This window comes from Lissotriton vulgaris, chromosome 3_1 (genome assembly GCF_964263255.1).
Source record: "Lissotriton vulgaris chromosome 3_1, aLisVul1.2, whole genome shotgun sequence".
Taxonomy (NCBI): Eukaryota; Metazoa; Chordata; class Amphibia; order Caudata; family Salamandridae; genus Lissotriton; species Lissotriton vulgaris.
Genome location: NC_141689.1, coordinates 181,651,786 through 181,940,143, shown reverse-complemented (window position 1 = coordinate 181,940,143; position 288,358 = coordinate 181,651,786). Strand labels below are relative to the sequence as shown.

The 288,358-nt window shown below is 45.9% G+C and overlaps 2 protein-coding genes across 2 annotated transcripts; both read right to left on the bottom strand.

The window, feature by feature from the left end:
• Positions 1-55,284: 55,284 nt before the first annotated feature.
• Positions 55,285-216,349, bottom strand: LOC147726177 (E3 ubiquitin-protein ligase TRIM39-like). The gene is made up of 6 exons (XM_086960277.1): positions 215,566-216,349; positions 175,632-175,727; positions 108,262-108,492; positions 100,227-100,249; positions 96,749-96,801; positions 55,285-56,224 (listed from the first exon to the last, which is right to left on the bottom strand). Exons 1-6 carry the CDS (start codon positions 215,977-215,979, stop codon positions 55,674-55,676), a joined length of 1,368 nt encoding a protein of 455 aa, XP_086816403.1. The 5' UTR covers positions 215,980-216,349; the 3' UTR covers positions 55,285-55,673.
• Positions 216,350-246,351: 30,002 nt separating this feature from the next.
• Positions 246,352-274,306, bottom strand: RPP25L (ribonuclease P/MRP subunit p25 like). Its single transcript, XM_086960276.1, has 2 exons — positions 274,168-274,306; positions 246,352-247,199 (listed from the first exon to the last, which is right to left on the bottom strand). Exon 2 carries the CDS (start codon positions 247,186-247,188, stop codon positions 246,625-246,627), a length of 564 nt encoding a protein of 187 aa, XP_086816402.1. The 5' UTR covers positions 247,189-247,199; positions 274,168-274,306; the 3' UTR covers positions 246,352-246,624.
• Between the last annotated feature and the right edge of the window lie 14,052 nt (positions 274,307-288,358).

Here is a 288,358-nt window from a genome sequence, read left to right as displayed (position 1 = left end):
GGACTCCCCCTAAGTTCAAGTAGGAGTCGTAAGCTTGTACTGGTTGTGCTTTAGAGCTTATTTAAGCTAGATAGACCAGCAAATTGTGTGTTTGATATGCAGCTTGTATGTCAGCACCATCCTGTGTGATGGGTGCTGTGTTCACAGCATGCCTCTGCTGTGTGGGACTGGTCCGGCTTGTGATCGCATGGGTTGGCGCCAGTTCTATAAGAACAATGCAAGTCACAAAGGGAGCACAGAATGCAAATATTTACTGCACAGTAAGCGGCACATACTCAAAAAAGGCAAAGGATTGTGCTGTTGGGCTGGTGACACATTTTAAAATGTTAAACACTTGCTGAATCTAACCAGAATCTAATAGGTATTTTTCTTTAACCCTCACTATCTCTTACAAATGGCCAGACAGGCTGTGCCGGCTAAAAAAAGAAAAATTTGTAAACAAACTAGCTATTGAAAAACTCTAGATAGTCTAGGACTGGCCAAAAATCATAACAAGGGGACACCTAAAAGGTGGATGCTCTGGGCCAGAGCCCACTTTGCAGATGCTTTAAAATGTCTCCGGCTCCACCTTTCCTCTCATATATTATATGTCTGCCTCGTTAATGATGAGGGATCTGGTAGTGAACCAGTATATCAAATCATATGGTGAGATGGATTACATCAGATTGAGTACATTGAGTTGCACAGTAGTACTGAATGTAAGTAGAAGTCCTCTCACATTGGTTTCACCTTTTAACATATGTGCTGGGGGGTCATTACAGGACCTGTACTCCAGATTAGGTGGCTGTGGACAACCAAGGTGGGCGCATGGAATGTGCTGGATGAAGGCTGGGCTGGGCGGTCATCTGCTAGAACGCCTACACTGGAAACGCAACCCTTTCAGAGATTCAATTGTCTGCCCGTTTACTCCACCTTTATAATATTTACCTTTTGGATATTGCTCTTTCTTCTGTCTCTTCTCAGCTTAATTCTGCTCAAAATGTACTTCTTTAGGGTCAACTTCAGGTCAATGCACCTTGAAACCCGGGTTTTAGGGAGCGACAGCAGTTTTTCAATCCTAGACTTGGAGGTCTGTATGGACAGCAGATCCCTCACATACTGACCCCTCACATACTGACCCCTCACACATTGATCCCTCACGCACTGATCCCTCACACATTGACCCCTCACACATTGGCCACTCACACATTGACCCCTCACACATTGGCCACTCACGCATTGATCTTCAGCCCGCTGAAGAGCCTCTACATATCTAGAGCCACTACATATCCATCCACAGTCTCATTACCACAAAGTACACAAAAACTTCTAATTTCCTAGAATAATATTTATTTTTAGCCAAACATACCCTCAACCCTATCCACACCAGTAGCTTCACCATCAGATTCCGGTTCAGCTAGATAACAGAACACCGCTGTACCCATATTATGCAAGATCATGTCCACCAGCCATGCAGTAGTGACATTACTAGATACATTTTCAAAAAGCTCATATTCAATTATTAGATCAGCTGACCAGTGGTGGGGCACACTTCAAGCAGGAGGATCACATATCAAGGAGGAACAAATTGGCAAATGGTGGCCTTAGGATCTCTCTTTTCTACATACCACAACAGTGTCCATTGACACATCTGAATGAGCCCTTTTGACCTATTCCATTTCTTAAATTGTGCTCAACGATCCCTGCATGTTATGTTCTGCTATGCTATGCTATATTATGTTATGTTGATTTGTATAGTGCACCAATCACCGGAGAGGGTACACAGGCACTTGCATGGCACATGGGGGCAAATTTTCAAAGAAGTCCGGGACCAGGTGTCAACTCCACGCTCCGGCGGTGCAGGTGATTTCCTGCTGCTTGATGGTTACATATGGGATACGCCATTCCTGGTGAACTGCTGGTAGGCGTCAACCTGGCAGCCACCTGGTCCAGGGAAGGCATGGCTTGGCAGTTCGGGCTGGACTGTTCCCATGAGGCACAGGGTCAAGGCTGATTTGCATATGGCCATGTCTGAACTGGGGTGGTGTGGAGTGCGAAAAAACGATGGATTTAGGCCCAGAACCCTGTACTGGGGTGAATGTATGACATTGTTCTGCATTCTGTCCATCAACTGTGGTTTTTTCGGTAGGCGTCAACCTGGCAGCCACCTGGTCTAGTATATTTGAGGTGGAGACATACCCCCGTGCCCTGATGAAATTAAAGCAATACTGTAAGGCAATTAAACATGTCGGCCATTCAACTTAAAATGGTCTAAACATGCTGTGGTTTTAATAGGGTGTGAACACCAGACAAAGATTAAATACAGATGATAGGTGCTCACAACCAATTTTAATGGGGAGTTCAAGTTCATAGGATTTCAAGGTTAGGTTGTTATTTTTCTCTATAAAAGCTCATAGATAGGTATTTTGTTGCATACAATATCACAGATTACCTTTGTGGTGTAAGAGTTTTGTGTTGGTATTTGCAGTGTAATGTTTCTTGCTAGAATGACTTCTTAGCTGCCTGCCAGGATCTTGTAAATAATACATACAATCAAATGCATGTACATATATAACCATATGGATACATGGAGGGACCTTGAGCCAGCTCTGTTCTGCCCTTGGTCTGTCTGGGTGTCATTTACACTCTGCTTTCATCCACAACAGCGAAGTGCATGGGGTAACAGCTGTTACACATTACGGGGGCGCAATGGTACTTAGCACCATTATATAGGCTTCACACTTTTCTCAATATTCACTTTTAGTCGAGTTAGGTCACTTATTCTTCTGGTCATGAAAGTGTCAATGATGATAAAGTGGGCACACTGGTGAGTACCTACCAGCAGCTCTATGGCGGTTGCTTGCATGAGGCACTTTCTGAGCCAACTCATATTTTTTCTACATTAACCTACCCTGTGCATGACTAATGTGCCAGTATTATCTGCAATGTCTTCAGGAATACTTTGGCATGTCTGTAGTTGAATGTTTTATATAATGTTGTAAATCATACACATACGGCGGGTACGACTGAAACAGTATAAGCGTATCCTTCCTAGGAGGTACAGTTGATACCCATGGATTTAAGAATTAAATAGATTTCTGTGCATGCATCAAAATCAGGCCTCTGTGTTGAATAACTTAGGCCAAGCCTGGTTTCTTCTCTGCACAGGAGGATGCATTTAAAGCCATATATGTTTCTGCATACTTTCTGATCCCTCCAGCCTTCCTTAATGTTTTGAATTATAAATAGGAACATCTGATTAAATAGCTAAAATAAATAATTTGCTATTGTCTTTTTTACCCATGCCCCCCAACAGCATCTAAACGACTATTGCTAAGCCTCACAAGTAAAAAAAAAATAAACATTATATTAAAGTGAATATGACTGCGCTCACAAGAAGTCAAGTCAAGTCAAGTCAGGAACTTATATAGCGCACTACATACCCAGAGGGTTTCAAGGCGCTTAGAAAGGGGTGGAGGGTTACTTGTCAAATATCCACGTTTTAAGTTGCTTTCTGAATGCTAGGTGGTTCTGGGTAAGGCGAAGGTAAGCGGGGAGTGAGTTCCATGTTTTAGCAGCCAGGTATGAGAAGGATCTGCCTCCCATGGTGGTCTTGTTGATGCGAGGTACAGTGGCGAGGGCTTGGCTGGAAGAACGTAGTTGGCGGGGGGGGTGTAGAAGGACAGTCGTGAGTTGAGGCATTCTGGTCCGATGTTGTAGAGTGATTTGTGTGCGTGGGTTAGCAGTCGGAAAGTGATCCTCTTATTGACGGGTAGCCAGTGGAGGTCTTTAAGGTGACCAGAGATGTGTTCGTGGCGTGGGATGTCTAATATGATCCTGGCTGAGGCGTTTTGGATTCGTTGGAGTTTCTTCTGGAGTTTAGCGGTAGTGCCTGCGTAGAGAGTGTTTCCGTAGTCCAGACGGCTCGTGACCAGAGCATGGGTGACTGTTTTCCTTGTTTCGGTGGGGATCCAGCGAAATGTTTTTCTGAGCATGCGAAGAATGTTGAAGCAGGAAGAGGATACGGCGCTGACTTGTCTGTTCATTGAGAGTGAAGAATCCAGGATGATGCCTAGGTTCCGTGCGTGGTCTGTCGGGATGGGAGCTTTTCCGAGGGCATCCGGCCACCAGGAGTCGTCCCATGCAGAGGGGGAAGTACCTAAGATGAGGACTTCTGTTTTGTCTGAGTTCAGTTTCAGACGGCTTTGTTTCATCCATTCGGCGACTTCTTTCATTCCTTCGTGTAGGTTAGTTTTGGCGGTGCTGGGGTCCTTGGTGAGAGAAAGGATCAGTTGAGTGTCATCCGCGTAGGAGATGATGTTGAGGTTGTGTTGGCGGGCGATGGCCGCGAGGGGGCTCATGTATACGTTGAAGAGGGTGGGGCTGAGTGAGGATCCTTGTGGCACGCCACAGATGACTTCAGTGGCCTCGGACTTGAATGGTGGGAGGCGGACTCTCTGGGTTCTTCCAGTGAGGAACGAGGTGATCCATTCAAGTGCTTTTCCTTGGATTCCGATGTTATTGAGGCGTTGTAGAAGGGTGCTGTGGCAGACTGTGTCGAAGGCAGCGGAGAGGTCGAGGAAATCTTACTTCCTACAACACGCATACATTTAAATATTCAGGAAATAGGATTCGTTCAATAAAAAACTATAGAGAAATGCCTCTGAAAGTGTTTAAAATGGTAATAAAATTCAGAAGAGGATATTGCAGTTTCCCCGGTGACAGTGGTGGCAGCTTTCATGTGCCTCCCTTGGAATTTGGATGTAAAGACCTTGGGCTCTGTATGCCCAGGGATGTATCTTGTTTTACAGCATTACCTGAGAAGTAAAATAAAAAACAGGACTGCTCTAATCTCTGACTTCAGAAGTAAATCTTTACTGGAGATTGTCAAAGCATAGAAAACGCAGTTTCTCCACTGGCAGGATCTGTTATCTGCTGATGTAAGCCACACTTGTCACAAATAATAATGCTTTGCATGTCGAATAAGGTTCAATTGTACCAAAACTAGGTCAGTTCAGTTCTGCAGTGTGCTGTAGCAGCCTATATTAATTTATTTAATTTGCAATCATGTAGCTTTAAAGCAAAGACTCACCGGAAATCCAACTCATTTTAGTGTTCAAATGAGACCCCAAGGGGGAACCATAGGTTATCACAGTTAATTTATAAGCTTATTTAGATCTGTTGTTGTTTCATAGATAGTGGTAATTTTACCACTGCACTCAGGCTATCCAACAAGCATTGGCAATGCTAATTGGTCTGGAATAGGAATGGAAGCGCCGTTTGTGCCATTGTTGGGTTTAGGCACTCACTGAGTCAACATACACACACTTTGCCAACTATCTATTCAGTCGTGCATTGATTCAGCCATCCACTGACTCATTCTTGTATCCAGCCTCTGACACAACTGAAATAAATCACACACTCACTCAACAATATATGTAAATCAAATTAAAAGAATGCAAGTGGAAACAAGAAAACATGCTGCCATCTAAACATAGTGGCCATATGCTCTCAATAACTAAACTAAACATGGAAGAAGGTATCCGTATAGCAGAGGTATTGTAAATAGTCTATCACTGTTTTAAAGTTCCAGCCTGGCCACAACGTTTAGACCCAAAGTATCTGCCATCTTGGAATAGTAAAATAATGATACTCTATGGACAAATGCATTCCATAATGGTCTCCTGATTTAGAGGAAGGGGGCACATGGGATGCGGTGCACTGCAGATGAAATGAGCGGCAAGCAAGTGATCTGTTAGCAATGTCTGAAAAACTGTAGCATCCTCTTATGAAAAACCTAAATAAAAAGAGAAGCTGAAGAAATAAAAGGAGAAATATAAAAAGAGAAAAGAAAAAACTAAGGGACTGGTCAACACATGTGACCAGAAAATGCCGGCATTCACAGTGCAAGAGAACTGTTACCCTTGTGCACTTCACTGTCAGCTAAGAATTCTTAACAAATTAACGAACCTGGATAGTGTCCGTCCCAGTGTGACTCCGACTCAGTCCCTCTGTGACTCACTTAACATCTATTTTAGTGAGAAAATTGTGGCCATTAAAGCCAGCATCCCACAGTCGGTGACTCTGACCACCTTTGGTATGTCAATTAACAATAGTTTTGGCATACCTAGCAGATTCCCACCTATCACTCAAGAACAATTTCAGGAACTGCCAGTAAGAGTCAAATCCGGCGCTCCATCAGACAGATGCCCCCCGTACATCCTAAAAGAGTGTTTCTCCGCCTTCCCGGTCCTTGCCCGTACTCTCCTGAATGACTCTTTGACCTCCGGCCTAGTCCCACTGGCCTTTAAGGAAGCGACGATCATACCGCTCCTAAAAAAACCTGGGGCAGATCCATCTTGCAAGGCAAACTACTGGGCCATCTCCTTACTCCCCTATTTGGCAAAGGTGTTGGAGGCCCACGTAGCTAAGTGCCTTTCTAACTTCCTAGAGGAATCCGGCTGCTTTGAACCCCATCAAGCCGGGTTCCGGCCTGCCCACTCTACAGAGGCTGTGGTAACCACAGTCCTGGATACTCTTCGGGACTGTGTAGATAGGCGTTCTCCCCAGGCACTGGTGCTCCTGGACCTGTCAGCCGCATTTGACACAGTTGATCACACCATCTTGATCGACCGTGTCAGACAGGCCGGCGTCCGGGGCATTGCAGCTCGCTGACTGACGTCCTTCTTGGAGAACCGCTCTCAGACAGTTCGGCTTGGAGAGCTAGCCGGTACCAAACAGTCCATTACATGCGGAGTTCCACAGGGTTCTTCCCTGTCACCTCACCTGTTCAATCTCTACATTCTTCCATTGATTCAGCCCCTTAGAGATGAGCAGGTGATGGTGTATAACTATGCAGACGACTTACAGCTGCTGTTCACGATTGATAATTCTGAAACTTCTATCTTGAATTTTCAATCGACCATGAGGAACATCAAAACCTGGATGGACCAAAACCATTTGAAATTAAACCCGGGTAAAACTGAGCTAGTTCTCACTGGAGACAGCATCAAACACTGGGGCCCCCACTATTGGCCGTCAGACTTGGGTCAATGCCTGACCCCTCACTATCGGCAAAGACACTTGGGGTCACTGTGGACTGCGACCTTTCGCTAAAAGCCCAATTGGGCCAGGTGGTCTCTAAGTGTTTTTTTCAATTAAGAAAAATCTGGAAGGTTCGGCGCCTTCTCACCTCGGAGGCAATCACCCAGGTGGTGATCGCTACCATATTGTCCCAACTGGACTATGCGAACTCCATTTACTTGGGCCTTCCCCTCCATTTGTCAAAATGCCTCCAGGTGGTGCAGAACTATGCCGCCAGATAGATTTTGAATCAACCCAGATGGCAACCAGCTACTACCCTACTTATAAAACTCCATTGGCTTCCGGTGACCCAGCTTTGCACCTTTAAAACAGAATGCATGATTTTCAAATCATTACACTGCAAAAGCCCCAAATTCATTGACCAACTTATCACAAAGTACGTACCATCTCGCAACCTCCGCTCATCCCATCTTGGTCTCCTTCAGATACCCTCTTTTAAATGCAAGCGATCTGGCGGCCGCAGGTTTGCCACACTGGCTCCTCGTCTGTGGAACACCTTCCCCTTAGAGATTCGGACCTGTCAGGACCTCTTCTCATTTTGGAAAGCCTTAAAGACCTGGCTATACAGGCAAGCATATCAATAAACCTCCACTCCATATCCCTGGTTATGTCACTGTCTATTTAAGCGCCAAGAAACCAATCGGTGATAGTGCGCTCAATACGTTTTTTTATTAACATAACATAACATAAGAAGTCATTCTAGCAAGAAATATTACACTGCAAATACCAGCACCAAACTTTTACACCACAAAGCTAGTCTGTGATATTTTGTGCAGCAAAATACCCATCTATAGGCTTTTATACAGAGAAATAACAATCTAACCTTAAAATCCTATGAATTTTAACATATGCTTTTCACTATAAATATTTCAGGCTCACTGTGTTCAGCATTGCCTTTCTTAATGAACAGATCAGACAAATGATGTCAGAAACATGTGTTCCTAGTTAAACAATCAGGACTTCAGCTGTTATCAGTAGCTTGTCACCAAAACCAACTGATGCATCACCATCAGACATACAGCCATAACATTACATAGTATACAAAATTAAAGTTGGCACAGTAAAATAGTTTCTCTTCTACAAGGACACAACAAGTATTCTGATAGTGTTGATCTCCTATCGCCATGATTTGTCAGAGAGGGTAACCAGCACCAAACCCCTTGACTACTGCGCTAATCTGCGCTATTCCACGAAACAAAATATAAATTTGTAGACTTTAATACAGAGTAATGTAAATCTATCCTTATAGGCCTATAGAAAAAAACATGCTTTTTCACAATATGTGAGGTTTTTATCGCAACTTTTCATTATAAATAATCAGCCTTGTAAACTTTATCATCGGCTTGCCACCATAGCCAACTCAGACCTACCGTGTTTGTCCTAAGCCTTTCACAAGGTGACCATCAGGTATAGCATAATAAAATAACAAATGTGTATAATATTCAATTGTCAAAACGATATAAACTCCTATTATTAGAGCCTCCTAATAAGGATTACCATAGTGCAAATTGTTTATGCCCAGGGTTTTCTCAGATGGGTCACCAACACCAAAAACCTTGGGCCTCATTTATGAAAAGTGACGCATCGCTGCGTGAAAACAGCGATGCGTCGCTTTTCACTGCGCACTCCTTGCGACACCAATGATGCGTCATATTTAATGTATGACGCATCATGTCGCAAGGACTTACAGATACGTCAGTATTTCTGACGCATCTGTAAGCGCAAAAGTGACGCATTGCTGGAGTGTGACACAAAAGTGACGCAACTCCAGCAATGCGTCCTTTCACATGGGGAAAGCCCCATGTGAAAGGGCTTGCGTCAGTCTTACGCCTGCTGTGAGGCAGGAGCAAGATTTTGACGCAACAGCATCCTAAAAGTGACGCAGTGAAATCTCATAGATTTCACTGCGTCACTATTACGAGGCTTTTTGCGGGGGAACGCCCCCTCTGCATACATTATACCTGACGCAGGGGTTTAAAAAGTGACGCATCTACCTAGATGCGTCACTTTTTAAATATGGCGCAACAAGGCGCATTTTGTACGCCACTGGTGCGTCACAAAAAGTGACGCACCGGCTGCGCAAAAGTGACGCAAGGCCTCATAAATAAGGGCCCTTGTTTATTATGGTAATGTGGGTGCATGCAGGCTTTAGCACAGTGCAATACCAATCTACCCTTAATGGCCTATTGCTTTTAGCACATGCTTTTCACAGTAAGTAAGGAAGACCTACTTGATTTGTCATAGCTTTTCATTATAAGCAGATCACACCTAAGGCATCAGACTTAACTTTTCCTAGTGAACCATTAAGGCCTCTGGATCTTACTAGTGGCTTCTGAAGTGCACATACACTGCAACCATAATGCATACATTTATAAAATGACAAATATGTACAAGCTTGCCGCTGCAAAACAATATACAGCCCCTCTCAATTGGCCCTACAAGAATCATCACAATGAAATTTTCTTTCCAGGGATTTTCAGAGTGACTAACACCAAATCCCTTGCCTACTGTGGTAAACGTTGATATTCCATATAACCAAATACAATTCTACTGTCTGTAATCTAATGTAATAACAATCCACTGTTAGAGGCCTATTGGCTTTACCATATGCTTTTCTCAATAAATACGCCAGGCCTACTACCTTTGAAAATAATCTTTCCCAATAAAAGGCTATATCAATGACATCTGGAATAATATGTCTCTGTCTGCACACCAATCAAGCCTATAGCTGTTGCAACTGTATGCAAAGTTATAGTTGGGTAAGCCAAATACTCTCTCTTCTAAAAGGGCTCAACAAGAATTTGCACAGTTGTCAGTGCTTTTTACTAATAAAAGGGGTGATAAAATCACAGCTTTTTGATACTAATCCATGTAAATGAAATAAGCAATTTTATAAAAAAAAAATGTTGTGCACTCACTGTGCAAATCTTCTATACCCATGGAACACCAGAGGTGGGTAGCCAGCAGCAAACCCCTGGCCTACTAAATTAATCAGCGATTTCATGTTAAAAAAAGAATATGTAGGCTTTAAAGCAGAGATTATTCCAATCCACTCTATTGACTTTAACATGCGCTTTTCACAATCAATATGGCTGGCCTATAGTCCTTATCATAACTTTTCACTTTAATTAATCAGGCATATAGCCTTTATCACTAGCTTTTTGTCATACCCAGACAAGCTTTCCCCAAGGCAATCGCGCAGCATACAGCCAGAAAAGTAAACATTTAGGCACAATTACAGTTGGCAAAGCAAAATACATATACACAAAAATAGCCTATGAGCACAGCCCGGTTTGATTGTTTATGTGAAGGAAAGGTCACCTTCCCATCACATAAACAACCAATGGCCTTTTTCTGTTTCTATGTGTGCTGCACAATGCAGCCCACATGGAAATAGCAAAAACAAGGAGAAATCAAGCATTTCCCCTTGTTTCGCCTGTTTAAGACCAGGTTTGCCCTGGTCTTAATTTTGGCGCTGCCTCCTATTTACACCACCCTTGTTAATAAGGGATAGCATTAAAATCAATCGGTGTTGGGGTGTTCTTGAAAATAAAGCTCTGTTGGGTGAGGGCGTCTCCCTTGCTTCACATATACATCAGGTGGTTCTTGAGAGGTATTGTCCCATGAGCTGCCTTAAGAGCACAGCCATAGTTTTGGTTAAACAAGCAAGGCGCACTGCATCAATATAGATTCACCGCACCAATATACATTCACCGCACCAATATAGATTATCTGCAGCAGACTGCATGCAGCACTTGACTCTTGGCTTGCAGCCTGAGTGCTGTGGCAAGAGCTGCCTGAGCAAGAGAAAATAGAGAGAAGAGGAGAACAACATGGAAGGAACACAAGGCATAGGCCCTACAGTTCACCATCACTAAGCATCAGACAGATGTTTCAGTGTAAAGTGGTCAGCCGAGCAGAGCTACCCCCAGCCATTACCAGACAGCAGAGGTTACTCCTTGTCTATTTCAAAGATTAACAGGACCCTATTTGGACCTTCTAAGGTTTTACTTAAGGGTGCAAGGCTTTTGTTTAATGGTATCTGGGCTCAGCTCTAAGAGTATGTTGATTTTTTTAGAGTCTGGCTTTTGAGACAGCCTTAGCTGTCTCATCAGGCTATAGTTTTTCACAAACAATTGTACATAATGGACATACATAGGTGGGCTTAAATACAGATTAGGGAAATTGGTCAGTCCACTTTACCCATTGGTTCTCTTCACTTTGAGTGACTGCACAAATAATGGCCACATTGTTCACACCAACCTAAAAGTAGCTCTTGTCTCTTCTATGACAAATCTGTGTGTTTTATTTAATTATTTTTGTGTTTACTTTAAGTGACAGCCATTCATTTTGTCCAGTCAATGTCCAGCTAGAAGGTGGTTAACTTTCCAAATTCTGTTTAAAGTTATAAAGTATTTATGTGACATTGTAACATTTGAACTGCACACGATTCAAGTCATTGGGTAGGTGGTGTTGTATTTGGCCATCTCTGCAGGGTCACCCTCATACTTTTTGCCTTTATCTCTCCTGTTTTTCTGAATTCGTTTTTTGGTGGCATAGGTATTCTTTACTGCTAACTAGTGCTAAAGCTCTTATGCTCTCTCCCTAAAACATGGTAAAATTGACCTAGACCGTATTGGCACATTTAATTTACTAAGTAATAAGTCCCTAGTAAATGGTACTATATGTACTCATGGCCTGTAGATGAAATGGTACTAGTGGGCCTGCAGCACTCATTGTGCCACCTATTAAAGTAGTACATAAAAATTGTCTCAGGCCTCCCACTGCAGCCTGCAGTGTAGTTTTAAACTGCCAATTCACTCTGTGTTACATTGATTTGTATAGTGCTCTAATCACCCATGAGGGTAGCCAGGTGCTTGGACAGGAGTGTAGGTTTGTGGTCCCCAAGGAGCTTATATGAAGAGTCAGGTCATCCTTTTATTGCAGAACTTAAGAAGTGACGAGGGGGGTCTGATGTGTTGAGGGAGGTTGTTAAATGTCTTTGGTGCGATGTAGGAGAATGAACAACCTCCAGTATTGAATTTGCGGATACAGGGAATGTGTAGGTGTCTTTTGGGTCGGTGAAAGGGTATGCAGCTGTTCATGTATTCCGGTCCTGTGTTGTGTAGTGCTTTGTATGTGTGTGTGAGAAGTTTTAATTGGTTGCACTTTTGAATGGGGAGCAAGTACAGCTTCCTCAGGTGCAGTGTGATGTGAGTGCAGCATCAGGGGTCAAGTATGAGTCTTACAGTTGTGTTCTGGGTGGTCTAGAGGCTGTGTAGGAGTTGTTTGGAGAATCTGGCATAGAGAGTATTGCTGTAGTCAAGTCTGCTGCTGATGCGTGCTTGCTTAATGGTCCATCTGGTGTTCTGAGGCAACCATTTAAAGATTTCTAGCAGAATGAGTAGGATCTGGAAGCAGGAGGTGCACATTGCATTGACTAGAGCGGCAATGTTGAGCTTTGTTGTGTAGGATGAACTCTAGATTTCTTGTATGGTCTGTTGCCACCAGGTGGAGTCCCTTGGGGAGATCTTTGTTGCCGAAGACCAGTACTTCTGTGTTGTCAGAGTTGAGCTGCAGGCAGTTGATTGACATCCAGTCTGCCACCATAGTAAAGCAGTTGGTGATGTTGATTCTGGCCATGGTTGTTTTGTCCGTCAGGGAGAGGATGAGTTTGTTGTCATCAGCATAGGAGATGACGGTGATGTCTTTTGATCGAATGATGTTGTCGAGCAGTGTTATGTATATGTTGAAAAGGATGGGGCTGAGGGACGATCCCTGTGAACGTTGCATATCAATTTCTGGGTCTCTAATGTGAAGGGTTGCAGCCTGACCCTTTGGGTTCTTCCTGTGAAGAAGGAACAGATCAATTTGAGACTGGATCTTTGCATGGCAGTCTCGTGGAATCTTCTGATGATGGTGTTATGGGAGACAGTGTCGAAAGCCATAGAGAGGACGAGCAAGATAAGGGCTGCTGTTTCTCCTTCGTCCAGGGTGAATCAAATGTCATCAGTGCTCTCGATGAATGCTGTTTTAGTGGTGTGATCCTTTCTGAATCCTGATTTGAGTGTTGACTAGAAGATGGTGATGTCTGGAGTGTTGTGAGTGGCTTGTTGATGGCCTTCTCAATCACTTTTGCTGGATAGGGAAGCAGGGAGATGGGTCAGACGGTGCTCAGTTGATTCAGGACGATTCACAACTTCTAAGTGCGCTGCACATAGCAGCACAGATAGCAGTTACAAAGCGTCAACATTGATTGTTTATGTGCAGGAAGGGACATCTTCTTGCACATAAACAATAATTGCCTCAATACAGGCACCCTTGCAGTATGTGCAAGGGTGCCTGCGTTGGCACTGAGCAGCTGAATTTAGTGCCAGTGCTAGGGAGAATGGTGGGGTGTGCCATATCATTGTAAATATGGCACAACTTGGCATTTACAGAATGGTGGAGTGCTGCGTTAGCAATTGTAGCTTCACACTAGGCTCCACCTTTCTATTGTAAATATGCCCCACAACCACTTAAATGCAGCGGCAATTCTCCAGCGGTGCAGCAGCAATTTCGCCACGGTGCAGCGGTTTAGCGGAGTGGGCGGGGCCGCGTCGGCCAACGGACGTGCGCAGCACTACGGAGGTAGAGCTCACGACGGCCATTGGCCGATGACTGCATGGAAGGGATTAAGGAAGTGGCTAACAGGAAACTTTCTCAGGCCTACAGACTTTGCACACTCCTTTAGCAAGACTTCGCGCACTCCTTTAGCAAGACTTCGCACTCTGCTACGTGTATGGAGGTGTGGAATGAAGTGGGAAGAACTAGTAGGATGCATAGCACCGACATGCCTGGCAGCTAGATCTGTACTACCAAGTAGTAACACAAACATACATGTACACGAAGTGTCGATCACTCTGGGCCTGCGTATGGAGGTTGTCTCCTTTTCCCACTGATCATTATAGATAAACACTAGTGCAGATGTCTACATCAACAATCTAGCCACAGAGCAAGAGAGCGCTGTACAGGGGAGAAGTTTATATGATTGTTGGAGAGGGGCCAGGCAGGCGCCTCAGGGGATGGTTTGTAAGGAGAGTTGAGGAGAGAGGCGGTAGAGTGCAGAGACGTGTGAAGGAGCAGGAAAGGAGGGTTATCTAGCAGGTTGGTCCTGCAGCGGAGTGGTTAAAGCGTGAGAAGGCGTTGTGATGAGACGTCAGATCTTTCCATGAGTGGAGAAGAGATAGAACCTGCAAGATCTCAATCTGAATGAAATGCCACTGTACTATGGCCTATTTCATGTCTGACATTGTGATGCTGCTGACCTGCAGCTAACAATCCTAAACATGTTTATTCTTTTATTTTTCCTGGGATTGTCCAGGAAGGCAGTTGATACTAAGCTGGCCAGTTGCGAAGTTGGTGGTCTGTATGCTGGAATGAAAAACCTAAGACTTACCTTCCTGGAGCTGCTTCTTCATTTATTATGAACTGAACATTCACCTGTTGCAGAGTGGTGGGAGAAGGACTGGTGTCTCTTGCATGTCCTGATTCTCACTGTGGTGATGTCACAGCTGCCACACACCCTTTCCTGGAAGTCCTGATCTAGGCCTACATGCATAATGGTGAATAGAGGTTCATCACCTTGTAGGCCACAAAGCAGGTTTTGAATGTGACATGGGTGAAGCAGAGGGATTCTCTGGATGTTGGTCTACTTTTGCAATACTTCTGAACCCTTTGATGAGTCTTCCCACTGCTTGTATGGATGCTGTGCAATGTGCACCTTGAAGCTGAGGTTATGGTCTGTGTGGAAGCCCATAGATCAGGCCCTTTCAGCAAGTCAGCTGAAGACATAACTTTCATGACCTCTGACAGGCTGGGGAAAATACCCATCAACCGCAGCTGGGCCTAGGGATGCTTAGAGGAATTGATTTGAGTGTTCCTTTTTTGGACTGATTCTATGGAAGCATCTAAAGTGAGTGTGAAATGTGTGTTCACTCAGCACCAAAAGGAGAAGTGCAGGAATGTCAGAGGGCTGTACCAGTCCACAGTTCTAGTTGTGCTGCTGCAGTATTGTGTCCTTCTCATATTGCATTTGGCATAGGCTTTTTCTTTCTGTCTGTGTCCTCGCACAGCTTCCTCTCCCTCAGGTACAAGTTTATCAAAAGTTTGCGTTGAGCTTGCAGCAATTTTGTGGGACACCACAACACAAAATCCAAGTTGGGATTTACAAAGCCACGCAAATCACGATTGTCATGGGATTTTATCCCAAAAGTTGCGCGGCCTTGAGTTACCTTGCATGGGGGAGGCATTACGTGTGTGGAGCATGGGCATTCCCGTGCATCCACCCATGTATTTTGATGCAAGCCCATATTTACTAAAGTCAGTAAACATGGGTGCATGCCAAAATGGTGCACCTACCCGAGGCTGTCAGAACGAGGAGAAGTATCACAGGCCCACATGCATCATTGTGACATTTTGCACTTCCTAATTTGCGAAAAATAAGGAATCGCAAATTAAAGAAGTGCAAAATGCTATGCATCAATATTTTCGGTATTCATTTGTGATTCGGTAAAAATCGCAATTTTTACCGAATCCCAAATGAATACCGAATTCTTAAGTTAATTTTCGCAATTCCCATTGATTCCTATGGGCCAAAAGGCCCATAGGAGTCAATGGGAATTGCGAGTGGCACTTAGAAAATTTCATGGGTGCAGGTGGGGGTCCAAAGGACCCCCCCATGCACCCCTGAAATGTATTTTTCGCATCATGTTTCACACACACATGTCCTAAGGACATGTGTGTGTGAAACATGAATGTTGAAAAAAAAACTTTTAAAGCATTTTAAACACTTTTTCCAAATTTACCGAGTGGTTCAACCACTCGGTAAATTTGGAACCCTAATTGCGAATTTCCACTTGTCAAAGTAATGATGCATTGCTTTTAAGAAGTCGCACATCTGCGACTTCTTAAAAGCACCCGCAATTTTAGAACTAAAATTGCTTCATGCATCCCAAAAAGCACTTTTGCATTCGCAAACGGACGATTTTAAGGAACCGCACCGTTTGCGAATGAAAAAGTGCTTGATGCATGTGGGCCTTAATTTCCACTGATCGTATGCTGCAATCTGCAGCACACAAATAGGAATAAACCTATAAGAATAGTTGTGTGGGAAGGGATATATTCCTGCACAACTATTCTGACCACAACGCAAGAACCCTTGCTGTGACAGCGTTGGAGGCCAGCAGCCAGAAGTGCATCAACGCTTTCAGAGAGCAGAACAGTGCCATATCTTGGTATATATAGTGCATTTCAGTTCTCTACCTCTGACGCAATTCAACGCAGCGCAGCAACTTCCCCTGCTATGTTGCTTTGAGTCAAGGTTTAGTAAATTCGCCTCTCAGTGTTCTTGAACCTGTGTCACCATTAGTCACTCTGCACAGATTTGCTAACATTTTGTGTCGTTGTTATACCACTTATTTGGATCAACCATAATGCAAAATGCTAGTCAAGGTTTACAAAGCTATGCAAGCGCCGACTTGCATTGCCTGCAGGACTTTGTAAAAAAAAAAAAGTAAATCAAAGCAGCGCCTTCACTACGTTGCATTACACTGCATTGAGCAGGCGTTGAATGGGTGGAATGTGGGTGTTCTCATACATCGACCTATGCATTTTGGCATAAAACTGAATTTATTAAAGGCAGTAACCCCTGGATTTGTGCCAAAATGGTATGCCTCCCCGAAAGAGGTGTACGAGGAGAAACATTTTAATTTCTCCTTGTTACCTACTCTTTCCATGTGTGTTGCATTCTGCACAACACAAGGAAAGAGGAATATAGGCCATATTATCAAGAAAGGGCGATACATTATCGCTGCTTTTATCGGCAGGAAACTGCTGGTAAAGCGGCGATAATGGGCTTGATAATATGCCCTTGTGAATTCCCATAGAAGTCCAGGTTCTGGTGTTAACCTGGGCTGCTATGGGATTTCACAAGGGCATATTATCAAGACCATTATCGCCGCTTTAGCTGCAGTTTCCTGCCAATAAAAGCAGCGATAATGTATCGCCCTTTCTTGATAATATGCCCTATGTCTCTACGCAGTTCTTCTGTCTCCCTTCCACGCAACACAGACAGCTGCCTTGGTGCGTTGCATTGTTAAAAGGGCTAGTAAATATCGGCCTCGGACCATGGTCTGTTGAGATCCAGCTGCAGGCTGCGTGAGCCACTGTATTTAGATATTAAATCATATTTCCCCCTACTCCTGGACCACTGCATCGGTTCTGGAAGGAACCATCAGTTACAGTATTTTGATGTTTCATGGAACTGACATTAAGTATTGACAATTGCAGTTTGTGGTTTTAAAAGGAGCTAAGTGTTTACTGCTTGTATACACTGATTTGTTAAATGTAATGGTAGAGGTCAGTGAGTAGCTAATTACTTCCACACTTAATTGCTGCTCCCTGCTGAGAAATGCTCTATTAACTTTATGTGAACTCTTCCGAGAAGTATTAGAAGTGACGTAGCAAAGACGCCTAATGCAAGCAAGAAAAGGTGGCCCTGTCTGGTTTGATAGTGAACAACATCCACTACAACTCACACGAAATAGGCCCTTCACACCCCTGGGCCTGGTTCCACTGCACCTGCTGCACTGTTAATAGCAGCGCCCTGAGAGCTATTTGTTAAAAGTTTAGGTGGCCTGATGAGAAGTCAAGTCAAGTCAAGTCAATAAATTTATATAGCGCGCTACATACCCAGTGGGTCTCAAGGCGCTTGAGGAAGGGTGGGGACTTACTTGTCAAATATCCATGTTTTAAGTTGCTTTCTGAATGCTAGGTGGTTCTGAGTAAGGCGAAGGTGAGTGGGAAGTGAGTTCCAGGTTTTAGCTGTCAGGTAGGAGAAGGATCTACCTCCCATGGTGGTTTTGTTGATGCGAGGTACAGTGGCAAGGGCCTGGTTGGAGGATCGTAGCTGGTGGGGGGGGGGGGTGTAGAAGGACAGTCGTGTGTTGAGGCATTCGGGTCCGATTTCGTAGAGTGCTTTGTGTGCGTGGGTTAGGAGCCGGAAAGTAATCCTCTTATTGACGGGGAGCCAGTGGAGGCTTTTCAGGTGACCAGAGATGTGTTCTTTACGCGGGAATTCTAATATGAGCCTAGCTGAAGCGTTCTGGATGCGTTGGAGTTTTTTCTGGAGTTTTGCGGTGGTACCGGTGTAAAGGGTGTTTCCGTAGTCCAGTCGGCTCGTGACCAGAGCGTGGGTGACTGTTTTTCTAGTTTCGGTGGGGATCCAGCGAAATGTTTTTTTGAGCATGCGAAGAATGTTGAAGCAAGATGAAGAAACGGCGTTGACTTGTCTGTTCATCGAAAGAGAGGAATCCAGGATGACGCCCAGGTTCCGTGCGTGGTCTGTCGGAATGGGTGCTTTTCCAAGGGCCTCTGGCCACCAAGAGTCATCCCAGGCGGAGGGGGAGGTGCCTAGGATGAGGACTTCTGTTTTGTCTGAGTTCAGTTTCAGACGGCTGTGTTTCATCCATTCGGCTACTTCTTTCATTCCTTCATGCAGGTTGGTTTTGGCGGTGTTAGGGTCTCTGGTGAGTGATAAGATCAGTTGAGTGTCGTCGGCGTAGGAGATGATGTTGAGGTTATGTTGGCGTGCGATGACCGCGAGGGGGCTCATGTATAAGTGGAAGAGGGTGGGGCTGAGTGAAGATCCTTGTGGTACGCCGCAGATGACTTCAGTGGCCTCTGACTTGAATGGTGGAAGGCGGACTCTCTGGGTTCTTTCCTTGGATTCCGACGTTTCTGAGGTGTTGTAAAAGGGTGCTATGGCAGACCGTGTCGAAGGCTGCGGAGAGGTCGAGGAGGATGAGGGCGACTGTGTCTCCATTGTCCAGTAGAGTTCGAATGTCGTCTGTTGCTGCGATAAGGGCGGTTTCAGTGCTGTGCTTGGCTCGGAAGCCGGATTGTGATGAGTCGAGGGATTTGTTGGTTTCGAGGAAGGCGGCGAGCTGGTTGTTGACCGCTTTCTCGATGACTTTGGCCGGGAATGGGAGGAGCGAGATGGGGCGGTAGTTTTTGAGTTCGGTGGGGTCAGCTGTGGGTTTTTTCAGAAGGGCGCTGAGTTCGGCATGTTTCCAGCTTTCCGGGAAGGTGCCGGATTTGAGGGAGCAGTTGATGACGTCTCGGAGGTGTGGTGCTATGACGGAGTCTGCTTTGTTGAAGATGTGGTGAGGGCATGGGTCTGTGGGGGATCCTGAGTGGATAGAGTTCATCAGACGGATGGTGTCCTCAGTGGAGATTGGTTTCCAGTCATTGAGGCTATTCGGGGGGGGTGGGGGTCCTGCGGGGGGTTGGGTGGGTTGGTCTCTGGGTCGGTTGTCGAAGCTGTTGTGGATGTCTGCAATTTTGTTGTGGAAGAATGAGGCTAGGGAGTCGCAGAGGGCTTGAGAGGGGGTGATGTCGTTGGAGTTGGCCGAGGGGTTGGTAAATTCCTTGACGATGTTGAATAATTCCTTGCTGTTGTGGGCGTTGTTATCTAGTCGGTCCTTGAAAGCGGCTTTCTTGGCATTCCGGATCAGTTGGTGGTGTATGCGGGTGGCGTTTTTGAAGGCGTCCTTGGTGCTGGTGGTTGGGTCTTTTTTCCAGGCCTTCTCAAGGGAGCGACAAAGTTTCTTGGATTTCTGAAGATCATCGTTGAACCAGGAGGCCTTCTTGCTGCCTAGTTTGATTTGTCGTTTTTTCAGTGGTGCTAGGATGTCGGCGCTGTTGGATAACCATTGGGTGAGGTTGGTGGCTGCTTGGTCTGGGTTTGAGGAGTGGGCTAGGGGGTTTTGCAGAAGCGATGAGGAGATCTGGTCGATGGTGATTTTGTTCCAGTTTCTTTGCAGAGTGGGTTGGGGGTGGATGTTGGATGTGGGCTTGTTGTAGGTAAAGTGAACGCAGCTGTGGTCAGTCCAAAGGAGAGATGTGGTGTGGCTGAAGGAGACATGTTTGCTGGAGGTGAAGATAGGGTCGAGTGTGTGACCTGCGATGTGGGTGGGGGTAGTGACAAGTTGTTTAAGTCCGAGGTTGGCGAGGTTGTCCAAAAGGGTGGTGGTGTTGCGGTCGTTGTTCTTTTCAAGGTGAAAGTTGAGGTCTCCCAAAAGGATGTACTCCTCGGAGGGGAGCGCGTGTGGAGTGATGAAGTCCGTGATGTCTTCACTAAATTGTGCGCGGGGTCCTGGTGGTCTGTAAAGGAGGGTGCCTCTGAGCGTGGTCTTGGGGTTGGTGTGGATCTGGAAGTGAAGGTGTTCAGAGTTGGTGAGATTGACGTCTGAGCTGGTTGAGATGCGGATGGATTTCTTATGGACGATAGCGATGCCTCCTCCTGTGTGGCCGGTACGGTCCTTGCGAATGATCTTATAGCCTTCCGGGATGGCAATGGTGATGTCTGGGGCTGAAGAGGCATTCATCCATGTTTCTGTTAGGAAGGCGACGTCCGGAGAGATGGTGTCGAGTAGATTCCAGAGGTCAATGGCGTGTCTGTGGACCGATCGGGTGTTGAGTAGGATGCATTTTAGATGGTTGGGGTCGGTTATCTGTTTTGTGTTCGTGGATGAGGAGTTGTTCTTGGTGCCGTCGAACTTGCAGGAGTTGCAGGAGAAGGGTCCATGGGTGTGTCCAGGGGCGGCTTGGACGCAGTTGGGGGAACGGCCGGGGTTGAGGGCTAGGAGGGTGGTGGCATCGTACGTAATGCGGGTGGGGTGGGCATTACGAGGACCAGGGGGTATGGCGCTGGGCGCGGTCCAGGCGCGGACGGGCGTAGACGGGCTTACCTTTGGCGCACCTTCGGCGCGGATTGGGCGCGATCGCTGCGCGTACACGCTGCGTGTACACGCTGCGCGTTGGGACAACTGTCATATAAGGATAGTGGAAGGGGGAGGGGCGAGGGAGGAGCTGCTGGGAGGCGGGTGCGTGGTGTAGGGGGCGGGCTCCGGCCACAACAACAACAACCCAGGTAATGGCGGCTCAAAGGCAATAGCCGACCGGGTTGGGGAGAAAAAGTTAAATAATTAATCAATCTGTGGTGAGTAGCGGGGCGCAGACAGTCAAGCAGCCAGACAAAGCGCTATCTCTAGGAGCAAGGCACTGTGAAAAATAGCAGGCTACAATCGATGTAGGCACTCTTACAGCGCTAGCGAGATACAGTAAATTCCAGCAAGCAGAGGCGCATTTAAATAATGCTTCAAACAAAGTAGGCACAGTAGCAGCGCTAACGATACCCAGCCAGCGTTAAGGGAAGAGCAGGGCAGGAGGGAGCGACCGTTTCCAACAGAGTCAGGAGTGCAAAGCAAGCCTTACGTGAAGTGCCTAACAGGCCTGATTAGATGTGCGTAGCGGGCCAGATGAGAAGTGCCTTCAAAGCATGATGATAGGTGCCAAGCAGGCCTATTAAGAAGTGCTAAGTATGCATGATGAGAAGTGCTTAGCAGGCCTGATGAGAAGAGCCTAAAAGGCCTGATGAGAAGTGCCTATCAGTTCTGATGAGAAGTGCCTGGCAGGCCAGATGAGATATGCCTAGCAGACCCGATGAGATGGGCCTAGCAGGCCAGATGAGAAGTGCCTAGCAGGCCCAATGAGAAGTGCTCGGCAGGCCAGATGAGTCGTGCCTAGCAGGCCCAATGAGAAGTGCTCGGCAGGCCAGATGAGATGTGCCTAGCAGGCCTGATGGAACATGCTTAGCGGCCTGATGAGACATGCGTAGCAGGCCTGGTGGGATGTGCCTAGCAGGCCTGATGAGAAATGCTTAGCAGGCTGATGAGATATGCCTGGCAGGCCTGATGAGAAGTGTTTAGCAGTCCTGAGGAAATCTACCTAGCAAACCTGGTGAGAAGTGCTTAGTGGGCCTAATGTGAAGTGCCTAGAAAGCCTGATCAGTAGTGCTTAGCAGGCATGATGATAAGTGCCTAGCGGGCCTGCTCAGATGTGCCTAGCAGCCCTGATAAGAAGTGCTTAGCAGGCCTGATGAGAAGTGCTTAGTATGCCTAATGAGAAGTGCCTAGAAGGCCTGATAAGAAGTACCTCAAAGGCATGATGAGAAGTGCTTAGCAGGCCTGATGAGAACTGGCAGGCTTGATGAGAAGGGCTTTGGAGGCCTGATGAGAAGTGGTTTGCAGGCCGAATGAGCAGTGCCTACCACACCCGATGAGAAGTGTCTACACGGGGTGTTATGAAGGGGTTAACAGACCTGATCAGAAATGCTTAGCAAGCCTAAAGAGAAGTGCTTAGCACACCTGATGAGAAGTGCCTACAACGCCTAATGAGAAGTGCCTAGCAGGCCTGATAAGAAGTGCCTATCATGCCTGATGAGAAGTGACAAGCAGGCATGATGAGAATTGCTTAGCAGGCTTGATAAGACGTTCTTAGTATTAGCTGGTTAGTATTAGCAGGCCTGATAAGAAGTGCTTAGCAGACCTGATGAGAAGTGCTTAGCAGACCTGATGAGAAGTGCTTAGCAGGCCTCATAAGAAGTGCCAAGGAGGCCTGATGAGAAGTGCTGATCCCGGTGCAGATATCCATAACGTTAATCCTGTAATTGTTTGTATGCCTTTATTCCTTCTTGCTGTCCAGATTACATATTCTTCCACTAATCACTGTATCCACTTGACAATGCCATTACTTTACACAGTTGTCAGCAATTGCCAACTAACCTCTTTCTGTTTCCTGCATTTGTATCTTCTTCAATTTTTTGGTAAAGCTCACTAATACCGTATGTTGCAAGAGCACTATATAAAACTGATAGGCAAAGAAATAGAACAATACCTGCCCTCTTCTACGTGCAGAAAAGTGCTAGCACTCTCTCATTAAATACAGATCGGTGTGCTGACAATCCCTGACTATGTGCCATCCTGTAAACCCTGCTGAGTAATGCTACTACTGGTAATTAATAATATAGCAGCTCTACTGGGGTGTGGTGCTACTGCCCATTAACGGTATAGCAGCTCTACTGGGGTGTGGTGCTACTGCCCATTAACGGTATAGCAGCTCTACTGGGGTGTGTGACACTGCCCATTAACGGTATAGCAGCTCTACTGAAGTGTGTGATACTGCCTTTTAATGGTATAGCAGCTCTACTGAAGTGTGTGATACTGCCTTTTAAATGTATAGCAGCTCTACTGGGGTGTTGTGATACTGCCTATTAACGGTATAGCAGCTCTACTGGGGTGTGGTGATTATGCCCATAAACGGTATAGCAGCTCTACTGGGGTGTGTGATACTGCCCATTAACGGTATAGCAGCTCTACTGAAGTGTGTGATACTGCCTTTTAAATGTATAGCAGCTCTACTGGGGTGTTGTGATACTGCCTATTAACGGTATAGCAGCTCTACTGGGGTGTGGTGATTATGCCCATTAACGGTATAGCAGCTCTACTGGGGTGTGTGATACTGCCTATTAACGGTATAGCAGCTCTACTGAAGTGTGTGATACTGCCTATTAACGGTATAGCAGCTCTACTGGGGTGTGGTGATACTGCCCATTAATGGTATAACAGCGCTACTGGGGTGTGTTGATACTGCCCATTAATGGTATAGCCGCTCTACTGGGGTGTGTGACACTGCCTATTAACGGTATAGCAGCTCTACTGAAGTGTGTGATACTGCCTTTTAACGGTATAGCAGCTCTACTGGGGTGTGTGATACTGCCTATTAACGGTATAGCAGCTCTACTGGGGTGTGTGATACTGCCTAATAACAGTATAGCAGCTCTACTGGGGTGTGGTGATACTGCCCATTAACGGTATAGAAACTCTACTGGGGTGTATGATACTGCCAATTAACGGTATAGCAGCTCTACTGGGGTGTGTGATACTGCCCATTAACGGTATAGCAGCTCTACTGGGGTGCGGTGATACTGCCCATTAGCGGTATAGCAGCTCTACTGAGGTGTGCTGCTCCTGCCCATTAATGGTATAGCAGCTCTCCTGGGATATGGTGATACTGCCCATTAGCGGTATAGCAGCTCTACTGGGGTGTGGTGATACTGCCCATTAACGGTATAGCAGCACTACTGGGGTGTGGTGATACTGCCCATTAATGGTATAGCAGCTCTACTGGGGAGTGTAATACTGCCTATTAACGGTATAGCAGCTCTACTGAAGGGTGTGATACTGCCTTTCAACGGTATAGAAGCTCTACTGGTGTGTGTGATACTGCCTATTAACGGTATAGCAGCTCTACTGAAGTGTGTGATACTGCCTTTTAACGGTATTGCAGCTCTACTGGGGTGTATGATACTGCCTATTAACGGTATAGCAGCTCTACTGGGGTGTGTGATCCTGCCTATTAACAGTATAGCAGCTCTACTGGGGTGTGGTGATACTGCCCATTAACGGTATAGCAGCTCTACTGAAGTGTGTGATACTGCCTTTTAACGGTATAGCAGTTCTACTGGGGTGTGCAATACTGCCTATTAACGGTATAGCGATTCAAAAAAGGGGGTGGTGATGAACAGAGTGTCTGAATTAAGCAGACCACTCTTACCCAGTCCAAAGATCAGGGCTTGATCCATCACCGTTTTTTAGCTCACTGCACCATCCCAGCTCAGAACCTGGCTACATGCAAATTAGTCAGGTTCTGAGCTGGGATGGTGCAGTGAGATAAATAACGGTGATGGATCAAACCCTGATCTTTGGACTGGGTAAGAGTGGTCTGCTTAATTCAGGCACTCTGTTCATCACCACCCCCTTTTCTGAATCGTTTTTGGCCACTATAGGTGTGGCAGGGTATACTCAGACATGAGTCCCTTTCTCACTGCACCATCAGGATTCAAGCAAGCCGGGCCGACGACGGCTGAAATGCCAGAAACCGGTCCCCGGTAGCTTGTCTCCTTTCTGGTGAAGAATTGGCTTGGTAGTTTAGTCTGCCCTGCTCCCATGATGCACTGGGCCAGGGACAGACTGATTTGCATATAGCCAGGTTCTGAGCTGGGATGGTGCAGTGAGATAAATAACGGTGATGGATCAAACCCTGATCTTTGGACTGGGTAAGAGTGGTCTGCTTAATTCAGACACTCTGTTCATCACCACCCCCTTTTCTGAATTATTAACGGTATAGCAGCTCTACTGGGGTGTGTCAAACTGACCATTAACGGTATAGCAGCTCTACTGGGGTGTGGTGATACTGCCCATTAACAGCATAGCAGCTTTACTGGGGTGTGGTGCTGCTGCCCATTAACGGTATAGCAGCTCTACTGGGGTGTGTGATACTGCCTATTAATGGTATAGCAGCTCTACTGGGGTGTGGTGCTACTGCCCATCGACGGTATAGCAGCTCTACTGGGGTGCGGTGATACTGCCCATTAGCGGTGCAGCAGCTCTACTGAGGTGTGCTGCTCCTGCCCATTAATGGTACAGCAGCTCTCCTGGAATATGGTGATACTGCCCATTAGCGGTATAGCAGCTCTACTGGGGTATGGTGATACTGCCCATTAACGGTATAGCAGCTCTACTGGAGTGTGGTGATACTGCCCATTATCGGTATAGCAGCTCTACTGGGTTGTGGTGATACTGCCCATTAACGGTATAGCAGCACTACTGGGGTGTGGTGATACTCCCCATTAATGGTATAGAAGCTCTACTGGGGTGTGTGATACTGCCTATTAACGGTATAGCAGCTCTACTGAAGTGTGTGATACTGTTTTTCAACGGTAGAGCAGCTCTACTGGGGCGTGTGATACTGCCTATTAGCGGTATAGCAGCACTACTGGGGTGTGGTGATACTGCCCATTAACGGTATAGCAGCTCTACTGGGGTGTGGTGATACTGCCCATTAACGGTATAGCAGCTCTACTGGGGTGTGGTGCTACTGCCCATTAACGGTACAGCAGCACTACTGGGGTGTGGTGATACTGCCCATTAACGGTATAGCAGCTCTACTGGGGTGTGGTGATACTGCCCATTAACGGTAGAGCAGCTCTCCTGGGATGTGGTGATACTGCCCATTAACGGTATAGCAGCTCTACTGGGGTGTGTTGATACTGCCCGTTAGTGGTATAGCAGCGCTACTGGGGTGTGGTGATACTGCCCATTAGCGGTATAGCAGCTCTACTGGGGTGTGATGATTATGCCCATTAACGGTATAGCAGCGCTACTGGGGTGTGGTGATACTGCCCATTAGCGGTATAGCAGCTCTACTAGGGTGTGGTGATTATGCCCATTAACGGTATAGCCTCTCTACTGGGGTGTGGTGATTATGCCCTTTAACGGTATAGCAGCTCTTCTGGGATGTGGTGATACTGCCCATTAACGGTATAGCAGCTCTACTGGGGTGTGGTGATACTGCCCATTAGTGGTATAGCAGCTCTACTGGGGTATGGTGCTACTGCCCATTAGCGGTATAGCATCTCTACTGGGGTGTGGTGATTATGCCCATTAACGGTATAGCAGCTCTACTGGGGTGTGGTGATACTGCCCATTAACAGCATAGCAGCTTTACTGGGGTGTGGTGCTACTGCCCATTAACGGTATAGCAGCTCTACTGGGGTGTGTGATACTGCCTATTAATGGTATAGCAGCTCTACTGGGGTGTGGTGCTACTGCCCATCGACGGTATAGCAGCTCTACTGGGGTGCGGTGATACTGCCCATTAGCGGTGCAGCAGCTCTACTGAGGTGTGCTGCTCCTGCCCATTAATGGTATAGCAGCTCTCCTGGAATATGGTGATACTGCCCATTAGCGGTATAGCAGCTCTACTGGGGTGTGGTGATACTGCCCATTAACGGTATAGCAGCTCTACTGGAGTGTGGTGATACTGCCCATTATCGGTATAGCAGCTCTACTGGGTTGTGGTGATACTGCCCATTAACGGTATAGCAGCACTACTGGGGTGTGGTGATACTGCCCATTAATGGTATAGAAGCTCTACTGGGGTGTGTGATACTGCCTATTAACGGTATAGCAGCTCTACTGAAGTGTGTGATACTGTTTTTCAATGGTAGAGCAGCTCTACTGGGGCGTGTGATACTGCCTATTAGCGGTATAGCAGCACTACTGGGGTGTGGTGATACTGCCCATTAACGGTATAGCAGCTCTACTGGGGTGTGGTGATACTGCCCATTAACGGTATAGCAGCTCTACTGGGGTGTGGTGCTACTGCCCATTAACGGTACAGCAGCACTACTGGGGTGTGGTGATACTGCCCATTAACGGTATAGCAGCTCTACTGGGGTGTGGTGATACTGCCCATTAACGGTAGAGCAGCTCTCCTGGGATGTGGTGATACTGCCCATTAACGGTATAGCAGCTCTACTGGGGTGTGTTGATACTGCCCGTTAGTGGTATAGCAGCGCTACTGGGGTGTGGTGATACTGCCCATTAGCGGTATAGCAGCTCTACTGGGGTGTGATGATTATGCCCATTAACGGTATAGCAGCGCTACTGGGGTGTGGTGATACTGCCCATTAGCGGTATAGCAGCTCTACTAGGGTGTGGTGATTATGCCCATTAACGGTATAGCCTCTCTACTGGGGTGTGGTGATTATGCCCTTTAACGGTATAGCAGCTCTTCTGGGATGTGGTGATACTGCCCATTAACGGTATAGCAGCTCTACTGGGGTGTGGTGATACTGCCCATTAGTGGTATAGCAGCTCTACTGGGGTATGGTGCTACTGCCCATTAGCGGTATAGCATCTCTACTGGGGTGTGGTGATTATGCCCATTAACGGTATAGCATCTCTACTGGGGTGTGGTGCTACTGCCCATTAACGGTATAGCAGCTCTACTGGGGTGTGGTGATTATGCCCATTAACGGTATAGCCTCTCTACTGGGGTGTGGTGATTATGCCCATTAACGGTATAGCAGCTCTCCTGGGATGTGGTGATACTGCCCATTAACGGTATAGCAGCTCTACTGGGGTGTGGTGATACTGCCCATTAGTGGTATAGCAGCTCTACTGGGGTGTGGTGATACTGCCCATTAGCGGTATAGCAGCTCTACTGGGGTGTGGTGATACTGCCCATTAGCGGTATAGCAGCTCTACTGGGGTGTGGTGATACTGCCCATTAACTGTATAGCAGCTCTGCTGAGGTGTGCTGCTGCTGCCCATTAATGGTATAGCAGCTCTACTGGGGTGTGGTGATACTGCCCATTAGTGGTATAGCAGCTCTACTGGGGTGTGGTGATACTGCCCATTAGCGGTATAACAGCTCTACTGGGGTGTGGTGTTACTGCCCATTAGCGGTATAGCAGCTCTACTGGGGTGTGGTGATACTGCCCATTAACGGTATAGCGGCTCTACTGGAGTGTGGTGATACTGCCCATTAACGGTATAGCAGCTTTACTGGGTTGTGGTGATACTGCCCATTACCGGTATAGCAGCTCTACCGGGGTGTGGTGATACTGCCCATTAACGGTATAGCGGCTCTACTGGAGTGTGGTGATACTGCCCATTACCGGTATAGCAGCTCTACTGGGGTGTGGTGAAACTGCCCATCAACGGTATAGCAGCTCTACTGGGGTGTGGTGATACTGCCCATTAACGGTATAGCAGCACTACTGGGGTGTGGTGATACTGCCCATTAACGGTATAGCAGCTCTACTGGAGTGTGGTGATACTGCCCATTAATGGTATAGCAGCTCTACTGGGGTGTGGTGATACTGCCCATTAATGGTATAGCAGCTCTACAGGGGTGTGGTGATTATGCCCATTAACGGTATAGCAGCTCTACTGGGGTGTGGTAATACTGCCCATTAATGGTATAGCAGCTCTACTGGAGTGAGGTGATACTGCCCATTAATGGTATAGCAGAACAACCCTAGTGAGAAGTGCAGTTACTGCCCATCACTTTCAAAGTATGCATCCTAAGAAAGGCTTTATTTCCTTTGTCTAAAGCATGGTTGGTAATGCTATGATTACGTATGGTAATCCCCATTACTCTTAGTCCTACTCGTCCTCGACCCAGTCATCACACATGAGGTATTCCACACGACAGGAAACAAAACAGGAAACGCTTTTAGACTCCACCCACACTCCTGTCAGGTGCTATAACACACCTCACCACCAGAAGCAAATCCTGATGTACCAAGCACCAAAGGCCTGGAAAGGGAGGGTGGGCGGGTTGTATGACTGGGTCGAGGACGAGTAGGACTAAGAGTAATGGGGATTACCATACGTAATCATAGCATTAACTTTACGTCCCTCGTCCTCGACCCAGTCATCACACATGAGGTATACCAAAGCAACGCCCAAACAAGCCTTTGGCAACAACAAAACACAGACCAGACACCAAGGAGTGCAGCAAGACAAAGTTGCAAGAAACTACAGAACCACAGCGGAGGGGAAAACCCCCCACAGCCAGCAACACCCCACGACCAAAACTGGTCCGGTCAGACAAGGCACGACCCCACCACCAGAGCCGCACGAACGCGGACCCGGAGGCCCGGGACCCAGCCCGACAAATCCACCCAGGGAAGCAGCCCAGGAGACAGACACCCCCCCAGCGGAACGCGCCAGGACACCCGCCAGACAGGGCAAACCCGCACCAAGACAGGCAAGAGCAAAGACCGCCAGAAACCAGCGACCGAAAGAGAGCCAGGAAGCAGCCGTAGCCCAGAAGAGAGAAACACCCCAGAACAGGCCACAGAAAACACAAGGCAAGTTCGAGGCCAAAAGAAAGAACAGAAAGCCACCAGGCACGACAGAATGGCAAGGGCCACAGACTCCAAAGGCACAAAAGGGGAAGACTGCAAAAAACCCCAACACCAAGGAGAGACCCCAAGGGGGCCGCGAACAGAGGGAGAAGGGAGAAACTCCACAAAAGGCGAGAAATCCAACAAGCCAACAGAAATGAAGAAAGGAATCCGGGACCCGGAAGGCACAGATAGCAGCCCAAAGGCACAGCAAGGAAACCAGAGGAGGAACACCACCTCGAAAGGAAGACCATCGCTCCAAACAGGAAGACATAGCAGACAACCAACAAGAAGTCCGCAGCACCAAAACAAGAGGCCGGGCAGACCACGGATCCTACGAGACACCCGTTCAACCCCCAAACCGCCAAGGAGAGGGGAACCAGAAAGAGATACAGAGAATACAGAGGAGAGGGACGACGGGGCAGAAACCAAGGAGGCCCCACCTCCAGGCCCAGCAGCAGAAGAAACCAGGACCTCCACGGCCAGAGAGGTAGCACAGCCACCACCTGAGCCCCCTTCCGTCGATCCAGCAGCAGAAACGCAGGAACCAAAGGAAATGGAGGAAAGGCATCGAGAAGCCAGGGAGGCCGAAGGAGATACATGGCATCCACCCCCCCTGCGTCCCCTTCGGAGACCAGGAGCAGAACAGGGGCACCAGGGCTTTGGACCCCGAGGCAAACAAGTCCAGAGTCGGAGATACCAAACTCAGGCAAAGCAACAAAAAGGACCTGGGAGCCATACACAGGGACAGAGACCCTGGCGAATCAGATACGCCACAGTCAACGTGAAGGCCGATCCCACCAGGACAAGGCAATACTCCAGGCGAAGGAAACAACGAAGCGTCCTCTCCACTGCAGACAACACTCCCCAGTTGGACGACCTGCGAGACTCCGACGGGAGCCAGAGCGCCAGCAGCACCCAACAGGCCAGAGTCACACCCCAGCCCGAGGCGATGGCATCCGAGGTCCCAACCAGATGAGGAGGCAGATGAATCAACATCTCCACGGAAAGGAGGGAGGGGTCAACCACCACTGGAAAGCAGACACCACATCCAGAGACACAGGAACAGGAACCGCAAAACCCAGGACAGAAATAGAGACCCACCGCTGCATAGGCCACAGCAGAGGCCGCAGACGCACCCTGGCCCAGGGCACAGTGAAACACAGAAGCAGCCATGCAGCCCTGAACCTCCAGCCACGGAAGGAAGGGAGCTGAGGCATGCGACAACAACCTCCTCAGCAACGACTGCAGGCGATGAATCCGGGCGTCCGTCAGGAACACCCACCCTGACACAGAACCGAACACGGCTCCGATGAAGGACCTCCGGGTCGCAGGCTCCAGGCGACACCAGGGGAAGGTGAACAAAACTCGTGGTCCCTGAGCGTAGACACGGGCAAGGGAAGGGGCCGAGACACGACCTCCAGGGACGGAGCCCGAACCATCCGGCCGTCCAAATACGGGCACATAGACACCCCCAGGAGATGCAGATGGGCCTCCAAGGGAGCCTCCCCTTGGCGAACACCCGGGGGGGGGGGGGCCGAAGATCCAAAAAAGGGGGAACGAAGAACCTCCAGAGCCGACCCTACTGGAGGGCCTCCATCCCGAACGGTATCCTCTGCACGAAGAAGAACAGGGTTCCGAAGGCAGAAGAACACTCGGAAACCCTCCGGGAATCATGGCACCACGAAGATGAAGGAGGTAAACGTCCAACCCCCGATCCGCCAGGGGAAACGGGACAACCGCCCGTCCGCTGACCAAAGAATGTCCAACAAGGTCAGATGGCGGGAAGCATCCCGAGGAGAAGGGGTCACCACCACCCCGGAGGGGGGGAGGATGTGGGAGGGGGGACAAGAATCCGATCCGGTAGCCCCATGACAAGACATCCAGCACCCATACGTCCGAGGTCGACAGGCGTCAAGCAGGAAGGAACCTGCGAAGTCTCCTACCAACCAGAGGAGGAACACCAGCGAAAACGACCCCAAGGGCGGCCCAGACAGGAACGCAGAGGACCAGACCCGGCAACCCTCCGGGACCACCACCCAAATGCCCGGAGGAAAAATGCCCAGAGCCATGATGAATCCGAAAGGAGGACTGTAGAAACCTGGAAGGCTGGAGGAAAGGCCAGGCACCCGCAGACATCCGTGCAACTACCCCAGCAAAACAGTAGAGGGTAGGAGAGGAAACGTAGCACAGCGCAATATACAACAAACAGAAGAAAGTGATGAACAACATCGCAGAGCACGTACCGTAAGCAGACTCCCACCAGATGCCACGCCTGGACTCCAAGATGTAAGCAGAAGGCAAGCGTCTTGTCCACAGCGCTCAGGCAACGTAGATTGCCGAGGAAGCGAAGCAAAGACCACTACAAAGGCGTATGAAAGGCAGGCAGCAGCTCCAGGGGAGGCTCAACTCCCATCCACGGCATGGCCCAGCGCAAGTACGCTTTTCCAAAGATTGCTGTGGTGAGTGCATCGTGTCACTGAGCTGCCAGATCCTGTGGCGTTCTGACTGAAGAAGCACCGCGCACCCACCGACTGAGCCACTGGAGAAATAGAACAGCAAGGGTCCATGCGGAAGCGGGACTCCACCTCCTCACCCCGGAAGAGCGAAGGAATCCCCCTGAAGAGTCCCCGGGCGCAATCCCCGGAAGCTCCAGGAGTCACTCGTCACAGGCTCAGGCATAGGCTCCCACAGAATGCCCACCAGCCGAGACACGCAACTGTGCAGAACCACGGAACAGGTACGACTCCGCTCCAAGAACCGGAGCGCCCGGAGTCCACCCGGGCGTCAGCCCACACCAGCACCCGGCACCGAACACGGCCGAAGGGGCACAGCGCATGCACGCAATCAGGAAATGCCGCCGAGACAGCCGGCCGTCCCTGCGCAGCAAGGATAGTCCAAACAGCCACGAACTCCCGAAGTCCAAAGAAGGGAGAATACACATCCTCGTGACACACGCCCCCATAGTCCGCACCTCGTCCCGGAGGCACACGCAGGAGCCGTCACCAGGGCCCCCACAGGCAAAGAGGCAATGGAGACAACGGGGAATCCAAAGGGGAGGAGCGCGCCCCAGAACAGCCCAGCGCTCACAGCCCCAAGCCCCAGCTACGTCCACGGTCGAGGAACCAGCAGGAAAGCAGCAAGCAGCAGGAGGAAGGTCCATCAGCGTGAACAGAGACCAGGGCAGGAACGAAACAGGAAGACCCACAAAGCCCGGCAGCATGGGACACCTGAGCCGTAGGAGGAGAAAGGGAAGCCCAGCAGCCCCACTCCAAGCAATCCCACGACGATCCATGGGAGCCCCCCAAAGCCCAGCAGTGGAGGATCCATAGGACAAACGAAGCAGGTAAGTGCCCGGCACTCACCCCAGCGTCTCCCATCAAGTAAACCACCGACAGGAAACAAAACAGGATTTGCTTCTGGTGGTGAGGTGTGTTATAGCACCTGACAGGAGGGGGGGTGGAGTCTAAAAGCGTTTCCTGTTTTGTTTCCTGTCATGTGGAATACCTCATGTGTGATGGCTGGGTCGAGGACGAGGGACGTAGAGGTAATGCTGTTGGTCGTTTCTCAAGGTACTACGCCCACATCGCCAGGGTATGTATGTAATATCTGAGTACGTCACACTTCAACAGCCTCAGGTGCCTGGAACTGAAACAGATGTGTCCAGGTGTATTCACTGGTATACTGTGGGGCACTAAATGCTGCACCAGTAAAAATGGTGCGTCACAGTAGTGAACAGCGGTGAACTTGTTTGCACGTCCCTGATGGTTAATGCTACATTCAGGGTAATACACGTGTTTATCAACAAACAATTGTAGCTGCCACAGGCCAAAGTGAATGGCGAAAGAGGCCTCTGCAATAGCGCCTCGTCAAAAAAGCCACGACTTTAAGGCTTAAATATGCACGGCCGCAGGTTTAGTGCGTTCGCAGTAGTTTCCATAAGTCATAGCTTCGCAACGTATCTGAGGGGTGTGCTTGAAAAAATACAATAGTCGGATATTTGTAGCAGTAAACTGGTTCGTAAGTTTATTCACGCAGAATAGCACAATTGTCGATGTATGGTTTTTTTAGTGTTGCACAGTTAACATTTGTGTTCCTGTGGATAAACACCCTCCCTCAAAGCACCATTAAATATCGGGGTGCTCCCTTGTTACACGCTGGGAGGGGGGTTGTGACTGTCCACATGTTGGAGGGTTGTATTGTGTCGGTAGTAAATTAGTAATTGACAAACACACCAGCTGCTAAACAAAGCTTTATTCTGCAACAAATCCTAACGGCCAAAAAATCATTTCTGTGGGGATCTGAGCACGGCTGACCTTCTGTGCACAACCGGAGGTTGTATAATAATCCCCACACTGTCCTTTTCACCACACCTGAACTGGAGCCCTACGCGTGGACAACGCTCGCTTCATGGCACTACATCCTTCCATCTTCGCCTACTCCTGAAGCGTGGCCCTCCCTTGAACCGCCCCGGCCCGTCCGAGCCATACATTTCATTATATTGGTGAAAAAATCCGGCATCATTTTCACTAACGTGCCTTTTACCGTTGTAAATCCCCAGAAATGCTGCTTCTGTAAATCAATGTGGGATGTTTACATTTTTGTGCAAGTAAGTACTTGCTAAGCAGACCCTACAGTTACCTGTGCATTGAAGCGCGATGACTCGTTGATATACTGGATGGTAAATGCTAACACAGCTAGACGATAAAAGGCAAGTGATCACAACGTGGAGATGTAGCACCCTCTAGTGGCCCAATGTGCAAAGTGACAATCAGGGCTCAGTAGGGAGCAAAGCCACATGAAATAAATACATCACACAGACCCATAAAAGTCCAACTTCAAGGAGAGAATTTACAAGATTAAATCCCATAATACTTGCCAGTGTTCTGGTTATGTAACCTAAAGTATGAACTATGACCGGAGACGAGGAAGAGCTCAAACCAGAAATAAACAAACATGGAGGCGTTCACATAACGGTGGCCTTCATCACGAGCCTATTTGACTGCATAAGTCTGGCTTACAAGTGCAAGGAGCTTTTTTTATTACTGAAAAATGACTTTTGTAATTGTCAGACGTCAGGTTCGAACTCGTAAAAAGGCTACTTACGCAGAACGTTCCATGTAAATAAATGTAGTCTTGGAATTTGAAGAGGGCGGCGATCAGAGAGGCCACCAGGGTCATTCACACACCTTTTGCTGACCCCGTCAGACTCTGAAAAGGGTTAATTTACTCTTTTAGGCTGGAGTAAATTCATATCTAAGGGTGGGATGGGACACAACACCCCCAAAACGTTCCTGGGTGTAGATGAAAAGGGTTTTCTATTAGGAAAACATTATTCTCGTTGGAGAAGAAAAAAAAAGTAACTATTGCTTTATTTTTTTACAGATGAAATTATACATCTCTATATATTCACAGATTAACAAATCACAAAACAATTTCAGGCCTACACCTGAAAGGATCAGCCGGGGCAGCTTTCCAGGAGTAATCCAAGACCTCTTTGCGAATTTCAAACAGTTGTAAGTCTGAACTCATGCCAGTTTTGGCAAACCCTGGATGCAGTTTTTGGCTGCACATCAATCAGCCAGGGGTTTTTGTGGCGAGCTTCTTGTCACCCATGACTATATCCAGGCTCTGGCAGGTCCCGTGGATTAGCCGAATAGCCATGTCTTCAGGAACTTTCGCAACTCTGAAAGAGATGGCGAGGTCCATACATAAAAGGGTAGCTCGTTGCAGGTCTATGCTGCTAGGTGGGGGAAGAAGCGACCTCCATATCTGCTACGTCAGATGTGAGGGGGGAGGGTTAGAGAAAGAGAGGTGGAGCCGAGGTGTCTTGTGGGTTGATGGAAGTCCAGGCAGGGGTTCAAGTAGGCGGGTCCGCAGTGGGAAGCTTGAACTGGCATCGCTTCTCTACAGGGGACTAAAGCACTTACCAAATTCAAAACATCTGATAGACAGAGCTTACTGCACAACAACCAACTACAAGAGAAGAAACAAACGATTCGCTTTACCACTGAAAATAATAGCGGTCAACAACATATTCGCAAGACCCTGCAAAAACACTGGCACCTGTTGAAAGATAACCCAACCCTGTCCGATACAATACAAGATAAACCCCAGATGGGTTTCTCGTGAAGCAGGAACTTAAGAGATATTCTCTGTCCATCCTTTCTAGATACCAAACCAAAACCAAGAGCATTTCCACCTCAGACCATTGGTTTTTACACTTGCATGAACTGTTCAATCTTCAAATTGGGCAAATCTAGAACTAAAGAAGTCCTAATCAATGGCAACAAATATAAGATCAAAGATCTCATCAACTGTGAAAGTACCTATGTTATTTATCTAATAACATGCCCTTGTGGACAACATTACATTGGTAGCTCTAAAAGACCCCTGAAAGTCCGAATACAGGAACACTATCGGAATATCCATGGAATAGACACTAGACAGTCCCTTGTAGATCACTTCCTACAACATCATAAGAACAACCTGAGCTTCAATTTTGTTGGCCTAAAAAGACTAAAAATCCCTAAACGAGGAGGAGATTTGGACCAAATGCTTCGCCGAGAAGAGAGCTCATTAATCATTGGAATGGAAACTGTAACAAAAGGACTTAACCAGGAATATGAGTGGCATCACTGGCTGTAACTGATCTCACGTTTCCTACTGTGAGATGATGCAATAACATCATGGACATAGACACAGGTCTATAACAGTTGAGTGATATCATAGACTATAACCCTTCTTACTCTCCCCACTGTGAAATATTGAAACAATGCTATGGACAAAGTTGTATGTTTTTTAACAGATGAGATGAACAACTAAATCAGGGCTTGCAAAAATGTATACTCTCTCTAGAAATAACCACTATGCTTGATCACTTTCCTGATAAAACCCATTTAGCTTTTTTGCGGAAATGCTGAGACCCAATGTACCGATACAAACTTATGAGAGACTAAGGATGCTAGAAAGCGGAAATGGTTTATATCACTCTTAAAAAATGAACAGTAGATGAGGACCCAGCCTGATGCAATCCTAGGTGCTCAAAAAAGAGTGTTAATATCCCTGCCTCTGCATGTCTTGAGACCTAGCCATAACTGCCATTTGACAGAGGATGCTATCCTAGGTGCTCAAAAAAGAGTGTTAATATCCCTGCCTCTGCATGTCTTGAGGCCACGCCATAACTGCCATTTGACAGATGTTGCCAATGTAATCCAAAACTAAAAATTCACATCTCCTATTCAGAACTAATTATCATTCATCATCTTTTTTTCTTAAACTGAGACAAGAGAACAAGATATACGGGTGAGCATACGATACTCGCCTACACTGCATAAGCTGTCAAAAATTGACATTCTGTTAAGTAGGTATCTACACCTCTTATAAATGGCGCCCGTTTTATCGAGCTGAATGGGATACCGTTTTGAAAAAAATCCCGTAGTTAACACTCCTTTTTTCTTGGACAAACTCAACTGCTGTTACACACTTAAAAATTAGCACAATGTCTTTTTTGCACGTCAATTTACTCCTTAACCACAACAATAAATAACAATCCTAAACGTAGAATAATCAAAGGTTAACCCGCTCTCGGGGTTACCACTTCCGGGTCGGTTCCTTCAATTACCGGGTTCCCGCGGCTGTAGCAGCGCTGGGATTCAACCCAAGAACCACCATGTCGGAATGATTTTAGGAGCAGGGGCATCAGCCTAAAAAGTAAGTTTCGTGTGCATGCCGTTCAAATTGTTTTTTGCTACTTTGGTAATTACGATGTATACAATCCCCCTTTTCTGGGACGGAAGCGCCCTAACTACCGTACACTTGAACAACACGCCGACACACTTGGCGTGTGAAACCTTTCTAATTAAAGCTACATGCCGTCCCGCTTTTCCGCGTATTGCCAGCCTATTTTAATTGCTCACGTTTCCTGCTTACTTTTCGTATACACTACGAGCTGCAGTGCTACCCACCAACTATAGACTATCTATATAAACAGACGCACTTATCTGGGTGACACTGCCTTTTAAAAGCAACCTAATGTCTGTACAGATATGTGGCGCAGCACCTACTTTAAGCCTTTGTGATTATGCCACAATAATAGCAGGCTAACGAACTCAGTAATTCCTGCACCGCCATGTAAATAATGCCCGTTTTTTGATAAATTAACAAACACAGGAATGATTTTCCTTTTTACAACAATGCTACAAAAATGTAATGAATATGTGTAGCTCGGCTACTATTTTTAATCATGTGTCTTTTGGAATATAGGAACTCAGCAAACTCCTTCTAATAGAGGCTACTCATGACTTTGCTACATGCACGTTACAACCTAATGTTGGTTACTAGGACCATCACTAGCTTGAACTATTTGCCAATATATGATCCTTTTGATAGCAGTCCTCGTGATGCAGGCACAATAGCCATGTTTAAACTTATTGAACAATAGGCACCACCCCTAATGGGTTAGATATACTTTGAGAAAATGATTTATAGTAACCAGTTTGTAAGATAGCGTGAACCCTGCTACTCTTTTTTGCATTTTTTGTAATGTAGATAGATGCTTCTATATATTGAAAGTTTGTTTGTATTTCTCACAATGTTTCACTTAACATACTATGCGAAAGACCAACTGTCATAACAATTGTACTCATGAATTTTTCTGTTTGAATTGACAGAAAATGTTTTACCTTTGAAGAATTATATTTTCGCATTTGGATACTGTAAATATATGGAAACCACAACCATTTATGTCAATAAGTCAAACTAGGTATTATGATTGTATTCCATTTACTACACTGTACCTTTCTCTAATCACTTATCATTTTCTGTTTTGGTACTTTGGGACTTTTTCTGGATTGAAAAATTGAATATCGTGACACCTTTCCCTACGCTTACTAGATCTTGCCGTCCTTCTAAAAACCCTAAAAAAACTCTAAAACATCACTAATATCGCTTCCTTCTGAATTCTCTCTTGTGCGTTTTTGGTACAACTTAAATCACTGCATTCGACTTTAGAATCACCACTTTCCTTTGAGCATATAGATAAGGCTTTTTTTCGCTATGACACCACAAAATCACCCTAACCACTTCCTCACACTAGGTGTTTTCTCTGTTCCTCTTGGGGTCAACTGCTCTCAAAACCACACAACTAAAATATTCTCTCTCATCCTCCTCAACAGCCTTGAGAAAGCCCCGGCGCAAATCGCCAAGAGGGGGCGAAACACATGTCGGCTGTCCTTGTTCTATGAATAAAAATAAAATAAAGAAACTTCACTGCAATTATAATGTCTCTGTCCTTCATACCACGATCTGGAAAGAATGGATATTAATCTTGAAAAACTGATGTGAATTTCTGTGGAGAACACACCACTTTTCAAAACTGTTTCTTTACTTGAAGCCCAAGAGGTCTAGAGCTTCGAGTGTGTCTCCACCCACCAATCAACACTACTTATTCAAGTGTTGTTCAAGCCTTGAAATCATTGGACCTTTGCTACCCCATTTACACGCTTCTCTACAGGGAGCCTGTGGAGTTCCCTGAGGTAGGTGGTGATGTGGGTTCATTAGGGAGATGCAGGACGAGTCTGGCTGCGGCGCTCTGTGTGGTTTGTAGTCGTCGGAAGAGGTGAGCTGCTGTCCCTGCCTAGTGAGCTGGAGCTGAGGGCTTGGGTGATGGTGCGTCTTGAACTTTGGGGTAGTCATTTGAATATCTTACAAAGCACGAGGAGGATGAAGAAGCAGGAGGAGAAGCTGGAATTGGCCTGAGTCATCATGGTTAGCCTGTTGTCTAAATTCATAGCTGGATTCCTGGCGTGGTCAGTGGGGGTAGCAGTTGGTCCGAGTTCTGAGGACCACCAGGATGTGTCCAGGGGGAGCTTTTGTTTCCAGAGATCAGTACCTCTCATGTCCGTGTTGAGCTTCAGTCAGTGGCCCTTAATCCAGTTGGCGATGTCTGTCATGCAGTTGTGGAAGTTGGTCTTGGTGTTGATGATGTCTTCCGAGAGGGAGAGAGACACCGAGGTCACATCTGAACAAGGCAACTGTCTCAGATCAGGAAAACAACACATGACATCGAGGCTTGAGGAGATAACATCTTCCATCTCCCTTTCCCCTCCTGCCGCAGGCCATTGAGGAGGGGTGCTGTCTCCATGCACATTCCAAAACTGCTAAGCAACACAGAAACTTAAAAGATACATTCTTATCTAACATGCATTTAATACCTTAAACATATTGCAAATAAATACATAAAACCATAGAATACAACAATAACCCCTGAGCTATTTCTCTGATTTCCCTCCACTTCAACAATCCTTGCTAAGTTCAACCGTCTGCCATGAATCATCAACCTGAAAGGAGAAAGAAATACCTTTTGTTGCAGTTGCCTGTGACCAGGCCAGAGCAACACCTGAACAGAAGCTTGACCCAAGCAGAGACTGCACACCTCTTCCTGTAGCAAAGTTGAACTGCCCTACAGCCTTAGTGGCTACAAACATATGGGGGGCGTGGGGATCTGACACTGATCCCCATATCAAACATACTCAAGCATTTTCAAGCACACTTTTAATATAGTCAGGGGATTAGGTGTCCCAGTATTTTCATTACAGAGTTACCCATCAGAGACTGTAGTCAGTCTACTCCATAGGTCCAAGTAAAAAGGCCTGGACCGGACCCACTGCTGTAATCCATTGTCCATAACCATGAGTAGTGTCCGCGGGTCATAGAGGCAGTAACACCCCCATGTCAAACCCAGGAACACTTTGGTTCAAGTGTTAGTGTAGAGACAGTGCCAGAAACATTAAATCTCACTTCAAGAAAAGGAAGGAAGTCAGAATGGACTGGAGCAGGTTGGCATGATACTCCTCTTTCACAAATCCCTTCCCACACACTGACTAAGCTGGTCACCTCCTGAGTAATGCCACGCAGAGGCCACCCGACCCCATGATTCAACCACCTGGAAAGGTATTTCTTCGAAGGCTCTTCCAGGACTGTACCTCCTCTGCCAGGTAATATGTAGAAGTGTGGTGTGGTATGGAGTTTCTGTGTCGGTGGCGCTAGAGAGCAGAGACAGAGACCAGCGAGAGCAGAGACCAGCGAGAGCGAGAGCAGCGTTCAGCGTGGTAGCGGTGGTAGCAATGTCCGCGGGAGAGACAAGGCAGCCTCGGGGAGCACCGCCGAGCCCGAGCTCGAACAAGGGGTTTGAAAAAAAAAATCAAAGCAAGCCGAGGCGAACCCCCCGCCGCAACTATACCGCCCATACCCGCTGCCCTCAGCCTGCCATCAGCCTGTGAGCCCGTTAGGCTCTCGAGTGACGGCCGGCTCCCGGAGAAAAGATACCTATCTGCCGGTAGCTGCAGCTTACGTGCGTTCTGCTGTGCTTTCGTGTGCAGCAGAGCTTTGGGGGCCGTGGTCCGGGTCTGCAGAGAAGACAAGCTGAGGAATCTGAGAAGCAGAGAAGCGGAGGAGGAGCTGAGGAACCTGAAACCAGAGAAAGGTTCTATGCACAAGTGACCGCGCCGAATGCAAATGTGAAGGTCAAACAAGGCTTCTTTAAAAAGAAATCAGCTAGACGCTACTGCCACAGCAATCTGCCACGAAGTTTGTCGCCCGCCAGAGTTGCAGTCGGAGACCCCTGACCCGATAGCCACGGTGGTTACCGGGAGATTACCGGGAGTGGGAGCGGCTACCAGGCTTCCAGGTGGGGGCCCACCCAGAAAGACGGAACGAAACGGCCCGAGAGAGGCGGGACACGTAGCAAGCTGTCCAGGGGGCCGTAAGACGCCGGCCCGAACGGCGGGAACGGCCTGAGTGAGGCGGGAGCGGCAGGAGCTATAGCAAGCCGTAGCAAGCTGTCCAGGGGGCCGCCCTGGGAACAATCTCGGCGGAACTGCGGGATAGCCCAAAGGAAGCAGGAGAGGGACTGCCCAAACCACCGGCAAATACCAGAAATACCTGAAATACCCGAACAGTTGCCCGCATAGCAGTAGAGGAGCCGCTAACTGCACCTGGGGACAAGAGAGCAGGTGCTAGCAAGGCCAGCAAGGTAAGAGGCGGCGGCCGGAGGGGCGAGACGAAAGCAAGCGCGGCAGCCGTTAGAGGCTGCCGCAAAGTAAGAGCCGGGGGCGGACACAGAGGCCGGTTGACTAGGTCCTTCCAGCTTGAGTGCCCCCCGTGTGCTCCGCTTGCTACCGCTTGCTACCCTGCGCGCCTCACTCGCAAACAGCTGCCTGCCTGCCACTTGCTGTCCACCACCACTCACTCCCTCCTATTACAGCTGGCAAAAATATAAACACTATAACTCTGAGGGTCTAGCCAGGCCCCCACTTTGTTCATAGGCCAAGCCTACAACACTGCCCTTCACATACTGGTGGTCACTGCTTGCCGGGAGGGAGGCACAACGCCACATAGCGTGTTTGGAGAGGGTAAACACCAATTACACAAAGAGCGCTGCACCACGTCGTGGAAAATTACCAAGCTCAGCCACAACAACCAAATTCCCACAAACCACTAACTAAAAGTCACTTATCCACGCATCCCAGTCTAAAGTCGAAGGACTTACGAGGAAAAACCTCGGCTAGGAACCAACACAGCTCTGTTCACACCCGACTCATTTACCCTGTCTCTTGAGAACAAACTCGGTTTACCTGACCAACTGGTAACATTAATTTGCCAAGAAGCTCGCCACAACCCAACACAACATTAATAATATAAGAGCCTGAGAAACGGAGTTCTCCAAAAAAGGGCGAAGACATCAGTTCAGGCTCTAGATCAAACCTTGGGTCGTCCAAATGAGATCGGGAACAGTTCGCCAAGCGGCAATAGGCAAAAAAACAAACAAAAAAACGAAATCAAAGAAATCTATTGAGGAAATTTCACACCTTAATAAAACAACAAAGGAAACAAGTCTAAGGGAGAGGCTGGTCTCAGTTCCAACCCCAACAACATTGACGCCAAGCCCGAAAAACAAAACAGGGATCCGCAAATTCTTTTTCTTAAAGGATCCAATGGCGGCAATATACGCTCCAACCGCTGAAATTGCTCAGCTACCAAGCCCAATTCTCCCTGGTAATCCAAGAGCTCCCCCCTTACAGTCACAAGTAAACCTGAACAATGCACCACAAGGGGATCACCTTCAGCAAAAAAACATGGCAAGTTTATACGCGGGAAAGCTTGTAACTACAGCAGCTCAGGTGCATCAGACAACGCCCATTACGCTCGCCCCAACACTTAAATACAAACTCGAAGTGACAGCCAAAATTTCCAACTGTCATACACCTGAGCAAGGCATCAACATCACACCAGAGCGGGGGCATGACACCCCCAAGGAGAAAATGGGAGAATGTAAAAAACACAACGACAGTATTGCAGATCTCAATGCAGCTTCGGATGGCCAGTTAATAGCCACGGGATCTAAGAAGGAAAAACCTTTAGCAGACCCAAATGAAGAAGGTCTCTCAAGCAAAAAAGGGGCAAAGGATGAAACATCACTTCCAATACCCCAGGCGGCGTTAACGAAAGAAGCTCCCGCCAAATCATTTTCTATGTTAAACGACTCCAACTTGATGGAAATCCTGGAAAAATTGGAATCCAATAGTCAGGAAAAAATACTCCCAGGAAAGGATCCACAACCAGATTCAAGTAAAAAAACGCCACAGAACAGATCCAAAATATCGGCATCCACCCCTCTAAGCTCATTATGCAAGTCATTCCTCCAGTATCCTACACTAGTTGAGGACGCGCATAGCTCAATAAGAGCCAAGCACCCAAATCTTTCACCACCAATAACCATCTCATCAGTCAGTAGGATAGACCTCGGGTCAGAGGTCTCGGCAAAGCCAAACGAAGACTATTCCCACACACAATGGACCCAAACTTTGATAACCACCTTGGAACAAGCAATAAGGGTTCTGAATTTCCAGTCAGACAAAATGGATGTCCAAATAGACCTTGTAAATCTTATTGCCAGCCATATATCTGGCATAAACAACAAAATGGACCTAATAACATCCCTACTAACACACAGGGGAGACATGGACCAGCGAACAGAATACAATAAACAATTTTCGAATTGCGGCTGCGGCCCAATTATAGAGAAATTGGTAACCCTCCCTGAAATCCTAAACGATATCCTGGGGGCAGTAAAACAATCCTGTAACAGCAAGCAACAAAAACAATCGCAAAAAACAGCTGATCCAGAGGAAAAAACAAATGTTACTAACCCAGTAACAGAGGAATCAAGCAACGTTAATAACCACACAAAGAAAGTGGACCCCCAAGTCCAACTGGAGATAACAGACCTCCAATCAGAAGCCTCGCAGCTCACACCGAAGCAAGAGGAGGTTGCAAAACCTACAAAACGGGAAAGAAAGCGTGCAAGGAAGGCCCGGCTAAAATACAACAAACAGCCAAGTCCAGCTCTGAAAAAAATATTCCCGCTCTTTACTACAAAACCATTGCAAGGGAAAAAGAATAACAACACCCCCCTTGACGCTGCACACTTGGAAACAGATTGCTCTAAAACCCCTCAGGCCTCAAACGAATCACAACAAAGTACAAAGCCCCCTCAGATACTTCAAAAGTCAGAAGAAATCGTCAACATAGACACAGGATCCTCCCTGGAGGGCAAAGCAGGCCAGAAAACTACTCAGGAAGCACTGCAACTAGAAAGCAACGAAGCAAGTGAAAAAGGAGAAGAGCGAGGGAAATCAATTCACTTGTCAGGCAAAGGAGAATCCAGGTGTAATAGAGACCCAAGCACAGATACAGAGGAGCTCCCTAAAGAGGAAAGGAAAAAAGGGCCAGATCCGGTAAATCGAAAAGCCTCCCCAGCTAAGAAGCTCCAGGCAATACCAACTTCTCAGGCTGAAATCCTCATCAACCCAATAGAGATCACAATAACCAGCACTACTCGTTATTGTAAACTCCAACATCAGGATTTAGAGCCGGAGCAATCAGGGAAGAAAGCAATCAAAAAATCAGGAACGAGGGAACGGAACTCGAGGGAATGGAATACGAGGGAGATATATGCCGCAGCCAAAGAGCACGAACCACGACCCGAAAAGGCCACCCCATCAACAACAACACCTGAAACCGGAAGTAAGGAATTTTTACCCCCCAGCCATAGTGACCATAACCAGTCTGAGGGATTTGAATTAAAACTGACATTCGTTCCTGAATATATGACCAAAGGAAAACAAGATATCCTAAATAGAGGGAATCTGTTGAGGCTATTTAAGGAAATCTCGGAACTTAAAGGAATCCGTTCTCAAGATCTAATAGCCGTTGAATTCAAACAATCCTCAAGGACGGCAATCGAAGAGACCCTGACAACCTGGCCCTCAAAGGATGTGGTGGACAAAATATACTCAAAGAGCGCCAGGTTTTTAGCCTGGGGAATAACGTTGAAGGTCCATGAGCGCCCCAGGTATCCGCACCCCATCCTTAAAAATCTAAAAGATATGGACTTACCAGGGAAAAATTATAACACATGCGTGCGCGGCGCACGCTCCAATTCGCCCCCCATCCCTTTCAATGAGAACAGGTTGAACAAAAAGGGAAGTCCTGGAAAAACAGAGGGACGTTCTCAGGAGAATATGGATTGGTCCTGGGTCTCAAAAACATTAAATAACAAGTATACCTAATGCAGAAGAGAAAAGTGCAGCGGGCAAATGGAGGCGGGCCCCCAAAACGGAAGAAGTGCGACCAGCTTACGTAACGTTCTGCTCATGGAACGTTCATGGGTTTAAAGACATGGGGCAGGACCACGAAACATCAGTGTTTCTTATTCATCACGATATAATCCTGCTCCAGGAAACGTGGAATCTGTCTCCAACCTCAATTCCTGGATTCATAGAATTCCACATTTTGGCAGAAAATTTTTCGAGCTTCGGGCACCCAAGAGGGGGCCTTTCAACCTATGTAAAACAAAATCTGGACTGGTCAACCGAGAAACTGGACACGGGGACTAATTGGGTCCAAGTGACCAAACTAAACGGCAAACATTCGTTTGATGAAAATAAGAGGCAACTATTAGTAATCAACGTTTATATCCATCCCGAAAGAAAAAAGCAGAATGAAAAATATGCAACTTTAACAAATTTAATAAAATCTTTGCAGAAAAGTCATCAACATTGCCAACTGGTTATTTCAGGTGACTTTAATTGCAACCTCATAGCGAATTCTCTGCACAAAAGCAAAAGGCAAGTTAATCTGGGAGCCAGAACCCTATTGGACGAATTAGAACCTCTCGGTCTGACAATCCTGAACGGGAAAATCTCGGGTGATATCCCAGCGGCTGCTAAATTTTTGAGCGGAAAAGTGTCTTCAACAATAGATTTTTTCATCATCAGCAACAATCTGCTTTCACAAATCGACACTTTTAAAATTACACCACGAGTCGAAAGTGATCATCTGCCGCTTACTGCAAGAATGGCCATCAAAGTAAAGCTTGCCCAAAAAATTAAGTCCATAGCACAGTACCCAGAAAAATTTAGCCTCCAAAAAATAAAATGGCAGGGAGCAGTGCCAGAAGCCATCCAGGAGACAGTCAGGGAATATTTGGGCAAACAGGGCCCACAAGCAGTAGCTGATCGCATCAAAGCGTGGGAACAGCTGGCCCAGCTATTAGTCCAAAGGTTCCCAGCCACATTAAGTCGGACTTCAAGGATGGCGACCAAAAGAGAGCCCTGGTTTAATAATGAGCTGCGTGATCAAAAAAGAGGGCTTGTAAGAGAGGTACGACAACAATCACGAGCGGAAAACAAAGGAAGTAAAATAAAAAATTGGAAGCTGTGCCAACTAAGGATCAATTATAGGAGGAACCTTAGCAGAGCAAAAATAGCGTACAAGGGGGCAATCTGGACACAATTACTGTCCGCAAGCAAAAAGCCCAATAGCAGCGACTTCTGGGGCATAATAAACAAACTGTCAACTGGCCCAACATTACAGCAAGAAGCGGGAATCGGTCAAGAAACGTGGATTTACCATGTGAAAACTCTGTACAGCAACATAGCATCAGGCCCGGCAGAACGGCCTGGAGGGCAGCATCCTGAGCAAGAGGAAATGCAATTAGTCCCCAATTCGCACCATCTGGGAGGTAGAGAAACAAGTCTGGAGGCAGCTAGTAAAGAGCCGATTAATTTGACCACCGCAAAGGAACTAAGAGGTCATATTTTAAAACTCAAGCCCAAGGGCGCGGCAGGCCCAAATGGCCTCCCCAATGCCATCTTCAAGAACGACCTGGATTTCTGGTCCTCCTACTTTACACCCATCTTCAATGAGATCTACACACAGTCCAAAGGCCCGGCTTCCTGGAAAGGGAATATTATCCACCCTATATATAAAAAGGGTGACCACCGTAAGCTGGGCAATTACAGACTGATCTCACTGATCGACGTGGAGGCCAAGCTGTACGCTTCTTGTCTGCTAGCCCAGCTCCAAGATTGGATGGAGGAGAAGAACATAATCCCCAAGTTCCAGACGGGCTTCAGGCAAGGGATGGGCACCTCAACCAATCTGGCCACCCTAGCACTCTTAACTGAAAAAGCGTCAAGAAAAAAATCCCGACTCTTTGCATGTTTTGTCGACATCAAAGCCGCATTCGACCGAGTAAGCAGGAGTCTTCTCTGGAACAAACTCAAGGGCTAGGGCTTGCCAGCAGAAATGCTTAACGCCATAACTGCCCTTTACACAGAAACCTGGGCTAGAGTAAAGCTGGGCGACGGGTGTAGCACAACCCCGAGCATTTTTACCCAGCGAGGATTGAAACAAGGATGCGTGCTAGCTCCCAGCCTCTTTAATTTGTTTCTTTCAGATATCGCACAGTACATTGAAAAAGCCGATTGTCACCCTCCAAACATGGCCAATGAGTCAGTCGCCATCCTACAATATGCAGACGACATTGTCTTGCTGAGCCAGACTCCCATTGGCTTACAGAGAGCAATAAATCATTTAGCATCCTACTTGGATCAGGTGCAACTGGAGCTAAACAAAGAAAAAACAAAAATTGTTCGCTTAGTGGATTCTAAAAAGACAAAGTTTAAATGGTCGGTAAAAGGGGCAACCGTGGAAGAGCAGCGTTCATATAAATATCTTGGCATAATAATTGAGCAGGGCATATCTCACAAGGAACAAAAATTGGCTTTAAAAGCTAAAGCCCAATCACTAATCTACGCTTACAGACTTCTACGTAAAAAACTAGACTGCCCGAACTTCACTCATCTGCTGAAAGTCATGGCCGCACAAATCCAGCCCAGCCTATCGTACGGCTTAGTCATCTGGTGTGGAAAAGAAGCAAATCTACTGAACGAGCTCCAGACCAGGATCTAGAAGGCCGTTTTTGAGCTGCCAAAATCTGCCTCTCCTTCTCAGGTTCGACTGGAATTCGGCTTACAGCACCAGAAATTCCGGGTAATGAGTAGCTTTGTCAAACTTTGTCATAAATTCCGCTGTTCTAACCCGGACACCCTGAACAAATTATGCTGGGATGAAATTAAGCACCAGATGAACTTAGAAATACCGAGCTCATGGGGAAGCTTTTTGAGAACAGCTTTGACCGAGCTGGAACTACAAACAGCGTGGGAAAACAGGGAAGACAGAGTAAGCTTCGGCAAAGTCGTAAACGCCGCAGCTAAAAAGAAATCCTTGCTGGCTGACAAAAAATCAATCTCTAAGCGCCGGCATGGGTGGACAGTCATCAACTCATACAGAACCCTAAAGCCCCAAAATTATCTATCCGCTCACTTCAGCTTGCAATTAAAAAAGAGCTTTACAAACTTCCGCATGGGCTTGCACGACTCAAAAGACTTGTATCCAACTTGGAAAAAGCCCTATCAATCCGCAAACTGTCGATTATGTGGTTTTAAATCAGGATCTGTAACTCACTTATTATGTGCTTGTCCAGCAGTCCTGGAACAGAGGAGACAGTATTTAAAATTAATTTTCAATGAGTTGAACATCCGTTCATGCAGACAAGCAGTGATAAGCTGGCTGGAAGGCACTTCCTTTATCTTGGTCTGCAGGGGCGTCAAATTCATGACAACGGTCAGAAACCTCCTACGGCAAGCAGACGAAGAGTAAACAAAATAAGCAGGATCAAAGTCCCCTTCAATAGCCGACCAATAACATTAATGAATGGACAGCATGCTTACTAGCGACTAGCTGCAGGTCGCAAATAGTGGTGTATGAACATTAAAATTTGGAACACTGGGGTATACACTATGCAATTATCTTTTCCAAAAGGTCCCCAAATTTTTAAAAAAGAAATATATTTCCTTTTATATAATTATGGAACCATGTCAAAATCAGGTGTATTTATAAATGTAATGAAATTTTTACTACGTTTTTATGGACATGGGGGGGTTTGTAATGATTTTAATTAATCAAACAATAAACTTAAACTTATACTTATGTAGAAGTGTAAGAGGGCGAGCACTCTTTATCCGGCCCCACAGGTTGACTGAATACAAGTAAGAGTTTCAAATTCTTATAAAAGTAACACTTAGAGGCTATAATAAAACTTTATTAAATTCACACGTGCCCCAGAAAATTGAAAAACATTCATATCACAGTGTATTTAATTGTTGCCACCAGGGAGTAAACCGGCATATTTTGATACATGTTTAATCTAATTTTCCCCGTATTTTAATCTAATGTTCCACAGGCCTCATTTATGAGGCTGTGCGTCACTTTTATGCTGCCGGTGCGTCACTTTTTGTGACACACCAGTGGCTTAAAAAATGCGCCTTGTTGCGCCATATTTACAAAGTGACGCATCTAGGTAGATGCGTCACTTTGTAAACCCCTGCACCACGCTATACCTGCGCCAGGTATAATGTATGCAAGGGGGGTGTATTGACGCAAGGAAGGGTCGTAGAAGTGACCATCTGCCTCTCAAGCCAAGGCCATTAACACCTGGCTGGCTGGAGGCTGCGACTCAGTGGCGCCCTTACGCCGCATTTCCATCCGCCGACCTAAGGACTCCAATAGATGGTTCAATGACCACCTAAAAGATCTTAAACTGAGCGCCCGACGGGCGGAGAGGCAATGGAGGAAAAATTACAGTCCCTTATCAAAAACCCACTTCTTATCAGCACTGGCTAAATACAAAACAGCAATCCTGGCTGCAAAAACCTCCTACTTTTCTTCAAAAATAACTTCTGCAGAAAACAAATCCAGGGAAATCTTCGGCATAGTGAATGACCTGGCATTCTCAGACCGAACCTCGCCCCAAATTCCTCCTTCCCAGCCTCTCTGCGACCAACTTAATACCTACTTTATAGAGAAAATTGCTACCATCAAGACCAACATCCCACCACCCTCGCCTGCCTTCGTCGATCCCTCCCCCCCTTCCGTTCTATGCCCTTTTACCTCCATTCCCCCCCTCACTCAGGACTCTTTCCTGGAGATTCTTCCCAAAGTGAAGTCGGGGTCTCCTGCGGACGTCTGCCCGGCACGAGTCCTGCAGCAAATTTACTCCAGCTGCCCTGACCCCCCCATCGCCTTCCTCAACAGCTCTCTGGCACAGGGCGTAGTGCCCTCTGTGCTAAAGGCAGCTACAATAGTGCCCATCTTGAAAAAACCTGGCGCGGACCCTTCCATCTCGGCCAACTACCGCCCCATCTCCCTGTTACCCTTTCTGGGCAAGGTGATGGAACGCCACGTCACCGCGGCACTCAGCGCCCATGTGGAGGCAAATGGAGGACTGGCATCCCGCCAAGCCAGGTTCCGTCCCAGGCACTCGACCAAATCAGTCGTGGTCGCAGTCTTAGACAAACTCAGAAGGGGCATGTATGAGAACAAACACCAGGCACTGGTCCTCCTTGATCTCTCCGCCGCCTTTGACACGGTGGACCATACCATCTTACTTACCCGTGTCAAGGCGGCCGGTATCGGGGGATCAGCTCTGGTCTGGCTCTCCTCCTTTCTGAGGGACCGTACTCAGGCGGTTCGGCTAGGCAACTTCACGGCCACCCCTCTCCCTGTCACTTGCGGTGTTCCCCAGGGTTCCTCTCTTTCCCCTTTGCTTTTCAATCTCTATATCTTTCCTCTCATTTTCGCACTCCAGCAGCTGGAGGTCACCGTCTATAATTACGCGGACGACCTCCAGCTCATCTTTGATCTGTCCCCTTCTTCTCTCTCTGTCTCTAACTTCCAGTCAACTATGACATTCATCAGGGACTGGATGAACCACAACCATCTTAAGCTGAACCCGGATAAAACCGAGCTGGTTCTCACTGGTGGTTCATCCAGCCCCTGGAACTCTCTCTTTTGGCCCCCCTCCCTCGGCCCCGCACCTACCCCTTCCACCACGGTCAAAACACTCGGTGTCAAAATAAACAACCAGCTCACTCTCCATTCACATATCAGTTCCGTGGTATCCTCTTGTTTCCTCACTCTCCGCACTATCCGCACTGTTTCCCGTTTCTTTTCCCCCCAGGCACTCAAGATCATCATGGCCGCACTAGTGATATCGCGACTGGACTACGCAAACGCTCTTTACCATGGTATCCCCGCGTACAGCTTGCGTAGACTACAGATTATCCAGAACCAGGCAGCCCGGCTGGTGTATGGCCTTCCTCGTCATCACCATTCCACCCCCCTTCTCAGGGAGCTTCACTGGCTCCCTGTAAAAGAACGCTCTCTTTTTAAGATCGGATGTATGGCCTTCCAAGCCCGCCAGGGCACTGCCCTGCTTTTATCTCTTTATTAATCAATCCATATGTACTTGCAAGAGAACTTCGGTCGTCTTCCAAGCCCCTTCTTCAGACCCCTCGCTTCACACGCAAAAAGTGGGGCGGGGCCAGCTTCTCCACCCTGGCTCCAACTTTCTGGAACTCACTCCCAGACCATCTCCGCTCTGCCACTCAGTACCTCCCCTTCCGTAGAGATCTGAAAACGTTCCTCTTCAGCCAGGCCTTTCCCTCTTAAACTCTCTTAATATCTCCTCTTATCCTTTCTTCTGGTTCCTCTCCCTCAGTTGCCAATCCCCCCAGCGCCAAGAAACCGCAAGGTGTACGCTGCGCTTTAGAAATATTTTAAATTAGAATTTTGAAATCTATGAGATTTCACTGCGTCACTTTTAGGACACCGTTGCGTCAAAATCTTGCGCCTGCCTCACAGCAGGCGTAGGACTGACGCAGGCCCTTTCACATGGGGCTTGCCCCATGTGAAAGGACGCATTGCTGGAGTTCCGTCACTTTTGTGACACACTCCAGCAATGCGTCACTTTTGCGCTTACAGATACGTCAGAAATACTGACGTATCTGTAAGTCCTTGCGACATGATGCGTCATACATTAAATATGACGCATCAGGAATGTCGCAAGGACTGCGCACTGAGAAGTGACGCATCGCTGCTGTCACGCAGCGATGCGTCATTTCTCATAAATGAGACCCCACATGTTTTAAGGCAGCACGAGGGTATTGAAAGAAACAAGAGGCATTACCAGGAAAGAAATAAAGAGTCCTAAAGAGGGCTGAAAGACCTACCGACAGGGATAGAAAACTAAAACAATATATAAATATTATTTGCTGGGCACTGCATACAGTTGAACGTCACAGCGAGGTCAGTTATAAAAGATCGGTTAGACCTTCAAAAAACCAACAACATAGAAGGCTGTAAATATTGATTATGTGATTACGAAATGAGTACTTTTTTCCTTCCTAAGTACCCGTAGCTCTTGCAAAAACTAAGAACCGCACAGGGATCGTGGAGTCCCACCCAACAAAAACGTGTTTAGTGTAACTTCACCTTGAAACAAAGCATTTGAGTCATGAATTCAGGACATCACTGCACTTGTAGTCGCAGGGGAGCGGGTTGTAGTTTCCTCAGGGGCAGGATAGGGTAAGAGAAGAGAAATGGTTAATCAATCAATCATTAGATTTGCAGAGTGCTACTTGTCACCCGTGAGGGCATCCCGTCGCTAAGACGCAGAGAACACACCAGTGGATTGCTTTGAGACCCTGCAGCACGGATATGGTTGATGTCGTTGACTTCTTGTTCACAACTTACCATCCAGATGGCACACTGATGGTGTCATGATGACACGCTGGTGATTCAGTCCACACGACTTTTCATTAAAAAAACAAAAATCCTTTCCGGCATGGTCTCAAAGTGGTTAGAGCATATTTTAGGGAATTGCCTTATTATCCTTCAAAGAGGAACCAGGAAACCTCCTGCTGAGTCATTGACAAAGCAATCTCCAGTGTCATCTTAAGGATTTTTGAGGAGTGGGAAAGACATATTTTGGGGCCCTGTTTGGAATAACTTTGTATTTAATTACCTATGTTATTCTCATTTAAGCCCACAGGATATTACAAATGTATTCATATTAGAATTAGCAGAAATAGTGCCCCAAAACAGCCCTAATATATCCTAAAGATAACATTGAGTAGAGAGAGATAGGGGTAGAGGTCGGGAGACAGAGGGGAAGAGGTTGAAATAGAGGTGATATATAGAGAAACGATAATGTTAGTTACCCAGTATACGCATGGACATCTCTATACTACACTTACTTAGTCCAGTCTCACCCTCTTGCGGGAAAACAATCTAACAAAGGAGCCAATGACCATGCATATAATCACTGAAATGAGGAGTCACCTTACCTCGTGACTGGAAAAAACTTCTTCGAAGGAAAATAACTTGCAAACATCAGGACCGAACACTAGATGGCAGGAGTATGCAAAGCATGTGTATCTACAGCACACATGCCTCAAACATGTATTTTCCCAGGGGGTGTAGTGTAGTTCCTATATCCCTGATAGGCTCTGTGCATTGTAATAATATACACTATAGTTTTGACATAGGACTGAGGTCAGTATGTATCTATTGAGTACATTAAACGTAATTACTTGAGTGTGCCAGCTAACTCAGAGGTTATTAGAAACTTCTCAGATAAACAAGACGGTATTAGTTTCTGACAACCGCATAAACATGACAACTTTGTTTCCCTTAGAATCAGAACAGTCTCATAATCATGGAAACAATAGATAACAGTTTTACTCAGTCAATCGTGCATGCTTAGTTTCTACAGAGTTTACACAGAAAAAGATAGACAGGCATTTCAATAAAAAGGGTTTATTGAACAATCTTATTTCTCGTGCAAGAAATATGAGCTGCTACAATCGTTAGACAGAATGTGAAGTATAATACGTACAGCGTTAGCTGCAAGATAAAATAATACTGCAATAGCATGGTTGGTAGCTATGACATATATTCATAAAAATACATACATGAATAACACAGGATAAAATTGAATACTCATCTGGTGCTTCTAAATAGTTCTATCCCCAGTATACCTAACCTAAGTGTAGTACGAGGTAAGAAGTAGGTGCTGTTTTCTAAAGTATAGCTCGCTATAGTTTAGTTTTGCCAAGAGTTGCCAAGAGTCCCTCTGGGTTCTAGTCTGCTCCATACCTTATAATGAGAGAGGTTGGAATCTCTTTCCGGGTCTCTATCTCTAACACCCCGCAAGGGGAGTCAGAAACACTGGAGCTGGATTCTCTGCGAGGAGGATGACAGTGTCTGGTCAGTGCGTCAGGCGGGGACTCAAATTCCTTCCGAACTTGCCGTGGCGAGCCGCGTAGCTGTGCCGTGCATGTATGCAGCCGAACCATACCGTGGTTTGCCATGGCAAGTGAAAGTATATTTATACCTTCAAGGGGTTTAGGAATGCCAGTATTGATGTTAAAGTCGGGCAGAGGAACGTCATACATGAACTCTTAAGGAATAGATGTTAAAGCATAATAAATGAGTTCTTGGAGAAATCAATAATCCAAGCAAGGGGAAGTCCCAAAGGCTTAAGAGTCTGGTTTTCCAAGAACTCGTGACGTGGATGGAAGGATGTAGGTGGCCATTCCTGTATTTGGTTAGCATGGATAATGCATAAATAAGGGTAGGATTTCTATGCCAAAATAAGGGTACTGTGAATTGTGCCTATGTAAGGGCATAAATCGGGAAACCTTTATACGGTATCTAAATCGACACAACATGGGACCAATAATAAATGGAGGTCCTGGGCAATTGCCCACTTTGCTCCAGTCCTAAAACACCTCTGGCCATTTTAACGATTACTGACACACTTCTGGTGACAAGCTCGCCATCTTTTGTGGCTCTCCTCTTCGCGCCCACCTTCATGACACCAGGAGGGTACGGACCCCCCCAAAAAAAAGGCAACTTGCCTTCTCCATTCATGCACCCAGGATCTGGAACAACATCCCTTTATCCATCATCACCACCCCAACCTTCTTCAATGTAGGACAAAGAGGAGTCACAGCTCTCTTAAGAACAGAATGTCAGAGTAAAGTAACTAAGAAACCTCATTTCTCAGCACCTCATCTTGGACTCCCTCTGTGATGTCCCTGCCTTTGACCTTTCTGCTAGGTGTGTGCTATTCAAATACCACATACACGTACACATCCCTGATTCTCACTCCTCAGTGTTTGTACTGAACTGCATGAGCACCACCCTGTTGTCTGTGACCCTTTCAGAGGAAAAAGGAAGAAGGTGCAGCATTGCTGGAAATGACCGGATGAGAAATGCACACACAAATGATTCTTTGGTCCAAAATGTAAAATGCATGTATTTATTTCTTAAAGAACAATGCTTGCATAAGTCATCAATACATGAGTGTTTAATTACTTATATCATAATCGCTGGTTTTGATAAAACAAAATGAAAGTTGATATCTCAGCAAATTACTTTCAATATAACAAATGTCCAAGGTGCTTAAGGATGTAAATAAAAGTAAGCCATCAATCCACGAAAATTGTTATGGTCCCACAAATAACCCTAGTGCTCCTTTGCCATGGTCACTACTTTATGTCTGTGGGATGGCTCTCACATTTGGGTTCGTCTGTGCTGAAACTCCTCACATTCGAATGGTCTATTAAGATTTCCAATAGATGGATTTCACCGTTCACCAACAGTGCAATGCATCGATCAAATGAATTCCTTCAAATTATATGAGTCTTAGCTCAGTTTTATTGCATACCCCAAAGTATGGGAGAAGCGCGCGTGTGAAGGAATCTCTAAAGGTGTATATGTGCTCGCTACTGTCGGCGTTATAGAAGGACAGTCGTCCCGCCTCATAGTCTAGGAACAGTCCAATTTTCTTGGGATTTGCTCTCAGTGTGAGAGTGGTCGCTGGTAAGGTGAGTGCCTGGTAGGTCCCCTGCTGTCTTCTCCTTTCCACAGCCCATACTCCAACCACAGGTGAGGGTGCAATAGCCGTATCCTTCGTTCTAGCGGTCTGTTTGGCAACCCCTACACGCCAGTTTCCTCCTACAGACCAGCCGTTGCCCCCGCTCACCTCTACCTCCCAATAAAGTCTTCTTGAGGTGAGTGCCTCACATCCCAACACACAAAGCGAAGCAGTATACGGAGAGGAAACCAACCGTGAGCGAGAACTTGGCGATGCCTTGCTCATCCCGCCCCCAAATCTAACACTTCTTCGATCTGCAGAGACACCAAGGCAAGGGTTGGCTGTGTTTGGATCCATGGTGGCATACACTAAAAAAGAAAAAAAAGTAAGCCATGAGGTTTTCTTGGGAGAGAATTTTTGAGAAATTAACACTGAGAAAGAAAGAACAAAATTAATTCAAAGATTTCACAATTAATTTCAAGAAGCCTATATACGCTGGTCTACTCCATGGTAGACCAGCGGTGGTGATCTGAGTGAGACGTCTTATGCAAAACAAATTGATATTGTTGCTTGATTAGCCAATCCGAAGCTTCTAAACTACCATGACTATTTGACTATTTACAGCTGATTTTAGTATGATGAATTCTGGTACCTGTGAGAAAGAAGCACCTGCAAAGCAAATTTTAGTAGAAAGCTAATGGCATTCTGGTTTACACCAGCTTTAAGTTATACAGAGTGGAGCTGCAAGAGGTTAGAAACAACATAAGGGCAAAATACGCACAAGACTATGATGCACTTAAAACTTAGTTAAAGAAATATAGAAAGCTATGTTTCATGGGAAATTTTCTACCTTAATTGTAAGGTAGAGGCTGCTGCAAATAAATAAAAAGAACGTACTTAGGGTTACCAATCTATGAATCCAAAATACTTCTTTTTGTGGCACAATACCACCTAGGAGCAATCTGAGGAATTTTGTTTTGGAAGACAATATAGTAAATGTAATATAAATTAATCATTAAAGTGAATAAAATGATAATTATGTGTAGATAACAGATAGTCAACATGATGTTTTGTCTATAAAAAGGGTAACAGATACCTCAACACTTACTAATTAGGTTGAAAGAAATTATATAACTGCAAACCCTTCAGAGGAAATTCTCCCTCCATAAATTTACGTCAAGGAAGTTGAAGAGACATCTGAATCATCTTAAGCCGACGTGTCACAAGTACAATATTCTGCCTGGAGCGGTGGCAATTCAGAGGGTGCTCTTTATCACCCCATGCGTTACAAAGTTTGTTAACTTCTCCTTAAAAGCAGGGTTACTTCTGCCAGTCTAATGGAATTAGTCTGGGTCAAGGACACATCTCCTGGTCCAGATAACTTGCAGCATGTCCACCCTGGCAGGTCAGATAACCCAACAGCAGGTTCACCCTGGCAGGTCAGATAACCCATCAGCAGGTCTATCCTGGCAGGTCAGAGAACCCATCAGCAGGTCTATCCTGGCAGGTCAGATAACCCATCAGCAGGTCTATCCTGGCAGGTCAGAGAACCCATCAGCAGGTCTATCCTGGCAGGTCAGATAACCCATCAGCAGGTCTATCCTAACAGGTCAGATAACCCATCAGCTGGTCTATCCTGGCAGGTCAGATAACCCATCAGCAGGTCTATCCTGGCAGGTCAGATAACCCATCAGCAGGTCTATCCTGGCAGGTCAGATAACCAATCAGCAGGTCTATCCTGGCAGGTCAGAGAACCCATCAGCAGGTCTGCCCTGGCAGGTCAGATAACCCATCAACAGGTCTACCCTGGCAGGTCAGATAACCCATCAGCAGGTCTACCCTGGCAGGTCAGATAACCCATCAGCAGGTCTATCCGGGCAGGTCAGATAACATAACAGCAGGTCTATCCTGGAAGGTCAGATAACACAACAGCAGGTCTACCCTGGCAGGTCAGATAACCCATCAGCAGGTCTATCCTGGAAGGTCAGATAACCCAACAGCAGGTCTAACCTGGAAGATCAGATAACCCAACCGCAGGTCTACCCTGGCAGGCCAAACACCTTGAAGAAAATGGATGCCTCTGAACTCCAGCGTCCACTGGATTCTCAACCAATACTACACTTGCCCCAGTCAGATGACGACTTCAGCCCTCACCATGGGACTTAGACTGTGCTCTTGGCCCTGATGAATTTGCTCTTTCACTCCTAATCCTTCTGGATTTGTTGGCTAGGTTCAACATGGTGGACTTTTAGCTACTGCTGTCAGTGCGTAGGCAATGTGGCGGGTGTGTCTGATGCTGCAGTAAGATGGTTTGAGTCTTTTTAGGCTGATCCTGCCCAAAGGGTGAAACTTGGCCCCTTTTGCAAGATGAAATAAAGGTGAAATGTGGAGTGGCTGTGAGCTCCTCACCAATTCCCCTTCTGTTTAACTTTTCTTTATCAGATCTGTATTTCCTATAATCAGGACCAGTGTCCTGCAGTTCCGTTGCTATAGTAATGAGACAGGAAACTTATCTGCACGTCAACGACCCAGATGATGATTTATCAATCCTACAGGAAGGGCTGGAAGTGGTTGCCCTTTGGATGAACTATCGTGAAGTTGAATGTAGCCAAAATGGGGGCATTGCTCATGAGCTCAGGTCGCAGACTCAGGGCCTTCTGCAATCTCACCCTTAAAGATCTTTGGTCTTCAAATCACATTTGCATAAACAGCAAGGAAATTAGTAGAGCTGTAGGACTCGTACCAGTTTCAAAGCTCATATAGGGACAGCGGTTCGTATAACATTACCGTATCTTGAAATGATACACCATAAAAATATCCATGCATCACTTATAAACTCCAAACTCGATTACTCAGAGGACGAACAGTAAGACCACATTTTATTCCAAAATATAGTAGCCAGATGTGACCAGAAACGGAAACACTGACATCAGGATGCTTTCAATGGGTCCCAGGGCCAAGCTGCAATGTATGAGTAAGCGAGGTGTTCAGTATTGGGCCTGCAGACCTGGTACTCCTACCTGAGTATACAAAACCCAGGCACACAATAACTAGAGCATAGAAAGGCTCAAAAGACATTTATTTTCATCCTTTGAGGTTTCCATCTAGAGAAGAGTTGCCTCTTCTCATAATTGGCGCTTTGTTCTGCATCGTTACCACCACAAACCTACCTGGGAAGTCAAGATGGCAGGGCAACACATCCATGTGCTTCCCTGGTTCTTTTACTGTCAATCAAAGCCAATCTGCCACTCCTTCTCCCCTCCCCCTTAAATCTCTGTGTCCCTGAACAGGAAACACTTTTCATTCTCAGAAAGATATTCCAAGGTCAAAATTAAATCCTGAATTTATTTATTTGCATTCGTGCACAAACTGTGAAACAAAAAGACAGGAAACATCTATTTTGCTGCTATAATCTAATTCAAAATTCCCATCACAATTCTCTTAATCAATATTACCAAGAAGTGGCAAGGCCAATAGATTTGAGGTTTATATGGCATTCAAATTGAGTATGTGCACACCTTACAAGCATCAAACCTATTTCTTTTGCCAATGCTTATTGGCCTTGCAGCACTAGGGAGCAAGTGTAGACAAAAGCATATGAAAAACATATGCTATTGACAAAGGTAGTGATTGTTGCATCTATGTTTCAGATGTGTTTTTCAGCGCTTACGCCCGACTGCTATCAGGCGGGTATTTTCCAACGTAAGATTGTCTGGCATCAGTGGGGAGCAAGTACACTCAAGAGAATCTGAACAAGCATTTGCAATGCAATGGGTCTCACATTCACGCAAGTTTGAGCTATTGGCATTGAAAATGACACTGCCTTTTATTTATGTTTTGGGGTTAAAACATAAATAAAAGCCATTGTCATTTACAATACTAATAGCTTAAACTCTCGCAAATGCGAGACCTATTACATTGGAATAAATGGCCTTCTCGACCGCTTGTTAGATTGTAAATATCAGAGGACGAGACCGGCCTGCAACGTCTTCAAAGTACTGATAAATAGTGCAGTGAAGAAGATGTGTAAGTGTTGTAAATTACACAGACACAAAGTGTGAAGTGAGGGTTACATATGATCCGAGCTATAAACACTAACAAAGAGCTCCAACACCTTTTGCTCTATGATTACACTCTTGCGTCTCAGGAGGAAGAGTGGAAGGGGGGCTATTTCCTACACTCTCTGCTGTGATTTGAGTGTACAGTGTGGCATTGCATAATGTCATTGCTGTCTTTGGCCTGATAAAAAACACTCCAGCTGTAGTAGGGCCTTGGCTTCACCTCCTGGTGCAGGGTGGGCTGTGCTTTTTGGTGGTGATGTTAGTGGTGGCATTGGTGGTGGTGGTATTGGTGGTGGTGGTGGTATTGGTAATATTGTGGGTGGTGGTGGTATTGGTTGTGGTAAATAAAATAACAATAAACCAGTGCCCAGCCAATGCTTCTTTCAAAAGATAAAGTACTGTAATAAACATACAATTAAATATTACGCAAAATAATTACAAGATCTCAAGAGGAATTGAAATTAACAGAATTTTCTCGCCAGGCCTTGCAGATTAAGGGTGCAAATTAAGAACTGCAAAGACATATGGGAAGGAGCAACTAATCTGGTACATTGTGTGCTACCAGGTGACTTTAAAATGAAGATATACATGGCCAGGCATGCAGTTGTCTGTTTCAGTGGAGGGATTGTCCTGTTAAGACACAATTTTACCCTAGGTTATCAAGTTGTCACCAGTACCACATCAGGGGAGAGTGATAATTATCTCTAAGAACAGGTTGAATGTGAGGCAATACAAAAAATAAAAGCTAATATAGCACAACCTCAACCAATATTCTTGGGTCCTACACAAAAAACAATATTAGCTACCAGGTTATATACAAGATCATAAAGAAACAATAAAACAGCACATAAAGTCTTGTATGGCAGTACAGTCTTCAATCAAAATTGATAAAGAGTCCACGAGGCTCTAGCAGAAAAATTTTCTTTTTAATTCACAGTTTTCAAATCAAAATCCCACTGTACAAGAACAGCCAACACGTGTTTCGTCTGTACTTGTTCGTACTCAGACTTTCTCAAGGCTATCAGTTGATTCTGTAAAGTACAGAATCACCTCAGAAGTGATGGAAGATGTATGGGCACTTAAAATGAGGCGATGACATAGATTTCAGTAAAGATGATCTCTTCTATGTTTATGACAGAGTGAAAATGTATACAAGCCAACATGTGTCCTCACAGAAATGAAGCGCCCAGCCAAAGCGTAGAAAAAATAGTGCCAATAAGACCCTCCTGGAACCAGGGTTGGTGAGTAATGATAGGTGAAAAAGTGTTGTCGGAATGGATCCTCCGACCCCAGTATGTTGGTTCCTCAGAAACGATCAATGTATCCACATTTCAAATTAAGTCTCAAAGTTCACGTGTGTGATAACGCTGAAATGCTCCGTTCCTAGGAACACTACTACCCCCTTTCTATATATTGAATGTGAGGCAATGTCATGCCTCATGTGTCCGATATCAAGATGAGCGGAGAAGCTAAACCCACACCATCCAACAACTGGATGTGGCTCCTGAAAAAAATCTGAGTTTCGACTTGTGCAGCACTTTAATGGATGTCAAGCCGTTATCATCCTAGATACATATGCCTGTGTACCGGACGTCAAACTGCTGGCCAACACACCTGAAGAATCAGTAATAATCAAAATATTGTTGATTTTGCAAACGAACAGAGTAAACAAAATAGCAAAAAAACAGGCAGAGGTTCTTTGTAGTAAAGGAAGATGCACAGTCCAACTGTGGAAGTAGATAATCGTTATTGTAGATTGTTTCTAGGATAGGTAGGTAGGAGAAGATAGGAAGTATAGATAAAACCCCACCAGGAGCAAGCTCAAAGCAGCTCAGCCTGAGCTGACCAACTGACACTGTGAGCACAGAGAGACACCCAGGCATTCCATGATGTCATGGTACATTCTATACAGTGGAGAACAGTAGAGAAGTAATTTACTACATTCTTCCATATCAATCACACACACTACAGCTGTAACTTGCATCTTTTGGCATTTAACATTGCCTTATCAACTTACATAGCAAGTCAGCAGCAAATTCAAGAGTTTCATGAGTACCGTAAAGAAGGCAATGGTTACTGCAAACAAACAAGAGATTCACCTACAAGGCACATGCTTTTCCACTTCATGAGGGAGTACTGATCCACTCTTCACCAATCGCCTTACGGTATCTCTGCGACAGTCATTATGATATGACTTGTGACTGGCACCATCCCTGTTGGCTCCAACCAGGCTGTCCTAGTTGGTGCTAAATTCAGACAGACAGAAGTCATACAGGCAGAAGGCAATCGGAAGAATGATGTCAGCAACAGGCATCGAAGGGTGTCAAGACAATGAGCCTTATAGAAAAGGACTCAGTGTTGGTCAAAGGCAGTCATCCAAGCAGGAAGTTTAGAATATATTTTGACCCTCAGTCTATGGCTATGATGACTGCAAAAAGACTATCCTTTATATACATGGTCCTGAAGAATCGCTGGTCAATAGACACACAGCGAGAAACATGTCGACCTTTTTATCTTTTCACTAGTCTAGACTCGCACCAGGGAACATTATTTCCCTTCGAGTTTATTCTACTTCTTTTTTAATTTGGAACAAGGGACCGCTAGAATAGACCTGATCCTGGTACCCTTTACCCCAATTTTAACCTTCACTAAATGTCTACACAATACTGGCCCCTCACCCGCACTTCACCCATACGGCAGTTGGAAAAAGATATCCGCCAAAGAGCCCCTCTTTGAGGTGTTGCCCGTTGGGTATTGCACCGCCGACCCAACGAGGAGCATTGCCGATGATGAAGCATGACACCTGCAAGGGTGTGTGAGGCCATTATATCCAACAAATTGGATACCCAAGCGTTCTATCACTACGCACGGGTGTCACCAACACCAAACGTCCACCTGGAATAGGAACAGCCGGGTACCTTTTGTATTTCATGCAAAAATGCACTGACAACTATCATAGGAGACTACATCATTCACCAGCCTTAACTGTAATGTGCCAGTCATCAAGAATTTCGAGACAAAGGCAAACACGCTTTAAGTCAACTCCATATGTGTTTGTTACCAATGCGAATGATCAAAGTGCCAGCATGGGAGTAATAGAAGACACGGAGAAAGCTCCTAATGTGGACATCATTCCCTGACCAAGGCAATGAGATGACCAGTGAAACAACTCGGAAAATGGTCAAACGAAACCTGCGAAAGGTGGTCCTAGGACCACTAAAGACCACCCTTTACTGCCTCACGCAGACTGTGTGCTATGACCTCTGGCACAAAGATGCCTATCTGGGACACTGTTGACTTGTTTATTTTGCTTTTGTTTGCCCGATTGGCAAGGGATGTAATAATTGTGGTGGCAGCGCTGTTTATTGTTCAAGAAGGGCTGTGGAGAACCTCTGTTTCGTTCAGCAAATGCCTGCAGCTCATAAGCCCAATAAAAGGAAACACTGAACTGGGGCGTGTGGTCCCGACCAAAAAAGACCGTATCGCTCCATTGCGCAACCCCTGCCAGTGTCAATATGTAAATGACCCTGCACAAAACAATAAAATGAGTCAGTCCGGGCTTTATTACCAATCATGCCTTCGTACAAGTGCTTTGTTGACGAAACCTCGATTGGGGCAATTTAGTGTTAGTGTTTAAAAAGTCACGACCGGTTTATTGAATGCAAGTAGTGCAAAGAATGTGCCATATTCCGACTATATTGATAACAATATGCAGAGTTTTGCTCTCTTCACATTTGTTGTCAGATTTCATGAGAGTTATTAGTGAGAAACGAAGCAAAAACCACAACAATTATTTACATCAACAGTGCACAAAGATAAGGGCGTTTCAACTGCACACAGCATACGGTTCTCTACTGCTCTCGTCTTAAACAAGCGCCTGCGCAGGAAGGAGGTCCCATTCAAAACTAGACGTGGAATGAAAAAATGGGGGTCTCTCAAATGGGCGTGGCCAATGCAATTAAGGGCGTGGCTTTAAAAAACAGAGCTAAAAATCTGTGCTTAGCATAGTGTGCCGCCCGACTTGTATTTGGCTGTTTCTGTCATTGCATCCAGATATATGATACAACAAGTAACATCATACCGATAACAAGTCAGGACTATTGGCTTTGTCAGTGGTTGTTAGCTGCATAATATAAATAAGCAGCAACTATGGCTTGTATATAATATTGAAAAGGCTTCTACTTAAAGACCTGGTGACACCACCACAATGTTGCTGCTCCTGAGTTCTCAAAAAGAGAAGGGAAATCCGGAGAGAAAATGACTCTCTTTGCGGGGTTTCCCTTCCCCCACAACGCGCACCTGGCATGACGTCATGCCGTAACTTCTCTACTATTGAAAAGTGAGCAATGTAAGCACGCGCACATCGATGTGCTGCTGTCACTGCAATCCGGAAAAAAAAAGGGACCGTCTGTGCCAGGGCACAAAACAGAGCCCGATAGAGACCCGTTTCGAGTCTCCCTTTAAAAAACTGCCGGTGCTCAGACCCGGCCCACTTAAAGTCCTGACTAGACTATAGGGGTAGATTATTAAAATGCAGTTTGGGAATACTGTTTTTTTTTAATAAGTGACCTGATGACCCTGAAAAAGTATAAACCATACAGAATAGACCGCGTATTTGGTAGGAAGGCCCCTTCACCCACCCTCTCCCCAGCTTTCTCTCCGGCCACTATTTTCCATGCGCCAGAGGTAAAATATTGAAAATCGGTCCCCCGGCAACCACATACCTTTTCTGAAGAGCTGTTAATTTGCATGGGACAAAAATATGTTTCTACTCTCTCTTTTTAACGTTTCAACACGTAGGGCTGGATTCTAGCACCGTAGTGAGAGAGCTCTCAGGGAGCTGCAGCCACCATGGCTCTCACGCAGGCCAAGATAGAGTCAGGGCGTTGCCATGGTACTGGTTGTCCAGCCTCCTTCAGCCACAGCAGGAAACGTCAGACCGTGTTAGGCTCAGGGACGTAGCTTCCACTGGTGCAGCAGGTGCAGTGGCACTGAGGCCTAGAGGCCTGAGGGGTCTCTCTGCTGTATTTTGTAGCTGAAACAGACGCAGGGGGGCCTATTCCTATCCTTGCACAGGGCCCCTGCAAGGAACCCGCAGTCAGGGCTGCTTTAGCAAACCACTGCAAATGAGAAGTCTGCACTGCAGCTGAGCAAACAGGGAAAGGGAAACAAACATGCGCATCAGTGAAACACAAGTTTATAAGAATGAAATGCGGCGTGCTAAACAAAATGAATGAAATACAAATTGCACAGCACAAAGCAATAATGTATTGTGATAGGAATAGAGTTGGGTGCTTCGAGTCCAGCGGTTTTCATCTCAAACTAGATTGTGATGACTTGCACTCGGGGGTGGCGCTTATAAAAGAGGGCTGGACTTTAACTGGAAGTCCCCATGCATACACAACACGCTGCACGGTTAGTACGTCTACTGCATTACATAATTCTTGGAACAAAATACGCTTTCTGTTTAATGGCACACCGTTGCTGCTCACACCCATTCTTTTCAAACGGGACCCAAGATGTACTAAGAAAGGGGAGAAAAGCAAACAAAAAGACGCACTCCAGGCCTTAAGTTTAAAACTGAGCGAGGCGCCGCTTCAAGAACACCACGCGTAGTTTTTATTTTTTATTTTACTTTAACACAGAGTGCAGTGCCCTTGCAGTGGGCGTGGTGCTCAGTGTTAAAGTTTAAAAAAATTAAGAAACCAAGCATGGTGTCCTTGAAGCGACACCGCGCTCTGTTTCAAAGTAAAAAAAAAACAAAAAAAGAGAGCACAATGTCCCTGAAGAGGGCCCCGTGCTCACTATGAAAGTTTAAAAAAAATTAAAAAATAAACAGAGCACGGTGTCCCAGAAGTGGACGCCGCGGTCTAATGGAAAGTTAAGAACAATAGTTACTTACCTGTAATCTGTGGTTCTCCAGTATTGGTGACTTTCATAGATTCAAATGCCTGAATCATTCCCCGTCGTCGGAGTGGGAGTCCCACGGAATATAAAAAAGCAATAATATGCCTGTAATAACCAAAAAACCTTGGTAATAACCAACCAGGAAGTAAAGTAGACTTAGCTTACAGGAGCAAAAGCTCCCACACTCATGACTATCCTAGTCATTATGTTAGACCAAACTGCAGCCAATCAGGCGACAGCACCCACCAGAATGTTCTCCCCAGAGGCTCAGGCTCTCAGATTTTCTCGCACAGGAGTGAAGCCAACACAATTGCCTGAGGGAGCCTCTGAGGGGAAGGTGGGCGGGTTGCATGTGAATCTATGAAAGACACCAATACTGGAGAACCACAGATTACAGGTAAGTAACTATTGTTCTTCTCCAGTATTAGGGGTGTCGTTCATAGATTCACATGCCTGAATCAGAATAGATAGCAGTACACATGAACCAATGCTCCTAGACGCTAACAGTACCACAGTATACATGCAATGATAAAATGCAAAGAACATGGAAAAGCGTCTAGAAAAGAGCATAGAGGAGGCGGGAGAACAGAGGCTCACCTTATTGGAAAAGATTGCGAAGAACTGCTCTTCCCACCGAAGCATCTGCATCACTCGCTGAGTCCAGACAGTAGTGCCTCGTAAAAGTGTGCCTGCTGGACCACGTTGCAGCTCTGCAGATTTGTTGAAGAGGCACACCAGCGAACAGAGCAGTGGAAGAGGAAACTGCCCTTGTAGAATGCGCTCTTGGTAAGGCCTGTAAAGGTCTTCCTGCTTGTTGATGACAGAGTCCAATTGTTGACGAGACCCATCTAGCAATAGTCTGGACACTGCACAGCCCTGGCGCAGTCTGCCATAGGCCACAAACCACTGATCTGTCTTGCGTAAAGTTGATGTCTTTGATAGATAAAATTTTAGGCACCTCTTAATGTCCAAAGAGTGCAATGCTCGCTCATCCGGTGTTTGTGGATTTGGAAAAAATGTCTTGAGAACTACCGGCTCATTTAAATGAAAGTCTGATGGGACCTTAGGCATGTACCTTGGATTGGTACGGAGTACCACCGAATCAGACGTAAATTGCAAAAAAGTCGCGATTTAGATGTGAAAGCCTGAATGTCACTGACCCTCCTGGCAGATGTTAAAGCCAATAACACGGAGACCTTCCAAGTGATAAACTTAAGGTCAACCTTATGTATCGGCTCAAAGGGGTGACGCATGAGTTGGGAGAGCACTACATTAAAATTCCAAACAGGAGGTGGCCGACGGATTGGAGGAAACATGTGAAACAAGCCCTTGAAAAATTGCTGGATTATACTTGATGAATACAAAGAGTTCGATCCGTCCTGACGGAATCGGGAAATGGCTGCCAGAAATACTTTCAGGGTAGAATGCGCCAAACCCGATCTAGCCAGATGTAGGAAGAAGGGTAATAATTGCTCTGGTGTAGCATGAAAGGGGTGCAGATCGACAGTCTGGCACCAGGCACAGAAACGTTTCCACTTGAGTTTATAAGTCTTGATGGTTGACGGTGCTCTGGCGTTAGCCAATACCTCTTGGCAATCGCGAGGAATGTCTAAGTGGGCGAACTCATTGTGCTGAGGAGCCAAGCTGACAATTTCAGCGAATCTGGGTCCGGATGGTACACCCTGCCCTGCTGAACTGTGAGCAGATTCGGTATTCGAGGCAGTTGTATTGGTTCGCACTCCGAGAGGAGGAGAAGCTCGGTGAACCAATATTGTCGGGGCCACCTTGGAGTAATCAGGATTAGACGACATGGTTGACTTCTCATCTTCCTGATGATCTTGGGAATTAGCGGAATTGGCGGAAAAGCGTAAGCAAATATTCGACACCAATTCATCGAAAGGGCATCTCCTCACGAGTCCTTGTGGGGAACCCAGCTTGCAAAGCGTTGGCATTTCCGGTTCAGGGCTGTCGCAAACAAATCCAGGTCGGGATGACCCCACTCTCGGAATATCTGATCCAGGGATGGTTGATGCAGTTCCCATTCGTGATTGCTTCCTGCGGTCCTGCTGAGTGAATCCGCTAGGACATTGGTAATCCCTGGGACATGGACCGCCGACAGATTGATGTTGTGATTCAGGGCCCAATTCCAGATCTCCTGCGCCTGATGGGACAACCGGGCCGATCTTGTGCCTCCCTGCTTGTTCAGGTAATGCATGCTGGTAGTGTTGTCCGTTCGTATCAACACTGTAGAGCTCTCCAAGGCCGCCTGAAAGGATTTCATGGCTAGAAAAATGGCTCTTAGTTCCAGCAGGTTTATGTGCCATTTTTTCTGGTGAATATCCCATTTGCCACTGACTGTCATCCCTTGGAGATGGGCACCCCAGCCCTCCAGAGAAGCATCGTGGTCACGATGAATCTGGGTCCTTCTGACAGGAAAACTCATCCCTCCTGCAGGTTCATCTCTTGCCCCCACCACTGGATGGAGTTTTTCATACGAGGAGTTATGTTGATGACGTCCTCGAACGAGCCTGTTACTTGCACCCACTGACGACTGAGTTCCTCTTGCAAAGGTCTCATTCGCAGGCGACAGTTGGGGGTGAGCGGAATACAGGATGAGATCATCCAGAGGAAAGACTTGAACTTGCGAACAGAAACGCACTTTCTTTCTAGCAGTGATGTGGACATCTTGCGAATCTTCACTTGTCTTTCTTTTGATATGAACACTTGGGCGAGTCTTGTGTCCAGTGTGGCTCCCAAGAACGACTTCCTCTGTGATGGAGTTAGGTGCGATTTTTTGAAATTTACTGAAAAACCCAGGCTCTGGAATAGTGATAGACATCTTTGAATATGGGTCCTTGCCAAGCCGATGGAACTGGCCTTGATAAGGCAGTCGTCCATATATGGATAAATTTGAACTCCCTCTAGTCTTAGGCGTGCGGCCACCGGGGCTAACATCTTTGTGAACACTCTGGGGGCCGAACGTAGTCCAAAGGGAAGCACTTTGAACTGGAAGGCTCTGCCAGCCACTCTGAACCGTAAGAACTTCCGGTGTCTTGGAAAAATGGGCACATGGAAGTATGCGTCCTGAAGGTCGAGTGTTGCCATGTGATCCCCTACTGAGAGAAACTGGAGGATTTCTTGAAGTGTTAACATTCGGAAAGATAAGTTCTTGAGGTACTTGTTGAGGGCACGCAGGTCGAGGATGGGGCGCCATTCCCCCGACTTCTTACGGATCAGGAACAATCTTGAATAAAATCCTGTTCCCCTTTGATGTTGAGGTACCCTTTCTATTGCTCCTTTCTGAATCATTGAGTGTATTTGGGAAAACAGCTCCTTGAGATGAGCTGGAGGTGGACCTTTTGGGGGACAATTTGGAGGGGCTTTGACGAATTCGAGAATGTGACCTCTGGAAACTACGTCCAGAACCCATCTGTCCGTGGTAATTTTGGACCAATTTGAGTAATATCGGGATATTCTTCCTCCAATTTGTTTCAGGCTGGGACAAAGTGGTGGCAGGATGTGTTTCTCACTTACTCTTGTTGTCTCTCCCTCGATAAGAGGTCTTTCCTCTTGGTTGAGAGTAATTATTTCTCCTTTGGCCATATGTTTGCTGACGGTATGGCTGGTACCTCTGATTCCCTTGGTTGTTACTGTAGGAGCGTTGCTGATTATAACCTCCTCTGTTCGAGTAGTTGCCTCTTCCTCTTGCGCCACGAAAGGAAGACTTTCGAAACTGGAGAGAGCCCAGCGACCGTGCCGTCTCTGTGTCTTTCTTTATTGATTGTAATGCCTCGTCCACATGTTGACCAAAGAGGAACTCTCCATCATAGGCCATGTCCACGATCTTTGTCTGGACTTCTAAACGAAATGACGTAGCCTTTAACCAGCCTTGCCTTCGGAGTACAGCTGCTCCTGCTAGCTGCCTAAAACCTGTTGCTGCCACGTCCACTGCAGCATCAATTATCTCAGAGGAGACGCTCTCTCCCTCTAGCAGGATCTTTTTTGCTTCAGTTCGATCCGGTTCTACAAGCTTGTTGATATAGTGTGATATGTCGGACCACATTTGCCTATCATACCTGCCAAGTATTGCCAGTGAATTTGCGGCTCGGACCGTGGTTGCCGCAATAGTAGACACCTTCTTCCCTATTGAGTCAAGACGTCTACCGTCTTTATCAGGGGGAGTAATGCTTCTTACCGGATTTCCCTTTTGCCACGAGGACTGCCAGAGACTTCTGCTGCAGCCTGTTTGCCTTCTTGCTCGCCCTCCACCTTTCGCGACACCCGCTTCGCGGGTGCCGCTCACTTGCTCCCTAAGGCCGTTCCTCGCTGGTGTGAGCGGCTCCGCAGTCGGCGGAGAGCACACGCGCTCCCAGCCGAGGACGGGCCAGGTGGGAGCCACAAAGTGCGAGTCAGCACGTGGAGCCTACCGGGGGACTGCGAGGACCAGCATCCTCAGCTCTACACAGCTGGTGCCTCTTCCCCCGGCGGCCACGCCCCCAGCCTCCAGCAAATATTAACGCGGACAACATCGGCTGAGTGGGTGCTTCTTACCGGATTTCCCTTTTGCCACGAGGACTGCCAGAGACTTCTGCTGCAGCCTGTTTGCCTTCTTGCTCGCCCTCCACCTTTCGCGACACCCGCTTCGCGGGTGCCGCTCACTTGCTCCCTAAGGCCGTTCCTCGCTGGTGTGAGCGGCTCCGCAGTCGGCGGAGAGCACACGCGCTCCCAGCCGAGGACGGGCCAGGTGGGAGCCACAAAGTGCGAGTCAGCGCGTGGAGCCTACCGGGGGACTGCGAGGACCAGCATCCTCAGCTCTACACAGCTGGTGCCTCTTGCCCCGGCGGCCACGCCCCCAGCCTCCAGCAAATATTAACGCGGACAACATCGGCTGAGTGGGTGCTTCTTACCGGATTTCCCTTTTGCCACGAGGACTGCCAGAGACTTCTGCTGCAGCCTGTTTGCCTTCTTGCTCGCCCTCCACCTTTCGCGACACCCGCTTCTCGGGTGCCGCTCACTTGCTCCCTAAGGCCGTTCCTCGCTGGTGTGAGCGGCTCCGCAGTCGGCGGAGAGCACACGCGCTCCCAGCCGAGGACGGGCCAGGTGGGAGCCACAAAGTGCGAGTCAGCGCGTGGAGCCTACCGGGGGACTGCGAGGACCAGCATCCTCAGCTCTACACAGCTGGTGCCTCTTCCCCCGGCGGCCACGCCCCCAGCCTCCAGCAAATATTAACGCGGACAACATCGGCTGAGTGGGTGCTTCTTACCGGATTTCCCTTTTGCCACGAGGACTGCCAGAGACTTCTGCTGTAGCCTGTTTGCCTTCTTGCTCGCCCTCCACCTTTCGCGACACCCGCTTCACGGGTGCCGCTCACTTGCTCCCTAAGGCCGTTCCTCGCTGGTGTGAGCGGCTCCGCAGTCGGCGGAGAGCACACGCGCTCCCAGCCGAGGACGGGCCAGGTGGGAGCCACAAAGTGCGAGTCAGCGCGTGGAGCCTACCTGGGGACTGCGAGGACCAGCATCCTCAGCTCTACACAGCTGGTGCCTCTTCCCCCGGCGGCCACGCCCCCAACCTCCTCGTATATTACAGGCTTGGTCATTACCGCGTTGCGGGACGCGCGCGGGGCGCAGCTCGGGGCGAAGACCGGGCAAAGAGCGGGCCGTTTGAGGCCGTTCGAGTACGTGAGAGTCCGGTCCGGGCCCCGTCTCTTTGTCTGCCACACCAAGGACTTCTAAACACCTGTGAAATGAGTACCAGGGAAACCAGAAGTAAAACATCCTCCCTAGCCGCGGCCGGAGCAGTCAAAGGCCCCATCGACACCTACTTTGCTAAAGCTGGTTCTCTCCTGATTGAGGTCCTGGAGCGAAGAATCTCCCAAGAAATAGACTGGGTAAGGAGATCTTCAATGGGCCCAATGGCCCAAGCTAGAACCCCAGAAGATAGATCTGGTTTACCAACTAGCGGTAGCACTGACAAGGCAACATGTCCATTTCCAGGCACTTCTACTACTAACCCAGAGTTCACCATCGAGGTCCCGAGTGACTTTGAGGATATGAGCCTCATGGCCTTACCCAATACCCAAATCCCCCAACCAACATCAACAGAGAATACTGAGGCAGCCAAAGTCATAGAACCTAACATAGATAGTAATAGGGGGGCTAGAGAAGGGGCTATACAAAAAAAGAAGCGGGGGCCCCAAAAATAAAGAAGATAATAGGATTAAATCTCCCAAACCCAAACAACCTAGAGGTAAAGGGGGGAAAGGAGCTACCTCTGCCACTACGCTAGAGAGGTCGGGAATGTCAACTCCCCCTAGAACTACTAACTTAACCTCACTACCACAGCCCACTAACACCGCGCCAGTAGATATCACCTCCGATGACATCACACTGGAGGACATAGGCACACTCCTTAGGTCCCTGTTGAGTCCCCTTGAGGCTAGATTGATTAAGATCGAAGCCAGATTAGTTATCATCGAAAAGGCAACTGTGCAACTTGCCGATTCAAGGAAACTCGACAATAGTGGATCAAAAATAGTAAAAGAGGGACTAGGACCAAAGCCCACTAAGGGCAATGGACCTCCTATAGCAACAAACAATAAGCTTCCACCCACAAACCCCAAACCTTTACAATCCATACCAAACAATACTCCGCAACCACCAAATGCCAATAAGGCCCCTATCCCAACACAGCAAACAGTAACTGCCACTCCTAAAATAATCCCCCCACCGAAAGACAATGCTCTGCCTTCGACTAATGCCAAGGTTGACCCACCATTAACTGGAGAGAAATCAAATACTAACCGCAGACATAAGCCTATAAATCTCCCCCCAGAAGCAGCACCTTACACCTTAGTTCTGGCGGGGGTCCCGGAATTAAAATCTCCTACATTTGAATCCACAACCTCACTTAGGAACAAAGTCATTAACTGGCTCTCTGTAAATAGACCACTCCCGAGAGGAACAACTAGTGATATCTCCATGGCTAGGAGGGCAACGTGGGTGGGTTACACTAGGAAATCCATCAGGGGAGACTGTATTCTGGTCACCTTCAGAGACCCGAATACAGCCTCATACATCTGCACCTGGGCTTACGATGAGGATTTTGGCAGTAATATTCAACCACTTCCTCTTTCATTTTTCTACCCCTCAAGCCTTTACAACTTAGAGGACCACAGATGGGGGCACCACCAAGAGCTGCTGGAGGGCTGGGAAAACTGCCCTAGGGAGAGAAATGTCCACCCACAACACAGGGAAAGACTAATAGAGCAGTTCCCTTTCTATGGGGATGAGGCTGGCTGGGAAACTGTTACAAGGAGGAGGGGGGGTGGTGGCTATAGGAGAGGAATCCCTGGGCCACACAGAACACATTACCCAGCCTATCTATCTACCCACAATAGATATAGTAGTCTAGAAACGGTAGACTGACAAGTGGCTGAAGAGGGGAGTGTTTCACAAGTATCTCCCACGATCGAGATCAATATACTCCCAGCCCCAGATACATATACTAAGGCACCCAATATAGTTGAACTTAGTCATGTCCCAAGCATGACGGACCCTATTTCATCCCCCGCTAATACGCCCTCGGGTACGAATTACTCCCCCACAAGCCAACTGGCGCCCATTGAGCTTATCCCCAACAACTCTGTTTTTATAGGCCCAGCCACTACCCAACTGTCACATATAACAGTGATCTCTTGGAACGTGGCAGGCCTAGCCAACAAAATAGATTGTACAGAGTGGGGTTCTTACATCAGCTCCAAAAATATACTCCTTTTCCAAGAGACTTGGGCACGTGAGGAAATATTATTTCCAGGTTTTGCCTCTTTTTCCAAAGCCGCTAAATGGGGGGGAAGGGGTAGGCCGTCAGGGGGACTCACAACCTGGGTAGCAACGGACCTAGGTTGTCAAGCTACCTGTCTAGAGACCGCCTCAGATGGCATATTGGCTGTTTTACTTGAGTGGCCAAACTCCACGAAGTTGTTAGTCATCAACATTTATTCAAGGCCGGTACCAATGCACAAAGAATCTGGCACCATAGATGAATTAGCTGGGCTCTTAGAAGGCATCCCATGTGAACTCGCCTGCCTGGTGGGAGGTGATTTTAATTCTCATTACGAACCACTGCCTGGACTACGCGATGGCCCTTCCTACGAGGAAGACTCATGCTGGTTCGTCCCTGAGACGGTGGCACCACCCCCAAGGGCCTGGACTCCTTTGGCCTTGCAGATAACTGTCCTCACTCTCAACCTAGGTCTAAGGGCGTGCAACGGCCGTTGCAAATCAGACATACCCAGTATCCATACCTATAACAAAACAGGTAGCGAATCTAGACTGGACTACATTATGGTTAAACTGTTCATGTGGCCAGCAATAGTCGATTTCAAAGTCACTGAAAGAACGGACAGTGACCATAATGCCTTGGAATTGACTTATTCCCTGCCTGGGGGTGAGGATACATCCCACGGAACGGACAAAGATAAGGCGGGCCTCCTACTTGAAAATAATTGGAGGAAAGTCAAGTGGGAGAAATTGGCCAATAGTCTAGATAGAATACCGCAGTTATATGAAAGGATCATCCCATTTCTGGAGAGCGCCTTCCAGTTAGGAAATGAGGTGCAAGATGATGCCAGCAGAGGAAAGCTTGCACAAATACACGCAGACATCATCAACACCTTAGAGCAGGATCTGTTCTCATCCCCAGGGAAAAGGAAAGGCCCCCCGCCCAAGACGTCTTGGTATAACGCCGCTTGCAGGGAAGCCAAGGCCCATTTGTTACTTGCTATAAAGGGACGTCTTAGCAAGGAAGAAATCCGTGCCAGGAGAAGATCGTACAAAAACCTCCTGGAGAATGCGCGGGCGGAATGGGACCATGATTACTGGGAAAATCTCGTTAGAGCACTAACAACCAGAGATTCCCGCAAATTCTGGCGCGTAGTCGCTAACGGCACGGAGGACCTATCCTCCGCAATAGAGCCTAACATAGCCCCTACGGTATGGCAGAGTCACTTCGAGGCGTTGTATGCGGAGGGAGGGGGGGATCAAAATAGGGCTGGTATCATAAAGACATCTAGTCCCACAGTGGTTCCTTTTACTGAAAAAGAGGTGAGGGAGGCCATTAAAGGCCTAGCTGCTGGAAAAGCCCCGGGGCTTGATGGGGTGCCCGGGGACTTGTTTAAGCAGGAACCAGGGATATGGGCACCTTATCTTACATTGATATTCAATGCCATTCTGGGGGGAATGGAGGTACCCGATACTTGGATGGGAGCAGAGGTGGTCCCAATTTATAAAAAGGGATCCTCTCTGCTTCCCGCCAACTATCGTCCCATCAGTCTTATCGACATATCCCAAAAACTCTTCGGTAGACTGATTCTGAATCGGCTTCAGGCCTTGATAGAAGAGATGGACATCCTGTCCCCCTATCAGGCAGGATTTAGGCAGGGTGTATCGACTATAGACCAAATTTTCAGGCTAAATCTCCTCTACTGGAGAACAGCTGTAATCGAGGGCGGCACTCTGTATACTATTTTTGTAGACTTACGTGCCGCCTTCGATTTAGTACCCAGAGCGAGGCTGTGGAGAGTTATGGAAGAGCTGAACGTCCCTGGTGATATCTTGGCAATCCTGATGAGACTACACTATAACAACTACGCCCGCGTAAGGTGTGGCAAAGGTGGCAAGTTAACCGAAAGGTTCCCCGTTCGCAGAGGGGTTAGACAGGGTTGTGTGCTTGCACCGACCCTGTTTTGCCTCTTTGTGAACGGTGTTGTTGCCCACCTAAACAGGATTGCCAACACTGATGCCCCAAAGTTGACAGGCAGCAGGGTGCCTGCAATTATGTTTGCAGATGACACCCTGCTGCTGTCTAAATCCCCTATGGGGATCCAACGCATCTTGGATGGTTTTCTAGAGTTCTGCTCTGAACGAGGTTTGGAAATCAACCCACAGAAAACTAAATTCATGATTTTGAATCCCAACCCCCATAATCGAGCCCCACCTAGGCTAGGCACAGTCCAACTAGAACGTGTGCACAATATTGAATACTTGGGGATTACTTTAAATGAACATCTAGACCAGACTAAAGTGACCATCGAACTGGCTCAGTTGGTGGGTGGCACTATGCGTCTGGCGAATAAATCCTCCTATCGCCCACTAACCCCAATCATTCATATCTACAAAACTCAAGCCCGTGCGGGTGTCACATATGGGGGTGAGCTGTGGGGACACTCTCAACTCCCTAAATTACAGTCAACTGAAAACAAATTTCTGAGACAGGTTGTTGCCCTCCCCCAGAGCACTCCACTACTTCCCCTCAGATTAGACTTGGGAATTCGACCAATAACGGAGGAGCTAGGACTTAAACCCCTAACATTTTGGAGGCGTTTGTGGTGTAGCCCAGATCTTATAAGCTATAGAGAGGAGCTACAGGAATTCCTGGAGCTACGGAATGCCAAGAGGATCCCGTGGATGATTTACGTCAAGGGAATGCTAGAGGAGATGGGCTACCCGGAACTATGGACGGATCCTTCAAACACCTGTCTAAAGACTCCAAAAAAGGTACTTGTGAGAGCATACCAAGAACTGATGCTCACAAAAGCTATTGACGCCACTCGAGAAGGATCCCTGACACATCTGTTCCTAAAAGCGAAAGACTCCTACTGTCTCGAAAGTACTCTAGACGCTATGTCTCCTGTATTAACGAGGAAATTATTTTTACAATGGAGATACGGAAGCCTCCCCCTAGCATCATTTACAGCGTCCTGGTCATCCCGCTCCACCATAGAAACTTGCCCAGTGTGTGCTCATCCGAAGGAGGATGATGTTCACGTTGTCTTCTTCTGCAAGGGCTATGAGAGGAGCAGGAAATACTGGTTAGTCCCGTTACTAAGGAACTTGGGTTTTAGACCTTTTCAACCTGCTTACAGAGTTTTAAAGACAGACCTCTCACCCACTGTAGTCTTTGCCCTCTCGAAATTTTTAACCTCTATGTGGTTCACCCGAAGCCGATTGGTCAAAAGACTTGTATAAAAGACTCCTCGAAAATTATATACTGTTTTCGCAGCACCCCTTGTTTTTAAAATGTTTTAAATCACTGGATCACATTGTGTTTAATTCGTTTTTAATTGTGTATAAATGCTATGCATCTTTTATGATCTGTGATCGAAATAAAGATTTTTTTAAATGAAATGATTTGTGTAGACGGATTCTTGGCTCTTCTTTGTGCTGCCTGGGTGACTACGGACTCCGTCTTAGCCTGACCAACCAGGCATGCCGGTGATGAACTGGGTGCTCTATATTTTTATCTACAGTAGGTAGCACTGTGGGTAAAGAATTTGGCGTCTTCATGATCTTCAAACCTTCTTTCCATATAAAATCAATTATTGGAATAGACCAAGATTGTTTTTGCGGCAAGTCCTTAAAATCATAAAGGAAGCATTGCTCCTGTTTAGCCTCCATGGATATGAGGAATCTCTTTGTGGCTCTATCCATAATCTTATGGAAGCTGGCAATGTCTACCGGAGGAGATTCCGCAGCAGGCTGGGCTGCTGGAGAAGGAGTTTGTGCCTGATAGTCATCCCACTCCGACGATACCGACTTGTCGTCTAATTCGCCGTCCTCTCGTTCGTCCTCAGACGAATTTTCACCCTCTGCCTGATGGGATTGTATTGGAGAAGAGGGTGGTGCAGAGCGTGCATCTTCCGCTGCCCCTTGAGAAACTGATTCTTGATGCCCTAAAGTTGTAGTAGATGCTCTTGGCCTCGGCGTAGATACATGAGAATCGCCCGATTCTGAAGGTGGAAACCTGCGATAATAATCGCTTAACATGTACTGGAGATTTTGGAACAAATCCACAGGCATTTGCATGCCAGGTATAGACCCAGTCTCTCGATGAGCGTGCTCCTGTGAAATATCTTCCTCCTCTTGATCTAGATCTTGAACTTTTATAAGCAAGTCCGAAGGGCTCCTGGCCGCCCGCAATGTCTCATCCTCGTATGATTCTTCCTCTTCAGAGTCCAACAACTAATCTGGCAGCTGTAAAGGAGACAAAGCTGTGGAGGATGACCCACGCTTCTGTAGGAGCGAAGCAGTGGTAGCTGGTGATGGCAACGGTATTGTGGATGCTCCTGCCGACCACACCTGCATTGCTGTACAGGTCGATAGTGGGGGTGTAGATGGAGCCACTGAAGTTGATGACAAGCCTGTTTCCTTCAGATCCGTTGTCGACGGCGCGCCCGTCGACAGTTGTGGCATCGTCGTCGATGAACTCGTCGACGATGATGTTTTTCTCTTTGTCGTCGACGTCGACGGTATTGCCAGTTTCGTCGACGAGGAGGTCGTTGACGGATTCATTTTCTTCGTCGACGAGGAGGTCGTCGACGATTCCAATCTCTTCGTCGACGAGGAGGTCGTCGACGTATCCGTCTTCTTCATCGACGGTAACTTCGTCGTCGAAGGCGTCGTCGACGGTAATTTCGTCGACGATGACGACGTCGACAGTAGCTTCCAGGTGAGACCCATCCCGTCGACGAAAATTGTCCTGTCGATCGTCGACGCTCCACCGTCGACGGGAATCCTGAAGGTACCGTCGACGACCTCTTCGACGTCGACTTAGGCGTCGACGGCTCTCTTACCGTCGATGATGAAGGCCTTTCCGTCGACGACATCCCCGTCGACGGAAAGGCCTTCATCATCGACGGTAAGAGAGCCGTCGACGCCTAAGTCGACGTCGAAGAGGTCGTCGACGGTACCTTCAGGATTCCCGTCGACGGTGGAGCGTCGACGATCGACAGGACAATTTTCGTCGACGGGATGGGTCTCACCTGGACGTACACCATCGTCGAAGGTGAGGAGGCTGAAGACATCACCATAGATGGTTTTGGTGAACAAAAAGTCACTGTTTAAGTGGAAGAAGTGACCACATGACGATAAAGCGACGATGAGGCTGCTCCTGAGTCTGCCAAGGCCTGAGGTGAAACCTTATGGGCAGGTGCTTTGGAAACTGCAGACTTTCCAGATTTTCCTGAGGGCGCAGATACCACAGGTGGAGACACCTTCTTGGATGTAGAAGGCAACCCAGAATCCTGAGAGGATTGGGCCTTTTTCACAGTTTTAGCCCTAGGAGAAGCCAATTCAACCTCAGATTTTCTCTTCTTAGAGGAGACAGGAGACCCTGAGGCAATGCTCCCTACCTCTGAAACAGGGTTATCCTTGTCCTTAATCCTCTGAAGCCACAGGAGCAGACGACCCGCTCTGTCCCTGAGGGTCTTTTGAGGGAAGGTTCTACAGATTTTACATTCCTTCGCCTCATGATCAGGATACAGACAGTAGATGCATTTTTTGTGAGGATCCTCATTGAACAGCTTCAGCTTTCCACAGGAATCACAAGCCCTAAAAAGGGATTTAGAAGTAGACAATCTTTGAAGGTTAACAAACCAACCAAAGTTAGAAGAAACTGAGCAGAGCTCAGGGAGACTCCCTTCACACGACGTGCGGTAGAAAATCTGAGAGCCTGAGCCTCTGGGGAGAACATTCTGGTGGGTGCTGTCGCCTGATTGGCTGCAGTTTGGTCTAACATAATGACTAGGATAGTCATGAGTGTGGGAGCTTTTGCTCCTGTAAGCTAAGTCTACTTTACTTCCTGGTTGGGTATTACCAAGGTTTTTTGGTTATTACAGGCATATTATTGCTTTTTTATATACCGTGGGACTCCCACTCCGACGACGCGGAATGATTCAGGCATGTGAATCTATGAAAGACACCCCTAATACTGGAGAATTATAAATAAATAAATGAACTGAGCCCGGTCTCCCTAAAGCGGGCGCCACTCTCAACATACAAATACAAAAAAATAACATCCGCCATTGTTCCCATAAGTGCCCATAAACAAAATAGTGCTGACCCCCTAGATAAAGCCGACTGTGTACGGAGCCAAGTAAAAGGTCCAGTCGTTATGGGTGGTAACAAATGGCGACAAGGCGGTAAAAAGGAGGGACTAACAAGCCTCATAGTGAATCGGAAGCCAGTATTTACCAAGCACAATGACACTAGCCAATGAAAAGTATGGGTGAGGCTTACTCAGCATACTCGACTACTGCATGCCTCGCAGAGCAAGTAAGGCATGCGCGCTGCAGTTTGGCTCGACCTAAAAATGGATGCTATAAAAAGATGGGTCGATTTACTGTCTGTAGCACCCAGTTTTAAGAAGTGTTTGTCAGCATCTGCTCCCTAGAGTCACCAGGCTGCTGGTCAGTTGATTCCAGATGTAAATCAAGACCCTCGTGTAATTCGATGGTGGCGAAAGCACACACTCAAACAGCCAATAGAAAAATGGGGAGACAAAAATACTCCAGCAGTTTGAGCCAAGAAGTGATATATACTCTACACAACAAAAGAAATGATTCACAGTGTCTCAAAACTATTGCTGAAGGTTCCAGAGCAAAAGAAGGTAATGATTGAAGGGGGCTGAAGGCCAGCTCCTTATCCAAAAGTATAGAATACAATATGCAGGAACCATGCACATAACCTAAAAAGCAGTTGTCCCTATACATTATCAATAGTAATCAATGGTGTTGGGTTTGCTGAATCAAGCACATAAGTCATGGAACTCTCAAAAAGTTGCATATTTTTCATATTTTATTTGTATACAATGCATCTCTATCTCAAGTGGAATTAGATATTTTTACAGGGATCACATTACACAGGATAAAAAGGCTGGGTCCTTACGACAGATAAGCAACGGAGAAAAGACCAGGAAACAAGTAAGCCCATGATGCCCATGCATGTTCTCTGTCCATCGGTCCTGGAAAACTAAGAAGAACCCAAGATGCACCATGACCCAGAGCATCAGTCGCTGATAAAAGCCTCTTGCATTCGTTCATCTCTATAACAACATGCCCATCTGCATCTTCCCAGAGTACAGAAACTTGAATTGCTACTAATTCCTATACGTTTTTTTTCCAGAGCTTCAATGCTCCCTACCTCATACAATTATCTTTAAATATATAGTCACATATACTCTGTGGAATCAGAGTCTTAAGGACATTAGAGCTGGTTGGTAGAGCAACATTTGCCAAAAAAATTGACACATTTCCTAGTCACTCACATCTAGCATCCCCAGCTCAGTTACAGGTCAAGGGGGGGTTCTTGATATGGATGCTGGAAAAATGCAGCCAGAGATGTTCTATTCAGGTGATCCTCTGACACCACGCCCGCTGGCTTGTTTTCCAGTTTAAATCCGCTGTGTAGACTTAGTGATCCCAGACAGGAAAAAACGCAAAAACATCACCAATGCAATAAAGTACACTCGCCGCAAAGAAGGGACATTTGTTTGCTTTTTAGCTTCCAAAGACAACCCTCGTTTAAAGGGGTCTGTTTTTGAAACACAAAAAAAAAATGCCAAATGGTCTGCAGTGCTGCCAAACCACAGCGGACAGGTCATCTCTCGTTATTCCACCAAAGCACTCTAAAAATAATACATCACATTAATAGTAATTTTTTTTTTTTCAAGGCTTTATTTCGATAAAAATTATCATAAAAGCTTTTAAAATACACAACTTCATATTTAAAATGGCAAGATAGTCAAAACACAAAAAATTTAATATACAGTTAATTTAAGAAATCTACGAAGTTCATTAGAAAAAAAGAGATATTTCATAAGATAATTTAAAAAACAGATTAAACAATTGATTTAAGCCTCTTAGATCTAATGGACCAAGCCCATGATAAAAAATTTGCAAGAATGCAGGCATATAAGGTACAACAGTCAGACCTGAGTATGCGTATTGCCTCCGCATGACGCCTAGTGCCTAGCTGGCGACATAGATGTTTGAGCCATTTCTTCCGTGGTAAGGTATACTCTCCGCATTCAAACAAGAAGTGCGCCACTGTCTCTGGTCTGCCTATACACATTGGGCAGTACTCTGTGGTTTGCACGGGTGGTTTCCACCGTGATGAAAAGGTGTACAGAGGAAGAGTACCTGCTCTAAATTTAAAATAGAGGGCCCTGTCAAAAGGTTTCTCGATTATGTCTAAATACTTTTCTCGCACTGGCAGGTCCTTAAAATTCAGGAAATCTTCAGTTAATCTGCCCAAGCAGTCATTAGTGTCCCTTTTTGACGCTATCCAATTCCAGTACAGAGTTTTTAACGTTTCTTTTGGTGGAGAGGATCTGTTTAGCCATGCTTCTTTTAGTCCCACAATGGATAACAAGATTTTCATATCTCTCAACCATTTGATTTTCTGCCATCCTGGGAGTGACATAATTTCTGAAAGGCCTTGTGCATACTTGCCAAGTTCCTGTACTCGCCACAGGCGGGCCCATAACAGCAATGGCCGAAGTTTTGCTTTGTCGTCAATTGGGCGACAACCTAAATCCAGCATTAGTGGGACCATAGGCGTACCTTGCAGGAGGGACATAATTGCTCTGCAAAATTTCCTCTCAGATCTTGGCAATTCGTTTGTGATAGATGAGCCCCATAACTCAGCCCCATAAAGAGCAGAGCTAACCCCTTTGGCCGTATAAATTTCAAGAACAGTAGATATAGGTCTAAAAACACAAGAGCGTTGTTCTTTCAGTAGGGCTCCTGTTATACGTTTGTGGGTTAGCAACATTTTGTCCAAATGAGGGGCCCATTGCATTTTGTGGGACAGCCGTATGCCTAGATAGTCAAAAACTTCTACTTTCCCCAAGGGTTCTCCATTCAGGGTAGGAGGGCAGATTGTTTTTTTTGAGGGGTTTAACACAAGGTACTTCGTCTTTTCGGTATTGATAATCAAACCCCGTTCAGAGCAAAAGGACTGAAAAATAGTAATATAATATTGCACACAGCAAGGGGCTTTGGTCAGTCTGCTACAACTATTGGTCTGTTGAAGTGCCATTAAAACCCCACACAAAAGCATCCATGCAGTGAGTGAATTGGTCAGCCCTCTTAAGCTATTGGATAGTTGGGCCCCACTCTTGTCTTGGTTCAGCCCATAGGAGAGGCATTTGTCAATTACACTGCCAATCATGTTGAATGATGGCATTTGGGCTGTGCACAGTAGTCTAGTATTTGACCAGACAGCAAGAGTGTGACAATGCATCAAAAGCACTGAACTTGTTCCTGATACTTTGCTGTGGCAAAGCTGGAAAGGAAATATTCTCTTAGCAGGAGGAAGTTATGTGTAATTATGTGTGGCATGCGTCGTCGCAACATGTGTAAGTAACAGTGTTGCACTGCCAAACTGTTTCATGTCTTAGTTTTCATTATTTCCTTTGACCAAGTTTGACCGATTAATTTTTGAATCAATATGCCTTTCATATAAACTTAACTTTTATCAGGCAAATATTATAAACAGCAGGGTAGCATGTTGTAAATAAAATTAATGGGCACACAGTGGCTTATTAATAATAGCTATTGTTTGTTAAACCACAACATACCATACTGTTGCTTCATCTAAGCACTTTAAATACATTTTGTTAAAGACTGACTTTTTTTAATTTTGGTCTCAAAATCTTCTAATTGTTTATGATGTGCTTATTAAAAAGCCCCATTTGGGAGTTTCTTGACGAGTGAATGACCTTGGGAATTATCAGTTAACCTCTGTGTTTAAAATGTTCTAGGCAAGACCAGACATATTGGCTTTGCCAATGATTGTTTTTGGAATACTCCTGAGCAGGGTCTATTTTGCACTTTTCCTTTGGGAGGCTAATTTGTGGTGCTCCTGTGAACAAGTGCTCCCTCCCTGCCCCTCTACCCTGACCTTCTGGTTGATGCTTCCTTTTTTGGTTCAGAGGAAGTGATGAAGGCCAACAATGGAGCAGGCTTGATAAGACGTATCCGACAATAGCCCCCAAGGTGTGCGGGGGTCGCGCTCCAGGAGTACTGTGCACAGGCGGCAGGCCCCTGGATTGAGAGCCCCAGACTGGGTCCAGAGCGTTGGGCCCCCTCCCATGTACTTTGCAGGGGGCCTCTCAAGTTTGGTTACGCCACTGTTTTCAGAAGTATGGGTCATGGGTGTGGCATAACAACAGCCCCCATGGAGCGGGGGTCTGAGCTCCAGGGTGCCCCGTCCAGCCCCGTGCAAGAGCCACAGACCGGCGGTCTGAGTCCTCCTGACTAGGTCCAGAGCATGGGGACCACCTCCAAGATCTTCGCAAGTGGCCCCCTTAAGTTTGGTTACGTCACTAGTTTCAGAAGTAGGCTTCATGGTGGGAAACAAAGTTTGCATTATTGTTCATGTCAGAACAGGCAGCCACAACAGATTCCTGGCAGTACAAATGCTGTGGGTATTCCTCACAAACGCTTTAGATGTCTGTTCCCACGTTGAGAGCACACAGAAGATATTCCTGCTTGAAGGTGGAGAAGGGAACACCCCATGTTAATGGGGTGGGGGAAAGGTTTCTCCACAGTTAAAATAAAGAAAAGTTACCTTTGTAAATGTACATTTCCACTGAGTCAGGTAGACTGTCTGCCTTGTGGGCAATCTGCATAGGTAACAATGGTGCATTAGGAATACTTTTGAAATGTGAGTCCCTAATAGATCAAAAGATTCTAATATGTTAATAAATTAAATACTTCACAGAATGTTGATGAGTCCGAGAAAAGTTAGAAACATCCTCCCAACAAAAGAGGAAACCCATGAGGAGTACATTTTCTACTTAAAAAAAATATTACTTGAAATCATTACGCTTCCTTTTTGCATTTGTTGTTTTATGTTTTAATTTGCTAAATTGCAGTTTTGATTTAGTATTTAATTTCAGTGGTCAATGATGCTTGCTGCTCATTAATATTTCATACATTTTATAGCTCAGTTTGTTCTAAATATGGCTTGTTATGTTCAGAGATAAACTGTTATTACACGTTTCAATTAAATGATCATCTGCTACTGTCATTTAATGAAGAAATGTTTCAAATATTTATACTGAAGAATTTCTCTACCCGATTTCTTTAATGTTCTTCAATATTATTCTGTGGCTAAATAAACTAGGCAGAAATGTTCTGCCCTCCTCAGACTTCCAAATTAAAGCGGTAAAGCGAAAAACATCTTCAGGGCATATGGTTTCTCTAAGCTGTACACATTTCTTAGAAGTCGTTAATTTTGTGATTTGTTATACTTCAACATATTACATGGTTTCTATTTTTAGAGAGTTTCAATCTTCTGGTTGAAATCCGGTTGCCCAGTTACAAATAGAAAATAGAAATACCAGGTAAAACCGACAGGCTCCAATAAAACGATCGCAATCAATCAATCAGTCAGGATTTGTAAAGCGCGGCAAATCACCCGTGAGGTTCTCAAGGCGCTGGAGTTGCTAGCTACTTTTGTGGTGATCTATTAATTCGTATATTTAACAAGATATAGAGAGCAAAGGGATTTTTATCCACTCAAGTGGACGGAAGGGTACTCCCAGTCCCCTGGTTTACTAGTTCTATAACAAATAGGAGGAGTACCACCAAAGATGAGGCTATACAGCCGGTATCGGTGGAATGAGACCGTGATTTGTAAGAAGAAGTCCTTCTTTGTTTCTTAAGGAACCCCTCACTCACCGACCTGGTCGGTGACATGCTTCATCATCGGGGCCACCTTGACAGCCGAGTGCCGTCAAGGTGTGCTGCGACACCTGAAAATACAGTGGAGCGGGTATGTGAGTGATGAATGTGAAAAAAAGGTCAGTGGGTTAAAAATTGTCCTGGTATGACTTAATATTATTTATTGTAAGGCTACTGGACAATGTTAAAAATAGTGTGTGTAGATACAGTAAAGGCGTTAATAGGACCTAGTGTATCTGAATTTATGTGATAGGTCTACATGTTTCAAACCATAGGTGGGAGTTACCGGTTTTTCTTCAGGACCATGAAAATGAAAGGAGTTGGGTGGTCAGGGTACACTAACGCCCTGCCATACCTGCAACCCTCTCAGCAACCTATTTAGCAATTAGCTAAATGGGTAAACAAACTTGCAACCAAGTATGGTTACTGAAAATGGCAAAAACTTCTCAGTGGAGAAATGCTTGCTGCACGGGAATTGAGGGGAGGCAGCAAAGCTCAAAAGAACGTATTAGTTTTCTGGCTTAACGAGTGACTTCTCACCTAGTCCGCCCCTCCGTGTACCCGTCATTTAGCTAATTGCTAAATAGGTTGCTGAGAGGGTTGCAGGTATGGCAGGGCGTTAGTGTACTCTGACCACCCAACTCCTTTCATTTTCATGGTCCTGAAGAAAAACCGGTAACTCCCACCTATGGTTTGAAACATGTAGACCTATCACATAAATTCAGATACACTAGGTCCTATTAACGCCTTTACTGTATCTACACACACTATTTTTAACATTGTCCAGTAGCCTTACAATAAATAATATTAAGTCATACCAGGACAATTTTTAACCCACTGACCTTTTTTTCACATTCATCACTCACATACCAGCTCCACTGTATTTTCAGGTGTCGCAGCACACCTTGACGGCACTCGGCTGTCAAGGTGGCCCCGATGATGAAGCATGTCACCGACCAGGTCGGTGAGTGAGGGGTTCCTTAAGAAACAAAGAAGGACTTCTTCTTACAAATCACGGTCTCATTCCACCGATACCGGCTGTATAGCCTCATCTTTGGTGGTACTCCTCCTATTTGTTATAGATCTATTAATTCGACCAGCCAGGTCTTGAGTGTTTTCCTGAATAGCTGGAGCAATGAGGCGGTCCCGAGGTGCAGGGGAAGGTTGTTCCAGGCTTTGGCCGCTAAGTGTGAGAAGGAGCTGTTGACTCAGCAGATCTGGGGGGTGGCTGCAAGGAAGAGGCTGGCGGCTTGTAGGTGCCTGGTCGGTTTGTGGAAGGCCATGCATTTGTTGATGAATGCTGGTCCTTCATAATGTAGTGCTTTGTTTGCATGGGTCAGCATCTTGAACTGGCATCTCTTCTGGATTGGGAGCCAGTGTAGCTTCTTGAGGTGGGGTGTAGGTGGGTGGGTGCATCTGGGTAAGTCGAGGATGAGTCTGACCGCAGAGTTCTGTATTGTCTGTAATCACTTCCGAAGGGGTACGTGATTACAGTGTGATCCAAGACAGAACTGGATGCAGTTGGATTATTTTCCAGAGCAGTTCAGATGCTGTTATGGAACCCATCTTCTAGATGCAGGATCCAATGGAATCCTTTCACTACTAGCAGGGCCGGACTGGGAACCAAAACCGGCCCTGGCAAAGTGCTCGGCTGTGGAAATTAATGTATTAATAATTATGTATTGATTGGTTGTTTATTATTATTATTTAATTGGTAATTATGTTAATTGTGTCACTTTTTTAGGAGCGGGTTGTGGGTTAATAGGGGAATAAATTTAAATATAATGAATTAATTATTTTTTATTAATTAATATTTATGTATTTATTATTTTATATTGTTAATTGTGGGAATTAATGTATTATTAAATATTTATTAACTGGTTGCTAATTATTATTTATTGAGTAGGGTGGGAAGTAATTTAGTTATAATTAATTAATTGATATTTTGTATTAATTAATATGTATGCATTTAATATTTTATATTGTTGATTGTGGTGATTAATTTATTATTCTTTATTTATTAGTTGGTTGTTAACTATTATTAATTAATTGGTAATTATGTTAATTGTGTCTTTTTTTAGGATGTGTTGTGGGTTGATAGGGGAGTAGGGTGGAACTTAATTAAATTGTTATAAATGTTTTTAATATTTAGAATATAATATTAATTTAATTTAATTTTATAGTGTTAATTGTGTGAATTAATTTATTATTAATTGTTTTTATTTTGCTTGTTAATTATTGATTAAATAATTGTTAATTAATTATGTTAATTGTGTCATGTTTTATGAAATTGGTGGTGTCATTTATAGGGTAATATGGTGGTAGGTAATTAACTATTCATTCATTAATATTAAGTTGGAAATGTTAGGAAGAAAAACTATTAAAAATAATGATTTATTGTTAGTTGTTATTAATTTATTAATGTAAAATTAGGTATGGAAATTGTGTAAATATCTTTAGGTGTGTGTTTTGGTGTTTATTTGGGTAAAGGGTTAAAGTAATTTAGTTTAAAAAAATTAATCATTAGTTGGTCATTAATATTCCTTTATTAATTGATAAATATTTTTAGTAGTTTTATTTTTATTTTGTTTGGGGATTTTGCATTCAATAGCTGTAATGTTTAGTTTTATTCCCTCCGCTGTCCAACATTTTCCCTACTGTTGCACTTATTGGAGTGGGAATAGTAATTTATTCCCCTCCGTTATCCAACACTTTCCCTATTGCTAGCCAACACTTTCCCTACTGTGGTACTCGGTGGATTGCGAATAGTAATTTTTACCCTTCGCTATTCCAACACTTTCCCTACTGGTGCACTCCCTGGAGTGGGAGTAGTAATTTTATCCCCTACGATATCCAACACTTTCTCTACTGTTGCACATTGTAGTGGGAATAGTAAACTATTCCCCGCCACTATCCAACACTTTCACTACTGTTGCTCTTGCTGGAGTGGGAATAGTCATTTTTATCTCTACGCTATCCAACATTTTATCGACTGTTGCACTTGCTGGAGTGGGAAAAGTAAATTATTCCCCTTCGCTACCCAACACTTTCCCTACTGTTACACTCCCTGGAGTGGGAATAGTAAATTTTACGCCTACGCTATCTAATACTTTCCCTCTTGTCTCGAGTGGGAATAGTCATTTTTTCCCTTTCGCTATCCAACACTTTCCCTACTGTTGCACTCATTGGAGTGGGAATAGTAAATTATTCCCCTCCGCTATCCAACACATTCCCTACTGTTGCACTCGCTGGAGTGGTAATAGTAAATTATTCCCCTCCGATATCCAACACTTTCCCGACTGTTGCACTTGCTGGAGTGGGAATAGTAATTTATTCACCTCTGATATCCAACACTTTCCCTACTGTTGTACTCAATATAGTGTCAAATGTAGTTTAAAAAATAATAAATATTTTAATTTATAATATATATATATATATATATATATATATATATATATATATATATATATATATCTATGTAGCAATCCCCGCTACCTCTCGCCCGGAGCCCAGTCCTGGATACCGCAGCGCAGGAAGAAGAGAGGAGACCTCAGGTGCAGGTGAGCAGTGCATTTCTATTTTCTCGAGGAGACGGCACACCTCAGCATGACGTTTCGGCCTTCACAGAGGCCTTGATCACAATATCAATATATAAATATATTTTAAATGTTATGTTACAGGTGCATGTATATATGTATTTACAATTTGTAATATATTTCTAACATTTTATAAATAATTTAAATAATTATTCTTTAATTATTTTTAAGTATATATATAAATAAGAGCTGCAGCCTCCCAGAGCTCCGTTTCACACAACCATGGAAAACCACACGAATCCATCGTAATTGAAGGCACAAAGGTTTATTTAAAAGCTGAGTCTAACAAATTCTGACGCGTTTCGGGCATCCGCCCTTGCTCACAGATATATATATATATATATATATATATATATATATATATATATATATATATATATATATATATATATATATATATATGTATATATTATATTTAAAAAATGTATGTTTCATTTATTTTTACATTACATTTATTACTTATAATTAACATTTTTTAATAATTCAAAATATGTTTTTACGTTATATTTATTATATAATTTATTTTACATTATTTTTTGTACATTTAAAAAAAAACAATATTTTGTACCTCAATATTTTTAACAACAGTATTTCTTTTACATAGTTTAGTACTTACCATTATTATTATGAAGATAAGATGTCGATATTTTGGGGACACAATATTTTGTCACTCGATGTTTTGTCAGTGATCCGTTCTGGAGTTCCTAACTAGTTGATTGTCCACAGGCATGGTCAATTTCAACAGCATTCATTTACCACTGACCTCATTCTTAGGGACTCGTAACGGTGGCGGGTGGACTTGGTCCGCCAGCCACCTTAACGGTGATTGAGTCCGATCCGCCATGTTTGCAGCGGACCCGCATATACAATTATGATGGAACCACCCCCGCTGCGGCCGGATTCCGCACTTTTAACATTGCGGCGGTGGCTGCTGACAGCAGCACCGCTTCAATGTTAAAAAGAGCATGTTGAGCATTTCACTGCACTACATGGCAGGCACTACACTGTGCCTGCCACTTGGTGCAGTGAAATGTAGGGGGGTAACCCGGGTACCCCCTCAGTGCACCCATACCTCCCCCCAACACTAGGAGGGCCTGCAATGGGGCCCCTGAAGACATTCTCCGCCAGCCTTTCAGTGGTGGTTCAACCGCCACGGAACGGCGGGCTTCCGCCAGTATCATAATTGTTAATTGTGCCGGCGGAGCATGCTAGACTGCTCCGCCATTGTGAGCATGCTGACCGTGACGATTGCTACCAGCTGAAAAGCGGCTATTGGACTTTCCATCCGCCACGATACCCACCGCCATCATAATGTGGCGGGGGTAAATCCCATAAACAGAACAGTGGTCCCTAGACAAGGTAATGATGTCAAGTCAATATAGGCTAAATAGACACTATATTCTTAGTCCAGCCGGACAGATTTATTTTGTAATAGACAAATTTTAGAAACCTTTATAAAAAGTGTTAACAGCGGGACACCAGCCGATGTCAGCTGACACACTAACAAAGAAAAAACAGACAAGGCAACTTGACAGTCTGTGTAGTAAATTCACAGTCAGACAATATTATAAACACACTATTGCTGGAATCAATATACACATTTCAACTGCATATAGTGTGGTTTAGTCGACGACGTTTCGAACCTATGATTGATAAAGGTTCATCTTCAGGACATTAATTATATGCCTTTTCACTTTACAAGAATTGTAACAAAGTATGAATTAACATTGCACAACTCCTGTGGGGATGGCGCCAAAAGGTCGCTGTCCTGGGGGTGTGGGGGCTACCAGATACGGCAAAAGTAATGGCTCCGTGATAAGGAATGTACTGTTAAATGCAGTCAGGGGCCGATAATACGGTCCACATCGGAGGATAGATTCACCCTCAATCCCATGACGATGGCAAAAGGATCACCACCGCCAGCCCGGCAGTGACTATTTTTCCGCAATCGTAATGAGCTCCTTAGACAAGCACAAAAAAATTGTTTATGACTTATCTTCTTAAGCACCAAGAATTTCCACCAAAGTCCCTAACAGTTTTGAAGTAGGTCTTCTTTTTATTGTGACTGGGGGAATAGCAGTGATACACTTGAAGACGGGACTGCAATCTGTCAGGTTCATCCCTTTGAATATGTTGTCTACATTCACCTGTCACTTGGTCTCTGCCGGTATAAACAACAGTGCCTGTGGTTTCCAAGATTGGGTGGAGCATTCTGAAAAGAGCTGCCTGTAGATAGGGCACTTAAAGTGTCTCAGCAGCATCTGCCATCAACAGACGGTCATAATTCATGGGGAGGGGGCCCTGACTGAATTTTACCAACTCTGATATCTTAATTTACATACAAACTCAAGTGATAATCTGTTCCTTAGATAGAGACGGGGGAGTCAAGATTTTGGGATACAATTAGTTTTAATCTTCGAATGATGAGTCCACTCAGATGGCTTGGGGTGGGAGGTAATGGAGATCTGGTCTTCCCTTTCAAAGATCAGGGCCAAGTCAAGGGGCCTTAGATGTGCGGTGTCAGAGTACCTTGAATGTATGGGCATTTAATTGAAGAAAGTATATCTTTGGAGCAAGCGTATCAGGGAAATCGGTTAAAAAATTAATTTATTATTCATTATTTATTAGTTGGTTGTTAACTATTATTAATTAATTGGTAATTATGTTAATTGTGTCTTTTTTTAGGATGGTGTTGTGGGTTGATAGGGGAGTAGGGTTGAACGTAATTAAATTGTAATAAATGTTTTTAATATTTAGAATATAATAATAATTTAATGTTCTTTTATAGTGTTAATTGTGTGAATTAATGTATTATTAATTGTTTTTATTTTGCTTGTTAATTATTATTGATTTAATAATTGTTAATTATGTTAATTGTGCCATGTTTTATGAAATTGGTGGTGTCATTTATAGGGTAATATGGTGGTAGGTAATTAACTATTCATTAATTAATATTAAGTTGGAAATGTTAGGAAGAAAAACTATTAAAAATAATGATTTCTTGTTAGTTGTTATTAATTTATTAATGTAAAATTAGTTATGGAAATTGTGTAAATATCCTTAGGTGTGTGTTTTGGTGTTTATTGGGGTAAAGGGTGAAAGTAATTTAGTTTAAAAAACTGAATCATTAGTTGGTCATTAATATTCCTTTATTAATTGATAAATATTTTTAGTAGTTTTGTTTTTATTTTGTTTGGGGATTTTGGATTCAATAGCTGTAATGTTTGTTTTTATCCCCTCCGCTGTCAAACACTTTCCCTACTGTTGCACTTATTGGAGTGGGAATAGTAATTTATTCCCCTCTGTTATCCAACACTTTCCCTATTGCTAGCCAACAGTTTCCATACTGTTGCACTCGGTGGAGTGCGAATAGTAATTTTTACCCTTCGCTATTCCAACACTTTCCCTACTGGTGCACTCCCTGGAGTGGGAATAGTAATTTTATCCCCTACGATATCCAACACTTTCTCTACTGTTGCACTCATTGTAGTGGGAATAGTAAATTATTCCCCGCCGCCATCAAACACTTTCACTACTGTTGCTTTTGCTGGAGTGGGAATAGTCATTTTTATCCCTACGCTATCCAACATTTTATCGACTGTTGCACTTGCTGGAGTGGGAATAGTAAATTATTCCCCTTCGCTACCCAACACTTTCCCTACTGTTGCACTCCCTGGAGTGGGAATAGTAAATGTTACGCCTACGCTATCTAATACTTTCCATCTTGTCTCGAGTGGGAATAGTCATTTTTTCCCCTTCGCTATCCAACACTTTCCCTACTGTTGTACTCATTGGAGTGGGAATAGTAAATTATTCCCCTCCGCTATCAAACACTTTCCCTACTGTTGCACTCGCTGGAGTGGTAATAGTAAATTATTCCTCTCCGATATCCAACACTTTCCCGACTGTTGCACTTGCTGGAGTGGGAATAGTAATTTATTCCCCTCTGATATCCAACACTTTCCCTACTGTTGTACTCAATGTAGTGTCAAATGTAGTTTAAAAAATAATAAATATTTTAATTTATAATATATACATATATATATATATAAATATATTTTAAATTTTATGTTACAGGTGTATGTATATATGTATTTACAATTTGTAATATATTTCTAACAGTTTATAAATAATTTAAATAATTATTTCTTAATTATTTTTAGGTATGTATATATATATATTATATTTTTTAAATGTATGTTTAATTTATCTTTACATTACATTTATTACTCATAATTAACATTTTTTAATAATTCAAAATATGTTTTTAAGTTATATTTATTATTTAATTTATTTTACATTATTTTTTGTACATTTAAAAAAAATCTATATTTTGTACCTCAATATTTTTAACAACAGTATTTTCTTTAGATAGTTTAGTACTTACCATTATGAAGATAAGATGTCGATATTTTGGGATTACGATATTTTGTCACTCGATGTTTTGTCAATGATCCGTTCTGGAGTTCCTAACTAGTTGATTGTCCACAGGCATGGTCAATTTCAACAGCATTCATTTACCACTGACTTCATTCTTAGGGACTTGTAATGATGGCGGGCAGACTTGGTCCGCCAGCCACCTTAACGGTGATTGAGTCCGTTCTGCCATGTTTGCAGCGGACCCGCATATACAATTATGATGGAACCACCACCGCTGCGGCCGGATTCCGCACTTTTAACATTGTGGCGGTGGCTGCTGACAGCAGCACCGCTTCAATGTTAAAAAGAGCATGTTGAGCATTTCACTGCACTACACTGTGCCTGCCACTTGGTGCAGTGAAATGTAGGGGGGTAACCTGGGTACCCCCTCAGTGCACCCATACCTCCCCCCAACATTAGGAGGGCCTGCAATGGGGCCCCTGAAAACATTCTCCGCCAGCCTTTCAGTGGTGGTTCAACCGCCACGGAACGGCGGGCTTCCGCCAGTATCATAATTGTTAATTGTGCCGGCGGAGCATGCTAGGCTGCACCGCCATTGTGAGCATGCTGACCGTGACGATTGCTACCAGCTGAAAAGCGGCGAATGGACTTTCCGTCCGCCGTGATACCCATCCCCATCATAATGTGGCGGGGGTAAATCCCATGACGATGGCAGAAGGATCGCCACCGCCAGCCCGGCAGTGACTAATTTTCCGCAATCGTAATGAGCCCCTTAGACAAGCCCAAAAAAGTTGTTTATGACTTATCTTCTTAAGCACCAAGAATTTCCACCAAAGTCCCTAACAGTTTTGAAGTAGGTCTTTTTATTGTGACTAGGGGAATAGCAGTGATACACTTGAAGACGATACTGCAATCTGTCAGGTTCATCCCTTTGAATATGTTGTCTACATTCACCTGTCACTAGGTCTCTGCCGGTATAAACAACATTGCCTATGGTTTCCAACATTGCGTGGAGCATTCTGCAATAGCTGCCTGTAGACAGGGCACTGAAAGTGTCTCAGCAGCGTCTGCCATCAACAGACGGTCAGAATTCATGGGGAGGGGGCCCTGACTGAATTTTACCAACTCTGATATCTTAATTTACATACAAACTCAGGTGATAATCTGTTCCTTAGATAGAGACGGGGGAGTTCAAGATTTCGGGATACAATTGGTTTCAATCTTCAAATTATGAGTCCACCGAGATGGCTTGGGGTGGGAGGTGATGGAGATCTGGTCTTCCCTATCAAAGATCAGGGCCAAGTCAAGGGTCCTTAGATGTGCGGTGTCAGAGTACCTTGAATGTATGGGCATTTAATTGAAGAAAGCATATCTTTGGAGCAAGCATATCAGGGAAATCGGTAAAAAAATTAGAGTAACCAATTACAATCAAGTAATTCACCGATGCTATTAGTAATACTATTTGCTCTGCAACAGAATCATTAAAGGTGCTTGAGGATATAGTAGCGAAAAAGGGGAAACTCTGATAGCACTGAACAGTGGCAAGAATTTGCTGGGCAAAATGTGCTGAATAACCTTCCCTTAGAATATGTCTATTTAAGCTAGTAACAGACCAGTAGTGTGATTGTTCAGTAATGCTTTGTACTCATTAAAGATGGAGGAGTCACATGTGGGCCATGCGGGCGGTGGCGATCCGCCCAACATCCTAATGGACCCCCAAGTGTCAGCTCCTTAGTAGCAGAACTATTCAGAAATAATCCTTTTGCAGATTATAACTGTTGGACCTGGCCCTCTCTGCAGAGTCACCCCAACTTTTTTGCATTCACTCCCTTCATTTTTTGCGGGAGGGACCTGTTTCGGTTTGCAATAAGACTTTGTGCACTTTACCACTGCTAACCAGTGCTAAAGTGCTTGTGCTCTCTCCTTTAAATATAGTAAAATTGGACTACACCTACTTGGCAGATTTAATTTACTTGTAAGTCCATAGGAGATGGCAGTACAAGTACACAGAGCCTATTGACTGCATGCACAGTGGTTCTGCAGCATTCATCACCATCATCATCTCAATTTTGGTTCTAAGAACCACAAAAGCAAATAAGAACAAACAAAATAATTACAGAAACACACAATCAATTACAAAACTCTGTTTGTTGTGATGCAGTTGAGTGGACTGGAGTAAATTCGAATTCAGATTACACCCTTTAGCACAAATAATGGATTGATCCACTAGAGTTTCCACAATAAAATATCTACATACCTAAAGAAGTTGTCAGAAAAGCAAAAACCTCAAAAAAGCCCTAAGGTAGCACCAAATGGGTCCGTTATGCTGTCCGGCAAACTGAGATACAACCCGGAGGAGGAAACTCTAATTTTTTGGTGATAACCAGCATATTGAAGTTCATAGTGCAGATTATGAAGCAACACAGTGGATAAATAAGATTAACAATTCATAAAAGATTTTAGAATAAAAGCTGTGTTTAAAACACATAAGAACAATATATATGAGAAAATACCTATAGCACAATTAATAAATAAATAGCATGATGAATTAAGTTTTAAAAAGATAACATTCTACTGTGTGTGAAATTCCTTCAGGAAAGTATTGTGTTGTTAATTTCCCTACACCTGCCAACTGTAGTCAATCCCCTGGGTTAAGACAAGTCTGGCCTTGCACATTAAAAGACCTCCAAGCCTCACTTAGTGCTTCACAAGGGGTGTTCTAACATCAATAGCACGGATGCGTTTTGAACCGTTATATCCAGGCTGCCTGGAGGTATCTTGCAACGGCAAATAACACCAGCCTAGAAGTGTCCGATCTTAGTAGCCTGGTGGCAACCAATAGCTCCTAGCACCCAGAGATATCCACAAGAGTAGTAGCCATTTTCTCCTATGGACATTGTACGCTGGACAGGAGAACAAAAAGTGGATATATCTTCTCTAGCCCCTTGCACGCTGAACATCCTGTGCTCTTATGATTAGCATTTGGCCATTTAGAACAGAAGGTCATAATGGGTAGGGATTAGTATCTAAATTGTAAGAACAATTTCCCGGCCAAAGCGGGAGTGAGCTTGTCAATCGTATCCTCATAGCTGGGGGACAACTCAAACTCCAGAAAATCCAGGACCAGTGTACCTCTACTGCTTCCTATGACTTCTTGATGTAGCATCTGCCTACAGACCGATTTAATTGACATTTTGGAACCAGGAGTGGGGGTCTCTAGTGCCGCCCAAAAACTACCCGGACCCAGCTTCCTAAGCAAGGACCTGATATGCAAGAGCCAAGGTATCCTCTGGATGCCGGGAAGGGCTACTATGTCTTTAAGGGAGTCTCTATAAGCATCCAGAGCAGTTGACATGAAGTTTACTTGAAAAAGAGCAAAAATAGAACAAATGTTGAACAAAGATGTAGAAGAAACACTATTACCTTTGTAATATTTCCTCTTCTCTTCGGGTTTGCGAAAGTTTACATTCTCACATCTAGAGAAACACATATAAGATTTGTTAACATACAGATAACTACTAATACTAAATATTAACATGGGACTGTTCACCTAGGGGAACGGAGTCCTCAAACACAGTAATTTGTCATATGTAAACAATGGTAACAATTTTGTTTCTATATTGAATAAATGCATATCATTGATGAGAACGTGAGATTGGTGGTGGATTGAACTGAACACTGAATGATTACTTCGGCTGATGGTTAAAGTATGGCTCTCGTCACCATGCGTTTTCCTGTGTGTATTATTTCCTTTTTGGTTTAATTTGAACCAATATATGGAACAAATGTTTTGGATAAGCAAGACCATTCCTTAAATAAACTTTGACAAACCCAGTTTATAGACTGAAATGCTTAGGTGAGATGAGTATCAAAAGTGTTTGTGTAAACTTTTGCAAAGTTCTGTGTCTGAAGTTTTGGTTGACTTAACAGTGATGTCATGGGATTGCACGCCAGGGTCTTCAGTCCGCTTCACCCCCATGAGCAGCTATCCTTCACATTGGTAGGAATGCATGGGGAAGGTTCTCAGAGGAGGGCTGCTGACCATCAAACTGTGCTACTTTGAATGGTACAGAACAGTGACTTCTCCAGGGGCGGCTCTTCTATTTGAGCAAAGGAGTGTCACACCACAAGCCCCAGAGCTGAAAAATAAAATGATAATAAAGTTTAATTATTACCATTTTATTTTTTCAGCAACCCGTCCCGAAGTGAGTGTCAGGACGGGACGGGGCCAGTGCTGCTGACTGGCAGCAGCAGGGATCTGTGCGCTTAAAAATGTGCATGTCTGTTTGGCTGGCCATCTTGGGACGGCCAGCCAGACATGAGCATTTTAAAGTTCTCTAACACTGCAGTCTTAGACAGCTGAGTTGGAGAAATCGCAGGCCTCCAGTGCTCTTAAGAGCACTGGGGGCGGACACTCTATCCAATCCTGGCACTGCTTTTATGCTGGGAAAGCAGCGCCAGGATTGGGCAGTGTAGTTTCCTGCATCAGGAGTTTCCTGAAAGACACCTGAGGGAGGCTGTTCTTGGATATTCAAGTGGCTTTATTACATCTGTTGATCAATTTATTTTCCTTTCTTTTATACCACTGACAACTTGTCTGCCTCCTCTTATTCAGAATAGAATCTTCTCCTCACTGACTACATCTATTAGAGGTCACGATCTAAAGCCCATGGGATTCGTTTTGAAAGCCAAACTGTTGCCAACTCTTGCATACGGAAAGGAGATTATGTTGGGCGGTGATGGTCATTTGTCAGAAAAACTGATGATAAGAGCCTATAAAGAAATCTTTAGGATCCCCAAGTCGGCTTCTCTGGTGCAAATCCGACTAGGATTTTGTTACAACTTGCGAGCAGCAGCAGAAAACACTCTGGCAAATCTTGTCTAGATCGACATTAACTTGAAAAGGGGTAACTGTGCTAGCAAGACATTCTTAGAAAACAGTATTACGATGCTTGATCTGGGTGACCTTTGGAATTCTAACATCTCTGGGCAATTATTTAAGAAGCTTGTAAATAAATCTACAAAATTGCAAAGTTGGATGGCAGACAAAGACACTCTGTCAAAACGTTGCCACGGGTGGCTGGCATTGATATCGTATTTCACTCCAAGAGAATCAGCCCTGCTAGCTGCCCTCTACTACCAGACGATCAAACAGTTGTTTTTAGCCCTAAGATTTGGAAAAATACCCACGCTAGACCTTATGCCAAAATAGAGGATGTTCGGCCAAAGTGAAGACCAGTCCTGCCATCTATGCCACTAGGGGCCTGAATCTCTGCTTCACATTGTCTGTGTTTGTCCAGCTTTGATGGTTCAACGAAGATTTCTATTATGGTGGGAGAACCTTGAAAACGGGAATAAGGTCCGGCAGGCATGCACTGGTGGAGTCCATGGACCCAAACAACACCATGCTGAACATTAGACTAACTCTGTTATTGATCTGTTTTAAGAAAATGATTAGCTAATAGGATATGTGATGTGTAATCTGGAGGGGGTCCCTGAATGTAATTCTAAATTGTAATAATTCAGAAACCTCTAATGTTAACCTAGCACACACAGAAACTATGAAGGACGGGCTGCTAGGGACTGAAACTAGTAGTTTCCTATCCCGTTAGACTCAGATAACTACTTTATTTATTTCTGTATTTTTAATGAAGTAAATTCTAGCATAATTGCTTTTAATAGTGGGTCTCACAGTCCTTTTGGCACGGTATTCATACTTCCCTTAGTCCCGCTTATAGGCATTTTAAATACATATATTAATTTACGTAAGGGATATTTTAGTTATCTGTGTGGAAAGCTTGCTTTTTTATACATCAGGTTAACGATCTATTCCTGTTTAGTCAATTTTTATCTAACATAGATTAGTGTTTGGTATCCCAACTAAAATCTCTGGGAAGGAAAGTTAAAGAAAGCAAAGGGTATGTAGCGTGAAGAGTCGATGTTGTACTAGGTGTATGACATACCCACTTTTTATCTATTTTACTTTTTATTGGTTATGTATTTTTTAACTGTGTGATTCTGTTTATGGTTTTAATTAACTAATAAACTAATATTAAACTAAAAATAACTAACCTGCACTGCTTGCCTTAGAATAACATTTGTAACAGTAGAGTTTACTAAATATCAATGCAAAAGACCACAAGCACTGCCCCACCCTCTATGTCAGGCCGTCCTAAATCAATCTCCTGTTTTTTTCATTACTTACTTCAGTAATGAATTCTCTATGCATTAGGGACATACACTTACTAATGTTGCCACCCCGACCTCCATTCCTCGGCCTTGAAAATTGGTCCCTTCTCTGACCACGCACTTCTTTCTTCTCGCCACTCTTTCCCTGTAGGAATTTTACTCTCATAATATATATCCGTTAGACTTAGATCTCCTTTCTTTTGTTCTATATGTTTAGATTATTACATTTCTTCTCTGAGAATGTAAGGCTTAATTTAAGCACCATCCAGGTAACTTGTCAAACCCAACAAGGATGCACAACAAATACTGTCTCTTCCTCCAAATCCTGTGCTTTCTTGGGGGGAAAAGATAATATTCATGATAATTAAGCTACAATTTGGATTGTTTGGGTGTGGGGATATATTTCAGGAGGCAGCAGTTCAATACTCTCTCCTCTTTTTGTCAACTGGATAGTCAATACGGCTTCTAAGCTCCTTTAGCCCGTCCATTGGTACAACCAGGTATTTATATATTTCTTGAAATAAAAATCATGCTTTAAGATATTCAGGTTGTGGATCATTTAGTCTTTTTTTGTCAAATGACCAGGTACTCTTTGAGGCAGTGTAATGTTATGCAGGACTTTGCTATCTACAGCGCCCTCTTCAACACTGGAGATTGCTGAAAAGGATGGATGCAATATACATATAGAAAGAAAGGTTAAAAAAAACTGTACCTTTTCAGGGCATCTTTCACATCCTGCAAAGTAAAAAAGAAATAGTAAGATTTCGTCCACTCATGGATAGCTTTGTTGAAAGAGTTCATAAACTTTGTGCTTCAGCATCTTCCTTTTTTTATATACTGGAGATAAACCAAAAAAATAAGAAAAAGGTTTGGCACTTGCGAAAACAACTGAAAAATATAATTTCTTGCTCCCCAGGTCTCTTGATTACAGTACTCAGGCAAAAGCCTTTGTTCCTCTTCAGGAAAACCCTTGGCACCTGCCAGTGTCTTCACTCACGTAAAACATGGATTTGAATGACTTTTGGTCATAGTGGCTGTAGGCACTCCTTCAAGATGATATATATTTTTTACAGTATTATTAGCTTAATATTCTGCAGTTTCATAAAGTATAAACAGTTCTGTCACTATAATGACACTTTCTTTATTCAAGAACCATAAAATAAAATCAGTTTTCGCGACATCTGATGTTTCTTTCAACCTGCCTAGTACAGAGACCGGAGTCTGGAGTGGTTTTAGCAAAGTTTAAATATTCCCCCTAACAAATTCGAATGAGTGTGGCATCTGCTACCAAAATTGCAATCTATGAATGAGCCTGTTCAATAGCAGAACAGTAAAACTCCCGTCTGAAGACCTCATTTAAATAGTTTTTAGACCTTGTGGATGGGCCAAGTGTTCAGTGGTTGGACACCAGGTATAACTCTTTTTCCATTCACATACAAAGTAATATTTAGGGGCCGATTACAATCTCGTCCAGAAAGAATTTCTACCGAATTGATTTTTGGATGACTCAGATGGGTGAGTCCGACCGAGCGATTTGGATGTATACGGAAGCGGTCGGACTCACATTGACTTCAATGGGAGCCCGTGTTCTGAACAAGAACACAGGCTCCCATTGAAGAAAGGGGTGGGTGGGGAAAACTTTGCACCCTGTGAACGGCACCCCAAGGTGCCTGCCACTCTGTGCATGGTTAGAAAGGGGGTCCCTTGGGTACCCCCACGGACCCAATTCAGAGGGCCACAAGTAAAGGGTGGCCTACTACGGGCCTCCAAAGACAGGCAGCCAATTAGTTCCAGAGAAACCGAATCTGAACGGCTGTCCGAATTGGTCATCATAAACGCTCGCTCAGAAACCATAGAGCTGTACAATTTGGCTCCGAAAGACGCAACCTGTCCAAATGCCTTTCAGAACCAATTTGGACAGCCCTACCAGTTTAAATGCATCGTTATCAGTCGTTGGGCACTGTGTACGATTCAGTCAGGAACAAGGGTTCCGAATAAGATTCAGCAAACCCGAATCCGATTCGGAGCCCTTCAAAACGGCATCGTAATCGACCCCTTTATATATCCATCAGTGCCTCCTCCAAGCTGAAATATGTCATGAATTTAATTAATTTGTTTGACCAAATTTGAAAAACGTTGGTGTTCTAGTATATCTAGTGCCAAGCCTGGTCAGACAACGTTAGCATAACCAGGGCTATACCTATACCCTCTAATGCCACTAGTCCTAGAAAAAGTCTCAAATAAAACCTTTTCTAAGGTCATCTATTAAAATTTAACTACAGAAAAGTTGACTGAAACAGTCTGTTGAAAAATGAGTGCCATTAGTTTTGTAAGATGTGACCCTCATCTCTTTCAATTAAACTGAAGGCCAAATTTCTCAACAGTGTCTTTCTTTAAAAAGCGAAGGCCCATGCTCTCTAAACCTAAACAGGTTTGCAAGAAAAAGAGGCCTCAATAATTATAATTTACTAACTACTCAATCAATCAATGAGCTGGGAGGGGGGATGGGGTAGGGAGGGGTTCAGCTCTGGGTCAGCCGAACAGCCAGGTCTTGAGGCCCTTCTTGAAGGTGTGCAGGGTGGGAGAGCGTCAGATGTTGACCTGGAGCTCGTTCCAGGCCTTTGCCATGACGTAGGAGAAGGCTCTTCCACCCGCTCTGGATCTGTGGATGTGTGCAGTTTCTGCTAGGGCGAGGTCGGTGAAGCCGAGGTTTCTTTTGGGTACGTGGACGGAGACTCTTTTGTTGAGGTATTTGGGTCCGGTGTTGTGGAGGGATTTGTAGGTGTGGGTGAATAGCTTGAAAGTTACTCTCTTCTTGACGAGGAGCCAGTGGATGCCTCGTAGGTGTTGGGTGATGGGATCATGTCGTAGTATGCCAAGGACGAGTCTGGCTGAGGTGTTCTGGATAGTCTGGAGTTTGCATACCAGGAATTTGTTGATTCGAGCGTGAAGGGCGTTTCCGTAGTCCAGTCTGCTAGTAATGAGTGTGTGGGTGACATTTTTTCTGGATTCAGGGGGAATCCATTTGAAGATCTTGCAAAGGATGCAGAGGGTGATGAAACAGGTGGAGGCGACGGCGCTGATCTGGCGGGTCATGGTGAAGGAGGAGTCGAGTATGATGCTGAGATTCCGGCCGTGGTCTGTGGGGGTGGGGGTGGGAGGGCCAAGGGCGGTAGGCCACCAGGTGTTATCCCAGGCTGAGGGGATGGGTCAGAAGACGAAAACATCTGTCTTCTCTGAGTTGATCTTTAAACAGCTGCTGCTCATCCAGGATGCACCATCTTTTATTCCTTCCTGGAAGTCGAGTCTGGTGGCGTCGGGTTCCTTTGTGAGGGAGAGGATGATCTGGGTGTCATCGGCGTAGGATACTTTACTGATTCCATGCTGTCTAACGATGCCGGCGATGGGGCCATGTACATGTTGAAGAGCCTGGGGCTGAGTGATGATCCTTGGGGTACTTTTCAGATGATCTCTGTGGGTTTGGGGAGGAAGGGCGGGAGTCTGATCCTTTGGGTTCTGCCCGCGAGGAAAGAGTGGAGCCAGTCAAGGGCGGTCCCCTGTATGCCGGCGTCATGAAGTTTGGCTGCGAGAGTGCGGTGGGAGACATTATCGAAGGCTGCAGAGAGGTCTAGTAGGATGACGGCCACAGTGTGGCCTTGGTTGAGGAGTGTGTGGATGTCATCTGTGGCAGTGAGGAGGGCGGTCTTGGTGCTGTGGAATCCAGATTGGGAAAAGTCGAGGATGGCGTTCTCTACGATGAATTTAGTCATCTGGGCGTTGACAATCTTCTTTGTGACATTGGCCACAAAGGGAAGGAGAGAGATGGGTCAGTAGTTTTTGAGGTCCGTCGGGTCTGCAGAGGGTTTTTTGAGGAGGGGATAAACTTATGCTCTTTTTGATAAATTGTTTCTGGCAAGCAAACCCCTGGTCTACCAAATGGTATTTGCCTTCTCAAGCTTATCATTAAAAATAAAGATACCAAATCCCCTCAACTTTAACAACTTATTACCAGCTATTTCAAGGCAGGAAGAATGCCGGCAACCATGAAGCAACTACCATTATATGTGCGTGCTGAATATACCCTCCTTGAAATCTGCCGAACCATCTATTTTCTGACCAAGATCTCTTCTTCTTCTATCTTGTAGAAAAAGAGGCAATGGGGCTGATATGAAAGTTGGTAGAACTGAATGGGATTCTGTAAATGTAAATGTATTTGAGCTTATATAGCGCACAGCTACCCACAGTGGGTTTCCCGGCACTTGCTTAGGGAACCCGTCCTGGTATTCCCCTGTGAGATATCCCGGCAGGGTATCCACAAGGTGAAAGCCAGGCATCCCGCCGCGAGGGCCCGTTGTGGAGATTAAGCAAGCTATTGCCCAGAGTCGCAGAGTGTGAACCCGTGAGTCGAGAAGGCACCGGAGCGAGAATTATCGAGTCCGTGGAATTTTTAGCCCAAGACCCGCCGAGGCGGGGAATTGAACCCTGATCCAGGGCCGATCTCAGCTTCCGGGTTTGCCGCCTCTAACCCCTGAGCCACACTTCTCCACGCCGGATTCTACATGCCGGATTTGTCAGGGTTGATCTCAGTGAAGGCAGTGAAGGAGAACTTCTTGGTTAGGGTTTGCTCTTTCATTGTAGTGGTGGTAGGGGACAGAGGGACAATGGGGTTGAACAGAGCAAAAGTAGGCCTAATATTTACAACAATTGCACTAGAAAAAGAGAATCAGTCCTTTATTTGAACTATGGCTTCCATGCTCCATTGAGGGTTAATCAACTGTTGTTGTGTTGCATTGGGGTAAAGTAACTTTGAACAACCCTGAAGAGTGTGCATGGGATGCTGATGGTCTCAGGACTGCATCCTTCCATCACCATGAGCATCCTCAAAACTAACATCCTCATAACAAAAAGGAGCAATCTCTTCAAAGGAAAAAACATGATGTATAAATCTAAAGTTACCTACTCACCTACGGGCATGGGCAGGGTATTGCTTTTGGATTTTGAAGCACTTGCGAGTAGAATTATTAAGCAGTGATCATAACTTCTTACCTCAAAATACTCTTCGGTGGCACCCTCACACTTCACCCCTAGCCTTGGCTACTAGTTACTACCTGCTGAGGAGCATCTAACAGCCAATGGGTGGTATCACGTCATCTCACACCTTCATAGGCCTATCCAAACAAAGTGTAACTCGCTGTCCTCTTCTGCACGCGATGGGTGCTCCGATTGGCTACAGTGTCTCACACTAGTAAAGGGACATTAAGACTAGGCCACTGGATTTAATTACGTACTCCTACCCGTGCATGCCCCGTATCTCTGGACAGGAGGGAGGTAATCCAATGACTTGTTGCCCTCTTCTACAGGTGCCTGCTCGGTCCGCCTCGGCTAGTAAAAATCTAACTCTTAAGGCGGGTTTGATCAACTGTCGCTCACTGGTTAAACACTCCTTAGATATAGCCCAGACCCTGACGGACAATAAGTGGGATCTTCTCTTCCTGACGGGAACTTGGCTTGGGGATGAATCTACCCCAGCCTTGTGCCTGGCCATTCCCCCTGACTATAACATCTTATGTGCCAATAGACAGAGCCACAACCAGGGTGGAGGCGTCGCTATCATCGATAGGGCACAATGGACCATCTCTTCTTTCCCCTATGCCCAAATTGAATCCATAGAAGCATTACCATTTTGTATCAAATTGGGCCCCAATATTACATGTTCAGGTCTATTGGTATATCGTCCTCCCAAGTCCAGGGTATCTTTTCTCCCGGTTCTCTTGGACTTTGTGCTTCAGGCTAGATCCCGCTATGCGAATTTCACCCTGCGTGGTGATTTTAATATCCATGCGGAGGACGTTCTTGATCCAACTAGCCTCAATTTCCTTTCCACCTTAACCGATGGCAGATTAAAAAAACTGGTCTCCCGCCCTACTCATAAAGCTGGACACACACTTGACCTTATATGTTCCAATCTGACGGACATTTCTATTAGCAAACCTTATCCAGTGATCTGGTCTGACCATCTCTTTATTCCCTTTTCCATTCTTCTACGTCATCAAGACAGACCTAGGTTACCAGCCAAGACGGTTGGCCGAAACTAGAGCAAGATCACTCCAGAAAGTATAGTCGCACACCTTCTTTGTACTACCCCTATGGATGGCCCTGATTTGGACACCAGGCTGACTAACTTCAACAGCTGGATCTCCTCCGCCATTGATTCCCTCTCTCCTATAAGGCCCATTAAAACCTTTCGAGCTGCTCCTACCTCTCCTTGGTACTCAGACGAACTCCGCAAGTGTAAATCCGCCTGCAAACATTTGGAGCGACGATAGAGATATTCTTACTCCCTAGACAGTAAACTTAAATATAAAACAGCTCTTAAAGATTACTGGAAGAGGATAATCGACCATAAAAGAATCTATCTGGAGGAGAAAATAAACAGAGCACAAGGCTCAACCAGGGAAATCTTTAACACAGTAAGAACATTTACTGATCCCATGGCCCTCAAACGCCAATCCCCGGTGTCACAATCCCTCTGTACTCGCCTCTCTGATTATTTTGAGGAAAAAATCGCTTCAATCTATGATTCCTTCCCTTGTGACAGCAGCCCAGGCACTGTTGAAAAATCTGTAGACCATTCAGAATCCGCTCCTGTTTTTTCAGACTTTGAGGAGATCACTCTAGATCGTGGAGAAGTGTGGCTCAATGGTTAGAGCGGCAGACCCTGATACAGAGGTCTAGCCTGGGACCAGGGTTCAATTCCCTGCCTCGGCGGGTCTTGGGCTCAAAAATTCCACGGACCTGATAATTCTCGCCTCGGTGCCTATTCCAATCATGGAGTCCCACTCTGCTACTCTGGGCAATAGCTTGCTTAATCTCCACAACGGCCCCCACAACGCTAAGGATGCCTGGCCTCCACCTTCGGGGTGCCCAGGAGTGGATACCTCACAGGGAAAGCCAGGATGGGTTCCACAGCGGTATTCTTACAAGCGCCTTGAGACCCTTGCGGGTGAGTAGTGCGCTATACAAGTATCAATTTACATTTACATTCTTAGGCAGAACTATCAAAATGTAGATCTGGCTCGCCAACTGACCCTTGGCCGGCCAAACAATATAAAGCTTTGGCCCAGCTCCTTAATCCTATACTAAACGGCATATGGAATGACTCCCTCAGGACAGGCACATTCCCGGATTCTTGGAAACATGCCAAACTGGTCCCCATTCTTAAAAAAATCAATGCAGACCCAGATGAACCAGCAAATTACAGGCCCATTTCCTTATTGCCCGCCCCAGCCAAGGTCCTCGAAAAGCTGGTACATCAGCAACTAGCAGGTTTCTTTGAAACCCACGGCTTATTCCATGACTCCAAACATTGATTTAGACCAAGCTACAGCACCGAGTCAGCCTTGATAGAGATGGCTGATTCTGTGCGATGGAAGCTGGATGGGGGTTTAAGAGCGGTGTTGGTGCTGCTCGATCTGTCGGCAGCATTCGACACCGTCTCTCACCCCGTCCTGCTTGACCGCCTCAGGTCTAAGGTTATTCAAGGCAAGGCCTTGGACTGGCTGTCCTCTTTTTTATCTAATCGGACACAGGCAGTATTTACTCCTCCCTACACCTCTGACAGTCGCCCGCTAAAGTGGGGAGTCCCTCAGGACTCCTCACTGAGCCCCCTTTTATTTAATGTTTATTTTTCCCCCCGGCTGAGCTCATTGCTCAGTCAGGAATTAAGGCAACCTCGTATGCTGATGATATTCATCTTTTATTCTCTTATGACACTCCCACTCATACCACGTTCGACCCACTAAAACATTGCCTCCGTAAAATCGCCCGCTGGATGGACAATAATTTTCTGCGCTTGAATGCTGGAAAAACCGAGGTTCTCTTTTTCCACCAATCCTCTCCGTTGGACTCGAACCTTTGGTGGCCTCTTGACCTGAGCATGCACCCCTCCCCCAAGGATTCAGTAAAAAACTTGGGGGTCAGATGGGATTCTAACCTTTCTTTTCATAATCAAGTTCAGATGGTGTCTGTTGCCTGCTTTTCAAAAATTCGGATGGTTAAAAAGTTTATCAACTTCCTTCCTAGCAACACCAGGAAAACCGTCGTACAGGCATTAATACCATCCCATCTTGATTATGCCAATGGCCTGTATCTCGGGCTCGCTACTGGCCTTTGCCATCGATTACAGACAGTCCAGAATGCTGCAGTCCGGCTGGTCTGTGGCATCTCACTACGAGAGCACATCTCCCCACATCGACGCAAGCTACACTGGTTACCAATTCAAAAAAGGGCGGAATTCAAAGCCCTTACCCTGGCTCATCGTGCGATCAAGGGAAAGGGCTCCGCATATCTCTCTTCCTGTCTCCGCCCTTATAGCAATGCCAGACCCCTTCGATCCAGTTCAAAAGCTTTGCTGTCTACCCCCAGATTTTAAAAAGTACTTTCTGGGGGAAAAACCTTCCAGGTCTCTGCCTCCTCCCAATGGAATAAACTCCCCATTTCCATCCGGATGAATCAGGAGGAGCTGACTTTTCGTAAAGCGTTGAAAACTTTTCTCTTCTGTTAAAATCACTGGTGTAAGATTCAGCAAACCTGCCAAAGCGCCGGGACACCCCGTTGGGGTAGCTGTGTGCTATACAAAACACACTAAATAAAAAATAGGCCACAGGCCACTGCTTCTATGTTAACATTAGACTCTGTAAAATATCTGCTCATAGTTCTGATAGATGTACCATGCTCCAACAACTCACCTTTAGGAACTCTTCTGCAGGCCATGTCATCTTCTCTTGCATCTCCACTATCAATTCATTGAGATGTGAAATCTCATCTGAAAGTTTGGTCATGTTTGCATCTCTTGCCACCGTGATCTTCTTGTCCATCTCTTCAAGGTGACTGAGAAACATCTGTTCCTTATTTCTCAGGACCTGGTACAGCCGATCAAACTCCGCCAGGGTTCTCTTCTTCTCTTTCGCTATCTGAGTCTTTGATATACAAATAAAGAGGAGCATTAGTGTTTGCTTCTACACTTGATTGCAGAAGATGAAAGCTATAATCCCCCACATTAACTAAAAAACTACAAATTGTGAGGTATAAAATTTAAATCCCATTTCCCCTGTGTGTGTGCCACAAAGCATTCAAGTTGCAGGCATTCTGTGCCATCTAAACATATATCAGCAGGAAAAACGAAAAATACAGTCATAAGTATTCTGAAGAACCACTGACTTGCCTTGGTAACTACAGGGAAAAAGCATCCATCCTAAACATACATAAATGCCACTGTCCCTAGGAAAGCAATTTAATACAAACCTAAGGGCCTGCTTATGATCATGGCAGTTAGGGTTACTCTGTCACAAGCGTCACATCCACCCAATCACAGTTACATGATATCGTAAGGAACTTATCACGAGTATCCCATCCGCCAAGATCATAATCAGGCCCTAAGTCTGTTCTCACTTAAACTATTTAAAATCTCTGCTGGCAGACTTACCTAAAGAGAAAACTTGTCTCCAATCAGCCTAAAATGCAGCAGTTCCAGGGGCCACCATTTTCAAGAAATGAGAGCCCATTTCCATAAATCTGCCTACGCCAACTGCAGACAGCCGATACTGTCGCAGGTATAAGCGCACGCTGGGCACACAAGATAATGTTTAGCCAATTACTCATATGCCTGGACAACAAGATTTGGGTTTGTGTCAAAGACAGACACATACAATTAGAAGGGGCAATGCTTACTACAACCAGTGAACGCTCCTCCATTATGGCGGAGGGCCGTTGCACCACTGACAAATAAAATGCTAATAAAACCATTTTATTATCATTTTATTTTTCTTACTGTCAGCTGAGGTTAAGGTGGGCCATCCTGACGAGCATCACGTCACAGTAGGGAGGAGTGCTGGGCACTTGCAAGTGCGCATGTCAGTTTGGCTGGCCGTCTTAAATGTGCTTGTCTGTTTGGCTGGCCTAAGACGGCAAGCCAAACAGACATGCACTCTTATGTTTCTCCAACCCAGCTGTGTTTAAAAAACAAAAAAAAATGTTTTTTATAGCGAGAACTAGACCCGAAGGTATTAGAGCGCTTTACATAAGCATCAGTTGCGTTATAGACTAACACATTCATTTTTGTTAGGCACAGAGACATTAGGTGATTTGCCCAGAATCACAGGATGTTGAGTGTCCCTGCCGAAACTGGAACCCGGTTCCCAAGCTTCGAGTCACCCACCCTACCCGTTAGGCCACATCCTCAGCCAGGTTTGAGAAAAGCCACGTGCTTCCTGTGCCTGAGTGAGCGTCAAGTCAGCCCACTCAGGCAAATCACGGCGCTGCCCTCATGCTGGTAAATAGAATCAACAGCATGGGAGCAGTGCCATGATTGCCCCCGGGAGCCTGTGCAACATGACCAGCATCAGGAGAAGAGTACCGTGGCGGCAGCCACAGGGGCAGGTATGTGTTTTTATTTATTATTTTCCCCTCATCCCCCCTGCATTCGTGTTACCTCACCACCCCAAAATTAGAGCAGCCGCCACTGATTACAACCCCTAAATACAGGCTACACTTTTTGAGACCAAGCAACTTGAACCTAGAAGCTACAAGTAGTGCTTGGACTTCTTACTCATTGTCTGACATTTCTCGAAAAGTTGGAGTCCTCTCTGTTTTTTCTTAGTTTGGTGTAAGGAGAAGCCAGCACCTCGAGTCTTTCTTAGTCTATAAGGGCAACCCTTTAAAACTGGACTTTAAGGGCATGGCCAAGATGGCGGGGTGAACAGACGCCCTAACCCTGTTGCCCCTCTACAGAGGCACCCGAGGTATCCCCGAGCTGTGGGGCGCGGGTAGCATGTGAAGTTGATTCACGTCCAGGCCCGATACCTTCTCCTGACCGAGGAGTTCGGAGCCCAGGCCTCCCGCGAGCGTCCATCTTGGGCAGTCGCAAATAAAGGAAACATCCGGCTGGGCAAGCGGAGAGATCCCAGTGGCTTCTAAGGTTGATATCGGTGCCCTGGAGTGGAGGTCGGGCCTGTTTTTGTTTGCATTGCCCTGAGGACACAGCGGTGCCAGCACTCAGCTGCCTTGGAGGCGACGGAGTGCGATGCAAATTGGAGCCTGCCGGACGTGATTTGAGTGATGTCATTGCTGGAGGACTGAGGCACGGTATTGTAGCAGTGACCATTGCGCAGCCCATAGAAGTGAAAGGTTGACATGGGCGAGCTGCGAGCTCTCCTGAATCAGACGCTGCATTGAGATGCCTGCAGCGTGGACCAGAGCATCGGCTTGAGAAGTAAACCCGCTCTCCCCCCTTGGACAGCTAGCGGCCGCCCACCTGGCGGGGAACTGCTGCTTGGGGTGAGGTGGCAGTGGCTCATTGCCTGGTGTCAGAGAAGAGGGGGTCGAGACACCACTGGTGCTATACCCCAGAATTTACATGTCACCGGGCAGACAGCCCTGAGGTGCTTTGTCTTGGGCCTCTGATTGAGCAGCGTCAGAGGACTCGCCTCGGTGCATCGCTTCACATACCCATGCTCTTCTTCTGGCCAAGGTCCTGGTTCCTTGGTGTCGACTCCTGAGGATATTGGCTCTTAGTACCCCTTGTTATTTGCTTCTTGCAATCAAAGACTCGGTGGGAGTGAGCAGATGGACCTGACATACCTGGCCCAGGGCTACCTCTGAGACGGCACGACATTTGGATCATTGGGTCAAAGGGGAGCTGTGAACTTCGCCGGGGAAAGCGGCCCTTCAGAGAGCTGACCCTGTAGCACAGTGACTGGGGAGTTTGGGCCTGTATCATGAACAGGGGTCTATACACTGGCACCTCCAGTCATTTATTTGAAGTACGAGAGCCCAAAGTTATTGGCTTCTTGGAGTGCACGTCTGTAGGGCTATAGTTGGGGCTGCTTTCCTTGGCCTGGATCGTAACCCGGCTTGCAGGAGTCGCCTGAGTCAAGACCAAGGCGAAGAAGGAGCGGTCTGAAGAATACTGGGGGCCCACAAGGCCCGGGGACGGCCACAGGAGGAGAAAGTGCCGACGTTGCAGTGAATCGTGAATATTTTTAATCTTTGCTTGCTTCTCTCTGTGAGGATATCCTGACGGTGAAGACCGAGACCGACCTGCAGGTGCAGACTTAAGAGAGGTGAGACAGAATGTAGATGCATTTGGAGAGAGGGTGGCTTTCCTGGACGAATGCTCGGTGTCCAAGGAGGAGGAATTTTAAGCGGTTCAACAGGAAGTGATCCGTTCACAAGACCAACAACTCAATCTCCAATCACATGCAGAGGATCTGGAGAATAGATCAAGGCGGAATAATATACGCATCTGGGCAGTTCCTACTGGTGCAGAAGAAGCAGACCTGGAGGGGTATGTGCAGGCCTTATTTAATGCTGTTATGGGCTCCACTGAAGAGAATGTGATTAAAGTGGACCGATGCAACCAGGTGGGCCCTCCTCGTCAGCCCAACTGCCTTCCTGAAGACATTTTAGTCTGCGTACAGGACTATGAAGTAAAAGAAGTCATTCTAAAAGTGGCCCGATCTGTCGATCACTACAATTTAGAGATCACTCTCCGCAACTATTCCAGGACCTTGCGGCAAACACTTTACAGAAAAGGAGAGACTTCCGGGGTATGACTTACAATCTGTGATCCTCTAGCATAGCATATTCTTGGGACCACCCCTTTCACCTCATCTTTCGCTATAAGGGTAAATTTCACCAACTTCGCTCCCTGAAAAAGACCTGCAAGCTTCTTAACCTGGATTTCGACGAGCAGGTACTGCAGAGCACTTCTACCGGGAGGGGTTTCCACTTGGTCATCGACATGGGTCCAGAGCCAGACTAAGACTGGACCGACTTCGCCCTGATTTAGCTACCATCGTCAAAGAAAGGTCTGCGGTGATAAGTTCACTCTCCGGCGCTGAGGGAGATGTTACTGATCCTCCAAGATGAGGCTTCTCCAGGTAATGGGAGAATCTGCAGCATTGGGCTTGGTGGAGACGAGATCGGCCGACTGCGATCTTGGTGAGTGTCTCCTGCCCTCTTGGCTCCCCCCCTGTTAATCGGACTTCCTGTCATTGATGGACTTTGCACAATTTTTGTTAATTCATGTATATTTTTTATTTTTTATGTTGGTGTTGTTAATATGTTGTTCGGCGGTCCCCCTCCAGCGAACCAGTTCCTTTGCACCTTTTACCCTCGCCTATCATTAGCAGACCATTCCATAGATAACGCTGCCTCATTACCTCATTTGGGACTAGCAAAGCACAAACTTGGCTTTTTAAGATTTGTCTTGATTCTTATACCTGGCAAGACTAAGTTAGTTAGCCTCAATGTGCGAGGCCTTAATTTTCCCTGTTAGAGCCCTCCCTGGGGAGATATGTCTGCTTCAGGGGACACATTTATTACCTAAAAATACACAAAGAATGCATGATAGAGGGTTTCCACAGCAAATTTGGGCCTCCGGGAAGGGCAAGAAAGGGGGTGTGGCTTTTTTGTTTCCTAAGCTTTTTGCTGGTACTGTCCTAGGGCCAGTGGCCAAAATTAAAGGTCGATTACTGGCCCTCCAGGTCCAGATTGATACATTTCAGTTTACAGTGGCCTCGATTTACTCCCCCAATAAACATCAAGATGCCCTTTTATTGGATGCCCTAGCTAAGGTACTTCTCTCCCCAGATGCGGCTGTGGTGGTGGGCAGAGATCTGAATATAGTAATGGATGGAGATTTAGACCGATCCGGCTAGGGGGTTGGTGGTGCAGGCGCCCTGTCCGTAGGCAGCCGGGAATGGTTGGAAGAATGTGGACTGCGGGATGTGTGGCACGCCCAACACCCTGGGGAATGGGATTATACCTTTTACTCCGCGGCTCACAAGACTTACACCCAGTTGGACCATTTCCTAGTCTCCCCCTCTGCCTGGGATCGGGTTCGTTCCTCTACTATTGAGGCCCGCTCACTTTCAGATCATGCACACATAACACTGTTGATATATATCTCTCCTGCCTGTGGCAGGGCTCCCTCGTGGCGCCTCCGAGAAACCATGTTGTCGTCCCCAGCGACTACGGCTGCACTTAGGACCACTATACCGGAGTATCTATTGCTAAATGACGATGGCAACACTGCTCTGTCTTTGGTGTGGGAGGCCCTGAAGCTGGTAGCCCCGGGCGCTCTTATAGCTAGGGCGGCACATGACAATAAATTGAGGAAGGCCAAGAGAGAGGAGCTTGAGTTCAAGGTGTGGGAACTGGAGGCTATCCATAAGCGTTCACATGTTCTGCGGATTTGGAGACAACATGAAAAAGAGCGGCTTCACCTTAAAACCCTGGATTTAGATAGGGCTGAGCATGCGATAGTAAGTCTGAACCATAACTATTACGTAGGAACTAGTAGAGACCGCATGTTAGCCCACTGTCTCCGTAGTAAACAACATGCGTAAGCGGTTAAAACGGTCAGTTCTAATGTGGGGGTGGATGTCACCAACATCACTAGAATTGCAGATGCTTTTTGAGCTTACTACTCGGAACAGTATACAAGCTTCAATCACGTTGGATCCACAGGCCTACTTAGATGCAGCTGCAATTACCCCTCTTCCTATTGGAGATGCTGCTGCTCTTGAGGAGCCTATCCGCACTGAGGACGTTTTTTCCCGCAATCGTGCGCCTGAAATCCAGGAAAGCGCCTGGACCGGATGGGTTCAGCCCAGCTTTTTATAAGACTTTCTGTGCGGAGCAAGCCTCCATTCTCACCCACCTATTCAACTCCTTTACTGAGACGGGCTCACTTACCGAAACGATGCTCCAAGCCTCTATTACAGTCATACCAAAGCCAGGGAAGCACCCAAAACTCTGCAGCTCATATTGCCCGATTTCTCTATTGAATATAGATGCAAAGTTGTTTGCTAGCATTTTAGCTCATTGCCTCAATTCCCAAATGCGAGGCCTCGTAGACCCAGATCAAGCAGGATTTATTCCAGGCCGTCAGTGTGGCGACAACACCAAACGCTTCTGCCACTTAATTGACAAAGTTCAGCGTTCCCGTGAAGAGGCTTTGCTCTTTGCTGTAGATATGGTGAAGATTTTGACAGGGTGCACTGGCCATATTTGTTCGCAACTCTTAAACATTTTGACATGGGCACACGCTTTCGAAGCTGGATCGCGAGCATCTACAGCTCGCCTTGCACTTCGGTTAGAGTAAATGGGGTCAGATCCACCGACTTCCACATTGGACGGGGCACAAGACAAGGGTGTCCTCTCTCACCCCTCTTGTTCGACCTCTACATAGAGCCCTTTGCTCCACGGCTCCCTGATAACCCCAGGGCTAAGGGCATTACTTTTGGAGCCGAACAGCATTTGATTAGTCTTTATGCTGATGATGTCACCTTCTCCATTACTCACTCAGTAACCTCACTCCCGGCTATCGTGGCGGACCTTCAAACATTTGGACAGATCTTGGGTTTACGGGCTAATTTGCAGAAATCTCAAATCTTGAATCTGACTTCCATTATACACATGTAAGGTGCTTTGCGCTCCCCGTTTGATTTCGAATGGCTTACAGAAGATTTACCTTATATAGGCTTGGCGCTGAGTCTAATTATGCCAAGCTGCTTGGCCTTATTCGCAAGGATTTGCTCCAATGGCAGCGACTCCTGTTGTCGTGGTTTGGCATGCTTGCTGCGGTAAAGATGAACATCCTTCCTAGATCTCTATACATTTTTCAGAACTTGTCTTGCTTCACATGCTCCAAAGGCATATCGATCGCTTTATCTGGGGGACTGTAAAGCCTAGGTTGCAGAAACAACTTCTGCAATGTTCAAAGCAGGACGGAGGTCTTGTTACACCCAATGTACCTCGCTACTACCAAGATGCTCTAGTGCGCTACTTTGTGGAGTGGAATCAACCACTCACGGAGAAGCATTGGGTTGTTATGGATCAGACAGTCGCGGGACGATATATCTGGAGAGAGACATGGCTACCTAGATCTTTTAGAGCATGTGGGTTGTATTGTTCCCCTGTAATGCACCCGACATTCCAGGTATGGGATAAGCTAGCAATCTCTGTGGGACTCAGCATGTTCCCCTCTCCTCTGGCCCCCTTATTCTTGAACCCGGACATTCCTCCTAGCATGGCAAAAAGTGCTGTTAGGCGTTGAGCGAAAGAAGAGTGCAAACGGATTGGATGTCTCTTTGATCACACCGGCCCTATCCCATTTTCCCAACTTAAGGAAGATTAAGGTTTGACAGATCAGGATCAATTTCTCCACTCGCAAATGTTGCACTGATTGCTTTGCGCGACAACCAGGCCTCATGCAAGCAGACCTATGTTCCCCTTTGAAAAATGGTTGTTCCTCAAGAAAGATGATAAAAAAAACATTTCAGAGATTAATTCTCATTTGTCGTTGAAGATGCACAAAGGTAGATCCTCTGGCCAGATACGATGGGAGGAGGAATTGGGACTAACATTGACAGATAAGGAATGGAAAGACATGTTTATAGAACACAGTACATACCATGGGGCATATAGAGACTTCTTACAAAATAATTTCCTATTTTTACTACACTCCCTCCCGGATGCAGAAGTGGAATCTTCAGTGTGATGGCCTGTGTTGGCGGGGGGGGTGTTTGTCCTGGCACATTAATCCATCTCCTCTGGCACTGCCTGAAGCTATCTAGATACTGGGAGCGGTTTCTAGATGAGGGTGATTCCCCACTAATACACTCCTAGGTCTGCCTAACGCTTTAACATTCCCGCTCCGCTCTATAAAAGGTAGACAGATGGCCCTAGCACTTAATGCTGCCCACCGAGTGCTGCTGTCCGACTGGAATTCTGATAAAATCTCGTATCACCAGCAGTGGCTTCAGCAGCTGTGGGTCTTATTGGGCATGGAGCGTCTGTCAATGGCAACCCTAGGAAATAAATCAGATTACACTAGCATTTGGGCTCCTTTTGTTTCCATCCGCTCCTGGGAGTTCCGGGAACTGACTTGCCCGAAATACCTGCACATATTGCGGCTGATCCCGATGGGCCTGGATGAGAAGGAGGCTACAAGTGTCACCTGCTGACCACTAGGCTTCGGTTTTTCTCCTTGAGTAAGATACACCTGAGGTACTTGGCTCGCTGGGACCAGGTTGGGGTTTTTGCATTCCTCATTTTTGGGTCTTTCTTTGTTGTTTTCAGTTTGGGAAAGACAATCTAAAACAGGTCCATCAGACATCTTTGTATGAGATTGAGTACTTTGTGTTGCTCTGCAAAGACTTTTGCTTTGACCGTTATGGTGAAATCTTGACAATTAACCCACTTCCTCTATTCTCCGAAAGACGCGGTCGGCCCTGGGTGGGTTGTAGGCAGCTTGCTGTGTAACCTTTATTCACTCTTAGAACGTTAATGACTTGCTGATTGCATTTATCTTGTTGGTGCCTCCATTGCGGCCGGCCCAAAAGGGTTGTAGACAGCTTGCTGTGTATGGCTTCTACCATGCATATTTTCAATAAAAAATGACTTTATTCTAGAACTGGACTTTAGAAATATATAAAGAGCTTCATTGTCTGATGACCGTACTGTTATCCTCGCCCTGGCTTGAGCAGCTAGTGCTGCCTCCACTGTGGACACAGGATTTCTCTATCAACAGGCAAGGTAGTACTAAGAGGGGATCAGGAGTCTACCCACTATTCTCTACAAGAATCGATGCTCTCTAGCACTACAGAAAAGTTATTTGAAATGGTTGTAACTCTTTGTTAGACCCAGTGGTTTCGGGCTGGCTCAGACGCATCGAGGCCAGTCAGAACCCACCGTTCCAAATAGAATGAGTACGATACACTTGTCCGATAACCTAAGCTTATCCTCTGGTAGCTTGGCACCAAGCAGTCAGGTTTATCCTCGGGGCTCGAGTGTAGAGCATTGGCACAACATCTCCTCGCAACACACTGCGTTCACCATGAAAAGAGTCCATACCATATGTATAAAAACACTTGTCTTTGTATTACACACCCCCACTGAAATCAAAACAAAACACACATTGTATATACACTTTACAGTTACATGCAACTGTCTGACTTTCCGATTGCAGGTCAGACAGTCACTGATCTCTAGCTACACCTTATGACCGAGCCCCTCAGTTTTTCAACTCCACCTGTCGATGACACATGTTGCCCCTGCTGGCGCCCTGTTGACTAGGCAGTCTGTACCACCGAACACAGAAAGAAAGTTACTTCGTTTCGTCTAGCCGGATTAGGACTCCAGATGCCTGACGGCACCTGCACAAGGGCGGGATCACTAACACCCCGTAGGCGAAAGGTTGTGACCCAGCAAGCGGGCACGCTCTCCATCTGGAGAAATATTTTCCCCTTAAGCGAAGGTGTGACCTGCCGTACACCCTAAGCAGTCAGCTGCAGGTGTCCACACAGCACACGAAACAAACAAATCACCTGTGGCATGGGTCCAGGGAAAGGGGGCCACAACCTCAGACACAGGCAGCTATTTCAGGCTCTGTCGTCCTCCCAATATGGAGGCCGAAGACAGTTTCAGCTCCCGGCTCAGGTTCCCCCAACACCCCTCGGACACCACACGCTCTGGAGCACAAAAAGCAAAGGTCGCCTTGGTTGCAAGCATAAGTTCCTCGGCACTCCCATGTACTCCTCAAACTCCTCAGGTCCCTGCACCTCAGATGGCTGCTGCTCTTTGTGCACACACTCCTCTTGCACAGCAAGATGATGGTGCCTGTCAGGACGGTCCTTGTGTCAACCACGATCACTTCCACCTGTCTCTGCCACACCCAGTGCAGTCCTTATGATCTCGTGGATACAGTGAGCTCCTTCGTATCCATGTGATCTCGTGGACTGGAGGCCAGCTCACCGGCCCTCAGAGAGTACTTGAAGACCCAGTCCATCACAGTTGCCACTAGCTGCAGGCCAGCAACATCCAGGTCAAATCTACCAAGTGATACTCCCCTTCTTGGAGCACGACAAGCTCCAAGCCACCACAAGTCTGTGGATAGTCCATTTGCAGTCCCTCCTGCCCTAATGATTCCTCATGTCAATGTCTTAATGTCGAACCAGCATAGTATGGTTCCAAAACCCAAAAGTGTCTCTACCTTCGGAGGTCGAAGCCCCAGTAGTTATACCCACTTTGTCCTCGAAAGATAAGATCAGTTCAAAAGGCCACATTTGAAATACACAAGCCCTCTCTAAATGTTGTTCTTTCTGCCATCCTACCCCGGGAGGTTTAAAGGGGCCAAGACCCTGCCCCTTGGAATGCTGGTGTCAATTCCACCTCCATGTAACCATTCCAGAAAGGACCTTTAGCGTGCAAGTAGTTGGCCTCTCTATCAGATGTCTTCTGATTCTTTTGACAACAGCCAGTCCATGTGTGTGTGGGAAAATAACTCTTGGTAATGAGGCAATCTCTCCCCAAATATCCAAAACCACTATATGTAACTAAATAAAAACTCCACTAAAGGCTGGGCTCAAGCTCTCCATAATGATCTGTAATTCATCATGCAGCGATCAGCAGGCACGCAAGCATCACACTCCAAACCAGCTCACGCTGAGCTCATTCAAGCAAAAGAAAGGATGTAGGTGGTCCCAAAGAATTTGCATCTCTAGAAAACGGACTATACATTAGCGTCCAAGCACCAATTATATTTATCAGGGTTCCATTGAAGTTGTTTGCATATGGAGGGGCCATTTTGAAAAAATCTGAGTGTACATTTCCTCGTGCTTTAATTTGTCCCCTAGAAAAGGGTCGCAGCACATGACACAATGCAAAAGAGCAGTTTTCAGATATCCATGCATTTGTCCTTAAAGATATGTTTCCTTTAAATGTTTCCTTTAAATTTCGATTTATTTCTATTTCCTCTTTCCTTTAAATTGGTTTCCTATGATTTTGTTTCCTCCAATATGGTTTCTGAGTTTTCATTTTTCTATTAATTCACATACAACACAGAAGCATACATCACTCCTGTTGGATCCAGACTACAAGGATAGTGCTTCCTGATATCTTCTCAAAGAGGATGGAATGTTGGAGACTTCAATTTATAAATGGGCACCCATAAACCTGCAAAGCCCCACTAATGTCCCATTATCTATACCCTATTCTGGCGGCGGTGTAGGAAAGAGGCGAACAGAGGAAAAATATTTTCACAATAGAGAGAACAATTGTATTTTAAAAATGTGACATTTCCCTTTGTGCAATTCTACACTCCATACGATTGCTCATGCGGAACCGCCTCTGCATAGTCACAATTGCACAAAAAATGTTCAGGATTTCGCCTGGAAATCTGCCAACATCATAGGTTTCCATGCATAACTTGGGAACTGGTTGAGAATTCTAAATAGGAATAAAAATACACAGGGCACAAATCCTAAAAAAAAGAAGTGGAGGGACTAACCAGGTTAGGAAGTATGCAAGTGAAATCATGACGCTGCCATCACAGCGCATGATGTCACGACGCGTGACATTGCACGTGACATCACAGGAAGTGACCTCACTGGAAGTGACAACACAATAAGAGACATCAGATATTAAGACCACACATATATGTTTATCAGGTATATCAGGAGTACAATTAAGCGCATTATGAGACTTAACAAATGAGATTAGGTATTGGGGTTTTGACAAAAAAGTGGCGCAATCCCAACACAAACACTGGGCCTCAACTAATGCATTTATGTTTTTTAAACCCTGCCACAAAGGAATTGACAACAAGGAGACACATGGTAGTAGATCTGTAATGCTTCATTGGTTGCAAAGTCTACATTTTAAAATATGTGATTGGGTTAAGGCAGAAGGTGCCCAGTAAACCTCAGTGAATAGTAATAATGGTGAGATAACTCTGGTGGTTAATGCAGTTGCTGGAGCGATCTGTATTGTGTAAAGTCCCAGATTTGAATCAAAGTAATACAAGGTTAATGTGTCTCCTGCAAAGCACACCACGTACCATGCAGATGACAGGTTTTTATTTTATGAAGATAGTAAAGTGGGTTACTGCTTTTAACACAAAGATCATTTTGTTACCTGCAGTTTATAAATTGTAATCCTTTTAAAAGACCACAGTGAGGTATGAAGGACATGTGACTCCTACACCTTGTAACCCTCAATGTCTCATGTAACTCATCTTGTACATTGATATAGACATGGATTTATTGTCAATATATAATGTGTATGTTACGTAAAGAACTAGGACACCCTGCATTGGGTTGCATACCACTATAAAAGAAATAAAATAGTGCTATTGAAATGTTATCTGTGTAAGTACTGAGAAAGACCAACACGCCTGACATTCTTACAGTGCATGCATGCACTTACATACAAGGGATGAACAAAGTCAAAAGCAGGCCTCTCTTAAGTACCTGTGAAAAGAAACAAGCTGTGTGCCTTTGTTTCCCCTTGTAGGACACTGACTCTGTATATACTATACCAAAGTGAGCTTCAGTGTGCGCAGAGCCGAGTGGAATCCCAAAGGTAGGCAGAGGTAAAAGTAGATAGCACCTTACTCTCTATTTGTGGTAGTGTGGTCTAGCAGTAAAGCTGAGTCGATGGACAGTGTTAAGCATTTGTTGTACACACTCAAACCACAAATGATATCACACACTCAAAGACTGACTTTCAGACCAATTGGATTTGTATAAAAATATTCTTTTAGTTATTTTATTTTCTAGAACCAAGCAAGCCTGGCACAGGTAAGCAATAAGTACTTTACAGTAGTAATGCAGTTTGTAAACAGTTTGACTTGCAATTGTATATGCACTTTGATTTGATTACAGTAGAGCTACTTGTAATGCAATGCTTTTGAAAGACTGTACATACACTTTGGTATTGGCTTTTTAGTAGAATGTCAAGTAGATTACCGATTTCATTTCCTATAAAGAGCTATGTAAAAGTTTTTTTGTTGTTTAGTTACTGTTTTGAAGGGTTTCTAAGATTTTCCAACTCCACACTTAGAAACTTTTCACAGAAAAAACAGTCAATGTTATCTTATGAAGGAAAATAGGGTATTGGTTCAAAGGAAATTATTCGGTTGTGGGAGTTGGTATTCTGGGGGTAGACTCAGGGGTCCCCTAGGGTCAAGGATGCACTGTTACACCCTCAGCGGCACTAGGGCGGCAGGGTGTAAAGTGCTGAGGCCCAATGTTATCCAATGGGAGATGGGAGGCCTCCGGTTGGTGGCTTCTGACTTGGAGGCCACTAGGTTTTGGGAGCAAAGCTCCTGTTCTTAAGCTCAGGGCAAATGGGGGTTCCAGCCAGCACAAAAGGTGCACACTCAGCGGCACTGGGGCGGCCGGGGGCAGAGTGCTGTTTTGGCATCGGGTGCCTTGTAGCTTTCAATGGGAAACTCCGGTTTGCAAACACACTGCAGGCTCGAGGACAAAAGTCTTCTGGGTGCGACCACCACTTGGAGAAGTAAGTTGGGTTACTGGGGGTTGGTTTGGCACCATCGGTTGGGCCCCCCAAGGCCATGGGGCATCGGGTGCAAGGGTGCCTTATAGGAACGGATCTCCTCACCAGCTCCTGGTCACGGTTGGGGACTTTCTGGTTTGAGGCTGCAGGCATCAGCTGGAGGCTTGAGGCAGGTCAGGTGCCACCGGATCTCGGGTCAGGATAACCGGGGAGACATCCTCTTGGTGTTGGGCCACTCGGGCTGTGGGAGTCAGGTGCAGACTCGCGGTCTTTGCCGGACCTGGAGTCTGTTGGTGAACAAACCCTGTGTTCACAGGAGACAGAGTCTTTTCCTTTGAAGGCAGGGCAGGTACCCCGGGTTCTTGAGGCTGCTAGCTGCAGGACACACCGAAGTTTCACTACTGCAGGTTTGAGGTGGGGACAGGCCGGTAGAGCGTCCTCCTCTTCTTAGCTTCGGCACGGCTGTTCGGTCCTTCTTCTTCTTTTCTTCTTTTAGTTTCTTGTCTGAGGAAGCATGGGTCAAGGGTGCCCATAAATGCTAGATTTAGGAGGTGTTACAGGAAGGAAGAAGGTTGGGACCAATGGGTCCCTCCTCTGGGGTGGGTGCACCCTCTATTTTGCCACCCTCCAGTGGGAGGTTGGCATAAACCTCACTCAGGTTGGCTGGGTCCCCCCATCTGCAAGATGGCAGGGACTAAGAGTTGTGCTTCACCTCGCCTCCCCCACCTGAGGGGTGGAGTTGGCAGAGGTGGTCACACCTCCCTTCCTCACTTGGTTTTCCCACTAGTTCTCCTGCCCAAAGTGGGGGTCAGAACCAGTGGGGACTAATTGCTGAAAGCAGCAAGTGGCCTGGGGAAACTCACAAAGGCGGAAAGCCTTTGAAGCTTCTCCTTCGTGGATCCTGCCCATCCTGGGGGAGGAGGCATGGCACCTAGTCCAAGGATGTGCATTGTTTCAGGCCCCTGAGAGCAGCAGGCTCTCGACCCAGGGGTCCAGAAACATGTCTGGTGGTGGCAGCTGAAAGCAGCCACTCAGCCTGGACACTAGTGGTAGGTCATTTTTCAGGGGGCATCTCTAAGATGCCCTCTGTGTGTATTTTTCATTAAATCCCGCACTGGCATCAGTGTGGGTTTAATGTGCTGAGAAGTTTGATATCAAACTTCTCAGTGCAGCCATTATGGTATTGTGGAGTTCGTAATGACAAACTCCCAGCACCATATACTCTTAATAGCAGCACTGCACTTATAATGCCTAAGAATTGACTTAGACACTGTAGGGGTTCAAGCACCTGTACCCTCACCACTGGAGTGCACCCCAGGTAGAGGGGTGATGGATCTATGCAAGGGCAGTGGGGTGTAGGCATGGCACACCGGGATGTGTGCCATGACGACTCTTCACTTTGTTCTGCACCAAAACAGGGAGCTAGCAAAGGCAGTGTGTTTGTGTAAAGGTTCAGGGCCTCTAAGGGTGGCACAATAAGTGCTGCAGCCCTTAGAGGCCTGCCCTGGCTACATGTGGTACCATTTACCAGGGACTGACCTGTGGCCAGAGTGCCAATTGGGTTTGGTTTTCAGTGCAGATTTAGGGAAAGAACATAGGTCTTTGGTACCTGATTGGCAGGAGGCTAGGGCACACTCAGTCAAAGTAGATCAGCAGTTTATCAAAATGTGGGGGCAACCATGCAGAAAGAGGGCACTTTCTCACACCCCTTCGTTGCATTTACGTTTAAGCGTGAGGTTCCAGGCCGCCTCATGTCAGGATATTTAAACAAAAAGGAGGCCTGATGGCCCCTTAACTTTGGCCCAGCAGGAGGTGAAAAAAAGTTCCCTCGCTGCCTGCACGTTACTGCTGGGAATCGAAAGCAGACATCGTACAGGTGCTGCTGAACGTGTCCCGGTGTCAGAAAATAACACCAGGACAAGTTCAGCATATTTCTGTGGGGCCCAAGTACTTGGCAGGGTGGACGGCCTCCACCCCGTGAAAAGAGTGGGTGAACGCCGTGTACCTGTGTGTACTCCCGATTGGTGCCCAGAATATAAATCTGTGGAAGATTATAAACCCCGGGGGAAGGCTTGTTCTTTTTTTGGAACTATGGGCTGCTGTGGGTAGTTCAAAACCCTTTTGTGACCCCCCTTCCCAATCTGGAAATTGTGATGATTTACTTAGGTGGGATGAAACAAGCTCTTTGAAGGAAAGGAATGGAACTCCCACCATTTTACTAAGGGTATAGGGGAGGCGGTTTTATCAATCGGTTAACGAAAAAAAGAAACAAGGGTTAACCAAGAAATAAGGAAGCGGACAGATGAGGGGAGGCAAGTGGGCGCTAGGGGAATAAAATTAGAAAAAAGTGAGAAAGAGCTAAAATGTTTATTGTGCACTGCAATGGAAGGCCCTGACATGAGCAGTGGGACATGCAACTCATCCAATCGAAATACTGATGCCGAAATGTTCCTTGGGCTGGACAAACACAAGTAAAGGAGAAGTAAAGACACTTAAGCTGGAGCAGGGAACTGAGACAGCCAAAAGAGCCATAAAAACATAACCAAAGGGCGGACACAAATTCCTCTGGGTGTGTAGACCGGAAGACCTAACTGATGTTCAAGCTTTGACACAACATTACTTTAACTCTATTTCCTCGATTTTAGAGACAACCACTCCTCTACAACTGAAGAGGATCTCCACAAAAGACTCTAAACCTTGGTATGACGGCAGACTCAACGAGGACAGATGAGCCCTTACATTAGCTGAAAGGCGTTGGAGGTCATCGCCTTCCATGGTTCATCTCAAACTGCTCTGATTCACCAGACACTCATACTATAGAAAGATCAGACACTCAAAAGCAAACTTTTTCAAAAATCAGCTAGACCAAGCCAAGAACCGACCCAAAAAACTATTTGAACTAGTCAAAACTCAATCTAATGGCTTAGCTTACCCTCCCCAAGCTGGACAAGGTACGCCACCCAGTTGCGAAGAATTTTCCTCCTTCACGAAAAAAATGGAACTCCTGAAAATGGACCTACTTAAGGCCTCATTAGCTCAATCTAACACTCAGAAGGACTCGTCATCTCACATTCTAGCAACCCCAATCACTGGCTCATCTAAGCTCGCCCTAAAAAATAACGCCTCCTGGGCCACCTTCACAACCTAGAGTGAAGAAGCAATTCTAAAAGCACTCATGTCCTTGAACTCCTCCAACCACTTCTCAGACCCCCTTCCTGCAAACTACCTCAAAGAACTCATACCGGCACTACTGCCACTTTGGACAAAGATTATCAATGCCTCTTTAGTCCAACGAATTATTCCTGAAATTCTCAAATCAGGACAAGTTTCCCCCATCCTAAAAAAACGACAGCTGACCCCACGGACCTAAATAATTACCAACCAATTTCCAACAACCCAACTCTGGCTAAATTCCTAGAAAAATGTGTTCTCAGCCAGTTAGACAACCACATCACCAATTTCCACTTGCCTAAATAAATTCTAATCTGGCTTCCAGGCAGGACATAGTACTGAATCGGCTATGTGCCACATAGTAGATGACGCACTAAGACTCCTAGACCAGAACAAAATCTGCCTACTTATCCTGTTCGACTTATCTTCATGATAATCTTCTAGATCTCTTGCAAAACAGAATGGGCTTATCAGGGTCAGTACTAAATTGGTTTACCATTTTCCTCCTGAATAGATCCCAAAGGTTCAAGGTCAACCAATCTCTGTCCATGACCGTCCCAGTCACATTAGGAGTCCCCCAGGGCTCCTCCCTCTCACCTACACTGTTCAATCTATTCATGGAGCCGCTCAGTGAGATTCTCGACTCATCAAATATCCACTTTCACATGTACGCAGACGACACGCAACTATACTTAAAGATAAATTCTCAGGATGACATCAAATCTTCTCATTCTAACTTTAGAAAAGACTCAGTCATGGTTGACTGAAAATCACCTCAAACTAAACACCCTCAAAACTGAATTCTTACTTATCATCCCACAAAACCAACCAGCCACCATACACGAATGGCTTAAACAACGTACAGCGTTCAACTACCAACCTCTTATAATTGATTCAGCAAAATCACTGGGAGTAACTCTGGACAGTAACCGTAACATGCAAAAACACATCAGTGCCGCTGCAAACAGAGCAAACTTTCAGATGAGCACTCTGAGGAAACAATTAAAACCCTTCCTCCCAGTAAATGACTTCAAGCTGACAGTCCAAGCACTAGCAATTCCCAGATTAGAATATGGTAGTGCAACTCTCTGTAGACTCCATAAATATACAACTGCACCCCTAAGAGCATCACTTAACTCTGCGACCAGGTTCATCACAGGTTCCAAAACAATTAGCCACATCTCCCCTGACTTCAAAGCTCTCAATTGGCTACCCTTCGAAGCAAGAATTCAATAAAAAATCGCCTTCATGACGCATAACGCCATACAACACCCCGAAATATCTGGCTCAGAAACTGGAGCTTTCGTGTGGAAACAGATCATCCAGGAGCACCAGCAACCTTCTTATAAAGCCTCAAAGATTTGCCAAGAAGAAAACATATACCCGCCAGCAGCGGTGCGTCCATTGGGGCGTAGGGGCGTAGCCCCACAAGCCCATGGACGATGCTGCTCGGCTGCTGCAAGAACACACACTGACTGATGAAATATTAGTGAAAGTCGTGCGTGCGCCGCTGGGAATCCGGGAAGTACCCGAGTAATCTGGGAGACAGGGAGAGCGCTGCTGGCAGGGGGGCTGGTCTGGACTGCTGCGCAGCTTGAGTGACAGTCCACTTGACGCAATCACTCAGCTGCAGCAGCAGACAGCCAGGCCAGCCAAGGTATCTAGTGCGCAAGTGATGCTTGGGGCAGAAACTAGCCCGAGCATGCGCATGAAAGGTCCCCCATAGAGAGTGACCAGGGGGGGTGCTCGTTTAACCTGGCCGCAGCCCCCGGATTTACAGAGGCGACACAGGGCGAGCAGTCAGTAAGCCCCCCTAGCCAATCCTGGCGCTGCTTGCAGCGCCAGGATTGGCCGGTCACCGCGCAGCAGGGCAGGGCAATCCATTATTGGATGCCGTGCGTGGGTGGTGACACACACACTGCATAATGGCCAATCACTGTGTGTGACTTCATGTAGTCATACAGTGATTGGCCATTTTGCGGCACTGCAGAGCTTACGTCAGATCATCTACTCGCCACCATTCTCGCCACGTGTGGACCGTGTGCATGAAGGACTCCTTCCCTGTGAACGGTGAGTGGTTTGACTGTGTCACGGTGCACAATTTTAGGCGAAGTTGTGTTTTAGCGACCGGTATTTCAAACATTGTGAAAATGAATGTGTCCCTGTGTAAGGTAACTGGTGCTCAAAAGCGCTCCAATACCTTCGGGTCGAGTTCGCGCTATATAAATCTACGAGAGAGAAAAACAAAAAACCCTGAGGGTAAAGCATGATGTAGCTCTGCGCTTTCTGCTTGCTAGAGACTTGGGCCCCTTCCGTGTGACAGAGCACTGTTGTGTCCGGTGGCCGATGCATCCATGCAGTCCTTTATTTAACACGTACGGGAGTAATTTCAGCCAAGGTATTGTGTGACTGTGACGCATTCGTGTTCGTGGTGTAATAAAGGTGTAGTTGGCCCTGAAAGAAGCAATTACATTTCATAGAAAGTACCAGGGATTGTAGGAAGTCAGTGATCATAGTAAGTGCCTTCGGTCATATTGGAAGTGCCAGTGATCCGATGATCATAGGAAGTGACGATAATTATAGGAAACCGCTAATCATAGGAAGCGCTGATGATCATTGTAGGAAGTGCCAGTGATCCGTTCATAGGAAGTGCTGATGATCATAAAAAGGCAGTAGTAATTGGAAGTGCCAATCGTCATAGAAGATGCTGGTGATCCGATGATCATAGGAAGTGCGGATAATTATAGGAGAGCAGTAATCATTGAAAGCTCCAGTGATCATATAACGTGCCTTAGATTTGATGATCCTAAAAAGGCTGTGATCACTGGAACTGCTGATCGTCATAGGAGGTGGCGGTGATTCGATGATCATAGGAAGTGCTGATGATTATAGGAAGGCGGTGATCATAGGAAGAGCCGATCATATTAGGATGTGCCCGTGAGTTAATGATCATAGGAAGTGCTGATGATCATGGGAAGTGCTGATGATTATAGGAAAGCAGTGAACTTAGGAAACGCAAGTGGTCATAGGTTGTGCCGGTGATTCAATGTTCGTAAGACGTGCTGATGATCATAGAAAGTGCCGATGATCAATTGCCAGTGTCTTAGACAGTGCTGGTGTTGTGTGAGAGCGAGAGATAGGTAAAGAGGAAGGCTAAAAAGAGAAGGATTGAGGACAGTGGCAGTGAGGTATAGAATGAGAGAAAGTTAGTGTTCAGTATCATGAGGAAGAAGAAAGACAGAAGCTGGAAAGAAAGAGGGGCAGGAAGAGAAACCTAGAGAGGGAGCTTAGAGGATAGAGTGTTGGGTGAATAAGGAGAGCACTGGAGAACGAGAGCTTGTACGAGAGGGTAGGTGGAGAAAGGGGAGTTCGAAACTAACTGGATTTATGTGTTTGAGAGGTGTGTCCAGATATAAAGGGAGCTTCCCCTGGTCCCTGGTTGTGCAGTGTAATTTTATCTCACTGCTTTAAGTCCACCGCTTCTGCTCGGGCTTTTCTCTTAAATACATATGTGCATTCTGTGACAGCAAAGTTATCGATTAGAGAAAATAAAAGAATGAGGTATGCGTAGGCAACACTAGCCCAGCCTTGAGCCTCTAAAGCGGTTGATAAGTTATGCATTATTGTACTCTCAGGTTCTAACTGCAGGGAACACCCTTTGTTCATGAAATTAACTCAGATTAATTTTCCGCCCCACAATGATGGTTTGGAGCGAAAGTTAACAACTGTTTGTGGCTGACTGCACGTGGACAATATGGCTACCAGCAGGTGCCTACCCACTCCCAATCTTACCTATCACAAGCAGGCCCATGGGCCCACTGTCCCAGTGAGCGTCATGCCACTGCCTCACACGCTCACTGAACATATAATGCGCTCGGTCATTGGTAGTCTATGCCAGCGTTCTAAGCATTCCGATTGGTTGAACCAGTTGCGCATTCCTCGTATTGTGCTAAAAGATATTAGATGTATCCAACCATGTGGAATTATTCAAGCTTTGATGGTAAAAGGCAGAGCCCAGCCTCCATGTTTAAAACCTCAGGCTGCCCACATTGCTGCTGCAGGCTCTTAATCTCTGAACTCTCCTGCCCACATATGTGACCTCTCCAGACAGCAAGAGTTCAAACCACACGCCACAGGCGCTCCACGTGCTCTGCTGCTTTCAGTCGGAGCTATCCCCGCTGCAGAGCACGAGTTCACCAACCAATGTTGCCTTTGTAGCATTTTGTCTGCAAACACGTCTGTAATGTCTAGGAAACATAGTTTAAAACAATTTGCAAACTTGTAAGAAGGAACACTTTTAAAAATAACTCTTTAATGAGTCATGTCTGTGTGTGTACACCTGTGTGTGTGCTTGTGTCTGAGTGAGGTGTGTCAGCGTGTGTGCCTGTATGTGTGCTTAAGGTGTGTCTGCGTGTGCGTGCCTTTGTGTGTGCCTGGGCATATCTCTGTGTATACGCCTGTGTGTGTGTCTCTGTGTGGATGCCTGTGTGTGTGTGTGTGTGTGTGTGTGCTTGTGTCTGAGTGAGGTGTGTCAGCATGTGTGCCTGTGTGTGTGCTTGTGTCTCTGTATGAGTCCAATCACCATGACAGTTCCTTTATTCCATCAAAGAAGACAACCAATGAGACAGACATTCCGAAGGGAAGAAAGGTAAAAACACTGAAAATGTCAAATTTGAATTTCTGTTCTTACTTTACTTTTTGCTGGATGATTGTACACTGTCCTGCGCATTTCTTTTGTATTGACTATGCATCCCCGACTAGTTCAGAAATAAAACTTCCACCAAGTAACAGCACAGATGTTTTTTTACGTAGGAACGCTTTGCAGTGATGGGGTACATTTATAAAATGCTTCACTGCGAACGGATATATTTGCACCACTTTCGTGCATTGTAAATTACTTTAGCAATAAAACACTGCACATATTTTCTTTTCAGTGTAAATGCTAAATATCTGCTTAAAACCATATGCATTAATCATTATAATTGATTAAAGGTTAATTCCACTCATTTTGCCAAGGCATTCTGGAGAATATGCTGTAGCATTCCCTGAAGCTTCAGACAATAACTAGCATCCCTTATGCATCAGTCGTCTTATTTACATTTAGGGTCCTGCTGTGGTTAGTAAAATTGCTGTTAGGTGCTGCCTGATTTTTGTTTGTAATGTGTGTTCTCCTAAGCGGTATACTAACAGCTAGAGTTAACTTTTCATTGATATACACAACAACACTTTGCTATTTTAAATTCACATCTTCAATTCTTAGGTCTCGCGTACAAACAGCTTTAGCTGTGTGTTGTCAATGATCCATTGTCTCCAATACAAAATACATAGAGTAAGCCAGAACCTAGTGTATGATTGAATGGCTTTCTTCAATGGCTCAGTTCCCTGCTCCTTCTTAATTGCTTTCTTCCATGTTCTTGATGCTGTCCCCCCACTGCAGCATAGCTTCTATAATAATTTTTAGGTTGATTTGTATCCTTTCACTGCTCTGAGGGGACTATTTTTTCACTCCCTTTCAGCACTCCATGGGAGCACATGATTTCCTTGCTGACTTCCCTTTCCCTGACTTAATTACTATTATTATTCTTTTTTTGCGAGGACCCAGCAGAACACTGCTACTGGGCCACTCACTAAGGAGACCCCAATTGGAAAACCAAAGAACCAAGGCATTCATCAAACATATTATGCACCTTTTTGATGATGTTTTTAAATGCTTTTATGTGGCTGGTGTTACCCTTTCGCAATACATCAGTCTGTATGCATGTTGGTAAAGAGGATATGTTTGTATTTTCTCCTGTCTCAAAAATGAACTGAGCTGGCCTGATTGATTTGTGTTTTTCTGGGCTTCCCTGCATTTCTTCTGTTGTGGACCCGAGTCCACAGAAGGTGCGGCACATTGTATTAATGTCTGTATTCTGTGTTTGTGCTTACTTTTTATGGTCCCGGTGATGACTATTTGCGTGCACAGTAATGTCTAAAAAACAAACTGTAGTTCGGACCGAATCTGTCCCCAGTTTCTGAGAGGGCCGTTACGGGGTGTGACCTGCCTGAGTGAGGCCCCGATTACCGTCGTGTTTTCAGCCTGAATGGAACTGGAGGAGAGCCCGCTGCCTACACATGGCCTGCCAGGGAGGTGCCTAATGGGCTACAGGGCTGATGTGATCCCTCAAAGACAGATACTCTGCAGATACAGTTAGTAGTGGGCTGCTATTGCTGGTTACTCCCCGTCATAGGTTCATGAGCCTCTTGGAGCTGACAGTGACTCATTGTTTATCACAAGGTCAAGGGGACTGAGCACGATATCTGCATGAGGCCACATGTGGCTGGACTGGAATCAGGCAGTTCTGTGTGTCTGTGTGTGTATGCTAGATCCTTTATTTGCCTTTTCGAAAGAATAGGCATGTGTGGTAGCGAGCTGGCACCTCATGTAGTGACTGTGGAGAGTGGAATCTATCTAGATATGTGTGTGTGAGCGTGTGTGTGTGTGTGGGGGGTGTCTGTGTGAGTGTGTGTGTGGATTGATGTGTGGGTGTGTGTGTGAGTCTGTATGTGAAAGTGTGTCTCTGTGTGTGGGCGTGTGTTTGTAATGTAATAACTGCACTTTCACAATTGCTTTATTAACCTTCCTACTTTCTCAAATTTGCTTGAAAATGCACGATTTTTCTTCTTTTTTTTCAAAATTTTCCGAATCCCCCTTATGGGCAGAAAGGCACAAAAAACGAGTGGGACAGAGGGCAGAAAGGCACAAAAACGAGTGGGACAGAGGGCAGAAGGGCATAAAAATGAGTGGAACGGGGGGCAGAAAGGTACAAAAAACGAGTGGGACGGAGGGCTTTGTAAAGGCTGTCTCCCAACTGCTGTGCAACTTCTTCTACTCTTAGAGCTGAGATTTTTCTTCTTTTTTTTCAAAATTTTCTTGGGGGGGGGAGGGTTATCCCCCAATCCCCCCTTAAGGGGTTCGGGCTCGCTCGCTGCGCTCGCTCGCTACGGTACTGAATGCAAATCACTTTGCGTCCCACCACTTTCAAATGTCACCCACCGCCCCTGATACCCGCGCCTTCTCTGGCATTGCTCCAAGGATTTAGAATGCACTACCGCCAGAAGCCAGACTTAAAGCCTCAACTGCATACTTCAAAAAAGAAGTGAAATCTCTTCTCATGTCGAAATTCACTAGAACATTGAATCAGACTCAATTTCAATTCAATTATAGATCTTTATTCGGCACTTAAAAAGACACCATAAAAGCACATACACAATATACACACAATTAAATACAAGTTAAAAAAATTATGAGTTAAAAAGTTAGCTAAAAACGCATTTCATAAAGATAGGGGGAAAGAGGAATTTACTTTACGTGATTAGATAGCATTAGAGTCACTTATTTCTCTGGTGTTCGTAGCCGCAATGCAACCCGGATAAAACTTACAGTACAAAACAACGTGTGGGCATCTGCGGCTTCCTGAAGAAACCTCAAGGCCATTTTTGCTTGTCTAAGTTTCGTTTCTTTCAGGATCCCTACTAAAAACGTACGTCTTGGGGCGGAATAAAAGGGGCATAACAAAACAAAGTGAAGGGTATCCTGCGGAGACCTAGCGTCGCAGCCGCAGGTACCCTTCGCCTCCACTGTAAGAGTGAACCCAGAGGGGACCGCAAGTAAATGATGGAGCATATTTAGTCTAAATTGGGTCATATGATATCGGTCCTGAGCATTATACATGACCCTCAGATATGGTTCCATTTCTTGCTTCACTGTTAGTTGACAATAAAGTGGGCTTACATCTTTCCATCTCAGCCCTAGTCGTGAGTGACCAATCTGAAAAAAGTTTTTTAACCATTGTTTTGTTCTGGCCAGTTAAGGATTCTGGGTCTGTGAAATTTTTTTTACAGCCAATTGCCTCCATAGAGTCCTTTATATACTTTAGCCAGGGTATGTGACCCCCTTAGTCACGTTTCAGACAGTCTTTTATAATTTGTCTTGTAAGGACCGCTTCTCGGTTGATCCAGATTTTAACCCAAGCAAGGAGAGGTTTAATTTTAATCCGGTCTTCAATATAAGGCTCTCCAACTTCCTCATGAATAATGAAGGCCGGGGTGCTCTGCGGTAATTTCAAGATTCTTCTAAGGAATTTGTTTTCTTCCACCTGAATCTGTTGCAGTTTTTTGTCTATAAAACCCCATACTTCTGCTCCGTAAGTAACCTTAGCACAGCATATCGATCTATACAAATTTAATATTTGCTCTGGGGACCATCTACCCAGTCTTCTCCCGTACCCCATAATGGCCCCTGATGACGCCGCAAGCTTCGTTGCATGTTTCTCCACCAGGGGGTTGAAGTTCAATTGATCGTCAAACAGTACACCAAGATATGAGAAGATCTTAACCTGGCCAATCTTGTGTGACCCAATTTTATAAATAAATTTCCCTTTTTCTTTTGCTCCTGTTGACATAATGTAAGATTTTTCCAAATTTGTCGATAAATCAAGTTTGGCCATAAAATCGACAAAACCGTCAATCAACTTCTGTAACCCCAATGGAATTCTGGCTAACAATACCGCGTCATCGGCATAAAGTAATACCGGCACCGCTCGATGGCCAATTTGGGGTGAATCCACGTGTAATTTGAGTAGTTCTTCGTCCAGGAGATTAATATATATAGAAAACAGGAAGGGCGCTAAGATGCAGCCCTGCCTCACTCCACTGGTGCATGTTGAATCGGACTCTTAGAACAACCAGCTGGAACATAAGACTTTGGGCCATATGTATCAAACTCCGATTTTGCGATTTTCAAATTGTGATTTTTTGCGAATTGCTATTTGAGAATCGCAAAACGCTATGTATGTAGGATTTGCAAATAATTTTGCGAATCCTACATATTCCTTAATTGCGAATTGCAAATTGCGATTCGCAATTAAAGAATACCTCCATATTCATTCCTATGGGCCTAGAGGCCCATAGGAATGAATGGGAAGACATTCTCAATTTACGATTCTCAATTAGAGAATCGCAAATTGAGAATGCAATTTCAAGGGTACCAGGGTGTCAAAAGGACGCCCTGTTGCACCCCTGAAATGTGCATGTGTGCCCATGTGGCACACATACATGCCCTAAGGGCATTTATGTGCACCACATGGCACTTTGAAAAATGCAAAAAAGTGCATTTTTCAGAGAAATCGCAAATTACCACCAACTTGAAGTTGGTGGTAATTTGCGATTCCTTAAGGCCAAAATGCACTTTTTCTGTGCTTCTTACATTGCATTTAAGGAATAGCAATTTGCGATTCCTTAAATGCAATCGCAAAATAGGGAATCGCAAATTTTGCAATTCCTTATTTTGCGAGGCATTTTTCTTTCATACATACCACTGAGCCCAATTGCAATTGCAAAAGCCGACATTGTTTGCGATAGCAATTTGGAATGATACATATGGCCCTTTATTTCGAAATACTATGTTTATTTTGTATATTGTCTCTTTTGTTTAATTACCTCACTTATAAAGCGCTCTGATAACCGCAAGGGTCATGTTCGCGCTATATAAAACCTTCAAAATAAATAAATAATAAATAAAAAATAGGTCTGGGGCCAACAAAATGGCAATTGCGTACCAAAGCATTTGCCATGCACAGTTGTCAATTATGAATGTGAAAATGCCTCGCTAGTCATAATAAAGAATTTTCAAACGTTTTCCCCGAGTCTCCGAGAAACCTGTGAGTCTCACAAGTTTTTAGCCACTCTCTAGGAAGCCTCTGTGAAATCCCGACATTCGTAAATCTGACCCTGCGCGGTATAAACTTTGCATAAACTAAGAAGCCATAAGCGTACAAAGATGAGACAATGCTGCCACCTGCTGGCCATCTCACTGTGTGCGAGGAAACAAAAAGCCAAATGTATTCAAGGATTCTCAAAGAAAAATATTTTTACTCTTGAATGTATTGTGAGGTTTTAGAGCAGGTCAAGAGCATTACAAAGCTTATAGAGTGTCACTGAATTGAATAGAATTAGTGCCCAATAAGATACTTAGAGCCCGATGTAGGTAAAATCCATTTACCGATTTTAAAATACTGATTTATACCGAATCGGTATTTTGAAATCGGAAAATGAAATGTAGATAAAAAAAATCGGTAAAATACCGAATCGGTAGCAATCGGTATCGTGTTTCGATACTTACCGAATCTGCAAGTACCGAATCGGTATTTACCGAATCGGCGTAAACCGAATCGGCAAATACCGAATCGGTAACAGCAATACACCCCCATGGGCCAAAAGGCCCATAGGAATGCATTGTAAATACCGATTCGGTATTTACCGATTCGGTATTAGCCGAATCGGTAAATACCGAATCGGTAAATACCGAATCGGTAACTACGGAATCGGCAAGCAAGTAAAAGTGAAACTAATGACAACAGCCAATGAGGTGGAACCACCCTCCCCCACCCTAGCAGGGAGTGGCTACCCAGGCAGGTGCAACTCATTAGCACTTTCTGGAGAGGCAGCCTGAGCTGAACATTCTGAGTGAGCAGCAGTGGTAGCACTATCCAGATCTGTGTGAAAATGGCAAGCAGCTCTGAGAGCCAGAAGGCTGAGCGCAAGCGGAAGGCCAAGTTCAGCAGCATGGAGCTGCAAGTTTTGGTGGAGGAGGTGGTGAGGGTACACAGGCAGCTGTTTGGGAGGCTGTCCCTCACTGTCCCAGAGAGCACCAAGAGGAAGCTGTGGAGTGCAATCGGGGAGAGAGTGAACGCAGTTGGTGTCACCCCCAGGAGCCTGGACGACCTCAAGAAGAGGTTTTACGACATTCGCAGCCTCACCAAGAGGAAACTGGCCGAGCTGCACAAGCAGGCAGGACTAACAGGTGGAGGCAGGAACCCGGCGCCACCCCTCACTGACCTTGAGGAACTTGTGTCCACGACCATTGAGAGCGAGAATGTGGTGGGAGTTGGGGACCTGGACAGCTCATCCAGAGCTACAGCTAAAGGTAAGAAGCATGCGCATCTTGACACACCCTACCAGACACCTCCCCTTTAGCCCCAATGCACAGCCAAACCCCAGCCCAGTACTGCTAGCAACAGACATGAGCAATGCATCATGGAGTCAGCAAAAGTAGTTAAAAATGCCAGTGCACAAGCATAATAAAATGAACTGTAAAACTGAATCAAAGTATTGAAAATGAGATGTGCAATGCTTTTATTGTAGTGACTGTAAGACATTAGCACTCAGTTCACAAATGCTTCTTTATACCTAGGGGCACCATCAGGCGGGGGAGCAACAGCTACACAAGCTCCAGCTCCAGCACCATCAGCCAGTGCGGTGGCAGGGCCAAGCAGCAGTGTACCATCACAGGAGGAGGAGGAGGAGGAGGAGGAGAACAGCAGTGCCGTGGGCAATGAGGAAGACACTGGACATACCCTCACATTTCCCCACTCCCCCCTACTGTCTCTAACGCCCCCATTGCAGTTCTCCCCGGAGAACTCACCCCCACAGACCCACCCAGCACCTGCCACATCTCCTGCCAGGAGGATCATTGTTGCTCCATTAAACATCATGGAGGGAGCAGCGGGTCAGGCTCCAGCAACCAACCCTGCAACACCTGTGGCACACCAGCCCACACAGCAGGGCAGCAGCAATCCGCGCAGGCCACGCACATCCAGCAGTGCTCTTCCAGCACGGGAGGGCAGCGTATTCCAAGGGCTGGAGGGGAGTATGGTCAGGATCCAAAGGATGCAGGCAAAATCAATCCTGGCTTGCCAGCGCCAATTGCGGGTGCACAACCTGCAGATGGGGGAGATGACACAGGGATTCAAGAGTTTTGTTGATAGCAACAAGGACATAGCAACTGGTCCGGGGCGAATGACTACTGCTATCACCCAGCTGTGCAGTAAAATGGAGGAGCACGAGCACTGTAGGCGCAGGGATGCCCGCGTGCAGAACCGGGCTATCAACCGCCTTGCTGCAGCAACCGCCCAGCTATGCCGCCGTGGGGCTAACATGGAGGACTGCCTCACCCAGAACACGTCAGAGGTGACTAGGGGCATGGCCCGCATCACCACTGCCATGGAGGCACTGATAATATCTAACACGGTGGTGAATCCTGCCCTGGACGTGGGCGAGGCTGGGGACAGCAGCAGCCGCAGCAGCCCGGCCAGCGCTGTATCTGAGCCGCGCCGGAGCACCAGGCGCTCCGCTGAGGCAGCCGGACACACAGAAGGGGGTGAGCCACATCCTACTGGGTCAGCTAAGCGCAGCAAGAAGTAAGACTGCCAGGGCGGGTGAGGCAACCCGGACAATTTACATTTCCCACATATTGTTTACCTATTTAATTTGTTGCACACCAGTGCAGTAACGTTGTTGCAACATTATTAAATCATTTTTTTTCAAACATCCATTGACCTGTCTGTGCATCTGTACTCACTCAGAAATAGTTTTCTGTTATCTCCTCACGTCTGTATCTGCCATCACTTGGCGTAGACACCCCAGCAGGTTGTGTTTGTGGCACAGCAACGTCGTCGTCATGGTCCTCGTAGTCTGACAACTCCACCTCAGAGCCCTTCTTCACCGCAAGGTTGTGCAACATTGCACAGACAGCTATGATCTTGCAGCAGGTGATAGGGGTATACTGCCTTGCACCTCCACTCTTGTGCAAGCATCTGAATCTGCTTTTCCAGATGCCAAAGATCCGTTCTACTACATTCCTTGTGCTTTTGTGGGCCCGGTTATACCTCCTTTGGCTGGGTGTAGAGGGGTTGAGGTAGGGGGTGAGTATGAATGAGCGGAGGGCATATGCACTGTCGCCTAGAAGGAAAAGGGGTAACATTACTCACATGCATACATGTATTTTACATTGCTACTTTGTGTTATGGGGGTCTGATGATGTGTCTCACCTAGGAGGTATCCTTCACCAAATTCCCCAGCCGTCAGCCGTGCATAGATGCCGCTGTTTTGAAAAATGTAGGAGTCGTGGGTACTCCCAGGGAATTTTGCTACTAGGTCTGTGATGGTGCACTTAGCATTGCAGATCACCTGCACATTGATGGTGTGCGTAGACTTCCGATTGCGGTATATGTATTCTGTGTCAGCAGGGGGGCAAATCGGAATGTGCGTGCCATCTATGCAGCCGATGAATTGGGGGAATTGTGCCATCTGGTAAAAGTCTGCTTTTGTTTGGACCAGTTCCGCATGGGTTGCAGGGAAAAGATATGTATTGGTCCATCCTCTGTATCATGGCGTCAAGGAATTTGTGGAAAAACCTTGACAGGCTGCTCTGGGTCACCCCTCCTACCTCAGCGACTCCACTTTGATAGCTGCCAGACGCAAGCAGGTGTAGGCTGCATAGCACCTGCACGTGCATTGGGATGGCGTGTGCCCTTGGGGTGGGGTGGTCCAACAGTGGTTTGAGGTCCCTGATGAGCTCCAGAATGGTGTCTGAGTCCAGCCTGTACCTCTGTAGGATCTCTGCCTCTGTGAGCATGAACAGGGTGATCCTCTGTCTGTAGACCTGTTCCTCTCTTTGCCATTCCCTCTCTCCTTCCTGCTGTAGCCGTAGCCGCCTTGCAATGACATAAAATGCCGCCATCCTGCAAGTTGCATTGCATTTTGGGTCTATTTTTATAGGTTGCAGTTGGTTACCACCTGATTGGAATCCATGGTAAATACCGAATTTGAAATACCGATTTTGAGGCAAAATCGGTATTTCTGTGCTTCCCTACATCTCAATCAGTGTTTTGTCCGATTCGGTAATTTACCGATTCGGTGTCTCTACCGAATCGGTAGATAGTCCGATTCGGAATATTTACCGAATCGGTAGATAGTCCGATTCGGAATATTTACCGATTCGGTGTCTCTACCGAATCGGTAGATAGTCCGATTCGGAATATTTACCGATTCGGTGTCTCTACCGATTCGGTACATGGTCCGATTCGGTATTTTTACTGATTCGGTATGTTACCGATTCGTTCTTTTAACGAATCGGTGTATTTCCGATTCGGATTATTTCCGATTCGGTAACTATACCGATTCGGTATCAATACCGATTCGGATGATTTTCTGCGCCCTACATCTCGATGGCTGGATACCGATCGGTAAGGGCCGAAAATCGGTATTTTCGGCCGTTACCGATCGGTATTGGGCCACCTACATCGGGCCCTTGGAGTCCTAGTTACAAGCCCCTTGCGCAGTCGCATGCCACTTTTTCCCCATATTTAAAGTTACGAATCAGCGGCTCAAGGGGCTTGTAATAAGCCCCCTAATATTTTGCGCTGGGCCACGGGATGAACGCAGCGTAATGTGACATGAACCACTGTTAACTTAGGGGGTCAATCAACTTTCTTACGCACAAGTTTTGCATCAAAAGTTTGCTACACTGCAAAACGGCTCTGCAGCGTGTCACGCCAACATCTTGGTAATGTATGGAAAGAGGGTGCAGTGGGGCAGGAACAGAACTGACACCCCTAGGATTCAGCGTAAAACCAGATCTGATGTAGCACGAGCTGGCTCTGTGTGAAACCCTAATACCACCAAAAGACAGGAGGGGCACACAAAGGAAAGAAAGGAAGATCACCTAATAAATGTAATTTCCACAATATTATACCTATTACATGATATACCCAGATGCCGTGGTCAGCAGATAGAAATTTGTACTGGAGGGAGTACATGTAGTAGAAATCTCAAACTGAACACAGCAAGGCCACCCTCATCAGCACACAAGACCCTTTGGGGTATATTTAATAACATGTCTGGCAACGCATCACATCGGCCAGAGTTGCTGCTCTACAGACATATGGCACTGTCCTGCTCTCCCCCTAGTGCAGGCGCACACAGGCAGCCAGCGTCACGCGCACACCTTTGCACCACAGTGCAGAACTGTCTGCTTCAAGTCTAGCACAGGTTTTGCACTGGAAGGCTGCCCTTCCAGTATTCTTTGTGCAATGTTGCACTGTAGATTTTCACACATCACTGAGCTGCGTAACTTTGAGTAAATATGGACCTGGTAATTTTGAAATGGTGAATAAACGAAGGAAAAAGAATTCAACAACCATTCTAATTATGGTATATAAGGAGCATTATGCACAGGGCACAAGTCCTAAAAAAGAAGTGGGGGGACTGACCTAGTTTGGCAGTTTGCAAGTGACATTACGGTGCACAACATCACGGTGCACGACATCACGGTGCACGACATCACACATGGCATCACAGGAATTGACATCACAGAAAGTGGCATCACAAGCCACGACTTTACAGGAAGTGGCATCACAAGAAGTGACATCTGATCTAAAGCCCTCACATATATATTTAGCAGGTCTATCATGTGTACGTTTGAGCGCATTGCGAGGATAATAACACAGATTATATGTGACTTCTGTACATTCATTTACAACCTTGTATAATTTATTGTACATGCACGTATTGATGTAAAGCGCTCTGATACCATGCATTGAAATGAGCAGGGCTATACAATAAAAAATAGTGGTACTTAAATTATTTCTACGCCTCCTCAGGGGAAGTAAGCTCTATATAAATGACAATTGCTTTGTGTAAATACTGAGAAAGACCAACACATCTGATATTCTTACAGTGCATGCATATCTCCTAAACAGGGACTGACCAAAGTGAAAAGCTGCCTTTTAAGTATGTATAAAAAGTGCTAAAAAGTTGTGAGCCTTTGTTTCCCCTCCGCTTCATTTGCATCAGGTGTGAGGCTCCTGAGTGCTCCCAGCCATAGAGACTTGAACAAAAGGAGGCCTGATGACTCCTCAAATTCAGCCTTTGTTATGTGCCCAGCAGGAGTCTGAAACAAGAAAAAAGCCCTGTCCCCGACTGCACGTTGTTGCTTGCTGCAGATGGAAAGCAGACAACGTGCAGGCGCTGCTGAAAGTGTCTTGGTGTTTGGAAATTACACCGGGACGAGTTCAACACATTAGTCAGTGGGACCCAAATTCTTGGCAGGGTGGACGGCGTTCACCCTGTGAAAAAAAGTGGGTGGACACCGTCCACCCATGTGTACCCCGGACTCATGCCCTGATTATGCATGGTCTCTTAATATGCTATACAAAAAGCCCTGCATGTGATGAAACAGTGGACATTTTGGCAGCATACCTTTTTCTCTAAGAAGCATTGAACTTAATGCATGGAAAGCTCAGTAGAAGAGTAGTTGTCACTGAACACCAGTACACTAGTCGCACATGGGTCAAGCGTGTAAAAAATGGAGTGGAGCTACTCTGGCATACTCTCTGGTGCATGTGCACAGCTCTGAGAGCTACTGTGCCTTACAATCTGAGGTAGCTGCACTAGTCTGAGAGCTACTGTGCCTTACAATGTGTGGTAGTTGCACTGCTCTGAGAGCTACAGTGCCTTACAATGTGTGGTAGTTGCACTGCTCTGAGAGCTACAGTGCCTTACAATCTGTGGCAGTTGAACTGCTCTGAGAGCTACAATACTTTACAATCTGTGGTAGTTGCACCGCTCTGAGAGCTACTGTGCCTTACAATCTGTGGTAGCTGCACTGCTCTGAGAGCTACTGTGCTTTACAATCTGTGGCAGTTGCACCGTTCTCAGAGCTACTGTGCATTACAATCTGTGGTAGTTGCAATGCTCTGAGAGCTACTGTGCTTTACAAACTGTGGTAGTTGCACCGTTCTCAGAGCTACTGTGCCTTACAATCTGTGGCAGTTGCACTGCTCTGAGAGCTACAGTGCCTTACAATCTGTGATCGCTGCACTGCTCTGAGAGCTACTGTGCTTTACATTCTGTGGCAGTTGCACCGCTCTTAGAGCTACTGTGCCTTACAATCTATGGCAGTTGCACTGCTCTGAGAGCTACTGTGCCTTACAATCTGTGGCGGTTGCACTGCTCTGAGAGCTACTGTGACTTACAAATTGTAGTAGTTGCACTGTTCTGAGAGCTACTGTGCCTTATAATCTGTGGTGGTTGCACTGCTCTGAAAGCTACTGTGCTTTACAATCTGTGGCAGTTTCACTGCTCTGAAAGCTATAGTGCCTTACAATCTGTGGTAGTTTCACTGCTATGCGAGCTACTGTGCTTTACAATCTGTGGCAGTTGCACCGCTCTGAGAGCTACTGTGCCTTACAATCTGTGGTATTAAAGGGACAAGGGAACCCACTCGGTAAGCAAGGACCAAGGGTATTAGTATTAGTAAGCAACAATGGTCCTCACAAAAGGGAGGTACAATGTTCAATGATTATAGGCCACAATCTGCACTATAATAGAAAAGAAGTTCAGCCGAACCTCAAATTTAATCGATAAGGTAATGGAAATTATATCAAACACACATATATACAGTGGGACACAGTCCTGTATCCGACAAGGCTAGACAAACAATATACAATGTACAAGGGAGTTTCTTAGGCAATTTTCAAATTGTGAGCAGCTAGAAATTGGATGGAATCAGTTTAGCTTAACTCATGTAGAAAAAACACAATTATGGCACATAATAGTGAACTAATGTTTAGACTACATTTACTGTCAACGGCGTTTCAAACCTGTCTAAATCAAGGATCATCATCAGGACAACCAATGCATTGCCTGGGTAAAAGGCCTAGGCTGGCGAACAGAGGAACAATTGTACCTTAACCTCTGAAGGCTGCAGAAGTGTCAATGGATGACCGTGGGTATTACGGGCTCCGGCACCACAATGACGCGGAAGGAATCTGCAACGGAGCCACCGCGGTGAATTTGGAAGGTCCGGATCGGGAACACCAAAATAAGGGGATTTCCAATTGAGGTTAGATAAGGGAATGAAGGATGATGTACCGCGAGCGGTGTATGCCTAAATTTAGGCACCTGGGAGTTCCAAATGGAACTGCTACAGCCGTCTGGAGCGCCGAATCGCACCGAGAACTACTGTGCCTTACAATGTGTGGTAGTTGCACTGCTCTGAGAGCTACGGTGCCTTACAATCTGTGGCAGTTGAACTGCCCTGAGAGCTACTGTGCTTTACAATCTGTGGCAGTTTCACTGCTCTGAGAGCTACAGTGCCTTACAATCTGTGGTAGTTTCACTGCTCTGAGAGCTACTGTGCTTTACAATCAGTGGCAGTTGCACTGCTCTGAGAGCTACTGTACCTTACAATCTGGGGTAGCTACATTGCTCTGAGAGCTACTGTGCCTTACAATCTGTGGCAGTTGCACTGGTCTGAGAGCTACTGTGCTTTACAATCGGTGGTAGTTGCACCGCTCTGAGAGCTACTGTGCTTTACAATCTGTGGCAGTTGCAATGCTCTGAGAGCTACTGTGCCTTACAATCTGTGGTAGCTGCACTGCTCTGAGAGCTACTGTGCCTTACAATCTGTGGCAGTTGCACTGCTCTGAGAGCTACCGTACTTTACAATCTGTGGTAGTTGCACCGCTCTGAGAGCTACTGTGCCTTACAATCTGTGGTAGCTGCACTGCTCTGAGAGCTACTGTGCTTTACAATCTGTGGCAGTTGCACCGTTCTCAAAGCTACTGTCCATTACAATCTGTGGTAGTTGCACTGCTCTGACACCTACTGTGCCTTACAATCTGTGGTGGTTGCACTATTCTGAGAGCTACTGTGCCTTACAATCTGTGGCAGTTGCACTGTTCTGAGAGCTACTGTGCCTTACAATCTGTGGTAGCGGCAGTGCTCTGAGAACTACTGTGCCTTACAATCTGTGGTTGTTGCACTGTTCTGAGAGCTACTGTGCTTTACAATCTATGTTAGCTGCACTGCTCTGAGAGCTACTGTGCCTTACAATCTGTGGTAGCTGCACTGGTCTGAGAGCTACTGTGCTTTACAATCTGTGGCAGTTGCACCATTCGCAGAGCTACTGTGCATTACAATCTGTGGTAGTTGCACTGCTCTGAGAGCTACTGTGCTTTACAACCTGTTGCAGTTGCACCGTTCTCAGAGCTACTGTGCCTTACAATCTGTGGTAGTTGCACTGCTTTGAGAGCTACTGTGCTTTACAATCTGTGGCAGTTGCACTGCTCTGAGAGCTACTGTGCTTTACAATCTGTGGCAGTTGCACTGCTCTGAGAGCTACTGTACCTTACAATCTGTGGTAGTTGCACTGTTCTGAGAGCTACAGTGCCTTACAATCTGTGGTTGTTGCACTGTTCTGAGAGCTACTGTGCTTTACAATCTATGTTAGCGGCACTGCTCTGAGAGCTACTGTGCCTTACAATCTGTGGTAGCTGCACCACTCTGAGAGCTACTGTGTATTATAATCTGTGGTAGCTGCACCGCTCTGAGAGCTACAGTGCCTTACAATCTGTGATAGCTGCAACGCTCTGAGAGCTACTGTGCCTTACAATTTGTGGTAGCTGCACTGCTCTGATAGCTACTGTGCCTTACAATCTGTGGTAGTTGCACCGGTATGAGAGCTACAGTGCCTTACAATCTGTGGTAGCGGCACTTGTGGAAAATTAATACGGTTTGGTGAACATTATCTGCGCCATCTTCCCTTTTGCCCCGATGCCACACTCTTTGTCGCACACACCCACCACTTTAGCTGCCCTGATCAGAACCACCCTCTTCACACCCCTGACCCCCAGCATGGCTCTTCACCCTCACGCACACCCCCACGCACTGATCACTCCCGCTCTCACATGCTCACATGCCGTGCGCGTAAGCGGCAGCCATTTTAAGCACCATGGCCTCCCTGCCCTCGCTGATAGCCAGCGCGTCTCTCTCTCTCTCTCTCTCCTAACCTCGCAGGCATCCCTCGCACGCTGACAACCCCCTCCTGCGCTCATATGCCTCGGGTCATAAACCCCTCTTCAGCGCAGCTCTGCTTCGGAATCCCATCCTGTTCCCAGCGCGACACCTCCCTTCACCCCTTTCATGGTCCCAATTCCTTTGATACAAACCCCCTTTTCCTGTGCGCCCGTTTGTCTCCCTTGTTCCCGGGCCGCCACCTGGCCCTGCGGATACTGTTTATCACACCCCCGTACAATAGGAAGCTTCCCCCTATCAAAGGACCCTCGAGTCGATCGAACACCCTTCACCCCATGAGATCCGATCAACTCCACACATTCCGTGAATCGGCGGAATGTCCAGCTGCGCGATAATCATCACCTGTTGTGACCGGGGTGGGGATTTCAACTGTAAACGTGTGGGAACGAGCTTGAAGCGGGGATTCCTAGGATGCTTTTCCGTACATCAAAGTATTGACAAATATGTGTTTCATGTAATAAAGCAATAAACCTGTGTATAAGAGGCCAGGCCTCAGAGATGCGGTGAGAGCACCTCGTGACGATACTTGCTGTCTGAATTGATGTGTTCTCCTCCGGAGAGAATAAACCCTCGTTTCCTGCCTTTCAGTTTCCAGCGCCTGCCTCTTCATTGATTAATATTCTGTGGGTAATAGAGGCGACACCGCCGGGCAACACAAAAGGGTCTTTGGTCACTGGTTGTCTAGTCACCCTTTTACAATTGGCGCCCAACGTAGGGCCCATCAGCGACTCGTGGATCCAGTGGGAGAGGTCCTGACGACAGAGTGAACGACTGCAACGATCGGGAGGTACCCTGTCCGATAGACCCTCGTCTGACAGCCGATCATCCGAACTTCACTGGTTCCGAACAGACCTCTCTCGAGTGATCTACGGTCCTGACTGGGAACCATCAGGAGTGCCGCGAGGATTACGAAGAAAAGAGGACGATCGGGCGCTGGATTCGGAAGACAAGAAACTGTCCATGCGGTCCGGGTAAGGTCGTGTAGACACGACGAATTAAGAAATTGTTTGATTGATTGTAAAAAAATACTAGTATTACTCTTTGTTAATTTATTTGGAGTTTCGCTGTCGGCAAACGGAGAAACAACCGGCTCTCCCTTTGCAAACAGTGAAGGATAGGTAACGCACCCGTCGTGCCTATCTTTCTCCCCCACTGATCAATTGCCCCTCCCCATTGATTAACTGTTACAGATTGTTTTCTGGAGATTCTCTGTCTGCAAACAGGAAAGAATAGGTTCCCTCTTTGCAGATAGTGAAAGGGTGGGTAACGCAGACCTTTGCGGGCCTACTTATTCTCCCCATTGACCATTTTATTGACCAAAACATTGACTGCCCGATATTGGTTCTTGAGGTATTCACTGCCTGCAAACAACGTAGAATAGAAATATTCTGTCTAGTCTTTGCACACAGTGATAAGATAGGTAGTGCTGACTATTGTCCCCATTGTGACCCGTCATGCCTGTCTTCTCCCCACTGATTGATAGCTGGCTCAGCCCGGACCGTTTATTAGAGGTGGACCATCTAGCTCCGCTGGAAGGCACCCCTAATAAAGAAATGTTCACGAAGTATGGATTAATTACCATAGCCTATAGTAAGCTATGGCACAAGTATACCAAAGCAAATCAAGAGAAACAGTGGCCACTGGTAGGATCCTTCGATTTTGACAAAATAGAAACGTTAGAAATAGCCCTTCGTAGTAGCAAGACAACGCCTATTATGCTCGACAGTCTCGGCATGTGGCGCAAAGAAGCAATGCAACGAAAGGAAAGAGACAAAGTCAGAGTAGGTAAAGAAACGCGACAGACAACCTTCCAAGCGTCTGATAGGAAAAAGGAAGGGGCAGCGACGACACAGTTCCAAAGATTAGACACAAAAAGGGAACAGTGTAAAGGGACGTACCGACAGGACAAACCCGAGACACAACGACCCGAAAGTAACCCCCCGACACTACGCGCAGGGCGAACAGACTTAAGGCAAAACCAATGTGCTTTTTGTAAAAGACTCGGGCACTGGAAAGCCCAATGCCCGACTCTACGGAACATAGGTAAGAGCGGAGGGCCGACAGAAATAACAAGCCGGCAGAAAGGGAAAAGGCGCGAGACAAAAACGAATCAGACTAACACGGACAAGACAGATAGGACTACAACGTTTGAGTATGCCCGATGGCACAGATTTCGTCAGACCAATTTCAACTACATGTTGGAGTTCTGGGACTGATTACCCCCCCCCCCCACTCTGAAAAACAAAAGGCAATTACAGGCCTGCGTAGACAACGCCCCGTTAGTAAAAAGATTCAAGGAAGCCAAGTCTCTGTTATATAATTTAAGATTTAATTACAATAAAGATAACACACGACCAACGATAAATAGAAAAACTAAGTAAAACTGTACTAATAGGAGCAATACAAAACATATTACGCTCACTCCGGAAGTTCCCAAAATGCAACAGGTCAGCGGTCCCGCCCATCCGGAAAGTGAAACACACAGCACTTGTGGGGCGGGGCCTGCCGACAGCCATAGACCAAAGAGGTCGCCGGCGAAAATGTACAGGAGGCTCCACGGGCCCGGCACGTCCCATCCTCTTCTCCCATATGGTCTAGCGGTTGAGATTCCTGGTTTTCTCCGCCGCGGCCCGGGCCACGAGTAGGGAGGGGACGGAGGCAGATGACCCCCTCCCTCGTATCTCCTGGTCCGGCCATCGCAAATTCCTCCGCTGAACTGGTGCAGGGTGGGCTGGGAGGAAGAGGCGACGCGGACGAGCCTCTTCCACCTCCACAGGTAGGAGGTTTCCCAGCCCCGGCCCGGCGCCGAAGTCCTCCAGCCGGGCAAAAGGATATACCTGCGCAGCACAGAACATACAATGTCCGACGGACCTATTTCCGCAGCACAGAACATGCAATGTCCGACGGGCATACTTGCGCAGTACCGGACATGCAATGGTCCTCCAGAGTACTCGCCGAGTCAGGGGTGTAGGGTGGTCATCATGTGCGCCCCTGATTCGAAGGAACAGCGTGGAATGCACTGGGAGAGGGAGGCGGCGCGAACGAGCCTCCCTCACCTCCCCAGGTAGAGGCGCCACAGCTGCATCCTAGTGCCCCGAGCCAATGTCCTGCTCCAACGACACGGTGTTCCATTTTTTCTCGCCCCAGAGAAGTCTCTTCCACTCTTGAAGACGCGACGAAGGGCGGCTGCTGCAGGGTCTCAAAATGGCGTCTGGGCCCCCTGGAAGTCGGGTCTAGGCCGCTGGAGTAACTTTGTCCGGTATTGCAACTCGGGCGCTTGCCTGCCTGGGCACGAGCCCCCACCTCCGACAACATCCCCACGGCTTTGAAGATTCTACCAGAGTCCCAGAAGCCCTCGGCATCCACAGGCTTCCGGTGGGGAACAACTGCCTTGATACCACGACATAGCCACAAGATGGTGGTGCTCTCGTGTCAGTACCAACTTCGGTCTGAATCATCCAAAAATATTGTGGGCTAACGGATTCGAGTAAGTTCCGGCTGAACCTCAACGTGACCCGGTAAGGAAGATTCTACCTCCCTCTCCTTTTGATTGACGGCCCACATTACCAGCCCCTCTGTTAGCACAGTTTTTTGAACTGCCGAAAGGGATTCTGGTGCAACCAACCCGACATCGCCCAAAATGGCGCCGGTATCAATAGGAACTTACGAACACCTCGTGGTGTTCTTTGACTAACAAGACTTGATGTTCTGAGATATGTATGTGAACCTTTGTACACTTGACGAAAAAGGGAGGAGGGTTCACTTGGCGAACATTTGAAAGGATCCCGTTAAAATGTCAATTTCAATGTACGATTTATTATGATATTTATTGTAGCCGATACATAATGTAGCTTATGACGCACGCCCACGGTATACATCTAGGAAATGTGATTACAATTAGTCTGACTGTGTTTCAAATTATGAAATAAATACCCTCTGATCCCTCAATTATTAATGGACGTTTTTAGTTTCTTGCAAATAACTAAGTAGACGTTTTTTAATGTTTTTTTAAATGCCGCAAAATAGCCCCCTGCTGTATGTGCTTCAGCCATCGCCGTTTCCGGCCAAATACGATTGCACTCACATATTTACTTACTGAACGATTATGCAAATAAAGGTTTTCCAAGCTATGAACAGGTATCGCATACTTTTGTAAATGTGGGAATTGGCGGGAGGACTATTTTGTGCGCAACCATTTTGCTCTCTTTTTAAGGTTATTAGAAAATGGCTGTTCGGCCCCGGATTGATGATCGAATCTAAGGTATGATACGCTGCCTCCAAATATGCGACTAAGCTCAGGAACTAACGCATGAAGAAGGACCTCGACTTCTGAGAATGGGTAAAAGCGAAGCGGTATGAATGTTAGAATGTTATAAAGGTATGATGCTCGAAGGTACTAAGGGACAGGGTTGGCCGAAGAACTGATATGCCTTAGAACATCACAGCGTTGGGAATGATTTAAGGATCCCGATAGCTGGATACATCTACAGACCAGATACGTCGCGCTAGACGCCTCTGATTTCTTTTCAGCGTTTCCCTACACACGATCTATAATGCCACCCTCGGACCCCCCCCCCCATGAACAACCTATCACACTGCCCGCCCCCCCCTTGACTTCGGAAACCATGGCCCTAGGGATTATATCCCGAGGAGATAAGACGAGTATGTGGTAAGTAAAGAACTTTCGTACCCGTACCTTTGATATGCTCGAATGTTGTTCCCCCTCCCTTTCTTCCTTTTTCTCCCTCTACAGGTTACATTGGAATCACGACTAGGGTATAGTAAAGATCTGGAGCCACGCCATGTCCGATACACGAAGCGGACCTACGCTGCAAGATGGCACCTAAGAACACCCAACTCAATGCATGTTCTTATGTACCCGGCCTACTGCTCTTCTGTCCCAAACTGCATGCTTTCTACATTCTAACACAGACCCGAAATGTCTCATGTTGGGTAATGCACTGAATAGCCTAAATAGCACACGGCCACTCTCCATGTCACACGTGTACTATTTAGCCTATTATTGATCTCTCTCTCTCTCTCTATCTGTCTCTCTCTATCTCTCTCTCTCTCTCTCTCTCTCCTCCACACTCTCACTCTTCCTAGCGACTGGCACCTAATTGGCGAACCACTACCCCTGGTGCACCACCTAATTGGCTCCAAATACCACAAGTATTTGCACAAATTTGTCTTAAAAAAATATATATACATTACATCGATACCATGTTACTACCTCTCCTTTTCTGCTAAATACTGATGAACCCTAGATTGGCCGATAAGAAAGGGACAGGTAAGACGACTAAGGTTCCCTAATCTGACCCATTTTGAGGGAACTGCTTGTCAGTGGCATCCATGATAAAAATGTCTCTGGTAAACGCGACCTTCCCCCGTCCCGAAGTTATCTCAATACCCAAACAGAAAAGGTGATCGAGACATCCCCATTTTCCCAGAATGCCCCCAGTTTTGTATCAGCTGCCCTGGACGAAAGTTTGAAAAATGTCCCTTGCCCCAGTTCGCTATGTTCCTAGCTGTTTTCCGTTAGACCTCGCTCACCCCAAGGATGAGTTGAATAGTCATCGCAAGCCCCGAGTTTTTTTTTAAATAAAGTAGCCAGGTTGTAAGAAACTATGTAGAATTTAGAATAATGTTTGCGAAGTTAGAATTAAGTCAAAAATGAAAGAACTTGTTGCCAGAAAAATCTGTTGAAAGTAAACTGTTTAGTCGAAAGATAGGATGCATTGATATGATGAAAAATAATTTAGCCTATGTTCATTCCTCAGAAAATACCTATCAGACCATGGTAAATAGCACGTTGCACTTTTTTGTAAAATACAAAGCCGTGAAGGACGGCATAAGCTCCTTAGAACTCGTACTAGGAAAGTGGGTCTCTGCCAGAAGAATTGACGTGACTGTGATAAAATGCAGTAAATAAGTATCAGACTTCGTTCCACGACAATGAATGTAGTACCAACAGAACGCCAAAGACATAGTCACGAAGAAAAGCTGTAGGAAACCCAGCAAACCTATCACCGATTATTTATACGTTGGCTGCACAACCTCAATGTAACGGATGCTTACCCAGTTGCTTAGTGTTGGGAGAGAAATAGATTTATGTGATTACCTTCCTCTGCAAAATCTCTAAAGACTGTCTTTTCAAACTCATTTAAGGGTACCACTGTCGGAGGAGAAAGAGACCGGATGTGGGAGCACGCGGCCTGACTGCAGATCGTGGAACATCAGCGACATTGGCCAAGGCGAGACTGCAACAGTAAGGAGTCGCAGGACGAGGCACTGTTTCTGACAGAATGAAAGGAAAGGGCTGACCTGAGGCCCCTGCTTTATGATCGACATGTGCCGAAAAGTCCCCGCTCTCTGAACCTGGTTATGGACCCGCCTTTCTAAATTTTCCGTCCCCCTGGCCTGTTCCCGATCTGGCCCTGCTCCATCCCCTCCTCCTCCGACCTACCATAAGGACTACTTGCACACCCCCCTCCCTCCACCTGAACTTTCAACATCCTCTAAATCCTACTGCGCCATCCAGAGAAGGGTATTTCCTGCGCCAAAAGGGAGGGAGCTCCGACTAAGTAGACCACGAACTGTGTTAAATCTCAGAACGATGACCTAAACACCACCAAGGGTCACCCCAAAGAGAAGCTAAACGAAGTCTGTGGTTCTGCCCGCTACCGAGCACCTTGAAGATGATGGAAGCAACAGGAAATACCCACTACAGAGACCCAAGGACAGACAGACTCCACAGCTCAAAGACAATTACACTCTTCATCACAATCCTTTTTCTGTCTTCTCCTAATGACCATGCTCTGGGTTATGGAAGAAAATGCACCTGCTCCAAAACCGTAACGTATTTCTCCCACGAGGTCTGGCAAAACGAAACAAAGACACACTCCTGCCCGCAGACCTCCAATGGCTCAACCCACATGGACATTCCTACTAAAGAACGAATTGTAATGCAGGTGCTCAACAGTGCCAACAGAAGACGACAAAGAATGCTGAGAACTCACTAATAATGGTCCACGACCATAAGACACTGGAAACCCTGATTATTGTTTTTACTATGTCACATTTCTCTCCCAACCACCGTTGAATTGACTATGCTCCAACCGAGTACAAAAAGAACTTACTTTTGTGGTAACCTATCAGTTCCTATTCCGAATGACTATAAGCATCTATGATCTGTACCCAACGCTCTCACTATATAATTTTTGTCTGTGATTGCATTACTATGACTTTCCTGCAACGAGCTTAACGATGAGCCCACCCACTAAGATGAAAAGATTTTAAAATGTGATGTTTATGTACAGTTTCTTCGCCTGGGTTTTCACTTCCTTACTTATGACCACCACAGTAGACATAGATAGGAAATAGGCCAGCAAGATGTCTTAGAAATGTTAAAGGGAGGACTGTGGAAAATTAATACGGTTTGGTGAACATTATCTGCGCCATCTTCCCTTTTGCCCCGATGCCACACTCTTTGTCGCACACACCCACCACTTTAGCTGCCCTGATCAGAACCACCCTCTTCACACCCCTGACCCCCAGCACGGCTCTTCACCCTCACGCACACCCCCACGCACTGATCACTCCTGCTCTCACATGCTCACATGCCGTGCGCGTAAGCGGCAGCCATTTTAAGCACCATGGCCTCCCTGCCCTCGCTGATAGCCAGCGCGTCTCTCTCTCTCTCTCTCTCCTAACCTCGCAGGCATCCCTCGCACGCTGACAACCCCCTCCCGCGCTCATATGCCTCGGGTCATAAACCCCTCTTCAGCGCAGCTCTGCTTCGGAATCCCATCCTGTTCCCAGCGCGACACCTCCCTTCACCCCTTTCATGGTCCCAATTCCTTTGATACAAACCCCCTTTTCCTGTGCGCCCGTTTGTCTCCCTTGTTCCCGGGCCGCCACCTGGCCCTGCGGATACTGTTTATCACACCCCCGTACAATAGGAAGCTTCCCCCTATCAAAGGACCCTCGAGTCGATCGAACACCCTTCACCCCATGAGATCCGATCAACTCCACACATTCCGTGAATCGGCGGAATGTCCAGCTGCGCGATAATCATCACCTGTTGTGACCGGGGTGGGGATTTCAACTGTAAACGTGTGGGAACGAGCTTGAAGCGGGGATTCCTAGGATGCTTTTCCGTACATCAAAGTATTGACAAATATGTGTTTCATGTAATAAAGCAATAAACCTGTGTATAAGAGGCCAGGCCTCAGAGATGCGGTGAGAGCACCTCGTGACGATACTTGCTGTCTGAATTGATGTGTTCTCCTCCGGAGAGAATAAACCCTCGTTTCCTGCCTTTCAGTTTCCAGCGCCTGCCTCTTCATTGATTAATATTCTGTGGGTAATAGAGGCGACACCGCCGGGCAACACAAAAGGGTCTTTGGTCACTGGTTGTCTAGTCACCCTTTTACACACTGCCCTGAGAGCTACTGTGCCTTACAATCTGTGGTACCTGCACTGATCTGACAGTGACTGTGCTTTACACTTAGCGGCAATTGCACCACTCTGAGAGCTACTGTGCCTTACAATCTGAGGTAGCTGCACTGCTCTGAGAGCTACTGTGCTTTACAATCTGTGGTAGTTGCACTGCTCCAAACCGATCTTAGGTTGCTTGTTTCCAGTGCAGGGAGGATCTGGCTTGGCAGTTCGGGCTGGATTGTTCCCATGAGGCACAGATTCAAGACTGATTTGCATATGGCTGGATTCAAACTGGAATGGCATGGTGGGCAAAAAAACGATGGATTTAGGACCAGATCTCTGTACTAGGGTGAATGGATGACATTGTTCTGCATTCTGTCCATCAACTGTTGTTTTTGCATTTACAACCTGTGGTAGGGGCACTGCTCTAAGAGCTACTGTGCCTTACAATCTGTGGTAGCTGCACTAATCTGTGGTAGTTGCACTCTCTGAGAGCTACTGTGCTTTACAACCTGTGGTAGTTGCACCGTTCTCAGAGCTACTGTGCCTTACAATCAGTGGCAGTTGCACTGCTCTGAGAGCTACTGTGCTTTACAATCTGTGACAGTTGCACCGCTCTTAGAGCTACTGTGCCTTACAATCTATGGCAGTTGCACTGCTCTGAGAGCTACTGTGCCTTACAATCTGTGGTGGTTGCACTGCTCTGAAAGCTACTGTGCTTTACAATCTGTGGCAGTTTCACTGCTCTGAGAGCTACTGTACCTTACAATCTGTGGTAGCTACATTGCTCTGGGAGCTACTGTGCCTTACATTCTGTGGCAGTTGCACTGGTCTCAGAGCTACTGTGCTTTACAATCTGTGGTAGTTACACCACTCTGAGAGCTATTGTGCCTTACAATCTGTGGTAGCTGACTGATCTGAGAGCTACTGTGCTTTACAATCTGTGGCAGTTGCACCGTTCTCAAAGCTACTGTGCATTACAATCGGTGGTAGTTGCACTGCTCTGACACCTACTGTGCCTTACAATCTGTGGTAGTTGCACTATTCTGAGAGCTACAGTGCCTTACAATCTGTGGCAGTTGCACTGTTCTGAGAGCTACTGTGCCTTACAATCTGTGGTAGCGGCACTGCTCTGAAAACTACTGTGCCTTACAATCTGTGGTAGCTGCACTGCTCTGAGAGTTACTGTGCTTTACAATCTGTGGCAGTTGCACCATTCTCAGAGCTACTGTGCATTACAATCTGTGGTAGTTGCACTGCTCCAAGAGCTACTGTGCTTTACAACCTGTTGCAGTTGCACCATTCTCAGAGCTACTGTGCCTTACAATCTGTGGTAGTTGCACTGCTTTGAGAGCTACTGTGCATTACAATCTGTGGCAGTTGCACTGCTCTGAGAGCTACAGTGCCTTACAATATGTGGCAGTTGCACTGCTCTGAGAGCTACTGTGCTTTCCAATCTGTGGCAGTTGGACAGTTGGACTGCTCCGAGAGCTACTGTGCCTTACAATCTGTGGTAGTTGCACTATTCTTAGAGCTACAGTGCCTTACAATCTGTGGCAGTTGCAATGTTCTGAGAGCTACTGTGCCTTACAATCTGTGGCAGTTGCACTGCTCTGAGAACTACTGTGCCTTACAATCTGTGGTTCTTGCACTGTTCTGAGAGCTACTGTGCTTTACAATCTATGTTAGCGCACTGCTCTGAGAGCTACTGTGCCTTACAATCTGTGGTAGCTGCACCGCTATGAAAGCTACAGTGCCTTACAATCGGTGATAGCTGCGGCGCTCTGAGAGCTACTATGCCTTACAATTTGTGGTAGCTGCACTGCTCTGAAAGCTACTCTGCCTTACAATCTGTGATAGCTGCACCGCTCTGAGAGCTACTGTGCCTTATAATTTGTGGTAGCTGCACTGCTCAGAGAGCTACAGTGCCTTACAATCTGTGGTAGTTGCACCGGTATGAGAGCTACAGTGCCTAACAATCTGTGGTAGTTGCACCACTCTGAGAGGTATTGTGCATTACAATCTGTGGTAGCGGCACTGCTCTGAGAGCTACTGCTGCCTTACAATCTGTGGTAGTTGCACTGATCTGAGAGCTACTGCTGCCTTACAATCTGTGGTAGCGGCACTGCTCTGAGAGCTACTGCTGCCTTACAATCTGTGGTAGTTGCACTGATCTGAGAGTGACTGTGCTTTACACTTAGTGGCAATTGCACCACTCTGAGAGCTACTGTGCTTTACAATCTGTGGTAGTTGCACTGCTCCAAACCGGTCTTAGGATGCTTGTTTCCAGTCCAGGGAGGATCTGGCTTGGCAGTTCGAGCTGGACTGTTCCCATGATGCACAGGGTCAAGACTGATTTGCGTATGGCTGCGTTCAAACTGGAATGGCATGGTGAGCAAAGAAACAATGGATTTAGTCCCAGATCTCTGTACTGGGGTGAATGTATGACATTGTTCTGCATTCTGTCCATCAACTGTTGTTTTTGCATTTGTCACCCCGAGTGGGATGGGTGTGCCCAGAAGTGGTTCCCGTGCTCTTCATGCCACTGGAATCAAGCGATCCTGGTTGAAGAGGGGTGAAACCCTAAAACCAGTCTTAGGATGTTTGTTTCCAGTCCAGAGAGGACCTGGCTTGTCAGTTCGGGCTGGACTGTTCCCATGAGGCACAGGGTCAAGACTGATTTGCATATGGCTGGATTCAAACTGGAATGGCGGGCAAAAAATGATGGATTTAGGCCCAGATCTCTGTACTGGGGTGAATGGATGACATTGTTCTGCATTCTGTCCATCAACTGTTATTTTTGCATTTACAATCTGTGGTAGAGGCACTGCTCTGAGAGCTACTGTGCCTTACAATCTGTGGTAGCTGCACTAATCTGTGGTAGCTGCACTCCCTGAGAGCTACTGTGCTTTACAATCTGTGGTAGTTGCACTGCTCTGTGAGCTACTGTGCCTTACCATCTGTAGTAGTTGCAGTGCTCTGAGAGCTCCTGTGCCTTACAATCTGTGGTAATCAGCACACAGTGCCCACTCTGATTGCGATTTATATACGGTCTAGCCCCCACCACGTAAAGGACCTAACCCCTGTTGTTCACAATTACAATCTGTGGTAGCTGCACTGCTCTGAGAGTTACTGTGCTTTACACTTAGTGGTAGTTGCACTGCTCTGAGAGCTACTGTGCCTTACAATCTGTCGTATAGCTCATGACTAGAAGAGCCATAATTTTGGGAGGACACAGATCATTAGGTGACCCTGATTTTCCCATGGACATGCCTTTTTGGACTTCTTCAATGGTGGTCAAATCAAAACTCTCCAGGGAGCTGTTTGTTAACTTACCCCTCTCCTCCAGTTTGGCCAGAGTTTCAGAGCTGAGGGAGATATCTGAGGGAATTTGTCGTAGGTACTGGATATCTTGTCCTGAAAGTAGGTCACTAAGGAGTTGCATAGGTCCTGAGATTCTGCTTTGGTATTTTAAGACAATTCTCTTTTGATAACTAAAGACACAGCAAATCGTGAAAGGCTTGTTATACAAATGAATAGTACTGTACTAGTTTGCACGTTTTTTAAAAAAACTTTTCTACCGCTTTTATCTGCTTTGTAAAACTTTTTTATTATGTATCTCCTTCTCTTTTTCTTTTTTAAAGAAAAATTGCAAAGATTTTTAATAATCGTGCAATAAGGATGATTATTATTAGGTCCTGAGATTCAGTTGGGGACTGATTACAGGCTTTGGGGGATGTAAAGTCTTTGACTATACTAAACAAGGTTTTTGAGGAATTGCTGGATTGTTCAATTTGTTTAATAATGAAACTGCGTTTTGCTACTTTTAGGTTCAGATGGTATCTGGCCAGGGACTGTCTATATAGTAGTCTATTTTGGTGGACCTTACTGGCCTGCCAGGATCTTTCCAGTCGTCTGCAGTTGGCTTTTTACGTCTTGAGATCTTGTGTGTACCAAGGGGTCGAAATTCGCCGGTAAGCAGAGAACTGTTTTTTTGGAATAGTCTCATCAAAAGAGGATTCTAAAGCAGCGTTAAAAGGCTCCAACTTATTGGGGGATTCCGACAGGTTTTTAGGTGGCTCCCGGGAATAGTCCTCGTCAAATGCTTCCAGGGTAAGATTGCGCCATGGTCTACGAAGTTCTGTTTTTTCTTAATACGTTTTTCCGCCTTCCTTAGAGGAGTCTGGTGGATAGAGAAGGTGATCATAGAATATGATAGAATGATCCGTCCATGTAAGGGGGTCAGGGGTGTCGCAACTCAGTTGGTCACCATTGGTGAACACTATCTAACAGGTGACCAGCTTGGTGTGTCGGGTCTTCCACTCTTTGAGTGAGTCCTATGGATTCCACAGCTGAGACGAGTTTGCTGACCTCAGGATTAGAGGTATTTTCTCCGTGAAAATTAAAGTCCCCCAGTAGGAGAAACTTATTGGTTGCTAGGGCATGCAGAGCTATTTGTTCGATCAAAAGGTCGGTGAAGTTAGTTTTAGATCCAGGGGACCGATAAATTAGAGCCCCGTACCAACAATCCGTGGGGGATATTGAGGCCTTAAAAATACCCAATTCCAGACTTTAATTTTTAACCGTCGAGACCCAATTCACTGTAAGGTGCTCCTGAAAGGCAATGGCTATACCACCACCTGTTTTCCCCTCCCTATCCAAATGGATACATTTATAATTTTCCGGGATAGCTAAATTTATCATGGGGTGATTGGCGGGATTCTGCCTGGTTTCTGTCAAAAAACACAGTGCCGGCGAATGTGAGACTATCATATCCCAGATTTCAAAAGGATGTCTTGCCAGCGATCTAACGTTGCACAGCAGGTTTTTTAGTCTCAAGGTGCGGGGGGCTGGGGCCATACTTCCGGCAAAGGGAACCTCCGCTCGAGGTATCGGAGAGAATTGGCACTGCCTACATGTTATCGGTCCTTCTAACATGCTAGCAAATCTTTTGGTGCAGTTAGTATGACTTTGATTCCCAGTAGATTGTAGCGCTCTTATAGCCCTCAGGAATTCAGCAGACTAATATCTAGGAGTGGAGTTGATGCTGGTTACCTCGTTAGGTGGAAAACAACACTGGGTGTGGGCTTCCCACAGTAAGGCCAAGCCACTCGATAACTAAACAACTAAACAAGTGCCAATACTGTTATTTCTAATTAACAAAACTGGAATTCTACACAGAAAGAATAGAACTTAATGTGAGTACAAGACTTAGGAATCAGTCCGAATGAATCACTTTATATTTCATATATTTTTGCAATTTTTGTTGGTTAAAATTCACCAATTTTCACAATTAACATAGAAGAAGCAATAGATAAAAAACAATTTCGTGATAAAACACTTCATCCTTTGCTTTCATACATCGTTGATCAACATTACATATTCCATTCTCACACTCTCACACATATTTAACAAGGAATATGCTACTTACCAGTATGCATCTGTTCTTGGCATGTAGGGCTGCTGACATTCATATCTTGTGCATAGATCGCCGCCTAGTGTTGGGTCCGGATGATTGCACTTGTTGTCTTGGAAGAGTCTTCGAAGTATCATGAGATAGGTGACTCCTCCCTTGTACTACAGTGCGCATGGGCATCCTCTCCATCCTCAGATTGTTTTTCGCCATTGTGGCAGAGATGGAGATAGCAAAGTAAGAGATGGCCATGCCAGAGAGAATGCTGCAGCTGCTACGGGCACCGGGGGGGAGGGCGGGCGATATGAATGTCAGAAGCCCTACATGCCAAGAACAGATGCATACTGGTAAGTAGCATATTCCGTTCGAGGCATGTGGGCTGCTGAATTCATATCTTGTGCATAGACTGTATAGCAGTATCTCCTCTAGCGGTGGCTACCTGTGCCAGCTGCAGCAGTTTGAAAAAGAGTTTTGAGGACAGCCTGGCCTACAGCAGCTTGCTGTTTTGTTTGTACATCTACACAGTAATGTTTTGTGAAAGTGTGTATGGTGGTCCATGTGGCTGCCTTACAGATGTCTTCAAGAGGAATATTTCCTAGGAAAGCTATGGATGCCCCCATTTTCCTAGTGGAGTGTGCTTTTGGGGGGACGGTTAAAGTACGTTTTGCCTTCTGATAGCATATCTGAATGCATTTAACTATCCATCTGGCTATTCCTGATTTTGAAATTGGATTCCCCTTGTGTTGTGGTGCAAAGGCAACAAATAGTTGCTTTGTTTTCCGAAAGGACTAGGGGGCATATTTTCAAGGGATTTATCTCCCTATCAGCAACAGGGTGCTAACACGCAAATTTGCATGTTAGCACCCTTTTTCTCTACGCTTCCCCTTGCATCTCTAATGAGATGCAAAGGGGGCGTTCCAGAGAAAAATAATAAGAGAAATGTTGTTAAGCGACATTTCTCCTATTATCAAGGAATACGCTAAACCTGTTAGTGATAAAAAAAAGCAGCGCAAACCGCGGTCAGCACTGCTTTTTTTACACCTGGTATTTTCCTGACTTATTCAATATCAACAAGAGAGAAAGGGCATGAGTAGGCACTCCTGTACCCCAATCAATATAGATTAACAACAAAGGAGTGACTGTGATAAAAATTGCTGTCAAACTAAGATAGTGAGGTGTGATGTTGTTTCGCTCTGCGCTGCAAATGTGATCAATACTCACACACTTGCATATACAGAGCGAAATCTCTCTGTCTCCCTATGAACGCCCCACAGGTCCTCCTCTGAGGATGAAACCTAATGGGCTTAATGGTCACCCGGTGTTAGAAAAAGGGAAAGAACCTTTCTTGTTAGAAGGACCCTCACTCACCACTAGTTGGTGACATGCTTCATCATTGGGTCCCCGCTGGGGTGACCGAATGTCCCCCCAGCGTGCTTCAATGCCTGGTTACAGCAGAGCAGGATGTGGTGAGTGTAACAGTGCCCAAATTAGGAGGTGACTATAAAAGTGTAAGTGTATTAAAAAATGCGAGAGTTGTGCCCTGACTTAGCCATGATATCCTATGGAAGGTGGATATCATGGCTAAATTTGTGATCATCAAGCTAACTCCAAACTTCGAGAGATTATCGTTGGTTTTCCAGCGATAATCTCTCAATTGGCAGTTAGAGCGAGGATTTTTATCCTTACTGAGATAAACCTTGCTAATAGCAAGTTATCTCTGCGATAATTTCCGGCGATGCTTAGCGTTAAAAAAATCGTTGCTAAGCATCGTTAGCGGTAAATATCGCTAAACGTTGGTAATATGCCCCTTAGTTCTGTCCACATAGTAAAGTAGAGCTCTCTTTACGTCTAGTGTGTGCAGGGCTCTCTCAGCTACTGACTGTGGATTTTGAAAGAACACTGGCAGTTCTATTGATTGGTTGATATGGAAATTGGATACAACCTTCGGCATGAATTTAGGGTTTGTTCTAAGAACCACCCTGTTGGCGTGTACCTGCATGAAAAGTTCTTGAATTGTAAACGCTTGTAATTCACTCACTCTACTGAGTGAGGTGATGGCCATTAGAAAAGCAACTTTCCACGTTAGGAATTGTAGTTCACATGAATGTAAAGGTTCGAAAGGAGGGCCCATGAGTCTGGTAAGCACTATATTGAGATTCCATACTGGGGAAGGGGGTGCCTAGGAGGAATCACCCTTTTTAGACCCTCCATGAAAGCTTTGATTGCTGGTATTCGAAACAGTGAAAGGTGTTGTCTGTTTTGAAGGTATGCTGCAATGGCAGCAAGGTGTAGCCGTATTGAAGAGTATGCTAAGTTACATCTTTGTAGGTGCAGCAGGTAACATATAATGTTCTGTATTGATGCGTCTAATGGATTGATTTGGTTATTGGTGCAGTAAATAACAAATCTTTTCCATTTGGCTGCATAGCACGCTCGTGTGGTTGGTCTTCTTGCCTCCTTAATGATATTCATGCAATCTGGGGGCAAGTTAAGATATCCAAACTCTAAGACCTCAGGAGCCAGATCGCTAGGTTCATTTGGTTGGGATCTGGGTGTCTCATTTCTCCATGGTTCTGAGTTAGAAGATGAGGTGCAAGGTGCAGTCTTTGATGGGGAACTACTGAGAGTTCTAGGAACGTCATGTACTACGGTTGTCTTGCCCATGTGGGAGCAACTAGGATTAGTGTGAGGGAGTGTTGCCGCAGTTTGCGTGCCACCAGCGCGATCAGTGGTGCTGGGGGGAAAAGCGTACGCAAATCTGCCTGACCAGTTCATCCATATCGCATTGCCCTGTGACAATGGATGTGGGAACCCTGGCGGCAAAGTATTGGCATTTGGAGTTTTCTTTTGTGGCGAACAGGTCTATTTCTGGGTGACCCCACTCCTCGAAGAGTGGTTGGAGGACCTGGGGGTGAATCTCCCATTCGTGTAATTGCTGGCTGTGCCTGCTGAGCAGGTCGGAAACTTGATTGTCCTTCCCTGGAAGGTGTTCTGCTAGGAGAAAAATGTTTTTGGGAATCGCCCACTTCCAGATGCTCTGTGCCAGATGGAACAGCTGTGGAGAGTGCATTCCTCCCTGTTTCTGGATATAGTACATTGTGGTCATGTTGTCCGTCCGGATCAACACTGTCTTGCTGTACAAGTATTTCTGAAATGCTTTTAGGGCTAGGAATATCACTAGCAACTCTAGTTGGTTGATATGCAGCCTTCTCTGCCTGTTTGTCCAGAGCCCCTGTACTGTGTATTGAAGGAGATGGGCTCCCCAGCCTGTCAGTGATGCGTCCGCTGTTAGTACTAGTTGTGGAACCGGCTCTTGGAACAGTCGCCCCTTGGAATGATTTTGTGGGTTCCACCACTGCAGAGAGTTGTGAGTGTGACTGTCTACCAACACTAGGTCTTTTAGTTGTCCTTGAGCCTGGTTCCATTGCCGTGCTAGGCATTCCTGTAATGGGCGCATTTGGAGTCTGGCATGGGGGACAATGAATATGCAGGAGGCCATCATGCCTATGAGCTGCATAAAGACTTGAGCTGGCAGAGAGTGTTGTGGCTGGAATTTGCGAATGAGCGTCTGCATACTAGCTATCCTTGCTGAGTTTGGATACGCCTTTGCCACCGAGGAGTTTATGGTGGCTCCCAGGTACTGCTGTATGTGGAACGGTTGCAAATGTGATTTTGTGTAGTTGATTGAGAATCAGCTGGATTGTTTGAGACGTGTGTGCTGCGCATTGGTGGTACGATTTTGCTTGTATAAGCCAATCGTCCAGGTAAGGGTTCCCAATGGACGTGCTGCCTCCTGAGATGTGCTGCCACGGTCGATAAGCATTTTGTAAACACTCTTGGAGCCGTGGTAACCCCGAAGAGAAAAACCTTGAATTGGTAGGGTTGACCTTCTATTGTGAACCTGAGGTATTTTCTGTGGGCTGGATGGATGGGTATGTCAAAATACGCATCTTTGAGGTCCAGTGTTGCTAGGAAATCCCCCTGTTGTAGCAACGGGAGCACTTGTTGTAATGTGATCATATGAAAGTGCTCCGACAGTATGTATTGATTTAGGGGTCTGAAGTCCAATATTGGTCTGAGAGAGCCGTCCTTCTTGGGAATAAGGAAATATAGGGAGTACACTCCCTTCCCTTGCTGTTGGAAATGGACTTGCTCTATGGCCCCCATTTCTAGCATGCAGTTGACCTCTTGCTGTAATAGGGTGATGTGTTATCTGGACATTGGACGATGTCTGGGTGGTATGTTTGGTGGTGTAGAAGTCAGTTCTAGGCAGTAGCCAGACTGGATAATTTCTCTCACCCACCTGTCTGTGGTAATTGTGTTCCAGATGGGTAGGAACTGTTGGAGTCTGCCTCCGACCGGTGTTATGTGGTCTTGAGGTAGTGTAATAGAGTCACTGTTTTGAGGCAGTGGAGGCTCTGGTGTTATTGCCTCCACGTCCTCTTCCCTTGGTATTGTTACCTCTGTAGCCTCCTCTGGTGGTGTTTTTAGTAAAGGAACTTTGTGCTTTACCTTTATATGAGGCCGTTGTTTGCAAGGTATGTCCTCGTGTGTTTGCCCTGTATGAGGAGCGATGAAAGGAGCCCCTTTGTTGCTGAAATTGCAATGCCCCCATAGATTTTGCTGTCTCTGTGTCCTTCTTCATTTTATCCAAAATGGTGTCGACAGCAGGGCCAAACAGAAAGTCCTGATTAACAGGCTGGTTAGGGATAGTGGACTGTACCTCATTTTTAAAACCAGAAATACGCAGCCATGCAAGTCTGCGGAGTAGAACGCTAGTGTTGATTGACCTAGCTGCAGTGTCTGCTGCGTCAAGCGCGCATTTGATGGAGGCGTTTGTTATGAACTTTCCCTCCTGTATGAGATCTTGGGCTTGTGCTTTGAAAGGCTCAGGTAGGTGTTGCATTAGGGTCTCTAGCTGGTCGTAATGCGCCCTGTCGTACCGAGCCAGTAGAGCTTGTGTATTTATTAGCTATCCTCCACGAGTTGGAGGCTTGTGCCGCTACTCTTTTCCCTGATGCCTCTAGTATTTTTGACTCTTTGTCTGGGAGAGGTGCCTCCCCGGTTGTTTGGGAGTTAGCCCTTTTACGTGCGTTGGCCACTACCAGTGAGTCAAGTGGTAACTGCCCTTTGATCTAAGTAGGGTCTGTAGGGGCTGCCCTATACTTTTTCTCTATTCTGGGGTTGATTACCCGTGCCCTGGCTGTGTCCTTAAGTATGTCAGGTGCATGTTTCAGAACTCCCTTTAACATGGGAAGTGTTTTGACACTTTTTTCTGATGTAGGGAAGGTGTCAAACAAGAAGTCCTCTTCAACAGGGTCGTTATGCATATCCACGTTGTGGAACTGTGCAGCCCTGTCTATGAGCTGATTAAAAACTACGGTGTCGTCAGTAGGAGACGGTTTAGTAGGATAAGAGGACATGTCAGGGATGGGATGGGTGTTGTAAGGGTCAGTTGGCTCTTTCCATGGTTCCTGTGTTTCAGTGTCCTCTGGGAAGTCATATTGAGGCTGTGGCTCATCCCCTGTGTTACCCTCGTCGTCCCCGTGATGAGAGGGAGAGTAAGGAATATAAGGATTGAAAGGAGTAGTAGGTATGATAGGTTGAAAAGGAATGATGGGTCTAGAAGGAGAAGTGCCAAAGTCCTTTTTCTTTAGTGGAATGGGGGACTGAGGTTCAAAGTCCAAAGGCCTCTTTTTCTTATGCAGGATGGTAACTTTACCAGTCTGTGGGTCAATAAAAATTTTTGCTTGGTCGTCAGAGGGATCTGGGTGGAAGAGTTCTTCCTCAACAGTCCTGGGTTGAGCCTTAGGCTTTGGTTTGTAGACGACTTTAGGTTTAGGAACCAACTTTTTTGGCTCAGGCCTTTTTTCGGGTCGACTGTGTCTTTCGGGTCGACGCGTTTTTTGTGCTCCGTAGGCTTCTTCGGAGAAGTGTTGTCTCCCGAGTCGATGTTTTTGTTAGGATCGACTGGAGTCTTTTGTTTTTTCGGCTGAGCGTCCTTTCCGTAGTCGATTGTCTTTTTTGGATCGACTGGTGTCTTCGGATCCGGTGTTTTCGGTCCGAGAGGAAGTTCTGGCTTGGACGTGTGTTTCGGTACGGCGCCTTTTGTTGGGTCGGCGTTTTTCGGTGCCGAAGGCTTGTTTGGGTCGGCGACCTTCTTTGGTTCGGCGTCCTTGGGTTGTGTGGCCTTGTTCGAATCGACAACCGGTTTTGGGTCGACAATTTTGGGCTGTGCGGCCTTCTTGGGGTCTACAGTCTTTTTCGGCTCGACGCTCTTTGGCTGTACGGCCGCTTTCGGATCGACGCCCTTCGGGTCGGTGACCTTCTTTGGCTCTGGAACCTTCTTCAGGACGATGTTACTGGGCCCTGGGGTTTCCGAAGGTTTCGGTTTCAGTTTCGTTTTCGAAGCCGAGCGGGATGGCGGGGCAATCGAAACTTTTTTATGATCTTGGCTAAGGCCTTTTGGCGATGCCTTGACCGGAGCCATTGTTATTGGGGTAGATGGTGTCAGGGGCAGGGTACTCACGATTTGCCCCGGTGGTATCTCGTCATCGGAGTCCGAGTAGTCCTCTACGGTGACGATCTCTAGGTACGAGTCCGGCGCCTCTTGAAGTTCTTGGTCATCATCGAAGATGTTGTCCGGGTCTGGTGCCTGTCGCTGCATTTCTTGCCTGGCTGCACGTCGGTTCCGAATAGTTTTTTTGGATCGAAACTGTGCACAGGCTAGACAACTTTCCTCTTTATGGTCTGTGGAAAGGCACTTGTTGCATACTGAGTGCTTATCAGTATGTGGGAACTTGGCGTGGCATTGCGGACACCTTTTAAACAGGCTTCTTTCCATCGACGGTCGGCTCACGTGGCGTCGAAAAGGCCCAACGGCCCACGTCGACGACCGCTTGGAGATGGAAGGCTGGATCGAGTAAGAGGTACCGATCGAGAACAATACCGTCGAATCGAAAAGTTTTGTTTTCGCTTCCGAAGTTGGAGTATAGGAGTTTGCATCCGAACCCAATGGCGGAAAAAAACAATCTGAGGATGGAGAGGATGCCCATGCGCACTGTAGTACAAGGGAGGAGTCACCTTTCTCGTGATACATCGAAGACTCTTCCAAGACAACAAGTGCAATCATCCGGACCCAACACTAGGCGGCGATCTATGCACAAGATATGAATTCAGCAGCCCGCATGCCTCGAACACATACTTTATTTACAATTTATTATACAATAACACATATTATTGTCACCATAGACAGTTATTTGTTTGATTTTGAACATTTTTGTCACATATGTGATTATTTTTTGAAGAATCTTATGGTGTGGAAAAGCGGTCTACGCGTTTTAAACCCCTATTAAGTGGGGGGTTCTCATCAGGACCTCTTAGCTTGCGACTGGAGTGTGCCCTAATTCGTGCAATACCCGACGAAAACAAATCACTTCGGGGTGCTCCTGTGATGTACAGGAAATTTTTAGTTGTTCGTATTCCGGTGTGTATTCGAGGTGCCAAAAGTTGATTGTGGGACCTTCGTATGCAAAGCGCTCTCTGTTATGCAGCCTGTCTTTGTCAACGGCGGTTCCATTGAGCTTGGGTCTGCTTGTTTTATGTAAAAAAACAGCTATTTCTTATAAGGCCCATACGCTGACTCTGTGAAGAACTTCAACATCTTCATTCCCGCTCATTTAGTACACTTGATGCCATTACTAACATTTAACATCATACTGTGCTTGTACTTATTGTATTTGACACATAGTGCTCTGAAACTGCCATTAGTTGCCTGCAGCACAATGCAAAACACTAAATAAGTAATAAATAATATCACTGGAGCTTACATTTGTCCTCATATTCACTTCCATAACCTGTACCTTTTTCCAAAGTCTCTTGCTATAGCTTTATACAATACTTCCTACATCCCACAATTTACTGTTCTGTAATTTAGGCCTTTCGATGCTGGGTCCCGGGGCTGGACTGGCTCTTTATTTGTTCAAGCAAACACCTGGGCATCTGGGGGTCATGAAAGCGTCTTTTGAAAGGCAGCCAACCCCCTCTCACCTACCGTACATCAAAACCAGCCCCACTGTGTAGTCTTTTAGAAATATATGGAATAAAGTACCCCCTGCATACATAAGGATAATACAAGTAACTCAGAAGTTCCGTGGCTATATAGAGGAATGAGGCTGAAGGGAGTGTTTCTTTATAAGGTTATGGAATTCCAAGGTAACTTGCAATATCCTTATCATGTACAGCAGGGGGTACTTATTTTTTTTTTTAAAGTAATTTTTATTGTAGACATACAGCGCTCAGACCAGGATATACATATAATCGGCAGCATCATGATTCACAAATGTCAGCTTTTCTCTGAGTTGTATACACAGCCAATGAGCCCGCAACCCGGAGGTAAGGCGGCGATGAATTAAGTGTTCTGGATAGCGTCTGGTTTCAGTGTGGCTAATCAGTTCCAATCGTTTTTAGGTTTTGCCTCGCCAAAAAGATGCGCTCTGCGCATCTTTTTCGGCGCAGGCGAAAACCTGATGAGAACTGTAGTGTGCTTTGGCTCGGCCCTCGTCATTCATTGGCTGGCTCCGTAAATGGAGCCTTGCCATTGGACGAGGGGCCTGTCCGTCAATGCCGGACCAGACACGGGGGCGTTCCCGACATTCTTTGGCTTTTGCCGACGTCACGCGACGCCGGGAACGCCCCCGTGTCTGGTCCGGCATTGCCGGCACTTCTGCGTCTCTCCTCCCCCGTTTCCCGCCCCGTGACTGGCCGGCCGGCCAATCCTAGCGCGGCCGGCCGGAAGTGCCCGCCCCCCGCAACAAGAAGGAAGACGGCAAGCAGTATGGCGGCGCCCGCGGGGCTCCCGTGGCCTGGAGGGAACCCCGGGAGATGCGGAGGACGTTGCCGGTCTCCCATGCCGAAGAGGGAGACCGGAGAAGTGCCGCCGTCGCAAGGTGCAGGTGAGTCGATTTGTGCTCCCGTCCCCGTTCCCGCCCCTTCTCCCGCCCAGCCACGCAGAGCACCGGCCGCCCGCTCTCTGTCCCCACCGCAGGCCCGGAAGGCGCCTGCCGCCCGCTCGCAGTCTCCCCCGGCGCGGAAGGCTCCCGCCGCCCGCTCCCAGTCTCCCCCTCAGGCCCGGAAGCCCCCTGCCGCCCGCTCCCCGTCACCCCCGCCGCCGAAGAAGGCCCCTGCCACCCCTCAGCCTGCCAAGAGCGCTTCACTGCTGGACCTGGGCACGCAACGGGAGCGCTGGCACAACTTCCAGAAGCTGCAGAAACTCAGTCCCGAAGCAGCCGCCAAACTCCTGTTGGACTCCTAGTGAGTATGGGATGGGGGCAGAATTGCGCACCTGCGGACAGCCCACGCTTAACAAGTGCACGAGATGACATGTGCCAGATCCACGCCACGCAATAGGGCCGTGCACATCTACCTCAATATGACTTACGCCAATCCCGCGCTCTGCAACGTGACCAGTGGCACCCATTTACCCCTAGGTGACCTATGCTAAACTCACGTTATTTAATGCGATCACTATCCATCTACCTCCACCCCTCCTCCCCCCCCCCCTCTATGGCCACTGCCCACCTACATTTAGGTCCCTAGAGCTAACCTTATGCCATGCGATCATTATCCGTCTACCTCATTATGACTTGTGCTAAACCCACGTTATGCAATGTGACCAGTGCCCCTTTATCTCTAGCCGACTTGTGACTGTTAACCCCACTATGTTCTGCTTTGCTGAACATAGTAATCCGAGTGAACCGGGCCCGGCTACGGGTGCCCTGCTGCACCCTGTAGACCGACCTGTTTGCCCTTACTTTGCCGACAAGGTGCCAAGCCACACGATCTTCCTTGTAGACCCATGCCCATTCTACCCACGCTGACCCTTGACACCTGCTAACATGCTCTGCTAAATTAACGTAAATTACCCTGTGCTCTCACCTTCTGATGAACTCTGCAACTGACACCTGCTGACCTATGGCCCTCATAGCCCCGACAAGAGGTGACGTGTGCTCTCAGGGTCTGGCTTATTGTACTCTTTCTCTTGCTGAGCACACTTACACCTGCCTTGCATTCTCCCGCACCCACACGCCACCCTCTGCTAGGCATGAAGTGACCCACCTCCGAACGGGCAGAGTTTGACCTGAATGTCAACATCAATCTTAGCATTTCCACCTGCCCTACTGGTATCACGGTGCGCCCATCACCTAAGTGCTTCCATTAAACTCCCAACATCTCACTGGTCTTCTTCCTTTTCCTTCCATCATTCCGTTACAATTCTCATCTTTGAGTCCACTAAATGTGTCGAGGGGGGCGGAAGGGAATGCCAAGTGCTCACATTGATGTACCTCTGTACTGTTTGCTCGCTGCTTTTGTGTGCCATCAAATCTGCCTGCTCGGTGGCATTGTTCGCCTCCTGTGCTTGATTGCGCTATAATAAGGACTGGACATGGTAGATTTGTTTATCGGCTATAAGGGCACATTATTCTTTTTTTCTATTTTGTAACAACCAATGTAATGGTGTTATTGCTTGCATCAGAGCCTGTCCTTGTATCAGATTCAAATTTTCTTTTTAAAGATTGAGGGCAGAGTAAATAATGATGCAAACTGTGTGTACTCATTTTGAGAGTGTTTGAAAAAAAATGTTGTCACCTTAAATGTAGTATGCATTATTTATCAGTTTTCCTAAATCTGTCTGCACCTTCTCTTTCAGACTGGACTTGCTCTTCTTGAATCATAGCATATATCTAAAGAGATACAAATCATTTATATTTCATGGGATATGGCCCCAGGAGGAGATCAGTCCAATCCATGTCTTCATTTAAGTTTTGGTTGATGTTCGTATACAGCACTTAAATTGGAAGGGGCTAACCATCGTTGGCGTAACTTGCCAACACTATGGGGCCGATTAATATGCGGCCCGTAAAGGCTCTGACTGATGGTCGGAGCTTTCCTGGCCCCATTGTAATCGGCCGCTCGGTTTACTTTCCGATCGCCTCATTTTAATGCTGGCGGTCGGAAAGTAAACCGGCGGGTCATTCCTGCTGGCTTACGATGGCCTCCATGGAGCCCGTCGGACAGTCGAAGCCAGCTCATAGTCCCAGAGGACTTTCCAATATGCATAACCTTGAACTGCAAATGAATCACTAAATTGTGTAGAATAAATACATCTGTGATTAGTGATCAGAATTTTTTTAACCTTTCAGGTTTTTGTGAATACCAAAAGGATTACTGGTTAGATCTTTCATCACTATTGAAATAAGGGAGTCCTCTCTGGAATTCTTCTTGGGCTATTTATGCTCCCACTGTGCATAATTATTTATTTCTCCGGGGCTATTGGCTTCATGATTGTAATGGTGTCCATAATGACAAACGCAGAACAATTCCGGATGATGTTTTGCATTTAAATAAGCAGCATTGTTGTGTAAAGAGGCATAAGAAGCTAGTTCAACCTTTTAACAATATTTGCATCCCATCAATTTGAAAAGGGAAATGAAATATAATGTAATCTAAGGATATCTTTACTGTCTTGTATTGGATATAATTGATAAATTATGCGGTATGCAGATACTGATATGTACATATTGTCATATCCCTTACATTAAACAAATAATAATACATTGCCATTTCTGGGGTAGCTCCCATGTTTAAAGGGGATACGGAATGCTTTCTCATGGAGGTTTTGCTTAAGTTTTTAAGTGAAATTTTATATTTTAAGTTGCATAGGCTGGATTAGAGATTTGCAGGTTTCATTTCCATCCACCATTCTGGTGGAACAATGTTCATTGCCATACTAGCGGTGGACATTTCAGCCAGTTGGGAGTTCTCCTCCTTGATGGTTATCGTTTATCCAACAGATTATATTTCTTCTACCTGGGAGTACCCACCTTGAGTGGAAAGGAGTTCTGCAGGGTATTCCACCAATCATCAGTTTTGTCCCTGGAGATGTTCTTCCCCAAATTGTCCCTACATTTACACCCCCCCCCGCCCCCCACTATATTTACTTGCTCATGAGTCATAATATTCCTAGATTTTGCCGACGCTTGTGCCCTCGCGGCTGAGCAGGCTCTGAATTGGCTCACACTCTCTCCGTTACTATTGCATACGTGCCAATATACCCGAGTCAGGCGGGTGTCTACCAATTTCTAACCCCCCCAAAAAATACGTTATTTTGACTGTGTGTGTGTGTGTGTGTGGGGGGGGCTCTGTGTGGGTGTGTGTGGGGGGCTTTGTGTGGCTGTGTGTGGGGGGGCTCTGTGTGGGTGTGTGTGTGGGGGGGGGTTTGTGTGTGTTGGGGGGGCTCTCTGTGGGTGTTGGTGTGTGTCATTTGCGAGAGATAAAGCTAGTGGCATTGTAAATGACAATGCCATTTATTTATGTTAAAAAAAAACATAAATAAAAATAATGTCAAGAGCAATGCCAATCGCTCTAACTTTAACAAAGGCAAAACCATTGCATTGTAAATGCTTGTTAGTTGTGTATGTCTACTTTTTCGCCCTAACTTATCTATTCTATAGAGATCCCCCCTACCCCCACCCCAACTCGCTCCGACCTCCTCCACCTCCCCCCTCCCCCCTCCACCATCCGCCCGAGGGTCCCACGGTGTTGTGTATCAGGGTGCACTATATGGCCTGTCAGTTATAAAGTCTGCATTCCTCCCAATTGTGTCTGAGTGCCGTTCCCGTGTGTGCTAAGGGTTTCTTCCTCTTCCGTGAGCATAGTGTCCCTAAGGGCTTGTGCCATCACCTCCCATGCCGTGGCTGTCTCTTGTGCTCTGGAATCAGGGTTCCTGCGCGCTAGCTGGTATCTATGCGTGCTGTCGCAAGCCGCCCACTTCAGGAACTCATTATACCACTTCCTGTACGTCGGGGCAGTTTTCGCCTGCCACTGTCTAGTTATCTCCCTTTTGGCTACCATCAACCCCATATCCACAAATTTGCTGGAAAGTTTGTTTTTGGGCGTATGGGGGAACCAGTGCAGTAGGCAGACCGCCGAGTCGAAATCAATTACCCTTTCCGTCACTTCGCTCAGGGTCTCCCCTATGGCCGGCCAGTACTCCCGTAGGGCCTGACAAGACCACAGCATGTGCTCCAGTTCCGCCCCGTCCATCTTACAACGCGGGCACTCCGATACTGCCACCCCAAAGTATGTCTTGATTCTGCCTGGGGTCATATAGGCCCTGTGCAGTATATAATAATGGATGAGTTGAAATCTCGCGTTCCTTGTGCTGTTACGTGCACGCCGCACCAGCCGGGCCCAGGTCGTGTCGGGAATGTCTTTCCCCAAATCCATTTCCCACTTAGCTTTAAGCGTCGTGAGGGGCGCCAGGTTTTCACGGAGCATTCTCGAGTATAGACAGGCCACCTCCTTGATCGTCCCCGCCGCCATCATGGTATACTGGCAGACCATAGATATCTCGGGTTCTGCCAGCCCACCCCCCCATTGCGCTTGCATTGCTCTAACCACCGCCGAGTGCAAAAGAAACCCTCCGCGCGGTAGGTCAAAGCGGTCTAGGAGGTCCTGGTACGGCAGGAGCGTTCCGTTCTCATATAGATCCCCCACCACCTGCAGGCCCGCCTCCTCCCATCGCTGCAGACTGGACCAATCGCCCCCATGGGGTAGCGCCGTCAGCATGCCCAGGGGAATTTCCGGGGCGTATGGGTGTCTAATACCCGCCCGTCGCTGAGAGCGATTCCAGGAAAGTTGGAATGTTCGCTGCTCCATCGTTAAGTCTCGGGCGGCGATTTTCTGCTGGAGGGTTATGTAAGCCAAGACATGTCTCGGCGTGCCTCTGGCCGCCTCGTGGTCAGGTCCCCTGTACACTCTCGCCACCTCTTGAGTGAATATCTGAAGTTGGGCGGCCAGATAGTATACTTCAAAGTCCGGCACCGCCAGCCCACCCTCACCTTTAGGACGGGTCAGTGTCGCCAGAGCTACCCTGCATCTGCCCGCCCCCCACAAAAATGAAGTCAGCTGGGTCTTAAGTTGGCGGAAGAAAGAACTGGGGATCCAAATCGGGAGTGTCCGGAAGTAATATAACAATCTCGGTAGAGCCACCATCTTCAACAGGGATATGCGGCCGGCAACGGATAACGGTAGCGTTGCCCAAAAGGCCATGCTGCCCCTCAGGGCTCGCATACAGCGCCCCACATTGCCTTCGAACAGGTCGTCTGCGGTATGGTATATGTAGACCCCTAAATATTTAATGCAGGTCGGTTCCCAGTTCAGCGCAGGGCGGTGGTCAGGTCGAGCGACATCCTTCTGTAGTGGAAATACACTCGTCTTCGCCCAATTGACCTTCAGGCCAGAGACTACCCCAAACCGCTCCAGCAATCCTTCCGCCCCCTCTAGCGCTGTCGAGTCGTTTTCCAGGAATAGGAGCAAATCGTCGGCATACAGTGAAATAAACTGCTGGCCGTATCTACTCTCTATACCCTCGAAGTGTCTGCCCGTTCGGGCCTCAGCAGCCAGTGGTTCAATCGCCAGTGCGAACAACAAGGGGGATAAGGAGCAGCCCTGACGAGTGCCCCTCTCCACCGGGTATTGCTGTGAAACTAGAGGCCCTATCCGTACTCTCAATATCCACTGATAGAACCAGGGGGCTCCGAGCCATTGTCTTCGCACTCTCCAGCAGCCGTATGAGCCTCCTAATGTTAATGGTCGTATTCCGAGCTGGGATGAAACCGTTTTGATCCACGTGAACTAATCCGGGCATATGCTGCAGGAGTCTAGTCACCAAGATGGAGCTCAGGATTTTATAGTCCGCAGTGAGCATAGATAGCGGCCTGTAAGATGAAGGAGCGCCGCTGTCTCTACCCGGCTTCAGGAGTGGTATCAGCAGCGCCTCCCGCATTGATTGTGGTAGGCGGCCCACCGTCATAGCTTCCTTGTATAGGACCTGGAGCCTCGGCACTAGGATGTCTACATTTTTACTATAGAATTCGATGGGCAGGCCGTCTAGTCCTGGCGTTTTGTTGCGAGCCATCCGTTTGATCGCCCCCCTGATCTCTCCCAGTGTGATGTCGCCCCCCAGATCTTTCGCCTGTTCCTCCTCAAGCTGGGGTAGCTGAAGGCCAGACAGGAAAGTCTCAATCGCGCTCTCACGGTCCCCCTGCCCGCTTCTGTATAGGACTGTGTAGTATTTTTGAAAACCTTCCAATATCTCCTTCTGAGTGTAACAGGTGTGGCCCTCCCCGTCTTCCAGTGATAGAATAGGGGAGCAGCGCTTCGTGGGGTCCACCAGCCACGCTAAAAGCGTGCTAGCTTTGTCTCCCTCTACATGGGCTCTAAGCATATATGCACGGTGGTCGAAAGCACGTAGGCGTTCAACCTCCGCCGCCACTGCCTCCCTAGCCGCGCATACCTCTTCCTGGAGCTCGGGGCGACCGGGACGTCTCTTCTCCGCCTCGCGCAGCTTGGTGTCTGCTTTGGTCACATCATCCAGCAACACCCGTCTCGTACCCACATACTTCGTTATGCATTGGCCCCTTATCACTACTTTAAATGCATCCCATTCCCTCGCTCTGGTGGATGTTGTCCCCTCATTATCCGCAAAATATTGGGTTATTCCGTCCTCTAGTGCCGCGTGGAAAAGCGGGTCCTCCAGTGTCTCCGGCCTCAATTTCCAAGTCGGCACCAGGGGTATTTCGGTCGTCCAGGCTAAATTAATAATAAGTGGGTTATGATCCGAGGCAAGTCGAGGACTCAGGATATCTGACTCTTTGTATCACTTCTAGTGATAGACTGCTGCTAATACATGCAACACAATGTTTTAACCCGTTTCGTGCTCTCGTCGAGCACTACCGCGCGGGTGCTGCCGTCGGCCAACGGAGACCCGCCCACTTAATAGAACGCCCGCACCGTGGTGGAAAAACCTCTGCGGTTAAGGCGTTAATACAATCTGGGCTACGGGTATAAGGGAGCGTAAACCACCTCCTATATCTTAAAAAATGGTACAGATTTCAGAAGCTGCTAGATGCTAGATGTAAAAGCAAGGTTACACCGCTGCTCATGATTCCCACATTCAAAAAATCAGAAACTAAATTAATAACTTACTTCATGTTTATGGCCCAATATTTGGAATATTCTGCTTTAGGAATTCTTCCAGCCTTCTTTGAATCCAGGAAAAAACTTAGAAGAGCGCATTCTGGTCTGATCTGCGAGTCTCATGCGTTGGCCGTTGTATCTCAGTAAAACAATTTTGCCCTGTAGTTTTGTACTGTTTTGTAAATGTGTTTGTATTTATATAGCGCCTTCTACCCAGAGGTCTCATTGCGCTGTGGAACCCTTCCTGGCTTTTCTGTGAGATGTCCACTCCTGGCCACCCCCAAGGTGAAGCCAGGCATCCAAGCTCTGCTGGGGCTGTTGTGGAGATTAAGCAAGCTATTGCCCAGAGTCACAGAGTGGGACCCATGATTAGACTAGGCACCGAGGCGAGAATTATCAGGTCCGGGGAGATTGAGTCCAAGAGCTGCTGAGGGGGGAATAGAACCCTGGTCCCGGGCCAGATCTCTGCATCAGGGTCTGCTGCTCTAACCATTGAGCCACGCTTCTCCACGCTTTTAAACTATTGTAAAAATGTTCAATTAGGCAGTTTTGTTCGAAAATGAATTGAGACATAACTTATGCTGTTTTGGTTCTGAATAAAAAGTGCTTTACTTGTGGTGTGCCCTCAACAAGAGGGTAAAATAAAAATATAAGAAAAATAAATAAAAAATATTACAAAGATAAAAATATAAGAAAAATAAAATCATCTGCCAGAGAAAGCCATTTTGTGGTTTCCTTCTTTCTGTTGACCCTTTCTCCCAGATCTCTCCCTGTTCTTGGCCTTTTCACACTTTCCGCCTACACCTTCTTGGAACACATCAAGGAATCACAAGAAAATTATATTAGATTTTAAATTTGTCCTGATCTTAAAAATGTCCCCTAAAGGTGGGTCCCTCTAGTCATGGATTATCTAAGCTCCTGGATATGTCAGTTTTTCCTGATGTTCATTATCCTGGAGAAGACATGCTAATGCACCCCGGTCCCATGTACCTGCAGAGCAGTGGCTCTCTTCTCTACCATGGACTGGTGTTCTTGAATATCCTTCTTCTCTTGCTTCAGGGGATCCAACCAGGTTTTAAGTTTTCCCTGCAGAGTAAAAATTAACAAAATTAGACCTTGCATGAGGGCTCGAGAGCCTACGCTGTAATACCAGGACATAGGCATCTCGGCGTAAGAAACCAAAATGGCTGTATCACTCTTCAAAACTCACACTTTTTTTGTATTGTGAGCTTTATGTAGTTCAGGGAACAAAAAGCAATTCACAAATACATGCAACAGTTTGGGAGAGGATTTAGTACATGTCCCTTTCAAACTGATACATCAATATATTTATAGTTCTTACATTCCTAATTACATGAGTCCATAGATCAAAAAGGTACAAAATTGCTTTTTGGGCAGTTTTCCAGTTAATACTAACATATCAGTTAGATGTATGCGGGCTAACAGGGAATTTAAACTAATGTACCAGTAAAATCTCTGATTCTTTGTCGGTCCCTGATTAAAACAGGGATTCGGTATTATTACACTGCTGTTCTTTGAAAGGCAGTGAAATATTATAGCTTTCTAGCCCAATGCTGGAGTCTGTACCAGTTGTTAAAGGCTCTGAACCCGAGTTATAACGAGAAGGAGGGCCTTTGGCAACCGGTATAGTCTGAGGCAGAAGGGCTATCAGACTATTAGAACATTCTACCTACTAAATGTAGAATGTTCTAAATTAAAAGGCAAAAACAAGAAGACAAACATTGGAATGTTTGAGCTGTGACCTTATACCAGCCATTATGAGCCTGGAGCGACTTTATTGTCTTCAATGGAGCTCTCAACATTCCATGTTCTAATACAAATTAGGCACTGATAGTGTTAGCTTTGAGTGTTTCTGGAGACAGTCAGGCATTTGGTCATGATGGCTCACTCTCTGCTGCGGCCTGCAGCAGGATTTGTCTGCTGGATTCCTGTCAAGGGGACACATAGTTGAGAACCTACACTATTTAAACAAGCGCTAGATAAAAATTATTAGAACATTGGAATCTCGGAGCTCAGTTGAAGACAATTTAGTGCTCTGGGCTTCTAATGGCTGGTAAAAGCCCGGAGCATCAACATTCCAAAGCAAAGTTTGCCTTTGTTCACAGCTTTTGCTGTGAACAGAGGTCGCAATGGGCCCAAGGGGATTTCAACCCGCTTAGGCTCTGTGAGACCTTTGTCTAACTATTTAGAACATTCTGCCCTCTATGGGCGGAATGTTCTGATAGCCTTATAGCCCTCCGTATCGTGCTAAACCAGCCATTTAAGGCCCACGCCATTGCTAAAGGCCTTCACCTTCAGCACGGGCCTTTGACGCTGGAGTGGGCCAATAATGGCAGTTATAGCCCACTATGGAGAGTTATAAAAGAATAAATGCCAGGTCCAAAGTTTTGCTCAAAACCCTTCGGTTAGCACTTTCCAATGTTGGAATGCCTGGCATTACTGCCTGTGTGCAGTTTTATACTGCCAGTTCAAAGGTCTAATAATCCCTTTGCCAAGCCTAAAACTCCCATTGTATACATATAAATCACTACAAGGGTAGGCCCTAAACAGCCCTTAGAGAAACACTGGACAAGAACTATTAAGTCTTACATCTCCATATATTTAAAAACTCATCAAATGTGTTTTTCACTACAGTGAGGACTATCTCTCCCATAAGATAACATTGGGTTCCCTTATTACATTTACTAACTGGTAACTTTTGTTTGGGAGCAGGTGGAAATGCCATGCTTGGTGTCTCATGAATTGTAATTCAAAATCTTCTTAAATGGTAAAGTTGGGTTTTAAATCACAGTTCTAAAAATTCCACTTTTAGAAAGTTGGCATTTTCTTATCCTAACCACTTGATGCCTACTGCCCGTTTCCTGGGTCACATGACTAGATGTAGATGGCAGTTGGCCTTTGTGTATTCCTCTATGATGCCTATGCAATAGAGGGACTAGGTGTTGGCAGAATGAGCCATCCTGACTTGATGGGAAGGATGGAGCTGTCACCGTTGCACTTCAGAGACACTGCCTCAGCTCACCTACAAAGAACGGCACACTAGACTATTGTGCCCCCTAGACATGCTGGGACCAGGGCAGGGAGTCAAGAAATTCCTGACACTTCTGTTAGGGGGAATTTCCAGAACTTCAAAGCTGGCATCAGGTATAACAATAGGACCAGAAGACCAGGTCAAAAGGTGGTGTTCTGTCTTGAGCAGTGAGCAGGAATCACACGGGTACAAGTGTGAAACAAAGTGTTAAGTCTTGTTGGGCTGAACAAGTCCCATCAGACCACCCTTGTGGCGGCATATCATCATATGGGGATTGGTGGTCGCTCTTTGCACCGCCTAAACCATCAGTGGCGGTGCAGAAATGGAGAGCGGCCAATTCAGCCACAGTAGTGGTCAAAGAATAGTGTGAAAAAAGTGCAGTGCTGTTGAAAAAGTGTTTACTAAAATTGGCTACCTAGATTGAGGGAATTGTTTGCAGGAATTAGTCGAGGTGTCAAGATTAAAAACACGCCTGGTAGTGGGTGAGTAAGACTACATTACACAGCGCCATAATGTAGTCTTATGATGGGACTTGTTCAGCCCAACAAGACTTAACACTTTGTTTCACACTCGTACCCGTGTGATTCCTGCTCACTGCTCAAGACAGAACACCACCTTTTGACCTTGTCTTCTCTTCTTGTGTTTTTCACGTTGTTACAAGGGGCATGAGTTGACAGGTCGTAAAACTATTTCCCCTCTTGACCCTCCACACATTTGTTTTTTAAATAACAATAGGACCCTCAGACCCATGCTTCTGTACACAGCTGGACCAGTGGTCACTAAAGAAGAAAGACTGCCCAGCTGACCTGATGCACTGGACCTGTCTAGACCTTCACCTGCACCTGCTTGAGGCCTGCTCTGCTGGCTGGGATGAAGACTGAACTTGCTCCCTTCAACCCCAGCAGAAGTGACTCCAAGGGTCAGCTGACTGACCTCTTCTTCTGAGCTACAATGACATAACAAGCTCCAGAGGCCTCCCTGCAACTGGACCTGCCTGAGTACTGCTGGCCTCTGCTGGAGTGAGTTCCTGATCCCTAAGTCCCCTTGACTGGCTTTAGAGAGGGCTCCTCCTGGCCCAATGGAAGGTTCCCCCAAATCCAACACAAAGCCCTGAAAAGCCTCGCTGCACAGCTGCAAGCTTCATCCGAAGCAACACCGAGCAACGCAACGCAAAGCCCCAGAAAGCTTCACCACACCTCTGCCGGCTTCATCGGAACTGAGGTTGAGCAACACAAAGCCCCACAAGGTCTTGCCACACAGCTCATCAGAACCGACGCTAGGTGTTGCAAAGCCCCGCAAAGCTAAGCCGCATAGTTTCATCAGAACCAATGCAAGACAAGGCAAAACCTTGCAAAGCAATTCCACGCAGACCGCTTACCAAGGACATAAGGTACAATCCTCAGTAGTCCAAACTTGTTCCTGTGCCCGGCCTGCGCTTCATTATGGTCAGCATGAACTTGCAGCTTTGTACCGGTCCAGTGCAACTAGCCTTTTGGCGCTACTTTTATCTAAATCTTTAAAATTGTGTCTCTCAGGTCTCCTGATTGGATTTATGTTGTTTTGGTGTCAAATAATTTATCAAAATTTACTCTATTTTTCTAGATTGGTGTGGGATTTTTCTGGTGCTGTGTTTACACTTTCTTACTGTTTGAGTGCTGCATAAATACTTTACACATTCCCTCTAAATTAAGCCTGTCTGCTTTTGTGTGAGGCTACCAGAGGGTGAAGCACAGGCTAATTTAGGGATGTTTTGTGCTTTAACTTGACAAGGATTTTGGCTGTCGCTTGAGAAGGGCTCACAGCGCCCATTCAGACAGCAAGTAGCAAATATTATGATCTCTAGTAAATGACCCACAGTAGGATCAGACAGTATCAAATACAATGCCCAATCTAGCATAAAGAACAAAACAAACCTATATCCTATATATATATATATATATATATATTTTTTTTTTTTTTTTTTTTTTTTCTTTTACTATTTTGCCTTCAAATCTGGTGCTTTGAGAAGCACGTTAGTCAATTTGTGGGCAAGACAGCTGGAGGTTTCTTAAAAACAGGCCCAACACATAATCCAGGCAAGTTTAAAGATGTTCCTAGCTTCTATAGTGAGCCACTTGAGAAAGCACATTTCTGCGAAATGTGTTGGATTGTCCATGGTCAGCCTGGAAGCTGCATGGAGGCCTGTTCTGAGGAAAGCTAGGTGCAGTTTAGGAATTCCTACAAGTAGGTTTCAATAGTTCTATCTCTACAGCAGGAGAGATTGAATTACTAGCTAGATATTTAAGTCAGGCTAAAAGTTGTTATTCCATAGTGCAGACTAATCTGAAACTATACTCCATTTGCCCTTGCGGTGATATGTATTAAAATTCTGCTGGGGAAGTTACAACGGGTGCAGAATATGGCCGCTAAGTTGGCTCTTTCTCGCCCTAACTTCAGCTCTTCCACTCTAGCGTTAATGGACCTACACTGGCTGCCGGTGCAGCTGCGTGTACTGTATAAAGCGGCGTGCCTGGTGTTTAAGGCAGTACATTGACAGGGCCCAGTGCCACTGCAGAATATGTTTGCCTGGTACTCTGCCCCGCGGCTCCTTCGTTCATCCTCGGCACAACTGCTTGTGGTCCCAAGGTTCCAGAGAGTCAGGATGGGTGGCCGCTCGTTTAGTGTCGCAGCGGCCAAACTTTGGATCTCCCTGCCACTCTCTTTGAGAAGCCACAGGGACTACTATCCGTTCAGGAAAGCTCTAAAAACGCATTTTTTTCCTAGAAATGTCTGAGCAGCGATAAGTGTTGTTGACCGAATTTCAAGCGCCAGGATGCCCTCTGGGTGACAGGACCGCGCTCTATAAGTATACCTACAAATTTAATGGTTAAGGATTGCCCAAGGAAAAGCGAAGCGATTTGGCACACTCTGCCATTGAAGGGTTGCAGTTCAACAAGGAGTGTTCCACCCTGTTCTGGATCCCTAGAGCATAAAAAGGAGAACAGACACTAGGGAAGTGTTTAATTTAAGTGGAAAGATACGATTGCTTAAACCATTCAACTTCAAAGGCTTAGGTAACAAAACCCAACAGGCACACAATCTGCAATTAAAGAGCAGACACCTTTCTTTTAGGTTCATGATCCAACTTAACAAGTCAGCCTTCTGTAAGAACAAGGTTCCCAGGACATGAGGGCATAAGATACCAAACCAGACAAAAACAGACCGTAGAAATTATTAAAATGGTCGACATACCACCAATACCTCACCTCGCCTAATGAACAACGCTAAAGAAAAGAGCAAGGCATTCTAATGATTATATAGCTGAATAGAAAAAAAAACTGAAACCATCACCCGTCAACCAGGGAATAGGCTCAGACATTCTTCCTTTGAAGACATTTCCTAAATAAACTGACCAAGATTAGTGGATGTCACGAAAGACATAAGCACCTCCATAGTTTATACAAAATGAGTCTCATAAATGCTTCGCTGAATGAGGGGATCGCCAGTCACAACTTGACACTAGGAGTCGTATCCTCTTCTAAAAACCTAGCACGAATCCTGTCGACCTAAACAAGTTTTACCCTGGATAATCACTCCCACTCCTAACTAACGTCATAAAGAGCTATGTAGCCTCACAACTTAACAAACATATATTGAAGCCAGATATCCAGTCAGAATTTGCTGCAGGTTGCAATAAAGAGAATACCATATGTAGAAAAATGTACAATATATTTAGCTTTCTAGATAATGGAGACTATTGCCTTCTCATCCTTCTAGACCTCACCGCTTCATTTTATACAGTCGACCACCATACCATCAACCACATGAAAAAAAACACAAAGGAATAGATATCAAAGTCTTGCATGTGCTGACAATACCCAGCTGTACCCTTAAAGTATCCTCCCCTGAAGACAGTGCAGCACTCGTTAGATTTTATCAAGGTATTCTAGGCTCGATGACAGGCACATCACAAATTGAACCTCCTCTAATCAAAGGTCACCTTGTGTCACCTCCAATACCCAATTCTGTTTCAATCTTGACTTGATTCACTGACTATCATAGACTCTAAATTGTTGCTCATTTTCTGCACTAAACCACTGTGCAATACCCTGAACAATATACTCAACATGCAAGCCCAAAACAAAGCACAGGCAAGAAATACCCAGAGATAAGCTCCTACTCCTTTGAGGTATCAAATTCTACGCCCCAGAATATGACTTCAAATCAGTAGTGCAAGCCCTACTACTCTCCATGCTTGACTACAGAGATTCCCTACTATATGGGATTTTCCAAACTCATCAAGCGCAGCTTAAAGTGGCACTTCTTGCTACAGCTAGGGCACTGTAGGAACCAAGCACTTAGAACACAGCACCCCATGCACTTACCATTCTTCAATGAATATTCGTTGAAGCAAGGACCATCCTTTGCTCAGGCTTTACAGGTCCAGAAAGCCTGTCAGACAGGAATTGTCAAATGTCTACCTAAAAAAGGTACCACCTCCGGAGCCCACTGCTCACACTGAAGGACCAATCCCCACTTCTGGAGATTCCTAACTTCAAAAACAATGAATCCGGTCCCTCACAGGGAGGAGGGTTGCGCGTTTATGAGATCCCATTCTGACCAAGATCCCAACAATACCAGCCTAATACTCTTTTAAGAAAAAAATAAAGTCCTCCCATTACAGTGACACTGAGCACTGTAAATTAATTCAGCTCCTATTGATTAGATTAAACTGCTGAGTTCATTGACCTCTTAGATGTCCCAGAGACAGCGAATGGTATCTTATCCTGACCTTCTGACTTTTCTATTGTTTCATGAACATTTGTGCTTTTAAGACTGTGGTCTATTGATGTGACATTGGTAAGTGTACTGTTATTGAATCCAGACATATCCAGGGGTGTAGCTAGACCTACTGCCACCCAGGGTGGGCCTTGCTCATCTCTGCCACCCCCAAAAAGAGTGCTGCCTGGGGTGGACCGCAACCCACCCCCACCCCAGCTGCACCACTGGACAAATCACACAAAAATAAACATGCAAGACCTATTGGCTTTGCCATTGCTTTTTATTAATATGAGATACACGTATAACAGCAATGACACTATTGTGAATAATTCAAATTGAATATTCTCAAAAAATGTAATTGTGAACTAAGCAATTGCTATGATCTGTGGAAGAGGGTCTCAATCACTCCAATCAATGTGTCTTTAGAGTGTCTCAATCACTCCTGTTCCCCCCTTCACTACTTTCCTTGGCAATCACTCACTTTGCTAGGCACCTAGACCTGGTCCTGCCCACATCTTTCTGGAATTCTCCATCATCACATCTCATGCGTTATATTATGCAGATTTGTAGAGTGCGCTATCACACGGAAGGGCAACCTGAGGTTGAGCAGGTGTGAGTCTAGACAGACCTAAAGCCTGGTTGGACTCCTTGAAAAGTCAGGCCTTAAGCTCCCTTCAGAATTTGAGAAGTGAAGAGGAGGCTCTTATGTGTATTGCAGATTGTTGCATGCTTTAGGAGCAATGTAGGAGAAGGCTCGACCGCCCAATCTGGTTTTCCATATGAGTGGGATGTGTGCATGTAGGAGCCCGGATGAGCGGATATTTCTGGAAGGTTTGGAAAAGCAGATGTGAATGTTGAGACCAGTGTTATGTATTGACTTGAATGTGGGTGAGAAGTTTAAATAGTGCTTGTTTGTGAATGTGGAGCCAGTAAAGCTCAATCAGGTGTGCAGCGTGGGAAGTTGACATTTATACTGGCTGCCGAGTTGTGAATAACCTGCATCCTTTTGGTAAGATTTTGGATGATCCCAGCATATAGTGTGTTACCATAGTCCAGCTTGCTTGTGATGAGGGTGTGTGGCTATTTTTCGGGTGCTGATTGGCAGCCTTATGCAAATCTTCCTCAGTAACTTCAGAGTATGGAAGAATGAGGAGGGGACAGAGTTGACTTAGGTGGTCATGTCAAGTTTGCTGTCAACAATGAACCCAAGGCTCTTGGTGTGTGTGGTGGGGCTGGATGTCTGTTCTAGCTCTGTTGGCCACCAGGTGGAATCCCACCAAGAAGTGCTCTTCCTGTAGATCATGATTTAGGTCTTGAAGGTGTTCAGCTTCAGACAGTTGGTCTTCATCAGATGAGCAATTTCAGTCATGCAGTCATTGAACTTGAATGAATGAATGAATGAATGAAGGGTATCTTTTATTGCGCAAACTTAACCACAAGGGCATCAAGGCGCATGCAACATACAAACATATGGAAACCAAACGGCTGATACCACAAAATTTAGTAAGCCTGAGAGAAGAGCCAAGTCTTGATTGGGGACTGGGTGTCTTGTCTGTGAGGGAGAGAATGAGTAGTGGATCATCGGCATAGGAGATGACATTGATGTTGTGAGAGCAGATGATGATGGTTAGAAGGATTATCTATGCATTGAAAAGGTTGGACTGAGAAAGGATCCTTGGGGAACTCCACAGATGAGGTTGAGGGTGCCCAAGGTATACAGTGCCAGGCTTACTGACTGGGTCCTTCTAGTCAGTAAGGAGCAGATCCATCGAAATGCATGTCTTTGGTTTCCGATGCCATGCAGGCATTGGATGATGATGATGATGAGGTGGGAGACCATATCAAACACTACGGAAAAGTCTAGGAGGATGAGGGCAGTCAAATCTCCTCTATCCTGAGTAAGGATATCATCCATGGTGGCGATGAGGGCAGTTTTTGTGCTGTGGTTGGGTCTGAAACCAGAAAGAGTGGTGTGAAGGAGTTGATGGTCATTGAGGCATCTGCTGATGATTTTCTCCATGACCTAGGCCGAAAATGGAGCAGGGAGATCAGTCTTGATTTGGTAAGCGTTGAAGAGTCTGAAGAGGATTTCTTCAGCAATGGGGGAACAGTTGTATGTTTCCAAGCATATGGGAAGGTTGAAAAATAGATGGAGGCATTCAGAATGGGTGTGAGCATGGCGCTAATGGGCTGCACTTCTCAGCAGTAGGAGTGGTACGTGTAGGAGACCCATGGGTTCCTTCAATGGCCAAACTTCATGGCAGTGGTTTCACCTGGGATGATGATGATGGGCAAAGTGGTTAGCTCAGGAGGCGTTTTACGAGGTATGTAATGTACAATTGTAGCAGCTGCTGCAAAGAATCACCAACACCCCAACTTTGCCCAAACTCCTGGAAAAATGTGTGCACCTACAGCTTCACAATCATATGAAGCAATTCCTTTGCCAGTGTCAATCTGGTTTCAAAACGGACCATAGCACCGAAACTGCCTTAGTACATTGATGATTTTGCTTTACGCTCACTTGATCAGAACGAATCTTGCTTACTAATTTTACTTGGCCTGTCAGCTGCATGCAACATTGTCAATCCTAGAAATCTTCTGAACCTATCAGAACGCAGGATGGGTCTCTCAGGTACCATGTTAAAAATGATCCTTCTCATTCCTACACAATAGAGCTCTGTGCATCCTCTTCACAGACGTGCTATCCGACCAATCGCCTGTTAAAGTTGGCATCCCCGAGATTCTGCTCTCTTCCCTACTCAGTTTAGCCTGTACATGGAGCTCCTGACCCAAATCCTCAAACTCTCACACATCCCCTACCACATGTATGCAGATGTTACTCAACTCTACATGAAAATTAACCTCTTCCAAGGACATCGGCATCCTCAATAGCACCCTTACAATAACTCAACAGTGGTGGATTCATAGTTACCTCAAACTCACTGCCCAGTATCGACCCTAGTAATAAAGACTGGATCCCACATCTTACTGCCTTGCACTGAACCCCACAAATCATTACCTCAGCTAAATCTTTAGGAATAATTCTGGACAACAACCTCTCTATGGAAAATCACATTAGTGCCTGCACCAGAGGAGCTAACCATCAACTATAATCATTAAGGAAACTAAACCCTTTCAATGCAACTTAAGATCTCAAAACAGCGGTGTAAACCCTTGTAATATCCAAATTAGACTATGGTAGCGCCACCTTTGTGGGCCTTCTGAACATTTAACTTGCACCGCAAAAAGCTACCTTGACTGTGGCAGTAAGGCTCTTCACTGACTCAAAAAAGGGATCATATCACCCCTGACTTCCTATCATTGAATTACCAACCCTGGAGCCAAGGATACATCTCAAAATGCCTGTCTGACCCATAAAGCTTTCATCAAAACACTCCAACTTTCCTGGCCCAGAAACTGACTATCGGGTGAAAACAGATCTTCCCAAAGCACAAGCTCCCTTCTACTTAATCAACAAAAAATCACCAAAAAGAAAACCAACAAACAAGCCTTTTACAGAATTGCCCCTAAAATCTGAAATTCTCTACCTCCAGAGACCAGGTCCAACCCTTCCACTTCCCTCTTTAGAAAAGAAGTAAAACGTATACAATCCAACAGATTCCTCTCACACTGAAACCATACCTCCATCTCCCTAGGCACAACACTATTACCTGCCTTCCTGAGAGCATCATGACACCCATTAGAGTTTGCCCATGCAACTACCTACTAGTGACTATTTGTTCCTGTCTTTCTTATTATACGCCTGTGTCATTTTTACTGATACGACCAATACCTTGTTTATCTATATTGTTTATCATTTGTACCTTTTGTTATTCTTGTAAAGTGTTCTGGCCCCCAACTGGGTCGTGTTCATGCTATATAAATCTCTAAAAAGAAATTAATAAATGGTGGGAATTTTGTTGCTGCAAAATTGAGAGAGATTGGTTCAGCAAGGGGGTGATCGCATTGGAGGCAGCCACTGGTGAGGTAAAACACTTCGTGCTGAAATGTATGCGGTCCGCCAGAGTGGCTCGTTTAGTGGTCCGGATTACTTGGTGGTAGCATCAAATGTGTGCCTGTCTGCATTCCCCTGGGTCATTTTTCATTTGTGCTCCAGTTTTTGCAGTGGCATTTTATCAGTTCCTCCATGTACCATCCGGCCTGGGGTACAGATTTTGTTGTATTGCTGTGTTTGAGTGGGGTTAGGGAGTTGGTGCAGGACGTGATCTAATTGTTGAAATTCTTGTTGGCTTTGGAGAGGCTGTTGCCATTTTCGGGTTGGTGGTTGTTAAGAGCTGTGTTCCAGTCCTTGTAAGTAATGCTGCTCCAGTTTTGGTGAACTGGTCTAGTGGAGGTGCATGTGTGTTGGAATGGTATCGGGATACTGAATGTGATGAGGGTGTGGTATGTCCAGGAGCCTAATTATCGTAAATTCTGATGCTGTTGAAGGTGGTGAAATTAGGGTCCCGGAGGTGTGGGGCGGCATGGGTAGGTCCCTTAACTCATTGTGTAAGGCCCAGGCTTTCCAGGTCTTCAATGAGTGCCTTTGATTTGGGGAGCCGGTGTGGCCTTCCAGGTGTAAGTTCAGGTCTCTGAGTAGGATGTAATTTCTAGCATTGAGGGCTAGTGGTGCGACAAAGTCTGTGAAGGCGTTGATGAAGTTGGTGCATGGTCCCGGTGGTCTGTGGATGAGAATGCTGCTTAGGATGAAGTTGGCTGTGGCGTGAAGCTTGGCCCTTTTTGCAGGGTCATCCCTAACCTTTTCTGACATGGTGTTGGTGGTTTTAGGACTCTGGGCACTTTAGCACTGCTGTCCAGTGTAAAGTGTGTGTGATCTCTGTGTTACATATGGTAAGATTGGTCGGCATGTTTGGCCTTTTTAATTTACCTGTTAGTCCCTTGTAAAGTGGTACCTGAGATACCCAGGGCTGGTAAATTAAATGCTACTGGTGGGCTTGCAGCGCTGAATGCGCCGCCCACCAAAGTAGCCTTTTAAACCTATCTCAGGCCTCTGCCATTGCAGGGCCTGTGCGCGCAGTGTCACTGCCACTGTGACGTGGCACCTAGAGTGTGTGCCATGTCTGTGACCCCTTTTACTGCATGTCAGTCACCCCTAAGGTAGGCCACAGCTAGCCCTAAGGGCAGGATGCATTTTAGATAAAAGATAGGACATGTAACTTAAGTGTGTGGCATGTCCTGGTAGTGACAAACAGCCATTTGTGTTTCTCACTACTATGATGCTGCCCTCCCATAGGAATGCATTGGGGATTCCCTGATAAGTGTTTCAGTGGTAATTCCTGATATGAGAGGAGCAGCGTAGTCAAGCTTACTATATTTGGAATTGTAATAATAAGTGCTGCGTAATGGTGTGCATAGATTTATTATAACTATTTTAGAAATACCCCTTTTAGAAGTTGGCATCTCTGTGTGTTATGTGTCTGCCTGCTTGATGTCAATTGCATGTCTGGCTTTTGAGTGACGGGCTGGTGAGGTGTGTTTGGCTCCAGGAGGGGTAGGGTGAGTTAGCACTAGGCTGAATGGGACATCTACATTTGGAGTAGTGGGAGGAGAAGGCCCCGGTCCCTGAATAGGTCTGTGCCTAGCCTGTGCAATGCTGGTTCCGCCCCCTGTGGTGTGTCTGAACATAACATCGAGCCCCCACCTGACAAATGGGAAAAGGAGCCTGCTAAACAAAGTGCTCCAATTCCCCCCTGAACCAGTGTTGGCTGGTTCCCCCAAGCCCTGTACCAGGGCAGACAAAGGAATGTGGAATATAAATATAGGGCATGTGACCCCATGAACCTGTGCTTTTTGGTGCTGTTCCTGTGCTGAGGGGGGCCTGCTGCTGCTGGGGCCCAGGAAGAACCACCACAAGGGCTTGCCTCTCTGCTGGAGGGACCAGTGTATTGGCCTCCCTGGGCCTAGCTTTGCCCCCTTCACCTCTAAGGACTTTTGCTGCTGGAGCTGTGGCTCTTAGCGCTCTGAGAGCGCTATATTTTAATTTGCCTCAAAAGAAGAGTGTGGGCTTCACAACGTGGAGCGATTCCCCCGCATTTGCTGCTTTCTGAGCAGGTACCCACCCCGCATTGTGCCTGCCGATGGTGTGTCCCGACCACGCTTATGCATACTTTACAAGCGGGTATTCCCCTCGCGTTTGGTGTCGTTGACGGGTGCCCACCCCGATGATGTGGTTATTTTCTGAGGTGGGTGACCACCCCACGATTATCTTTGATGGAGACGGGAGCCCACCCCACATTTGGCCACCGCAGAGAGGAGAAGCGGCCGCCGTGAACGGGCAGCGACCCGGAAGCCAGGCGGCCTTGCCTGGATGTGGACCGGGCCTAAGCCCCCACGCACATCCAGAGCCTTGCGGGCTCCAGGTGGAAGGCCCGGTCCCAGGAAAGGGGACCGGGCAAACTGAGGAGGATCCCCGGCGCCTCTTCCGAGTCAAGGGGAGACCGGATGAGACCCAGGAGGGCCCGGTGCGTGGGGCTGGCTGAAGGAGCGAGACCGAGGCACATTGTGAGTGTCTAGTTCCCGAGCAGACCCACAGGACAGTGGGCCGCTCCAGCGATGGAGGCAGTTTGATTTAGAGAGCCCCAGAGTAGGGCTCCATAGGCCCTGCCAGGGCCTCTTTGTTTATTCACAGTTGCGCTGCACCAGTGTGGACAGATGCAACGTTTGGCCACATTTTGTTGTAGAGTCTCTGAGTGGGACAGGAGAAGCACTGTGGTGCCCAGGCCATTTCCCACAGCTGCACCGCACCAGCACGGGCAGCTGCAACGTGGGGCACATTTGTTTACAGAGTCCCAGTGAGGACCCGCCCAGAGGGCACCGTGGGTGCCAGTGCCCACAGTTACCTGTACAGCTGCACCGCAATTAGCAGCAGCTACAATGTTTAGGCAAGATTATTTCTGTGAAGAGTCCCAGTGGGGGCCCAGGAGGCACAGTGGTGCCAGCGCAATTGCACACTTTTGATTCTGCTGCAGTGGCAGCCAGCCCTGACATTTGGGACATAGGGCATTAGAGCCCTCTGAGAAGGCCAGTTGGCCAGGGGGTCAGTGTTAGGTTGGTAGGGCGCCAGGCCCTAAGGTGATTTTTGTGGTGCCTATGATAAATGTGATTTATGCACCCTGATTTATGCCTCTACTGTGATTTATGCTTATGAGGTTATTGCATACTGTGTTTATGCTGATGATGTTTATTGCATAATGTGTTTATGATTATGAGGTTGTCGCATAATGTGTTTTACCCCTGATGTGATGCTGATTGCATATTTTGATTTATGTTGCAGAATATAATGCTGGGTACAGTGTTTTGCCAGTAGTGACTGGTTGTGTTCTACATTTACTATTTGTGCTTTGTGATGGTTCTGACAGTGGCCCTGTCATGAGTATATAATCCCTTGTAAATATTGCCTAGTGCCAGTTGGCACAGTGTACACTGTGTGATGACATTTCTAATGTGTTTTTGATAATACTATTTTTTATATAACTTTGAGTGTAGTTCCTTTAGTGGTGTGCGTAGTGTGTTGCTGCTGTGTGTGTGTTGCGCAACGCTTTACACATTACCTCTGGGATAAGCCTGACTGCTCATGCCAAGCTACCAAGGGGGTGAGCAGGGGTTATCTTCAGCGTGTAACTCCCTTGCACTGATAAGAGTGGTGGTTTCTGCCTGGCTTAGGCGCAAGCCCTAGTCAACCAGAAATACAATTTTTAACAGACAGGTATACCGTGTTGGAGTATGACGTGCCTGTGGAGGTTGTGCAGCTAATGGGGCTCTTGTGGATGATGGTGATTCCACCTCCAGGCTTGTGAAATCTGTTTTACCTGACCTACTTATAGCTGCGGCTGTGGCAATGTCAGATGCTGATGCAGGGTTACACCAGGTTTCTGTGAGGAAAAGTAGGTGAGGGGCACTGTCCTGCAACAAGTCCCAGATCTCTGTGGGGTGTTTGGTGAGTAATCATGTGTTAAGGAGCATGCAAGCGGGTGTAGAGTATTGTGTGAGTGGTTACAGGACTCTATGAGTGAGTGAGAGTGGGGTGTTGGGTGGTGTTGATATGGGTGCACGGAGTGTACGGTGTGGGTAGGTGCATGAAAACCTGGGTGAAGAACATGAGAACGCTTCCTTAGTGTTGTGTGGTGCGGCGAGGCAGCAGAGTCAGGAGTGACTGTAGGGGTTGAGGGCACGGAGGGTCACAACGAGATAGTGGTGGGAGGGGGAGGACAGAGGTTCTTTGTACTGGGTACGGCAAGCGTGGGCGCCTGCCACTAAGTAGGTCCTTGAAGGGGGAGGAGTGATGTCACTTCATGGGCAGATGGATGACGAAAATATCCAGTAATGTCACTTCCAGAGCACATGTATGATGTGAAATGTGAATTTACAAATGCTGTGTTTGATTGATTGAAATCCAATGGTATCACTTCCTGTAAAACTGAGTGATGGGAAATCCAATGATGTCACTTCCTGTGCAGATGAATGATGTGGAAGGCCTCCAGTGTTTCCTCATCATCACTGTGTCTTAACTGTGTCCTTCTGCATCACATGTAGGTCCTTGCATCACCTCGCTTTGTCTCCTCTGTCTGCACTATTTCTTTCCTTTGAGGCTATCAATTTTGAGGCTATCAATATTTTAGCAGTTGTGTATCCCTTCGTCACACTTTCATATGAAATAGTAAGAAAAATTGCCACATATTTGTTTGTCACACTGTATGCTCTGCAGAAAAGCTAAGGATTGTATGAGCATTTAATCTGAACACCTTTATTCCCCACTGGTAGGGTATGTAAAAAAAATCACACCATCATAAACAAGCATTGGCATAGCCAATAGGTCTCGCCTTTGGGACCTTATAACTGTTTAGTTATCCAACACAATATCCTTGGTGTAACAACATCAGTGTTGCATGGCTAAACACTTATAAGGTCCCAAAGGCTAGCCCTATTGGCTATGACAATACTTGTTTTGAGTGAGTGGCTCGTGCAGGTATGTCACTGTGAGGTAGAGATGCTGTGAGTGCTTTTACAGGAGCCCCTGTGACATTGTGCCTCTTCAAAATGTATCTTGTGTCTGGTATAATACTTCTAGCCCCTATTCCCGTCTTCTCGCACCTAATGCATCCTTAAATGTCCCATTTACAGCCGGGTTTGACATTCCTATTACCCCTGCTCACCAGTGACAGTTTACCCGTCACGGGTGGTGGTGGTGGACGTGGTTGTGGTGGTGGAGATGGTGGTGGTGGCGGACGTGGTTTTGGTGTTGGATGTGGTGTTGGTGGTGGACGTGGTGTTGATGGTGGACGTGGTGTTGGTGGTGAACGTGGTGGTGGACGTGGTGGTGGACGTGGTGGTCGTGGTGGTGCTGGATGTGGTGGTGGTGGAAATGGTGGTGGTGAATGTGGTGGTGGTTGACGTGTTGGTGGACGTGGAGGTGGATGTGGTGGTGGTGGATGTGATTGTGGTGGGATGGTGGACGTGGTGGTGGTGGATTTGGTGTTGGTGGACATTGTGGTGGTGGTGATTTTGTTGGTGGTTCTGGATGTGGTGGGTTGGTGGTGCTGGTGGGCGTGGTGGTGGTGGACGTGGTGGTGGTGTTGGACATGGTGGTGGTGGAGGTGGGTGTGGTGTACATGGTGGTGGTGGACAAGGTGGTGGTGGACATGGTGGTGGACGTAGTGGTGGTGGACGTAGTGGTGGTGGATGTGGTGGTGGTGTATGTGTTGGTGGAGGTGGTGGTGGTGGTTGTGGACATGGTGGTGGTGGTGGACGTGGTGGTTGAGGTGGTGGTTGTGTACGTTGTGGTGGAGGTGGTGGTGATGGATGTGGTGGTGGATGTGGTGGTGGTGGACGTGGTGGTGGTGGATGTGGTGGACTCAGTGGTGGACACGGTGGTGGTGGACGTGGTGGTGGACGTGGTAGTGGTGGACGTGATGGTGGTGGACATGGTGGTGGTGGTGGTGGTGGTGGACATGGTGGTGGTGGTGGACGTGATAGTGGTGGACGTGGTGGAGGTGGTGGACGTGGTAGTGGGGGATGTGGTGGTGGATGTAGTGGTGGATGTGGTGGTGGTGGACGTGGTAGTGGTGGACGTGATGGTGGTGGACATGGTGGTGGTGGTGGTGGACATGGTGGTGGTGGACGTGGTGGTGGTGGACATGGTGGTGGACGTGATAGTGGTGGACGTGGTGGTGGTAGTGGATGCGGTTGTGGTGGACGTGGTTATTATTGTGCCACAAGAAAGAATTTCCGCCCATGTTTTTGACCTATTTTGCTTTAAATTATTGCAATAAACTAGAAATCCCAGACCACATTTTCTGAAATCGCTATATTCACATGGCAGAATCGCATTGAGTGTGTGTGTGTGCGCGTGTGTGTGTGTGTGTGTGTGTGTGTGTGTGTGTGTGTGTGTGAGAGTGTGTGTGTGTGTGTGTGTGTGAGAGTGTGTGTGAAAGTGTGTGTGAGAGTGTGTGTGTGAGTGAGTGTGTGTGTGTGAGAGAGGGAGAGGGAGTGAGTGAGTATCTACACGCACACACATCAAGCAACTTCAGTAAGTGACTCCATCTGTTAATTTTTTTAAGCCCCAAATATGATAATTAAATACAAAAAATGCTAAAAAAGAAGAATCCAAGGCAAGTTGAACAGGCTTGCGCATTGCTTTGTTCAACCAATCGGACAGCCCTTAAACCTCTTTCTCACCTGCTCTCAAGGTCCCCTCCCTAGGACTGTGCCACGCCAGTATTCCCATCAAAACCCACAACATATGACGCAATAATTAATTCATCAAAAAAATTAAAAGGATCTCTCTGAATCTATGAATCTGCAGAGTTGATTTACAGCCAGAGATGAATGGTGCCTGCTAAAACCTGGTACCACAAAGATCCAATGAATGAATGAATGGAAAATGTATAAAGCACAAACTTCTGCCCAACGGCGTCTTGGCGGTAAAGAGATGGGTACAGCTACAGAATTGGTTAACCTTGTAGAGACTCTTGATACCTTACGGGACAGAAGCAATTAATATGATTAATTTAAACCCATAGCAGTTTTTAACTACCATGCGAAAATAAAGTGAGAAATACGTGTGTTGGTTCTTCTTAAATGCAAATAGCAGTACAATTCAATACTAATATTTTGTGTTCCCAAGAAGCATCGTGCCATTTACCGCAGGACCATGTGTGCAAAGGACCACAATTTACAAACATCCAAGCAGGTGCCCCTGCCAGGATGCAAACCCTCTCTCACGTGTACGAGAAGCTCAGACACTCTGGAGCTCACATAGCGCACACAGAGGCTGCCAAGGCCCGCTGCCAGCCCCAAGACGCCTGGTGCACAGAGGCCGCAGTGCCCGGCTGCCAGCTCCCAGACTCCTAGCGTACATTTATAAGCGCTGTAATGCAATACTTCTCACACATTGTTCTTTGATTGATGGCAGCAGACACAGTCGGCACCCGGCATTAATGGGATACTTTGAATGACATTACACTGGCACTTGCTTTACCTTAGTGAAAGTGTCCTGGCTCTACAAAAAGAAACAGGCTTTGTGGAGCTTTGGGTATATTTATCACCTGATAATTCCTACCCTCTCAGGGCTAGAAAGAGGAGGTTCCAGGCATTACCATTACCAAAGTCAGCAGTTTAGGAACCGCTCCGCGGCAGCTCCCCCTCTGGGCATACATGGAATGTACTAGTCCAGCTGTGGAAGAAATTACACATCCTGCTTAGAACTGGCGCTGGGACACCCCGTCCAACAACAGAGAACCACTGGTGAGCCAATCAACGCCCGGAACCGAGCAGAAGCTGCTCGGGGCTTCCTGTGGAAGGTTTGCAACGATGACAGGAGGAGCAATTAATAATTGTAAAGCTAAATGAGACAAGCATTGGTGGCCGCAAAACAAAAATCAGCCGCGAAATAAAAAAACAAAACAAAAAAACGCGAATGTGCCGCACGTGGTGTGCACGCACATCACCGCAAGTACTACATTGCCGGGGATCAACTTGCTATCACGCGCATGCGCGCGCGCTCTTGTGCGCTTGATAGCAAGCTGATCGCCGCAAAGTAGCATTTCTCAAGCCCAACTAGATGTCTCGGCCGAGACCAGCGCATGTGCTGGATCAGGCCGAGACCTAAAAACCACCCACAACCTGAACTCACCACCTATACAAGAGTCATATGTTGCAAGAAGTAGAGACACATTATTACAGGATTTATAAAGCGCATGGCTGCCTCAGCAAAGAGGCGTCCCAGCGCAACCAGAAACTAGACAAGAAACAGGGAGACACAGAGAGCGACAGATATCAAATAGTAGGGAACAGCCAAGTCTTCAAAGATTTTCGAAACGTCAGAAGTTTGGGGATGGCTCGGATGCTTGTTGGAAGGAAGTTCCACAGTTTGGCCGCCAAAAGGCCAAACGAACGACCCCCTGCCCTCGCTTTCTTAACTCGAGGGACAGAGACCAGGCCTTGATTAGCAGAGCGCAGAGCGCGACTACGCAAGTTCAGAAATCAATCAGAATATTTTTACTTTGAAGTTAGGAACATAAATATAGGAGCCTATAGAGACATGTTTCAAAGTCATTTTTTAATTAGTACCGGTATGAGAGCTGGAATGACCCCTCTGACTTAAAGCGCCATATGTATGCGTTACTGGCTGCACATCCTTGTAAATCCAAATTTATCTTACTCTGTAAAGCACTCATATCCATGCGGTAAGGTCCAAGCCATTTAAAACTGCTAATAAATACAGTAAGTGGTGTTTAAGATTAGATTGGTGTAGACAGTTAAAACAATGGTTATTTTGTTACTGAGTCTTGATACAATGTACAAACAGATAGTATTAACATGAACCTTATTCTTTTGTTTGTAGATTGTGACGACAATGGCTATCAGAAAGACTGATTTGCGGCATAAACCTCAGGGGGAGAAAGGATTCTGCTGTTCAGGGGGCCTTACGATTCCAGTGTGGTAGATACAAAGGAATAGCAGTCGGCCTTATTTCGAGGTTGGCAGATGCCGAACAACTGTCAAAAGAGGTAGATATCGAGCGTGCCCTATTTAGAGTCCATAGAGGCCGATACACTATGATTAGGGAGGATGGGGCATCCGCACCTTTTAGGTGGATGCCCAACATCCACCAATTCTAAGTAAGGCACTATGGACACATGTAATAGACAATTGTCCCAAAATACTGGTCACAATTAGTATTTTAGCGCCCAATGTGTTATTTTGTGAATCCAGCTGTGTACTCATAGGGCGGTTAACAAAAAAACGAATCGTAGCAGGTCGAAATACAACCAACCTCTTGAATATTAATGTAGTCGGTCACAAATTGCAACCTCCTATGATTTGCTACAATCACAAGGGTGGCGGCCTGCTGGGGTCAACAGACCGCCATGTATGAGATTGCTTTTTAATAAAGTAAACTTTTTTTAAATGTAGCCCATTTTGCTATGTACTTCATGACACTAGACCCGACCTCAAGCAACTATTGATTGTGGACCAAGAGCTTGTTCATAACTTGCTTATGGAAGCTGTGGATAAATGTCTCCCGGTCTGAGTAGAGTGCTCGGGATGACGCCTGACTCCTGCCTCCTGCTCCTTGGTTCAACAAAATGCTACAATTCGAGAAAAAACAATGCAAGGTCCACAAAAGGCTTTGGAGGAAATCCTATATAGAAGATCCCAAAACTAGCTATAAAGCAACTCTAAAAAAATATCACTGCCTCTGTCAATGTCCCTGTGCTAATTTCTATTCTCAAAATATTCTAGAGGCCTAAAACTGTGCTAAAACTCTCTATAAGGTGGTGCAGGAACTATCGGACTCTTGTAAGTTTTTAACCTCCGCCCATCTCTCCCACACTAAATGACAGGAACTTTCCCATTTTTCATTAAAAATTTGAAAATGTACATTCTCAACAGTCTAGCAATTACTTACGGAGAGTGCAATTGGACGAGGCAGAGCCAGCTTCAATCAGGCCGAACCTCGCTCCTACTAAGGTATCTGATTCCCTGCCTAATGTTAGCCCACCACCCAAATGAATACCTGCCTCCCTTTTGATATTACATATTTTAACTGGATTCTTTACTCCATTAAATAAGTCCCTCCCCTTGATCCTCTTCCTCCACACTTATTGCGCCAGCGGGATACCTCCATACTATCCATGATTATGGGTCTTCTCAATGCCTCTCCGAATGAAGGGGTGGTCCCCCAGAAATGGAAGCATGCAATGGTCCTTCCCCTTCTAAAGAAAGTGAACATGGACCGTACTAACCTTCCCAATTTCCGTCCTATTTCCTTAATTTTTCGATTTTCAAAAAATTCTTGAGAAACATGTTAATAGCTGACCTCTTTTGTGGAAACCCAGAATTTCCTTCATGCTTCCCAGGCCGGCTTTAGGGCCAGTTTCTCTGCAGAATCAGGGGATAACCGAGATGCTAAGGCAATGCATAGATGAGGGAGAAACTGTGACACTCATCCTATTAGATCTTAGCTCTGCCTTTGATACGGTGTCCCACCATATCCTTCTGGGTGAGCTGTTGGCGCTGGGTCTTGATGGAACTCACTGGAGTGGTTTCGCTCGTTTCTTAAGGACCAATCCTTTCAGGTTTCCTCCTCCTCTGCTAGGTCAAATTGCCATGTTTTCCCTCTGGAGTCCTACAGGGCTCGGTGCTGGGCCCACTGCTACTTAACATATACATCCGATCTTCGGCAGAGGTGGTTGAATCCTCTGGGCTGCCTCTCTTTTCCAGGGCCGGACTGCCCATAGCGGGCACCGGGCAATCCCTCAGTGCGCCGCACGGGTGCGGGCCGGTTTAGGGTCGCTGGGGGCCGTTTTTGTTACAGGGTCATTTTTCGGCCCTGTACCAAAATCGGCCGAAAAACAGCCCCGGCAAAGAGCTCGGTGGCACTTTGCCAGGGCCGGTTGTGGTTCCCGGTCCAGCCCTGAAGATTTCGCTCTGGATGCATAATAACTTGCTCAAGATCAATGGGGACAAAACAGAAGTCATGATTCTGGGTAAAAGACCCGATCTCTGGGAACCGCGTCACTGACCCGCCCAGCTAGGAGCTCCTCCTACTCCTTCGGGAATCGTTAAGAATCTGGGGTTCATTGTGGATGAGTCACTATCCATGAATCAACAAGTGGCCAAGGTGACGCCTACCTGCTTTGCAGTACTTAAATGGCTAAAAAAAATCCTGTGGCTGATTCACAGAGGACAGTGATCCAGGACAGTGATCCAGGCCCTTGTTTCTAGACTGGATTACAGCAAAGTGTTGTACTTGGGAGCCGACAAATCAACTATCCATAGATTCCAACTTGTGCAGAATGCAGCCGCCAGGCTTCTTTATCGATTACCCAAGTTTACCTCTGCCTCCAGCCTTCTTCGTGAGCTGCATTGGTGCACTGTGCCGAACCGTATCAAGTTTAAAGCATCATGCAACATGTTTAAGGTTAAATCTGAAATTGCCCCCAAATACTTTTTGGACTTGGCCACCTCTACCACCCTTTCCGTCCCGTCCCCGGAGACCATCTCTGCAGACTCAGTTTAATTTACCAAACTTCTAGCTGTGCCACACGAAAGTCTAAAGTCGCTCTTTCTCCTCTTTAGGATGCATCTTTCCTTCCAGCTTCTTTGAAAGAGGCAACATCCCTTCAGGCATTTCTAGGGGTTTAAAGGCCCGGCTCTTCCAACTCGCTATTCAGATCTCTTTCACTTCGCCCTAATTCCTCTCTGGCCCGGAAACCCCCAAGGGTAGCTGTGCGCACTACAAGTTTCATAATAATAATAATAATAATATTAATAATGATAATATAGGGACTGTGTTTTTTTTTAAAGTCTTCTATTTATTTGCGTAAGAAGAAGACAATTTGGGATTTGGAAGGGACCCATAAACACGCCCCTTCCAACTAAAAAGTTCAATATTTAGCAATTTGGAGACACTTTGCCGAAAACCTAAAGGAATTGTGTACATAGGAAAAAGGGTTTTAGCATTTGCAAACACTCTGATTTACCGATTCGGAGGGTTTGCGAATGCTAAAAACCTTGGTACATCAAGCATTATATGTGGTACATTAAAGGACTGATGGATAAGGTAATGAATGAATGGATGACAGAAGAATGAATGAATACGTTAATGAATGGATGGAGGGGGCGTGGCCAGGCGCCAACGAAGATGGCCGCCTAGTAGCCGAGCTCCGCCGGGACGACTGCTGTCCCCAGGAAATCCGTCCTCAAATCCTGGCAGGAGCGCCCTCAAGCAAGCGCACCAGCTCCCTTGGACGAAGCGCTGCTGATCTGCGCTTGGAGCGGAGTTCGTGCTCCCAGCGAGGACGAAACGCCGCCATACTCTGTGCTACGGCCGGACCTGGGATTGCGACCTGGAGCCCGAGGACCGGAGCTGCATGAAATAGAGACCCCGGCTTGAGGCCTACGCCTCGGCCCGGCCGGAGAGGGGCCTGACATCCGGAATCTCGGCGGGAGGCGGCTCCGAGCTGCGCCGCTTGTGGCGGACTGGGGATCCCTGTGCCCGCCGGCGGAGAAGGTACTGTGGAGCCGGGCAGGGTGCCGTGTGAGCCCCGACTTGCGGCGTTTGCCGGCCGTTGTGAGCGCCAGCCGGCAATAGGGAGAAGGCCTCCCCCACGGAACTACCGCGCACGCACCCTGCTCGTGGCGGAGGACCGGAGGAACGCACACACACACAGCAACTGGACGGAGGTGAGGGCTGGACGGCCGGTGCAGCGGGACGCTGCCCCCAGGCACCGCATGAAGGGTCCCGCTTGAAGACCCTCACAGCCGGGCACTGGTATTGCCTGCGGTGGCGCACCGAGGACGTGACGGCCGATGGGGAAGGGCCTGCTGCCCGCAGTAGTGTGAGGCCGATCCAGGGGCCGACAATAAAGGGCCTTGCCGGCTAGTGGAACGAATACCCGACCGGGGCCTCCTACGAACTTCTAGACCGCCCGCGCGGCGCCGATCCCTACCTGCTCCGCGGCCTACCCGGCCAGCCCAAGCTAATGTGCCGCGAAGAAGCGAGTACAGCGGCTGTCGGCCTTTGGCCTGCGTTGCGGGGACTGCGGGTGCTGGTGCCGAAATCGACGATGAGGCCTAAGACGGGAACAGTGACCCAGACGAACAAACTTGATAAATATGCGGTGGCGACTGGCCCCACACAATCTGGAGCGAATGGAGGAGGTCCCACGGATTCAGCGGAGCCCTCATTGACCTCCATAATGGCCGCAATACAAACGCTCGGCACAACTCTTGAGTCAAAAATGGACAAGATCACGATTGAAGTAAACCTGCTGCGCACCGACCTCGGCAAGACCACCGAAAGATCCAAGACCAACGAGACGGACATTGGGGCGCTCTGGGCCTCCTCGAAGCGGCTGGAAGGGCGGGTAAACGAACTTGTCCACCAACACCGCCAAATGGCCCTGAGGCTCGAGGACCAGGAAGGGAGGGCCCGACGGAGTAATATACGCGTCGTAGGTGTGCCGGAAGATTCGGAGGGGCATAGTACAGAGCTGTTTCTGGAAGACCTAATCCTACACCACCTTCGGCCTAAGAGACTCTCTAAGATTTTTACCATTGAGCGGGTCCACCGAGCCCTGGTCCCTAATAATAATAATGAACTACCGGGACCGCGATGCCATCCTCCAGGCTGCCAGACAACAGGGAGACCTGCAGTACGAGGGGACTACCATCCAATTCTTTCCTGATTTCACATTACAGGTTCAGCAAGATCGATGCTCATTCATGGGAGTGAAGGCGGCACTCAGAGAGCGAGGCATCAAATATATGATGATCTTCCCCGCGAAACTCAAGATTATCTCGGGGGGCAGGTCCCGATTCTTCACCTCGCCGGCGGCGGTCCAGGAGTGGCTCGATGGGCTGGCGCCGGAGGCACCGGCAACGCAGAACCGCAACAACTGGAGGGAAACCGGTGCCCCCTCCCCTGGGTCGGCGGCGCAGAAATCAGCGGGGGACGAACAGAGCCAAAAGGTCATGGCGTTCCAGATCTAACAGTCCTCGCTGGGACCCACTCCAAGACAACACAGCACGGTGAGGTTTCTGACTGCAGAACCACGCCGCGTCGACCAGTACTACACAAGCATCCACAGTGGTAAGATTCCAGGTCACCGGTGTGGGAAGCGGACGCATTTGTGCATGACTATTGCACTCTTAAGCAGATCCCCACTATACCGTAGACTTTAAGGGACCTATAGTTTCGGGGCCACGGGCATGGCAGCTGGAGTTGGGACTGGCACACGTGCTCACTAACAGAGTTTCCTCGGGGGGGAGTGGTTCACTTTCTCCGGGGTGGGGTTGGGCGACAGGCGCTCTGCTAATTGGGGTAGTGGGTAGTTTGGAACCTACAGAGCAGGGAGCAGGGTGGGGGGGGTTTGTTCCAGAGGGGGGAAGGTAATGCGGGGGGGATGGGATATGAGGGCAACCGGTTCATTGAAAGTGACAATATTTGCATTAAACATGAATGTTGGGGGGGCAACTGGGAGGGGAGGGGAGTTGGGAAGGTTTTACGGTCATGTGTAGTTGGCGATGTCAGACTCGACCCGTACACCAGAATGCGGGTACTAGTTCCCTCACATAGCAACGGTTATGGCTAGGAGATGGGAAAAAAGTCTCAAAGTCCTGAGCTGGAACGTCAACGGGCTAGGAGACAGGCTCAAACGCACCATAGTCCTACAATTCATTAAAAGGTATCAGCCGGACGCAGTACTGTTACAAGAAACGCATCTCATGGGGAACACATGTCAGGCCCTCAACAGGTGGGGGTACACCCTTGCAGTTCACTCAGGCTTCACTTCAGGCTCCAGGGGGGTAGGGATCCTGCTGCGTCGATCACTGCCTATCCACATAGATCACACTGAGTCAGACCCACAGGGCCGCTTTGCAGTGGTATCCGGCAGATGGGAAGGTTACCGCCTGAACCTGCTCTCAGTATACATCCCACCGGGTCTCCAAACTCAAGCCTACGCAGACCTGGGCACAATGCTACTCTCCCTCCCTGACTGTCAATTGTTTATAGGAGGAGACTATCATGCTGTAGTGTCAGGCACCCTGGACAGGCGTCCTACCAGAGACATACCACAAGGGCAGAAGTGGCTGGCAAACTTCTTAGAAGCCTTCGGGCTCACTGACGTCTGGCAGCTGATGCACCCGTCAGATACTCAATTTACCTTCTTCTCCAGGCCACACCGCACATTCTCTCGCCTTGACTACATCCTCACTCTACTACAACACGACACGACGGTACACGAAGCAACACACCTAACATGTGGCATATCTGACCATTCGCCAGTCTTTACACACCTAACGTTTGGGACTAGACGAGAGGGCTGCATCGCACCAATCAGCGCTTGGCACTTAAAGAATGAGGAGAATAGGAAGACACTCACTAAGTCAATCACTCAATACTTTGACAATAATGTAGGTTCGGTGGACTCCTCTGTTACCCTATGGGAGGCCTTCAAAACCGTGATCAGGGGGGAGGCGCTGTCGACCATCGCAGGTAGGCGGAAAGACAAAGAAAAACAGGTTACCGCAGTGGAAGCAGACCTGGCAGTACTAGAGAGGGAGGCGAGTGAAACTAAGACAACTGACGTACAACATAGACTGAGGCTCAAAACGACTGAATATAGGGAACTAGTTATGCAGGAAGCTCAAACGGTAGCCAGACATAAGATGGGAAGGATATATGACCAAGGCGACAAGGCTGGGAAACTAATAGCGTGGCTCGACAAACAGCAACAGGCCAACAGAGTAGTCCCAGAACTCTTAACGGCCTCAGGGACAATGGTAACTGAACCCCGGGAGATAGTGGCGGAATTTGCACGACACTACAAACAGGTATACAGCCGGGGGAGTCCGACCGTCCAGAGGAGGACTCGGTAGCCCTCCTGGCGGACATCCGAATGCCCTGCCTGTCGGAGGAAGACCGAGAAGCCCTTGAGAGCCCGCTCGAATTCACTGAGCTGCAACGTGCAATTGTCGACCTCCGCCCGGGCAAGGCCCTAGGACCTATCGGCCTCCCAATAATGTTAATGTTAATGTTAAAATGTGTTTATATAGCGCTCGGCTACTCTAAAAGAGTGTCCCGGCGCTTTCCACATAAAGCTACAGTGTATAACAACATAACAAAAAAACAAAAGCCCAAGAGAGAACCAAGAAGAAAATCCACCTAAACAGAAAGATTAAAAAGCCAAGTCTTCAAATTCCTTCTGAATTGAAGCAGAGTGGGAGTGCTGCGAAGTTCCAGTGGAAGCGAGTTCCACAGCTGGGAGGCCTTGAGGCTAAAGGAGCGCCCCCCAATCCGGGCCTTCCTCACGCGAGGAACCACAGCCGTGAAAAGGGATTCCGAACGCAATGAGCGGGCAGGGCGATAGAAAGCCAGTCTCTTCTGTAGATATCCTGCGCCTGAGCCAAACAGAGCTTTATGCACCAGCGTCAAGGATTTGAACATAATCCGCTTACGGATCGGGAGCCAATGCAGCGTCCGCAGAAGGCCAGATGCCCGTGCGCGTCTATGCAGACCAAAGATTGCGCGCGCTGCCGAGTTCTGTGTCACCTGCAGACGCTGGACCAAGTACTCTGGAAGACCCAGGAAAAGAGCATTGGCATAGTCTAGCCTGGATCCGATAAGCGCCTGCACCGTAATCCGTCTATGCTCCGCAGAAAGAAGTGGAAGAAACTTGCGGAGCATTTTCAGAACGCCGAAACAGGTGCCAACCAGGCCAAGAACATGAGATCTGAGAGAAAGCTTGTTATCAAGCTTAACGCCAAGATTTTTGGCCACCAAGGAAGATTGTGCCGGAGGACACATGGCGGCCGGCCACCACTGCCGCCACTCGGGATCGGTGACACAGCCGAAGAATAACACCTCCGACTTACTGGAGTTGGCCTTTAGACTGTTCCGCTGGAACCAGCCAAAGACCATATCCAGACAGTCCCGAATTCTCTCCCCATCAAATGGCTGGTCTTTAGCACATGTGAAAAGGAGTTGCGTGTCGTCGGCATAGGACACGATCTGGGCTCCGTAAGCCTCCACCGCTGCCGCCAAGGGGGACATAAAGATGTTGAACAATGTCGGGCTCAACACAGATCCCTGTGGAACCCCAACTCCCAATGGCGGCATCTCGGCGGAGCTCTGGGAAACCCAGACCGTCTGGCGGCGGCCCTCCAGAAAAGATGAAAACCATCTGAACACCGTCCCCCTTAGGCCGATGTCATGAAGCCTAGCGAGAAGCGCCTCATGAGGGACGGTGTCGAAGGCCGCCGACAGGTCCAGCATGACTAGCATGGCCTTGCCACCCACATCCAAGGTCTCCCTGATGATCTCAGAGACCTCCACCAATGCCGTTTCCGTACTGAAGTTCGGACGGAACCCGGATTGGGACGGATGGAGCAAGTTGTTAGATTCTAAAAAGCTCGACAAGACACCATGAACATGTTTCTCGGTAATCTTAGCCAGGGCCGGGAGCAGTGAAATTGGCCTATAATATAGAGCTCTACAAACTACAGCCAGTTGCCCTCAGCAAACACCTAAAACCCATGTTTGAAAAAAGTAAAGAGATGGGACTCTTGCCACGGGATCAGCACCTAGCAACGATAGTGGCAATACCTAAAGAGGGAAAACCGAGAGAGTCATGTGCCTCATATAGACCGATCTCGCTGCTTAACGCAGAGCCAAAAATTCTGGCCAAAACACTTGCAAATCGACTTCAACCGGTCCTGTCCACCCTGATCCATCCGGACCAATCAGGGTTCATGCCCCGCCGCAACTCAGCACTTAACATTCGCCGCCTTAATGGGGTACTCGGGCAGCGACATAGGCTGCTAGAAGATGCGGTGGTGGTTTCCCTTGATGCCACCATGGCATTCGACACCTTAGAGTGGCCCTACATGATCGCAGTACTGCGTAAACTGGGCTTTGGACCGAATTTTATATCATGGGTGCGCCTCCTCTATACCGAACCGCTCGCCCAGGTGGTGGTAAATGGTAAGGCGTCCGAAGTCTTCACCCTAGAGAGAGGGACGAGGCAGGGCTGCCCTCTCTCTCCCCTCCTGTTCGCGCTCTCCCTTGAGCCGCTCGCGGCCTGGATAAGGCAGGATGTTTACCTTAAAGGTATAGCCTGGACGGAGGGATGGGAGGACAAGATCTCCCTATACGCCGACGATATCCTCCTGTACCTATCCAGACCGCGTAGATCTATAATGGCGGCGCTCGACATCCTCACGAGCTTCGGACGAAACTCCGGATTTCAGATAAATTGGAGCAAATCCCACCTTTACGTGCTACACGGAGACCCCCCGAGGCTCCCAGCCACCTGTCCTTTAACAGTGGCAACAGACGGCTTCCAATATCTAGGAGTCTTCATCTCCACAGACAAGACTCTGCTGTACGAACGTAATCTACTGCCACCCCTAAGACGGCTCCAACAGGATGTTAAATCCTGGCAGAAACTTCCATTGTCATTGCTGGGCCGAGCGGCCCTTTTTAGGTTTCGCCTAGCGGAAGCTGCGCTCTGCGCAGCTTTTCCGCGCAGGCGAAATCCTGTTGAGAAGAGTAGTGTGGCTTTTGTTCGGCCCTCGTCCTTGATTGGCTGGCTCCGTAAACGGAGCCTTGCCATTGGACGAGGGGCCTGTCCGTCAATGCCGGACCAGACACGGGGGCGTTCCCGACATTCTTTGGCTTTTGCCGACGTCACGGGACGCCGGGAACGCCCCCGTGTCTGGTCCGGCATTGCCGGCACCTCCCTTGCTGCTCGGGACGGGTGAGTGACCTTCCCTCCCTTTCTCCCCCTCCCTCCCTCCTTCCCACTGTTGCAGCGGTCCATACTGCAACCTATTCCAGTGCTTAGAGCGGGGCACGGTTACCGGTCACCCCCTCGGCAGATAAAGGCGTCCTGGGACTTCCCTTTGAGCGCATCTCTTTCTTTCATGCCAAGCTGGAGTTGCAGACACCTATTAAAGAGATGGAGTGCCCTGAGAGGGCCGAGGCATGGCCGGAGTTCCCCGGGCTGCCCGGAAGACGGATGCTCTGTGTGCTTTAAGGGCCTTCTGTTTGCACGAGGGTTTGGATGATGGGCGAGCGGCAGACTGGGCCTGTCTGGTTTTCTAGGGCCGCTGGTTGAAGATGTATGCCTCAAACAGAGGCCAGGCTGCAGCGGGAGAGTGGTGGGTGTGTGAGTGCCTGTTTGTGCGTGTCTCTGATGACAAGAAACTACAAACACACCACTAAGACTCAGCTCTTCAAGTAGAGACGCTAACAAAGGGCATCATTCTTCGCCCAGGTAATGCCTTCTCTCCGGCTAATAGCGTGGCACTCATCAAGGAAACGGATGGGCACGAAGGCGACGTACGTGCGCGCCAACCTCAGCGCTGTGTGCTGGGGTCTCGGGCTGATTGCATCAGCCGCTGCCTGACAAATGGTCCCCAAACTTTCACGCCGTGCAAAAATGGAGTTACCGGGGCCTCCGCCGACTGATGGCTGATTGTCTCGGACAGATAAAGTTTTCCCTACTACAAAATGGCCGCCGCGGTCACGGGAGGCGCTGTGATTGCGTTTGGCTCCTGAGCTCATTCGGTTACGTGGCCAGTCTCTAATTCTGCCGAGTTTTGTGTCTGATAAACAGTTAGCGCCAAACCCGTGCCCCCGGCGCCGCCCCGTCCGGACTACCGACAGCCGCTCCCGGGGGGCCCCCGCGAGCCCGCCGTCGTCACCCCCGCCCCGCAGCCGGACATCGTCAGCGCCTACAAGCTGCAGAAGGAGCGGGACTTTGAGGACCCTTACAGCAGCGCTCCGGGGGGGCGCGCCGACCCGTCCGCCCCCGGGGGGGCCCCGGACGGCAGGTTCCTGTCCCCCAACCGCCGGCTCATTAAAGTGGAGGCGGAGAAGGCGGCACCCCCGGTGTCCCCTGGGGCCCCATCACCTGGCCCCGCAGCAGCCAACAAGACGACCCCGACGTCGCCCCCTCCGGAGCCGGCCAAGCAGGACAAGGTGAGCCGGGGCAGGTAGAGATCCGAGGGCGGGAGGGGGCAGTGAGTGGTGAGAGATCTACACCGTGTGAGTGACACTTCATAACAACTACACACATACTTCGGAGCGCCAGGTAACCCCTACGGAGGGGGCAGTAATACTACCTGTGGGGCAGGGATGGCGAGGAGGCCACCCCTACAGCGGTCTTCGGGGCAAGCCAGCCATATAGTTTGAAGAGGGGTAACGACTCGGATCCGCACTGAGGGTGGGAACAACAGCCCGATCGAGGGGGACCGGCTTAGGAGCCCCAGACCAAGGGAGCGGCACATTGATGCCAGCTGGAACATGTTGAAGGGATAAACTTCGTGCCCTGGGGCATTACTCCCAGCCATAAGCTAAGGACTGAAATGTTTTCGACTGGTCCTACAGTAGGAGCAGTGCCCCCTGCCTTGTGCCGCCGGTGAGGTACCACCATACTGACGCAGAGCTGGGCTGCCAGCCCCTGGATGGGCATTAGTAATGCCTGGATGGTGGCCGAATGCCATCAGCTTCCGTGTGTGCCTTTAGTGTAGGTGATCGCTGCATAGTGAGTAGTGGCATTGTACCCGACTTTGTGTACTGTGACCCCAGTCCCACAAACCCTTCTTGCCGTACTGCCCATGACTCGAGACTGGCTTCCCTTCCTGGAAGGTGGCACGTTCTAAAGGTCAGGGATGCAGTTTAAATTCCCCACTCACAGCTTCATCCGGACATACAGCATTTACCGGCAGCGGCGTGTGAGCACCCCCCTTCCGCGCACGCACACTTCGCTGTTCCTCCAAGAATGTGTCTGTGTACACTGCTTTACCTGCTCGTGTATGTGTGTAGTCCCTGGGTCAAACCGTCAAGAGATGCCTGTCCGTAGCGCAGTGCAAATGGGCACCCATTATGCGGCGACAACTCACGTTTCTAAGTGGCTGTGGTACATGCCTACAATACTAGTGCCTTGATGTGATTTGTTATGTAGCCGAAGCATGAGGCACTACAACCTCGGTAAGTTACGTGAGTCTGATTTCATATGAGACGTAGACCGTATCAGTCCCTCCATACAGTGAGTGCCTAGACATGACTGGGTGTGTAAACCATGCAGGAGACACTACAATATCTGTATGTTATATGTGTAGGATGCACCTTCAAATATTTATCTCTATAGTTGGAGGTTGGGGGGCGGGGGGTTGTATCACCCAACCAGTATTTTGGTTTTTGCTGTGCTTTCTGTTCTTGCATCCAGCTATATAAACCAACAGCTGACATGTGGGCCCCTGTTGCCTGCTTGTGCCTCCGTGTGCCCCTGTTGCCTGCTTGTGCCTCCGTGTGCCCCTGTCGCCTGCTTGTGCCTCAGTTTTCGTGCCCCTGTTGCCTGCTTGTGCGCCCCTGTTGCCTGCTTGTGCCTCCGTGTGCCCCTGTTGCCTGCTTGTGCCTCCGTGTGCCCTTGTTGCCTGCTTGTGCCCCTGTTGCCTGCTTGTGCCTCCGTGTGCCCCTGTTGCCTGCTTGTGCCTCCGTGTGCCCCTGTTGCCTGCTTGTGCCTCAGTGTGCCCCTGTTGCCTGCTTGTGCGTCCGTGTGCCCCTGTTGCCTGCTTGTGCCTCAGTGTGCCCCTGTTGCCTGCTTGTGCCATGTGGGTGTGTGTGGAGGGCTCTGTGTGGCTGTGTGTGTGGGGAGCTTTGTGTGGCTGTGTGTGTGGGGAGCTTTGTGTGGCTGTGTGTGTGGGGAGCTTTGTGCGGCTGTGTGTGTGGGGAGCTTTGTGCGGCTGTGTGTGTGGGGAGCTTTGTGTGGCTGTGTGTGTCCTTTGAAGCTAATATTCTGAGCTGTAGGCGAGTTCTGCCCCTTTTCTGCTAGCAGTCTTTTGAGGTAGCTTTCTAGCCTCTGGAAGTTAGTTTTCTCCCTGAGGTTGATTCATTGTCACTATGTGGGTTTCAGCGCCTTCATTGCAGGCCATCTTTAGAGATGACCTCCAGCTGTATGGGTGGAATATCCTCCTCCTACTCTGGCTGCAGTCTCTGGAGGTGAACTAAGCTACGGGTACCACGGCACCACCTTCTTCTAACAGTCTCTAATCATGACTCCTGCGGGCTAGGTGGTTGTGATTCTTCTGCAGCTGGTCTCGAGATTACCTTCTGATTTGTTTGTTTCAATTCCTATGCTGCACGCAGAGTCTGTAGGTGACCTCTAAGCTCTCTGTAGTTCATCTCTATATGCCATCTCCCTGGGTGGCCTGCTAAGCTCGTAGTTCATGTTGTCATTTACCCGCACTTTCTGAAGATGCCCCTTTGCAGTCAGTGTGTTCAGGCTTTCCTGTATCTGCAGCTCAAAGTTTTAAGTGGCATGAAAAAAAAGTTGGAGGTTGGGGGGCGGGGGGTTGTATCACCCAACCAGTATTTTGGTTTTTGCTGTGCTTTCTGTTCTTGCATCCAGCTATATAAACCAACAGCTGACATGTGGGCCCCTGTTGCCTGCTTGTGCCTCCGTGTGCCCCTGTTGCCTGCTTGTGCCTCCGTGTGCCCCTGTCGCCTGCTTGTGCCTCAGTTTTCGTGCCCCTGTTGCCTGCTTGTGCGCCCCTGTTGCCTGCTTGTGCCTCCGTGTGCCCCTGTTGCCTGCTTGTGCCTCCGTGTGCCCTTGTTGCCTGCTTGTGCCCCTGTTGCCTGCTTGTGCCTCCGTGTGCCCCTGTTGCCTGCTTGTGCCTCCGTGTGCCCCTGTTGCCTGCTTGTGCCTCAGTGTGCCCCTGTTGCCTGCTTGTGCGTCCGTGTGCCCCTGTTGCCTGCTTGTGCCTCAGTGTGCCCCTGTTGCCTGCTTGTGCCATGTGGGTGTGTGTGGAGGGCTCTGTGTGGCTGTGTGTGTGGGGAGCTTTGTGTGGCTGTGTGTGTGGGGAGCTTTGTGCGGCTGTGTGTGTGGGGAGCTTTGTGCGGCTGTGTGTGTGGGGAGCTTTGTGTGGCTGTGTGTGTGGGGGGGGCTCTGTGTGTGTCATTTGCGAGAGATAAAGCTAGTGGCATTGTAAATGACAATGCCATTTATTTATGTTAAAAAATACATAAATAAAAATAATGTCAAGAGCAATGCCAATAGCTCTAACTTTAACAAAGGCGAAACCATTGCATTGTAAATGCTTGTTAAGATGGTGGCGCTGCCAAGGTTTCTCTATGCGTTGCAGAATTACCCTGACCTAGTACCCAACTCATATTTGGCAGCAGTCGAAACGGCGTAGCGGGACCTCCTGTGGGCAGGGGCGCCAGGAATCGCATTGTGCAAACTCACACTGGGGTGGTACGACGGTGGAATTGCCCTCCCTGACATCCGCAAATATTACTGGGCCGCCCACCTATCGGCAATCAACCAGGGGACATACAGTGACGGGAACGACCCCGTGTACGGGATGGACAGGTGGCTACTTCCTGGGGGGAACTATGAGGTCGCACTCTACTCCAAGCCGGGTAGACACCAACTCACCGGACCGACTCAACATTCAGTACAGATATGGCACATAGCTCAGAAGAAACTAGGGTGGTCAGATGTCCTCACCATGTCAACGCCACTATGGGCCTCCGAAAAACTTGGCACCCTGGGGCGCACCAAGGGGTTCCGTAGCTGGGACCTGATAGGGATCTAACAAATCAGAGACCTCTGGGGGCCAAAAGGAGTCCACACGTTCACACACTTGCAAGAAACATATGACCTAGCACATACCGAACACTTAAGGTACCTGCAAGTGCGACATTCCCTACAGGCTAACATTCCACCAGACACTACCATGCCTCAGGCCTCCCCACTGGTGGACAGACTGTTAGACGGGCACATCCCAGAACACGCCATCTCCCACACATACAAAAAATTAATCAACAACCCCCCTGGCACGCTCCTTCCCTTAAAAGAAAAATGGGTCGCTGACGGGCTAGAGATAGATGAGGAAGAATGGTCGTATGCTCTCGCCTCACCGAGGGAGGTAGCGATCTCGGCCCGATTACGGTTAATCCAGCTGAAAATCCTTCACAGAGTATATCTCTCATGTACCAGGCTGGAAGCGATGGGGAGAGGAGGAGAAGGGCTTTGTAGAAGGGGATGTGGAGGGACAGGCACCTTCTTCCATATACTGTGGGAGTGTCCAAAAGTGCAAAGCTACTGGAGACGGGGGTGCAATGTATGCAGGAGGTGTGGGGCGTAGAGATCCGACTAGAGGCTAAGAGATGTCTCCTGAACATTTGGGAGCCCACAGACCTATCTTCAAAAGGGAAAATCTGGGTGACGCTTGGGCAGATGGTGGCAAAGAGAAACATTGCAAGACTGTGGGGAGCCCCAAATCCACCGAAACTGAGGGACTGGCAAAGCGACATGGATTGGTGTATGCTGCAAGAAAAGACTGTATATACGGCGTGGGGATGCCCCCGCAAATGGGGAGAAATCTGGTCAAGTTGGAGCGAATTTAGGGGAAACATATGCGAGCCTTCCCATATCCCACAGATCGGCTCAGAAGACATAGACTTAACTGTTTTTTCCTGTGGCGATAACCGCGAGAAATGTATAAACTATATATGCATTACTGGTGTTGTAACAGATTCGAGACTGATGTAACTCACTGACCATTTTTTATTTCCTTACCTGTTGCAAAGGGGTTTTTAGGTCTCGCCTGTCGATGCGCATCGAGCTTGCGAGACTATGGGGGCTTAACCACTCTTTAACTAACTTGCAAGGAATCGTGGCGATTCCTTACAGTGCCCGTGACTTTTAAGCTCAATGCGCATGCGCATCGAGCTTAAAAGCGCGTGCACATGCCCCCAGCCGCCTGCCTTGCCCACTCTCTCTCTCACTTCCTCCCCCAGCTCCGCCCCCTCACTTCTTGGTTGCACGGCCGCTAGGCCGTGCCTCCCCTACTCTCCTCCTCCCCCCTCCTCCTCCTACTCTCCTCCCCCCTCCTCCTCCTACTCTCCTCCCCTGCCTGCCGTGTCGCACCTCTCCCCGCTCCGCCCCCTCCCCTGCAGAACAGTCCAGAGACACCAAACAGATTTTTCAATCAGACTTTTAAATTAAATCACAGCAGCAATTTACTATTAAAACAAAACAATTTTGGAGCCTGCATTTCCTGAATTTTAGCAGCAATTTACTATTAAAACAATCTTAGAGCCTGCATTTCTGACTTCTTTTGGGCGCGCTGAAAGGCTGCATTTTCAGTTATTGCGAACATCACATTCAGAATGATGTTTAACTTATGCAGCGCTCTGACACCCTCGAGGTGCTAGCCTCATGCATACACACAGCCCTCACACATACAAGCATACACGCGCCCCTCCCCGCCGCACATACGAGTACACTGAACACACATCTTATGGTGCACACACTAGCACAGAGCTGAAGGCGCTAGCCTTCACGTGCGCATGCATATACACCGCCTCAAGCATTCAGGCATACAGGCGCCCCTCCCCTTCGCACATACAAACGCACATAACACAGTTCCTACGTCTCAGATACTAGCGCATAAAGATACAAACATCCGCCTTCCCTTCAAGCCATACTAACCTCATCAGTGGAACTTAAAACTGCAGGTGACACCGCAGGGCTCCCCCTTCAGCATAGAAACGCCGCGCCATTGCTGCTCCTTTAGCCCGGCACTCCGTGGGCGCTTGCTTCCATTAGAAAATGGAAGTCCCGCCCTACTAGTTTCCGGCAAAAGCACGCGCACGTCTTGATATAAAACTGGTTTCTATGCTTTTTTTCGAGACTTGCAATTCCCAAAACACTTTTACAGCAGCATTACTCATCAAGTGTTTGGCACAGCATCAGTGCAGCTTATACTGTATGCCTCTAACATTCATGACCAGGCAAACGCGTTTGAAGAAAAAGCTTTTATAAATGCTCCTTGCACATCTATGCTCCTGCCTGCCACATTTGCATTGAATAATGATGAGATGTTATACATAAACTAATCATCTATAAAACTTGTCTGCTGGCATAACTTCAGTAGCGATAGTTCTGCCAGTATGTTAATTAACTATACAAATGCCAGTAATAATCGTGAACAGCCTTTAGACCGCAGCTTTCGTGCTGGATGTAACGGTAACATGCCAAATTCACTACCAGAAATTAGTAGGAAAAAAGTGGGTTAGCTAAGTAGAAGCTGCTTACCATCATTTGCTATCCCAAACAAAACAAACTTGTTTTAATTGCCAGCCTAATTACCAGCATATATTCATCATGCTTCTTTAGTTGATGAAAAAAAATGTAGAACGGTTAATTATGCAGACTCCACAGTATGAGTCTATATCACAAACACTTATTCAGCTTTCAACACTTTTACAGCAGCCTTACTCATTTAGTGTTTGCCAAAGTGTCACTGCAACTACTATTTTGTGCTTTTTACATTTATAAGCATGCATATGTATTTCAACATTAAGCTTTTACCTACCACACTTTCATTGAATAATGACAAAATGTCACATAAACAGACTAACCATCTATACAGAGGTTAGATAAAATTGTCTTTTTAATGACCATGCTGTTTTAAAGCATTACAAGTATTAGTAGCTTGTGCATCCTCTTCATATATTCGCTCAAAAAATGTCTTTTTTATGACAATGCTGATTTAAAGCATTATAAGTTGTAGTCATTTGTACATCCTCTTCATATATTCAATCACTATCACATCTTTCTACCCTCACCCCTGTCACATTCTCACCTCCGTAAAAAAAGTGTCACCGTACCTTACACAATCCCAACAGTAACAGCTCATACTCTCGCAATACATGAACTCACCCTCATTCCTTCACTCTCCCTTACAAACACACCCTTTACTTTCACACCTCTCTTCCACATACAGCTTCACACGTCTGTCATCACACACACTTACATATTCATAGAATGATTTTTATTGTAGAAGCTCCCAACCCACGACACATATCTCCCAATATGCACAGAACTAGCGCTTTGCGAATGCACACAATAGGGCTGAGAATGCTAGTCTGCAATTTTTAGACCACCCTTAACTTATGAATACCACACACATACATAACACCACACACATAAGACCACACACCACACACATAAACCACGCACACATACACCACGCACATACCACACGCACATACACCACGCACATACACCACGCACATACACCACGCACATACACCACGCACATACACCACGCACATACACCACGCACATACACCACCACATCCACTACCACATCCACCACATCATCCACCACCTCATCCACCACCACCTCATCCACCACCACCTCATCCACCACCACCACATCCACCACCTCATCCACCACCGCATCCACCACACCCACCACCATCACTTCCACCACCACATCCACCACCACTTTCAACACATCCACAACCACCACATCCACCACCTCCACCACCACCACCACATCCACCCCCTCATCCACCACCACCACATCCACCATCACCACCACCACCACACCCACCACCACCATATCCCCCAGATCCACCACTACCACATCTATATGTGTGTGTGTGTGTGGCTCTGTGTGTGTGTAGGTGCAAATGCAATGTTCTTTGATTTTTGTCACAATAAAATACACTGAACATAATCTTCACAAAAGTTATTTACAAACGTTTAAGCTATTGCCATTATAAATTACAATAACTTTTATTTAAGTATTAATTATTTACAAAATTAAAAGCCATTGTTATGTGTAATATCAAGACATCCAAGTCACATAAATACAACACACATTGCATTACAAATGCTATAGGTGTCACATTTGCAAAAGTTAACACTATTGACATTGTAACTGACAAAGCTATTAATTTTGCTACTTTCAAAACCAACACATAAATAAAAAGTGTCATTTACAATACCAATAGCTCAAACTTTCCTAATGCGAGACCTATTGCATTTCCAATGCTTGTTTAATGTTGGGGACTGTTAAAATGAAAACCCTGTTCTACTGCAGTGCATCCTACATTACATTTACTATTTCCATTGCACTAGCCGACAGGCGCTCCTCCAATAACACTGTTTTACGCCACCGGGCCCCCGGGATGCCGGTTCCAAGGCTGTTTTCATCCAACTTTAACTTCCTATTGATTTGCACACGACGCTGCCGGCCTCCGGGTTGTAGGCGCCTGAAGCAGTGTACTGTATATACTATACAATAAAGCAGATTGAACACCAAAAAAAAAAAAAATGAATGGATGGAAGCAGCAAGGCAGGAGGATGAATGGAATAGGGTGGTGAATGAATGAACAAGGATGAAGAGATGGAATAAGGTGAGGATTGAATGAAAACACCACGAGGTGTGGGCGAACGGAATAAGATGGTGAATGTTTGTGCGGATGGATAGAATAAGGTGATGGATGCAGTAAGTTGATGAGCGAAAGAATGGAACAAGGTGATGAATGAATGGCCGAAAGATGGATGGATAGAATAAAGTGATATATGAATGGATGCAGTAGGGTAATGGGTGGATACATGTAAGAAGTCGATTGATAAATGGGTGCCTGACGGATAGATGAAACAAGTGGACGAATGGAATAAGATGGGTGGATGAGTGGGGATGGATGGAATAAAGTGATATATGATTGGATACAATATGGTGATGGGTGGATGAATGGAGCATGGCGATGAATGAAAGCGCTTAGAGACCCCTGGGTTATAACACGCTATATAAATCAAATGCATACATAAATAAATGAATGGGTGTCTGGTGAATAGATGAAATGTGATGATGTGTGGACGAATGGAAAAAGATGGATGGATGGATGGATGGATGGAGGGATGGATGGATGGATGGGTGGGTGGGTGGGAAGGTTGGTTGGAAGAAGGAAGGGTATGGATGGGGATGGATGGACGGGTGGATGAATGGATGGATGGGTGGATTGAGTGTATGGGTGTATGGGTGTATGGATGGATGGATGGATGGATGGATTGATGGGTGGAAGGGTGGGTGGATGAATGGATGGGTGGGTGGGAGGACGGTAGGGAAGATGGATGAATGGATGGTGGGTGGGTGGGTGGGTGGATGGATGGGCAGGAGGGCAGATTGATGGGTGGATAGATGGATGGATGGATGGATGGAACAAGCGCCTGTGCAGCACACCGTGAGCTGGGTGAATGTTCTCTTTACCTTGTACTCCAGGGCCGCCTCTTCCAGGGGCACCGCCTCGTGGGCCCGGTGCTCCTTGGCCTCTCTGCACACCACACAGATGGCCGTCTCCTCCTTCCGACAGAAGAGCCGCAGCTTCTCGCGGTGGAGCCCGCACTCCCCCTCCACCCGCAGCTGCGCCGCCTGCTGGCAGAAGTCCTTGGCGATCTGCACAATGTTGGCCAGCTGCCGGTTGGAGCTCAGGGCACCCTTGGGGGACGCCTTCCGGCACTCGGGGCAGGGGAAGTTTGAGGTCACTCCTGCCCAGCATCGGGCGAGGCAGGGCCGGCAGAAGTTATGCCCGCACTGCGTGGTCACCGGGTCTGTGTAGTAGTCCAGACAGATGGGGCATTTGGTCTCTTCCATCAGGTGCTCCACGGGGTTTGCTTCAGCCATGGCCCGGCCGAGAGCGGGGCAAGAGTGGGGCACAAGTGGGGCCAATGCGGAGCACACCGGGTGCAGGGAGTAGGGCAGAAAGTCGGACAGAGAGGGAGACAGGGAAACAGAAACTAAGACTGGGGCAGAGAGCCGGGCAGGGAGATCAGAGAGCCGGGTAGGGAGCGGGGCAGGGAGTGGGTCAGAAAGCCGGAGAGAGAGCCGGGCAGGGAGCTGGACAGAGGGCACCCTGGGCAGAAGTATGGAACGGAGCAACAGCAGAGAGCTGGACAGAGCAGGCGGAGGGGAAGCCCTGAACGTGACGAGAGCCCTGCAGGATGCGGGGCAGGCAGCTGGATAAGCGAGCCGGGAAGAGAGGAGCAGAGCCGGTGAAGTCATCCAGGTTTCCAGTTTCGATTTCGTTTCTTCAGAAGGCGCGAGCAGAAGTCCACATTTGTAAAGCGCACAATCACCCGTAAGGGTCTCTAGGCGCTGGGGGCCGTCGGGAAGATTAAGCGAGCTATTGCCCAGAGTCACATGGTGCTGGGCTAACCTGCCGCCGGAGCCGGGGATCGAACCGTGGTCCCCAGATTCGGAGGCAGGGAGTGAAACTCACATTTACAGACCAGCCCTATTTCAAGTGTGTCCAAAATATGTGTTTAAAAAGACCATGAATCACTATAATTACGTATTATATTTAAGTTACTTATTATATTTAAGGTTTTTTTTATAACAGGCGACAGAGTGAGCCAAACGTGACATAAAACTGATTGCACAGATACAAAAAAAAGTTCATACTGATAGAGAAATTGATAGTAGAGATATCAGGTGCTTATAAAGATGATTATTTGCATAAATAGCTTATGGAAGCTTACCTAAAGCGCTTTTCATCGAACGGAGAGAAGAAACAACAACACTTGAATTTCTTTAGACAAATTAGGACCGAGAGAAGTGACGTCCAAAGATCCTATTGTGTACGTGACAAGCGATTGATTATTCTATCGGCAGATATTTCTGTAATTCTTTTCCAACTGTGAACGTAGGCTGCAGTCTCATACTTGAAGTAAACTGTTCCATGTGCAGTTCCATACTTGTCAACTTTTTGGCACCAAATAGAAGTAGGCGTTTCCACGTTTTAAAACCACTAATAAGCACAAATAGGAATTCGCTAGAAACATCATGACACGACCTTCTGGCCTAATGGTGACATCACAGCAAATCAGTTGATTTCTAACAGACATTGATCAAAGGAAAGAACATGTTGTTTCCGGCGGAGGTAGCATCACGACAAATAAGCATTGGCAAAGTCAATAGGTTTCGAAAATTTGAGAGCTATTGGTGTTGTCATTGTCAGTGTTTTTTAGCGGTGTTGAATAGTTGTATGGCTGAAAGTCACGGAAAAAAGCACTATGACACAGCCAACGTTGTCCGCTGTTGTAATCAGAAGTACATTAGCCGAGGTATATATTCTAAAGATGGTTTATTTAAGCTTAGTTACAAGGTAAGTTACAGGTAGGTAGTAGATGGTAACAGATAGCCCCACCTGGAGCAGCCTTTCTGCTGTTCATCCTGCACACTCCAACTGGCACATCACCAGGCATCCATGCAATCTATGACATCACCAATCATTCAGCATTCATACCTTGTGTTTACTTCCTCACTAATCTCTCAGTTTCAATGTCAATCTTGGGCCACCAATACAAAAATTTGATATTCTTCTTGGTTTGTGATATACCAACGTGACATTCATGACATAGGGATATAATTTTGGTCCTTAAATTACGTGGAAGAATGACTTTATCACCTCTCACCACAAACATGTCTTCAACTCCTAACTCATCCCTGACTTCCCAACACGCTTTTAATTCTCCAAGAAATTCAGATGTAACACATCCCCATCCATTCTCAATTTTTATTTTGACTAGATTCAGAATTTCATCTTCCTCCTGAGGTTTCTCACATTCCTCTTTTTGCAAGCCCTTGATTTGATTTTTTGAAAATATTCCAGCAACACAAAACATCATTCCATGGACTCACATTCACTTCTCTAAGACGTAGAAACATTCTGCTAAAAACATCAGCAGTGAAATTCTTCTTCCCAGGAACCTATTGTATCTTATAAATGAAATCCTGTAGACGCATTGAGAGTCTAGCAATCCTTGCATATGCTCTGGATAAACCCTCAGTTGTAAGTGGTTTAGTCAAAGGCGTATGATCAGTACTAACAATAAACCTTCTTCCACACAAAAATTTCCGAACGTGCTCCAGAGCTCACACACAAGCCAATGTCTCTCTCTCGATAACAGAATAATTTTCTTCAGGGGAGAGATCGACCTAGAGGCAAATGCTATTACGACCTTTCCTCCTTGTTCATCTTTCTGGATAAGCACACCACCCAAGCCCTTATCACTGGCATCAGTGGAAACCAAGGTTGCCACAGTGGGATTGAAAGCTTTTAGCCTGGGAGCGCTACTGATTGCACATTTTATATCTAAGAAGGCGTTTTCATACATACAGGACCACTCAAACTTGCACTTATTCTTCCAAAAAGCTCGCATTTCATGACTTCTCTCAGAAAAATGTTCAACAAATTTTAAATAAAATTCTGCCAAGCCCAAAAATGAGCGGAGTTCATCTTTGTTCCTGGGAGAAGGAGCTTTGTCAATCACTTCCACAAGTTTCTCTTTAAGTTTAATATCCTTGTCACGAATTTCATGACCTAAATAGGTGACTTTCCTTTCTGTGAATCTGCATTTACTCATTTCAGCAGTTAATCCTTTCTTTCAAAGAATGTTAAGTACTTTCTTCAAGATTTCATAATTGTGCTTTCTAGTGTTGCCCATGATCAAAATGTCATCTTGAAAGAATGTTACTTCTTTCATGCTACCAAAAAGTTCTACCATGATTCGATTTTCCAGCTTTCGGTCCAGGAGTGGAGTTTACCATTTGCTGGCTTACCAAAAATCTCTGAGTGGGAAGGCGAGCTTGTTGGGTGAGACATAGAATGCCAGCATGGCCAGCACTTTCAACCACTTTGCATGAGTTTACACGCTTTTCCTCTATTCAATAGCTGTTAACTATCTTGACCAGCTGCCTGGAGTTAGTCCTTCTAGATCATTTTGGATGGGGATTCATGCCAATACGCCCCCTGATTCGCCACATACTAGTGGGGATCCTTGCTTTATTTGAAGAAGCAGCTCGCTCATCTTGACTAGCTGCTTGGGGGCATTCCTTCTTGGATAGAGACATATACACATAAGTCCTTTGAAGCATTATGTTGGATAAGCCGACATCTTAAATGTGCAGCGAAGTTTTGTACCACCTGTGAATGGAATTCACTCTGTTCCTTGCTGCAGACTTTATCTTGGAATGATGTTTCATTGAATTTTCATGGGCCCTCCAATATTCATTGCTTTGTCCTGATGGTAACCATCTAATTCTAATATGGTCGAAACGCCATCGACGCTTACATCTGGCCCTAATTGCAGAGGCCACATTCTTTCTGTGTGTTGTCTTTGTTTCGTCCTGAATTTCTCAATTGTATATCTTTTTCTTCAGCCACTTTTTTCGATTACACATTGTATTTTCCGTATTTTTATCATTGTTTGTGTAACTTGTTGAGCAATAGTTTAGATGATAGTCGTGCACAGCTCAATGGTAATCTTAGGGTTAAAGGCGTGAATCGTGCTCCTTCGTCTACTCCCTGCTTTGGAGTATGTGCTATGAACTGAGGAAAGCACTAGCACTGACCAGTGCTAGTGTCACAAAGGGCACTGATTTTTGGTGTGCTGGATAAACCTGCAAATTTTAATCAATAAAGTTTAAAGGGAAAACTTTATTGATTAAAATGTGCAGGTTTATCCAGCACACCAAAAATCAGTGCCCTTTGTGACACTAGCACTGGTCAGTGCTGGTGCTTTCCTCAGTAACTTGTTGAGCGCCATTATTATTTTATAATTGTCCTGATTTTCTATGTTTCTGAATACATTTTCTATCTAATGAAATATTTTATGCATGGGTATCCTTTGTCCAAATAGCACCTGGGCACTTTCTTAATGTTTATTAGAAATGTTGTTGGTTTCTCTCTTGCTTTTTTCTTTTTCCCCCCTGCATAATTTAAAACTTTTTGGTATGTTACTTTGCATTTATTTATTTCTTTAAATATTTTACTTGACCGTTTGTTAGGACTCCAGTAATGAGTCTTTGGAAGATGCCTACGCAGACGCTAGACCACCCAGCATGTGCCTGAATTGGTAACACCCAAAAGGTATGCAAATGGTCGTAAATGTTTAAATTTTTTGTCCAGCACTACCTAATGATATGTGACATGTAGATCTAATGTTGAAAACCACTTTGCATTTCTTGTTAATGTTAACATCTCAATGTGTGGCAATGGAAACTGGTCCACTATGATGCTGTTGTTAAGTCCTCTCAAATCCACACATAAACGCACTTTGCCATTGGCACAGCGATCAACAGAGAAACCCATTCTGAACCTTCTACTGGCTCTATAATGCCAGCTTCCAACAACTTTTCTAACTCCAACTTCACCTAATCTCTTACAATGAAAGGAATGTTATGTGCTTTGCGGATCTTAGGGGTAGCATTTTGTTTTAATCAAATTACATGAGTGAACCCTTTTAATTTTTCATTTTTGCCATTAAAAACTGCTGGAAATTCTTCCAAGACCCAGTTCTTAGTGTCTTCCCCCTCACATGCCACAAGTACTTGTTCAGGGCTATTAGGATCCAAAATGATTTTTAGTTTTTTCTGGTCTTTCCAGCCTATAACTGAAAGTCCTTCCTTAGCTACATACATTTTACATAAGGCATGCCTACCTTTGAATCTAAAAACCAGTTGCCTCAGACCAATAACAACATTTTTTTCTCCTGTATAACTCTCAGGACTTATATCAGAAGGTTCCAATTGATCCCCCACCACACCAATGAAATATTTAGCCATACATTTTCCGCTATGATGGTACAGGAGGATCCAGAATCCGCTGCTACTTGAAACAACATTTGTCAAAGCAAGCTGAATGTGCAGAGATGCCACATCGATAATAAGTATAATTTGGATTTTTGGTAATGTCTATACAATCACTTCTCTTATGTTGTTTCTTACGGTTATGCTGGGTGTAATTATACGAAACTTTTTTTGCTTCACAAATCTTATTAACTGAATTTCCCCCTTCAGTTTTCTCTCACGCTAACGTGACTTTAGCGCAACAACCTGACAATTCAGCAATCTTCACAATTGCCATAATATCTTTAAGACTAGAATCTCCATCTACCCATAACCTATTCTGAATAGATATGTTTTTTTGTATACATTATAATTTGATCTCTCACAAGGTCATCATGAAGGATCTCAAATTTACAAGTAATGGCCAACTCCACTAACACAGAAACATAGCCCTCAATAGACTCTTGTTTTTCTTGCTTTCTCTGGATAAATACATGTAGGTCTCATAACTGCTACACATACTGTTAGTGAGAAATGTTCATCCAAATCCATTAATGCTATTTTGAATACATCCATGTCACTAGGTCTTTCTTGCTTTTGATTCTGATTATACATTCTCAATCCTTCTGGTCCCAAACAGTACATCAAAGTCCTTTTTTTCCTTTCAGGTGAAAAGGAACTACTGTAATCTTCCATTTGGCTATATAATTTAAAAAATACTGCTTCCATTCAACCCATTGTATAATAGGATCACCAGGTGATGGTAAAAACTCCTTAGGTAAATTAAATTGTAAGCTGAGTTGCTCCTTGGTGGTTCTTCAGGAGTCGACATGTTCCGATGCCCAAAGCAGATTAAAACAGACCAAGACAGCAAGTTCAAGCAAGAGAAATTAAATGTACTTACGAGACTCTTTAGTATTCAGAATCAGTAACTTCTGACCAATCCTCTTAGACCAGGACAGAAAGTGTGAGAGGTGGCTTGGTATAGGCTGTCCTCTACTTAAAGTGTATTTACAACAAGGGGTGGTGAGGGACAGAGTCTCTGAATTAAACAGAATACTCTCACCCAGTCAAGAGATCAGGGCTAGATCCAACACCGTTTTTTAGCTCACTGCACCATCCCAGTTTCAGAACCTGGCTGTATGCAAATTAGTCTGTTCCTGTCCCAGTGCAAACCTATCCATCATGTATCCTTCCATCTGTCATTTCACTCATCCATCCCTTCATCCATCCCCTCATCCATCCTTTCACTCATCTCCATTATCCATCCATCCATCCACCATTTCACCCTATCCATCTGTACACTTATCCATCCACTCTTTATCCCATCCATCCATTCACTCATCCATTCAGCCATTTACCCTTTCACCAATCCAGCCATCCTTTCACTTACTAATCCTTCCACCCATCCACTATTTTAGTCATCCATCCATCCTCCCTTTCTCTCTCCATCGACCCTTTCACTTAGCCATCCTTCCTTCCATCCATCCATCCACCCATCCATCCATCTACTCATCCACTCATGAATCCATAGATTGATCCTATCACTCATCCATCTATCATTTCACTCCTTCACACATCTATTCATCCTTTTGTCCATCTACCCTCCCTTTCACTCACTCATCCATCCTTACATCCACCCTTTCACTCATACGTCCATTCATTCACCCTTGCACTTATCAATCCATCAATCCATCCATCATTCACTCATCCACCTACCCATCCATCATCCACCCAACCATCCACCCACCCACTATCCACCCACCCACTCATACACCCATCCTTTCACCCACCCACTCATCCATCCATCCTTTCACCCACCCATCATCTATCCATCCTTTCACCCACCAACCATCCATCCATCCATCCTTTCACCCACCCATCATCCATCCATCCATCCTTCCCCTCATCATCCATCCTTGCCCTCATCATCCATCCTTCCTTTTCCCTCATCATCCATCCATCCTTTTCCCTCATCATCCATCCATCCATCCTTTTCCCTCATCATCCATCCATCCATCCTTCTACCCACCCACTCATCATCCATCCATCCTTCCCCTCATCATCCTTCCCCTCATCATCCATCCATCCTTTTACCCACCCCCTCATCATCCATCCATTCCCTAATCATCCATCCATCCATCCTTTCACGCACCCCCCATCATCCATCCATCCACCCTTCCCCTCATCATCCATCCTTTCACCCACCCCATCACCCATCCATCCATCCATCCCCTCATCATCCATTCATCCATCCTTCCCCTCATCATCCATCCTTCCCCTCATCATCCATCCATCCATCCTTTCACCCACCCATCCATCCTTTCCCTCTATCCATCTCCTCATCCATCCATCCATCCCCTCATCCATCCATCCATCCATCCCCTCACCCATCCCCTCATCCATCCACCCATCCCCTCATCCATCCACCCATCCCCTCACCCATCCATCCTTCCCCTCACCCATCCATCCTTCCCCTCATCTATCCATCCATCCCTTCATCCATCCATCCATCCATCCATCCCTTCATCCCTTCATCCATCCATCCATCCCTTCATCCATCCATCCATCCCTTCATCCATCCATCCATCCCTTCATCCATCCTTCCTTTCATCCATCATCCATCCTTCCCCTCACCCATCCATCCCATCCATTTATCCTTCCCCTCATCCATCCATCCATCTCCTGATCCATCCATCCTTCCCCTCCATCCATCCATCCACTCCATCCATCCATCCATCCATCCTTCCCCTCCTCCATCTTTCCCCTCATCCATCATCCAGCTACCCTTCCACCCATACATCCAGCTATTTACATTTTCTCTCCATCCTTCCCCTCACTCATCAATCCATCCATCCTCTCTCATTAGCCATTTATTCAATCTTTCATTCATCCATTCACCCTTTCACTAATTCATCCAGCCATTCACCCATCCCTTCACTTACTTACTCGCCGACCTTTCCATATTAATTTTGAGCTGAGCCCTTTTGAGAAGAGGCCCATCAACAACGTCACCCTCGCTGCAGGGGCTGTTCCAAGACTGGGACAGAAGCCACCCAGGGAGGAGACAGGATCCACCACAGGGGGTGGACTGGAGACACAACATGGGGGGACAGGTGCGGGGAGGGCAGGAGCCATCACAGGAGAGGGAACACAGGGGTGGGCATGCAGTGTTCTAGTATCATCTTGGGCTCCTCTACTGCACAAGACAACGAGAAGACAGGCTCTCTGTCCAAAATGCCACCCCCCACTGTGATGTACAGTACTTACAGGAGATACTCTAAGAGAACTAATTGCCCTTAATACTTTGTTAATCAGTGTGGGTGCGAGTGTGTCATTTCTTTATTTTCTTACATTATAGGCTGCATGTTTGAAGAACCGAGGTTTGCTTACAATTTAGTGACAGTAATTAAGCTCTGTGAAAAGAACCACGTGCTGCCTCCGTGTAATCAGGGGTGTAATCTGGCCGAGTCTCGGATGTTTGGTGCCCTGGGTAGAAATGGAATGTGTGAGCCTCCCTCTAAATAGCAGATACAAGACGCATTCAGGGCTGTTTGCATGTGAATAGATGTCGCTCCCTCTCAGTCACCTTCGAGGCACCTCTTAACAGGTCATCAAGGGCTGGAGGTGTGAGGGTAGCCACCCCGCTGTGCCTCTCCAATGCTGCGGGGCATCTGAGGAGCTTTGGTGCAGCATCGGAGTGAAAAAAAGAGGTGGGTGCAAGCTGTGCCGGCTTTAGAGTTGAGCAACCGGTGTACTGTTAAAATGACGGACAAATGGCGTCCGTAAAAGATTCCTTCACGGACAACGGACAGACGGCCGAAATTACGGACTGTCCGTGAAATTTACGGACGGTTGGTCACCCTAGAACAAGCGCCTGTGCAGCACACCGTGAGCTGGGTGAATGTTCTCTTTACCTTGTACTCCAGGGCCGCCTCTTCCAGGGGCACCGCCTCGTGGGCCCGGTGCTCCTTGGCCTCTCTGCACACCACACAGATGGCCGTCTCCTCCTTCCGACAGAAGAGCCGCAGCTTCTCGCGGTGGAGCCCGCACTCCCCCTCCACCCGCAGCTGCGCCGCCTGCTGGCAGAAGTCCTTGGCGATCTGCACAATGTTGGCCAGCTGCCGGTTGGAGCTCAGGGGACCCTTGGGGGACGCCTTCCGGCACTCGGGGCAGGGGAAGTTTGAGGTCACGCCTGCCCAGCATCGGGCGAGGCAGGGCCGGCAGAAGTTATGCCCGCACTGCGTGGTCACCGGGTCTGTGTAGTAGTCCAGACAGATGGGGCATTTGGTCTCTTCCATCAGGTGCTCCACGGGGTTTGCTTCAGCCATGGCCCGGCCGAGAGCGGGGCAAGAGTGGGGCACAAGTGGGGCCAATGCGGAGCACACCGGGTGCAGGGAGTAGGGCAGAAAGTCGGACAGAGAGGGAGACAGGGAAACAGAAACTAAGACTGGGGCAGAGAGCCGGGCAGGGAGATCAGAGAGCCGGGTAGGGAGCGGGGCAGGGAGTGGGTCAGAAAGCCGGAGAGAGAGCCGGGCAGGGAGCTGGACAGAGGGCACCCTGGGCAGAAGTATGGAACGGAGCAACAGCAGAGAGCTGGACAGAGCAGGCGGAGGGGAAGCCCTGAACGTGACGAGAGCCCTGCAGGATGCGGGGCAGGCAGCTGGATAAGCGAGCCGGGAAGAGAGGAGCAGAGCCGGTGAAGTCATCCAGGTTTCCAGTTTCGATTTCGTTTCTTCAGAAGGCGCGAGCAGAAGTCCACATTTGTAAAGCGCACAATCACCCGTAAGGGTCTCTAGGCGCTGGGGGCCGTCGGGAAGATTAAGCGAGCTATTGCCCAGAGTCACATGGTGCTGGGCTAACCTGCCGCCGGAGCCGGGGATCGAACCGTGGTCCCCAGATTCGGAGGCAGGGAGTGAAACTCACATTTACAGACCAGCCCTATTTCAAGTGTGTCCAAAATATGTGTTTAAAAAGACCATGAATCACTATAATTACGTATTATATTTAAGTTACTTATTATATTTAAGGTTTTTTTTATAACAGGCGACAGAGTGAGCCAAACGTGACATAAAACTGATTGCACAGATACAAAAAAAAGTTCATACTGATAGAGAAATTGTTAGTAGAGATATCAGGTGCTTATAAAGATGATTATTTGCATAAATAGCTTATGGAAGCTTAGCTAAAGCGCTTTTCATCGAACGGAGAGAAGAAACAACAACACTTGAATTTCTTTAGACAAATTAGGACCGAGAGAAGTGACGTCCAAAGATCCTATTGTGTACGTGACAAGCGATTGATTATTCTATCGGCAGATATTTCTGTAATTCTTTTCCAACTGTGAACGTAGGCTGCAGTCTCATACTTGAAGTAAACTGTTCCATGTGCAGTTCCATACTTGTCAACTTTTTGGCACCAAATAGAAGTAGGCGTTTCCACGTTTTAAAACCACTAATAAGCACAAATAGGAATTCGCTAGAAACATCATGCCACGACCTTCTGGCCTAATGGTGACATCACAGCAAATCAGTTGATTTCTAACAGACATTGATCAAAGGAAAGAACATGTTTCCGGCGGAGGTAGCATCACGACAAATAAGCATTGGCAAAGTCAATAGGTTTCGAAAATTTGAGAGCTATTGGTGTTGTCATTGTCAGTGTTTTTTAGCGGTGTTGAATAGTTGTATGGCTGAAAAGCACTATGACACAGCCAACGTTGTCCGCTGTTGTAATCAGAAGTACATTAGCCGAGGTATATATTCTAAAGATGGTTTATTTAAGCTTAGTTACAAGGTAAGTTACAGGTAGGTAGTAGATGGTAACAGATAGCCCCACCTGGAGCAGCCTTTCTGCTGTTCATCCTGCACACTCCAACTGGCCCATCACCAGGCATCCATGCAATCTATGACATCACCAATCATTCAGCATTCATACCTTGTGTTTACTTCCTCACTAATCTCTCAGTTTCAATGTCAATCTTGGGCCACCAATACAAAAATTTGATATTCTTCTTGGTTTGTGATATACCAACGTGACATTCATGACATAGGGATATAATTTTGGTCCTTAAATTACGTGGAAAAATGACTTTATCACCTCTCACCACAAACATGTCTTCAACTCCTAACTCATCCCTGACTTCCCAACACGCTTTTAATTCTCCAAGAAATTCAGATGTAACACATCCCCATCCATTCTCAATTTTTATTTTGACTAGATTCAGAATTTCATCTTCCTCCTGAGGTTTCTCACATTCCTCTTTTTGCAAGCCCTTGATTTGATTTTTTGAAAATATTCCAGCAACACAAAACATCATTCCATGGACTCACATTCACTTCTCTAAGATGTAGAAACATTCTGCTAAAAACATCAGCAGTGAAATTCTTCTTCCCAGGAACCTATTGTATCTTATAAATGAAATCCTGTAGACGCATTGAGAGTCTAGCAATCCTTGCATATGCTCTGGATAAACCCGCAGTTGTAAGTGGTTTAGTCAAAGGCGTATGATCAGTACTAACAATAAACCTTCTTCCACACAAAAATTTCCGAACGTGCTCCAGAGCTCACACACAAGCCAATGTCTCTCTCTCGATAACAGAATAATTTTCTTCAGGGGAGAGATCGACCTAGAGGCAAATGCTATTACGACCTTTCCTCCTTGTTCATCTTTCTGGATAAGCACACCACCCAAGCCCTTATCACTGGCATCAGTGGAAACCAAGGTTGCCACAGTGGGATTGAAAGCTTTTAGCCTGGGAGCGCTACTGATTGCACATTTTATATCTAAGAAGGCGTTTTCATACATACAGGACCACTCAAACTTGCACTTATTCTTCCAAAAAGCTCGCATTTCATGACTTCTCTCAGAAAAATGTTCAACAAATTTTAAATAAAATTCTGCCAAGCCCAAAAATGAGCGGAGTTCATCTTTGTTCCTGGGAGAAGGAGCTTTGTCAATCACTTCCACAAGTTTCTCTTTAAGTTTAATATCCTTGTCACGAATTTCATGACCTAAATAGGTGACTTTCCTTTCTGTGAATCTGCATTTACTCATTTCAGCAGTTAATCCTTTCTTTCAAAGAATGTTAAGTACTTTCTTCAAGATTTCATCATTGTGCTTTCTAGTGTTGCCCATGATCAAAATGTCATCTTGAAAGAATGTTACTTCTTTCATGCTACCAAAAAGTTCTACCATGATTCGATTTTCCAGCTTTCGGTCCAGGAGTGGAGTTTACCATTTGCTGGCTTACCAAAAATCTCTGAGTGGGAAGGCGAGCTTGTTGGGTGAGACATAGAATGCCAGCATGGCCAGCACTTTCAACCACTTTGCATGAGTTTACACGCTTTTCCTCTATTCAATAGCTGTTAACTATCTTGACCAGCTGCCTGGAGTTAGTCCTTCTAGATCATTTTGGATGGGGATTCATGCCAATACGCCCCCTGATTCGCCACATACTAGTGGGGATCCTTGCTTTATTTGAAGAAGCAGCTCGCTCATCTTGACTAGCTGCTTGGGGGCATTCCTTCTTGGATACAGACATATACACATAAGTCCTTTGAAGCATTATGTTGGATAAGCCGACATCTTAAATGTGCAGCGAAGTTTTGTACCACCTGTGAATGGAATTCACTCTGTTCCTTGCTGCAGACTTTATCTTGGAATGATGTTTCATTGAATTTTCATGGGCCCTCCAATATTCATTGCTTTGTCCTGATGGTAACCATCTAATTCTAATATGGTCGAAACGCCATCGACGCTTACATCTGGCCCTAATTGCAGAGGCCACATTCTTTCTGTGTGTTGTCTTTGTTTCGTCCTGAATTTCTCAATTGTATATCTTTTTCTTCAGCCACTTTTTTCGATTACACATTGTATTTTCCGTATTTTTATCATTGTTTGTGTAACTTGTTGAGCAATAGTTTAGATGATAGTCGTGCACAGCTCAATGGTAATCTTAGGGTTAAAGGCGTGAATCGTGCTCCTTCGTCTACTCCCTGCTTTGGAGTATGTGCTATGAACTGAGGAAAGCACTAGCACTGACCAGTGCTAGTGTCACAAAGGGCACTGATTTTTGGTGTGCTGGATAAACCTGCAAATTTTAATCAATAAAGTTTAAAGGGAAAACTTTATTGATTAAAATGTGCAGGTTTATCCAGCACACCAAAAATCAGTGCCCTTTGTGACACTAGCACTGGTCAGTGCTGGTGCTTTCCTCAGTAACTTGTTGAGCGCCATTATTATTTTATAATTGTCCTGATTTTCTATGTTTCTGAATACATTTTCTATCTAATGAAATATTTTATGCATGGGTATCCTTTGTCCAAATAGCACCTGGGCACTTTCTTAATGTTTATTAGAAATGTTGTTGGTTTCTCTCTTGCTTTTTTCTTTTTCCCCCCTGCATAATTTAAAACTTTTTGGTATGTTACTTTGCATTTATTTATTTCTTTAAATATTTTACTTGACCGTTTGTTAGGACTCCAGTAATGAGTCTTTGGAAGATGCCTACGCAGACGCTAGACCACCCAGCATGTGCCTGAATTGGTAACACCCAAAAGGTATGCAAATGGTCGTAAATGTTTAAATTTTTTGTCCAGCACTACCTAATGATATGTGACATGTAGATCTAATGTTGAAAACCACTTTGCATTTCTTGTTAATGTTAACATCTCAATGTGTGGCAATGGAAACTGGTCCACTATGATGCTGTTGTTAAGTCCTCTCAAATCCACACATAAACGCACTTTGCCATTGGCACAGCGATCAACGGAGAAACCCATTCTGAACCTTCTACTGGCTCTATAATGCCAGCTTCCAACAACTTTTCTAACTCCAACTTCACCTAATCTCTTACAATGAAAGGAATGTTATGTGCTTTGCGGATCTTAGGGGTAGCATTTTGTTTTAATCTAATTACATGAGTGAACCCTTTTAATTTTTCAATTTTGCCATTAAAAACTGCTGGAAATTCTTCCAAGACCCAGTTCTTAGTGTCTTCCCCCTCACATGCCACAAGTACTTGTTCAGGGCTATTAGGATCCAAAATGATTTTTAGTTTTTTCTGGTCTTTCCAGCCTATAACTGAAAGTCCTTCCTTAGCTACATACATTTTACATAAGGCATGCCTACCTTTGAATCTAAAAACCAGTTGCCTCAGACCAATAACAACATTTTTTTCTCCTGTATAACTCTCAGGACTTATATCAGAAGGTTCCAATTGATCCCCCACCACACCAATGAAATATTTAGCCATACATTTTCCGCTATGATGGTACAGGAGGATCCAGAATCCGCTGCTACTTGAAACAACATTTGTCAAAGCAAGCTGAATGTGCAGAGATGCCACATCGATAATAAGTATAATTTGGATTTTTGGTAATGTCTATACAATCACTTCTCTTATGTTGTTTCTTACGGTTATGCTGGGTGTAATTATACGAAACTTTTTTTGCTTCACAAATCTTATTAACTGAATTTCCCCCTTCAGTTTTCTCTCACGCTAACGTGACTTTAGCGCAACAACCTGACAATTCAGCAATCTTCACAATTGCCATAATATCTTTAAGACTAGAATCTCCATCTACCCATAACCTATTCTGAATAGATATGTTTTTTTGTATACATTATAATTTGATCTCTCACAAGGTCATCATGAAGGATCTCAAATTTACAAGTAATGGCCAACTCCACTAACACAGAAACATAGCCCTCAATAGACTCTTGTTTTTCTTGCTTTCTCTGGATAAATACATGTAGGTCTCATAACTGCTACACATACTGTTAGTGAGAAATGTTCATCCAAATCCATTAATGCTATTTTGAATACATCCATGTCACTAGGTCTTTCTTGCTTTTGATTCTGATTATACATTCTCAATCCTTCTGGTCCCAAACAGTACATCAAAGTCCTTTTTTTCCTTTCAGGTGAAAAGGAACTACTGTAATCTTCCATTTGGCTATATAATTTAAAAAATACTGCTTCCATTCAACCCATTGTATAATAGGATCACCAGGTGATGGTAAAAACTCCTTAGGTAAATTAAATTGTAAGCTGAGTTGCTCCTTGGTGGTTCTTCAGGAGTCGACATGTTCCGATGCCCAAAGCAGATTAAAACAGACCAAGACAGCAAGTTCAAGCAAGAGAAATTAAATGTACTTACGAGACTCTTTAGTATTCAGAATCAGTAACTTCTGACCAATCCTCTTAGACCAGGACAGAAAGTGTGAGAGGTGGCTTGGTATAGGCTGTCCTCTACTTAAAGTGTATTTACAACAAGGGGTGGTGAGGGACAGAGTCTCTGAATTAAACAGAATACTCTCACCCAGTCAAGAGATCAGGGCTAGATCCAACACCGTTTTTTAGCTCACTGCACCATCCCAGTTTCAGAACCTGGCTGTATGCAAATTAGTCTGTTCCTGTCCCAGTGCATGATGGGAACAGGGCAAACCAAACTACAAAAGCCAATTCTTACACTGGGAAGGAAACAAGCTACCGGGGACCGGTTTCTGGCATTTCAGCCGTCTTCGGCCCGGCTTGCTTGAATCCTGATGGTGCAATGAGCAAGGGACTCACATCTGAGTATACCCTTCCACGCTTAGGGTGGACAAAATTATTTACAACAAGGGGTGGTGAGGGACAGAGTCTCTGAATTAAACAGAATACTCTCACCCAGTCAAGAGATCAGGGCTAGATCCATCACCGTTTTTTAGATAAATAACGGTGATGGATCAAGCCCTGATCTTTGGACTGGGTAAGAGTGGTCTGTTTAATTCAGACACTCTGTTCATCACCACCCCCCTTTTATGAATCGTTTTTGGCCACTATAGGTGTGGCAGGGTATACTCAGACATGAGTCCCTTTCTCACTGCTCCATCAGGATTCAAGCAAGCCGGGCCGAAGACGGCTGAAATGCCAGAAACCGGTCCCCGGTAGCTTGTCTCCTTTCTGGTGAAGAATTGGCTTGGTAGTTTAGTCTGCCCTGTTCCCATGATGCACTGGGCCAGGGACAGACTGATTTGCATATAGCCAGGTTCTGAGCTGGGATGGGGCAGTGAGATAAATAACGGTGATGGATCAAGCCCTGATCTTTGGACTGGGTAAGAGTGGTCTGTTTAATTCAGACACTCTGTTCATCACCACCCCCCTTTTATGAATCGTTTTTGGCCACTATAGGTGTGGCAGGGTATACTCAGACATGACTCCCTTTCTCACTGCTCCATCAGGATTCAAGCAAGCCGGGCCGAAGACGGCTGAAATGCCAGAAACCGGTCCCCGGTAGCTTGTCTCCTTTCTGGTGAAGAATTGGCTTGGTAGTTTAGTCTGCCCTGTTCCCATGATGCACTGGGCCAGGGACAGACTGATTTGCATATAGCCAGGTTCTGAGCTGGGATGGGGCAGTGAGATAAATAATGGTGATGGATCAAGCCCTGATCTTTGGACTGGGTAAGAGTGGTCTGTTTAATTCAGACACTCTGTTCATCACCACCCCCCTTTTATGAATCGTTTTTGGCCACTATAGGTGTGGCAGGGTATACTCAGACATGAGTCCCTTTCTCACTGCTCCATCAGGATTCAAGCAAGCCGGGCCGAAGACGGCTGAAATGCCAGAAACCGGTCCCCGGTAGCTTGTCTCCTTTCTGGTGAAGAATTGGCTTGGTAGTTTAGTCTGCCCTGTTCCCATGATGCACTGGGCCAGGGACAGACTGATTTGCATATAGCCAGGTTCTGAGCTGGGATGGGGCAGTGAGATAAATAACGGTGATGGATCAAGCCCTGATCTTTGGACTGGGTAAGAGTGGTCTGTTTAATTCAGACACTCTGTTCATCACCACCCCCCTTTTATGAATCGTTTTTGGCCACTATAGGTGTGGCAGGGTATACTCCGACATGAGTCCCTTTCTCACTGCTCCATCAGGATTCAAGCAAGCCGGGCCGAAGACGGCTGAAATGCCAGAAACCGGTCCCCGGTAGCTTGTCTCCTTTCTGGTGAAGAATTGGCTTGGTAGTTTAGTCTGCCCTGTTCCCATGATGCACTGGGCCAGGGACAGACTGATTTGCATATAGCCAGGTTCTGAGCTGGGATGGGGCAGTGAGATAAATAACGGTGATGGATCAAGCCCTGATCTTTGGACTGGGTAAGAGTGGTCTGTTTAATTCAGACACTCTGTTCATCACCACCCCCCTTTTATGAATCATCCTCTACTTAAAGTGGGCACCCTGTACCAATCCACACTACCCTTATGATGCATGACGTCAAAGATAACCTATTGAATTCTATCCTAGTGGTAGCTATGGAGAGCAGCCTTCAGGCTTAATCTTGAAGGGATGTAAAGCAGCTTCTTTTACCAGAATATTACCCCCGAATGACTAAATGAAGGAGAAACACAAAGTAGTATATAAAAATATGTATTTATTAATATAACACTCTTTACTATCCTCTACATGAGGATGGAACACAAAGCACACAATACTGAAACAGTTGTAAGTAGCACAATACACAGAGGGCTCCATGGGGAGACCAAACCATATACTGAAATAGTGGTATAACAATCACAACTTGACTAGACATAGTGACTGGTGCACGTAGAATCGCTGGGACCCCAAAGAACCACCCAAAGTGATGACACACATGACCCACGGAGGACGGGTACAGTGAGGAAACAGTACAGCGTGCTCTGTACAACTCCATTGGAAAGTCGCAGTTGCAAAGGTAATGTTTAAGGACCCTTCTAGGAGGACTTCCAGCAAACCCTTTGGAACTTAAGAGTTTAGAGAGCCACCCCACCCGTTGATGCTGTGGTATCAGAGTTTCCTATCCCAGGGAAGCCTGGTGCATAGGTCTGAAGTGGTGTCGGAAACTCTCGTCGTTCTCTATGGAAGCTGGTGAGGAAGTACTGCTGCCGTGAAGGTGAAAAGGGTCCGGTGGAATCCAATCCTGGATTCTAGATAAGAGGAACCTGAAAGCAGAGGGGACAGAGTCTGGGTCACTTCAGGGTGACGAGGTGCTCGGTAGACGAATGTCCACCAATGTCGGTTGCTTCAGGTGCGAAGAAGGGCTACTTGACTCTGCAGCCACGAGGTCCCGGGGGCATTGAGGATGACCAGGAGCCGGAGGTGAGCTGTCCAACGACGGATGTTGGGTGCTGAGGGGTCAGCTTCCGGCAAGAGCACCAACAAGCCTTGGCAATGGCAACCCATGCAGGAAGGACAAATAGGTTACGGTGTGGACCAGCAAGGTCCAGGGGACTCTCCAAGCAATGGAGAGTCAGGGCACATCTGGAGCAACCAGGAAAACCAAAGAATAATGAAGATGACCCTCGGGGGGACCCACAGGCCTAAGGACCAGAAGTCGCAAGGGGACTTTGAGTGCAATTGCAAAGCACCAGCCTACGGAGCACTCGGTGTGAGGAGGCTGGAGTTCTTTGTGCAAATTCTGCTCAGGGTCAGGACTACATGGAGTCCAATGCACAAGCTCTGGAATCACCAATAAGCATATGCACTTGCAAATGGACGTGGTGCACAGGGGTTCGGGTTAAGCAGCCCCCACGAGGAATACTGGCCCCAAACTTGGTGAGAGGGCAGATTGACCTCAGGGACCTTCAGGAACCCACTCCTGTGTTGCTAAAATCTTCGGAGTCCGCAGGAGCTCTGGAGCAGATACTGGTCAGTTGTGCTTTAGGTGCGTGCAAAGCAGGGCAGTGACTCCTTCAATCCAAGGGAGATTCTTCTGTTGTCTTAAGTGCCCCATAGGTCCTACACAAAGCCTGTATGGAGTCACAGAACAAACTAAGCTTCGGACGGAAAGTAGGACGAATTCAAACCCAGTCGAGGTCCAGCGAAGTTCAAGATGTCCAGACGGTCGGAGGTCAGTGGTTTCTTCTTTTAGAATCTTGTCCACATAAAATCTAATGTCCTGTAGCCAGGTAAGCCATTTTATACCCACTGGAGAGGGTTGGACAGATTCAGGGGACCCTCCTAGGGGAGGGGCAGGACAGAGGGGTGGCTAAACCCATGTTCTTTGTCCATTTTCACGTCAGAGCAGGAGCCAATGGCTCCCAGAACTGGTTTGAGCTGAACTATGCACAAGGACCCCAGTGCAGACTATCAGGCACTCTCAGAGTGCAGCCACCCAGCCCCAAAACACTAAACCCTGTCTGGGTGGTGGTCACAGCTCCCCGTGACAGGATGCCTATTGTGCTGCCTTCCTCTGCTAGAGCTTGGCTCAGCAGCAGAAGGGCAGAAATGTGTCTCTGGCTGGCAGCATCCATTTTGTGCTGTCTGGGTCTAAAAGGCTGGCACCGGGTAGACTGGTGACCTCCACGAAGCTCGCTTCTGAAGGGTGGAATCATACCTCACACATCAGTTACTGGTGTGGAGGTATGATTCCAAGGTGTTTGATACCAAACACGATATGTTTCTATGTAGCCGTTTTCGATTGAGCATTTACCACGAGGTTATAATGCACCTCTATCTATATGTCCGGCTGAGTCACAGACAACCCCGGAGAATGGTCTCTGAAGGCTGCAGAGGGGCTCTGCTCATGCAGGGGCACACTCTCGTAAAACCCAGCACCCTGCCTTCAGGTTTGATAAGGCCAACTATAGGAGAGACGTATACATTTATACGACTTATACGTTATACCTATACGTTTTAAGTGTAGTGACTAAAGAACTAAAAAGAGTGTAGTGACCATTAGATATAGTGAACCTATATCTAAACTATGTGGTGCAAGCACCATGTTACACAGGCTGCAGTAGCAGACCTAGAGTTCCATTTTGCATGGCCTCTCATGGGTGGCATAATACATGCTTCAGCCCATGGGAGGCCTCTGGGGTACCTATGCCCTGGGTATATTGTGTACCATATACTAGGGACTGATTAGGTTACCCCAGTATCCCATCTGGAGTGTACCAAAGTAAATGTATGTCAATTTAAGGGAGAAAGCAGATAGGCTGGGGTCCTGATTAGCAGGATCCCAGCCAGACTAGTCAAAAACAGTGAGAAATCAAGCAAAAAGTGGGGGTAACCATAAGAAGCAGATCCTACTTTCCTACATAAAGTACAAGCAAGACAAACTAAATGTACTTACAAGGCTCCTTTGTATTCAAATTGAGTAACTTCTGACTATACTTCCTCTTGTAACCTCAATCTGTCGGTGACTGAATTGTGCTCTATTGAAAATGGAGGCATGTCAGGGTTATGACCCTGAATGCAAACGTGAGCATGCTGACATTGAACCTGCTGTGCGGACAACAAACGCTGTGCGCGTAAAGTCGATGTTGAACTTGTCATCCGCGTGCATCGGGATCCAGGAAGAATGCAGATTCACACAGTGTCACAGGAACATGCCAGTAAGATCAAACATGTCCCCGCATGTTTCAAATTTTCCTTAATGATGCTCCATGTGGTGATCTGACCGTACGCCTATTACCCCCAAAAAAACCTTTCTAAAGTCTTCCCCCTGACTCTTCCCCTCCAAAAACCTTATTTACTCATCCAAAAACCTCCTCCTACTGCTATGACCTAAAAAAGAAATCCTTCACTCTTCTAACCCTCCACTATCCTTTTCAATCAAAATAACAGACTAACATGTTCACTTCTCTAATTCCATATTCCACTATACTAATTCACCACTAATCCTTTATGGGTTCCAGAGTAGCGTGCTACTCGCCAACAAAGTGTTTCAACACCTCATCAGGGTTACAAGCGCTATATAAATGCAAACCTTTTTTCCTTTTTTACCCCTCCCCAACCCTTCTCAATCCAAATAACGGACTTACGCATCCACCACTGAAATGACTTCATATTTCACTATACTAATTTTCAACACTAATCCTTTATGGGTTTCGGAGTAGCCTGCAACTCACTAGAAAAGCGCTTCAACACCCCATCAGGGGTAACAGGCGCTATATGAATGCAAACCTTTATTTCCCTTCTATCCCTCCGCTATCCTTCTCACTCCAAATAACTGACTAATATCCACCACTCAAAATACTTTCATATTTCACCATACTCATTCACCACAAATCCTTCATGGGTTTCCGGAGTAGCGTGCTACTCACCAAAAAAAGCGCTTCAACATCCCATGTTATGTTATGTAAGGAAGTATTTCTAAAGGGCACGTACACCGAGTGGTTTCATGGCGCTAACTATATAGCGTGTCGAACGAGGGGACGGTTTACTCAAGTGCCTGCCCAAACAGCCATGTTTTGAGCTTCTTCCTAAAGCTCAGAAGGTTGCTACAGTACCGGATCTCCAATGGAAAGGAGTTCCACAATTTGGGGGCCGAGGATGCGAACCTGCATCCTCCCTGGCATTTTAGCTTGAAGGAGGGGATGTTCAATAAATGGAGGTGAGCTGAGCGCAGGAAGCGAATGGGGGTATACCTTGAGACCAGACAGTTGATTAATATGGAGCTCCGAGCGTGCAAGGACTTAAAGATTAAGCAGCCTGTTTTTAATGCCCCGCGTTGGGGGACAGGGAGTCAGGGGAGTTTATAAAGAAAAGGTCTAGCAGATTGCCATATAGGTTGGTTATGAATCAGTATTGCAGCTTTGTTCTGAATCAGCTGGAGACGTTTGATTAAATAGAGTGGCATACCGAGGTAGAGTAACTTGGCAAAATCTAGATGTGAAAGTACCAAGACAATCACTACCTGTATCAGAGCTGTGTGGGTTAGCAGGTGGCTGATATTTCTTATTTTATGCAGCTGGAAAAGGCATGTCGAGAAAACTGCCCCTACTTGAGATTTTAATGAGAGATCGTCATTTATGATGACTCCCAAGTGTGGGAGGAGATCCCATTTCCGGCGGCCAATACTTTGGACCCCAGAAAGTCTTGCTGTTCCCGGTCAGAACCAGTTCGGTCTTGCCAGGGGTTAAGTTTTAGTTGATTTAGGTCCATCCACTGCTGAATGTGGCACATAGTGGCCTGAAACTCATGGATGGAGGTGGGGGAAGTTATCAATAGTGAAAATTAAATGGAGGTCATCAGCATAGTTTATTGTGGTAATTCCTCGGTCCTGCAGAGATTGGATCAGGGGCAGAAGGTATACGTTGAAAAGAAGGAGGGATAAGGACAAACCCTGCAAGACCCCGCATGTGGTGGTGATTTTGGGGCCGATTAAAGGGGCCAGGCATGCTGCTTGGGTACGACCCTCCAGGAATGATGTGATCCAATCAAGGGCCGATCCTTGAATGCCGGCCAGTCTGTCACGGTCAATCAGGGGTTAGAAGCGCTATATAAATACAAACCTTCTTTCGTCTTCTATCCTTCTGCTCTCTGTCCGAATCCAAATAACTGATCAACATATCCACCACTTAAAATTTACTTGCATGTTTCACTATAAGAATTCAACACTAATCCTCTATGGGTCCCGGAGTAGCATGCTACTCGCCGAAGAAGCGCTTTGATGCCTCGTCAGGTGTAGTTAGCGCTTTACAAATGCAATTACAAAACAATACAATACAATAGTTCTTTAAATACCCAGGGATAGCAAAGGAAGAATGGATGTAGACCAACGGAGGATCATAGACCAGAAAGACATGATAGAAGAAATGTATAAGTTAAGTTTTAGGTTAGAATCAATTTTGACACAGACGTTTTACAGAAGGTGTAGTTTTCGTGTGTAGGCCTGAGTATGAGGGCCATGGGACGGACATCCAATGCATGAGATCATTTCTGATCACCAGAATCCCTTTTTTACTTGGATTAATTTTTAGTCAACTGGTATTCACCCAGCATCAATTGTCATTGAGCCATTCCAGTATAGAAGATGGGGAAACATTTTAGTTTTAGTCATACAAAAAAGGAACTTGGCGCTGTCAGTATAAGAATATAACATAAAGCCGGATTTCCTAATGAAGAATAGACAAGGTTATACATAAATGTTAAAAGATAAGAGGGCAAAGTTGATCCCTGGGAATCACCAGTGAACACTGTGGATGAGGGCATGGTCCATTTCCCAGGAGTGATATTCTGAGCTCCATCCATGAGAAAAGACTTAAACCAATCTAATTCCATCGATTCCACATACGAAAAGACGGGTGATCACGTTATTGTGGTTCACCGATCCAATAATATTAATATGCTGGTAAGACTACTGTTGACAGCCAGTAAAAGATTGTCAATAACAGCTATAAATGCTGATTCCATGCTATCATATAGGCTAAAACCCATCAGATAATCTTCCAACTGAGTATTTATATCTGTGTACTTGCATAGTTCTTTAACTACAATATTTTCGAATACCTTGGCAAATAAGTGATCAGTCGATAGTTGGCAGAGTTACCTGAATCAAGGTTGGATTTTTTTCTATAACTAGGGCTTAATGATTCCCAATTTAAGCTCTTTAAGACAAGCGGCAGATTTCAAACAAGGGTTAATTATCCTGTGAATTGAGTCATATCTTTATGAAGAATCTTAATGGGAAGCACAACTAGAGGTGATCCTGACTTGCATAATTTGAGAGGTGAGATCACTTCATCTAAGGAAGTCCAGACATACTGATTTAGAGTAAAGGAATAAGTAGGCCGAATGATTTCCATGATGGATTCTGTGGGACGTGGAAGATTACTATCTGTGGCCAGTATCAATTGTGGTCTGAATGGATTTTCACTTCTGGTCAAACACGTTCTCTATCTGATCACAGAAGGAGTGAGAGAACTTGGGGCCATATTATCAAGAAAGGGCGATACATTATCGCCGCTTTTATCGGCAGGAAACTGCCGCTAAAGCGGCGATAATGGGATTGATAATATGCCCTTGTGAATTGCCATGGAAGCCCAGGTTCTGGTGTTAACCTGGGCTTCTGTGGGAATTCACGAGGGCATATTATCAAACCCATTATCGCCGCTTTAGCGGCAGTTTCCTGCTGATAAAAGAGGCGATAATGTATAGCCCTTTCTTGATAATGTGGCCCTTGTAGTTCGATCAGAACTCTAAAAACCTCTTTTTCTTTATTGGATGCATTAGAAATGTGGTCGGAGGAATTACATACCTGGGCTTTCTTAAAGGAGTTTGCGTAGGAGCGAAGCATCTGCTTATATATAAATTTTAATTCAGACTCATACTGATCATGCTATCTCCTTTCTGCTTGTCTCACTTCAAGTTTTAAAATCTGAGGTTCTCTGTTGAACTAATGAGCATATTTAGGTCTGATGTCAGCCAAAACCTTTTGATTTTTATGAAAATTATACATAAAATATACTTACTTACAGCATGGGGAAAGGGGCCAACCCACTTCAGCTATTGGCTCACTTCCCTGAGTTCTAGTCTTATTCCCTTTCACAAGGTTCACATCCACACATAAATTAGTTCCCTTAACCCCTCCCGTGCTCATGACAAGCTCAGCTCGTCATGAGGCACGGTTGCGCTGTGCTGTTGACGAGCTGAGCTCGTCATGACACGCGCGGCACTCATTCCCCCACTGTGCTGAGCGTTCTGAAAAACGGGCATGGTCATGACGAGCTCAGATCATCATGAGCACAGCGCCACCGTGTAGTGTGACGAGCTGAGCTCGTCACAAGCACCGTGGCGCTGTGCACACCCCTCTGCCCCCAGTGCCGCAGGGGAATTAGCCCCACGGCGAAGTGGTTAAGTGCCAGGGACTACTATGGCAATGACGCGCTTGAGACCAAAAAATATCTTTAATTTTATCTTTTTTTCTTGTTTTGTTTCCTAGAATGAAAAGGGCCCATCAGCTTCCCCAACAACACAGTTTGTGAAATCATGACAAAACAAAAACTATCACTGGAAAATCAGAACACCTGGCACTCAGAGCCAAACCTATTGAATTTGCCAAAGCTTGTTTTGGGTTTGATAATGATAATGTTCATCCGGCTAGAGGGCACGATGGAGTCAGCGATACTGAAAGTCTAGTCCACAAAGGTGGCACAGTTGGAAGATGGATAATTTAAAGCAGGTAGAATAGAAAAGGCTTTGATAAGAGTCAGGGTATACTTTGTGCCACAGCTTTCCTATGTGTACTACATTTGGCAAATTAATACATATATTACCTTTAGTGTGAATGTAAGCTGGAAAAAAAATAAGATAGTGATCAGTCCAAGCCTGAGTAAGAATTTGTGTAGAATGAATGAGATTATAGATATTGAGATGATAGTCAATTTTTCACCCCTGTATCACAGATCTAATTATATTCATCTTATATGAGTCACTTTAGCCTGTATCTATTACAGGTTCATTAAGCCATGAATGTACCGTCTAACTTTAATAGTTTTCAGATTGGCTTATAAGTTAATATAGTATCATCCTATATGGCATCTTTGAAATGCCGATATTTCTATAACTTAGTACAGCATTAGATTACACGGCACCTTTCTAATGCCTTTATTTTGAGGATTTACACCTCTGGAGGAAGGTTGCTTTTTCTTAGTACCAGTCTTGACTACTTGTAATATTTCTCACTGGTCACGGTGTCTGCTCAGTTAGATGTGCATTACTTTATAGAAAAGCTATTGATTGATCCAGGACACATGTCGGTTGTATATATCTAGATCGACTTTCTAGATACACGCCGCAGCTGAATATATCTTATATGTGTATCCAGATCACACGGGATAGATGTTTGTCAATGTACTTACACTAAGACGAAACGGCATTCACCTCTTAAAAATTCTCCATTCATTCTCTCACGTATTTGGTGACAGTCATAAAATGAGAGGTATACCCAGTCTTCAGTGTGGTTACATATCTGTTTCAAAGATTTTCGACCACATAATGTAGTCTATATTGGTACTTTAATGTCCACTGAATGAGTGGGAAACTCATTACATTTGTTTATGGTCTTATCTAGAGTCCCTGCATATAAATCTTGTACATCCCCTCATCACTTTCTCCAGTGCTGACCTCACCTTGATCGTTTATTATATCCTACCAGAAATACACAAGGTATTATTGCATTTTATTAGACGCACAGTTTTGGACATATAAGCGGTATACATTTTATCTGGGTCATTACATATGTATATATTTATCTTTCATTCATTTGGTTTTCATTTGCGGGTCCAGTTATCCATCCAAACGCCTTTCACACATGACATCCATTGGAGTTTAATATCTGGTAAGCGTCCACATCCTTATCCTCCCCTTTTAATTTATTATTAAGATGAATAATTTCACCCACCATCCATGAGAGCACTTCTTGGGTCTCCTTTTCTTTTCTTCTTTATTTTATTACAGGATATTTTTCTATCCCATCACAATTATAAGAATTACATACTCTTTTCTATGATGAAATTTTGTCTTCGGGATTACTTGCCTGTATTTACATTTTTTCTTCCTTTTATTTATTAATTATTAGTTCCATTTAAGGCTCAGTGTACACTTTTGTTTTTAGGCAAGTTGTATTTGTGGCTTTCCTGATGAAGGCACTTGGGTCTCCGAAAAGCGCGCAGACTCAATTCCAAGAAGATCCATGCACGATCAAAGCCACTCTGTTATCTCTCAACATGGATATATTCATTGGGAAATAACTTTCCTTTTTTCTGTGATGAAATGTTTTATATAACTATTTTTGATAATTATTTTTTTATTCATTGGTGATGCAGTTATGATTCTATCTTAATGTGTTTTCATAATTGGGATTACTGTATTCAAAGTATCAAAAAGACTCAATTCTATGCAGATCCATCCACAATCAAAGCCACTCTACTGTCTCTCAACATGAATATATTGATTGAGAAATAACTTTCCTTTCTTCTTTGATAAAATGTTTGATATAATTATTCTTGATTATTATGTATATATTCATTGGTGTAGCAGTTATGATTCTATCTTAATGTGTTTTCATAATTGGGATTACCGTATTCAAAGTATCAAAGAATAGTAGTGTATCTGTTGAAATTACACACATGAAATCTGATTTTGTTGCTTTAAATGCATTGAGAGACAATGAGATCATAAAATATGTTGTTTTTAATTGTCACGTGACTATACAGGCATAGTTCATCATGGATGTTTTAGACTTTTTGTATGAATAAAAGGTTTTTATGTTATACTCTTGTGCACACAGCCTTTTTCATTGACAATGAGCAATTATGTCTATAATGGGGAGTAGAATATTAGTTGCCTAGGGACTTGTTTGCACAATTGTATTTTCTCTGCCCTGGGGACAGATATTAGTAGCAGGGGATTCCTCAAACACACACACACTAAGACTATGAATAGCACAGACTATATATAATGTGTGTCCACCTATGGGCCTGCTAGAGTTGAGCTAAGTATGTGCGCAAACAGCAAAGCAGGACACACGTTCAATGGCATTATGTGTCAAAATAAAAACATGCAAAAGATCAAGAAATGTATTTGAACATCTACAGGAGGAGATGGAGGGTGGTACACCACCATTAAATACACATATTTGAAGTGATTGACTGCTATAGAAAGAGGGAAACAGCAAATAATTACAAGGGGGTCATAATCATGTGTGACTGTTACCGAAATGTCACTACCACTCATATGCCTTTAGCACACAATTTTATGGTAAAGGAATGAACAATAAAAGCATAAGCATGGTTAATGTTTAGGGTTTGGGTATTCTTTAGTGTTTGGGGTTTTGTTTCTGGCAGCAGCAAGGGGTTCCTCAAAAGCTCTGCCTGTAATGCCTGCATGTTTGGGGTAAGCAAGACGGAATACATGACTCCCCTGAGTAACAAACCCACTATCATACAAAGTAAGTTGACCTGCAAAGCGGGGTACGCAGTATAGGTGCTGCAGTGTCCTTGTGGCCTGCGCTATGTGGGCAGCACCAAGCTTCAGGTCCAGAAGAGGATACTCCAGCACATACATGCCATTACCAACGGCGATACTGCGTACCCAATGGCAAGACATTTTGAGGAATATCATGATAAGAATACAGCAGGTCTGAAATACTTTGTGATTGACACAGTCCCACCACAGAGAAGGGGTGGGGACCCGGAGTCTCAGCTATGCAAACTTGAGACTAGGCATGTAATTCTTATGGACTGTAAGGCACCAAACAGACTGAATACATGTGAAGATGTTTACACCTATCTTCACTAGGTCATTAGGACCGAATAGTACATACTAGCTGCCTCATATCTCCCTGATACTGGTTTTAACCATTGTTATGTAATGTTATTTTGAATTGCTATTTCTTGCACATGGTTTGCACTTTATTAATAATTTGTAACGTACTCCCATATGCGATTTGCTCAAGGTCAGTCGTATCTAAGTGGTTAGATATCCATAGGTCCACTTGGGTGCAATTCTCCACTTTAACATGGATACATGAGTGGAAGGTTGGTAGATCAACAGACATTTGAATGCTGCTCTCTCATGAGATAAAAGGTTTTTTATGATTTTTTATCATTAAATATAAAATCCTTTTATAAACTGATATTTAACTATGTCTTTATAAACTGGAATTTGATTACAATTATCATGAGCCATTTTACAACAGCACAACATTGTGAATGTATTTAACCACATTTACTTATATATCTATTTCATTTAAATATTTATGTGGTTTTTATAATATTTATAATGTTTATTATATATGCTGTTTGAACTTATGTGATATATTAGCATAGGAGGTGAAAAGGTTGTTCAGCATTAATGTATTTTACAGGCTTTTGAACTACTCATGACTCGAACTACTATTTATATCTCTATAGTATGATTTCCATGTTTATTATATGCTGGGAAGTACGTCACTCACTTGCACTTTAAATCATTTTCTACTTCCTAACTCGTCTTGTGATGTGATCAAGGCCCCACGTGGGCTGAAACGAGTCATGCATTTAATAAAATATATGCACCATCCATTGGGTTCGCCTTGTCTACTTTGCAGAGCAGAGCGTGATTGCATCTGAAGGACGAATAATATATAGTTCTCCCAGGCACAGATGGGAACTACTTTGTGGGTGGATGTGTTCCCAGTGAAAGAGCTGAATGCATCACTCACAGAGAACATAGCCAATGGCTGAAGTGGGATGATCCCTTGCCCCATCTGTATGATGTAGGGGACGGAAGAAAACGTGAATGATACAACAACAAACCAATAGAAGGGACCTGGCTAAAAGCCCCTGTAAGTATACATCCTATGTAACTTTAGGAAAATTAAGTGGTCTTGGCTAACTGGAGACCTAAAAATAACAAAACAGACTTTGTTCTGTATAGAATGGATATGTGAAATAATTTACTGAACGTGATAGTACTTTTAAGATGTGAAATTTTCCCTGATGCATTGCAAAGAAAGCATTCCTTAGGAGATGGAACATTACATAAACAGTAAATAATATGTGGTGAGCAAATAATCCTACCCTGAAACCCACTATTTGTATATATTTTTAGAGAACTGGTGACAGAAACTCTCCTAGATGGCTACGCTGTTAAAGCTAGTCCTAAAATCAGATTTTTGGGCATTTTAGAAACTTCGATCCAGGATAAACTTCTGTTTGTAAACAACTTTTGCAGCCATATAAGATGCAGAGATCTGACAAAGATATAAAAAATAATTTAAAGAAAAAAAACATTTAAAGAAAAGCAAATATATTGACAATACATGTTATGCAAATAGTTAAAAAAACGTTTGGCTACGGCACAAACGGTTAGGGTAATGTTTATACATAGCATATTAAAAGTTGCAAAGCAAGCATTAGTAAATCCAATAGACCTCACCTTTGGGACCTATTGGCTTTGGCAGTGTTTTATTTTAGCAAACAATGAAGAAAAAAAAGCTGCAATGACAAGGCTTCATCATTTTGTAGTTATGCACTTGCATGATGACATAAGCGTGCACATCCATCATTAGCCATGTACACCTACAAAATGTCAAAGGATTTTTTTTGTTAAGGTACAGGGGCCAGCAGCAATTTGTTGCATGGTCCTCCCAACAACAAAAAAATGAAAAAAAAACTATATTAAAAAAGGACAGTGGGCATAGGTCAACAGACGAGCAGGCGGGAAAGAGGAAAAGCAGCACATAAGGGAGAGCAACACAGGGGGTAGTGGGAAAAGCACATATACAAGAAAGCAGCGTGTGGGGGAGGGAGTTTGGCAGAGGAGAAGCACACAAGTACGAGTTTGAAACGTGAAGGAGACAGCAATATGGAGCGCAGAGGGGCGGGTATTTGGCAGAAGAAGGAAGAATGGAAGGAAGAGAGCTGGAGAACACATGCTCTCTCATGGAGTGCTGGAACAAATAGAAAAATGTTGTTTCCTAAAACTGATCAGTTGAAGGATAAAAGCCAGCAAATCAGAGAGATGGCAAAGAGAGTATGTTCTAGGGGCGGGACAAAAAGCCAAGTCATTGAATAAGAATCAAGCAAATAAGGGACAATAAATCTTAACCAATGGTAAGCAATAGGGGGGCTGTAAATGCCTGTAAGGTTTTAGTAAGTTCACTTTAGGCATAAAAAATAAAAATAGTGAGCTATGAATATAGAGTTTATAGCCAGAAAACAGTTTTATTATACAGAAATAATGTTCAGCAACTATGATGCCACCAAGAGTAACTTTCTTTCCTTCCACACTGAACCCTTGTGTGGGATAAAATACTAAAACCCAACTCTTTTGGTTATTTTCCCTACAGGAGACATTACATTCCACCTTAGTCAGCAATTTGTGTAATTGCACTTTGAAAAATGCTAAATTATGTGATACCTTGTAAGCCATAACGCATGTTGGCGCAATGATAGGCCAATGTCCAGTTAAATCAAGGTTTCCTTTTTTGTCCTTCTCCACGTCCTCCTGCTGAACGAGGATATTTGCCCCCCTTGCTGCTCCCTCTCCCACCACCTTGCTTTCTCCTCTTCTGGCTCTGTGATTCTTCTTCCTTCATTGCTTCAATCCACAAGCTATCAAAGCAGCCTGGCGCCTGGTACCCAGGCTCTTGAGTGTCAAGATCATCTTTGCTCAAAAGTACACACATGGCTGGCAAGTTCCTCTTCACAGTCAAGCTATCTAGACCAGCCTCTGGCACAATAGGTTCCCAGATCTCCTCAATCTGCCAGAAGAAGAGTTTGTTGATTTGATGGAGCCCTTTCAGCCTGCGTTTCATGATCTCAACACAGGTGATGGCCTTGCCGACTGCCTTGCCCGTAGCACTGAAAAGGATTTGTCGCACTGTGTCAGACTCCATTTTAGCCATGGCATAACTCATGAGGTTTCGAATCTTGCTGCCAAGTTTCACTTTCATGTGGGTGATGTCTGCGGGCACGCTGGGGAAGGGAAGAGGGAATGGCTTCTCCACAGTCTTAGACTTTGTGTAATTCTCCATGTTTACAATACCTGCAACAAAAAACACACCAATAGTGATTTAGTTCAATAAAGAAACTTTTCCTATTTTGTGGAATGCTCAGCACTTGCAGAACAAGGTACAAAAGAAACTACGTATTGGAAGAAGCGCTATTTGCCCCGACTTCCCAACGTCCGAGCTTCCCACTTGAGTGATCTTTGCCAATCCTCTTTCATAATAAAAGCCAGTTAAAGCGGGCAACAGTCCACAGCATAAATATTGACAGCAACAACAGCTATAATGTGATGTAATGTAATCCCGCATTTCTATAGCGCACTATTACTCCAGAGAGCATCTTGGCGCTTTGGATCAAAGAACGATGATGGGGTGATCCGCAACTGTACTGTCCAGAGGCCTCAACCTTCATACCAGTGATTTACACATTGTGTCCGTGAGGCTGTAAATCCAGGCCTTAAGGGATTTCCTGAAACACTGTTCTGATGATATCTGACGGTGATGGAGGGGTGATGGAGGGGTGATGGAGGGGAAGTTTGTTCCAGCCCTAGAGCCGATCACTGTCAGGGATTTCCCTCCTTTTGTGGCCAGCCTGAATTTAGGGATAGTGAGCAGGCTGGCTGTGGAGGACCTGAGGTTTCGTGATGGACGGTAACGAGTAAAGCCTTTCTGGAGATAATTCGGGCCATGCGAATGAAAGGCATTAAAGGTGATAATTAGGACTTTGAACAAAATGCGTTTATGGATGGGAAGCCAATGAAGAGCATAGTGTAGCATATTGGTCATGCTTAATGTCGTAATGACACATATTCTGTGACATGGTTGCAATCCTGAATGAAAAAAAGAATTGAATATTTTTGGACGCTTCAGATTCAACAGGCGCAAAGACTAGTGTATTCTGATGCACAATGAAATGCAAGGTAGGTGTCCCACCAAAAGACAGCCTGCAGCAAACTGGCACCCATATTGTACACCACAATAAAAGAGGTCGTTTGTCTATGTCACTTTCTACCAGCAATCAGTGAAACATTTTCAGCAAAAGCTTGCAACACAATTTTTAAAGACTAGCTTAGTTGAACACAACCCACATTTGTCATGGTTCTAAGTGGTGTGTTCTGTTGAGTGGAGGGCTACTTACTTTGAGATTTAGCTTTTGCCGGTTTTCCAAATATGTTTGCAGTATTATAATTTGTGAAACCAGAAGTTAGATACAAAAAAAGTTACATTGTGAAATAAGCACTCGAGGAAAAATGGAAACTGGTAAATTTGATCTGCCCTAGGCAAGTAAAGGCTTCAACAAGTGCAGCTGGCAAAATATTAGAGGTATTAAAGAAAACACAATACACGCAAAGCTTTTTTTTTTTTAATTGAAGAAACTAGTACTACCATCAATTTCACCAATTACTTCCTAGGACCAAGAAGTAGCAACACCGGTTGTTAAGTAGTGCTCTGCCACTGTTCGTCGCAGGCAGTATTATGAAACGTACATGGAGTTTGACCCATGGTGCTTCCAGGTTGCCAATGCTCACTAAAATATTTTTTATTACAGACAAAAAGTATGTCAGATCCCAAAATCGTCACACTTAAAACAATCAATAAGACAAATTCTAAATGATTCAGACGGAGCTAATCTTCTGGTAGGCTCATATCACCAAATTACTTGTACATTTTTTCCTCTCTCTCATCGGGTTTTGCATAGGACAATATTCATACATACTCGTATCCCCTGTCTATTTGTTCCCTCTCTTTTTCAGACAGGATAGATGATTTATGTAGTAAGCTAAGTTTGTCATGAGAAATTAACTTGCGATTAGAATGACATGGATTTGGATCTAAAAAATGGGATTTTCATAAACTGCGAGATTCTGTGACATTTTGTTGATATATTTGTCCATGATATATGGACATATGGCTAATCCAAGTCCACATAAGCACGAATAATGTAGTGGATATACATATTATTAATGCATTGATTACTCTATGGACTAGATTCAGCCCACTGGGGCATGCCTTTAAGATGTGAAAATATATATTTTGAAAACTAATCATTAGTAATTGTGAATTCTGCTGATTAGATTTCGCCCACTGGAGCACGATTACATAATCTGAAAAACCTATATATACTGAATATTAATCATTACTGATAATATAGTGCTATGTATTCAACCATGCACGATGTGTGACTCAACATATTAGGAATTATAGAAACCATTAACTGAAGACTGGTTAGCAGCCTTATATTTAATATATTTAAAAGTTTTTCTTGGATTCATGTTTTATCAGTTGTGACACTTATTTCTGTCATTACAAGATGGCCATCACTGTGACTTATTTCTGAATGATGAAATGTAATGATATGACTCGACACGATGTTGTGTTTTTATATGCACTTGTACCTTAATGGCGACCAACGTGACCAAGGCTGGCGTTGAATCGTCCATCACTATGGATCACAACTTCCACTAAATTATTGATACCAACAATATATCCCTGCATGAGTTGTAACAGGCACTGGTAAAGTTATAATCATAAATATGATCATATCTTATGCACTTTTCAGGGGTGCGGAATTCCGCCTGATGTCCAGGACATTATGTGTGTTGAAGGACAAAAAGTTTTCATGGTTGTTTTTTACATCTGGATTAGTAGACCCAACCCACTGTAGCAGAAATCCTGGGCTGCCAGTTGACTAAACCATACCAGAGTATGGATGTGTGAAAGAGGACTGGCAGCCACTAAGGCAAGTTTTGTAAGTTATTCAGACTTGTATAAATATTTCATTAACAGCTTTTACCATTAAGAGATCTAGAAAAATGCAGTGAGATCAGTTGCATTACTGACAGTGGTTCCAGAATAAAAATGTGTATGCAGTTTCACAATTTGAAGCTACTTAGAACATTCCCAGATTGCTCCCCTATTAGCGGCAAATACATGCAGAAGCACAACAGTACGATGACGATTGCTTAAAAATAAATTCGACTCAAAACAATTGCAACTCAAAAAAGGTTTGCTCAACTATTGTGCGGCCTTAAAATGTATTTCTCCAAGGCATCATTTAGCAATACGTGTTTAGGTGCACCTGCAAGTCTGTATATGTCCTTGCATTAGGGTAGATTTACGACAAATTCCAAGACTTTACAGAAGTAGGTCTGAAGACCGTACATTTAGTAAACCATTGCAACTTCTATTTTCACACAAGTAACAGTACAAACTAATATTTGCTTGGGCAAAAATCAGCTTAGCAATTGCAAATTCACTTTCCCTCCAGTCCTCTTTTCCACCAATAAAATAAAGTTTCACACCTGCCTTCCAGGAACATATTTCCATCTTTTTCCTATGTGGGAAGGATTGGAGAGGGGTTGGTGAATATCCTTAAACAAGTTGTTTGGTTGCTTGGTTGTGCACAGACTCGCAGGTCTGGCAATCCTGTAAATACTCTTTACCTCCTAATTCGAGTCCTCATATGGCCACGATTATGGTGCTAGCCGGTTGGCAATTCCGCACCCGAAAAAACCAGTACCATGTGGTAACACCAACAGTATCATGCAATTACAAGATCATCCCTATGAATGGGAAATAACGGTGCACATTCCATATCATCGAGTGTAGTTTCCCCTGGCATTTCCTTTTCTGTGGGCATTATTGCTCTCATTTACCAACAGCTAAGAGCATGGAGGCTCCTGCAGGGAAATAGGTCAGAAGAGAGGATCGTGGGCAGAGTGAGAGGAGGGAGCAGAGAAGAGTAGTCTGGCAGTGGAAAGCCTTCCATGCTCCCTGTGTGCCGTGGCTCAGGGTAGGGGGCGGCAAGAAAACGGGGGAATTCCATATGGGAATTTCACAGCTCTACCCAATTGGATTTGCAGAAATGAGAAATATCGAAACCTTGCTGGAATCCAGACCCTGATATAAAAGGAACCCTGGCGTAATCATAGAAGCTATTTCAGAGTTTTTTTTTATGGAAATGCTGTCATAATCTGTCACCCTTCTGCATGTCGCCAAAGGGGACAAGTGGATGTTCTTACAGGACAAGTAGATTTTGGAAGCACTCCATCAATATGCCACATAGATATGGTATACAAGATCAAATTTCTGGCTTTAACAATGCACAGGAGAACAAACATATAGATGGCTTTCCTTTGGAAATGTATTCTCAACATACATTAATCTGAACTAAATAACACCATATAAACGAATCCCCAAATATCTACCCTTCGTTCAACTACTTACTTCATTATACATGTCCTCAGAATCTTATTAACATACATCCGCCTGCTCTCAACAATGCAGAACTAACTATTCATCAAATCATTCAAAGGGCATGTCTTGTATCGATATTCTAGATGGAAATCAATTACTATTAGACAGTCCACACTGTGAACATTTGGGTATCAACTTTGTTTCTTGGATGAATGAACTCCAAAGTCTTGAGGACTCCTTTTTGTGATATTAAAATTAGACGTATATGATTTATAAACGGGCATATCAGTAAATATTCTCTTCACATAATTCTTGAATCTCATAGCCACAATCTACTTCAGCTAGCAGCGATGCTCACATGGTTAACATTCAAAATATCATTGGAATTGCTTCTGGAATCTCTAGCGCCTTGGGTATGGAACATGTGGGAAAAAAATACTGTGCTTGGAGTATTATCGCTATCCACTGTTCACAGTGTAATTTGGCTAGGCTGAGTAACGTACCTTATTTATGAGATCGTGAAGGCATTCTTTTCGTCAATATATTTCTCTCTGTAAACTTCCTTCATACACCCCTGATATTAAGGTTGATGTACGTGATAACTGTATATCAAATAGAGTTCTTCCATTAAATGATCTCAAACATAAAAGATGAGGTTATATTTTATTCATTCTTGGTTCCAATAAGTCAGCATAAAAGAATGAAGTGTCAGTGACATTGGACACAGACAACACGTTTCTTCTCGGAAGACTTTCTCAAGGCTGTAAACGGACAACAATATTGGTTGTTACATTAACTATGCCAATAAGAATGACAAAGAAATGGTATAACCTCTTGTTGTATTTCACATGCAATTATGTATGTATCTCTTTAAGTAGGTTCTGCCTATTGTTGCCTTACAAACCTTGTACTGCAATCTGTTACTAAGGGTTAAGGGTTCTAGATTCCAGACTGTATAACTACTGGACCTGTCCTGCTGAGCAGATGCTGTACTGTGTTTCTCTGCTGCAATAAATCTTCTTTTACCAACTATCCTGGAGTGGATTACTACAAAATTGGCGACGATTTCATTGGTTTGCTACATTTGGAAACACAGGAGCAACCAAAGGATTTTACCTGCGCTGCATTATATTCATCGTTTTTGGACTTGCCTGTTAAGTATACTTTATTTTCCTGCAAAACGACTTTCGTGTTAAGTATACTTATTTTCCTACTTACTACTCAAAACTGTTGATATTTACGAACTATTTTAACAATTTTATTGATTTTATTCGTTTCCTCGTTGAGAGAAATCATCTAGAAATTTTCCGTGCACTATTTAAGCTCTACACGAGTGCCTCGCAAATTTCTATCTCTCGGAAACGATTTCGACTAAACACGAGTGCCTTGCTGTATTTTCCGATCCTTTTAATAACTTTGGCATTGTTTTCCGTACAAATTTGAGAGTGCTTACATTTGAATTGCTGCTCTGCTTCCACAACGGCCTCTCCTCGCCTCGCTCTCAACTGCCTGCACGCCATTGTTTTCTTCACGCGCGACAGTCTACTACCAAGCTAAACTCACTGGTATTACGCGTGTGCTCAACGTCATCACGCGCACGCCGACGCCATCTTAATTTACCGGTTGCTTGGCAACGGAACTCTGCATCGCGTTTAGCGCGTTTCTTTTGCGCAAGAAGTAAAACTCTTCGTGTTGTACATAAAAGGATCGTTTCTTTTCCAAGGAAATTCATTTTTCTACAGGTTTGACTTTTATTATTGTTATTTACTCGTGATCTTACAGAATATTACTTTTACATGGCACATTTACAATTATTTGAATTTACAAATATTCATTAACTTAAACAGATCAAACATGCAGTTTGACCCCCCCCCTAAGTTTCTACAAAACAAAGGAGAGCCTCCCATACCTTGGATTCGCTGGAAAGAGGAATTTTTGACATTCTTAAAAGCTATAGATGGGGAGAGATTTTCACAAGAAAGGAAAAAGAACATTTTATTACATTCCTTGGGTTCTGAAGGTCAAGTAGTATTCAGAACACTTCCTTTACATGATGGGGGAGGAGACAGAAATGTGTTTGATGATGCTATGACTCGTCTTGAAGCTAGATTTAAACCTACTTTTAGTGTGGCTTTGAATCGCTATAAGTTTTATACTAGAGCTCAAGAAGAGTCTGAAACTTTTGATGATTTCTTAACAGCTTTACGTTATTTATCTACTAACTGTAATTTTGGTCCTATCTCTGATGAGATGATCAGAGATCAAATCATTGTCCATACCAAAAGCAAGAAAATCCAAGAAAAGTTATGGATTATGGGAGATCCGGATTTAAAAGATGTTATTGTTACGGCTAAAGCTATTGAACAATCAGACAAATGGATAAAATGCTTGGATAAGAAGGACAAAGACAGTTCCTCCGAAGTATGTGCTGTCAAATCTGACGCCTCTTCTGCGTCATCTTCCAACAAAACTCAACGTGCCAGTTACTCTTTTCAACGTCCTTACAAAAAGAATGACAAATTTTTCCATTGTTTCAGGTGTGGTAGTCCTAGTCATGGTGCTTCTTTTCCTAAATGTCCTGCTATTGGAAAGGAATGTAACAAGTGTGGTAGACAAGGACATTTCAGTAGTTTATGCAAGACCACTATGGGAACCACTTCTGGAAATATTAATAAGAATAGAGTTTCTTTTGTTACTGATTCTGTGCAAGAAGTTGATGTTCCTGGGGAAGATAATGGGAATGATTGTGAAAGAGGCATAGTTGTTTCCATTGTCGATGCCAATGAACAAGAGTTGATTCACCTTAAACAACCTGAGTGCATAGTACATGTTTTAGGTGTAGATCTTAAATTAATGGCCGACTCAGGGTCACCTTGGACAATCATCACTAAGCAGTATTTCACTGAAATGTTTGAGGGCATTGTCAATCTTACGGACCTTAAAGTTCCTGACATAATTGCCAGAACTTTCCTTGAGTCTGTTATCCCTATGGAAGGATATTTGGGAGCAGACATGCTTTTTAGAGGTCGAATGAGGTTTGTTAAGATATACGTTGCTACAAAGGGAGTGAATGTGCTTGGATGGAGGGATCAATGGAGTTTCGGTATTACTCTCAATCCCAGGAAATTAGATCCCATTGTCATGATTGATGATTGTGTAAAAGAAACTCATTCTGTTAAAGCTATAACTGGTACTGAGGCATGGATAAATGAGATCATTAATTTGTTTCCCAAGGTTTTTTCAAAGAAATTGGGAAAATTACATAACTTTCAACACTTGATCAGACTCAAGAAAGGAACCATTCCTGTTACACAAAAGTTAAGAAATGTTCCCATAAATGTCAGAGATGATCTTAAAATACTTTTGAAAAACTTAATTGATGATGACATTATTGAAGAAGTTGAGTCTTCCGAATGGGTTTCGCCCATCGTTTTAGCCCGAAAATCTGATCAAAGTCTCAGGCTATGTGTTGATTTGAGGGCCCTCAACTCAAACATCATAGTGGACTGTCATCCCCTCCCTAATATAAATGAGGTTGTATGTATGTTAGAGGGAGCGAAGGTTTTTTCCACATTTGATTTGCGATCAGCATATCACCAAATTGTGTTAGCAGATGAATCCAAGCAGATGACAGCTTTTCTCACTCCTGAGGGTTTATTTCAGTATAAGAGGATGCCCTTTGGTTTGGCCTCTGCGGCATCAGTTTTCCAACGTACTATGCATCATATTTTTAAAGATCTCTACAAGTTTGTGAGGTGCTTTCAAGACGACATTCTTGTGTTTTCTCCTGATAATGTGTCTCACAAAGATCATGTCATGGAGGTCTGTAAAAGGTTGGGAATGCATGGTCTCACACTAAAGGACAACAAGTGCAAAATGTTTTGTGAATCTGTGGAATATCTTGGACACACCCTTACTGGTAATGGTGTTGTTCCCAAGAAATGTTTAGTTGAAGCTATACTTAAAGCACCATGTCCTGACAACAAGGAAAAGTTGCTCTCTTTCAATGGCTTGTGTGAATACTATAGCAAGTTCATTAAAGGGTTTGCAACTAAAATGGAACCCTTGAGAGAATTGACAAGACAGAAAGTAGAGTTTTACTGGGGTGAGAAACAAGAGTCTGCCTTTCAAATCATTAAGCATGATATTGCCAATGCTCCTACATTGAAACCGTTCTGTGTCAATAAGCTGTGTGTGGTTACTGTTGATGCTAGTGAGTATGGGCTAGGAGGGGTTCTATCACAAAAGTGTGGGAATGATGAGTGGTGTGTGGCGTTTGCTTCCCGGACTTTGAGTGAAACAGAAAGGAAGTATTCTGTCATTGAGAAAGAGCTTTTAGGATGTGTCTGGGGAATAGAACATTTCCGGAATTTTTTATGGGGTAGTCGTTTTCTATTGAAAACGGACCATAAACCGCTAGTCTCCATACTTTCCCCTGGTGGTGGTCGGAACGCCACAGCACGGATTGCTAGACTGATGTCTCGCTTACAAGAGTACAATTTTGAGGTAGAGTATTTTCCTGGAAGGAGCAATGTTACAGCCGACTGTCTTTCAAGGCTTCCTTGTGACTCTAATTCTACTGCAGATGACAAAGGAGAAGAGGATGTTGAGTTTGTTGCTTCTTTAAGGGACTTTTTAGGAGATGAATTCTCTTCTATTTCAGAATCCGTTTGGGATAATGCTGTCACACGTGACAGGAATTGGAGTACTCTTAAAGAGTATATCTTGAAGGGTTGGCCTAGTGGCAACATGGTACCTCCAGAATTGAAGTCTTTTCATCAAGTTCTTAGTGAATTAGAAGTTGACAATGATTTGGTTTTTAAAAGCGGAAAATGTGTGCCTCCTGAGGATATGCAAGAGGAAATTATTAGGCTTGCTCATGAGTGTCATTTAGGTATGTCTTCCATGAAGAGATTAGTGAGAACTAGTTTTTGGTGGCCAGGAATGGATAAAATGATTGACAGAGTGGTTCGTGAATGCTCTATATGTGTCAGCAGTGATAAAATGTTGAAGACCTACCCTGCCCCACTCATACCTATTTCCTGGCCAGAGAATCCTTGGAGGAAGCTAGCACTTGATATTTCCGGTCCCTTCAATTGTCTACCTCAAGATGCCCGTTTTGCATTGGTGTTGATAGACTACCATTCTAAATGGCCTGAAGTTAGGTTTGTATCTTCTGCTTCCTCGCAGGTCATTGTTGAATTCCTCAGAGAAGTATTTGCAAGAGAAGGTAGCCCTGAGGTTCTGATTACCGATAATGGGGTACAATTGATTTCTACTGAAGTAGAGGATTATCTCAAGTCTTGTGGGATTAAACACATCACTACGCCTCTTTACGAACCACAAGGTAATGGACAGGTAGAAAGGTTTAATCGCGTCTTGAAAGATGCTGTTGAATGGGCAAGAAAGACTCCCAATGTGTGGAAAAAAGTTATCAGAGAAAGGTTATGGTTGTATAGAATAACTCCTCACTCAGTTACTGAGCTTAGTCCTTTCCGTTTATTGAGGGGAAGGGAACCCGTGTCAAAATTGTGTCCGTGGTGGATGAAAGAGAAGTTTAGCTCTTCTGCTATTTCTTCTCCTGTTGATGTGCGAAGCACTTCTCTGAGAGTCAAACATCATCAGGAAAAAATGAAGGAATATCATGATTCTAAGTACAATGTGAGAGTTCCTGATTTTGTAGTGGGAGATTTTGTCAGGATACGCAAACCTGGGTTTTTGATTAAGGGTGTTTCCAAATTTGGGCCTATTCGAAAAGTTGTAAAAGTTAACACCAACAGCATTATAACTAATGATGGCAAAGTCTGGAATGTGAGACGAGTTGTTAAGTGTTCTAATCTTCACACTCCTGGTTTTGACAATGTTAAGCCACCTGCAAAAAATGATTCTGTTTCTTCTAGGGTCAAAACTAATAAGAGAAGTGTCAATGTACCACTTAGGTTTAGAGATTGATTCAGTTCTCTATGTTTTTCACGCTTTGATTGCTTTATAAAAATGTTTGCTTTTTCCATCATACGTCTAATTTCTTCATGTTTCTTCTGTTTTCTTTTTTCTGTTTTATCTTTTTCTTTCGCTTCTTTTTCTTTAGGCTACTTTTCTTCTTTTCTTCTTTTCTTTTCTTTTTAGGGATAAGATGTGTTGTATTTCACATGCAATTATGTATGTATCTCTTTAAGTAGGTTCTGCCTATTGTTGCCTTACAAACCTTGTACTGCAATCTGTTACTAAGGGTTAAGGGTTCTAGATTCCAGACTGTATAACTACTGGACCTGTCCTGCTGAGCAGATGCTGTACTGTGTTTCTCTGCTGCAATAAATCTTCTTTTACCAACTATCCTGGAGTGGATTACTACACCTCTAGAGAATATAAACCATCTTCAGCAGATTTTCAAATGTTGAAAATGCGCTAAAAACACACCTTTGCGTTTGGGGGAAAGAACACTGTCAGAGCTGCCCTGGAACTGACTGCTCAGCCCCATGTACTCCTAGTACTCCTAGCTGTGTGCACTGGATTGTCACATGCTGTGGTCTGTACTGCTGTCTGCGATGGGCAGACTAATCCCATTGAGGACCGGCCTAAGAAAATGCCCATGAAAGAGCTCCCTACAGATGAAAAGTTGTGAGCTTGGGCACCTCAAACAGAAATCCAAAAGCATCAAGAAATGGGCTCTGGCATGGTTACGTGCACTCAAGAAACCATGTTAGCTGGGACAATACTCCCCATATTGGTAACGATCGCCTCACCCCCGAATCTTTCACCAAAATAGCTTCATTTTCTATTCAAAAGAAATCATCCAATTCAATGCAAGTCAGTGCAAAAATGACAACTATCTCTCATCTGTTCTCACATGTTGGAATATAAGCTGTAGGGGGAATGGTAGTGCAGTCCCTTGCCAGAAAGGGCCAGCGTCAGGGGCACTACATTCGATCTAGAGCACTAGATGCTCAGAAGCATATTAGCATGCAACTAGGGGTATGTCAGTTAGTCGGCCTATTTCCAAAAGAGACAGATGGAACACGTTTTCCATGCCTAGAGCAGGGTTTCCAGTCCCAGAAGCTTCCCTGTATGCATGTGCCTTTCAGAAGTACTTGCATTACATTTTGACCAGGGCTTTGTAATAGATGGGGGTTTTTCACGCTACCTTGTAAATTTTTAGATGGTGCCAAGTTATTGTAATGTGCTACCCGGAACTAGCCCAATACACCTACCACTCATGCATCCTGACGCTGCGTGCGGTGTGACAGGAGGTAATACAAGGATGCCCTGATGTATCTCAGCACCAGACAGTTACAAGTACAAGCACTGTGGGTGCGCCATCTGCTCATTTGAGCACTCTTCACATGGGCAATGAAGGGAGCCCACACGGCTGCGCCTCATCACCTCAGCGTGCATCACACCCCACACATTACTGTACAGTTCCTGTAGATGCCACCCACCGAGGCACCTCTGAGCTGCTGCCCTGCTGAGACCGATGATCATCCCTACGAGAAAGGGGCATATAGTGAACCAGGAGACAGCGTTTGTGCCACTAGAGAGCAGTGCACCTGCTCACCATCCTTATTAACAGGAGCTGACAAATGTAGCAACATACTGCTCCACAGGACAGCGAGTACAAGAGCAACTAGTGAAAAGGAAAGGGACCCACCACAGCAAAGAGAAATCTAAACCCGAGGGTGATGTGACACCTGCAACATATATTAGAGGCAAGAACAAACAGATTTCAATTAAACAGATCCCTACAGCCGGAGGACTGAAAAAAAAAGAAAATCAGAAAACACTACCAAACAGGAACCTCCAAAGTTTGATAGGCAGCCTGGAAAGAAGAGGTGCTTCCCCTGCTATGGTCAACTAATACTGCCCAGGAGTAATCTTGGGAGATAAGGTCAATTCAGCCAGCCCAGCAAGGAAGGCCTACGTTGATCCAACTCCCTACAAACCATGCTCCCTGGCAATCCAAGCACTACTCAGTATTTTAGGCCAATATGCCAAGTGAGTGGCAACTCCATGCCTGCCTTTTAGTGACCTTTGTGGCGGAGTCAAAGGCAGTACCATGGTGGCACGTGGGTAGTGGCCTCAACAACTATTTCAAAGCAACAAATGTTATGTTATGTTAAAATTATTTATACCGCGCTCGGTCACCGGACGGTTTCATGGCGCTCATAACAAATGCGGAGGGCAAGGGCAAGAGCTACTCGAATGCTGACTGGAAGAGGAACGTCTTCAGCGTCCTACGGAAGCAATCGTAGGTAGGACAATGTCGGAAAGAGTGCGGGAGGGAGTTCCAGAATTTGGGGGCCAGAAAAGAAAAACAGAGACCACCATGTTTTTTACGTTTGATTTTCGGGGTAAGTAAGAGGTTGTGTGAGATGGAGCGGAAGTCTCTCGTGGGTACGTATCGCTTCAATCTAGAGGAAATGAAGGCAGGCGCTTGGTCGGAAAGGGCTTTGAATATCGTACAGCCAAGTTTGAAGGTGCAACGTTTAGCCACCGGGAGCCATTGCAGGCTCCGCAACAGCGGCGAGACGAACGGTGTTTAGGCTGATGGCATACTAGGCGAGCTGCCTGATTTTGCACTAGCTGCAGCCTTTGGAGATGGTATGCGGGAATTCCTACGTAAAGAGTGTTGGCAAAGTCGACTCTAGACATTACAAGAGCCATGATGACAAGGATAAGTGCGTCTCTGGTGAGGAATATGCTGATTTTACGTATCCTAAGCAGGTGGAAGAAACAGGATGATGTCACAGCACTAATCTGAGACCCATGGATAGATCACTAGAGATGACTACGTCAAGACTTCACAGAATTGATGGGGCGAGGAGGGAGCCCTAGTGACGGGAAAACGAACAGAGAACTAAAGCAATCACACCTTCTCCACTGTGCCAGAGATTAATTTTTTAAAGCTTGGTTGCAATCTTCCAAAGGCCTCGGAGGACCACAGATACGAAAAAGCCATTACCACGCTCAATGCCTATCTTGACTTACAAATGAATCTGGACTTTGAGAATCACAAAATGAGGAAAGCCTGTCAATAAGAAGGGAAATCACTAGAAATGTTGCATGCCATTCTGTGAGTGCTTACATGAACCTGCATTGAAGGCAACCCTACACAAAGATCCAAGCACCTGAATAATTCATGGCTGCCAGTCTGTGGTCCTCCGTTGGCTCATCTTTCGACAATCTGGTTGTTTGCGCACCCACAGAACTATGTCCCCACGGACCAAGGCGATTTTCTAAATTAGATTTCAACACTGGATACCAACGGCTGACACTTGAGGAAAGGTACAGATATTTAACCACATTTTCAGCCACAAGTAGGGCTCAGAAGATACAGACGTTTAAAGTTTGGCATCTCAATAACCAGCAAGGTTTTTCAGAGCACAATAAAGGAAATACTAACAAGACTAAAAAGGGTGCTCCCACAGGAGTGACGATATTCTAGTGTATGCCTGCAACATCCATAAGTATGACCGAAGTGTGAGAGATGGTGTAGGCAGGCTAGGTGAGGTGTACCTAACCCTTCAAAAGAAGCAATGTGAATTTTTTTTAATCTGTAGTTCAACTCCAAGGATACATAGTCTATGGTGAATGTGTGAAGGCTGATTCATCCAAAATAACTAGCAGCCAAGATGCTGATTCACCACAAACTGCTGCAGAAGTCCTAAGCTTCTTTAGAATAGCCACATACTGGGGGAGGTTAATCCGAAAACTAGCTACTCTCTTGGAGTGAAAAATAATACAGGTCCTCACAAAAAAACTCCAGGACATAGAACGGGGTGGCGAGGAGGGGTGGAGGCGAGAGAAAGCATTCAGAACAATCAAATCAACCCTGCTCAAGGACACAACAATGGGCTACTCTGATGCTTTCAAGGATTTAAAGATACCAGCCCTATTGGGTTACAGGCTGTTCTGATGCAGCATCAAGGCAGAGAGGAGATCAATTGTGTATGCCAGTAGAGCCATCTCCGACACTGAAACCAGGTATTCTCAGAAAGACTAGGCAGAGGTCAAGTGGACCTGCAACTATCTGTTTCAGACACCTGCCTAAAAAAAGCAGGACTAGCTGCAGAAACAAACCAGTGAAAATCCTTCATGTCCGACCTCCAAGGAAAAAAGAGCAAAGAACAACAAAAGTGAGGCTCTTTTATGGTTAGGCCAAAAAGTGCACACACTTTTACTCAGGTAATTAAGCCTCCATGTAGTATATCTGGAGTACCAAGGGGCAGCTCAACTGTGAGAAAAGGCATGGGTTTAAGGTACAGATACTTTGTTGACAAGATCGCACCAATGGTGTCAAGCAGCCAGTGCTTCTGACAGCAGGCTCCAGTCATAGGTGAAAAGCAGAGAGATGCACCATGGCAGGACATATAAGATGACTTTGGATCTCTCCTAGATGTGAGACACCCTGTCATTTAAGATTTCTACAAGTTGAAGCAGAGGCATCCTCATAATTTGGGCACGTACGTCTAAAGTTATAAAAGATCTTTAACATTTTCAGACTGACCCGGCCTGACAAGGGGGTCACAATTTCAAGGGATGGAATTGCACCAATGTGTATAGTCTCTAGGAATATTTGACAGGCAAGGGGCCTCAAAGTGGATGCAGGCTAATGGGGAAAGTGTAGGGACTTATGGGAACCTTAAACAAGGTGCTATGCAACTTGTAACAAAATGGAAACACTGAATCGGTGATCCACCAATTCCTGTGCACATATAGGAACATCCCCACTGTATGGTGAGGGGAATCGCCAGCAACCGCAATGTCCCAGGGCCCTGTGACTAATGTCATCCTGAGTGCTGTGTCTTAGTCATCTCAACCACTGGAACTAGCAGGCAGCCAACACCAGAGAAGACAAGCATTTGCAATGCAATCGGTTTCGCCTTTGTGACCTTATATGTATTTGGCTATGCAGCACATTAGCCTGGGTGCTGAAACATCTACTGTTCTTTAACATGGAGGGAAAGTAAGCACCAAACTGCGTGACACGCCAGGTATGGGAACACATGGAGAGAAATATTGCCATTCAGCGGGAAATGGTATAGTCCAAGCTCTGTTTTTAATATAAAATCAGGGCCTTCGGTGGTCATATCACTAAAAATACAAGATTTGAAAAAAATATTATTGCCCTCGGGTGCTTGAGGAAGACAATTTCTATGGACTGGAATCTAGAGAATGCTAAAGTGATTCAGGTATTTTACTGACCTCTGTAGGTCGTTTACTTTCAAGAAAGTTAAATAGAGGCAGTTGCCAGAAAAAGAAAAAAAAAATTCCCTCAGCAGAAAGCAATTCTGGTATTTTACTGACCTCTGCTGGTTGTTTTCTAACAAGACAGTTAAATAGAGGCAGCTGAACAGAAAAAAAGTCCCTAAGCGAAGGAGACAAGTCCTAGGGATGATCTCCAGAGCCCACAAAGTACACACACATATAAGTATATATTAAAGTATATAAAAGAGGTCTTGAATGCTCGACCTAAAAGACAAAGCTGCAAGTCAAGTGAAAAGGGCCAGAGACACCCACATTCAGTTAAGAGACGGCTGTTTGAGATAGATATGAGAAGCAATCAGATGAACCTAGCCAACCAGATAAAGGAGATGAATGGTGGGCTAATACGAGGCCAGACTAGTCAGTTCAGAAGCAAAGTGAATTAAACTAGCAGGGCAGGGACAGCTCTGAACCAAAAGTCAATCACCCATTTGAAAAGTTAATCGTTCCAAAACGTCAAGAGGGTAAGCCGCAGGTTTGTTATTACCACGGACCCAAACCACAAACACCTCATATGCAGAACTACGAGTGGCAGTCTGCACTGAAAGACAGGGGACTTTACATTGCGCCCGTTTGTTAGTGTTCATATTCAGTTAATAACCACTGTTGCAGATTAATGAAGTGCAACAAACATTAATGCACTACACACCACCTATGCATCCTGTCACCTGATGCAGAGGCTGTGTGAGTATTTGTCAGGCTTTGTGTATAAAGTGCAACAGCCTACGAGTTACTACAAAATACTGCTAACCTTTAAGCTTGACATTTCTGTGTTTGCACTAGGCTTCTGTATGACACTTCACCATGAGCAGGGCAAAGCACTAATTTATGCATCATATTATTATGCACTTCCTGGCTAGACCTAAGGGGTCCTCATGAGGTCAAGTGTTAGCTCCCTGTGGCTGCGACCGAAAATCTCCACAGTACCTGCTCCACTTCATGTTTTTATGTAACCTGTATGCAGTCCCCAGAAAGTAATATTTAGTTACTATTTTAGTCAAATTAGACCAGCACTTATGTTTCTGCAAATGCTGAAGGATGGCTATCTTTTTTATTGTAGGATTTTTAAAAGCAACTGTGAGATCTAGATACTTTATGGACGTTTAGCATATCTAAGTAGACTTGTTTTTGAACGATATACTCTACAGACACAGAGCAAGTTTTTTTTATTCTTCATTTCTTGTTATTAACTATGTTTTTTTCTTAAGCATGTATTTTGTCCGACTTTTTTTTTCTTTTTACTGTAAATGAAAACCGAATAAAGTTATTGATTGATTGATAGGGGGAGTTATCCAAGTCAGTGCTGGAGTAACGCAAACCAAACAAAGTGTGTTACTTTGACCAGTGGTCAGTGAACAGGAGGGGCCTCAAAAGAACTGTGCCCTCGGTGGAGCGGGAGGAATGCTCTCAAAGAAATACTGCCATTGACCAGAGAGAGATCTTGCCTTAGCGGGAGCAGAGAAGCGCAGGAGCGCCAACGTCCGTGCACGCCGCCTACACCAGCCGCCTCGGGACTACAGATCCTGGCGTCCCTTGCTGCGGCGCCTACCCTGACGCGCTTGCAGCGACAGGAGGGGCCTCAAAAGAACTGTGCCCTCGGTGGAGCGGGGGGAATGCTCTCAAAGTAATACTGCCATTGACCAGAGAGAGATCTTGCCTTAGCGGGAGCAGAGAAGCGCAGGAGCGCCAACGTCCGTGCACGCCGCCTACACCAGCCGCCTCGGGACTACAGATCCCGGCGTCCCTTGCTGCGGCGCCTACCCTGACGCGCTTGCAGCGACAGGAGGGGCCTCAAAAGAACTGTGCCCTCGGTGGAGCGGGGGGGAATGCTCTCAAAGTAATACTGCCATTGACCAGAGAGAGATCTTGCCTTAGCGGGAGCAGAGAAGCGCAGGAGCGCCAACGTCCGTGCACGCCGCCTACACCAGCCGCCTCGAGACTACAGATCCCGGCGTCCCTTGCTGCGGCGCCTACCCTGACGCGCTTGCAGCGACAGGAGGGGCCTCAAAAGAACTGTGCCCTCGGTGGAGCGGGGGGAATGCTCTCAAAGTAATACTGCCATTGACCAGAGAGAGATCTTGCCTTAGCGGGAGCAGAGAAGCGCAGGAGCGCCAACGTTCGTGCACGCCGCCTACACCAGCCGCCTCGGGACTACAGATCCCGCCGTCCCTTGCTGCGGCGCCTACCCTGACGCGCTTGCAGCGACAGGAGGGGCCTCAAAAGAACTGTGCCCTCGGTGGAGCGGGGGGAATGCTCTCAAAGTAATACTACCATTGACCAGAGAGAGATCTTTCCTTAGCGGGAGCAGAGAAGCGCAGGAGCGCCAACGTCCGTGCACGCCCCCTACACCAGCCGCCTCGGGACTACAGATCCCAGCGTCCCTTGCTGCAGCGCCTACCCTGACGCGCTTGCAGCAACAGGAGGGGCCTCAAAAGAACTGTGCCCTCGGTGGAGCGGGGGGAATGCTCTCAAAGTAATACTGCCATTGACCAGAGAGAGATCTTGCCTTAGCGGGAGCAGAGAAGCGCAGGAGCGCCAACGTCCGTGCACGCCGCCTACACCAGCCGCCTCGGGACTATAGATCCCGGCGTCCCTTGCTGCGGCGCCTACCCTGACGCGCTTGCAGCGACAGGAGGGGCCTCAAAAGAACTGTGCCCTCGGTGGAGCGGGGGGAATGCTCTCAAAGTAATACTTCCATTGACCAGAGAGAGATCTTGCCTTAGCGGGAGCAGAGAAGCGCAGGAGCGCCAACGTCCGTACACGCCGCCTCGGGACTACAGATCCCGGGGTCCCTTGCTGCGGCGCCTACCCTGTCGCGCTTGCAGCGACAGGAGGGGCCTCAAAAGAACTGTGCCCTCCGCGTCGGGGGACGTGCCGGGCGAAGCCCGGGCAAAGGGCAGGCCCTCTTAGGCCCTCAGAGGCCTGAGGAGACTGGACTGGGCCAGACCCCCTGGTCGTGGGACTCCATCTGAGTAAGTTGTCCAAATTTCCTATAGTTTGGTGTAACATTGCTACTGTACTTCAATGTCTATCATCGTACTTAGTCCGGGCACCGCTGTTTCTGATAAAGCAGGGGGCCCGATGAACGGAACTTTGGACAACTATTTTACGAAAGCTATTTCTGTAGGCTCAAAAGACTTATCCTTAGCAGAACGGCGGGCTGACCGCCGTCGTTCTATTGAACGCATTAAGAACAGGACTCTTTCTGAGCCTATTCCTGTTGTTACTCTGGACAACGAGTTCTGCGCCGATACCACGGACGCCATTTCACCTGTGGCCAGTGTGCCCCTACTGCTCAGGGAATGCTTAGCACCTTCCATCGGCCTAACTCAAACTGAAGCAGATACCATTCCTCTTGATTCCTCTAGTACACCCAATGCATCAAAGGTCATGATTTCACCAACACCTAGCCCAGGGAAAGTTCTGCGCCGATACCACGGACGCCATTTCACCTGTGGCCAGTGTGCCCCTACTGCTCAGGGAATGCTTAGCACCTTCCATCGGCCTAACTCAAACTGAAGCAGATACCATTCCTCTTGATTCCTCTAGTACACCTAATGCATCAAAGGTCATGATTTCACCAACACCTAGGCCAGGGAAGGTAGTAAGAGGAAAAATTTTGAGGTCTCTGCCACATAAAATTCATGGCCCTCCGCCAACTAAAAAGAGACGCAAGAGGATGGATCCAACTAAGCCAAAGCTGAGCCACTCTGACTTTGGGAAGAAGTCTAACCCTATTAGCACCGGAGCCACAGGAACTATAGTCGTTAAGGAAGCTGCAGGAACAGCGTTAGATCCCCCAACACCCCTACCACCATCTTCGCACCCAGTTAATGAGTTTAATATTGAACATGATCTAATGGTTGAAGGGTCTCAATTAGCCCCTACTAGTAATCTACTGGATAGTATAGAACTCATCGTGAGAAGCTATACATTAGCTATAGTTGAAAGACTAAAAGGAGTGGAGCTAAGACTAGGGAAAATAGAGGCAGATCTGGCAATACATGGAAATCCTATCAGGACCCCAGAAAATAAAGGGCCAATAACAGCATTAATCCCTTCTCAAGCCTCTACATCGGTACATACTTCCCCATCAGACGCAGTTGTAGCAGTATCTTCTACCATCACCTCACATAACAACTTGAAATCAGTTATATCGGCTGCTACAATCATCTGTCTACAAGTACAACATCTGCACCTAAACACCCCCTCAATCCTAAAACAAACCAGCCAAAAATATCAACGACAAGACCGACCACAACATTGAATCGCATTCCTGATATTCCAGCTAATAATTTAGCAAGGGAAATGGGTAATTCATCAAATGGGATACCAAGATTAGAGGAGGAAGAAGCTAGACATACAAGAGGGGTTCAAGGCAGGAGACCACCCACTGAACTCCCGCCGGAAGCTGTACCTTACGTGGTGGTACTCACCGGGGTACCAGAGTTGTCCGGAAATAAGCGGGAAGGTTTCTTCCAACTAAAGAATAAAATAATGCACTGGTTGACCTCACATAGACCAATAGCCAGTAATATTAACGGCGAAATAGTTCATGTCCGACGTTTGCCGTGGCTAGGTGGAAGGCCAAAGGACATAGGGGGAGATGTGGTTGTAGTAAATTTTAGGGATAAAAATGCAGTACAATACATTCTAAATTGGCCACATGGTAATGCGAATAACTGTATCACGCCACGCCCATTAACCTACTTCTATCCAAGATCTGTAGTATTTCCACCCCAATCGGTACCCAGTAATCCCTTCTTTGACAACCATTTCTCTAATATGGAGCTTGTTAGGAACCCTGTTTTTATGTACCAACCAGCACCAGCCCCTGTTACATCTGGGTGGAACACCGTACCCCCCAGACACAATACATGTGAACACAGAAGAATGGCTCATCTAATGCCATTCACGCCATTGGAGCTATCGAATAGGTTTGATGTATTTAGTGGTCTGGATGAATGTGATTGAAGATTAATGTACAGGGAGGAAGATAGTGGTGGTGCAAACATCTTGAGATCAGACGGAGCTAAGGAGGCAGAAGGGAATAGATCCCCGAGGGTAGAAAATACTATTACTGCAATCCGCACTGGGGTTAAAAGTAGCCTGTCCTTATCTACACTATCAAGCAACTGTGGGTCAAATGAAGGGCCCTCTCTGATAACACTAGTCTCATGGAACGTAGCGGGAGTGCGTGCAAAAATATGTGACCCTGACTGGAATATTTATATGAATACCTTTGATATCTGTGTGTTGCAGGAAACTTGGGCTACGGATCAGGTTCACAGAGTTGGATATTAAACATACCAAATAGAGGCTGTGCCTTCATCAAGAGGACGAGCCTAAGGAGGGTTATTAATATGGATCAGTGTATCTATTAACATTGGCATAAAAATCTTAAATATTGATTCCCTAGACATACTTGGTCTGGAAATAACCACAGAGGATAAAAGGGTGATTAACCTTATAAATGTGTATAACAGTCCTCATCCATCCTATAAGGAGTCGCTATGCATTGAAAAACTGGAGATTTTTATGGACACTTTAGAACCAGATGCAAGCTTAATCTTATGTGGGGATATGAACTGCAATTTTGAACCGATTATGGGCATGGTTAAATTGTATGACGAAGAGGATGTTGCTAATGGGATACCTGTATTGACTAATAATGGAACAGTTGCTGGAACCACACTAGCCCTTCAAATCACAAGGTTACTCACAAGTCATGGTTTGAGGGCATGTAATGGGTGCATGCCATCTGACAGCCCGAAAGCACCTACTTTCAAGAGGCGAGATTGCGAAAGTAAATTAGATTATGTAATTGTTTCTTTTGACCTATGGCCATACACAAATGATTTAAAGGTCAAGGAAAGATTTGACAGTGACCATTACCCACTTGAAACTAGCTTTCTGCAAAGCTTATTAAAGGGGCCAGGAGACATTGAGGGAGGTCACAGTCAAGAACAGCTACCAACAATAGATAATATCATTCTCAGAAATAATCGAAGGGCTGTCAAATGGGCATATATACTGGAAAGAAAGGACTTATTGGCTAATATTTACTGTACTTTTGTAAACACATTTGAATTATATTGTCCATTTAGATGTGAATCTGGAGAATTCATTAAATTACATAAATCCCTTTTTAATAAATTGTTAGACCTTCTTACAAAAAGACCAAAAAAAGGGACTGGCACAGTAAATGCAAAACCAGTAGGTAAACCATGGTACAATAAGGAATGCCGTGTTGCCAAAACCAATTTGATCGATGCACTCAAAAGAAAAGGTCCTATAGAAATTAAAGATAAAAGGAAATCATATAACAAGATAATGGTAAAAGCAAAATCTTCTTGGGATCAGGAACTATGGTCCAGCATGCTATCAGCAGCCAAAACCAAGGACCAGAGACAATTCTGGGAATTAGTAGCCAAGGGGAATAAACGTGAGAAAGGCTCTAGAGAGGTTTTCCTAGATGAGGCCACGTGGGTAAAACACTTTACAATGTTGTACGCAGCCCAAACCTCCGAGGAAATTCCTCAGGAAGAACACATTTCTATCCAGCCAGAGAAAGCACACCCACTGGTAGTCTTTGACCTTCAGGAAACTGAGTTAGCAATTGCTTCAGTTAAACAAGGGAAAGCGCCTGGACTTGATAAAATTCCAGGCGATCTTTTCAAGCATAATATTGATGTTTGGGCACCCTACTTAAATCATTTATTTAATGTCATTGCGGCTGGTAACCAAATCCCGGACACATGGGATGGTGCAGAAATTATAAAAAAATTTAAAAAGGGGGACAGAGGTGATACAGCCAATTATCGCCCCATTAGTCTTTTAGACATAACTCAAAAGATATATGCCAGGCACATATTAAACCGTATTAACACTTGGTTGGATGAAAAATCAGTTTTATCAAAATATCAGGCGGGGTTTAGGGAAAAAACTGGGACCATAGACCAGGTATTAAGGTTATGCTGCCTGTACTGGAAATATGTCATCATTCGCAAGGGCCACTTGTATGTGACCTTTGTAGACCTACGAGCAGCATTTGACCTTATTCCTCGTGACCTACTTTGGAAATCTCTGGAAAAGCAGGGACTTCCTGGAGAACTATTAAATTTGGTGATGGGCCTGCACCAGGAGAACTATGCTAAGGTTAGGTGGGGCCCAAATGGGGAACTCACAGATCCAATCCCCATAAAAAGTGGAGTACGCCAGGGATGCGTACTGGCTCCCACACTTTTCTCCCTTTTTGTCAATGATATTGCAGCTTATATGGAGAATTGTGATAATGATTCGCCCCGATTGGGGGGGGGGGGGGGTGGGGAACGAGTACCGTCCCTCCTCTTCGCGGACGATATGATCCTCATTTCACAAACTCCTCAGGGGCTTTCAGATCCTACTAGATAGGTTCCAGCAATATTGTACTTTAAAAGGGCTAGAAATTAACATAAAAAAAACAAAATATATGGCACTAAACCCGCACAAAAGCTTTAAAAGAAACCTAATGTTAAATGGTCACAAACTTGATTATGAACAGTTTCACATATTTAGGGGTATTACTAGATTCATCACTGGGATGGAGACCACAGCTAGAAAAATCAAAAATAGTGTTCAAACAAAACTGTCTTCCAATATTAAAAAGACACAATAAATGTGTGAATAAGGCAGTTACCCCAGCAATAGAGATTTTTAGGTATAAGGTCCAGTCAGCTGTTTTGTATGGGGCAGAACTATGGGGACCAGTATGTAGGAAGACCTTTGAAATACAGGAGAACAAGTTCATTAGGGGATTATTAAAAGTACCCAATAATACTCCATTGATACCACTATTTCTAGACTTAAATATTAAGCATACTGACCACCATGCAATGTTGAGACCATTATTATTATGGGTTAGATTATGGACAACCCCCGAACTGATTGAATACAAAAATGGGCTGAAAGAAGTATTGGACCTAGACAGTGGCAGCAAATTTTATTGGTTCAAGCATGTAAAGAGTCTGGTTAATCAAACTAGGACTAACCCATTTTTGGAGTGAGCCGGAGTCCTTAAGCATGGCCTCTAAGAAAATTTTTAAATTGTCCTTTTGGTCCCACGTGAGCCATGATTCTGCGTACATAAGAGCGCACGGCCCTTTAACTGAAAAATTTCTAATGGTTAAAAATGTGGCCATTTCGAAACGTTTCTCGATGAGGTCCAGCCACCATTGGCCAAAACCCTGTACTTGAAATATAGATATGGAACATTGAGAACTAAGGCCACTGAGAAAAGCTGGGGGAAGACAAACAGTGATCACTGCACCTTATGTACAAACAATATAAGGGAAGATGTTTTACATATATTGTTTTTTTGCCCTAGTTATGGTAAAGCAAGGAAAAAATGGATAGTGCCACTATGTCACAATATTGGTTCTATTTCCCATAAGGAAGCTGGTAGAATTTTAAATACGGATACCAGCCAAGTAATTGTGTTTGGAATTAGTAGATTTCTTCTGGCTGTAAACTTCATTAGATTGAAAATGTCTCTTTCTTTTTAAATTGCATACCCTGTGGATCTGTTCAAACTACCAACCATGTCTTTTCTTTTTTTTTTATCTGTTTTTTTCAAATTTAAACTTCTATGCCTTGGCTGTTATAAATTTAAAATGTAATGACTTTTTAAATCTGTAATAATGTATTTTAATCTTTTTATATATATTTATTCAATATTTTGTGACAATTCCAACCATAACAATGTGTCCCAAAACGATGACGTGTAGTATTGATTATTGATGTTTGGCATTGTACAATGTACTTTTTATTGTATATCTTTTATGTTGCAAAAGCAACGAAATAAAGATTGAATTGAATTGGAATTGAATGAATTCACGGAAAAGTGAAATAGGCAGAAAATGTGTCCTGCTCTACTTGCTGTACACCCTCATCATAACTCCAAGAAACCCCTCACATTGGGCATCCCACAGCCTTTATACACTGCAAACCTGCCTAGGAAGACACCTGGGGCAATGCTCATGGTTGCAGGGATACCAGTGATATTTAATGCAACTACATCATGATTCAGTGAATCTGATTGGCTTCAAAATGACCAATCAGACTGGTTCTCATATCTAGAGGAATCCAGTTGGCAGCAGACCAGGACAAAAATGAAAGCAAAAAAAAAAAAAAAATCAACTTTCTACAACCTTCAATAGCTTTGTGATCCAGGAGCCCTAAAAAGGCACGTACTAGAAATCAAATGGCAATAACGTAATGTAAATTTAGGACTGTAATTGGCAGCTTCAACAAAGCAGCCCGTTTCTCCGGCTTCTCAACCTCCGAGTGTGCTTATAAACCCTAAAGCTGCACTTGAACTATATAAACATATATACTTCCATGAGCATGGTAATGAGTAGTTTCTTAATTGTCCAGCTCTTAATTTCTCTATAAAAATGAATCTTAAAAGCAGGGAAGAAAACCTAAAACAAAAAACACAAAGGGAACTTTCTAGGAATATTGCACACAACATTTTTTGGTAGGAACGGCATTGTAGTCCTATGTAGTTCGCCCTGAAATGATATGTACCGGTTTCTATCTGATAAGAATCGCAGCCATTTTTTTAGTTAAACCCTACCAGATTGCGCAGCTTTCTGGTTTGCAAATACATCTTGTGGACATTCTGAAAGCTTCCCTGGAAATGAATTCCGTCCACTTCATAACATTGGCTTTGTGGTTAGTAACTTACATTTGCTTGCTTTCCATTTGCTTGCTTTGTTTGTTTCAGGCTGTCAGCATGTTTTGGACATTTCCAGTGGAGTATAGCCTCCTTGTATTCTTTCACAAGTACTCGCTTTCTGTAAACAGGCCTATACATTTTGTACTTATCTTGTCACTTCTACTGTGCATTGCATTCAAAGACGTAGGTCAAAAAAGTCAGGCTGTATCTTCCAGAGAGCTTTGTGCTTACTTTTCTTTCTCTGACCTCAAAGTGAGAGGATTTATGTGACGATCCTCTGGGTACCCACGTGAGAGCAAAGGCAGTAGGATGTTCTTTTTTTGGGCACATAACACCATTTAAATATCTGTAAATTAACTAAGCAAATATTTCAAAAAGCACAAACGAAGCACATTTGTTTTTAATTCTCTAGTGTGGTGGAAACAAATATATTAATGCTTATTTCATCCTGTTTTTTACCTCAATTTTAACTTTTGGAACACTAACACTGATGAATTTCTCTTTTTTATCATGTTTCCCTTTATGTGTATTGTACCACTGGAGGACCAGTTTTAATTGGAATTTTTCAATGCCCCCTCTACTGTTGGATAATTTTTATTGTACATGTTGTTGTCTGTACTTTTATGGATATATATATCTGTATCCGAATAAAGAAATTGAATTGAATATATTAATATGATAATAAATCAATACACTTGATGCCCTTTTCATACTAACTTTTGTGAGCTGCATAGTTAAAAATGTAAACTGTATGTTTGTGTAAATTTAATGGTCATTTCAATTCAAAATGTGTTGTTTAACAGCAGTGAGCTACCACGCCATGCATACTTCACTCTATGATACTCTATTCCATTCTACGCTAGTATTCTCTAGTCCATGACACTCTACTTCCCTATACACTACGCCAAAATATTACTTCACTCTGACAATCTATGACCCTTCCCACTATGACAGTGTACACCACTCCACACTGATACTCTACCCCACTCTTTGCTACTCTACGCTTCTCCACATCACTCAACTCTTGGCACATTACGCCACCCCACAACACTCCACTGAACGACATTTTACTCCACTCTACGCTACCCTATGCTATGCTAATCTATGCCCCTCCATTCTGACACTCTACGCCACTCCACATCACTCACACTCTAGGCCACTCCACTCTATTCCCTTCCACGATACTCTAAATACATTTAAATGTACTCCACTCTGCAACGTTTTACTCCACTACGCCGGAACACCCTACTCCATGACACTTTACTCCACTCTACCACATCCTAATCCTTGACACTCTATATACTATGCCCCTCTACTCAACCCCCTTCCACGACACTTCATGCCACGGCACTCTAAACCACGCTTCTCCATGCCACTCTATTCTACAAACCTTTAACCATGCTGAACGGCAGCTACGGAAAATCCAGTAGATCTTACATGAGCAAGACCTACTGGCTTTGCCAATGTTTGTTTTCTTAAGAGGGCCAAATTTGATGTACAATTGATACTTATCCAAAAAAAATAGCAGAGTTAAGCCATTGGTAAAAGCTGGATAACCACTTGCAATTTGAGGTGCCAGGTTATTTTCAAAATTAAATAAAACTATAGGCTTATAATGTATTCTTTACAAAGTTTGTTAACAGTTTGTTGGGAGTTTACATGTGGTATGGCTCCCTCTCCTCCCCCTGTCAGCTCTTTTCCATCCCCCTCCTGGAGCCCTACAGATGTCTCCCGACTGAAGAGGTTCGGATCCCAGCTGGAGCGTCCCTGGCCCCATGCCTATCAACCTGGACAAGAGGCCCCTTGACCAACCCAGACGCGCCCGAGTTTACCTGAAGACGTGTTTGCCTCCTAAGACCGACAGCACACAGTGTGTGAGCGGCCGCGGGGTCCTGTCAGGTCTATGACACCCACATGAACATGGAACAGCAGCAGCCTCCTTCCCCGGTGCGCTTCTTACGTCGCAGCCTCGACGCCGTCATTCACCCTGCAGCTGTCACTGCATCGAATACAAGAACCGCCATTGCAGATCGGCAGCGCGAGCACAGAACAAGCCCCAAGGCCTTTCAAAAGAGGCCTGAACAGCATTGGCGCCCATACAACGATGTAGATAGGTTAATGAAGTTACCTTCTGATCAGATGGAGGGCAAAAAAAATACAAGGAACACGATGTCATCAGCCAGATGAATCTCGCGAACCTGTGTAGCCTAAAGGGATGCTTGCCTGGACAAAGAGTGCTGGCGCACTGCTAGACATATGACCCCCTCTGTAGCGATGCCCATCCTGCTGTTAGCTCAGAGCATCTGTGGGCGTGGCTGCTAGGTTTCAGAATTCTATGTGTGACATTTTCATAATGTCAAGGTAGTTATGAGCGACATTTCAATGACTATGAGTGACACTTTCTCGCGAGCAAAGTCTAGCAATGAAGACAAGGGAAACATATAGATATCAGAAATTACACCCTTATGAGCAATGAAAAAATCTAAGGATATCTTACAACTGCGGCAAAGGCCCAGAAATGGAAGGGAGCTAACAGGAGATTTCTCCTTGCAATCCAGCTGCACAGACTATTGACACCAACTCAATTTACTAATCTGAAAGTAATCTAAGCTTTATGGGCAAGACAATATTTCATAAAGTAAACAGCTTCAGTTATGGTCCACTGCAGAACTCAGTTCAAGATCTTTATTAACGTTTCTTGCACACTGACATTTTGTTAATACTCCACAGTCTTGCAGGGGACCAACTCATGGGGGCTTGAGGGTCACACAGACTCTGAGAATGCACCTCAATACTAAATATATTTGTAGTTAAAGTGAACGTTTAAAGGATCAGGAGTCCCACTGTTAAAAACAGATTTGCATGTAGATACTAAAATACGCTACTAACCTGGAGAAAATATCACTGGCCCAAACTGTAATGTTGACACCATATAGAATAAAATAGTGTTTGTCTGTGGGCATATTAAAAGGAAATACACAAAGTTTGCATAACTTGTATATTTGGCTTGAAAAAACAATTTAGCGAGACCTCACAATTCAAGTTACTTCGGGAGAAGCGTTGTTTAAGTTTAGCACAGGAACAGGTTAGTGCTTTCAAAAGAGGTGCACGTTCAGCAGATTGATTCACACAAAAATTAACTCGTACTTGTGTTCCTTTTTTTAGCACAGGAAACTTTAATTTTTCTAGTAGCAACACTTGTTTTACATTTTGGTGCATACACCACCACGAACAAAATGCAAGCACCTGACTCAATCACACAATTGTTTGGGATAATATGAACAGCACTGTACTTACCACACAGCACGTTCAGTGATGAAACACTGCCTTGGATCAGGGATAGGAGGGCCGTGCTAGCAACACACACACAACATGAATCTTTTGATGCCTAGTGATGTGGTGACCAGTGCGTTGAAGGAGGAGGCCGGGCAAGAACTGGCTCCAAACTGGGACAGGCCCCGGCATGCATAAGATGAGACCTGGAAGAAAGGCGCCGCTTTGATGCCTGCATGCATGGAAAGGAGAAACAAAATTGCCGCCCGCCTGTCTCTGCCTCTGGCCAATCAGACCATGCATGGCCACAGGCACTCAAGGCGTCACTCAAGGGTTCACAAGGGGCAGTCAGAGTCTGCTATTAAGGACACAGACCAAGTTCTCGACTAGCAGCAATTATTGAAAGTAAACTATGCGTGACAGTCTGCAATGGTGAATACATTAACTAGAGCTTTTGATGCCATCTGCGCCGGTCGCCGCTCATCCCTCACTCGAAAATATCCACATGTCCCTGGGAGGACACTGACACCAGCGTTAGGCTAGCTACCACTACAAAACTAATAATAAAGCAGAGTGAGAGATATCCCACATGCACTCACTCACTTCCAAATGACTCCCTGGCTAACGCTGGCCCAGGAATGATGAGGCTCAGCAGCAGCTGCACAGGGACTCTGACTGGTGTGCTTTGGACTGCTGAACCAGAGCTCGGTCCCAGGAGTACTCGTCTCAGCCACCGGCTCTCAGTACTGCTCCCGGCTCAACAACGCGGAACAGCGATGCGTGTGCTTTAACCAAAGTGCCACAGTGTCTGGTGAATCTTAGCAGCTTAGACCTGCAGACTCTTAAGCCCAAGCCAGCCAGGAGCAGCGCGCATGCTGCCTGCCACTCCAGGTTAACTATCACTGTATGGTGCATAATTACAAGCGCTCGTCCACTTGACAGCAGAGGAGGCTTATTATGTGCGACTTTCCATTTCAGTGCGGTGATGCAGACCACCGCACTGAAATGCATTAGTATCACGCCTGATGCCTGATACTTCGCAGGGCTGCGTGACAACATGTGGTGATGCGAAATCTCATCAAAATGCGTTTTCCAGACACGTGCTTGTGACACTTGGCCAGGGTTAGAGCACACATCCCAACAGACCCAGTTCGGGTGGGAGATTTCCGATTTTCGAAGTAAACAACGTTGCGTTTTTTAGCTGTCTCCAGTGCTTTAAATGGGCCGGTACTGCCCAGTATGGAGTACCAGCACTTTTTAGGTCTCGCTTAGTGTTTCTGCGCACATGCGCAGCTGGCTCAGTGAGATTTATTGCAGATAAGTACTTTCTGAAAAGGGCTTGAAGCCCCGCCCCATATTCCCATTGGCTCACGTAACCGTTTATGTTAAACAGTGCGCTGCCATTAGAAATAAGGATTCCGGGGTGCCTCCTTTTCGCTTTTTTGGCCGGCCCACCTGGACTGGCTCGCCTGCATTACGGCTGTCATGACAAAGTTTCTTATCAGAAGCTTCGTCAAGCTACCTTGCACGCGCCAGTCCGGCTCTCTGATTGGGCCCGACAAAAAAAGGAGAAGTGGGGCTGCATGTTTATTTTTGCATCTCGCTATCACTTTTGAAAGCGCAATGCAAAAATAAACAGCGGATGCCTGGTGAGCAATTGTGTTAGGAGTCGACAGGAAGGTACTTTTACCAGCGTGGTGACGTCACGCTGAGGTGGGGTTGGTTGTCAAGTCCGACTTCACCGCCCTCTCTCAGCTGTTGAACTGCTTAGTTTGGAAGCCGTCCGCAACGCAGAAAAGTTCGAGCTGAGTTTCTAGTCTCTAGAGGAATCTGCCGGACCTTAGAACCCTAGAGCGCTGCCTTGTGCGTGCTTTTAATGAAGAGAATCCTGTTAGTCTTCTGTTCCTGGACTCAAACCGAGGATGGCCACATGGCGACTACCCTTCCTCTTGCTTTTGCCGTTGGTGCTGGCAGTGTGGGGGCAGTCCCCCAACAGCACTGCCTCCCCAGGTGCCTCCTGCCCCTTTACCGGCGTGTCCAAGTATGGCTAGGGCATAGAGTATTGTAGTTCCGTGGTTTGAGGGTCTGGTTTGGTGTGTCCGAACCCGTTCAATAAAGATAGTCGGAAATAGACGATTTTGGTGTCAGCAGACCGCAAATCACGAGTGTAGTGTGTACGAGTGTTTTTGCATTAATCGATCAATGAGAACACTACGTATTCAGGGATTTCGTTTGAACCTTCGGGTTCCATTTTGTGTACGGCAGCCATTTTGTGTGGTTGCCCTCACATAGGCCGATAACTGCGGCCGAACGAGTCCTTGAGACACGTACACCTTAGCTGACTTCTGAATGACCTGGCCGAACTGACTCCCTTGCCCGAGGCTGACCTCGCTGAGCCAGTTCCTTGTTAAGCAGCGGGTCAGATAAAGATCAAAGAGCAGGACATGCCAGCATTTACAGTACACTGCACCCACCTTTCTATCTCACTTCCAATCTGCTTCTGTTCCTTCCTTTACGACATAATCACTGATTTGGGTTGAGGGTTTTATGATGGGTTTGTCCGGCCTGAGCGAACAAGAATATTGGAATGTGCTTGGTCATTTCTGGTGGGCTGGACAACGGAAAGTGGGATTGCTGTCATACGCTACTTTCAAAATGTCACATTTCTATTGGTCAGTTTGTATGAACCCAATGCTAATTTGGAATGTTGCCTGAGGCTTGATTTTTGGCATAAAAGACCATGCTCCGCTCATTGAATTTGTGCAGTCTCTAGCGAACCACCCGTGTGTGCTTCATAGACCTCTGTTCCTGGTTGAAGCCAATAAACTTTGGTCTTTGACGTCATCAAGAAGTGTCCCGTGTCTCTGTTTGCCAAGGCAGGGGAACTCGAAGGCATTGGGCGTTTTCCCTGACGCCGCTGGGTTCTAAAACCCGGTCCTTCAGTTGGCGCCCAACGTAGGGCGACTTCAGCGGTACCGGTCCAAGGCCATGGATCGTGGAGAGCTTCGTGTGAAAATTCTGGAGGAAGGCCAACCACTTCATCGACCCCTGTATGTCGTCGTAGTCCGAAAGTCTTTGCTGCGAGGTTCCCTGCTTTCCGACGGCTACGAAGGACTGCTGCCCTGACTGTCGTCCTGTCTTGGAGCCTTAGACGTTTGTAGAGCGAGACGATAGACGGGTCTTCTGGTGACGCCATCGACATTTCAGTTAAGTATGAGTGGAGCGTCTCCTACTCCTTAGTTTGTTTTGGTATCCCTTTAGTGGATTGCTTTGATTTGGTACCTGCAGGCCCCAAAGCCAAGGGACTTGTGTATTCGCGAGACTATCGTTTTTAGATTTCCCTTGTTGTTTGAAGCTAGACTAGTGAGCAAGCTGTCTGGTCTTAGCAGATTTGGAAAGATATTTGGTTGTGGTTGTTCTAAGGATTCCCGGTTGGAGGATTCGTGTCCGGTTCCTCCAATTGGAACTCCTACATATGAATTATACGTGAAGCATGGTGTGGGCCCTATTAGCTACAATGAGATCTGGGTAAAGTATACGAGAAAAGACGGTGTCCTACAGTGGCCCCGTTACGGTAGTTTTGAAGCTGAGATTTTAGACAATCTTGAAGTGAAGTTGTTCAAGAAGAAAGCCCGGCCGGCAATGTTTGACTCTTTCCGCATATGGCGCAAAGAAGCCAAACAGAAAGAAATTAAATTAGCGAAGAGGAATAAACGAGAACGAGGTATGTCAATGGTACAAGCTGCTATTTCATATAGGGATAATGAGGAAGAGCAAGAGAGCGAACAGATGCTTAGGGTGAAGAAGTTAGCGGTAGATAGATGCTACCCAGTTTTGCCGCCTAAAGAGCAGGAAGAAAAGACAGATCTTGTGAAAGATCCTTTAATGTCGCATCTATTGAGTTCGCCACCCCCTTATGCACAAAGTGCTACGGCACCACCGTCACCAGTAGTGGCTGTGCAACCTCCGGTTGTTGTGCCACCTGTAATTCCTCCACAGCCAGATCCTTTTCCGTTGGCTACTGTTCCTTTGGCGCAGCCTCCTCAGGGGCCGCCAACTTTGCCTCCCCCTTTGTCTGCTACTCCTACGCCTGTTTATAATGCTCCTTCTGTTCCGACTTTGGATTCTTCTACTATTGTTCCATCTTCCCTTATTCTCTATCTTCTCCTTCTACTAGACAGCGAATGACTGCTGCAGTTTCTGGTTTCTTTTCTCCTTTGTTGGGACGATTGGGTATGTCTCCAGTTACTGAGCATAGACAATCACGTAGTCAGTTGCCTGGTACAGATGAGCGTACAGTTTTGGATCACATGGCATGTAGATGGGTTACGTATACCTCCCAGTATGATCTTGAGGGTATTATGGATGTTTTCCGGCAATGGAAAGCACCAAAGCAACAGTACGTTTTTGAAATGATGTGTGTGTTCCTCCATGCACAATGGATTGACGAAGTAGGTAAAGCTCCTGAAGAGTTGTATCGAGTGCGTTCCGAGGTTGCGAAAGGGACCATTGTGAGTCTTCTTGACATTGAGAGAGCAGTTGCGACGTTGTTGTCGTTCCGTAATGACACCCCTTCTGAGCGATTGTTTGAGCCTGATTCGTCAGTTAGGAGAAAAGCGCGTCAATATCCGATGCGTGAGGTTCCTCCAGTTTGGAGACCTGCTGAACCTAATGCTCAGCCACCTGCGCCTGCGCACTTTCAGCGAGTATGGGTACATGTTCCTTAGAAGCGTGTTGAAGGTTTAGCGATTAGGCAGACTTTACCTGATCCGCGCAAAAATCCGGCAGGATATTATAAAGAGCTCACTCAAACTGTGGGTTCGTGCCTCATGAATTTAGCAGACATAGACATGTTGTTTGGCAATGTTGTTCCACAGCCTATCTGGAATGTGATTCGACATACGGATCATGATAATGAATTGGGTGATACATGGGTTAATATTGTTGCTGCGAATGATAGACAAGTTGGAGGTGCTCAGCCTGAAGATCTAATTACTCAACTCCCTGGTAGGATAATTCATTAGATGAAGACTTTGATGCCCGAAGTGCGTGTTAACTGGGACAAGTTGTCTGCATGTAAGCAGAAGAAAGACGAGACGGTGTCTGACTTTTTCATGCGGTTTGAAGAGACTTTTGTAGATCATAGTGGTCAAGATATGGCTACCGAGGGTGGCCAGAGATTGTTCGTTGATAAGTTCGTGGATAATTTGCTTCCCGAGTTGTGCACTAAGTTGAAGGATTCCGAAAGTGCTTGGGCCGTTTCCACGTCAGCGCAGATTTTAGCTACGGCCCAGTACTATGAAAATAGGCGCAAAGATGAGTTAGAGAAAGCGGATAAGAAGACTAAGGAATTGAAGACTAAAGTTCTTCTACAACAAGCTTATCCACCCCGTACTAATAATCAGCGCGATTATCAACAACCTCAGCAATATTCGAGAAACTCGCAAAGGAACGAGTCTTCTCAACAGCGTTTCCCGTATGGGCCTAATCAGTGTGCGTATTGCAAAGAAGAGGGCCATTACAAGAATAGTTGTCCGGTTTTGTTACAGCGTACGAATGGTGCTTCTGGTGTACGAGGTCGAGGTGCTCAACAGGCGCCTAGAGGTAGAGGTCGCGGACAGAACATACATTCTTAGCCTCCACAGAACCAGATGAATAGTTTTGATCAACAGCAAGGTTCGTCTGGTAGGACAGCACAGTACTATATGGATGATTATTATGTTGAAGGTGACGAACTGAATGGTGTTGATTGTTAGGACAGCCAAGGACAAAGAGAGGGAATTGTTTCAGTTCCAGTAGATCAGAGTGACCCTGTGTTGAAGTGATTGCATCAGGTGTGTCAGAACCTTTTCTGCTAGATACTGGTGCTACAAAGAGTTCTATTATACACTCTAAACTCCCTGGCACACCTTTGTCTGGCTTTGATAATGTTTCTGTAGGTTTTTCTGGCACCCCCATTACAAATCCGATTTCTGCTCCATTGTCTCTTTCTGTTGGAACTCGTAAGTTCGAAGCACCCCTTCTTTTGACTTGTAATGAGAATTTGTTGGGATTGGATTTATTGAAGAGATTATATGCGTCACTGTATTGTTCTCCGTCAGGAGTTCATCTTACTTTGGGTGAGAGTGGTCTCTCCGATGTACCTGTCGAAAGGTAGACTTCCATCTGAATTGTCTTCCTTACCTGAGTCGTTGTGGGCTACTGGTCCGAATGATGTGGGCCTACTGGAAATTCCTCCATATGTTGTGACATTGAAGGCGAATGCTAAGTTACCGCGCATTCCACAGTATCGAATCTCGAGTGATGGTGAGCTTGCACTCTTAGCGAATATTTATGATTTGATCGAAAAGGGTGTCATTGAGGAAACGAGAGGTAATGTGTGCAATAGTCCTGTTTTGCCTGTTCTGAAGAGAACAGATTCTTCACAGCCTCCTGTATATAGGTTTGTGATCGATCTTCGCGAAGTGAACAAGATTGTTCTTCCACAATTTCCTGCTGTGCCTGATATTACTGCCTTGTTGACTCTGATTCCGGCTACAGCCACATGGTTTTCGGTGATCAACTTGAAGAATGCTTTCTTCAGTATCCCGATTGCCATAGAGAGTAGGGATATCTTTGGATTCTCTTTAGGAGGACGAAGTTTCCGCTTTAAGGGCGCTCCTCAAGGCTTTTGCGAGAGTCCATCGATCTATAGTCAAGCTTTGAAGACACAACTTGATCTGTTGGTTTTACCTGATGGTGCAGCCCTTATTCAATATGTTGATGATTTGTTAGTTGCCGCTGATACTGAGGAGATTTGTAGAGAAGCCACTTTGTCATTGTTACGCCACTTGTCTGATTTTCATCACAAAGTTTCTCTCTCCAAGTTGCAATATTGTCGACAAGAAGTAACCTACTTAGGTCACCTCTTATAGAAGGAGGGAAGGAAACTGACCCCAGAGAGAATTCAAGCGATTGCGAAAATGAGTGTGCCTACGACACAGAGAGAAGTACGTGCGTTTTGGGGTATTACGTCGTACTGTAGACAGTGGATTCCTAATTTCTCCTTGTTAGCGAAGCCTTTGATAGCTCTTACTGTTAAGGATACTCCAAATCCTATTCCTTGGACTGACGAATGTCAAAAGAGCTTTTCTGAATTACGCAATGCCTTGTGCTCGGCTCCTGTGTTGGGTACTCCCGACTACAGTAAGCCTTTCACGTTGTATGTTCACGAGAGAGAGGGATGTGCATTGTCAGTCTTGACTCAACAGTTTGGCGATAAGCAACGCCCATGTGCTTACTTTTCGTCGACTTTAGATCCGGTAGCTAGAGCGTTGCTGAGTTGCTTGAGAGCTACAGCAGCAGCGGCTGTTTCAATTCGACAGTCTGCTGGTTTGGTTATGGACAATACGTTAGTAGTCATGGTTCCACATGCAGTGGATACCTTGTTGAACCGTACCAAGACACAGCATTTAACTAGTGCTCGTTTGTCGGGTTACGAGTTGACGTTGTTAGCGAGTCATGTACACATTAAACGATGCAACACGTTGAATCCAGCCACGTTGTTGCCAATTTCAGTTGAGACAGATATTGAAGAACAACATGATTGTTTTCTGAGAACTGAAGAAGAAACGCAAGGGAGAGTAGATTTAAGAGATACTCCTCTTCCAGAGTGTGATGGTACTTTGTGGGTTGATGGTTCGTGTTTTAAGTTGCCGAATGGTGATGCGACTGCAGCATATGCTGTTACGACTTTGCATACAATTGTTGAAGCTACACGTATTCCACATAGTTCAGCGCAAGCAGCAGAGTTGATTGCATTAACGAGAGCATGTGTGTTGGTGAAAGGGAAATGAGTGAATGTGTACACTGACAGCGAATATGCCTTTGGCGTTGCTCATAGCTTTGGGCGTTTGTGGCGTGAACGTGGGTTCTTGACTTCGCATGTAACGAAGATCCAGCATGGGCAGTTGGTGAATGAACTTCTTGAATCTCTTATTTTGCCATTGCAAGTAGCGATCGTGAAATGTAGTGCCCATAAGAGAGTTACGGATGATGTTGGTCGCGGAAATGCGTTTGCGGATGAAGTTGCGAAAGAAACTGCGAGGAATGTAATGAGTCGAACGTATGATGTGGGTCCGGCGAGATGGGTCCCAGAGAAGAGTATGTGTGAAGATACGATTGAGAGTGTGACATCCATTCAAGCTGAAGCTACAGAGAAAGAGTTGAATGGATGGAGAGAAAGTAAGGGTAGATTGGACTCGAATGGTTGTTGGATTGATTTGTCTGAACATCAGAGATGGTTGTTGCCTGACGCGTATGTGCTTCCAGTTGTTACAATGGCTCATGGCATGGCACATATTAGCGTGAAAGGGATTTGCAAGTTGTTGGCTCCGGTTTGGCAGAATGCGGGAATTCCAAAATGTGCAGAGAACTTGGTTAAGAACGGTATGGCGTGCATGATGTATAATCCTGATAAGGGAACTCCAACACCAGCTGGTCATTTTGCTCCTCCTACGTATCCGTTCGAGGCTTTGCAGCTTGATTTTATCCACATGGAGAGATGCAACAACTTGAAATATGTTTTAGTAGTTGTTTGCTCCTTTTTTAGATGGGTAGAAGCCTATCCCCTTAAGGACAATACTGCCTTGTCCACAGCGAAAGTCCTGATAAAGGAATTTTTCCCTAGGTTTGGAATGCCGAGAATTATCTGGAGTGACAATGGGAGTGAATTTGTGGGACAAGTCATGAAGAGAGTGTGTGAGGGACTAGGTATCCGGCAGAAGTTCCACGCTGCAAATCACCCCCAATCAGCTGGTTTAGTCGAGTGCTATAATGGCACTCTAAAGCTAAAATTAGCTAAAATCCAAGCGAGCACTGGTTTACAATGGCCAGATGCTTTGCCTTTAGCGCTTTTGTCGACAAGAATGACTGTGCATTCGAGAATGGGTCTGAGTCCATATGAGGTGGTCTTTGGCCGCCCAGCGAATGTTTGGGGCATACCAAGGCTAACCAGGTTTAGTGAGATTGAATACCCTGTGTTGCTTGACTACTTGCGCGAACTGACGACTAAATTGCGTGTTTTACACCAACAGGTGCACGATAGCCTACCACAAGCTTCTGAGGATCCAGGCCACGCTATTGAACCTGGAAGTTGGGTGTTTGTCAAGAATTTTCAGCAGAGCAAGAACGATCAGCCCCGCTGGACAGGACCCTATCAAGTGCTCCTGTCTACACGTTCTGCAGTTCGAGTGCAAGGCAAGAAAAACTGGATCCACGGCGTACACTGTAAACGAGCACCATTGCCCTTACCATACGATCAGTGGGTCCAGGAGGGACTTCCAGACTCTGAAACCAAAACTGTTCCACGATTTTTGCCATTCAGCGATGCCCGTCTGATTGGTACGAACTCTGAGAAGGAAAGTGATGATATTTTACAAGAATCTGTGCCTTCTTTGAATCGATTGAACACTACTGAGCCTGAACTCTTCTTTAAAAATCAAGAATTGTCTGGAAAAAGCTGCTATAATTTGCGACCGAGAGTCATGGACAAATAAAAATAAATGAAGTTTTTATGATTTTTCTGTTTGCAGGTTAACTCTCCACCGAGGATCTACTCATTTTTGTATTTCGAACCACCATCCGGGTTCAGCTGTAGGGTCGCGGTTGCCGAAAGTCTTTGGAATGCAAGCCTGAGACACTAGGTCGAAGGTTCTGGTTGGCCTAAGGGAGTTGCCCAGGGTTGACAGAGGCATTCCTTAGCATAGAACACCCTACCATCGCGAGCAGCATATTTAGTTAAGGCTGGATTTCTTCGAGTTGGAGAGACCTGCAAGGACAATGATTTTTAGAAAGAAGATATGCAAGTTAATATCAAAGAAATGTTTTTTAATACCGTGTGTATTTTTGCTATTGAGTTTAATGATATTCATAATTGGTTATGTGACATTTTCTTTTAAAGTGACATTTGTTCCCACTGTACAACCTACACCTCCATCTACTATTTCTTCTCATTCTTTTCATCCTTTGCCTGAACATGAGGTAGTTAGACGACTGGAATGTGCCAACAATTCCTTTATTCAACTTTTGCACCAACACCAGTTAGTGATGAACACGACAAACTGTTGGATCTGTGGTCTAATGCCCCATACGACTGATAAGGGTATTCCGTACTTAGTTTTACCTTTTAGTTTAAATGGTTCGATTTGGGCTTACAGAAAGATGTTTATCTATGCCCATAGTGTTTATCCCCAACGTTCACCGAAGGACAATCCGAAGAATAGTGCTGTTGCTAGAGGCATAGTCGACATGGTCAAAGGGACTAAGGCTGTTGAAACTATTCCGATAGATGAGAAGCAACCATATAGTGGTTGGGATATTACTGGGTATGGAGTTAGTCTGAGTGTTAACCAGCGAGCAAAAAGTTCTCCACCGATTTGGATAGTGCCCCATCAGGGTCGCTATTGTCTGCAGGGTAATGGCAAGAATCCGAGAGCTCAGCTAGGGAAGAGCGTTTGTACTGACACTTACGTATTTACGTCTCAGTCTTCCCCAGCATTTCTAGCCGCTAAGGGTACCTACTTTGTTTGCTATGACAAAGCGTATACATGGTTGCCCCCTGATTTTTCGGGCACATGTTTTGTTTCTTTCCTGTTGCCTCCCACTTTTACAGCTGCGGCAGATTACCATAGGACAAGAGTTGCTAGAGGTGTCTTTAGTCAAGAAGACACTGCAGGGCAAGAGTTGGGAGATTTCTTTAAGGGTTTTCTGCCGTTCTGGGGACCGATGGCTAACAGCAGGAATATTCGCCAGTTGACGAGAGTGGTTGAGTCCACCATAGTCGAAACTGCCGGTGCCCTTAGTAACTTGACTGCTGAGCTCCAGTCGGATAGCCTTATGACACTCCAAAATAGAGTTGCCCTTGATGTCATACTAGCAGATCGAGGTGGAGTATGTAAACTGATTCAATCGAGCTGCTGCGTTTTAATTCCAGACAACGCTCCGTCAGTCTTCCAGGACATTTCCAAGCTACATAAGATCTCCGATTCTGTCCATTTGGATAAAGGAGATTGGTCATTGATGGGATGGTTATGGGGATTGATATCCACTTGGGGTTGGAAGATTTTGATGGTCATTGGGATGGTCTTAGCAATCCTTTTCATGTTCTGTCTTTGTGTACAGTGTGCTCCTGCTATTTGTGGCCTCTGTGCTACTTCGTGTGCAAGGAGACCTGTCCAGAGAGAGTTACTAAGTAATAGGATGATGCTACAGCAACATATTGATGATCTGATGAATATAGATCCAGGTTCAGATTGACATAGGTTTGGATCTGTTGCCTATGTAAGGGCAAAAGGAGGGTCTGTAGTTCCGTAGTTTGAGGGTCTGATTCGGTGTGTCCAAACCCGTTCAATAAAGATCGCCGGAAATAGACGATTTTGGTGTCAGCAGACCGCAAATCATGAGTGTAGTGTGTACGAGTGCTTTTGCATTAATCGATCAATGAGAACACTACGTATTCAGGGTTTTCGTTTGAACCTTCGGGTTCCATTTTGTGTACGGCAGCCATTTTGTGTGGTTGCCCTCACATAGGCCGATAACTGCGGCCGAACGAGTCCTTGAGACACGTACACCTTAGCTTACTTCTGAATGACCTGGCCGAACTGACTCCCTTGCCCGAGACTGACCTCGCTGAGCCAGTTTCTTGTTAAGCAGCTGGTCAGATAAAGATCAAAGAGCAGGACATGCCAGCATATACAGTACACTGCACCCACCTTTCTATCTCACTTCCAATCTGCTTCTGTTCCTTCCTTTACGACATAATCACTGATTTGGGTTGAGGGTTTTATGATGGGTTTGTCCGGCCTGAGCGAACAAGAATATTGGAATGTGCTTGGTCATTTCTGGTGGGCTGGACAACGGAAAGTGGGATTGCTGTCATACGCTACTTTCAAAATGTCACATTTCTATTGGTCAGTTTGTATGAACCCAATGCTATTTTGGAGTGTTGCCTGAGGCTTGATTTTTGGCATAAAAGACCATGCTCCGCTCATTGAATTTGTGCAGTCTCTAGCGAACCACCCTTGTGTGCTTCGTAGACCTCTGTTCCTGGTTGCAGCCAATAAACTTTGGTCTTTGACGTCATCAAGAAGTGTCCCGTGTCTCTGTTTGCCAAGGCAGGGGAACTCGAAGGCATTGGGCGTTTTCCCTGATGCCGATGGGTTCTAAAACCCGGTCCTTCAGTATGACAACCTGCCGCTGATGGCCGTCAATGTGGGCACTTTCTCATTGGACACCGCCGAGCAGTGCACGACCCACTGCTGTTCATACAAGAGATGAAATTTGGCTAATACAGGACGTCGGCGGAAAGAATATCTGCTACTTGGTGGACTGTTTATACAACGAGGTGAACGTGTGCGAGTTGGGGCCGGTCACAGGCTTCGAGAGCTACCAGAGTCAAGTTGGGCAGAAACCGACTCTGGCAGGTAAGAGCAGTCTAAATGTAGCACGAGTAAAACCATGGGCTCGTTCCTATCCCCCCTCTATTCTTTTCACTGAAATTAGTCCTCCAGCGCCACTGCTAGGTGAGGAGCCTAACAGCATAGACCAAAGCCTCTACAAGCACTCTGTTAAATGTGGGGTGTAAGATCATCTTTGGGTGATGTGACAGAAACGTAACTTTCCATGTGAACACCTAGTTGAAGCGGGTTACTTAATAATGACCAAATGACACTACTTGTTAACTCGCGTCTGTGGTGCAACTAGACTTACATT

What these genes read in the sequence shown, in the direction of transcription:
- LOC147726177 (XM_086960277.1), bottom strand. Translation starts at nt 215,979, where the DNA reads ATGGCTGAAGCAAACCCCGTGGAGCACCTGATGGAAGAGACCAAATGC. An exon ending in CTGCAGAAGAGTTCCTAAAG is followed by an intron (nt 100,250 to 108,261) that starts GTGAGTTGTTGG and finishes TTTACTTTGCAG; the next exon opens with GATGTGAAAGATGCCCTGAA. An exon ending in GTGAAAGATGCCCTGAAAAG is followed by an intron (nt 96,802 to 100,226) that starts GTACAGTTTTTT and finishes GTGTTTCTCTAG; the next exon opens with ATGTGAGAATGTAAACTTTC.
- RPP25L (XM_086960276.1), bottom strand. Translation starts at nt 247,188, where the DNA reads ATGGAGAATTACACAAAGTCTAAGACTGTGGAGAAGCCATTCCCTCTT.